Source organism: Rhipicephalus microplus, chromosome 4 (assembly GCF_043290135.1).
Source record: "Rhipicephalus microplus isolate Deutch F79 chromosome 4, USDA_Rmic, whole genome shotgun sequence".
NCBI classification, from domain to species: domain Eukaryota; kingdom Metazoa; phylum Arthropoda; class Arachnida; order Ixodida; family Ixodidae; genus Rhipicephalus; species Rhipicephalus microplus.
The window spans coordinates 135106502-135394859 of NC_134703.1; the positions used below are offsets into that span (position 1 = coordinate 135106502).

General features: G+C 46.4%; 1 protein-coding gene across 4 annotated transcripts; it reads left to right on the forward strand.

The window, feature by feature from the left end:
* Positions 1 to 67094: 67094 nt before the first annotated feature.
* Positions 67095 to 229224, forward strand: LOC142814620 (protein sax-3-like). Of its 4 annotated transcripts, XM_075893670.1 has the most exons (27): positions 67097 to 67557; positions 170804 to 171112; positions 204160 to 204441; positions 205212 to 205350; positions 206149 to 206276; positions 206749 to 206873; positions 207534 to 207894; positions 208348 to 208599; positions 208886 to 209065; positions 210828 to 210952; positions 211587 to 211812; positions 212797 to 212912; positions 213309 to 213480; positions 216013 to 216177; positions 216780 to 216807; positions 216974 to 217138; positions 217684 to 217846; positions 220919 to 221009; positions 221138 to 221212; positions 221777 to 221973; positions 222627 to 222921; positions 224695 to 224802; positions 225754 to 225948; positions 226239 to 226346; positions 226466 to 226576; positions 227150 to 227279; positions 228345 to 229224. In XM_075893670.1, the coding sequence occupies exons 1-27, from the start codon at positions 67440 to 67442 to the stop codon at positions 228370 to 228372; spliced, it is 4392 nt and encodes a 1463-aa protein (XP_075749785.1). In that variant the 5' UTR covers positions 67097 to 67439; the 3' UTR covers positions 228373 to 229224. The 4 variants fall into 4 exon arrangements, 2 of the variants coding, with proteins under 2 accessions (XP_075749786.1, XP_075749785.1); XM_075893671.1 differs by lacking the exon at positions 216974 to 217138 and having other exon boundaries at positions 67095 to 67557; XR_012894990.1 differs by lacking the exons at positions 224695 to 224802; positions 228345 to 229224 and having other exon boundaries at positions 67095 to 67557; positions 222627 to 222983; positions 227150 to 227167.
* Positions 229225 to 288358: the final 59134 nt, after the last annotated feature.

The window sequence follows — 288358 nt, forward strand, 5'->3', positions numbered from 1 at the left end:
GTTTCTCTTGCACCTATATATTAAGCATCGCAAACCATTTCTAGTAGCGTTCCTGTTATTTTTCTTCTCAGGTAACAGTAGGTTCTACCTTTTCGTCAGGGCTTAGCCTCGCAAAACCAATACAGGATTATGGTGAGTGGTGAGCCACATACTTTTTTTTTTTTTACATGAGATGGCTCTTTGGCGTGCGGTAAAAGCAATGCCGAATTGACTCTCCGTGGTCAACTCGCGCGTATCACTCATAACAACGGGCGTTCTTGTGAATATTTTGCGAGCGTCACGGTATAACTTGCAGTTTTGCGGCACGTGACAAAGGAAAACATGCGCGGGATCTCACCCCTCCACGTATAATCCCAAAAACGCTCACGAAAAGCCCAATCGCAAACGCTAGCTGAGTGCATACTGCACCCGCCGGGATCCCTTGCCTCGGGCTGAAATCTGAGGAAGTGGTTTAATCTTCCGGATTATAGAACGTCAACCTGTGGGGAGACAGATTTAAATAATAAAAATAAAAAAGCAAAACAAGGGAAACAATGGGGGCCGCATCATATGAGGGGAGAGTGTAGTCTGTAATTTTGTAAAGTGCACTTTAATACTAGTAACACAAACAGCAAGAAAGAGAGAGAGTGAAAGAAAAATAGCGATAAATATATGATCTCCAACATCACGACCACTCAAGGGCAACTTTTTTTTTATCGACCAGCTGTGCCATTATGAACCTCGTTCTGCGACTTCATTTAAAAGCTGCATACCTTCTTAGCAGCTAAAATTTCGCACTGTTAAGCTCATGGAGGCGGACTCGATTTTCGTCTGTGACGTCTGCATGTCTATGAAAGCGATATGACTAGAAATCTGCGCATTCTAGGGGCGAAACTCCTTATAGCGGCACCTGTTCGTCCCTCGTAGTCGTAGTCGTAGTCGTAGTGTGTAACCAGTCTTACGTTTTGACCTGCAACGTGGTGCCAGTGAGAAATTTCTCCTGTGTGTTGTTGAACAATAAAAATTCATAGCGTGTGCGTTAACTAAAAACCGAATTCTCGTGTCTCTCATTCCCCATTAGTAGCCGTTGGCATGTACATTGAGCACTATCTGACAAGTAGTAGTAGTAGTAGTAGTAGTACAAAACTTTATTATATACATAATCCAGACAGGCTTAACTCCAGTGCCTCGAAGAATATACGGGGTGGAGAGCGAAGTCTGTCCGGCAGGGTGGTGCCCCTATATTCCAGGGCCCCACTGGCGCGAGCCATTCGTTCAGCTCTTTGGATCAGTCATAGCTGATCCACTAGGGCTGGGCTAGACAGCAGCGCCTCCCATTCCTCCCACGGGCCAGTGGTGTCATGCTCTTCGTCGTGCTCTGCACACTCCCACGTGATGTGAAAGAGTGTTGGGGTGGCTTCACACCACGGGCACATATCTCTGTACGCCGTGGGGTAGATCAGGTGAAGAGTGTGCAGATTTATGTAAGTGTTAGTCTGACTATCTGACAAGAAAGGGTTGCTGCGTTACACTCGCTGGGCGTAACCTCCTTGGTTTTAGAAAGGTCTAGCGAACGTTGAGCCGCAGTGCCATAAATACAGTGAAGTAGTATATGCCATGAATTCAAGGTGGTTAAAGGTGGGAAGTAGGTACGAAGCGCAAGCCGTAAGAAAGCAAAAGCCGAATTCTCCTGTCTCTCATTCCTCATTAGCAGCCATTGGCATGTACATTGAGAAACATCTGACAAGTAGGGGTTGCTACGTTATACTCGCCGGGCGTATCCTCCTTGGTTTTAGAAAGGTTTAGCGAGCTTTAGGCCGCAGTGCCATGAACACAGTGAACTAGTATATACAATGAGTCGAGGTGGTTAAAGGTGGGAAGTAGACCCGAAGCGCAAGCCGTAAGAAAGTGTGCGTGTGCCACCTCTCGTTTAGTCCTTGGAATGTCCGCTGGATGGTGGTGCTTCCATATGGGGAATATATGATGAAAAGATGCGAGATGGTGGTACTTGGAGTGTTGAATAGACGGACGAACGGACACACCGACAGATGCATGGACGGACTCACGGATGGCTGCACCGACGGATGGGTGCATGAACGGACGCTGGGGCGGATGCATGGACGAACACAGGGATGAACGCACGAACAGACGCACACATGGACGGGCGAATGGACGCACGGACGGTCACACAGACAGACGCATGGATGGACGGAAACAAGAACGAATGGACGGACGGATGCTTCGCCCCACTTTCCATTATTCACTCCGTGGATATGCTGCCATTTTTTTATTTAGGTGCCCGTAACGAAGTGATCAAAATTATTCTCAAATAACCGACCTACATTGCTCCTGATGATGATATCATGGTATGAGCATGTGAGCCCCAGAATCTTTAGCTACACAGCTACACATCTCGGCAGACTTTATTTTTTTTTATATGTATGCTCTATGCTTCCTAGCATTTTCAAGCCTAATTCTGGTGAGCTGGGAACACATTTACTGTTCTTTTTTTTTTCAGTGTAATTGAAAAATGTGAACTGCTTTCGCACTTTTCATGTTTGTTTTTTCGAAGATAGCATCGTTTCTGTCTTGTTCACGACCCGAAAATTGTTGCGCTTGCGAAAAAGCTTGAAATACGCTCGAGCTTACCTTCAAATGTATCAGGTCCCGTTCGCATGGCCTTCCAATGCGCTAGCCTGGATTCGATCCTCAACTATGCCGCAAGGAACGCCTGTTTGTGTAACATTGGCTGTATGAGGCTATTTTAGATGACTGCTACCAGTTTGATTGGCGAAGTGCTCCCCCCTCCCCGCATTACGCCATCACTCTGCCTCTTGCGAACAAGCGAAGCACCCAATGCCCGTCATAAGGCAGGACGCACACCTGCATATCTGTACTCTTTGCTTATGCTGTTACATAAAATTATCAATTTTGCATTTGCATACGCGTTTCGTAATTGGTGGGCCCATAAAAAAACCGTTTGTTGCACATTTCACGCTGTTTGATGTCTGGTGCTATTGTCCGCTTAAGCCGCTCAATACTACACTCGTTAAAGACTCTCCTATCACAACATGAAATTCGTCCATTTTTTTATTGCTTGTTTTTTTTTTTCGAAACATAGTTTGGAGCTGTCGCATGGTTTTGTGGTATAACTGCTATACACATGCAAGTTCAATTCATTCTCAAAATTGAACAATTATTTATTTAAATATTTTCCTCTATATCGAGTTCTGACTCAAAAGACGACTCTGAATTTTTGCTCCCGACCAATGACGCGGAGACTTATGCCGACATCGAAATATCACCGGTACAAGCTCCTTAACGCTGTCACATTAACACATTCGCCCAAGCGCGTTAGCACTGACACACATTTGCATAAACGTGTAGACGTGGTCACACACACAAAATACTTAAGCGCGAAGGGTTGCGAAAATTGCCAAAACACACACACATTATCACCACTAATGCAAGCAAGACAGATGTAACGAACGTTTTGCGCAATGCGCATTCAGCTGTGCAACACCTCATAACATGTATTTAACAAGCGCCGTCTTAGCAGCCAACGCCTTCTTTTCAACGTGAAATGTGAAGGCAGCAATGGGCTATTACAAAGAACCGTTGCATAAAACGAAGCCCTACTGAGACAGGCTGCCCTGCCACAAAGTCCCGTTTTGAAGCACTTCATTTGCATTCAGTGACTAACTTTTATTTCCTGTCCTCTTTTTTTTCCAAGTGCGATTGTAAATCTGGGTTTTACGTCACCATCGTTCACCATGTCAAGCGCTTTCAACCCCATCTTTCCTGCGAAGCTTCCACGGCGGTACCCCCCCCCCCCCCCCCCCATGAAGTCACGAAGTGGATGAACGTCGGGTTGCGGCGCATGAGTCACGTGTGCCGTGCGTCCCAATTGGATTTGAGAGAGCTTGGTTCGCCGGCACTGAGATTCGACTGCGCCCGTTTAGCGACCGCCGCCACCTCCGCTGACAGCGTGCAGAGTCGGGCTATAAAGCCAGCCATTAGGCATAAATGCATGGCTTTGCCTTACGGGGTGATTCGCTGTCGCTGCGTTCAGACGCCAGATGTTGCCGATGGCGCCACGCGCGCCAGTTTAATATGCATGGATGCGCAGTGGGTCGGATTATGAATTAAGTTTTGTACTCGTAGATGTTTGCCTTCATCTAGCCTCTGTTGTCCATTGCGTTTTAAAGGGTTATCTCATACACGTCTGTTTCCAGTAAATGTAAAATACAAAAGCTGCAATGGAACATTACTCTTGAATTACTTGGGACTAGTGAGACGTAAGGCCTGAAAGTCATTTTGCCATATAATTAGTAATATTGGGCCGCACACACATACATGCCCAACACTCTTGAGTCACAAGTGAATACGAAAAATGGGCTGCTCCGGCATCAGCATGTTTAAGATATTGCTTTTAAAGTAAAGTAACTCTTTGAATCTGCTATAAATACTACGGAAGCCTCAAAGGAAAAAAAGGATGCCCTAGTTACGATCTCGAGCCAATATTAGAGTATTAAGCTAGGCTAATAAATACCTTCGTTTCAACTAGCGCTAAGAAATATTCGCCTAAGCATTTATATGCCTTGCCCACTGTGTACGCAGTGTTCAAGGCGTTTCAGTATAAATACAAAGACATTATTTGTTCGTCAGGATTCAGAAAAAAACATGACGTGTTATGGCTTCACGCTACCTATTGAATACAGTAATGCTATACATTTGCGAATTCAAAAAAAAAAGTAACACACGTTTCTTTTGTTATTACCGGGTCATATATATCCGACTTTGCTGAAGGAGCTCGATAGATAAGTTCAATAAAGACGGTACTGTAGGCGCAGCTTCTGGCTTCACAATAAATTTGCACGAGAAAAAAAAATTCTTTCGAGAAAATTTCGTAACTGTGCTGCACTTTAGTAATATTATTCGCCTTCGGCTTCTGACAATAAAGCTGCGTCTAATGAGTTATACTTCTGTGGTATACGAATATGTTCAAAAAGGTTTGTCTGCATGAACTTGAAACAAACAAAAAAATTATCTCATCAGTAGCTCTACGAGAAAAGATTGCCTAAATTCATTTTAAAATCTACAGTAATAAATTTGGCAAAGACGCCACCCTACCGAAATTATCCGTGCGCTTGCACTAACAAATGAAGAAAAACTGTGATGGCCGTAACAATAAAAAAAAGTTGAAATAACTTTTTACAGAAATAAAGTTTGCATTCCAAAGACAAACAGTTTTTTTTTTTCTCATTTGTGCCTGCATAATTACCACCAGACTGCGCGTTCCTGTGGCAAAATGTTCATGTGCTGCCTCGCTCACCCATATATAGAATGACCACAGGCGTAGGCATTTAGATGTGGATAGCAAAGGGTGAAATTTATTTCATTAACAATGTGATTAGTACAGCAGCTGCAGTTCAGAGACTCATCATACAACTTCCCTTGCTTCTTAGGTAAATCCGCACGTAAGCGGTAAACAAGTGATCAACAGGCTCACCATGTGGAGCTCCATTACTCACCTTCACATAGGGCTCGTGAAAGTGTGACAAATTTCGCTTGGTCCCCTTAAAAAAATACAACTTATGTACCTTTTTTCGGCAAGCCATTTATGACGCCCTGAATTCTACACAAGCAGGCGTCCGGGTGTGCAAAGTAGGGTAAGACTAAGAAGTAACACCATGCGTGTTGCCGAGAAGCGTTAGCGCAAACAGTTCGGCCAATATAGTGTAGATTGGTAATGGGAAATCAATAAATTATATATAATTGACGTTTAATACTTAAAAGAATTTTTAGGCAGTTCATCACCTCAAAGTCGGGTAATTACAAGCACTATATCTGTTCTGGCACTTGTTCGTCTGTACGAAAAGAAATGGCCTACTTAAAAACAAAATAAATGTTGATGATAATTCCATTTCACCAATATCCTGTCTATTCTTCCTTACGAGACAAAATGCTTCATGTAAAAGTAATAAATAATGCTGATCGTAAGTTTGATTTACTAACCCTGTATCTTACACAATTCAAGCATTCGACCCAAGAATGAGAACCATTTCTGTGGAGCGGTTAATACAGTTACATTCCTGGCAGTACATCGGGCGGAATGGCTAATTGTGAAAAATCCCCGCCCAAGCAGAATACACTTCCGAGCGCTAACAGTCGAAGTCAACACAAGCGGTCCCGGTGATTATCATCAGCTGGGATCTATAGATGTCCTTTGATGTAGCTTTTAATATATTTATCACCACGTTAAAGCAACGCGTGATCCTAATTTTGCATTTGGTAACGTTATTTTAAAAAATGAGAAGGGCACCAAAAATAATTTATTAGTAGGGACTCACGCTACCCATGGTATTCATCCGCAGTAGTCCAGACTGACAGCACCTGAATCAAAACTAGCGCAATTGTGGGGAGGCTTGTATGCGTATAAGTAGCGCCTATAATGTTACTAGTGGTACTCATTCCCACCAGTACTATTATGGTAAAATGCTTTTCCTCAGGTCGTTCCCTTCTCTGTAGTTGTAAAAGTAGTATGCAGCCACCTCAAGATTATGAGTTGCTCAATAGATGGTGTTGTGCGTAGATGTCATTAGTAATAATATAACTAGATGGCGTTAGTAGTTTTCACAGCATTATCCACGAAGTAAATGATCATGAGTGGGGCTAGGCGTCCGTCCGAATGTCCATCCATTCGTTCAACTGTATGTCTGTTCATGTTTCCTTCCATGCTTCTGGTCGCCCGTCTGTTCGTTCGTGCTTCCGTTTAACCAGACGGACGGATGCTTCACCACACTCATTCTGATTCACTCCGTGAATATGCTGTGAATTTTTTTTTCTTGTGCGCACATTTGTTTATTCAGACAGATACTGCGTCCCAAGCCGTAATTTTTGCCAACATGCCCTCATCAAGTGTGAGGCCAGCGCCTCGTGAGGCCAACGGGATGGCTTTATGCTCTCCCATAGTAGAGTACCAAGCACTCTAAAGCATTGAACACTTTTTCTAAACACAAAGATTGTAACAAAGATTGGCTTCATTGGCACTTAAATTAACCCGCTCTCAGCGCCCATGATTTAGAACGGCTTCTTGCCCTCCCGTAGTAGAGTACGAGGTGGGAATCGTTCACCACTTTTTCTGAGTGCAGTCAACGGCATTTTCTCCTCCAAAGCGGATATGCACAAGCCTGCACCGATGGGCGTGTGCTCGATTGATATTGATATGTGAGATTTAACGTCTAAAAACCACGATATGATTATGAGAGATGCCGTAGTGGAGAGCTCCGGAAATTTTGACCACTTGGGGTTCTTTACCGTGCACCTTAATCAAAACACGCGGGCATACACCATTTCCGCTTCCATCGGAAATGCAGCCGCCGCAGCCGGGATTCAATCCCGCGGTCTGCGGGTCAGCAACCGAGTACCTTAGCGACTAGACCACCGCGACGGGGCTTTCTTGGGACAACTTAACGCGGAAATATTACATTGCCCGCCTGCCCACCTGCCTGCCTGCCTGCCTGCCTGCCTGCCTGCCTGCCTGCCTGCCTGCCTGCCTGCCTGCCTGCCTGCCTGCCTGCCTGCCACACAATTCAGCCACTTGCTTAAGCACTTGCTGAACACGCAGCCAACTGGAAATGGTGGGCAAGCTCATACTGGTGAACATTTTCGATCAAAAAGCAAATATTACGCATATTTGAGGCGCAACATCAATACGAATGTATTAGGTGATGTGTTCGTTCCTTTATGAGAAAGTACGAAGAGGCGTGATTACAAAGGCCCTAGTGTCTCTCAGGCTGTGCTGAAAATGCGACGCTATATGCACAAAAAGCGCTCTGCCGACGATACAGTGTTGCCTCCTGGCCGTAGACTCTGGGTTCTGAGCAACCTCGTGTTTCCACATTTATCGGCCACATGACATCCATATCACGCACCATAACGATGTGCTTCCATTTTATCAGTGCCAGCTAGATGCAGCCGATTCAACCTAGAGGAGACGCTGTCTCAAGCAAGGCCAGAATAAATGGCCGCTTGGCCAGCAGAAGACGTCTTCCGACGACATTTGCCGAGAAGCACGCCGGTACGAAGTTAATTTTTTCCTCCCTTATAACTTTCTAGGCCGCTTTACCTCTTTCACGGTGGAGGGTAGCAAACCGAAAATCTTCTGCCTAACGTAGCCTGTCGTGAAACCCTTTTCTATCTCTCTCTCTCTGATAGTGTTGACTTAACGGTGCACATTTAAAATGAGCTTTCCCATTATTCATCATTTTTTTGTACTTCTGAATGTTTCTCACGTGATCTGCACATGACCTAGTGAGAGTGTGCACATTGCAAGAATATTTCATCTGTAAGCCTAACTTAGAGAGAAGTTATTATAGGCCGTACCTTCGCGGCGGTAACCGTGGCAAATTTTATTGCATGGCGCGCTGATTTCAACGACAGATTCTGAAAAAAAAAAAACTCCTGTCTGGATCATCTTGAAGACAATAGTTTCATGGTCTCGCACAACGAATATAAGAAATGTTTCAAAATTAAGGTTATGGGGGGATTTGTGACGTGTACATACGTCGTCAAGCACTGCATAATCTTTATTTTGAGGTATATTATTCATAAAACGAGCGTTCTTTGTTTTCTTTTCATTATTGACTAAGCACACATGAAGCCTAGCGCGTTATCAGTGCGTATTCCACCGTCGACGACGACTTTATATCCGCGATATGCCGCCGACCTGGCGCACTGTCCAAACAAGAACTGTCGGAGAGCTTTGTCCAAAGACGGATATGATGTCACCCGCTCACCGTAAATCTTCCAGATCCCCTTCGCCTGTGGCAGCCTAGCGCAGCAGCTGATGAGAACGTATAATAATGATGGCTTATCGACTCCCTCTATAATACCCTCTCCCACTCTTGTTTGCATATTCTTGATTTTCCTTTTTGCTCGCGCTTCTTTCTCCCCCTGGCACACGAGTAACGAGCGATTGCTCTTCGCACAACAAACGCAGCTTGGAAACCCATTTCGGTCCGATAAGCAACGGGTCAGCTCCCCAGCGTATATGAAACAAAAAAAAAAATCGAAAGAAAAAGCTCAACCAACATCCCTTCTGCCTTGCGAGGGTGCAGGAGGCATCGTCACGGGGATCGGTGACGTCAGAGTGACCCGATCGACAGCAGAGCCTCTGCACGTCATCTAAATGAATCACGCAGCACGTGTGAGGCTGTACAACCCGGCAGTTTCGGATTACTTCGCAGATTTTGGGCAAGTAGTGGTGGCGGCTGCTTCTGCTGTCGAAGAGCGTGCCAATTATGCGCGCGCGGATACACTGCCAAGGGCAGGACTCCAGCTCGCATTGTCATCTTTCCTCTCTGCCTCGCCCCCTTCCCCGCCAACGGTCCTAGTTGGGACGGCAGGAGGAGGGCTGTGTTCCAGCAGGACGGTCCCCTAAACTAAGTCCCCCCCCCCCCCTGCCCCGAAACGGGACAGCTGACGTCACCGCACTTCCGACGTACCACCTCGACACGTGCATGTCACGTGGTGCGTCGCGCCGGCAGCAGCATCAGCAGGAGCCTGGACAGATTGTGCAGCCGCTCGCTTCACTGAGCTTTTCATTCAGGTCGCAGAGCTCAATGCGCGCCGAATCGCAGTGCGAGTGCGTAGTCAGGCGGGCATAAAGCAAAGGGGGCACCCGCCCTGACTGCGAGCACGGGCACGAAGCGGGCTGTTTCGCTCGGCTACTGTTCGCTTTGTCGGACTAAAATGCCCCCCTTGATTATCCAGTCTCCCCGACTGAGTGAAATCCGCAGGCCAACGACACAATTCTGAAACAAAAGTGGCAAGCACGTCTGACCAGGCTAGCAGGCTAAGCCCACCGACATGAGGGCAGTGAAGGTCACCTCGGTGCTCTCATTTATGCACACTAGCGGAGGCCTCCTCAATTAGGTAATAATTTCATTGTCACATATAATGTTTTTGGATGAATATCTCCACTGCCTGCCAGTGGAAGTATGCCAACTAAGCTGGGCGATACAAATGATGAGTTTTATAAGGACGATGTAGATACATTTACAGTCGATTTCTAAATCCTTTGTAACGTAGCTAAATGCAGTGTTTAAGCAAAGCACCACTGATTTACCAGAAAATGTTATGAACAACATAAACAAGTTATAGCTGCCCGCGCCAATGTTTTATGGACGAAAAAAGTATCTAGGAGAATGCAAATGAGAACGGGGTGCTATGTTCACCTTTGCATCAGCGCACATAACAATTCTAGTCATAAGCCACGCTTCCAGTCACAGCCAGAGCTTTTGGTGTTGCCTTTCGCAAGGCACTCGGACAGGTTTTGGCACTATGTCGGAGCTACACATCTGCAGGACATGTGAATTCAAGTGCTTCCGTTATATTGGACTGTGCATGGAGATGTAAGATGTCGATAACGATGTGCTTGTTTTAAATGAGGAGGGTGAACAGAGCTGTTGCAGACGGGACTCTAATACCACGTTACAAGCATGCCAAAGCCTACAGCATTTTTTTAGCTTGAAAGCCGTTAAAGAAATTTGTTGTTCGCCGACGCCAGGTGGCTTCAGTCACCACCATGGCCAAAAATCTGCAAAAAAGACTTGGTGCTTGTTGTCGGCACTTGATAGAAACATGAGAGAAATCACATTTTGTGAATGCAGTGTGCACTTGTGCTCCTGAGTAGGCCAAAACCACTGAGCCACAGCGGCGTGTGAATCTCTTGACTCAAGCTTACGTCTTCGAACCAAGAGCTGTGCATGAATTAGGGGCGTTCGCACTTCCGCACACATGTATACATGAACCAACGACACCATTACTAATTGTCGACGTTCCCACGCCCTTTGGAGCAGCCGACACCGTCGACGAAGCCTCACAAACGTAGTTTTTTCCCGCCAACAGCGTCGAGCCCACATCAAATCCATCTTTCTCGTCTTCCTTGCGGTGGCGGAAAGCTGCGGCGGGATGCAAGCACACCGTCAGGTGGCGTGCAGTCTGTTTCGGAGCCTGTTTCCGCCAGGACCGCGAGTCTCTCGGAGATGCGTGGAAATTCTGTTTTCTGCCCCTTAGACACGTTTGCCGGGAATTCCTCCGCGACTGGGCGCAAATAATGCGATTTTGCACGCAGATCTACGCTCAGACGGCGGAACGGCGAACCAGCTGCTGCTTACACGGGAGTCGTGGTATACTGTACGTCAAGAAGTCCTCGCTTAAATCCTTGTGGAGGTCGGGTCACATAGAATAGATTAAGTGAGGGCAGCGTCAACCGGATGCGATGCGTGCTGGTAGGGCCCAGCATGCAGATAGGGTTTACAGACACGACTGTATGTAAAATACCAGCTAGGTATAGCATATAATGACAATTTACTTACTCAGAAAATAATGAACTTTAGCGCAATAAAACTAAACCCCATCCCTCCCGTCCCCTCGCTTGTAGTGTCCGGTGTCATAAACTCTTTAGGTTATTTTTATTTCCCACTACATTGTCATTCTCGTGTGTACTAGCTTTACTCCAGAGATAATTATCCTTAGTTTTTTTTTTAGTGAATCACTTTCGGTTAACGATTCCCATAAGCAGCCCCAGACTTCCTTTTGTGTTTCATCTTTTTGTTGTTGTTGTTTTAAAGCGAAGCATTTCTTAGCGAACTTCGGCGACTTTGAGCCGCCTACGACATTTAGCTCTTCTGGCCGTTTCGATAATGGTATCGATGCCAAAGTTGGTATGGCATAACATGACTGCACGAAGAAGATATTGGACTAGTCATGACCTGAAAATTCTGACATGCGTGTCATAAATGTCATGATTTACATTTCATAGACCTGCAGCTCCTGCGGTGGTTCCGTTCACATGACATGTTTCAAAACTGGTATGGTATGACATAATTGCACGGCGAATACAAGCGACAGATTTTAACATGAAAATTATGATATGCGTGTTATGTAACAACATGACGACATGCCACGCTCATGATGCGCTAGCGGCCGTTTCGCTGGCATCACATATACCAAATTTGGTATCACGATATGTCAATGGATGACGAAAGTATGTGACTGGTGCGAACAAGATAATCATGAGATGTGTGTCATGTAACAACATGAGTACATGCAACGCTCATGATGCGCTCGCGGCCGTTTCGCTAGCTTCACAAGTACCAAATTTTGTATTACGTCACACCAATGGATGCGAAGGTATGCGACTGGTGCAAACAAAATATTCATGAGATGCGTGTCATGTGAGAACATGACTACATGCCACAGTCGAGGCGCCAATACATTTTGACGTGATGCGGTGCGCGTGCTCGCCGGTGTTCATTTTGTCGCGTCACGCCGGCGTTGCCACGCCAGGCGCCGGTCCTACCATATACACGCAGGCCCGTGCCGCGCTGCGTTGCTTTGACGAATACGCGTTTCAGAGCATTCGGCGTCCCTCCGTCCCGAATAGATGGAGACGCAGTGTTGTCTGGGTAATGCATCGCCGCGAAATGCAGCATGTCGCATTTCGCGCCGGTTGCTGTCGGGCCGCGCCGATGGACGCTGGTCGCGCCTGGCGTCAGAGTATACAGTGCTCGCATTTTGCTAACGTAGCGTCGCTATGCCCAAAGTGCGCGCGCGTCGACGCTACATTGGAGTACATTGGGCCCTTCAGGATCCGCTGGCAGCCATTTTGCTAGCTGTTGATATACCAAAATTGGTGTTACGTGACGTCAATGGAAGACAAAATATGACTGGTGCAAACATGATAATCCTGACACGCGTGTCACATAACAACATGACAACATACCATGCTTATAGCGTGCTTGAGGCCGTTTCGCTGGCTTCATATTTACTAAATTTGGTAGCACGTGACGTGAATAGAGGACGAAGGAAGACGACACATCCAAACACGATAATCATGGCACGGAAGTCATGTGCGGCATCATTGACCTCCACCTCGTAACGTTGTACTGATTTTAAAGTGACATATCAACCTTTTCATTTGTGCTTCGCATATCATCGATTCCCACTGTATGTGGGATCTGCCATTTTTTCGTATAAGCACCCAACTCATTTTCATTGCCTTGCACGATCACATCAGCTAACTATAGCTTACTTGACCACGTAATGCTCCTCTGTGTAAAAAGGCTTTCATTAGTTGCTGTGAGGCGGCAAGACGCAAGTTGGGTGTGACTACTAGCAGTTCACCCATGAAACATGTAAGTGAATCGGGAAATATTCTGAGAGGTCGCGTTTGACGAAACCCGAACGTTATACCTCAAACTGCCTGTTTTTATCTTGTTGTTTTCCCTGCCACAGAGCTTGAATGGAGTATGATGGAAAAAGTTGCGTTACACGTTGTAAAATCATTGAACGCATGTACCGCAAGAACTCTCGCTAGCTCGACCATTCCCGCCTTTGTCAGCTTCCTATTGTCAACTCATAAATAGCGTTGCAGCTAATGTATGAAACGTAGTATAACTACTCCAAAGTCAGTGTTGTAGTATGTTAATAAACTGTTAATTAGCAACTGTGGCAAAGTGACACCCAAAAGCATATTTTCAGGTAAAAAACGCCAGGTCTACGCGGAAGCCGAAGCACAGTCACTGCGAAAGCTCGAAGAGTGACCTTTCAGAGCCTTTTCCGAACACTCATTAGATAACTGCTGCAGTTACACTTGCTTGATGTCCACTATGGCATTAATCATAAGTTTTTTAGGGTAGTAGGCCGGCATTCGCCATGCTATTTTTCGTCATTCTTCTGAGAAGCGTAGTATACGCTAAAGTATAGCGAGGAATTCACTGCCAATTGTTCTGTAGTGGCTGACGACGACAAGGAACGATGCCTGAAGGGAGTTATGCACCACAGTTAATATGGGAACAAGAATAAGCTTTTGTAATGGGTTGGATCATTGGACGACCCCTCTCCTTACGCTATTCACATTGTGCGACGACTGCTTGTGCTTTCACTGTTTTAAAACGCTTTATAAGTCGTATTGACGTGGTTGTTTTCCCGACATCAAGCCTGCCTAGGACAAGTTTGCCAACAAGTCTTAAGCACCGGCGCAGCTCACAAACTCGCGCTGTGTTAGCCATTTAGTGTTTATGAGTAACGCTTGAACGCTTACTTTCGCGATTTGATTGTACTTTTGTTCGCTTGATTTTGTTTTTATTGGCCAAGTACTTTATTAAATACCATGAAAAAAAGCACCGGCGTAGCTCAGTGGTAGAAAACTGGTCTTGCACCAAGCGGACATGGGTTCGAGCCCCACTGTGTCATTGGTGCTAAATTACTTTGCGAATTTCGCAGTAGGTATAGCTGCGAACACCGGAACTATGACACTGCGCGAGACCCTAGTTGTTATCTCGTAACAGCTGTCGCTGTAAAACACGCAATTTACTCCATCGTAAGTAGTTCTTACACAAATTTTGTTCTTTCTTTAAGGCCTTACTCAAAGGGTATCCACGGTACAACGTCAATTCGTTTCGAAGCTTCTTGTACTTATTGCAGATACCTAGATAGAAAAACGAACCCTTTTATCAACAATAATAGTATCTTGAGTTTTACATCCCGAAACCCCCTATTATTATTACAGACGCCATAGTGGAGGGCTCAAGAAATTTCGGCCACCCGGTGTTCTTCAACATGCACTAACACGCAGAGTTCACGGGCGTCTCTCATTGTGCCTTAATCAAAATGCAACCGCCGTGGTCGAACCCGCGACCTTTGGAGCAATAGGCGAGCGCCTCGGCTACCGTTCCACCGAGGCGGACCTTCATTACAAAAAAGCATAGCAGTAAGGCCACGTTCACACTGAGCATTCCGGCCACCGAAAGTGCTCCGAATCCGGTTCGGCGGCGGCGAGATCCGCCGAAAGGGCCCTCTCCGCGCCGATCGCTCTCGGACCGATTTTTGCGGCGTCTGCCGCCTAATCGGTCACCGCGGACCAATAGGAGCGCTAGTCAAGGAATTTTGAAAAATGGCGGCCAAGCCCTACTACTCACTTGTTATGCCACAGTGCACGTAACTGAATGTTGAAACCAACGGGAGTTTAACCTACTCTGTGCCTACTTCGCCTCCATATTTCGTGAAAGAGGTGACGGAGCTTGTTGTTGGCACGACCGAGCTTGTTGCGGTCTTGCAGAGCAAAACGAATCCAGCAACGCCACTGGCGTCGGTGGTTTTTCTGCTCTTCGTGCATTACAAGACAGCCACTTGCCAGCAAAGTAAGCCGTACTGTCTTTTCTTGCTTCCTCTGTACGAGAATCATTGATGTATACGCCACAAGATAGCGTAGTGGCGTTTGCGAGCCGCGAACACAACCGGGTGACAGCGCATCCATCCCGCGTTCGCCCCGTGGTAGATGGCATATTCGGCGGCGTGGGCTGCGTCCAGTGCGAACGACGCTGCGTTTCGGCGGCAGGGGAATTTCGGTCGCTGTAGAAAGCGGATGTTTCAGTGTGAACTAGGCATAATGCTCCTGGCATCTTCAATGAAATTCTAGCGTATACAACAGGAAGTGGTACTCGTGCTGCCGGCACAACGACATTGTACACCGACTTATCACATATGGCATGTCTCTTGCGGGCAAATTTCCTTCCAGAAAAAAAAATTAACTAGATCTGTATATATGCGCATACATATACGACGTATATATGTCGTAAATGTCGAAGCCTATACCTACAAGCGCTGACTCTATGTATCAAAGATATATTTCAGATAGCTCAGATTTGTTTTTAAATCTTGAAACCTTGCTGCATGCATACTTGACTAATTGTCTTTGAAGATATTTGCGGGAGATTGCATAGTTTGTAGTAGTGTTGATGTCACCAGGGATTACGGGCAGAGTCCGTAAATGCTGGATGATTACATAATGCACCTGTCGCAAACAGCTTTTGACGAAAAAAAATTGACTTCATTTTAAAGGCTCTTTGTACGAAAATGCCCAACTTCATCTTGTTCTTTCAAATACTACCGGCAAAATCTGCATACAGCACTCACAAAGCACCAGGCAACATATACATTGCCTGGTGTTCCTTTAGGAAGCAAGCCCAAATAGGAGCGCATAACTCTGGAATGAGTTGAAGTTACTCCTCTCTAATCCCAGAGCAACGACACAGAGAAACGTGGGCGTTACTTCAGTCGTTCCAGCACCAATAATTCAAATTAAAAAGCAGCATTTGTGATCTTCGGTGGCAATCTTTGACTCAACAAAAATCATGTGTTGGCGCACACAGAAAGCACCGATTACGCGGCTCAATAGTTTCTTTTGTGCAGAGTCCCTCTAAAAACCCGTTTGGCAAAAGCCGTAAACTACCAATATAGCAACCTAGAAGGGGGAGAGAGAAGGGTGAGCGCACTTTCTGGCCTTCAACTTGATCCGCTTGCGGCGATGGTCTCCGGTGCAAACTTTTCTCGCAGGCGCGCGAACATGTGGCTAGCGCTCGTATTGGCGCGAGTGCCTCTCGTCGACGACGATGCAAGAGCGAGTTCAAGGAGCGACGGATTGGTTGGACGGGCAGAAGGGAGGCCCCTTTGGTGTCCCAAATATAGCGCCGCGGTGCCGACGACGAGTGTTGAACCCCCCGCTGGGGGCCCATGTCGTCGCCCACGCCCGACGTCCAGAACAGCGACGCGTCTTGTACTTTCGGCGCCGGAGAACAGGCAGGCACCTACGGGTCGGTGCCTGAAGACACCCCACCCCGTGACCGTTCGTCTGTCGGCACGTCCGACGAAGGCTCGAGATCCATCCCGATTGTACAGAATAAAAAAAAACAGAAAAGAAAAAGGGGGGCTTCCAGTGTAGAGAACGACGTTTAATTAGCGGCCCCGCAACATTTTGAAGCGCGAGTTTGTTGCTGCATCGATTTTTTTTATGCTTCGAATCGTGTCATGCTGTGAAATGTAATAGCGGATGTGCGTTGCTCTTCCGGAGTTTGAGAAGGTATACACTGACACGGCGTTGTATGTGTGCGCCAATGAGATGACACTCGAGTCAGAATGAGCCCTTTCGAATGTTCTTGCCATTTTCCCATTAAATGATGTGAGAGGCGTGGCATCGTGATTTAAATTTGCACCCCTGCCTCCTCGTAATTAAGTGCATTTCACTTCCATGAACGAGCACCAATGATGCGTAAAGCTTCTAGTGAATCTGATACTAACATTGTTTATCATAAATAAGAAGGGTATCCTGAATGTGCATGCATACCACTGCGCGTAAAATCTCTGTAGTAGTGACGATAGAGATGCTTTATGACATTGAACAAGCTACAAAATTAAATTTCTTTTCACTTCTCTTTATTTCTCATAATCAAATGCTCTGAAATTGTTGGTACAATCTAGATACGTGAGACCACTGGCGGTACTACAAAGCCCATATCAAAGGTTAGCAAATCCGAAGTGGTGTTCATGCATGGTTGTCTTTATTATTATATAACAGCCCCTCTTCCTTATACCAGGGTTAAGAACAGCGCGAATCTGAGTGCGTAACTCCACCAATTATTTTTTTTCTAATTTTTATTTTTGCAGAAATAAGAAAAAGCGTGAAGGTACTGCCTAATTATTATTGTTCCACAGATTACGTGTGAAGCCACGCTCTGCCATGTTAGTTTTCATGTAATGAACTCTCGAGCATATCGTACTTCGTGATAATTCACACCATATGGGGTTTCCGGTATTCTCTTTGAAAATCTGCACAAGAGAAAGTCGGTGCTATCTGTTTGCAGCGCATTTCACACATTTTATGCCAACCGTCTCCACAGCTAGCTGCTCAAGATGGCGAAACGACGACCTATTTCCTCACATTGCGATAAACACATTGTGGGAAGTGATGGGTTGTTTTAATGCGTGCATTAATGCCTTCGAGTATCGCAACGAATATACATGATCGAACATTCTGCTGTGAGCTTTTTTTCCAATAACACAGCCCACAGTTCCTTGTTAGCATTTTTTAAGTAAAGAATAGAGGATTGTGGAAGTTCGCCTTTAGGAGTTGTACGCAATAGCGACATCATGTTACTAGTGCGGACTTCAAACACTTGGTGCATGAAACCTTTTCCGGTTTGCTATGCCCCCACTATACGTGGCCTTAAGGGAACACGCGCAGTAGCACGTGTGACTTTTGTAGTGAGGTAGCGGCTTTCAACCATGGAGCGATTACGATAATCACATATTCTGACGCCCGCTAGCAATGGACGCTTGCACCACGCAATATTACTGCAATATTTCATGTTGCATTGTGAAGCATCTCTACAGGACGCGTGCGTTTCTAAAGCATGAAAGCTACTTCCACTGCATGCTGTCTTTGGAAGCAGAGGAAGTTCCTTTCACTGTTTTCACAAGTAGAAGCGTAACCGTGTGGTAGAACATACGCTTGCCACACAAAGGACCCGGTTTTAACCCCCACTTGGACCCAAATAGCCCTGGTTCATTCCCCACTGTGCTCCAGGATCTGCATCTTTCTCAATTTTCCGGTCGCGCATAAAATGATTTTTCGCTCACTACCAACGACGGCAACACCGACGCCGGAATGTCTGCAAAACAAGCTGCTTAACGCTCGCGCGTTAAAATAAACTCTATTGAGTAAATTGTATGAAGAAGTATGTTATTTCACTTTATTCATCGTGTGTGTTTGCTTCATGTCCTAAAAGGCAGGCAACTAGTGGTTTACCATTCCAGTGTTCATCTGTATTGATAAATAAAAAAAAAACTTGAGCTTCTGCGGTTGCAGGTATACCATCAAATGTGAGAAATCTGCTTCTGTCATTTATTTTTCATGTGCTTGGATCGCTTTCACAATCTGGACTCAGTCTTTTAAAAGCGGGAGTGAAAACGCTCCTTTTACTCGGAGCAGCTGCCTCTGTCTAACACGATTATCGCCGCTAAAAAGGTGCATATCTAATAAGCAACGTCGGCCACACGACATGCTGCGCCAGCATTCTGGAGAAGCGAACACTCCTTTCCTGCGTAATTGAGCAGCTTTTGCAAGGAGGCTTCCTACGAGATGAGGGGAGCGCCGGACTAGAGATGCCGTATAGAGCAACACATTGCTTGCAGTGTTGCAACTTCCAAGAATTCTTTGTTCTGGCTTCGTTGCGTTTGAAAGCCTAATCAGTGTCGACGCGTTGCAAGATTTTAATTGCGCTTCATAGATTTTGCTACTTCCACCATACTTTATTCACATTTACCTAGTGCGTCCTATCTCCAGGGCACCGGACATGTGTGCGCTTGTGTTTTCTGTACTATAGTGATTCTTATCCCCTATATATACGTGAGTGCATACGTTAAGGAAGTCTTTCTTTGAATTGTTATGTTGTGTATATATCTACCTCATGTTTGCAATCTTTAATAAAGTTACCTAACATGTCTAATTACATCGCGGACATTATTCACGTTCTTCTTTTTTGTTTTCATTGCATGCCCCATATTTGACATGCGTCTAGTAACGGCTCACCTCATCAAGTTACATAGTACTGCTGTAACACTATTCGCAATGTTTCGATACCATATTTTGGTAAGATAGAGCTAGACAACGAAAGCAGCGAAAAAGCAAGAGAAAAAAAATGGGCTGTCCTCTGAACTGGAGTTCATACTGAAAGAGTTCCGTGTAAGCAACCTGTTTCGGTCACAAAACCACACGCAAACGCACACAGACAAGCAGATCCATGAAAGCACAGACGCACACGCGCGCACACTAACAAACACCCGCTCACATCAAATGTGTGAAAAAAATCAGATTTTTTCGGGTGAATCATACAGGCTTCATAAAGAAATGTTATCAATTTGAAAAAAAAGCTTTGCGAAGATTGTGGTAAGCAGCGCAAATCTCGTGACCACGAAACTAGACGATTCTGAAGATTAATCTGTTTGTTTATAGGCTGTTTCTAGGTTTTAGCTCGGCGATACATGTAGTTTCCAAGTTGCATCTAGGTCGTTCCTAGGCCTTAGCTCGGTTACGCTAAGTTGTTTCAACGTTGATTCTCAGCGCACAGAGGTTCGATTTCAACCACAGACAGTCACAGCCATAACACTGGCAAGTCGTCATTTGCGCAGGACTTCCATCACTTCGCGGTCTTCTCGCAGCCTCTGCAGTCAGTATTTTATTGTTGTACGTACTCTGGATCTTCAGCTCATCACCATCGTGTCGGAGCTATTTGTAGGACTAATTGTTGCGTTCCCGTTTTCAGTGGAGCAGAGGTGAACAGTGGGGTCTGACCAATTTATGTGGCACATACCCGTCTATAATGACTGATAGTTTTTGTGATAGGCCTCACGGTGGCATATGCCCAATAGGCTGCACCAAGAAGCCTCGTAGGTAAAGAGCTTCAATCAAAAGTGTACCACTTGCCTTGTATTCTTCCTGTTCCTTCTGTAGTAGTTGTCTGGCACTGGCTTACCATAATTAAGAACCCAAACAACTCAAACATCTGTTCGTTAACAAACAAAAAAAAACATTTCTAATGCAGTTGCAACATTCGTAACGTAGCGCAACCTTCCCTTTGACAGATTGTTCACATTTTGAAGACAGCTTCTGTTGTTATATATTTCGGGTCCTTGAGATAGTGTTACTATATGGTAATACGCAGAAGAAAAATGTGGAACGCACACGTCATTCACCGAATCAACACCACTTCGTTCATTTATATTGTGTTTATTTGTATCGCGCTTTAGTTACACAAGTAGCTGTACAAGAGACATGGCAAGTACGAAGAGCATTGATTGCTGCCTTGCTTGTCGCTTATGTAAAAAAAAACAATGTCTTTATCACGAATAGCTCAGCTGCTTTTGTTCGATTCACACCATATGTAGTGTGTGCATACTACATAATGTAGTATAACGATATATACTATATTATAGTATATCTATAACATACTATATAATATAGTATGTACAAACTATGCAGGGTGTCTCAGATATCTGTAGCCAGAGTTCTGCGCACTCTGTAACGATGCGACCAAATGCATGTTGCTGACTTCTGCACAGAGTGAGTCTATTTTTAGTTTTCCGCTTAATTGTTTAACTAAGCTTGTTTATACATTAAAATTTTGAAGCAACGAAGCTGTTCAAAAAGTTCCAATAAGGAAGTCATAGGTGGGTTTGCAAAACATGTGACTTTGAAGCTTGTATATGTGTTAAAAATTTGTACTATTTGCGCTTGATACAGATGTCCGCGAAATACAAAGAAAAGAGTACCACGAGGCATGTCCGCTTGCGCGCCTCGACACGCTTTGAATTCACTGCTCTCTAACGTTCCGCATAAAATTATATGCTTCTTTTTTTAACCAGAAGTAGCTTTAAGACTGGGCCCTTTCTCACCAAAGAGCTGTGGCACTATGCCCTGTGCGACGGGCCCGCTTGGCCACCGAGATCATCATAGGAAACCCGAACTAGGGTTCCCTCCCACATTTATTTGGTTATATATACTTCATAAAGTTTTTTTTTCTCTTTTTTGTCCAAAGAGGTGCCCATGTAAACGATCTTTTCTCTTGGGCAGCCACACTGTGACCCTGGATTTCTTTAGAAGCCTGCGCTTTCTATGCATCTGCAGCTTCAAGCTTGCGATTCAGGAGAAACAACAAAAGAAAGATAGCGGCGACTCTAATTTAATTAGTAGGGAGCCCGAGAAATTAGATTAAGGGATGGCAATAACGGCGCATCGCGGTGCCGGCTGTGGGTTTCTCCCGCGGCCGTGATTAGGCAACGGAATCGCTGCGACTGCGCGGCTGGCTCCCTGAAGAGAAAGGAAGTCGCCAACAGCATCTCTGGCGCTTCGCCTTGCACGCGGGGTCGACGTTACCAGTGAATGTACGGCATAGAAGGCTTGTTGACCTGCAACTAGTACTAGTATGGACTAGTACTAGTATAGAAACTAGTACGAATGAAAGCACGAACGGAGGCATGAACGGACGGATGGACGCATGGAAGAAAGGACGGATGGAAGCAAGAACGAACGGATTGAAGCGCGGAAGGACTGATGGACGCTTCGCCTCACTCATAATCATTCACTCCGTCGATATGCGGTGATTCCCCAGGTGGTCGAAATTTCCGGAGCCCTCCACTACGGCGTCTCTCATAATCAAATGGTGGTTTTGGGACGTTAAACCACACATATCAATCAATACTATGCTGTGATTTTTTTTATCGACCTTTGGTTTTTTTAGCTCAGTATCAATGCTGTATTGAAACTGTTTGTTTATATTCATGAAAATTATCATTACTGTTTGTAAACACTTCTATTGCAGCGCGGAGGAATGGAAAATAACGGCAATGTGGAGTGGGCGGAGCTTATATTTATTTATGCTCAGTTCACACTGAAACATCCGCTTTCTACAGCGACCGAAATTCCCCTGCCGCCGAAACACAGAGTCGTTCGCACTGGACGCGGCCCGCGCCGCCGAATCTGCCATCTACTCTACGGGGCGAACACGGGATGGATGCGCTGTCATCCGGTTGTTGTCGTGGCTCGCAAACGCTACTACGCTATCCAGTGGTGCATACTTCGACGATTCTCGTACGCAAGAAGTAAGAAAAGACAGTACTGCTTACTTTGCTGGCAAGTGGCTGTCTTGTAATGCACGAAGAGCAGAAAAACCACCGACGCCAGTGGCGTTGGTGGGTTCGTTTTGCTCTGCAAGACCGCAACAAGCTCGCTCACCTCATGCCAAAGCCATCCACTACTACGAATGAGTGTGTGTGTGTGTGTGTGTGTGTGTGTGTGTGTGTGTGTGTGTGTGTGTGTGTGTGTGTGTGTGTGTGTGTGTGTGTGTGTGTGTGTGTGTGTGTGTGTGTGTGTGTGTGTGTGTGTGTGTGTGTGTGTGTGTGTGTGTGTGTGTGTGTGTGTGTGTGTGTGTGTGTGTGTGTGTGTGTGTGTGTGTGTGTGTGTGTGTGTGTGTGTGTGTGTGTGTGTGTGTGTGTGTGTGTGTGTGTGTGTGTGTGTGTGTGTGTGTGTGTGTGTGTGTGTGTGTGTGTGTGTGTGTGTGTGTGTGTGTGTGTGTGTGTGTGTGTGTGTGTGTGTGTGTGTGTGTGTGTGTGTGTGTGTGTGTGTGTGTGTGTGTGTGTGTGTGTGTGTGTGTGTGTGTGTGTGTGTGTGTGTGTGTGTGTGTGTGTGTGTGTGTGTGTGTGTGTGTGTGTGTGTGTGTGTGTGTGTGTGTGTGTGTGTGTGTGTGTGTGTGTGTGTGTGTGTGTGTGTGTGTGTGTGTGTGTGTGTGTGTGTGTGTGTGTGTGTGTGTGTGTGTGTGTGTGTGTGTGTGTGTGTGTGTGTGTGTGTGTGTGTGTGTGTGTGTGTGTGTGTGTGTGTGTGTGTGTGTGTGTGTGTGTGTGTGTGTGTGTGTGTGTGTGTGTGTGTGTGTGTGTGTGTGTGTGTTGTAGTGTTCCTACTTAAAATAACGGAACAGCATTAAAGCTTCAGTATGGAACTGGCGTCCATCTTAATCTGCTTTATTTTTCACTTCATCCTCCTCTTCTTTCCTGCCCCGGCCCTCGCGCTTCTTCATCTTCTGTCCAAAGGCTCATACCGCTTCACCCTTCCCGCTTTCTTTTAATTACCCCTCCTGGGGTAATACTTGAAGACATTCCCAATTGAAGCACATTCAACAGATCCACGTTCACCAGTGTACCAGACAGTCTTCAAAATTCCGTTCTGGGTGGCTGTCTTGGTCACAAAGTAAGGCCCATAAAATTTGGCACTGGAATCTCTTATTCCTTTTCTCACTAGTACGAGGTCGGTGACTTGAATGTCTGGCATGTCTGCTCGATGCCTCTTGTCGAAATTCTTTTTCATTCGTTTTCGGTACCTCTCCTCCTGTGATTTTTGTTGCCTCTCCTCGACAATCTTGAGGTTTTCCAAGAGTCCCAACTCACGGTCTGCCTGCAGAATAGGGGTCTCTCCTGTAGAAGCGTACTGTGGACTGCACCCCAAGCCACTGGTGTAGGATCGGTTATGATGTTTTACGGCTGCTTCTAAAGAACATTTCCATCCCCCAGGAAAACTATCGTACATCTTGATGTATTGTTTCACGTCCCGTATGGCACGTTCTGCAAGCCCATTCGCCGCAGGATGGTATGGCGCACAGAACTTGATCGATACATTGTGATCTCGAGCCCATCTTACTAGCTTTTCACTCTTGAACGCGGGGCCGTTATCGCATACGATTGTCCGCGTAGTTCTAAACATGTCCCTTTCGAGAAGGGTTATGACGCTATTTGCATCTTCTTTTCCTGCTCGTGCCGCGACCATCCTGGTGCATTCATCTATGGCCAGCAGAAAAGCTTGCGTTTTTCTGACTCCTTCCCGTTTCTTGTTAAGTTCGGCGAAATCCAGGTGAACTACTTCAAAAGGCACGTTCGAGTGGCAAGGTAGTATCATGGTGTCCGTAGGCTGTTTATACTTGACTTTGTGTACTTGACACACATGGCATGAACGAACGTACTGACTAACGTCTTTCTTCATGTGAGGCCACGTAAACCTCTTGACCAACTTGTTGTAGGTACGCCAAAAGCCGTCGTGTCCTCCAGATTCTGGGCTATCGTGGTACAAGTAAAGCACTTTGGAAACAAGAGTTGGTGGGACTTGATACCGACCTTCCGTAAAAACCAGTTGTTCTGAGCCTTCCCACAGCTTCACTTCATTGATTTCTTCAGATTTTTCTGTGTTGTTTTGTACCATCAATCTTGATAGAGCATCTGCATCGGTTAAAAGCGGTCCTGGTCGGTGCGAGATGGTAAAGTCAAATTGCTGCAAGTAATTCACCCATCTGGCGATACGCCCTTTAGTTTGGGTCATATTCAAGAGATGAGTGAGTGCCTGGTGATCGGTGAACAAAGTGAACTTCGTACCTTCCAGGTACGTGCGGAAGTAGTCAACGGCCTTCAGAACCGCCAGTGCTTCTTTTTCCGTAGTAGTGTAGTTTGTTTCAGACGGCTTGAAAGTGTAACTGTAGTAACCGACTACGTGTCGCTTTTCTCGGCCAGATGCTTCAATACATTTTTGATACAACACTGCACCAGTCCCATAATGTGAGGCGTCAGTGTTCAATTCAAAGGGTAAAGTGAAATCTGGTATACGCAGAACGGGGTCAGAAGAAATTCTGTGCACCAAGTCACGGTAGACTCTCTCACATTCGTCACTCCATTCAAAGGGAACTTCTTTCTGCGTTAAGCGCGTGAGGCATCTAGTTTTGACAGCAAAGTCCTTTATGAAAGATCGGAAATGTCCTGCCAATCCCAAAAACACACGCAGTGAATGGACGTCATATGGTTTCTTCAACTGGGAGATCTTCTCGACGGACTCTTGTTTTGTGCTTTTGGTGTTCCCATCGAAGACTCTTCCAAGAAACACCACTTTTTGTTGAAAGAATACACTCTTCTTAAAATTAACCTTGAGATGTGCCAAGCTCAAGGCGTTTAACACCTGAGACAGATGGTCCTGATGCTCAGCCTCTGTTTTGGAGAAGACTATAATGTCGTCTATGTACACATTACAAAAAACACCAAGGAATGGCTTTAGGACGTCGTTCATGATCTTCTGGAACCACGCTGGCGAGTTTTTCCAACCGAAAGGGAGCCGGTTGTATTCGTAGAGATCGAATGGCGTGATAAAAGCGGTGTACATTTTTGTTTCTTCGGTTAGTGGGATCTGCCAGAAACCTTTGCATAAATCGATGCGGGAAAAATGTCGGCAACCCCCGGTCTCATCTATAATTGTGTCGATCTTCGGCATAGGAAATGGTATGAGTTCTGTCTGACGATTGAGAACCCTGTAGTCGGTGCATAATCTGAAGGTTCCGTCTTCTTTCGGTGCGATCGTTATGGGAGAAGCGAAGGGTGATACCGAAGGTCGTATGATATCAGCATCTAGCATCTCCTGCAACTCTTTCTTGAGCCACATCTTTCGCTCCCTTGACATATTGTAAGGTGCTTTCCGGATGACGGTCTTGTCAGCGAGTTCGAAAGGAACCTTGTGGGACTTCATCGCCTGAGGATAGCTTCCTATGCATACAAGTTCAGGGTAGGTCGTTGCGATATCCGCCGCGCACTTGACAACTCGTAGATTATCTTGTCTACCTTGATTTGTCTCGTTCCTTGCTACTCCTTCTACTAGAACCACATCGTCCCAGTACACGTTGATCTTTAGTTTCTTTATATCTGGTCTTGATAGCAAAAAGTCGTACGTTACCCCCTCTATCACCAACACTTCGCTCTCTATTTGCTGACCCTGGAACTCGATGTTTACCAAGGCCCACTGATCATGCAACGTTACTTTTCCATCATAGCCTTGTACTCGTAGAATTCTTCCACTATGCAAGCGATTTGCATCCACCAGCTTGGCATTTATAATGGACACAGAAGCACCGCTGTCTACCAGAGCCATCATATGTTGGTTTCCTACTTTGACGGGAATGTGAAGTAGGCTAGAGCAACTTAAATAAACAGTCTCATTTGGAGTCATCGGGTGGGACTGATCACCCTCGTTTATTAGTTTTTTTCTGTCGAATACTCCTGAGCTTCAGTGTCGATATTATTCACTCGACCTCTTGGAACACGCCAGGGCAAGTTATCTGTGCGAGTTGCGAGGTGGCTCGGTTCTCGCTGAGCGCGGCTTGACCAGTCCGATTTACTCCGACTGAAACAGCTGCTTGACTCGGCGGTTATGCTTGTTTCCGAAGCTGATGGTATGTTCTGAAGACACGCGAGGAGGTCATCTAGAGTCTTTGGTGACAGTATTTGCACTTGCTTCAACACGTTAGTGTGCAATCCATGCATTATTAAGGCAACTACGGCCGTAGATGGAAGCAAAGGCTCCGCCAGCTTTAAAAGACGGCGTTTCTCAAAGAAGTACTCGACAAGGCAGCTTTGCTCAGACTTGAAATTAAGCGCCGTGTTCCATCTTTCTACTGGATTGCTTCGGAATGCAGTCAAAAACTTTTTCCTCCACTGGCTCCAAGAGTCGTCACTGTCTTCCAGAATGCATGTTTCATACCACTTTCGCGCAACACCTCTCAAGTAAACGCGCATGTTGGTGATTTTAGCCTCATCAGAGAGCCACTTGTTTTTTCCAGCGGCATATTCGTAGAAATCAAGCCAACTTTCTGGATTTGAAGACACACCGTCGAAAGCATCAGGTTCTACGAAATTAGGTGTCGGTCTCTCAGCATTCAGAGAGCTTATAAGAGATGTCATTATTTGGTTTTGTTGAAGCATCTGTTCCTGTTGCAGCTGAAAAGCTTTCAAAACGAGGCTCACCTCTTCCGTCGAAGATCGTGATCCTGAGTGTTTTCGACGCGCTGGTTCAAGAACTAGGTCGTTGAAGGTCGCCACACGCAAGTTCACTTTCACAGCACCTTTCCGTCGTAGTTCAGTAGTGTCTACGGCTGCCTTTTCCACAACCAGGTTTACGAGTTCTTCCGAGCTGAGCTCACGAGGTAGGTCTACCGCTGCTTCGTCTTGAACTTGGTACTTCGAAAAGATGATCTCCTCGGAGGTCTCGTCTATGAAGAACGTCACCCACATGATGGCTTCGATGGCCGGCTGCGCCAAAATAATGTAGTGTTCCTACTTAAAATAACGGAACAGCATTAAAGCTTCAGTATGGAACTGGCGTCCATCTTAATCTGCTTTATTTTTCACTTCATCCTCCTCTTCTTTCCTGCCCCGGCCCTCGCGCTTCTTCATCTTCTGTCCAAAGGCTCATACCGCTTCATGTGTGTGTGTGTGTGTGTGTGTGTGTGTGTGTGTGTGTGTGTGTGTGTGTGTGTTTACTCTGTCCCCGGTCAGCCACGCTGTTCTGACTTAACAGGGGAGGAGCCGACATTATGCGGCGGCACGGTGGAATCGATCGGCAGATATAAGTCGAAGATACTTTATCTCTTCGACTTACAGAGAAGATATAAGTCGAAGAAGATATGTCGAAGAAAAGACAGGATGCGTTGTCTCGAAAAGTCTGTATAGGAGATGGCGAGCTGAAGAGATGGAGGAAGAACGAGCCGCACGCCTCGAAAAGCATAACCGTGCAGGGAACCAAGCTAAACAATAAACAAGCTTAGTTTGGCGTCCGCAGCAGCTCTGTGGACGCAGACTGCCAGCCATTTCCTGTGGTAGGCTGCAGCCGCGAAGCTGTTGCCGACGCTTCACTAAATATGCCCAATAAGATTAACCGTACATCTCGCTATACGCAAACCTAGGCATAACTGAGTTAAACCAGAGCCAATTCTTGGGTCTTGGTTTGACACGAGCGCTCAGTAGTGATCTAAGCTCTGCGCATGCGCCCTGGTGGCTCGCGGATTTCATGGGTCCCCATGTTTTTTGGGGGCCGCGGCGAACAGCCGCTAACGCACGGCTTCAGCTGCTCCTACAGCGCACCAGTCACATACCTTAAAAAATACTTCCCACATTTGGAGCCAGCCATTGCGGAATATATTCACTTTAGTATAAAGTGGAAAGTACGTCAGGAAAGGAATTATTTATGTGCAATTTTTCTTCTCTAATGAGCAAAACGTTCAGTTCCAGTGCTTGAAATGTGCAATATACACCTGCGTTCAAAGCAGCTCTGTCTCTTCATTTAAGGCGGTGATATCACGCAGTCACGGCTGTACTGCTGCCTTTAAAATTGAGCGAGTGGCAAGCCTCCAGTGTTGCCAGGACATTTAAACTTGTTGGTTCCACGGGACGCCTTTCAGTTCTGCCATAGTAGAGTGAAAAGTACTCTGAATCATTAACCATTTTTCTAAACACATGCCTAGGAGAGCATGTACTAGTGGGCTGTTTGGACCAAATGTGAGGCCCACAGGACGGCTTTAAGCGCTCCGTAGTAGAGTACCATGTGTTCTGAATTGTTCACAACTTTTTCTAAAAACACACTCCGACAGCGCGGCGTAATTTTTTGTGGACACGCAAGTGTGAAGCCCATGGAAAGGCTACTTGCTATTTCAAAGTACCAGGCACTCTAAATTGTTAACAACTTTTTCTAAACATTTCTTATGGAGTCTAACTGGGACGGATTTGTGCTCTCCCATAGTATAGTACGGGAGACTTCAATGAAAAGGTAGTGATGAAGCAGGCCAACGACCAGGCAGTGGGAGAATATATGGCATTGGTACAAGAAATGCCAGAGGGGAGCTACTAGTAGAATTGGCAGAGTGCAATAATTTACAGATTTTGAATACATTCTACCGAAAACGAGGGAACCGTAAGTGGACATGGAGGAGCCCTAACGGTGAAAATAAGAATGAAATAGGCTTTATACTGAGTGCACACCCAGGCATCGTGTAGGATGTGGAAGTGCTTGGCAAGGTACGATGCAGTGACCATAGAATGGTATGGTCTCGCATTCGCCTATAGTTGAAGAATGAACGGAAGAAACTGATACGCAAGAAGCCAATGATAGCAAGAAGCAACTTTCCCTCCCAGCTAGCACTGGGAGGGAAAGTACGGGAATCCAGAGTCTCGCTTTAGAACAGGTATACTCGGCTCATATCGAAGAAACCAACCTTAGCGTTGACGCAATAAATGATAATCTGACGAGTATCATTACGAAATGTGCAGTGGAAGTGGGAGGTGCGGTACGTAAACAGGACACTGGCAAGCTGTCCCAGGAAACGAAGAATCTCTTTAAGAAACGTCAAAGCATAAAAGCCTCAAGTACAACAGACAAAATAGTGCTGGCAGAGCTTTCGAAGTTTATTAATAAGCGTAAGGTAAAAGATGTAAGAAGGTATAACATGTAGAGAATTTAACACGCCCTGGAAAACGGAGGAAGCGTCAAGGCAGTGAAGAGGAAACTTTGGATATGCGAAACTTGGATGTATGCACTAAGAAACAATGAAGGCAAAATAACTACCAATATAGATACGATAGATAAAATAGTGGAGGAGATTTACAGAGATCTGTACAGTGGCCAGGACAACCACGACCTTAACATAATAACTAGCAGTAACCCATATGACACCCCACCAGTAAGGATAGAAGAAGTCTGAAAAGCCTTGGAGAGCGTGCAAAGAGGCAAAGCTGCTGTTGAGAATCAGTTATAACATCAGATCTGCTGAAAGGTGGAGGACAGATTGTGTTATAAAAACTACCCACCCTGTTTATAAGGTGTTTAGTGATGGTAAGAGTACCAGAATCTTGGGAGAATGTTAACATAATAATAATACATAAAAAGATGACAAAGTCTTGAAGAATTACAGGCCAATGAGCTTGCTCTCCGTAGTATACAAGCCACTTACAAAGGTAATTGCTAACAGAATTAAGACAACCTTTGAATTCAATCAACCAAAAGATCAAGCAGGATTTCAAACAGGCTTCTCAGCAATCGACCACGTTCATACTATCAATTAGGTAATAGCGAAATGCTCAGAATATAGCCAACCACCATACATATCCTTCATATATTACGAGAAGGCGTTTGATTCAGTAGAAATATTAGCAGCCATGCACACACTGCGGAATCAGGGCATCGACGAAGCACATAAGAAAATCCTGGAGGAAATCTATCAACTGCTACCAAAGTGTTTCATAAAAAAAGCAACAGAATACCAATCAAGAAAGGTGTAAGGCGGGGGAATACAATCTCCCCAATGCTATTTACCGCGTGCTTACAGGAGGTTTTCAGAGGCCTAGAATGGGAGCAGTTAGGGATTAGAGTTAATGGAGAGTTCCTCAGTAACTTGCGCTTCGCCGATGACATTGCATTGCTGAGTAACTCAGGGGACGAATTGCAACTCATGATTACCGAGTTAGACAAGCAGAGCAGAAAGGTAGGTCTTAAAATTAATCAGCAGAAAACGAAACTAATGTACAACAACCTCGGAAGAGAGCAGCGCTTCGAGATAGGCAATACTGCACTTCAAGTTGTAAAAGACTATGCCTAGTTAGGACAGGTAATAACCGTGGAGCCGAACCACGAGATTGAAGTAACTAGAAGAATAAGAATGGGGTGGAGCACATTTCGCAAGCACTCTCAAATTATGACAGGTAGATTGCAACTATCCCTTAAGAGGAAGGTATATAACAGCTGTATCTTGCCGGTACTTAGCTACGGAGCCGAGACCTGGATACTTACAAAGAGGGTTCAGCTTAAATTGAGGACGACGCAGCGAACAATGAAAAGAAAAATGGTAGGTGTAACCTTAAGAGACAAGAAGAGTGCAGAGTGTATTAGCGAAAAAACGGGGGTTAAGGATATCATAGTTGAAATCAAGAAGAGGAAATGAACATGAGCGGCACATGTAGCGCGCTGACAGGATAACCACTGGTCATTATGAATAACTAACTGGATTCCCAGAGAAGGCAAAAGGGCTAGGGGGAGACGGAAGGTTTGGTGGGAAGATGAGATTAAGAAGTTTGTGGGTATAAATTGGCAGCAGCAAGCACAGGACCGAGTTGACTGGCGAAACATGGGAGATGACTTTATCCTGCATTGAACGTAGTCAGGCTGATGATGGTGATTATGGTGTTGTTGATGATGATGATGATGATGAATGATGATGATGATATTAGTAGTAGAGTAACTAGTACTTTAAATTGTTAACCACTTTTTATAAACATATCTTCGCTGTTTTTTCCACGTTTGCTTTTTGTTTGCCAGTCTACCGGGACAGCTCCAACCTCTCTCATAGTGGAGTACATCATATTTTAAATCGTTGAACATTTGTTCTAAACAAATTATTCACTGCACGCACTTTGTTATTGAAAGTTAGTTCTGTTCTTGAGGTGTTCTTTCGAAATGTTAATGATGTCCAATGTCTGTGAAAACACCTGTAAATCGCGCTCTACTAGGGGAGAGCAATACGCTATCCCGGTACCCAAACAGCAAGCATATATGCTTGCTGTTTGGGTACCGGGATAGCGTATTGCTCTCCCCTAGTAGAGTACATCGTAGTCTTAACCATCTAACATTTGTTCTAAACATTATACGTCCAGCATTCTTGGACAGCTAATTGTCCTCCCATATTAGAGTACATTGTACTTTAAATCATAGAACATTTGTTCTGAACACATAAGGCCCTTTGGAAGTATTCATGTATGTCTGTCTTTTTGTGGGCCGGAACAATTGTTGACACCGGGACAGCTTATTGCTCTTCCTCAGTAGAGTGCGCACGGTGATCTAAAGCGTTCACAATGTATTCTAAACAAAGAAATTGTTTAGAGACATTTACATTTCTCGAGTCTGGCCTTGCACATAGCAAAACCGAAATGACGCATGCAAGAACCGAATTGAATATAAAGCCTTTGCGTTTGTAAACACACAAATACGTTAATTAGGATAGCGTAATTCTCCCTTGGAGGAGTACAGTCACTCAAATAATTAAAAAAACATGTGCAGTGGTGACTTTTATGCGTGTCAATGCCATAGGATGAAACAAAGCTGTAAAAAAATGATGTGTGGGCATGTCGTCACCCTCTTGGGAACTTTATTCAGTCATATTGTGAAAAAAGCACAAAAGAAGAGACAGTCCTTTGCACAGCAGCTCACGCGGCTCAACAGTACCAGCTAGAATCTGAAAAATCAATCTTGGAATGCCGGACGGCTCGAGCTTCATGCCGGAAGGTGACTAAGGCACTGTTGCACTTCTTGCAAGCGACAGGCCTCTTTGAACGATTGAGACACCGCCGGGTGTTTGTGCTTGTTTCTAGTTCCCTGCCTCCCACTCTCATCTCTATCCTTTTTTACTTATCTGTCTCCCCTTACCCCTTCCCAAGTGCAGGGTAGCCCACCAAATATTTGTTTTCTGGTTAACTCATCTGCCTTTTGGCATCACATGTCTCTCTCTCTTTTGGAAACCACTCCTGATTATATTGAAGCTAATGTCGTTCGTGCCCTTTCCAGGAGCTCGCATATTTTATTTGTGGCATTGCATAAAAAAAAAGAACTTTCGGTAGTTTCGTGCGGTCGAACTACAAAGGAAACTATAGGACTCTCGCTCTCTCTCAACAATCTCCTTTTTTCATATCTTGGGAGAAAAGTACGATGTCTTAGTTAACCAAGCAACCAGTTGTACTGTCTTTTGAAGGGTATATTGGCATATCACAGTCTTTATTGTGGCAATATTTGGAAACCTATCGAAGCAACCTATAAACATTTAGTGCGCAATCGCCTGCAGAAGTTGTGTTTACTGATTGAATAAAATTCTTTTGTGCTCAACATATCTTCAATCGGGAAGAGCTTTTACCACTCTCGCATAAATGTACGAGTACACTGTGAAACCTAAACTGTCAAGCACTTTATAACATGGTTATAGCTGTGTTCGAGAATAACAAAACAGTAAGTACGATCATTAGGATGCCTGCTATAAAACAATATAAATCCTTTTTCATTTACACTAGCAGTAACGATAATAATTTTCGTAAATAACTCGAAAACACGAGCCTTCTACGGCGTGCTTTAATTCTGAATAAAGCGTGTGTTTACTGGAGAGGGGCCAAAAACATATCAGATATATAATGAGCATTAAGTAATTGGTGCTATATATACGCAAATCATGGTGTCACTGGGCCTCAACGTGGAATTTCGTGAATTGAGAAGGTTAAGATATTCTGAGTGCGGGTGATGTTTTCAGAGAAATTGCAAGGAATTTTTTTTCGGTAAAAAAAGAACCTCTAGAGAAGGGGTATGAATTGTTCCTTTATTAATTGAAAATGCTGCAAAGGTACAATTTTTTTTTTCAATTTTGTGCGATATGGTTACGCATACCGGTGGCACAGCGGCAGACAACTATGGCGCTGTTAGTACATTTGAAATACACCTCTTCTTCGCCTTCAAACGTCAAAAGCACCCCAGTCTTTACGAAAATCTACCGCAATTTACCGAAAGAAGGAATACCTGCTTGCGGGTCGTTTACAGCATAAAACTGCAAATAAAGAAGCGAAACAAAAAAGGAGCAAGGCAGCGAACGTGAACACAACGAAGGCGCAAAGAGCGCAGGCATGCGGTGGATCTCAAAGAAGGCGTCAGGCCTGCACAGAAGGCGCAGTACAGACACAGCGAAAGCTTGAAGAGCGGCCTTTCCGAGCCTTTTCTAAACACTCGATGGGTGACTGCTGCAAGCACACTTGCTTCATACCTACAACAGCATTGATATTAAAAATTTTAGGGCAGTAGGCCAGCATTCGCTATGCTATTTTTCGTCATTCTTCTGAGAAGTGAGGTATCTGCTGAACACTTGCAAGGAATGTTGTGCCAATTGTTCATGCAGTGACTAACGACGATGACGAATTATTGCGGAAGTGGGTATGCGCCACAGGCAAGAGATAAACAAAAACAAGCTTTTATAAGGGGTGTGAGTATTGCATGAGCGATTTGTTTCGCTATTCCCATTGTGTGACACCTCGTTGCTCTTTTACTGTTCCAAAATGATTTATTACTCATATTAACGCTATTGATTTCCCAACCTCAAGCATGCCTAAGGCAAGTTTGCCAACAAGTCACAAGCACCGGTGGGGCTCAGTGGCAGAATACTGGGATGGCAGCCACCGAACCCGGGTTTGAATCCCACTGTGCCATTGGTACTAGGTTTTTTTTTTTTTCAATTTTGTGCGATGTGGTTACGGACACCGGCAGCGGCAGACAACTTCGGCGCTGCGCGTGACCCGAGTTGTCATCTCATAACAGCTTTCGCTGTAAAAAGCTGGATATGGAGCGCGACAGGCCACGCCACGATCATGAAAGCGAGCATTTAGCAGAAGAGGCTCACACCTGCATATTCCTGAAAATTTCGAGGTACTTAAGTTTTCCTTGGTGCTGCTCTCTTTTGAGAGCGCGAAGCTTTTTTTGCACCGCAGACTGCGTGTTCCACGAGCGAGTTGTGTTCCGGACATGTTCGTACAGCAATTGCTGATGGAGAGGTGTTAAGTTTTCAGTCGGGCTAATATTACGCGCAAGATATTCTTATATTAGGTGCAATGCTATGTGAGTTACTTTGTAAAGGAAACGCATTTTCAAAGTCGCAGTGGCAACAGCAGGACGAATTGTGTAAGCCTACGTTGTTTTTATTCTGTTTTTACTTCTGGGCCGTTGTATTTAAAGGATTCGTCTCAAAATGTTTCGTCTACATGCTGTTCGTAACGCTTAAATATTTATTTATTTATTCATTCATCCATTCATTTATTTATTTTGTCATACTGTTCACCCTCACTTCAGGGTCATTACAGGGAGGGTTAAGTATTAAGCTGCACAATGATACATAAATAGTTGAAGAGCATATATAAGATAGATTTTGTAACATATAGCACATTTGCATGAGACACACAGTTACATGATTTTCACTCATAACATTTGCAACACAATATTTATGCCTTATGAAACATTTGTAAGGAAACACATACATGAACACTAAGCCACTGTGGAATCACAGAAAACGACATAGCTGATCACATGACACACGAAGCACATCAAGAAAATAGTATATCACTGCTACCTCTATCGACGAGCGATGCACAATTTCTAATAAATAAGCTGAGCTGCCAACTTTCTTTGGTAAATTGGTTCGAAAATGGTGCGCAATGCTCTCAGTTATATAACATTGATCCTGGTATAAAATTCTGGTATAATCCGTGAAAGGTTAGCCGATCGGTAGAAACAGTCATTCATAGGCTTCGACTTGGTACACCCTACACAAAGGCTTCCTGTATAGAATAAGGAAAGCTAGCAGTCCTGCCTGCTCATGTGGAAAAGCTCAAGAATATGTGGAGCACAGTATTCTACATTGTAAAAATCATGACGTACCTCGAAAGAACATTTTACAAAAACTCAATCCTTTGGATAAGCGACCTCCATCAATTGCAAACATCTTGGGTCCATGGCCAAAAGGAAAGCTACAAGCCACTGCAGCGCGTGCAGTCGTTCACTTTCTGTAGGAATCAGAAATAGCTAAAAATAACTAAACAAAAAAATGTACTATCGTCACTGCTTACCCGTATGTTTGAAAACAGTACTTTCGTGTTTCACTGCGATATTTTTGGAAAATCGTTTCTGAAAACAGTTCAGTACTTAAGCGACAAGATCACATGAGACATTTTATTGAATTTTCAAGTTTTGTGTGAACAGTTAAATTGGCGTGATTACTTGTGTTTTTACAAACTCTGTATGGTGTGGACACAATTCAATGTAGTGTGGACACATTTCTGTGTGGCGTGGACACTCAGTATTGTAGAACGTGGACTCATTGCGTAAGCGTTCTACTATGTACATTTTTATAGCCTTGTGTTTGCTTCAAAATATGCGATGTCGACTTTTGTGCAAGAGAAGAGGAGCAGCCGGTGCCACGCATTGGCAACAACCTCTCCTTATGTACATTTATTTAAAAAAACAATATATATATTTTCATCAAAATGTCTGTCAAGAGCTACTTCAAATTCTCTTAAAGTACTTCTTGGCCCCACATCATTCGGTAATTTGTTCCACATTTTAATAGCATCAAGAAAGAAAATTAGAATAAATGTGTTTGAACCTGTATTGGTTGTATGAATCTACTACGTGTTGTTCTTAGAAACCTTTTGTAAGAGCACGTTAAATAATTATCCTAATTTATTTTCACCTCTGCATGTAATATTTAGAAAAGCATTTTCAATCTGTGTTTCCGGCTTCGTAATTCGGCGGTTCTAAATGACATACTTTCAACATTGCAGTTACAGAGTATCTTTTTCGATATTTCGAGCAGATTAAACGAGCCGACATTCTCTCAATGTGTTCTAGTTCCCTTTTCAAGAACTTTCGATGTGGAGTTTATTTACACAGCGCTTGTGTATTCCAACTTCGAACGGACAAACGTTTTGTAGGCAAGCAGCTTGATATTTTTGGTGGCTCGGCCTAATTTTCTCCGTAGGAAGCACAGCTTTTGATATGCTGACTGACAAATGTTTTTGATATGAGTACACCAGTTCAATTTATATGTTATAGTTACACCCAAGTATTAAAAACTATACATACTTTCACCACCATATTATCCCCAATGTTACACACAAACGAAAGCACTTCCTTCTTTTTTGTATTGTGTGTATAAGTGCATTTTCAAATTTTAATTTTCATACCACATTTAGAACACCACAGGTGTAAAGTTTGTAAGCACTGATTTATTTTCAATTTATCTTCCCTGCATGATACCGGACAACCGACTAGGCAGTCATCTTCAAATAGCTTAATTCTTACCGGTGCTTGCACAACTGACGAAATATCATCTATGTATGAAATGAAGAGTAGGGGCCCCCATTCAGACCCTTGATGCACTCCTGAATACACCTCCCTATTTTCCGACATAGCATATCCTATACTCCAACTGCTTGTTGGCGATTGCCCAGATAAGCTTCGCTCTAATTGAGAACGTTCTCTATAATACTGATATTGCGAAGCTTGAACAACAGTTAACGGTGTAAAACTTTGTGGAACGCCTTTGAAAATTCTATACATATAACATGGATTTACATACAGGCATCTACAGCAATGCACAAGTCATGGAGAGCTTCAATCAGTTGCGAGACAATTGAAAGGCCACTGCTAAATCAAAGCTGAAAGTGGCATAATAATTCTCCTTCTTCCAAAAATTGTTGAGTATTTCTTGCCACTATATATTCAATTTATTTACAACACACCGACGTAAGCGGGACAGGTTTATAATTGTTCATGGTTGTTCTATCACCAGCTTTAAAAATTGGTACAACATTTGCTCTACGCCAATCTTGAGGTAGCATGTGGCTTTTTAATTATTGCCTAAAAATATACTCCAGGTAGTACGACAGCCACTCCACAAATATTTGCGAAAATCGATTCGGTGTATACCGTCAAGTCTATCTGACATTTTTGTATCGAAAAGAAGTAGTTGGTTGAATATGCCTTCTCGGGTAATATTTATGTCATCATCCTGAAGTGCCACTGTGGCATTTGGATTCATTATCTTCATTGCCCCCCCCCCCCCCGGTTCTTACATAAAAGCAATTGGAAAAGTTGATTGACACTTCCAGCTATATCTGACTTTTATATGATGACTTCTTTACCACCTGCTACAAGAATAATTCCTTGATTCGCTTCCTTGAAAAACAGCCAAAACTTACGAGGTGAGTTCTTTAGAAAGTTAGCGAGTGTGTTATTGAAAAATGTTTTCTCGGATTGCGCAATCTCCACCTTCAAGTTTTTCTTGGCACAATATATTTCTGTAGAGGCCTTATCAGTCATGTGCAACCTTTTAATTTTATGCTTCGTGTGAATTATTTCTCTACTTCTCCATGAGTTTGTTCGTTTTGTTTTTAACGTGCAGTTGGGCATTAAGTTGTCTGAACAGTACCTATAATAATGTATTTAAAACGTTTCGAGAGCTGTTCAACAAACTCATGTTTTGATGCGTTCTCAAACTCGCAAAGCGACATTTCTAAAACGTCCAGGGTGCTCGTATCATCATTACGACTGTAGTCTTTCGTACGTGCATACACATGACGCTTCGATGATGTGTATGCACGTTCACACTAAACGGTTAAAGTTAGGCATCGGTGTGCTGTAATAAACAATGAAAGCTTTTGGTTTGTCTTGTAGCAGTCAGCCCTATTGCGCTAAGTAGAGGCATTCATTATGGCAAAGATGAGTGCACAACAAGTTTGTAACATTCATTTTAATCGAGAAACTTTCTCGGCTGACTCGTGACTTGAAAACTTTTTCTCCAACTAAAACGAAAATGGCGCGACAATATAGACACCGCCGAATACGAAAAAAAAAGTTTGTCATTAATCACACTTGCTAAGAATCCACTTTTTTTTTCTGGCCGTTATAGCTAAAAAAATGGCTGTGGTGCTCTTATACCGTAGAAAAAGTTGCTCGGAGGTAATGGTGCGTACGCGTCGTCTCATAGGAATTAGAGTAGTGCGCCTGATGGTGATCCCTCATTCTACTGACTACAATTTCAGCAAGTTCGTTGTGGTAAAGAGGGTAACGTTATCTCACCGAATTAGTGGCTTGTATTTTTCACATTTTCCTCGGGCATCGACTAACTGCAAACACCGGAATTTACAAGGTGCTTCAGCTGGTTTGTGTCAAGTACGTGTTTTTACAGTTTCGGGCACTTTCAAAAAAGACTGAAAGAAAATAAGTAAGGCAGTTATTTTAGCGTAGAATAAATATTTTCACGTCTCTGAACAAGCGCTAAAACTGTGTAATGAAGTTATTTGTTAGATTTGCATTTTTCTTTCAATTGCTCATTTTGGCGCAATGAACAAAAATAGCGTAACGTTATTGCATAACTCCGAAGAACACGGTACGAATTAAACATGCACTGCGCGTATGTTTGTTCTTTATTACTTGGCGCAAGTTGGCCGCCACACTCGTGTATCGTCATCCGAGAATCGGGACGCAGAGCCGTAGCCTGTACGTGTGCTTCAGCCCACTTCAGTGTCCGTGCTTTTCACAGACTTGGCTTCTGACAGCCATCACATTCTCAGTCTTGATATTCTTTGAATGAGCTGTTTACTACTTCACCTTAGTTATAGCATATTGACAATGTTCTTTTTTTTGTAGCCTGAATGTTTGATTTTACCAGAAATATTTGTCCTAGGTTGTTGCATTTGATACCGCAATAATGTATGCACACAACAAGGGGTTCCAGGCTCCACAAGCTACGTAGGTACAGCTTTTACTTCCTGCCCTACACTTACTGCGTTTTATTCTGATAGTTAGGAAATTTGGAAGTTTGAAATAACACGGCCTTATATTCAAACGCACTTTCTCTGCCACCGAATTCTGTGAACACCTTATTCTCTCTACCCAATCGAAGTGTTGTAGAAAGACTTTTCCTTTAATTTTCAGAAATCCTTCTGAAGCGCGAACTTCTTTTGCAAGTCATGACTCAGTTCCACACTCTTCGAGGGTGGCTTTTATTGTACCTAGGCGTCCGCTCTCCAAAAACTGTTGTACCAGGAAACAAGGACCCATAAACAGTAAAAAAAAAGAACTCCATTCCAAACTCTAAGGTCATGGTCGCCACAAGCACAAAACGAGCTTTAAACTTGCCTGCAATGCAGGGCACGGGATAAGCTTGTCCGGCCGTGCACTGTCGATAGGACCAAACGTGCCGCTTATTATATGGACTTAGCAATCACGAGAAGCTTATTGAGAGCAAACAAGGGGGTACGCCCGGAGATATCGCATCCAGCCGCGCGCTAGCTGTTTTCGCCTTATCACTTTATGCATTTTTACTGTTTCGCCGCCATCCGTTAGCTCGTGTCCCAAACAAGCGCGAGGCGAGTCAGGCTAGAAAAGGCAGCGAGCCGACAACGCTTTGTGGCACCCTTTGGCGTGCGCCATACATTACACGACCCCGACCTACGCTGGCTATTATTTGTTCTTTGTATCGACGGCTGCTCACGATCCGTTCTAGCTTAATCCCCGGGTACACAACGCCCGCAGCTGCTCACGGGCACTGTGGAAGGAAAATACGTCGTTTCCGCAGGCACAGGACTCGTTTTTTTTTTCGTTTCATTTTACTTTATTTTGGATCCCCAAAGAGGCAGCTGAAGCTGTTTTCCTGTTAGATGGCCGTGAAAATCAATGCATTATTTGTGAATGCCATCATTGCATTCTGATCTGTTTTAACCTGGGGAAGCTTCGTTCGTTCCTGAACGAAAACAGCTAGGCGATGTATTTCTCGAGCTACAAGATACAGCACTTGAGAGAACCTGCGTTTTCTAGGGGTATTACCCTATTTTGGCTTCCCTTTTTATTTGTAGACAAAAGAAGAAATTAAACAACGCACGTCTGTAATAGATCAGAGACTAGCACTTTTATTTTTATAGCGTTCAGAAATATTCGCACACGATCCTATATGCGAAGTCTGTTAATACAAGACATGCGGCTTCGTAGCAAAGAAAACAAAACTTTTTGAAAAACCTGCCTCCATATATGGCACTCTTACTATGATTCAGCACTCAAAGACGTTTTGTGGAGTAGCACGTCGATGTTCTACCGCAAAACAGGAAATCTACGGCTCTAGTCGAACAGAAAAAAAGGAGCTATATATGCGATTTTGAAGTGCGATGCAGTGCTGTCCAGTCCTGCCCCCGGAAAGTAGCAGAGGCTGCTTTGGAGGGCAGAAAATATGGTTCGTGCTCAATTTGGTGGCAAGAGGTGAATTCTCCATTAGATAGCTTTACAAGGGCACCCAAGACCCTCTTCGGTAAAGCCTTCGTATAGCAAAACCGCTGCAGTGATGTAGCGTTTATTGCAGTCAAGTGCTAATCCAAAGGTCGTGGGATCGAATGCCAGCAGTGGCGGCTGCCTTTCGCTGCATGTGTGATGACCTTAAACCGCACCTTAACCTGTGTGCTTGGATTAGGGTGCACCTTAATGAACACTAGGTGGCCGAAATTTTTGGAGCTGGTCACCATGGCATCTTGCATATTCGGCGTGATATCATGACGTAAAACTCAAACTAACAGCCAACATTGTTTTCATAGGTAGCAGTCGTGACGAACATAGCTTCCGAATAGCGTTGAGAAATGGGGCGCCCACTTTCTTGCGACGTTTGCCGCATGGTCCGCGAAATCTGAGTAATGTATACGCATTTGACACGAAAACGCCTGTTAAATATTATCAAGACTGCTTTATAGTGGACAGCTACAAGACGTTCGAGTGCTCTTTTTTTCACTTCTACATCAGTTTTTTTACCTAAATTTTGTTATTCACTCAACTAACCATGAGTTCTCTCTAGTTCGAACTGTATATTTTGATCTCCAATAGAACGTGTATTGATGGGAAAGCAAGTTGATTCCTTGATGATATTGTATTGACTTGACTATTATTACTGGTTGCGAAAGCTGCACTTTGTCACTGTCTTTTGTTCATTTGCATCATAAATATATATTGGCGTCATCCATTGGCGGATTTGGAGTGACCCCATACTTTATGCCGGATCACTCTTCTCTGGCGGAGGGCAACATAAGAGAATCTACCGATGGAGCACACGCGCTTCCTCGGGAGCAAATAGCAGGGTCAGAATAGACCTCGAAGCGCGCCTCTCTCTTGTTGCTTGACTAGGAACGCTGGGCACATCGACGCTACGCTAGCAAAACGTGAGTTCCGACGCGAGGCACAACTGACCCGACCGGCGTCCGTTGGCGCGCCCAATATTCGCACCGTTTCAAGGCACGGCGCGCTTGCGACTTCCGGTCGAATCCGCGGATTTTCGCTGAGTAGAAAAAAGTATCTCCGTGGAGCAGATCTGGCGACGGAGCGGCTCCAAATCTACCAATGGAACATAGAGGCAGCACTCTCAATCCGCCAAGGAATGGACTTGCTCCGCATGGAGCAGAAGAAAGTATTACCGGAAGTGCTCCGAATCTGCCAATGGATGATACAGTATGTTTTCATTGGTTTTGCCTATTTACGGCCGGCCTCGAGTGCACGCTGTTACGAAGGCGCGACGCCAACACGGTCCCGAAGGCGCCACTACTCCGAACTCCGCCGCCAAGGTCACCAGCCGTCTGGTAGCGAGTGTTACTCAGCTCGCGACTGCTTCTGCACAGAGCTGAGAGCCGAGCAGACGAGACGACGGTGAGTTAAGGCAAGGCTTATGCACAGCATAAAAATAGAGGCATTTGATATTCGGCACTGGGGCCGACAACTTAAAGACTCGAAGAGCCGAGATGTCTTCTCTCACGCATACGTCGACTTTTGTTTGACGCATCAACTGCTGGCGACGCGCCGCTTCGCTTTTTTTATATACGCACCGGGAGAACCTTTTGCATCACCAACGTCCAACCAGGAGCGCCGCTGACCGTGATGTCAGAATCCTCCAATGGTGGCCCGCCACTGGGCTGCGTCATAATCATCAAATCCGGAGCCGCTGCGCTTGGTTGCCCCCAAAGACGAGTGATGTTGCCACGCATTGCGTAAGACTCGCCAGACAAGAGGGCGCCGATTGCTTCATCGGGCTCGTGGGCTGAGGGAGCTCGCTGTGTGTTGCGTAAGACAGACCAGCGCCGGCGCGTGATGACGTCGTTGAGTTGATCGTGTCAGGTGGGCTCGATCGCTGGCCTTCACACAGATTGCCGTTGCAGAGGCATTGACGTTTGATGTGGACTCCCAGGCGTTGCAACGCGTGCCACTCCTCCAACTCGGCCATGGCCTATTGTATGTATCGTTTCTATAAGATGGATTACGAAACTATGTGGGCGTGTTCGTAAGACATTACTAATAAAAGTTAACTGAATAACCAGGCGTGAACATGTGTCACCTGTGCGTCTCACATGTACTCCTCTGCCCTTATCGGCTCGACGACTTATGACGGAACAGACATGTACTTAGTATCAGGTCCATGTTAAAGTGCCCCAGTTATTTAAAGTAATTCAGAGTCACCCGCTAAGGTGTGCATTGTAATCAAATCCTGGTTCGGCATGTTAAATCAAAAAGTTACATTTATGTTTAACGTTCAGAGGCTCCTCATTTGCACTACGACTAGCAACTGGCACGCGACCCCTTGCGATTGGCGATGAACCAGCGACTCGGAATGGCCGATGTGGACACAGTTGTACCACGCCGAAGTCGTGTCTGCTTGCAGAGCCACCTTGGCTCGCAAAGTTTGAGCTATATAACTTCATGTTTCTGCGCAGGATTCAGAGATTAACGACTGAAAAACTGATCACCGAATGTCTAAAATAAAGCAGGCACCGCTCAGAAAAAGCTGTTGGGCTAAAGCACTTGCGACCAGTCGCTTAGCGACTAATCTGGTTGCGCGGCCTTTGCCAATCGCAGCTGTACAAACGAGCACCGAGAGATCGCACACATGTCATCAATGAATCGTTTGGAAATATTTTCAACTACAACGGAAAAACAACAACTAAAAATTCAGCATAACCTAAACAGTCACAATACATGAGTCCCATTTGACCCTTGGCCCTACCATTTATAAAGTTTTTTGTTAACGTACAGCTTCTAAATCTGTTCACACATGAACTCAGGGAGCGAAGCCCACCATCTACTGCTGCTTTTTGTTTGTTTATTTTTGTTATTTCTTTCTCAATGGAGGGTAGCAGAGCGAGCCATCTGCCCTTCCACTAATAACTCATATTTGCTCCTTCGCGTGGTGTTTGTGCCATTCCAGAGATCTTTACCACAAGTGTCGAAAGACAAAGAATGTGCCAAACTTCTCTCGAAACGTTTGCCTGCACGCCTGTAAGCTCTTCCCAATCGTGAAAGATGACGAATAAACGAAGGAGAGCTAGGCAATCATTGTAAACCACTCTGCATGGCGGGAACCATTATATTTGAATGCGCGCCTGTGTGCTCGAGGCCATTTTCGGCGCGTTGTATTTCAGAGCCGTGGCTTCTTCTTCTTTCATCGGTAAAACGGCGAGTAATCCCTGGAATGCCGCCTTATCTTCGAGGCGCTAACGGGCGAGATTATTGACCTTTCCCAAAATGAAACACCCAGCGCGGGCATACGGCCACCTCTCCTTGCACTTATGCGCCTTTGCGCGTGGTAGTAGCTTTCTCTGAACGGCCGAGCAACTGACACTTCTCAACGTGAAACGTTTGTTAAAGGAAGCGGCCTGACGTATTTCCTCTGAGAGCACAGCCTTTTTTTTTTATCCTGAAACAAGGATGACAGCTTCGCGCTGGCATCGTTGCTTGAAATACAATAATAGCTTTACTCTCGCGATAGAAACAACTGTCTTTTCGCTTTCGCAGCTGCCAGTTTATGATCACCACTGTACACGAATAAGTCTGTCAGACACTATACGAATTGCGTCTAATATTGGTTGGCTGGCTAGTTTATGCCGTTCGACGTCACAAAGCAACTCAGGTTGTGAGAGGCCCTGTAGTGCAATGCTATACGAATAATTTAGCCCCCTGGTATTCTTTAGCATAAAATGGCATCGTCCACATTGCATGTAAACAAGCACTTCAACACTTAGTAATTTGGCCACAATAACGGTGTTACAATCTTTTATAATCATGGTTGAAATGCAGGGATTCTGTTTACGTGTCAATAAATGAATGCGCCTGCTCTGTGCTGTAACAATTATACGTTTGCGAGCAGCAGGAACACCTTCAGCAAGCATGGATAGCTATATATATAGCTATGCCGAGCAGAATGTAATTAAAGAAATTGTTTTTTGTTTCGGGGGAGAAGCGGGTTGTTAAGAACTTTTATATATGTTCTGCGTTTGTAGGTGTGCGTGCATTTGTACTTATGTATAGGCATCATCATTCAGCATTCAGTGGTGGTGAAAGAGCTAATATGAGAGGAACTGCAGTGGTTCGGTGTTATTATTCAATCAGGTTTTAAAAGAAAACTGCGTTTAACATGCCAATAAACAGCAGTGCCTTTGATAGTTACTATGTTATATTGCGACACATCTTCGCATGCACTTCGAATAGGTGCCTTCATTCCTTCAGTGATGTTCACCATGCATACATTGATTGATATGTGCGGTTTAACGTCCCAAAACCACCATATGATTATGAGAGACGCCGTAGTGGGGGGCCCCGGAAATTTTGACCACCTGGGATTCTTTAACGTGCACCCAAATCGGAGCACACGGGCCTACAACATTTCCGCCTCCATAGGTAATGCAGCCGCCGCAGCCGGGATTTGAATCCGCGACCTGCGGGTCAGTAGCCGAGTACCTTAGCCACTAGACCACCGCGGCGGGGCCCCGTGCATTCATAGTGAGTGGGATTACATTACACTATAATTGAATGCGATAAAAACTGGCGAGAAGGAATTTCCTAGAAGGTTCAGAATACAGTTTTGCCAGCGTATTTTTGACTAATCATTGCCACCTGCATGCGCACCTTTCGTTAATCTAACTCTGCTCTAACAATATTTTTTAGATGAAAAACCCTGTGCGCTCCAACAACGTAACGAAGAATTGCGGATAGAAAATTAGCGTGCAGAAAATATTATAAAAGAGTAAAAGCGTCCGCCCACACCCGAACGGTACGGTTGATCCGAGGGTGTAGTGTTAGCGGGGACTCTAAAAATAACCGGCTTGATTGGACCCGATTTCTTGCTATAGCTGGTTTCAGGTAACACCCACAATGAATTGGACACCAAAATGAAGGAAACATACGTGGAGACGTTGCACGCCTTCTAAGTCTTCCTCACGCTCTCCAAAGTTAAAAAAACAGAGAAAGAAAGAAAAGACGAAGACATTGATACACGACTCTTCTTCCACGAGGCACTCTCGTGTCTCTCACGTGTCGTCGCCAGCAGCGTCGTGTGCGCAGAAGAAGCGGTGCGTAGGTGGTAACGGCAATCTGTCTCCGCAGAAGACAAGTGCTTCTTCTAGAACGGAACCTTGCGGGACGCTTTGCCACAGGCTTCGCGCGACACGCACCATCTCAGATCGGGACAGCGCCGTATTTTGTGCTTCTTTTTGGACGCCCTCTTCGTCGCCAGCTGACGCGACCATCCAAGCAAGGCTACATCCAAAGAGGAAGGAAGGAAGGAAGGAAGCGAGCATAACGGGTGTACTTCTCGAAAGAACGATGGCGTGCGGAAGTTTGCGAAACATGTCGCGCTGCGCCGTCGTCGCGCTCGCGTTTCATGTCATCCATAACACCACCTTCAGCCAGTGCTATCACCTACGTAAACTTGGTGGAAGCAAGAATAAGCAGCACGACAGCTTTGAGAATGAAGACTGGCGAAGGAGTGGCGCGGCTGCATACGCAACGCGAGGTTGTGAATACGCACGGAGAATCGAGAGTCATGCATCGTTGTGTGCAGCTCCATGCAGCAAAGGTGTGCTACAGAAGGGACTGTACTGTGCACGTGACTCTCTTTTGACACGTTCATATTGTGCATCCCCTCCACAAAAGCAATTACCGTGACTCCCAAAGGCATCGTCATAAGCGCAATCTGCGGTGCATCCGAACTGATGTGTCTGCCACTCTCACTTCCTCATGTCTTAATCTCATTCTCGATTCCGTAGCGATGGACGAAAGTTATTTAAATCTTCATGTTCTGCTCACATCTCTCGATTTTGGTTTTTCTGGTGCTTTCACACTGCGTACTGTGTAGAGCAAATATGACGTAATTCGCATGGCATGAAGTCTGTGCATTACAAACATCAACTACGGCTCATGAAGTTAATGCGGGGGCGTGTACAGTCCACAATAAGAGTTTGTAGATCACGAGAGCACATGCCAAACTGTCTGTCTTAGAGGCGCTTCATCTACTGTCGACAGCTGTGTTAGGCCGGAAACGGTCTTGTTATTCACTGGCCCTTCGATTTTTTTCTTCTATTTTCTATTTTCTATTTTCTACATTTCTATTTTCATAGCAGTATCAAAGATATCGAGTGCCTCCAACAGCTTTTCGTTTGCTAGGTGAGTGACACTTTGTGATAAAGATTGCGACTGATAGCAGCAATGACAATAGACTGCTTTCGAAGCGGAAGCACATAGACGCAGATGGCAAAAAGTGCATCGCGTTAGAAAGGGAAAGGCGAAAATTATTTGTACCCAGTGAAAAAAAAATTGGCAGCCCGTAGTTTATTGGGGGGATGCTTCTTGGGTGCTGCGGGGTTGTCCGCCGCCGCTGACATAGCGGAAATGTCGCGAAGAGGCTTTTGACCGTGCTCTCTCGTTGTTCGTAAATATTTGTGGTCAACTGTACGTTGTCTATCTGATGATATATTCGAAAAGATTCAATCGTGATGACATAGTGGTCATTGAATTACTATGGCGTATACCAGAACAGTTACACGTACTAGCTTGAATGTCACATTTGCGGTGTGATTATTGACATACTTAAACACGAATGTCATGTCATGAATCGCTTGTGACGTAGTGGTGACTTAGTGCTGGCTTGCAATATATTATGGCAGCTAACTCTCTGAAAGCGCTGAGAAGCGTGGACTGCTGTCTACTTTTACTGGCTACACTGGTAAATGTTGGCAAGCGATGGTTAGTCTTTACTGAGGTTGGTTTGCAAAATGCTAAACATCCGCTAAGGTTGCCCAGTGCAGACAAAGTTTCTTGACCTATACTTGCTAAATGCTGGCTAGTGTGAGCTATAGTGCTTTATAATGTCAGCCGGTGTTGTCATTTCTCTAACAATGCATAATAGTGCTGTCCCACTTCATAACGCTATCACTGCGACAGCCTTTATTCCGCGATTGTTATAGACATGGGGTGCTCGGGAAAGTTTCGCCAAGGAAACCGTATGCGACGTTCCTTCACTCGAAAATATCCCAGCTTCCCGCGTTTGGGACGCCGTCGGCACGCCGTGGTGTCGGATATAGGCCGTGCAAACCAGGTTTGGACGAGACGCGGTCTGGAGTCCAGAAGCCATTATTTGCCCCAGTCGTGGCTACCGCAGCGCACACCTGCGGAAAATGGGATTTCTCATGTGCAAAAACAGAAAAAAAAGAAAGAAAGCCTCATGGCCCCTGCATGGTGTCGCGTGGCAGACGGAAACCTCCGAGACGAAAAAGCGAGACTTTATTTTCTTTCTTCACAACCCACCAGTCTGCCCTGTACACATCTCTACGCTTGCTCCCTTACTCTCCATACAAATACTATCCGCTTCTACGTTTGCTGCTGTGGTCTTGCTGTGCGCCGATGTTCGCGCCGTTCGTGTGTCCGCTTCGAACAGCTCCGCGAAGAGCCGTCCTCAAATCCCCCGCGGCGTAAATCTGTCAGAAGCAGAACCTCCGGCTGGAAGCGTCATGTATCGCCTGGTGGGCTTCTGTAAGCCGACTCTGTGGCGCCCGATGGCGGCGTTCCGAACATCCTGCCGTGTATGTGTATATGATGTGCAAAGCCACGTGCGTTGTAAGAGAGACGAGCCGCGATACGGAACTGGTGACACGCCGTTGAGGTTATTTATGCGCAACAGAAGGTCGAGAGATGGTTTCTTCGGAAGCAATACACCTAAGTCAGCCGGGATGTCACTGTTTTTCTTTCTGAGAGCTTCCGCGAAGAGGCAACTCGCGTAATTTAGCGAGCTGTGCACACTCTTAAGAACTTAGTGCCTTGGGCCACGGAAGTCTCCTTTCTTGACCTCTGTTGGCAACGACCTTCTCAACCATTTAATGGAGAGTTTGTGTTGACGAATACATGGTGCTCAAATGACAAATTTATCATTCTAGACGTAATTACCGTTTAACTTTAACTGTCTGTGCTTTGTTTAATGCACGGTTTTGCAGCAGTCATGGTGATGTACTCGGCCATGACGTGGTCACCCAACTGTTTGTTGTTTTCAGTGAAACATAGAAGTAGACAATCTGTTATATGCCTGTACAGATATCAAAAGTGGATCCTAAAATAGTATCTCAATGCTAAACAAGACTTAAAGTTCACCGGCTGTTAACCCGCGCCCACCGATGGCGAGCACTATTTTGCCATGTCGTGTTGGACCTCATGGGCAGCAAACAGTGCAGCCATCGTCTACTACGAAAGATTCAGCCGCTACGAATCACTGATCTTCAGTGTTGAACTGAAAAAAAAACTAAATATCTTCATGCTCACCATAGAATAATATTGTTCCCCGGAATGCAGACGCTCGCACAGTTGCATCTGGCTGCTTCTTACGTCAAGGCTCACAAGTGCACCAGTGTTGCCCGACTCTCAGACCACGCATGTGCTTATAAAATAAATAAAAATAAAATAAAATAAAAGTCCTAGTTCAAGTCTGCCTAAATTTCTCCGGAACATTCGTAAATGCAAAAGGATTAACCCATATAATAGAGATTATAATCAGTATTTGGGATAGATGGCACCTGTAATTCAATTTTCGCTGATAAACATGTTTATGTGGAATACTTAGGTGTTCAAAAACAAGCTGACAAAAATTTAGCATGTTTGGTTCGGCACATAATTTATATTTGATTGTACTGAACAGCAATGGGCAGTGGGGTAGCGCTCCTGAAGAAGGGGCTAACGGGTTCGTTATAAAACCTTACATTAACCACCGGCTTCTTGGCCAATCGCCCTTAGTGGTAAGAGCCACAAGAGAGGATCAAGCAAGCAAGCAAGCAAGCAAGCAAGCAAGCAAACCTTTTTGTGCCGGTGCTGTCTTGCGTCTTACTTTTCGCTGCTCGGCTCTACCATCTTGCTACTTGGTTACCCAGAACGCCTCTTGAGAGTGTATTTTTGTGAACACGCGAGCCACCCAAGAGTCTGACAGCACTGGCAAGCTTCTATTTGCATTTGCTGTTTTTGCGTGTGTGCTGCAAATCGCAAGCTGCTGGGTGGCCTTATGTCATTACTCCTTTCAATCACGATATGTCTCGTGGGGCGGGAGATTTTCGGAAGCTCTAGAGGAGAAAAGACCGGTTATATACTTGAGATATACTTGAGGCATACTAAATGATAATGGCCTAAGCTGTTCCCAAGAGACCACGAGAAGTGCGCATGTATCGTTTTAGTTGATATGTATGAAGTTTTTCAGTCGATCATGATCATCCATTAATTCAGTTTAGCTCAGAAAGCTACGAAGTTGCCTTAAACTTACAACGAATATTCCACTTTGGCCAATCTTTCACATAACTTTGAAACTCGGGTGGTACATAAAAGCAAGGTCTTACACCAGGCACTTTTTCGTGTGTACAGCTGTGTCCGACATTTTCTTTTCCGCTTGATGCAGCGTCATAGCAGATCTGACCATGCTAATTTAGATGGGAAGCATATTAGAGCAGGATTCAATCTGGTGTGCGGCGTGACCACCCTCACTGCCCATGCACCTCCCTTCCCCATCTTCATACTCGCCCTCTCTCACCTTGCAACGTCAATGAACGTCTGCTATCATACACTCGCTGCTCTCTCTTTCTCCTCTAGGTTTCCGTCTTCGCGGCGTTCACACCCCCCCCCCCCCTGCAATTAATGTACGTTCTCTCCCCTCTTTCTCCCGTATACGTCCCCCTTCGCTCGCCTCGCAACACCGACGCAGGCAGCGTCTGCTAGCGAATGTTCAGAAAAAGCGTTTAGCGATTTTGAGCACTTAGTATACTCAACTATGGGAGAGCAGAGAGCTGCCCCAGTCGTTTGAGACGCAAAAGTATCATCTAAATATTCTCGAGGAGATTCTATATTAAAGAAAAACCGAATGCTCGCACTGTAGAAGCGTTCACTGGCCAACCCGTGTAATATACTATATCGTGACCCGGTGGCAGATATCTCTTGTGCGTTGTTGAACAATGAAAATTCTCAGTGCCTACGTTGTAAGCTGGCTGCGGGTATCTGTGTCGAATCGGTGTATTCTGTCTCTCATTGTTCATTAGGAGTGATTGGCATGTTAAAGTAGGAAACACCGGCCCATCAGTACATGCTCATGCGACTGATAGTAAGACTTTTTTTTTCACGCGAACAAAACTCTTTGCTTTTGTAGGGCTTTTATCAGAATTGGAAGTTAAACATTTTCTTGTCGTTTTTATGTTCAGTAGGCACTCTAAATTAGCAACGAAAAACAAAGCGCTAATATTTTCATTTTTGCTCAAAAACTTGAGGTCAGGCAGGTTTGCCTGTTCGATTCGAAAAAAAAAAGCATAACTATAGAGCGAGAAATGTTGGGGATTGGTATATCTTGCATATTTTTCCTCGGGCATGTGTCATCCCATACTCGCTTTCTTGCGATATGCGCGCGAGATGTCGTGCGAAAGACGTGATTCATGTCGTAAAAGCTCCAGGCACTTCCTTATATGACTGTTGTGACGCGAAGAATGCGATGCCTGGCCGTAAAACACCACTCATAACCGCAGGACTCGCTTCTGGACGGGATTAGCTGCTTTCATTGCAGACGGCACCACAGCTATAATACGTTTCCTCTCAGTGCGTGAGTCCCGGTAAAGTCAGTAAATTTTATGACGCCGCGAATGGATGAAACATGTGCATCAAAATGCGGAAGGGAGGAAAATAAAAGGACGTTCAAATGCGATCATTTGGCTGAAATTAGTGTGCAAGGCGTTATCCGACTTAAGCCACCCCGAAGTAGGATATATTACAGCCTGAATTCTGATCCGCAATCTCCTTCCGGCATCCATTTGTTGAGCGGTAAGCTTATCTCACAAAGAAATAGATGTTGGGTCACCTGAGGCTGCGCACCCGATCTCGATTGTGGAGTGTAGCTTTGATGGCGCTGCAATACAACGTCTGGTGCGTGACTTCGGGATTCGCATTTATCCCGAAGTCGTGACTAAACTAGCTTCCAGCACATTCCGATGACGCCAGCAGTGCTGCGCCTCAAGATAATTATCAAGTACATCTACCAAGGGTTAGCGCTCACTATTCGGATATGCCAATGTAGGTATACCCCGTCCCTATTTTTTCAAAGGTAGAGGTGGTGGTACCACGCCACAGTTGTGACAGAGTTACATTGAGTTGTTACTTTGTATAACACTGCTGGTACTCGCATCAAGGCAGTTGTCAATAGACTGCGAGCAATATACACGCCTGCAGGCTGGGCTTTTGCAAAAACAACGTTTGCCATTTATCGTCACAAAGCATCGCAGAGCGTGAGATATTTAGCACTTCATAATTACAAAAGGATCATTAAACATTTAAAAGCAATAAGTTTGGACGTGGTGCTTCTACGAAATTATCAAAAATTTCACTCTAAATATGTCGTGTATTGAGTTTGAGTTTGAGTTTGAGTTTATTCAACCACATGACAAGTACACGAATAAACAATGTATACGTGGTTTGTTGCGAAGGGAAAAAAGCTGCATTCCACAGCTTGACTGGCCCCTTCACCCAGAAAAAAATCTAAACTACAAGTTCACAAAAAAATTACAAATATTACAGGCAGCGGAAATCGACAATACAAAAAGAAACACGCATGTGGCCCCGACAGCAAATAATAGAATCACAACTCTGAAATACATACAAAAATATTCATAACAAAGCAATGCATGAAAGAATAAAAACTGAATAACCATCACAGAAATCACCGAACATTCATTTACAACACAATCAGCACATTCGATTTAACTTTTCAGTTTTAGACAATATACGCAGATTATCACTTGTTAGTTTCCATTTGTTCATCACACTTGGATGGCGGTAACGTAGTGTTTCAAATCCATAGTTTTTGCGAGGACAAGGTACGTGCCAAGTCTTCGTACAGCGAGTAACGCGACGGGCAGGATTTGGTTGCAAGGTGGCCAAGGTGCGTAAAAAGATCCTTCCTCTGCGTATTTCTGATTTAAAAGCTGACAGAAGCTGGTATTCGTAATAACAGGTAATTCTTAAAATTCTATATATTGCGAATATTGAAGCAGTTTGTGCGTTATAGGATACACCTTCAATGCACCGCAAGGCATTTTTTTGTAACACGACCAGGTTCTTTAGAGATGCTTCAGAGCCTGTAGACCAGACCAGATGACAATAGTGTAAATGTGAAGAAAAAAGAGCATTGTACACTTATATTTTTCGTTTCACAGATAGTATGTTCTGGCATCGACGCAACACACCTAGAACTTTACAAAGTTTGTGACTAATGTGTTCTGCATGGTATTCCATGCCATATGTTCGTGAAAATGAACAGCGAGAGTTTTAACTGTTTGGCAAAGATTAATTTCAACGTTATTAAGTATTAGCTTGTGAGACGTTTTAAATGACCTGGCTTTCGCACGGAACAGTACAGCCTTGCTTTTAGAGCAATTAATGTGTAGAGAATTTGCCACAGTCCAGGCATATATTTTATTTAGTATTTCATTAGCAGAAACAATGAGGTCATCAGCCGTTTCCCCAGAAAAAAATATACTAGTATCATCCGCGTAGATTACATATTCTACAGAGCTGTCGATACGTACAATATCGTTGAAAAAAATATTAAATGATAGGGGTCTCAAAATTCTACCTTGAGGTACGCCATTTTTAACGTTCATGGATGATTATAGCTCCCGATTGATTGACACACATTGTTTCCTATAGATAAGTAGCTTCTTATTAAAGCTAAAACGGTACCGCGAACTCCATCACAGTGAAGTTATTGATACTGGTTAGCTGTTTTGAGACGCAATTGTAAGTTTTTATTTTTATTTTGTTCTCTTCATGTATTCACCTAAATTTATCTTTATATTTCTTATACGTTCACTATTACCACCTTGCATTCATATGCACGGTCATCAATACGCATTTTCCAAATGAACAGCTCTTTCATCTTGGAGCCACGCAGAACAGATATCTTTTCGTTCTACCACTCCGTATCATCAGTAATATTTCACGACTATACTGTGAAGCTTTCACAAGTATAGTGCTTACCTGATGGCGGGCAGTATTCTTCGACTTATGTCTCTTGTTTCTTTCACGACCCGCGGAAACCAAAGTGCACTGACCGTCCTATTCTGCGCCATCGTTATTTCTTGTTTCCTGCTTTAACTATCCCAAGGATACAGCCTAGTCGACTTGATAAAGGCAGTGGCAGTTCTTTATGTGGCCAAGTATATGAGCTCAAGAGCGTGAGCCCGTGTCCACGTGATCGAGAAGGATACCTTAGGAACACCGGTGCTTCGTTATGCACGATTTCGCCTCCTAGGCCAGCCAACAACATCGCAAGGCACAGACGCTCCCGTCTCGCCTGCTTTTTTTCGCCAACGGAAAATGAGAGAACGGAACGGATTGGAGTGGGAACGAAGCGTCCCCCGTTCCATATGCCACCGATACTCGCCCCGCTTGTTGGGGTCTCCGGTTAGCTTCGGTTGTGTTGAGCATGCGCCAAAAAAGAAGAAGCGCGATGAAATATCGTCCGCAGCACCCGATCGGAAGCGCCTTTTTGGTGGGGAAGAATCGCTCCGCTCGAAACCGGGGCTCGCTATCCTTCCAAGTCGGTCCCCTTGCGCACGCAGTCACATTGATGCACGGGATGGGGTACCATAGTGAAACTACAGAGACGCTCGGGTGGTTTCGGAGGGGTCGTGCACCTCCGTGCTTCCGCCGCGCGAAGAGGAAGCCCCGCGAAGGGTACGCTGTAAATAATCAGGTTGGCGTCGTAAAGAAATTCGGGAGCCGAGAAAGCCAGAGCCCACGGGAGGGTGACAGCACCTTGGCACGCCATTTCGTGCGAGGAAGCATATGGCTGCGCCACCCCCTCACTCTCGGGGCTTGTTTGTGACGTCTAGCCTAGTGCGGGTCCAGACAGAAACAGAAGGAGGAAAGGGCGAGGGGAACAGCAAAACACGAGGAAGAGTCGCGGCTTGCTGGATCGGCTCCGCACCAGAAACGTTGCCTTGTTGTTGCGTAAGTAATATGCGCGGCCTGTCATTTCGCATCTGCTTTTGTTTCTCGGCTATGGGAGCACAACTTAGGACCCCCCTGCAACGTGACGGGTGTTAGCGTTGTCCGGGATTTACGCCGTGACATGTCGTTACGACGTCGGAAGAGTCAGCTGGCTTTGGTGCGTATGCCTCGAAGATTCTGTCCCCGTGATCCTCGTCATGGTGCAAAGACCGGGACCGCCTTCGAGCTCTGCCTGCGGAACAGGTGGATACAATCCGATGGGCTCGGAAGTCAGCCATTTATTACGACATAATGATGAATCGATACAGGTCTTGGGGAGCACGGTCGGCACCCATGACGTAAAGGAGAAGTGGCACCTTAAGCTGCCGCCGTGGTCGGCTCTTGCAAAGGCTGTTTTTATGTCGCCTTAGTTATAGCATATTTTTTTTTCTCAAACGCCTATAACTTCTGTCGGTGCGAAATGTTGCAAAGCATGCGGCTCGCATTTGCAGCAGATATCAAAATGGAACAGACTTGGGTCTAAGAACAATTGAGGAGGGAAACGTATATTCCTCGTATAAAGATATGCGCAAAAGTGACCGTTCCAGACAAAGCTCACTTGGGGCAATATTTTTCTGTGATGACCGAACAAAGGTTGGTCCGGTTGGTTAGTTGCCAAAATTGTATGTCCATTACGAGCACAATATAATAAGCGGAACCCATGAACAAGATGTCAGAATGATCGGGGACATGGTGGGTTTTACAAGCTTGGTACACCAAAGGGTACCGCATGTCAAATGTTCCGAGGACAAGGAAATGTCTTGAGATGTAGTGGGATACGGCAGGTCAGCGTTCGCTTTTTTAACTACTGATGCCGCGGTGCTTTAAACCTACTATAGAAAAAACAAAACAAAAAATATTGCACCATCTTTCTACATTTCTAAGCAATGAAATTATATTCATAAACGGGAAGAATACTACAGCCAGGAAAGTGTACCCGAATGTATATAGTGAAAGCGATGTTGTTTACGGCGCCGCAGCGTCTTGCATCTGTTGGTTTTACTGTTGGCCGCAAACGTCATAAAAACCGTACAATATAGGCTGCGCTTTCATGGCGATACGGAACGGTTGATATGATTTATGGCCGAAGGGAGCAAAGATCACAGAGGCCAACTATTTCCGGTACGAGCAGATAGCGGGGAGATATAGATCCCTGCTCGCCAAAACCAACTAAAATGAGTTTATGGTTTTCGTTCTTTCGTGCATGCTATCCCCTGCATTAAACTCCAACGAACATTACTTTCTCGGGCAGAACTGTCCCGGTGGCATCTTCTAGTGGTTTCCTGAAGCTCATGATTTTGTTGCACAATCACGTACTTCTTTCTTTTCTATTGTACAAACTTTCTTATTGTCTTCATTTGCAACAGTAACATAGATGTTAGGATTCCACACCTTTAAGCAACATGATAACAATATAAGAAAAAAATGCATAATTTGTACTAGGCATATCTTACATAGGGAATCGGAATAGTCTTGTACGTCATAAGACCTTCAACACTGAATGGAGACTTCGCAACAGACGACAACAAAATTCCTGTCAAAGGCAACAGTAGTAATCTAACGTGGTTGCTTGGGCGAGTTGGTACGACATGATTCACATAAAAAATAGCGCCAATAACGAGGGACAAGTAAAGAAGGAGACAGACAGCTGCACTGGCAAGGTTGTGCAGGGCCGTGAATCCTGGTTCCGGGGGAGAGCGAGGCTGCAAAATCAAGCATCGGAAGAAGTACGTTCCATGCATCGAAGGGGTGGTGTACTCTCTACCCCTGTCCTGCGGCAAGTGGTACATCAGCCAAACAGGCAGGTGTTTAAATGAGCGGCTGAAAGAGCACGCTCACCACGTCTCCTCTACAGTTTCGGGCCGCCTCGGAATTCATTGCCGAGACTGCGGTTGTGTCCCCGATTTTCAGCATTGTACCGTTATTAGGCGTCATCGGGACCATGATCCCTGCAGATGATACGTGAAATTTATGAGGCTGCAGAAATAGAAAGGCTGGGCAGTGCATGTGTCAGCAGGCCTTCGATTGCGCTGTCACAAAAAGAAATAGATTTTCTTCAGAACGTTGGCACACGTGTTGTTCATGGTGCGTTATGACGATGATTACGCGCTTATTAGGTGAATTCTGTTTTCTTTGTTTTGTATTTTTCTCTTTTTTGTCAGATACTGCCGAAGTATATATTGTGCGGTTCTAGCAAATACTTCCTGTTGTAAGTCAGTGCCGCTGTCTGTCTCCTTCTTTTCTTGTCCCTCGTTATTGGCGCTGTTTTTTATGTGAGTAGTAATCTGTTACGGTTTGCTGTAACTACGTAATAGGAATACTCAGAAAAATTTAACCCATCGCTGATTGATTTCATGCGCGAACTTCACTCCAAGGTAAAGTTATTTGATCAGCTTTTTTTGTGGTGATGACGTTGACAGTTTGCCATTCTGTGACATATCTCTTGAAAAAAGAATGAAAAAAGTGATCGTTCTACGTAAGAATCACATCAATGTTGAGCTCCAATCCGACGATATAGAGGTGGTTTCGTGATCTGCCCCTAATAGGCATAAAAATACGCATAAAACGCCAATATTGTACTTTAGGGGGTGGACCCTGAACAGTGATCTTACGAAGTCAGAGGTAAAAGTCCTGGGCAATCGGTCAACGAGCAATCCTCTCCTCAATTTGTCAAATGAAAGCACCGGTCTTTGCTTGCCGATGACGTCCAGACAAGAGCGCTAGCTGAGACTTGAGAAAGTTCTAGTGCGTTGTCTAATGTAACTTGACATGATACATAAAAATGATATGATGGCTGTAATACCTTAAATCTTGGGTACAAGAGCAAGCAGCAGACGCCTGGCGATTGAATTTAGTTAACTAGGTCCAGTAAATTACATTAAAATCAATCGTTACCGTAACGTTTCGTCCGTCCGTTCTGCGTCAATGTAGTGAGGGGAAAACCGAAACACTAAACGCTTCATCACATTCATTACGCGCATTCGTTGAGGGTACTGGATAGCTTACACACAGTAGCATATTGTGGTTCTACTTTGCGTTTCTTATTATTTCAAGATTTTTTTTGCGGCCTATGTGGTGCGATACCAATCCTAATGGGCAATTCAACAGCCTGCAAACACCACTATTGTTAAGAAATTCATTGAAATTCAATTCATGGCAGAGCTCGATCTGAAGGAATGACATAGGCAAATTTACAAGACCATGGTTGGAAATAATCGCATACAGCTGTCGAAATCCCTTCGCAAACATGCGTGTGATAATGCGGCTGACATATGCATTTGTCATTTCATTTGAACTCTAACTGGACACATACTTCCACTACACTGTAAGCCACTGTGGACTTCTGCTTGTTGCTGTTGACCTGAACAATTGCGCACGCTTCCCTTTAAGACGCGAAGTCTACTTACTGGCTGTGCACGTGTTCAAGTAGGATGAGGAGTGAGAGAAACCTCGGTTCTGCGAATGAAAGAGCGTTTTGTCGGACGAACAAGAGGACAAACTGCCACAGAAAAGGCAGACAGATAACGAATCCCTTCTTGGAAATACCGCTGTAGCCAATTACCCAATGCGCAATGGGAAGTCCAAGAAGGTTTCGGCCAGCAAAAGTCGTTTGAATCACTTTTCTCTCGCGTTCCGTAACTCGAGCCCGAAGATGTGAGCGAGAAAGTGGGATAAAAAGAGAAAGTATGTTTGTCTCTAGGGAAAGACTGGAGAGAGGGAGGCGAAAGGAAGGACCCTGTCTGGAGTGCGAGGGGATACCATGGGTGCCCCCTCGAAGAAAACGTGTTTCTGCCACGCTTCCGCTTTGGGCGTCGGCAGTGCAAGTTGTTGCAGCTTGCCTTCTCAGTGACGGCCGCCCGCATCGCCACAGGGGCTCGCGGTCAGTCTGCCCAATTTGCCGAACAGCTGCGGGCAAGATCGTTTCCCACAAGCCGAGACGGAGCACAAAGCGTCACCGCGTTACAGCCCATGGCGCCGCTGAAAACGAGAAGAGTCGACAGCAAGATGACGGGGAAAGTTGAGGATTGTGAAACATAAACAAAAAAAAAAGCAGCGTCTCGCCCTTCAGCAAAGCACATTCTGTCTTGTGAAGAAGTTTGAACGACACCCGACGACCATTCGTCTAGGGGGAATAAAAAGGACGAACGAAATACCACGATTAAATAAGAAGGGAAGGAAGACCTAGGAGATGGGGGAGAATGGCACAAAGGTCGCGAAGAGAAGGCCGGATCCGCGCAAAAATAAACATGCAGGAGTCAGAGAGCATGCGGTGGGGCTCGGGTTGTTCCCCATCAACGCGTCTCGGGCGGCACTAAAACATAGCGCCGCTTGCTCGGCTCTTCACTTGTATGGCTGTTTCGTGGACCCAGTGTGCGCACCAATCCGGAGTTTCTCTGTTGTAGAGCCGAGAATGGTGGACGACAGTGTGGCTACAGACAATAAATACGCCATGGGAGAGAGAGAGAGACCTGGTACACTGGGAGGAAGACATGGTAAAGCCATAAAACGACGCTGTCAAGTACGCGGTCGGAGAAGGGCATTCACGAGCGAGCAATATCTGTGCGTTCCGCAGTTCTGAAGAATACGGTGCAGAAGAGACAGAAGCGCAGATGTATTCTTCAACTGTGCCGAGCTGCAGACCAGAAGAGTGGCTGAGAGAGTGAAAGGCCGTTCTTGCTCTCGAAACGTCGGTGACCCGTCTGGTTTATGTCGCTTGAAGCTGGCGGGAACAAAGTCGAGACGTAGCAGGAAAGCGAGCCAGATAGATACGAAAATGGGTGTCGCCAGCCGCAGGGCTTTTGGGAAGAGCGGAAGACGGAGAAAAACAGAACGTGTGGTGGATGGCGTGAGAACAACCGGTGGACTTTTTGGCTCAGCTACGGGACGGAACGATGCCCAAGAGCGTGTGGTTCACCAGTTAAGTTATGACGATCTACAAAAATACTTCGCGCGTGAAAATAAAAATAACGGACATATTAGGAGTGTGACATGTCCTGTGAATGTTTAATGTTATAGAAAGGATAGAAAGTGAGCAATAAGCTAGAAGAGGGATGAAACAAATGTTTTCATCTTTGACTCGCAAACACGCCCCGCATGCTCCAGACGGGTCTTATCTTTCTAGGGCTTTCTGAGCATGCTTGATCACAAAATTGATGAACTTTGCCCAGATTGCGGTGAATAATGTTCTTTGAGTTACATGCTCTGGCAGAATGTAAAATTGAGGAAGATTGGATAATGTCAATCACAGACCCTAGACAAGACGTCCCGCTTCAGGCTGTCCAGAGAGCTCGTCAGCGTGCGGTCTCTGTTGCGACATGGGTATAGCCAACGGCTGGGTGGGGACCTACCTAATTGGCCCACTGCCTCCCCTTTCAGGACCACAATTAAGTTGTTTACCCTGTCATCTTCGGCTCCATTTCAGTGCTAAGTTACAAGAAACAACCAGCGCCACCAGAAACTTTTGAATATGGCTTTTATTGTTATTTCTTGCATCCTATACCACGCTGGCATGCAAGAACAGACGATCGAGATTTCCTCTGTTCTGAAACCGCTAAAATCCTCGCATAATTCAAGACTGTGTTTGGTGGGTGGCGCGCGGACTTTATTTTTCTTCTCTAGATTAGCTAGTGTGGTGGTTGACGCCTAAAATTGTGCACCAAATGGTCACTTTGAGCAAACTTTTTAATCGTTGCCCATTGTGCTGCAGCCACAGCCCACGACTTGCGGTAAGTGATTCACTACAGTAGTTGATTCACATGATATTCTGTTGGTGCGTTTCCCCAGACATTTAGTTTGACTATAGCATATGGCCACAAACTTCCACCCAGAAGTAAAAATAAAACAAGAGCCCATGAATCCGCTCTCTGGCTATCCTTGCCACTCTATCTGCATTAATCGTTCTTTCCTGGCTGAGTTGTGTCGATGTTTTGATGTTCCCCATCGAGTACAGTGCAACCAAACATAGTGGAAAAGCCGCGTTCCAGTATTTCACGTTTTCCACGTTTACGTGTTGGATGGCAAGTGTAGCGTCATCAGCGCTAGAACGAAGAGGCGCCAAACGACGGGGCGTTGACATACTAACATAGGCGTATGCCTATGTTAGTATGCATTATGCATATGCATATAACATCAACCTTTAACCGCGTCATCTGGCACTCTCGTGACTCTGGTAAGTATCGCGCACTGGAGCGAAACTGTGAACCAGCGTCTTGAGCTTTCGCTGATTGTGATAGACTGACAGGAGCACAAAGGTCTCGGTCTGTATTCGCTAGAGCATCTTATGTTGAAATGTTCCCAAAAGAATAGTTATTCAATCACGATGCGAGACATATCAGTGATGCCGGCTTCTCAACGGCAAATTCACTTAAACTGATGTTCTGTGCACAGTGCCCGAAGTTTTGTCATTTTAAACTCTTTTCTAGCCATTCATGAATGCAAAGACACAGTGTGCAAGCACTCGTGCCTTTTTCCTATTTTTCATTCGGTAACCTCTATCGCTCTATGTGCGAGCGTTACGGCATACAGTTTGTATGAAGTTCAGGATCATCTATCAATTCCCTTTTGCATGTTTCTGAACTTCAATATACGTTCATATATATTCACTGAAAAAGAAAATACAGGGCTTGTATGCAGTTCAGCTAAAAAAAACGAAAATGACAGCACAAAAAGTTCTCAGCGCTAACAGGTAAGCGTGATTCACGAAGACTGCCTAGGTATTTTTACTAAGTCGTGCTCTCTCTAGGACGTGTAAATATGCAGCTTCTGAAAGGCACCTCTCATCTACGCGTGTTCCAGAATGCAGCTTACAATGAAACTTCTATGAGACGTTTAGTGTATTACACACCTTGAAGTTTAGGCTTGTACGACCTCACAATTTTACAAGCCGTTAAACACGACGAGTATACGTGCATCGAATCATTCGACGTTGATTATTTGAGCCAGGAACTTTGCTATCCTATAGGCTCGCACAGTATCTTGACGATGTTTTACTCCTCGCCTTCCTTTTTCTCGTTTCTGTCTTTCCCTTCACGATGTTTTCATTAGAGTAACAAAAAATGAAAACTTTCAAGATGACTACACCTTACGCGACACCGGCCAACGGAAATGCTGAAATATATATAGACACCACTTTTCAATTGTAAATGGCAAACCAGATTTTCAAAACGAGAGCGTGTGCTCCTTTTTTTGAGATGTTATGGAACGATTAATTGAGTTCCCGAGAAACGGAACAACATTCCCTTCAACTAAGAACAAACACAGAGTGGTACTTGCTTAATGACACTTCCAGAATCAGGCGGATGTGGGCTTCTCAAGGGCCTTTCCGAATGATGAATTGACTGCTTTAGTTCCGCTCTGCTGTCTCGTCCACTGATGGATTACAGGGCAATGGGAGGCGTCTGCGCTTCTTCAAGCTTCCGTCTGCTGGAGACATACGTCGGAGTTCTTTCATTTCACTTCACTGCAATTGCTGGAAAACATCAACGACGTTATTCGGTGAGCTCGGAAGTAAAACGTATATAGAGTAAGTCAAGCTCTTCATTTACAGTGGTTCGGAAACAAATTGTAGAAATCCGACGTCCCGATAGAAGGTGAGCTTCCGCGTATCCCTCAAAGGATCTAGAGATGGTCATAGCACGTGAGTGATTCTTCGTTTCGGCTGATGAATGATTTTATTTTGTGGATAATAGCTTGAAAGCGTCGTGAAAAACACTGACAGAGGTTTTTTTGTGGCCTGCAGTACTGTTATGCGCTTGCGCGAAAAGTTTCAATATTCGATTACAGTGAGAATGTTATGTTTTGCGTCAATTCCTACAGAATTACCATCTACGAAAGAGAAGTTATGTTGTTCTGGAATCGGTAATTTTTTCTAAGTACCACTACAGTTTTATGTTTGGTAATAGTATCATTTCTCCATAATGATGCTTTTGCTATCACGACTATATAGCATGTTACAGAAGTATGACACTAAGTTAATTTCTTTCAGGAAGTAGTGCAATTGACTTCAGGGATTATTTGGTGTAATTATACAGCACGAGTGAAAGGAAGTTTCAAGAAGCTCGGGGAATCTTTCAGAAACCCTAATGAATAATTTATTGTAAATGATTAAGGTTTTAGATATCTATTCAAAGACAATAGTGCATGTCCGTACGTCCCTCTGTCTCATACAACAAACCATCGTAATGAAGAAGTAAAAGCATAAAAGAAAATAGTATTTCTTGGCACCCTTCGGCTTGAATCCGCGTATCCACGCTTCGAAAGCAAGCGTATTACCCAGCGGCCTTTCCCCCTTCCTCTATTTTTTTTTTAGCGTCGAAACACCTTAAAGGAGAGACTTGTCTGGTGTGCGTTGTCACAGCTACATTACACGGGGAACGCTCGTGTAGAGAATGGTTAAAAAGAACGTTTCACGGCAGGCTAATATCTATCATAATTGCAACCGCATTACTTAAAATTTACGCAAGCACAATTCCTTTATGCTAGTCGGTGACTTTAACGTTCACATTGTTGACGTAAGGACCTAGCTTTCTCTGCCACTCTTCCTGTCCCTTTAAGTCGCTTTGTTTCGCTCAGTTTACCTTATATGGGGCAATGCTCAGGCAACATATGTGAGACACACCGTGACACATACAAAAAAGGTTGAACGATTCACTAATATCAATCGTCATTGTGACGGAACATTGTGACCGAATAACACTCATTCGCCTTGAAGATGAGCTCCCCGACGTTGTCAGAATCAGTGCGTATGCGGACGACATGTGCATATGGGCATCTGGAGCAACGCGATCACAACTGCGAACAAGGCTACAACAAGGCACATCAATAACATCTAAGTACTTGTGTTGTCAGGGCCTAGAACTTTCAATAGCAAAAGGTGCTGCATTGGCATTTACGAAGAAATAAATGTCACGGTACCCAATCTTCGCTGATGGAGCAGCGATTCCCACGGTCAAGCACTTACCGCTATTTAGGGGTCGTCATTGGCCGCAACCTGTCCTGGTGGAAGCATGTGACTGCGCTGCGGAGCAAACTAATCAGTTTTGTGTATGTTCTTCGTGTTACAGCAGGACTGAGCCCTTCAGAGAAAAGTCTTCTGCAGTTGTACGGGGCCTTTTTTGTGGGCTATATATGGTACAGCTCACCTGTACTTTCCGGCATGTGTGCAACGTGCCTTCGTACTATGGAGAGTCTTCAGGCATGAGCACTAAGAACATTCATAGGCCTGCCACGGTGCCCATCAACGTTGGCACTGTAGAGCCCCGCACCTACCCTATACATATTTACACGTCCCGTGAACCTCTTTGAGTGCACTTTCGTCTGCTGACCCTACATGCACAGCACCCGTTGTCTTCGCTACAAGCGTACCGACCAGACTGTACCTATTCACGACAGTGCCTCGATACGCATAGACATATGATCCCTTCAGACTTTGCACCTGCCACAATCTCCAGAGTTTCTTCATGGACATTGACTAAACCACTGGTGTGCCTTCATATACGTGGAATTTTGTGTAAGTCGTATGTTTTTTATGTTGCCCTCAAGACTCTCACCTTGGCACACTTGGATGACCGACACAGCGACTATGTGCACATCTACACAGCGACTATGTGCACATCTATACCGATGGATCCGTAACTTCGTCTACCCCAGATGCAGTCTTCGGAATCCCTCAACTTGGTATTTCCCGACAGTACAAATTAGATCACAGGTCAACTTCGACAGCAACGGAACTTGTTGCTACACAGGAAGCCATAAAATTTGCGAACGGCCAAGCACCGCGTAAATGGACGATTCTGTCCGATGCAAAACCAGTGCTTCAAGCCATCCATTCTTGCTCAAGAAGAGACCAACTTTACGCGTTAGCATTTGACCTAGCACACAGGAGTGGTCACTTGATTACACTCCAATGGGTTCCTGGACACTGCGGCCTGGTTGACAATGAACAAGCCGATAGCGAAGCAAAAGCAGCAGTATACAACGCTCCTACGAACGTCAAAGTATACCGTATTCGCAAAGTGACGTCAACACATTGTTGAGAACGCTCATGCACTCATGCGCTGCCACTTACTGGTCCCTACCAGACCGTCGGAACAAGCGTCTGTGGAAAACAGACCCTGATATGACTTTTCGCTTTACTGCTAACATCAGCCGAAGACATGCTAATATACTGCACCGGATTCGCCTGGGTGTCGTTTCACTCGTCCCTACACCCATCTAAGCGGCCGTGCGGAGAGTCCGAATTGTGAGCGCTGCCAAGTACGCGAAACTTGAGCTCATATATTTTGTGACTGCCCATTATACGTGGAGCAAAGAAAAATGCTAACTTCAACGTTGCCAAGCATCGAACGAACGCCAGTAAGTGAAAGCCATATGCCATCAGCAATGAACGACCAGTGTAAAAAAATGCTACAAGGGCTGTTTCAGACTTTATCAAAAGCACTGGACTAGATACCAGACTGTAGGTTGCTATACTAAGTGGCTGCTGTACATACGTACCACCTGTTCTTGTCCCCATCATCATCCTTCATCCCTCTTTCATTCCTCTTTCATATACCCACTGTGTAGAGTACTAGGCTAGAGTGAACTAGCTCAGGCTGACCTCTCTGCCTTCTAATAAATTCTCACTCACACACAAAACACTCCACAAGCACAAACCTTTTATACCAGTCGGCGCCTTCAAAATCGACAATATGGACCTTACGACCTCGCTTCGCCCACCCATCATGATTCGTTTCGTGGAGATTCGGGGATGTTATAGTTATACACGGGGTTTTGAGCTGACCCCAGACCGCATCGTAGTTAAAATGAGTGTTCGAACAGCGAAGCTGTTCCTTGTCGACTCTTCGCCGTTGTCGTTAAGTAGCTCGTCGAACGGAATTTCGACAACGCAGAGGAGGCGATCAACACGAGGTCGCGCTTCAACACGAGCCCACACTTCATCTTTTGAAGGCTCCACTGAATCTTGCCGTACTAGAGTAAAGACCCTCTATATAGGACAACATCAAGATGCGACAAGGAGGATCCACGCAATAGGAAAAATTGAATGCGAAAATTTGGTGCAGAATGTCGCGTTTCGGTATAGCCGCAGGTTGCGCCTTGTGCGGGACGGTTCCATACGCTGCCTTTTTAAAACCGCCTCTCGAATTCATACAGCTGTTTTTCTGTCTCAACATAAGACAGGGGGTTTCGTATTCCGTCTCTCACGGCAATGCGAATTGCATTTCGTCAGTTTCTTTGCTTGCGGGAAGATCTTGTTGAAGATGTTGTGGAAATTCTCCCACGCTGCACTAATTTTGTTACTGCAGTTCTCAAGTTGTCTTATGAGAATATTATGATTTGTCAAGGGTTGATAAATTATTTTGACTCGAAAAGGCAAGCTTGCTAACTTTTCAGAAATAAAAATAATATGGTGTCTCGATAGTGATTCCTGCATCCGTTAGCACTTTGCGGTTTTTTTTCTGTCCACCTTTCTTTCTTTCTTAGGAGAAGACAACACGAAAAATCAGTCATTTACAGGTGTCTTCAGTGTGTTAGCATGGGCTTGTTTCAGAAACAGCCTCGTTTCTCCTCGCATTTCGTCGTCTTTCCTATTGTTACAGTGCTGTCCTCTCAACCAGACAACGACACCAATACTCTTAACCTCTCTCCACTCACCACATCGTGTTGCTCTCTCTTTCTCCCTCACCTTGACCAAACTCTTTTAAATCTACATCTTCCGCTACCTCCTCCTTCTCAATACCCAGCTATCGCGTCATCCTCCGATACCTGGTAGCGGATCCCTCGCTCCGGGGCATCTCATCGCTCCGAGAAGCGCCGGCCGCCGCCGCTCCCCTCAATGTGGCGCTGGCGTCGCGCAGCCCCCCTGGCCAACGAGTGATCCCGCTCTTGCTCGCTCCCCGGTGCGACGGGCGGCACGTTTGTATCGCCGAGAAGGCGTCTCCGCGGACGCGTGCGGCCGCCCCGACGCAACTTGTGCCCGCCGTCCGCATCTCGACTCTCTTAGCTCATCCGCGTGGTGTTGTTCTTTCTCGTGCGTCGAAAGAGAAAGAAAAATTGTGCGGAACGTGCTGGCTTCTTTTAGCGTGCCGCGCCAGCGAGTGGGCTTCCGAGACGGAGGTGCTGCGGCTGAATCGCGCCTGCCGGAGAGTGTTTGACGGAAGAGAACGCGACTGGCACGCGAGCCTGCGAAACCACGGCGGCTCTCCGAATTAAGCGGTACCGTTCCCACCGCGCGATCGTGAAGCGAGGAAGTTTACCAGTGCTGCGACCGTAGCATGAGAGCCGAGCTATGGCATGCCAGTGTGATCGCCGCCGGTGGTTCCTCGATCTGTGGATAACGGCCTCTCGGATTACCGTCATCTTTCTGATCTCCCTCATTGTCTCCTCTGGCTACGCCGCGAAAGCAGGTGAGTTGCCCGAAACGATCACGTCTCTTTTTTGTATATGTATTTTTCTTCCTTTTCCGTATAGTGTTTCCTGGTGTTTGCGTCGTTGATACTTTAATATAAGGTATAGCGGCTTCGTACGCGTTGATGCCGTGGTGCCTTTCGCATACCCACGCTATTGACGAACAGAGAACGCTTGCTCTGCTTTGTTTCGCTTTGCACAATTATTGTGGGTGTCGTTACTATCATTTCTCGTTGGAACGATGACGAAGTCTCTTCCAGTTCTTTGGCAAAGCCTAGTGCAGAAGAGAGAAGAACAGTTCACATTGATGGCTGATGAGTGAAATACGAAAAGCAGCCCCGCTTTCCAAAAATTATCAATCTCCAAATCTTAAATTTTGCGTCGCCGTATACGACCACGTTGAGAATGTGTCACCTGTTCTGCATACCGAGTGCGCTCTTTTATTCGCACGCTAATTACGCCAGATAGTCATTGTTCTCAGGAATACCTCTATGTATACTGGTGACTCGGACAAAACCGTCTTAAAAAGGGATGTCCTTTTCGGCTTTCCGTGGAAAGCACCCCGAGTAATATTTAGTGAATAAAATCTCTTATCACATTACGCATGAATTAGTGAGTTCAAATCTTTGATTAAAAAAAGAAGTCATTGATTGCGCAAATATAGAAACAGATCTGTAGAAAACGCTCACCAGGCCACAAGCCTTTCAAGAATACGTGCTTGCCGTTGCGAACAAGTATTGAAGTTCAGGAAGTAAATTAACATCCTCCTCTCCTTCGTCAAACACTAAAGAAGTGTTTAGGAAAAGTGATTTAAGGCAAGGTATTTCCTCACTACACTTTCCTCTGGTTAAATAATATTAGTGTAATCCAGTTTATGGCGAATACAGGCAACCTCGTTGGGCCAGTCACGCATAAAAGTCGTTTGTAATTATTACTGTAGCGAATTTTACGAGAAGTCATGTACGTAGCGCAGTAGACTACAAAATTTTCAGCGAAAAGCAATGCGGTCGTGTGACACGTGATGAAATGCGAAATAACCGGATAAGGAAACCATGGAAAGCCTTCCTCCTTATTCTGCAATCGCTGATTCGAACAGCCGCAGTAGTGTGGTGATTTAATGATGTTCGTCATTGATTTGCTCGAAAAGATGGATGGCAGAGAACGCTCGTACATTGAAACGATAAGAACATGCATTGGGTATCAAGAAATCCTGGCAGAATGCAGCTATCATGCGATTGACAAAATATAACGGCTAGTACACGATGACACTCGGTTAGGCACTGGGAAGAGTGTTGTACTTTTCGTGATCATTTAATTCTTGCTTAGGCGGCATCGCTTTACTATTCGACACATCGAAGGGTGAATTCTATATTATAATGCAAATATGCCTATAAGAAGGAGCTCAGATTATCGACCAGTAATTGTAACGCCTGTCTTTTGGCCACACTATACCACGCAGAGTGTAATGACTACATGCTTTAACCTACCTATGCAGGTAATATATTTTACGTTTCCAGTAGACAGCATGCATTTCTTTTCGCAGAGCGGCGGCTCTCCATGTCGAGTCCAATAGTTTCCTACCTTTTTCTAACAGCGTTCGCAACCAAACCAAGCCCAATTTATATGCCAGTTCTTTTGCCATGAAATAACACAACAACTTCGTGACTATTTTGGGATGTGATAGCATGAATACAATTAGTTGTACAGCATTGCCATTTGACCACCACCTCCAATAATAATAATAATAATAATAATAATAATAATAATAATAATAATAATAATAATAATAATAATAATAATAAATCAGTATATTTCTATGCAGTTTTATTGTTTCTTATCTGCCCAAGCATCATTACGCTTGTATGACTGCGAATAGCAAAGAACGGAATCCCTAAAATGTATGCGGATACCTGCCACTTTAGCTCAATTACCAATATAAAATAGGTTCAGGATTCGCCGTACAAAAATTGTTAATTACCATACCTCATAATGTAACACGAATCAAAAATATTGCATCATCTTCTACGCGGACGCAGTTTAGCCGCTGGTCCTCTGTATCGTTATGTTGACTGAGACGAAGCCACCTTGAAGAATATGACAAGCATCCATGAAAGCACCGAGCACCCATGCTTCTAACAATTGCTTGCATAGTGCGAAAACACGCATGGCGAAGGCACTGAACGCGGTAAACGTGCGCGCCGACTCCGCGTGAAATTCGCGTGCCTGTTTTGCGAAGTCGTGCGGGAGCCGTGGCAAAGCCGCTCGCTCGCTAACACACTCACCTGCGAAAACAAAATAAAAAGAAGAACTCCGTACATCAGGCACGGTTCCTTCTTTACGTCAACACGCCGGCGCGTGCCACTTCGGGGCAGCGGGCGAAGAGACTCGGTATCGCACACCAACAATCGCATAAACGCGGCGTCGTTCCGCAAACAGCGAAGAGCGCTGACTTTGCGCTCTCCGCCCACCCTTCGTGCAGTAATCTAGTAAGCGTCGGGACACCCCTACGTGCGCTGCTTGCCTGACCTCCGGCAACGACGAAGATTGGGGACGACGTCTTCCTTTTGTGAGGCGCCGCCGCAGCGCGGTGAGTGTTTACCTCCGAGCACCCCGCCGACCGATGCCGCCACCGAGCGGACCAAGCATCGATGTCGCCTCGAGGTCGCCAAGGGCGCAGCTGCCCGACAGTGAATCACAATCGGGGGAAGAAAAAGGCAGCGGCGGGCGAGGGAGGCTGTACATGACGCGCTGGCACCACCCGGGCGCCGCCACCCGAACCCCGACTCGGGCCGTTGACTTTCTCCCGGTCGCGCCTGCACCAAAAGCAGACCCACCACCGCGAAGAGGAGGAGGTCGTCACAATGGTCGGCCCGCCTTGTACCCACACCATTGTGTCTTCTGTTCCAGCCTACAAAGGCTTTGTGTGCGTGCTCGCTGTGTGTGAGTGTGCAGACACCTGCCTGTTGCTGACTCTGTCGATGCCACGCGGATTCCCAACGCTGTTTCAGCGTGCTCCTTCTCTGAAGAGAAGATCCTCGGATCGTGGATCTGCGCGTTGCAGGCTAGCAAAGTGACGCGGTCATGGCTACGTTTTTCTAATATTGACTGGATTAAGCGACCACTTGTAAGCGTGCAATGGACAGGCACACATGTACCCTGATGGTGTTCGCTAACCTCTCCGTCCTTTTCTTTAATACCCTCACTCTTTCCGCAGCGTTGATAGCGAATCAGACTCACGCCTGGTTGATCGTCCCGCCTTTATTTTCTTCCCTCCCTCCACCTCCTTCCCGAGCCTCTTCACAAATCGGGTTGCCTCTTCACAAAACGCGGCACCCGGGTGGTGTCGTCTTTCCGTACTTAGCAGGCTGCCGTTTTGAGCCCGGAGCGCTCTTGTACGGTAGCCTGATTTTTAGGACGCGTACGACGCCGCTCTCACGAAGCTATATTTAGTAAGCAAACACATTTAAATGTAGGCACGTTCTTCGCGATGACCTCATTGACCCACTTGTTAATTTGTACCGTTGGTCAATGACTTTTATTAGACACCTCCCAATATTATATGCTTATGCGTAGCTGCATATGGTGTTGAGAGCTCAAACCGGTATTTTGAATACAACTGCTGGTGTACGTTTTCTTTGCCGTTGCCTCTTCTGCAGATTAGTTCACACCCTTCCTTTCGTGCTATTCACTCAACGCTGGTACAAGCGCCCCTGGAAAGTTTTACGCAGCGAAGCAGTGCGTTCAGTGCGTTGCTATATTTGATAGTTCATCTCAAAAATCCAAACAAGGCAGATTTTTTTTTCTGTTATCAGGCTCTCGTCATACACAAGTAAATACGCTTTCAGAGTGTCTAACTGCCCCAACACAACATCGTTGCTGGACTAGCCATTCGTACTCCATCCATTCCGTTCACATTGGAACACAGGTCGCACTGACAAACTTTGTGCATGTGACATCGAACTCATCAACTGTGACCAAACTTCAGAGCACGTAAGCACATGCATGACTGAATGCCCTGATTATGAATTTCCTCTTGAACATATAGCATTTTTTTATTCGTCTTTCTACAAAACACAGTCGCTGTGGCAAGCCATTGTTTGTCGGTAGGATCGGGGCCATTTCAATTTGCTTCCGTCTACTGTTTGACAAACGATGTGCTTCTCGCAGATGCTCGCTTGCTGAGAGTTGGCCGGAGCATTAAGAAGTCCGCACATTGTGCGCTGCAAGAACTCGAATAGCTTTGCCAGCGGCATACGTTCTTATCAAACATGCACACACGTACGCGTAAAATTCAGGTATACGCTGTCTAAAGACAAGTAAAACGCTCGTATAGCCACGATGCCACAGAAGAAAAAAGACGTAATGAGTTGAGAAAAGTTATAATGATTGGATTGAGATTATCTGCAAAAAATGCTTTATTATAGCAAGAAGGGCGCATAATTTATGATATAACAATCTTCCATCAATTGGTAACTCGGCGAAATGTCAGGCCACGATGACAAACGGCCAGAAATGTTTGTGGATATATACAAGTGATCTGAAAGTACAATCGTGTGAAGCTGAAAGCGTGTTTCTCGAACCCACCCCGTTTCTCGAACCAACCCCTTTTCTGGTAATAAACATGGAGGACGGTTACTAAAGCATGGTGTCTATATCCTTCGATGTGGGTGGCTCGGTGCTACATTAGATGATAGGGCGCTTTGATGCGCGTTTTCCCTGCTTTAGGGTGAGGACATATGCGTTGTCTACAGCGGCGCATCTGCCACGTAATTAGTGGGCAGTGGCAAGGATAAGCTATAGGAGGAAGAAACATTATTCAGATAAAACGAGAAAGAAAGTCGTTAACATGACCTGTCGCTGAATCGAAGGTTCGACTGGAAGGAAGGACAGGTTCAATGGACTGGGCCAAACACATCTATTTGGCTCACGTTTTCCTTGTCCGCAAGCCATACCCAGTGCCCGTCGAACGTGTTCGTTATCAGAAACGATCGGACGTACTGTTGTATTTTTTACACGCAGTTAGTTCGTATATAATTTCCACCGTCACCTTGTTTGATATATTTTTTAATATTCTGTGCTAGTACGGATTTCTATACCGCGATAGCGTAAAAGAACTCGTTTCTCAGAAATTCAAGTGTGGACGTCAGCGGTTGTGAGCGAAAAATTATCATATTTTCGTGAACGAAGAATCGAGAAAGATGCGAATAAAATTAATAAGATATTCTGGATATAAATGGGAATTGAACACTGGTCTTCCGCGTGGCAAGCGGGTGCTCTACCACACAGCAACCCCTCAATTTTCGGCGTGTGTTTCCTACATAGTATTCAATAAAAATGTAGAGTACGTATATCATAGCGTACAAAATACTTAAGGTATCTCCGACAAATAAGCAATAGGGGTAACAAAACGATACCACATAACACCGTATCTATGGATATTTGAGCTAACATAGTGCACAGGCACTCCTCTGCTTGTGAATACAATGAAAATAACTTCCTCTGCTGTGAAATGCAGTGAAATTAAATTTAATGCTTTACAAGCACACGCGTCCTGTATAAATGTTTCACAATACAACATGAAATATTGCCGTAATAATGCGTGGAACAAGCGTACATTGACATCTGGACGCCACAACATGGGATTATCATAGTGACTCATAGCTTGAAGCCTGTCACCCACTACAAAAGGCACACACGCCACTGCACAATAAAGGCCACGTAGTGGGTGCAAAGCAAGTTCCGAAAGAATTCATACACTAATTCTTTGAAATAAGGAACAAAATATCGCACTCAAGCCTCAAAGCCGAAGTTTAAGGGTCCTATAATTTTTTTCACTCCATCCTGTGCTTGAATTAGGTACGCCATTTCGCAGACAGAGGAAAACGCCCCGCGATAAAGCGAGATAACGGTGGTGGTATAGATTAGCAAACAGGGCAGTCGTGCTTCAGAACTGGATGAGTTATTACTTGATTTCTGCATTTCCATGGCGCATATATATGGTTGCATTTCGGTACACGTGAAAAAAAAAAAGGAAAAAATTGTAATAGTAATTATCTCTTCCTTCTGACGGGTTAAACTGTGAAATATCCTTTTAATAGGAAAATTTTCTAGATGACAAAAATTACATACTGCAAGAGATTGATACAACCTGATATGTTATATGTGTAAGTAACGGCACATCGAAGAAATTGATGCAACAACAAAAATAAGAACGAGATTGGCAGAACGCTAAGCTTTGATAAACGAAGTTATCGTCGAGGCAGGCAAGACGTGCAAAAGTTGGGCACATAAGGAAACCGAGATCACAAAAGCCATCAGAGTTATTGTTGTGAAAATACTATATTCTACGTTGAATGTTTACCAACGATCCTAATTTCCTGTCATTCTAAAAGCGGAACGAAGATGATGTTACAAATAGATTTGGTGGATAGTTGAGCGCGGCATGTTACGAAGGATGTGTGAATACAGATAAAAATCACGATCAGGTCATGATAATGAAATTGATGATAAGCATCGGTTGGTATTGTGACAGATTTTAAAGACTGAATCGCCGTTCAAGCGCCACTTGCACTCCGTTAAACCAGCCGCCTTGACCGCATTGTCTTTTTTGAGAAACTGAGCGCTGAAGCCTGAACGTGAACGTCCTTTATGACTGATTGCGCTAGCCACAATGGAATCGGTGAACGGCCTAGTTTCCTTTTCCTTTCTCTCCCTTTGGAGGGCGTAGCTGGACATTTGCGCGAGGCGTGTTGCTTCCTGTCACGAAACACTTGCCGCAACACGCGCCGATCGCGTGTGTTGCGCGCGCACCGACCTGACAGCCAGTCCCTTTCAAACCGTGCAGCGTTCAGAGTGCTGCGTGTTATCCCAATTATATCATGTTATTATAGCACGCGAGATCAACGAATCAATCTAGATATATCATTTGCATTTAGAGACGCACGAGAGAAGACCGATGTGTCATTGCTGAATAAAAGTTTTGGTTACACAGTATTTGATGGGGCATTTCGTACATTCTTGTTTAGGTTACGACGTTAAGTGAGAGAGAGATGGAGAGAGAGAAAGACTTTATTTGGTGATCCGGTGGACGACAATCCTAGCCTCGTGAGGGGAGGGTCATCAAGATGCGCCACTTAAGTATGTAATGCTCAGTTGTGATAGTGGTTCCGCCTATAGTACTATAGTGAGGGTAGGAGGCCACTACCGCCTCAACCCAATCACCTAACCTCTCTGTAACCATTTATTCGTTTTAAAATCACCACCAGCGCCACCCAAGTGTTTGTCTCCTTGACGCTGTTCCTTATCACTCGCAACCCCTCGTACCAATATCACTCTTGGCACAATATTTATGACATCCGCAATCATTGATTCCATTCGTGCAGATAAAAAAAAAAGAACCGTAACAGTGCTTTTTTTTTTTTTTTGTAAGCTGCTCACGAACGTGCCAGAAGAAAAGGGTGTGCCAGCACTAAATATTCGCGTAAGCTTGTAAGCTCATTCTGCGAGATATTTGTTAGTTGATTGGTGTTTATACCGGAAACAATTTTTAAGTACCATGCAGCAGTTGTTACACTGTCTAACTTGTATATTCATTAGGACCAGAGTGTCTATTATTCTGCATGCCTGTTTCCAGTTTTTATCCACCATTCAAAAAAAATCTACAGTTGAACTCACTTGAAATATCTTAATTCATTATTAATCAATAACGGGAATGGCTATCGAAATGTCAACCAGGCCACGAGCTTTTAAAGCCAAGTGTCTTGTTTCAATGAATAACACAACTCAGCACTACATTTACAGCAGATTTACAGCTACGCTAAATCTGGCACGTTTATTGCAGAGCTGCCATATGAACTCATTACTGTCAGGCGTGTCTGCGCTGTACAGAAGTCTGTCCGTCCGTTGTTGTGCGTTTTGTTTTGACCCGATTATTGGTAGTTGTGACCGAATGCACAGCTGGCTTTGAGTCAGAATGAAATAAAGGGGGAAAATTTCGCTTTGTTCAGGTTCAACCACATGTGCCCGTTGGTCGTGCGCACAATCCCGTAACAGCTGCATCTGCTGTGTTTTGAAGAGGTCGTCGAACAGCGCTCTGTGCCTTATGTACAGGTTGTGGTTTTTCGTGAAATACAGATTTTTATTTTCCACAAATTTACGACAGGAAGGCACTTCTCATCTTAAGCATGCGAATTCTACGGTGGGGCTGAAATACACTGCGATGCTGAACTTTCACTTAAGGTACTAATTGTACTCTTTAAATAATTTGTTCATTGGAATTTTAAGACCATTGTTTCTGTGACAATTTTCTTCATGCAGTGTTGTCACAATGTATGGGGTATTTCGTGTCCGTCAATAAAAAAAAATCGCACAGTTTTTCATACTCGTCTTCGAACTTCGAAGGCAATACTGTAACTAAGGGTGCTGAAAGGGCTTCTGCTCTATTACGTCAGACAGGAATTTCCTACGCACGAGGAGGAATTCACAATTTGTGTTTTGCAAAAAATCTATAAGCTAACTTTTCTTCAACAGCACTTTGTACAGCAAAGCTCCCTTTTACAGACTGCTTCTCTTGTTTAAAGTGTATTTTGATAGAGGTGAAAATGTCTGAGGCCTGTGTGCTTAGGTTTAGGTGCGCGTCGAAAAACCCCACGGGGGTCCGAATTCCCGCAGCGCTTCACTATACGGATGCTCTCCTAATCATATGGGTGTTTTGGGACGTTAAAGCCTGGATAATGTAAAATTGTCGTCTGAAGCATATGCACCTCTCCACAGTATCCATTGATGATGCTTGAGCACCACAAAGGCTTTTAAAATACATTACTGCAGGAATTTAAGGCGTTGTTATAAGCTCTATATGATGCAAACGGAGAGGAGGCTAAGACAAAAGAACTTGAAGGTAAAGACGACCCTTCGATGAAAAAAAAAAAATAATACTTCGTCTGCTAAACTAGTGGAGGCTTCTCGCGTGTAACATATTTGTTCACTCATGCGTAATGAGTATTTTGCAAGAAGATAATTGTATAAAATCTCTTCCCGCTCAGCTTTACGCTTCATGAATTGGCAACACTTTGATGGTTTCTCGCGTAGGATATTCATGGTACCTACGGTTCTAAAAAAAAAAACAATACTGCTGAGGCCTTAAAGAGCCCTTTGCGTTGTGTGTTTCTTAATGCATTACGTTAGCTATTTTTAATTGCGTCTTAAAACAAGTGGCTTCAGCTCAAATGTCTCGGACATCCGAGGCATTCCTCGAAAAGAGACAAGCAACCATTAGTAGCTGGAGCTTATGATTGCTCGAAGCGAAACAGTGCGGATCTTATTTTTACGACAGGAAACGTGCGCAGGCTGTCAGAGGCCTGCTAACTGCGGTCTAGGGTCATTTATAGCGTAAACAAAGAGTGCAGCCCCAGGACGTCCGACTTCTGATAATTTGAGTTTTTTTTAATAAAATCTTTCTCCCTCTTACTCTCTAATCAAAAATGCTTATGATTGCGAACAAAACAAATGCTAACGAGAGTGCCATACTATAGCAATGGCTGAAAAGTTCACGAGCTCACACGGCTCAGCGAGGTGCGTTGTCACGCGCGTTGTTTAGCAGCAGATTCGCAGCGCGAGAGAGAATCGCCACCGTTCATATCGTGCTGATGTAAACAGTGATGGCGGCGAGCGCACCCCCCACGTCGTCGCGTGATTCGCGGTGCCCGTTTTGTTTCGATAATAAAAGCGGCCCATTCTAAGTTATGGCGCACGATCACGACGGAGCGCTGTGGCGGCCGCCCTATGTTTCGCTTCCCAAACACACACGCGAGAACGATCGTCCGCGATTATGGACACGCACGCGACGAAGCACGCACGCGCCTCGTGTCTTTGTCGGCTTCTGCACGTTTTCGCAGGCGGAAAAAAGCGTGCGAGTTTACCGTTCATACGTTATTGCGAGCTCTTCGTTCTTCTTTTTAAGGTTCCCGCGTCGCCTGCTGTATTCCTGGTGTGAAACGTTTGAGGACCGGACGTTGCTTTGTTATTGCGTTTTCGATCTTGAAGTCATGAGTATGTTTTTCACGGCGGCATTCGGATTCGAAAGGGGCGACACGTAAAATAAGGCACGCTCGCGTTCATTGACTTATGTGCAAGTATTAAAGGGAAGCTCGAGCGTAGAAATATTCTTGAGCTTCTATTATACATCGGTGCTCACACACACACACACACACACACACACACACACACACATATATATATATATATATATATATATATATATATATATATATATATATATATATATATATATATATATATATATATATATATATATATATATATATATATATATGTGTGTGTGTGTGTGTGTGTGTGTGTGTGTGTGTGTGTGTGTGTGCATTGGATGCAGAGTTGGCGATTAACATTACGGTTAAATGTTGCGAACAGTAGTACCTTGGCCATGATGATGACGGGAAAGTAGGTAAATGATTTCTTTGAAGCTTTCTCCACTGAATATATTAATTTTAAAATCACCTACAGTTGACAGTCAGCGAATGTCTTTAGTTATATAATGTTCAAAGTATTTTTGAACTAAAGTGAGCTCAAGGAGCATTGTTTGCTACGTTTGTTTTTCATTCACTGGCTCCTCATTAGACCAGAAATGTATGACAAAATTAGTTTCGCGAGTCATGTTCCTTATTAATGATGAATCTCACGGAGAGCTGCCAACTCCCTCTGTGAACTTGAGCCACTGTGTCTTCGGAAACTATCGATATTACACATGGGGCAAAGGACTAGTTGAATGAATAGGTGTGATGCAAGGCATTCGCTTCAGACGCCACTGCGTCTGTCCTCATTCTTATGGGTAGTCATGACGATGGTGAACTGCGGCGAACAGCGTATAGAGACGGGGACACCAAAGCGAACCCGCAGATGTTTCTTGCTACTATCGCGGTGCAGGCCATGGGGGATTCCATTGCGAGGGCCACCCGGGAACAGCGCACCACTGCTGCGCGGACCGGGCTTTAATAAAAGTGCAACACCCGAGTCTGCCTGAATTTCGGGGCTCCTGCGGGGATCCTCGCATATTGCGACTGCGTCTCTCTTGGCGCTGCTGATGCCTGTAGCGTGTCTTAATTCAGTCTCTTTGCTTCATCTTCCGTATGCGCCTTGAGTATATACAAAGACTGCCTGCGAATGTGCGAAGAACTCGGCAATGTGTGTCGTTTTTTTTAAGCTATTCCTCGCCTTGATTTATATATACACACATCTGCGTTTCGCATGTATAGAGTATACTGCGGGTCGCTCAAAACACCCATAGCTTAAACCTTAACTCTGCAGTCTTGCGGAAAATGAACCTATAGTATGATTCAGTGCTATACCGCTGCAGTACAGTCGTATTCTTTATTATACTTCTATAAATCCGCCCGCTTATTTTTCAGGAATACAATTACGAGTCTTCCATTTTGCTCCGCCTCGTTCGCGTTTCACTCTCGTTACGTTTCCTTCTTGAGAACTTTTTTTGCCCGGGGCGAAACTTGCCCCTCCCGGGAGTAATTGCCGGCCCCTAGAATAATGGATGGATTACGGATGACTCCATGTGTGGCTTCGTCAGAAGGCGAGCCCGAAATTAAAACGCTCCGCGATATTACCTCTACGTGCTGGACAGCAGGGTGTTTAATTCCGTGGGTGGGAAATTAATGCGCGCGCTGTTCTCTTAATCTTCAGTCCTAAGTGTCATGTCTTTCTTATTCTATTTCTTTCGGACATGTATAAATGTACCTCTAGATTGATGCACCACAATTAAATGCTTAGCAAATACTTACAAGTAAATTTACGGTAGATAGCATGTAGCGCTTTTCTGAAAATAAGGTTGGAAGCCTTAACAAAAACAAAGCGTTGCCTGGAGTGACTAATTATTTCCTTTTTATTCTGTTGTCCAATCGTGCCCGATATACAAAGACGTTATTGTATTTATGGAATGCGCTGTGCATTATTATGTTTCAAGCTTTCAGAAGAGAAGACATGCCTAAGCTTGTTCACAAATGGCAGGCAGAGCATCTTTACCTCATGCGTGTTATCTCTTCTCCGATATTGTTAACGCTGTTGTAAAATCAAGGCTCTGGCAGCGCTGATATGGTTCATCGAGAAATTCTTGTGCACCACTGTAAACACAAAGTAAAGGCGTAAAATGGTCATTTTAGGCACGAAGGTTGTACAAACGTGGATAAAATAAAAGTAAGCCAGGCATTATCCATCTCGTTGCTAAAGATGATCGAAGAAGCTTTCACTTTCACTACATCCACTTAATCAGCATGAATTCATAATACCTTGCTACTTTCACATACGATGAATATATGATATCAGTGTGGAAGAAGAATGCGGCAATGCCTGATACATGTCGCATAAAACACCCGGTCAGACGCTCACGAACGAAGAATGGAATAATTAACAGAAACGCACTAGTGTTCGGAAACGAATACAAGGTGAGAAGAAGCAGCAATTGGTCATTTATTCCCAACAATATCTGCTTCTTTACAAAAATGTCCGCATTTGATGATTGCTATGTGAGGTTTAGCGACCCAAAACCACCATATGAATATGAGACATGCCGTAGGGGAGGGCTCCGGAAATTTCGACCACCTGGGGTTCTTTAACGTGCACCCAAATCCGAGCACACTGGCCTACAGCTAATCAGCCTCCATCTCAAAATGCAGCCGCCGCAGCCAGGATTCAATCCTGTGATCTGCGGGTCAGCGGCCGAGTACCTTGGCCACTAGACCAGCGCGCGGGGCTATCCGCATGGTCGCTAGTGAGCATCTTGGTAAGAAATCTGCTGGACATCAAACTTGGACATTCGTGAAGCCAGGTTGCCTACAATTCCCGTGAACCAAATAGCGTATATCCCTAATACTAGAGAGATGTTCTTTCATAAAGCCTTGACGATTTTCATTTGCGTTGTTAGAAGCGTCATATCGCAATATCATAACAAGATATGTTATTTACTGCGGAACTATGTGGACTCGGTAACAAACGCATGAGACCGCAACAAATTATCGGACAGTGTCGTATGGTCAACTTTTGCAGTTTTGCACTTTCTGTACCGTGTTTGCCAGAAGAGAAGCAATCACACAATCACTTCCTGTAACACCTTTTCACTCCTCGCCTTCGCTGAGATCGACTCTCTGTCGTTCGCAAACGAGTCGATTGTGTTCTACGCTGTATACAGTCTGAGCGAAAGAAGGGGGGTGCATGGCGCACTGCACGCCGTTGAAGAGGCGTCGTCTCACGCGGTGCGCGTGACAGCAGCGACCGTATTAATCAGGCGGGACCGGCAGGACTCGAAACGTGGTCGAACTGAGTGACACTGACAAATGAGCGAGGATGAAAGAGGGAGAGGTTGCAGTGGGCGTGTTGGCGGAGCGACATATCAGTCGGCCGCCACGCCTTGAGAAATGTTCGCACGAGCCACGCGACAAGTACCCCCTCCTCCACCCACGCACTCACCCCAGCAGGCGAAGTTGGCGCTAGTAGAAAAAAAAAAAAAAAAAAACGAGGCCACTTTACCTGTGACCCGCTGTCCCTCGTATATTCTATGCAAAGTCAACATGCCGAAAGTAACCACGCCTGCCCCTAGAGAAAGATTGTGTAGGAACGGCGTGTTATGAAGTATATTCCGGACAACATCTGACTTATACTTTAGCGTTGATCGACTTCTATGAAGGCGTGTGATGAGCGCTTCTTCATGTGCTTCAGTCGAAGCCGGGAACTCATTTGTCGCTAACTCTTCGTTGGTACATTGCATACAAGCAAACTCTGCTTGTCTCTTTCCTGCAAATTTACCTTCTTTGGCTGAACGCAACAGAAAACAGATAACTCCTGTCAATTATGTGTATGAAAGCTTTCACACTGCATTGTCTCAGAGCAGGGTCTTCTGGATTTCACTGTTCTCGAACGAAGTCAATGTCTGATTTAGTAGCCTGCTAGAGCTGCCTATGGAAAGAAATGAAACTGTGCTTTAGATATGGGATCAACAAGCACACGCATATTATTTCGTTGCTCGTTCCCCATTTTGAATGTTTCATGCCAATAGCTTACATATGCGCTCCTGTTCCAATGTGCTAATATCACCATTGTCGTCGTCGTCAGCCTGACTATACGCCCACTGCAGGGCACAGGCCTCTCCCATGTGCCGCCAATCAACCCAGTCTCGTGCTTTCTGCTGCCACGTTATACCTACAAACTTCTTAATTTCAACGGCCCATGGAATTTTCTGTCTCCCCCTTACACGTTTGCCTTATATGGCAATATGTGTATACCTTAAGCAGAACATCTCAGTGTTGCGTATATTTTAGTCAGACAAAATGCAGGATGCATACACACGTATGCGTAACGTCAAAATCAGGTTGCACGAACCAGATCATTTACATGGTTTGCATACTTGCACGATATAAGCAATGCAAATGTGCGCAAGACACTCATTTATACCTGCGCACATTCCGAAGCCCACGCGTGCGCAGAGGCCCCCCCGTGAGCCTTAATGAACATCTTTCCTGGCGGCCGGCTTTCCGACCATAGCACCCTTAACGAGTTCTTCGGCGCGTCCAAACGCGGACACAATTACCTGGCGAAGCCAGCGATTGAGCAGAGCCCGCGTGTCTGCAACCGACAGCGAGTAGCGCCAGTGGCCGCAGAAGAGCGTGCCGTGCGCGCCGGCAACTCATCAAACGCGCTTCTCTAGCCGTCGTTGCGTTATCGGTCTAGCGGCAGCCGCGGCGCGGGCTCCGCAAAGGCTTCGAGCGCGTGCATGCGTGCGCAGGCACGCAACGCGTGCTGCCGAACGGGGTGGGCCAGCCACATCACTGCCGTGCTTCGTGTGGCCCGTTCCCTCTGTGGCACGCATTCGAACCGCACCGTTGGCGAAACACGTGCCTACTCGTGCGTGCCGACGTGTTTGTTGGTTGACTGGTGAGCGACTCTCGCTCAATTAGGAGCACAGCGTGAGGGAGAAAGCAGCAACAGCCGCCGTCGGCGCCTCCGCGTCTACAGGGAAGGTGAAGCCCGCGAGCCACTCGCCGAGCGGTGTCCGCAGGGACCGTCTGGGCGTCCCGTGCCGCAGCCACCGCCGCGTTCATTACCTTAATTACAGTCCAGACAGCTCACGCCGCTCGGGAGGCGCCGAGTTGGCCCCGTCCGTGGAGGCGCTTCAACACCGCGTAGTGCGCGCGCATATATGCACTCCCGAGGCGCCTGTGCTACAGCAGAGCGCGGCTCGGCAGAGTCGGCTTCCCTTTTGCTGCTTCCTTTTCGCCCTCCGGGCTCGCACCTGGTCATTCGTGGTGTCGTGGACAGTAATGAACGCGAAGGGGCAAAAAAAGGTGCGGAACGGGAGCGAGGGAGGTGTGTCTCTCGCCCCTTTAAGAGTCAGTTTTGTTCCGTGACGGGTGCTTCCCCAGGGGCACGTCTGACACGCGGCGACTCCTGACGACCCGCCTGCTCTGTCAGGACCTCGAATGGCTGTCCGGCGAACATGCGCTGTCCTCATATGCATCGATGACGGCGAAAGAATTTCTGTTTTTAGCGGGCATAGGTGACAAAGCTTGCCGGGAATGATCGAGAAATAGCTTCTTTATTCATTTTTTTTTCTGCTTCTCGAGATTGGGGGAATGCCGCCAGGGGGCCAGAGGGTGCGGACGCGTTTCACGTCGGTTCCGCGGATGTTTTATGTTTGTGGCAGAAATTCAGATCTTCGATCAACGGCATTCTACTCAGCAGTTTCTGGAAGGTCAGCGAATCCTGCCTATATCAAGTTTTTCGGAGGTGAGCCGCTTTTCTGGACACTGTAGCTCATTTATCGCGGTGCCACACTGGCACACGAACTAAGCCTAACGCAGCACCGGTAGACGCCGTCGCTCGCGCTGCAGACGCGGCCGGCGTCTATGCCGAACCCAGCGAGCAGTACGACGCCCCTTTGCTACTCGCTTAACGGCTTTATCCTCGACTGCAATGGAAGTTGTTCACGTAGACGGTGAAGAAATATCGCCGACAGATGTCCGCAAGGAGAATGGCTGGCTCGAGGTTCGGGCCAAATACAAGGAACGCAAGGCGCGCGTCGCGGGCACTGACCCTGCTGCGCAGACCGCTGACGCGCTCAACGATGATGAAGCGTTTGTCAAAAGAGCAGCCAGAAACGTGCGACGACTCAGCATGGCGACCAAAAAACCGAATCTGCCGGTGGACGACATCAAGGTCATCGTACGCCCTAGAGATGGCTTCAGCACCAGGACACATCGTGCTGCTCGGATCGGCGACAGCATACGTGCCGCTGCCGGACTGAACCAAGAGGAAACCAGAGGCGATATCTTTCGCGTAAACGAAAGACAGAATATTGTAGTAGTGAGCACTCCATCGGAAGAGAGAGCCAGAAGATATTGTGAAATCTCCAAGCTAACCATGGGAGACAAAGATTACGCAGCGAGGGCATATGCAGCCGCGCCGGAAAATACAACCAAGGGCATCATCCGTGGGATTCCCGACGAAGATTCTCCTGAGGATATTGAGAGACACCTCGTCAACGAGCACAACCCTTCGTTATTGCACGCGAAGAGGATGGGAAGCACGGCACACGCTATCGTCGTATTCGAAGGAAGTGTAGTGCCGCGCTACATATACTACAACGGAACGGAGCACCGTTGCGTGCTCTACAAGAAACAGTACGAGACGTGCTACGCTTGCGGCCGACTTGGACATCGATCCGACGTTTGCCCCAACCCAGAGAGTAGAAGATGCAGAGGCTGTGGCTGTGATGATCCACCGCAAGACCACTGCTGTGAGCCCAGATGTCGACTTTGCGGCAAGGACCACCCTACCGGAGACAGGAAATGCCAAGCCAAGTACAGAACTCCTTACATAGTGAAGAAACGCCAGTGGGAAAGAAGGCAACGTGAGGAGGACGCAGACAAGAGCTATAGGGTGTACGGCGAAAGTGGACACGCCTGTTCGGCGCTGCGTGGGGAGAGACGAGGCCGATCCGCCTCGCGTTCTCGCTCCCGCTCCCGGTCCCGGTCTCACTCCCGCTCTCGGTCGGGGAACGCCGAGCGCCAACGAGCCAAGGACAGACCTAAGTCCCAGGGCACGTCTCCCGCCAGTACCGACACTACAGCGACGCGAGCTGCCGGACCCGGTGGTAACGACAGTCTACCCAAAGCCTCCAAGGTGAGCTGGGCGGCAGCCGCCTCCGGCGAGCGTGCGCGGTCTGGCACTGCCTTTTCTAACAGTGAAGGTCAACACGACATGATCATGCAAATTCAAAAACGACTCGAGCAATTGGAGAGAGATAACATTAGATACAAAAACGTAATTGAGGAACTCAGGGAGGAAAATGCTAGTCTAAAAAATGAGGTAGCTAAAAAGGGCGGAACGATCCGATTGCAGGACAATCCAGGGGAGGTACTATCTAAGGATGAAACGGTGCCGACCCCCTCGAAACGCAGGGCAGTTGAAGTGGACCCGGCGCAAGCCGAAATTCAAACACATAAAACAGAGGAAAGGGATAGGAAACGGCACGATGTCGAAGACGACATAAGCATAGTCAGGAAAGAAATAGAGGATGAAAAGAACACGCGTAAAGCAGAAATGGAACGAATGCTTAGCCAGCTTACAGGCGCGATGCAGCAGATAACAACTACAATGCAGCAAATACAGCAACAACTCGCCACCCTGCAGATGAGGGTTGAAAACAACGAGCGAAGGTTACCAGCTAGCAGCTGCGGGCCCCTCAAACAGACTGGGAAACCGTACCACAGACCAGTGGACACAGAGACTAGGGAGAACACTGGCAAATATTAAATTTTACTATCATCATGGCTACTCACAATACTAAAAATTACGTAATTTGGCAATGGAATTGTAGAGGATACGCTAGAAAGCGGGGACATTTTCAACAGTACCTGATTAACAAGGAGAAGCCAGATGTGATACTTCTACAGGAAACTAACGTTAAAGCTAAGTTATCCGGTTACAGGTCATTTCAGGATAGCGCTCCTCGGGACAAACCGGCCGTCGCGACGCTAGTCAAACGTAACCTAACCGTAACGCAGCATGAGATAAAGGTAAACGCGATACCGCACCTGTTGGTGGAGATAGTACCTCCAAAGAATCGAGACAATAGTCTTTTCATTCTTAATGTGTATAGTAGCCCTCGACTTAAGCACCGCTTCCGCGCGCTACTCAAGAAGGCGGCCGGCATCGCGGGGACCCGAGCGCTCCTCGTAGCGGGAGACTTTAACGCTCATCATTCCGCATGGGGCTACAAATACGAAAACCTGAAAGGCAAAAACCTATGGGAGGATGCTCTACTGGAGGGTCTCACTCTCATTACCGACCCCTCCGCGCCTACGCGACAAGGAAATAGTGTTTGTGCTGATACGTCACCAGATCTCGCGTTCGTTAAAAACATAACAAACGTATGCTGGACGAATACACAGGAGGATTTGGGCAGTGATCACACTATTGTAGAAATTCGTGCCAATGCGGGGCCGTGCAAAAAGAAAAGCAAGCTACTAAAACTTGTAGAGTGGGACAAGTTTAGGCAAAACAGGGAAAATAGGATTGACTCCTCGGAAAATATCGAAGATATAGAAAAGTGGACATCAATGCTGAGGCAAGATGTCGCGGCAGCAACGCATGAGGTCCCTCCTGAAGCAAACCTCCAGGTCCTAGATAGTAAGCTTCTGCATATGTGGGAGGCTAAACGTAGCCTACAAGCCCGGTGGAAAGTACAACGACACAATAGGACTTTACGTAGGCGAATAGCTAAACTGAATAGAGACATCGAGGAATACGCTTTACAGCTTTGCAAGTCACAGTGGGAAGAGACGTGTAATAGCATGGATAGTCGGGTAGGGTTCACCAAGGCGTGGAATCTCCTCAGGTTCCTGCTGGATCCAGAGGAGACTAAAACAGCATATAGGCAAAATGTCAACAAGATAATCAACGTCTACAAAGGCACCCACGCAGAACTCTTGCATGAACTCAGGATGAGATACACTAATCCGACTAGACCCGTGCTCCACTCTGAATACAAAGGCACTGCGAACGAGTGCTTGGACAGACCTTTCAGCATTGCTGAAGTACGCGCGGTGCTGCACAGGCTCAACACGAAATCATCGCCCGGACCAGACGGGGTTACGAACAAAACGCTTCGGAATCTAGATGACACATCGATAGAGCACCTCACGGTTTTCCTTAACGAATGCTGGGAAAAGGGACGTATTCCCCGACAGTGGAAAACCGCCCGCATCGTTATGATACCCAAACCAGGAAAGCGCATACAGCTGGAAAATCTAAGGCCGATATCGCTGACGTCCTGCGTTGGTAAGGTCATGGAGCACGTGGTCCTCGCGAGACTAACAAACTTTCTCGAGGACCACGATCTGATTCCTCACACCATGCTGGGCTTCAGGAAGAGCCTCTCCACGCAGGACGCCATGCTACAACTCAAGCACCAGGTAATAGACAGCATGACCACTTCTACCAAAGCAATCTTAGGCCTAGATTTAAAGAAGGCGTTTGATAATGTCAAGCACTCGACTATACTTACCCGAATAATAGAACTAGGACTCGGTAAAAGGACGTACGACTACGTCCGTGATTTTCTAACGGACAGGACAGCGAGGATCACATTGGGAGAATTAGAGTCAGGAGAGATAGAGATGGGCAGCGCCGGCACTCCTCAGGGTTCGGTGATTTCGCCCTTGCTCTTTAACCTCGCACTCATAGGGTTACCAGCTAAATTAGAAGAGATTGACGGGCTCTCCCACAGTCTGTACGCAGACGACATTACTCTGTGGGTAACTCGGGGATGTGACGGCCAAATAGAACAGACGCTACAGCGAGCCATCGATACGGTTCAAAGATTCCTAGAGGACACGGGCCTCACCTGCTCGGCTGAGAAATCGGAGCTACTGGTTTACAGACCTACGCGCAGAGGTCGAAAGCCCAAATACAGCGAACAAAGCGCAAATCACGCAGAGGAAGCGATACAGCTAACGACCTCGGAAGGCCACGTCATTCCCAAAGTAGACGTTATACGCGTGTTAGGCTTGTATATTGCAGCCAATGGCCACAATGGCGAAACTGTTCGCAGGTTGGAACACGCGGTAAATCAGACAATCCGACTTCTAAAACGAATTACGAACCGACATAGTGGTATGAAAGAAGGGAACACTATTAGACTTGTGCAAGCCTTTGTCCTCAGTAGAATCACGTACGTTGCCTCTTACTTGAATTGGCACGTCGCCGAGAAGATAAAATTAGATTGCTTAATCAGGAAAGTGTATAAGCAAGCTTTATGCTTACCCATGAACACAAGCACAGTGAAATTATTAGAACTAGGCTTGCACAACACGCTTGACGAATTAATAGAAGCGCACAACGTAGCACAGTATGAACGACTTTCTAAGACTAAAACGGGCAGGTACATCCTCGAAAAACTGGGAATCCACTATCACACGCAGCAAGGCGAAAAAGCCGACATAACCGTGATGGTGAGGGAAAAGATAGTGATTCCGCCGTTGCCCAAAAATATGCACCCGGAACATCACACCGGCCGAAGAAACCAGAGAGCGCAGGACTTGCAGAGAAAATTCGGAAATTGCAAGGAAGCGGTATTCGTGGACGCGGCCAGATACGCGCGAAGGTGTGGTTACGTGGCCGCGGTGGTCGACGGTAAAGGGACATGCATGACGAGCGTTACGGTGCAAACGCCACTGACCGAGACGGCCGAGGAGGTGGCCATAGCACTCGCGGTGGCGACCACTGAGGCCGAAGTAGTAATTAGTGACTCGCAAGCAGCGATACGCAACTATGCGAACGGTCGTGTCTCCCGAGAGGCGCTGAGAATCCTAATGACTAACGAAGACAAAATTCGGGAAAAAAATGACACTTTCGTCATATGGACCCCCGCACACACACAAACCCCGCTGGCCGGCAACGAGGCGGCGCACGCGGCGGCTCGAGCACTCACGAACCGAGCCGTTGCGAACGCCGACGCCGCCTCGGACGAAGTTCCACGCGGGGGGGAGTGGGAGTGGGGGGACCGCATGACTAGTTACCACGAAATAACGCAGCACTATAAGCTAGAAAGGCGAAAGTACCCTCCGCCACACAACAGGTTAAATAAAAAACAGGCAGTTGCGTGGCGACAACTGCAAACATATACTTATCCGAATCCAGTTCTCTTTAGTCTCTGTTACCCTGATCTGTATTTAACAGAAAAATGCAAGGTTTGCGATGAAAGGGCGACACTTTCACATATACTATGGGAATGCTCGAGTTTAGATGAAAGCAACGATGAAAACCACGAAGAGGCAGTTTCGGACCGCAGGACACGCTGGGAGGGGGCTCTGCTCAGCTCCTCATTCGAACAACAACTGTGGGCCGTCCAGCGAGCCGAGGAAGCCGCCCGAGCCCAAGGGCTCGTGGCCGACGCCTAGGCCCGCCCCAAATCAACTTCGCTGGACTTCATAAATAAAGTTATTCTTCTTCTTCTTCTCGAGATTGGCTGCCTCAACAGCTTCGCGGTATGTTGACGCGACGGTCGTCTCTGGCACGATGCTACTGAGGGCGACAGCACTGTTCGCTGAAAACAAAAAGTGCACTCACTATTTCAGTCCAGTACGGCTGCTCCACTCTCTTGGATGGTCAGTCGACATTTCATGTTATGCTTTGAGTTGTTCACTCAGTGCATTGGTGATATTACGTTTATATCTTTGATCTCCGCAAGTAGGCAAAAACACATACATGTATACCATTATTCACATCGGTGAAGCCACCGCTGGTTGATTTGTCACTGGTGGCAGTAACGTAACTTGAATTGGACAACTAAATGTGTCTACAATGTCAGAAGGCTTGAAGCATACGCCGGCAACACTGTGCACATAACATGATGGCAGGGGTGTGCAGTAAACACCTTGGCAGATTGAAGTAGACACGACAGTGTGCATGTCTAAGGAGCAAAGACGAAAGTTACTAGTGAGGACGCAATCCGCATTCAGCCATATTGCTTTAGAAGTCAACGCACCGTATTGAACTGGATAAATGATCGTCAAATGCCGCAAAGTTAGGCAATGGTAACTATAACTTCTATATTAACACGAGCCAGGGGTCCTTCTCGACGTCTGCGAATGCCTGTTTTGCTGTTTTATGAATTCACTGTTGTCCGCTCTTCGCTTACGTCTCGTTATTCATGCGTAAAATCTTCACCCATACATGCGCTCAGTTTTCTCCTCCAAAATAGCATAGCACGCTAGACTTGATACGAACAAAGCTTTATTCATTTACTTTGTCTTGCTTGGCGTCGTGTCTTTTTCAGCATAAAAATTAAACTTAAAAGAAAAGATATAAAAGAGAACATCGAAATTATCTTGTTTGGCTGTGAATACAGCAAGCGCGCCTCTCTAGTCGATAAGAGAATCGTACATGTATTTTGGGGACAAATGTGCGCGTGCGCCTGCATCTCGAAATCAACGGCTTTGCAACGTCTCAGGCTTTTAAAATTGAACTCATGCATTTTCAATGTTCCTTCTTTCTTTCTTTCTTTCTTTCTTTCTTTCTTTCTTTCTTTCTTTCTTTCTTTCTTTCTTTCTTTCTTTCTTTCTTTCTTTCTTTCTTTCTTTCTTTCTTTCTTTCTTTCTTTCTTTCACGAGGCGCACGATGAACTGCAGTGAACGATCGCTCGTTAGAGCTCCCGCCGGACTATCTCGGCTTGAACGAAAACGACACGGTATACACGAGTGGAGAGCGACATCGAAAGATCATTTTGCCTAGTCGCCGTTTTCGGGGAAAAGAAATAAAAACACGAAGCGATTATAATATAAAAGAGGAATACGAGAATGGTCGAGCAAACGAGGCAGCGAAAGAGGATTGAACGCGCGATAACAGAATGGCGACGCAAGCGGATTCTCTCGAGGAATCGTCGTTAGGAGCTCGACGCACTACTACGCGGGCTTCACGCGATGCGTCACGACGGCCAAACGGCGGTCCCGTCTATCCGCCGGATAAGTGTACCGCGTGGAGGCTTCAGTGGAAGCTGGGGAATTCGTCTCGTCTGCTGGATGGCGCCACAGGCGCAAATGGCTGTTGTATCTGGGAGCGTGTTATTCCTCCGCAGTTTCTGGTTTAAGATGTTGCTCTGCGTTTGCTACTTATTGCTGACTTTTTTTTATCGACTAGCGCTAAGAGTGTCTCCTTGTGACACGATAAGGCTGTGTAAGAGAACGGCATACATCTTTCGGGGCAAATTTAGCAGAAACGCCTGCACAGACTTGTCTCGCTGGTGGTCGTAAGTATAGAAGTGCGTGCTCCACAAAATGGCAGACAGAGTAGCCTGTATTTCGGGTGCCCAAGAGAATGAATCTTTCAGAATAATTTTTGAAACATGTGCGACAAGCATACATTTCCTCTACGCCTCGATGAAAAAGACAATTTTCCAGGAACAGGATGGGTGCGTGCCGCTTCTAATCGTGCTAGTAATTGACCCCGCCGGTCCCTGTGACGTTGGCATTATGACTCTCGTCACTTAGTTGCTACCAGTCATCAATGCTAGCGACAGTTTTTCGCCTGAGTTGTCACTGTGGTCCACTCGTCGGTGGCAGCACACTTAAGATGACCCGTGTCGGGCTGTCACGTAAGTACGTCTAACCTTCTTACCTTTGACGCAGCTTCTCTGCGTACTGTTGTTCCAAGATGTCCACCACGACGCCACCAGAGTGAATCATGCATGACCGGTGGGTTTCTGTATTGTAACATGTTGTCTACAACACTGAAGCGCTCCTGAAAAGCGGCACATCCAAAGGATCACACGAAGCAGCTGTGTGTAGCTGTATGAAACATTGGGTATATAAAGCACTACTACCACGCCATAGTAAGCTATGGAGTTGGTCGACTTTAGCGTAACTGAGGCAAGACATTCAGCGGGGGGCTACACGTGGGAGCGAAAAGCAGTTGCATGGTACGCGCCTCCTTGAAGAACGGTGGCGACTCTTAGGAGACATTGCTGTGTGAACCGGAAGAATGAACGAGATGAGACAGGCAGCCCCTCACAACCACCCGTATGTGTTGGAAACTGCTGCTCATCGGGTGAAGTAATCAAAAAGCTACGTCCCGTTGATTGAAGAAAGAGCTTCCCGGTTTAGAGTGCTGTGTTTACGAGGTATGTAAAAAGAAAACAAGAAAATTGTTCGTCCAAAACAAAATTCGTAGCTGTCCCACCACTCCAGGAAGCGCACTTCTTTGATACGTGAATAGGGTGGGAGTGCTTCACAGCGTACATCAACGAAAAAAAAAATATTTTTGACATCGTTGTTGTTAAAGCGCAGACAGCGAGCGTCTCCTGAAAGATTGACCGCCTAACCACTGTGAAGAAAGCTCTGCCCTTTTGAAAGGTAGGGCTACCTCAGAAGAGTCGATTACTCGCTAAACCTGTTCTCGATTGCCAGGACCACGTGTTGACAAGCATGCGGAAGATTCACGACGTCTTGTCCCTCTGGGCAGTGGAAAAAAAAAAAAGCCTAGTTGGCCTGGACTGTCCATGCGATGTCTTTTTTTTTTCCTTCGCTTTTACGCTTACAATTTGCCGGTGTCTGGAGGTCTATTTACGTTTTGGCCCGCAGTCATGAAAACCATTTAAATGTAAATGAACCATTTGACAATTTAGTAAGCTGGAGGTTAAAGCTCGGCAAGGGAGAGTTTTGTATTCGCCGTACTTAAGTCCCTTCTCGGCAGGATGACTTAGGCCAACGCTCATTGGTTGAGCATTGCCTCGGGTAGGTTTAGATAGTCTGCGACGAGAAATAAAAGAGCATTAGTGTTGCATTTATTCGTCGGGCACTGTTATAACTAAAACTGAAATGCAGAAAGCAGGAGTGTACTTACGCTCTAAACTCGAAGCCGTTTAAGATGCGCTATCAGGAGCCCGGTAAGGATTACCCTTTTACATAGTATGGAATTACTTTTACATATTCCAACTAAACATCTCGCCTCTCAATCAAAGGAGCGGGATGTAGGCAAACAAATTATTTATTTTGTTTCTCGAAAAATGACGCCAGAACCGGGCGTTATCATCGCGTCTTTCGTTTTAGGTTGAGTGCACCTTTTTTAGCCGAACCATGGACTGGCTGCACGGCTTTACGAATTGAAAACTGTGTGTTTAGAAAAAGAGGTTCAATGACTTAGAGTACTTAATATTTCTACCATGAGAAACCATAGAGCCGTCCCGTAGGCCTACTTAATCAATTTATTTGTTTGTTTAGAAAAAAAATGGTTAACGATTTAGAGTACACGGTACTCCGCCAGCTGAACGTTGTCCTTCGGGCCTCACACTTGATGAGGCCAACATTTTCCGCGGGAACGTCCTTCGAATTCGTGTTGTTGTGCAGGTAATTTAGGCCAAATTCGTTTACATATGAGCTCGTGCGCCTTCAATGTGATATAATTTCCAGGCTCTCTTCAAGTGATGAAGTACCTAGGATTCCTCGCGCTAGAAAATGAATTGCTCAGCAAAATTTTGAAGTTTGAATCACCGCGATAACCTGTTTGCCTATAACCAATGTGAAATGACGTTCGTAGATCCTGTCGCAACAAGTAGCTGGAGAAAGCGACATCTGCCGCCCTAGAGTACAAGGCACAACTCAAGCGCCAAGATCGTCATGATACGAAATTTATTGGCGAAATAGCAGCTTTTGAATCCCCGCGATGGCATCTTTCACAGGATAGAGTGCGAGCATATATAATTAGCCTTCCCGCCACGTCTCAGTGTTTTTGTTTGTATCGTTGCTTTCTACTTTTTTCGCCATCTTGTGTCGTTACGCTGGATTATTTTTTTAGCTACACTACTTCATTGTCTGCCACGATTTAATGTGGAGCGAACTTGATTTAAATTACTCGTTTGCGTATAACTGCGTGTAAGAGTGTACGGAGATATGTGTGCGCTGTATGAAGAGCGGATGGTTAGCTCACGGGAACAACGGTCCATGATTCTTCGATCCTTCGTCTTCAGCTATGTTTTGTTTATGCATATTGTCAAAAGCAGCCTGAAATCTATACAATATTATAAACTGACACGTTAAGTGTAAGTGGGGGAAGGGGGGGTATCGAATGTAAGCAAAAAAAAAAAGGTATAGTATGTTCGCACGAAACTTGCCGATATGATGTGCGATAGTATTGGACATAGGTCCAACTGACGGCATCTTCTCTTCATACAATGGAAACGAACAGAAAGCGTGATAAATTCGCTCACGAGAACTGTATGGAGTTTATCAGGGACGCAAACAATTACTTTCATGTGTTTCGGAGACTCAAGATTGGCTGCCGCGGTTTGATTTGCTTTTGCAATTATGAAAATTATCAGGAACACGAGTCTGGCACACATTGCTCGTAAAAACAAGGCCCGCAGTTACTCAAGCGATTAGCGATACAGCGAGTAAAATATCACAGCTGTCTTTCGAACTTTGGCAATGGGAAAGAACTAAAGTCACAGTGTGAATATCATGGCCGACTATTCAGCTTATCGACTCATTTTTCTTTTTCCCCTGCATGAAGCTTGAACGTCGACAAACTATAGCCCTCAGAGCCTATTGCTACATAACTCTTACAATAGAAATGGTCGCCATTATAGCAAGCTATCGCAGAGTTATCGACCAAAATCTGAAGCTTTATCGTCCTGCGAATGAACTTGCCAAAGCGCCAACGTATGTGATTCAAGGACGTCTCGATGTTTTTTATACCAAACAGCCAGCACTGTCCGTACTCATTGATTGTGATCTGTACGAGTGATCGATAAACAGTTGCGTCCCCCTTTACTCCGTTGTCCTATGGTGGAGTACGCATCGCAGTACTTTTTTTTCTTCTCGTTCTTACTTAAACCAGGAAGAAGTTTTATAACCAGTCTTGTTCCTCTAACTTCGATCGCAAAACAAGTTCCCGCTGATATGTGCATCTCAGGTGCCGCACTTTACAATCAACCGCTGTCATCGGAGTCGTTGCAATGTCGCATCAACGTTTCATCGACTCGCAGCAAATGAAAATTTTAAAGATGGGTATCGATGTATTGCCTGCGAATGCCACGCATTGTTGGCCCCATAACTGGCCGCTTGCTCCCTAAACCGTTATAGTCCATGCCGCTTATAAGATGGTAACACTAACAACAGTGCAAGGCGGCAAAATGCAGAATGACTTCCTTAGTGTATATTGTGCCTGTTGTCTACGTTGTCATTATGCAGATGCTTTTGTTGCTTGATATCGGTCGCTATGATGACATGCCCATTGATTTATTTATTTAAATATTATGTGCGTGGATAACCTTCACAGAATGTTTTGTTGTTGCCGTTGATACTACGTATTATATATATTTCCTTATATGTTGTAACTTACTTTCTGATGGGCTTACTCTCCAAAACAAATGATAATAATTAGGGCACAAACCTAATAGAAAATGATGAACAACCATTCACAATCTAGTCATATCTCTCTATACTCTGAAAATATTATGCAATAATAATAATAATAATAATAATAATAATAATGTTCAACCTAATAAACAGTCGTAGTAGGTTGTTGCCATGAAAATAGAGATACTGGTAGATTTACGTACATTTTACAGCTTTATCAATAATCGTTATCATCTATAACTGTTTTGACCTAGCCTCGTTCATCGTGCAATGACAGCGGTCTATGTTTAGCAGCCTCTGTTTATTCCATCACCATAACAGCTTTAGTGGAACGCAGTGCAATCTACCAAATTATCAAAGCCACACTTACGCAGGAATGTGTTAGAAATGCAGGCGATACGCTGCATAGGTTTCTACATTACAACAACGGCGTCCCCACGCATCACCTCGACGTGGCGCCGTGATGCAATCTGCCGTCGCATCAAACGTAGTCACGATCTGGCGCTAATCTGCGCGCTTTCGGGGCAGTTGTCTCCCCGCCTCCTCTCTTACGACTTCGGCAATCTGCGGTCATCAAATCGCTGCTGCGCTCATTTCTCTTCATTCCCTCGCGACGGTCAACGGAAGGACCTTTGCCTTCCGCGTCCCAATTAGGGGCGACTCTCTCGACTCGTTCAGTGATTCGGTGGTTAATCCCAACTCTCAATGCCCCCAGAGCCTCTAGCAGAAAGCTAGAGCCTACCAGGCTCGTTAATTCGCCGTTGCGCTAATACACCGGCGATCAGAAGCATGGTCTCTTTATCGGCGTGATTGTTTTTGCTGTCGCGCCGCTGTCTCGGTTTTTACACAACAGTACGTGTACGATAGTAAAAATTAACTATGACTTACGTTCCAGCGCGATAATTTCGGCACCACGCTCATTTGTGTTTATATTTTCACCTAACCAGGTCGTTACACATGTAACCAGCGTCTCGCTCAAACGACGCCTGAGTGTCTGAAAACCTTCCAGATACTATTTTAGAATCTTCGTATGAGACTGAGCGCCGCATGCGAACCCCTAGTGTTCATTCCGGAACTAATTAACCCAGTGGCAAACATTAGCGCTGGAATCTTCGATGCCACATGTATAAAAGCCGGCATGCTTAGCCGCCCACACGCACACACACACACACACACACACACACACACACACACAAACATAAATATATATATATATATATATATATATATATATATATATATATATATACGAGAGATAGATAGATCGAGAGAGGAGAGATCAACAGAATTAGGTGATGTTGTGTCTGTCGTACACATACATCCATAGTAAAGTGTCCTGCCCGCAATGACACTTCTACCTCGTCCAATGCTGGAAGTTTAGGCGTCGGCTATTCAAATTCATTTCAATTTAGTGGCCTTTGTTTTACTCTCAAGCTGCTGTTTTTTTTTCTTGTTCGTCTTTTCCTTGACATTCATTCTATATAAGCAAAAGGCTTCACGTATGAGCGATCACCAATAAGGAATAACAAAAGTGACTGCAGAATGCTCGCGGTAAAAGTGAACACTTCTGTAAATCCGCTCGAGCTTACTTCGCGATGCAACCACCTGACTGTCTTACGGCGACTTAGCAGTTCACGCTGTAATTTCAGGGTAGGCCCCGAAAGATGGGTCGTGAGAGAGCACTTGAAGTATTTTAACGCTCTCTATAGCTTTATTGAAAGACGTTCTTTTCACTTAGCCTGGGAAGCTAAAGTGCACGGACCGATCGGAAAGGCGAATTGATTGCGTTCCGGCTTAACGCTCGGCGCACACGGGCGTGCACGGCGTGTGCACTTTATGTGCACACTGATGCCGCGAAGGCGACCACAGCTCGCGAGGCACGGAGCGTAAGATTAAAAAGAAGGAACGCCGCCGACGGAAGGCAGAACATCGGTGCGCGCGGCGTGATGGCGGAAACTTTCAAGATGGCCGCACGAAAGCTGCGGAACTCGCTGACACTGCTCGTGAGAGGATCGAAGGCTCCGTAAAATAATGGCCGACAAGTTGGTGCGTTTAATAAAGGAACAGGTCACGAGGTAGCAAAATAAAAGAATGACTCTGGCAGGCGCGTGGCGCCGCGCAAACAGGAATCGACCTTCCCCTCCCCTGACTTCCGTTTCTGTGTTGTCCCCCTGTCGCCGAGATGTGAAACGAGAATCAAGAGAGTGAGAGTATAAGGTGAAAGATCGTGTACCGAACGTCGTTGTAACGAGGAAGGAAAGCAACAAATAAACAAAAAGAAAGACCGGGGGAGATCAGATACCCGGTCAGATCCATCACAAACTGCCATGCACACCCGCTGTGCCGCAGTCGGGTCTCGTTATGAGCGAGATATTCGCTTAATATAGACGACCGTCGCGTTTTGTAACAGTACACAACTTGGCTATAGGCGCCAGTCGGAGAGCAATTTCCTCTGTTGTCCGCCCTCTTGCGCAGTTATTAAGCGGTTCCGTGAAGGCGAACAAAAGAAAATAACTTTGAGTACACACATATCATGACGAAAATGACTGAGGACGCTTTCAGGGGCAAAATGTCCGTTAAACAGTAAATTACTGCACCATCGACTCCACCCTGTGAGGGACAGGATACGGCAGACGCAATCCAGTAAACGAGAGAACTTGCACAACGCCTGACCGTGGTGCATATATACCTCGTGTTTACGCCGGTAAGTGTGCGAACAATTTGACGGCAACAATAGCTGGTCTGTTTGGACTTCGTCAAATCCGTAGATATTCTGTTCTCGTAAAACACATTCAAAACGAAAGCAAGCGTCATATTATTAGCACGTTCATGTTTTCAATCTTCGTTCACTTCGAGTAGCTTAGCAAGAAATCAAGTTTACCTTTATCCAGTGATACAGCTCGCAGTGATGTCATTATATTTTGACCTTGGCAAAGCAAGCAAAATGCGAAAACACTAGATTCAGGCAATGGGAAGTACTTCACCTATGCCAAAACTCTTAGAGGTATATTCCGGGGTGCCTTCTGTTTTTGTGAATGAACAAACCTGTGTGAAAAAGTTGTTCGCATAAGCGCTTAGCGAGCACAACGAGATGAGCTTCTAAAAGTCAACTCACGTCGACTTCCTTGGCTCAGTGCCTGCTTGCCGAACATATTTTGTTAGATAAATTTTTACCCTTCCGAATCTCATTTCGTGAAAGAAAAATTGTACATTCCCCATTTCTCCACATGCTGTTCGGAACTGTCGCATACCACTTTTTATGATGTGCTGCAGATCAGTACAGGCAGGCCACCCTAAAACAACGTAGACAACAAGGCTTGTCTAGACAGGTATAGCATATAAGTCTAGCGATAGTTTATAAAGCAAGCACCGTGAGCATGGTATTACGCGTGGTCCGGAAGTATTTGCGTTGTCTGAAATCAGTTAATATGTCAAATTGGTGTACAAACAGAGTGTATATTTGCACTGCATGTGAGGATTATTAAGACAAGCCACATGGACAACGTGGGTCCTGAGGCTGCGGATGTATATATATATATATATATATATATATATATATATATATATATATATATATATATATATATATATATATATATATATATATATATATAAATCTAGTGCACTAAGCGAATTGGTGAACGGCAAAGAAAGGCTGACGCATTTTTTATTCTATGTCTTGCTTTTTTTTTTGTTTGAACAACAAAGCTGTTATGGTTCACGCTCGAAACGTTCTCAAAAACGGTCATTATCATGAATGGCGCCTATTTCGCTAGAACGTGAAAGGCACTAAATCGGCCATTCGTCATTTTCATATTCTGCTTGGCTCCCAAAACATGAGCATTCGACACGCACTTCCGCTGCACCATTTCTGTACACCGTGATACGCAAAAAACCGTAAAGACGGGTGACAGAACAAGTATAATGATAGAGAAATAATACATGCAAAGAGAAAGGGTTTGAAGAAAAAAAGCAAAAGAAGGAGATTAAAAAGGAGAGAACGAGGCAGACAAATTCAGATAAATACAGAGTGAAACCAAGAAACGTAGAGAAAGAAGTGAAATGAATGAGTGAGATTAGATTAGGGGAGACGGAAATAAGGGGAAGAAGTTGAAAAAAATTGAAAAAAAGAGAGAGAGGCGGAAAGAGAGAGTGAGAAAAATAAGTAAATAGAAAGACACATAAAATAATCAAGTAGAATAGATAGAAAGAGAAAGAGAAGAAAATAAAGAATAGCGAGGAGAACCACCGAACTCCGCTGTTCTTGAAGTTCGGCACCGTCTGTGTGAAGCTGCCTTGATTTATCGAGTTATTTTTGTTCTGCTTATCCGTATCCTAAATAAGAGTCTTTGTCCGTAAGAACATTAAATGGGAAACGCTGATCTGCGCCAACTCATTAGCGCGCTTCTGAATAAATGCAATGTTTATTCCCATAGGCGTCATGGTTGTATAGTAGTGACTACAGATATTCGCGACCCTAACGGCACGCAAGTCTACCCCGATGATATCACCTCTCGAGAACGTGCGTCGCCCTGACCCCGTCCGCCAGCCCGCGTGCGTGGAGGTGCGCCATCTTGTGCGCATTGTACACGCCAGTGCTGCTGACGGCAGGAAACCCAATTACGCGGGACCCGGCGGCAGTTTGGCGCCAGCTATGTAATTTCTCGGGCCTCGCATGCCCGATGGCTGCCCGAGTTGCTGCCTCGCTACGGTTGGCAGGTTTGCGCAGAGACCGTCGATGATCCCTTAATCGCCGCACCCTTTCACCTCGGGAGCAATGCGTGCCGAGTTCATGGCCGTCGCAACACGGGCGAGCAGCACAACTCCTCCAGTGGATTTATGACGGTATACAAGCAGCGTCTTGGGATGCGTGTAGACCACGCTCTTACCGATTCTTCTTCCCGACGTCCTTGTGAAGAACGAGAGACAAGCTTGCTGTTTGTTGAACTCATGGTGAAATTTGCTGCGTCGTGAGCATCTCTGACTGGTGGGCAGCGCATACAATGTCTTGCCTGCCAACTCCACCTATTTACCATGAAGGCACCCAAAATTTGAGCGGTTGGCCTGATTGGAGGGGAATGGGCACGAACTTCTCGAGAAAAAAAATGGTGATATCGACATTGTTAAATGAGAAGAATAAGAACTACACATGACAGTCAATTGTGCAATATTTCAGATTGCTGCCGGAACATTGTATTTACTTTCGCTCTAGTACAATTTTGTCATGCGAAAAGCGCAGTAGCACTGCCGAGGGGCTACTAGCTGTCGTGAAACACAGTACATTTAGTTCCTTAATTACGCAGACGTGCACTCGTCGTATATTTTCGAATACAAGTATAATTTCGATTGCGTCCCTAAATACTGCTGGCAATCACTCATTTGTAGCGCCGCTGCCGCCATGAGAAACGGTGAATGATTACGTGCACCAGTTTTTAGGGGCGAAGCTCTTTATAGCGGCACCCGTTTGTACCTCGTAGTCGTAGTAGTAGTGTGTACCCAGTCTTACATTTTGACCTCCAAGGTGGTGCCGGTGGGAGATTTCTTCTGTGCGTTGTTGAACAATAAAAAATTCGCCGCGTGCGCGTTAACTAAAGTCGAATTCTCCCGTCTCTCATTCCTTCTTGGGAGCCATTGGCGTGTACATTGAGCACTATCTGACAAGAAAGGGTTGCTAGGTTATACTCGCTGGGAGTAACCTCCTTGGTTTTAGAAAGGTTTAGCGAGCGTTGAGCCGGAGTGCCATGAATACAGAGCACTAGTCTATACCATGAACTCGAGGTGCTTAAAGGTGGGAAGTAGACACGAAGCGCAAGCCGTAAGAAAGTGTGTGTGTGTGCCTCCTCTCGTTTAGTCCTTGGAATGTCCGCTGGATGGCGGTGCTTTTATATGGGGAATATATGATGAAAAGATGCGAGATGGTGGTACTTGGAGTGTTGAATAGATGGACGAACGAACACACAGACAGATGCCTGGATGGACGCATGAACGGACGCAGGGGCGGAGGGACGCATGGACGGACGGAGGAGCGGATGTATGGACGAACGCAGGGACGGGTGGATGGACGCACGGGCGGCCACCACACAGAGGCACGCATGGACGGACGGAAGCAAGAACGAATGCACGGACGGATGCTTCGCCCCACTCTCCATCATTCACTCCGTGGATATGCTGCCATTTTTGTGTCATGTGAAACGGCCTTAAGGCCTCACACTTCATAAGGCCGCATCGACAAAAAATATGCTCGAGTTGGGCCCGGGCTCTAGGGTATTCTGCTTCTCGTGTTCAAGTGATATTCAACACAACCTCCCAAACACATTTCAAATAATTTGAAAGTTCTGAAATAGTTTTTCGTGTGAGACAGAACTCGAAAAAGGACTCTATATAGATAGTTTTAGACAGTCAAGGTTTCGTTTCATCACCACCTTCAAGCTCATCATCGACACCTTCTGTGTACCTTCTTTACCACCCTCTTCCCTTTCCTAACGCTGAGTAGCAGGTCAGAAAATTCATTCAGGTCAACCTCTCAGCTCTTCTCTCATCATAGACCCCCCCCCTCTCTCTCTCTGTGTCCTCCCAAACGGACAAAACCAAAATCTACGCCAGCAAGGTTTGTGTCAACTCTGCATATTTTTTTCGGTTACATATATGTGCAGAAAATCGAATTAATTCATCACGATACTCTTCTAAGTAGCGGACTGCAGCAGAGGCTTCAAAGGCTCTCCACGCTGGTCATCGCATGCAGAATGAACCATCTAACGAAGCATGCATCGGCACGGGACCAGTGTTCGCGCGTGCGCGTGGTGCGTGTCTTGGCCTCGCTGCCTTCCGGTAGGCGTGAAAGCGACGGTTTACCTCCGAGATCGTGACCGATCAGACGCGCGTTCAGCTCCTCTCGGGGGCCCAGAGCTTCGCGCCCCGTCTTGGTGCGTGACGCCATCCGCCGGTCGTCACCTTCACGCCCGGGCAGCTCGGCGTGCGGCTCCTCGCCCGTGCACGGCCTTTAAGCCGTAATAACCTTCACTGTATATAGTAGCAATAGGCGTAACGCATGTCCTCTCGGCGCTCATCCTAGTCCGACCCTACTGCACGCAATCTAACGCGAATACGCCGCTTTATGGAGCGAACACAACACTTTTGTTATTATTTACTTTAGCTCATAGAATCAGTAGATCTCTGCGCTACTAGGAAGAGCACAATAAGATGTTCATCAGCGAAGGAAGGTAAACAGGGCGCGCATGGACGTGTGCGTATTCCTTATATCTCATACGCTTTGCTACCATCCCACACAAACATTCAAGGACGACAAATTGAGTTCAGTTGCGCATCGGAGGTTACCTCCCTGGTTTCTTCACGATAACTTCGTTCTTTAACCGTTTCCAGTGGCCGTATTTGAGTACGTCTGGTCATACAAAACGAGAAGCCGTTTGATGTCTCCGTCTCGGTGTCATTTTATTCTGTCGGTTGTACAGGGAGCACGGGAACGAGTTGTATATTGTCTAAGAGGGCGCCTAATGTTTTCAGTGTAATTCACACGTGTGTGACGGTAGTTGCGAACGAGAAAGTGTGTATTTCGCGTTCGTTAACCTACTTTTGCATCGCGACTCTGGTAGCGGTTCATGCTCTAGGCGACTATGTTTGTTTTTGTTGGGCGCCTCCAAGCGGCGTTTGTTTTGAGTGAAAACAGGCGGCAATGGCGTCTGTCCATTTGCGCGAGCATTGAGAAACTTGCGAAAGTGCATGTCCTGTGAAATCGGAATCACCCAACGTTTTCAAAGAGACAGTTTGAAAGTGGAGCAAGACCAAAAATAATAGAAAGCAATCTGAAGGTTGTATAGAGACGCAGCTGTTCAAATAAATAAGCGAGATGTTTAAATAACAATTTAATCGCCACTTCTTTATATAATTAACCTTTCCGACTATGTTTGTCCCCAGCCGAATGTGAAACGCTCAGTCACTGTAGCTTATTTTACATGAACCCTAACACTAAAAGGTTTATTTTACATGAACCCTCGCTCCGCCGCGGTGGTCTAGTGGCTAAGGTACTCGGCTGCTGACCCGCAGGTCGCGGGTTGAAATCCCGGCTGCGGCGGCTGCATTTCCGATGGAGGCGGAAATGTTGTAGGCCCGTGTGCTCAGATTTGGGTGCACGTTAAAGAACCCCAGGTGGTCAAAATATCCGGAGTCCTCCACTACGGCGTCTCTCATAATCATATGGTGGTTTTGGGACGTTAAACCCCACAAATCAATCAATTTACATGAACCCTAATAGTAGAAGCTCGAGTCAAAGTAGTCCTGACCAAGTCCGGCTTGAACGCGTTCGCAGCTTGACAAGCACATTATGAGAGTAATGTCGACCCCTTTTATAATCAGCTTTTCACGCCAACTGAAATTGTAGCCCATACAGAAGAGTTTACTAAAAATACCGACGACAATGTTCCCCGAATTGAAAAAAAAAATGTTGCGGACACACCTACAAAAAATTACAAAAATGTAAGTCTACAAACATAACATTGAATGCACATGCGTACAACCAGAAAGAACAATCTCCGCCCCCCCCCCCCCCCCAATTCTGTTTACTCCGGATAAACTGGAGTGCGCAAATACGGGCAAATGACAACAGAGAATAAGAGGCAGGGACAAGCGCCAACTTTCAACTGAATTTAATTCTTCGTAATCCTTCATATAAAGTGTCACATATAACATAGTCAAGCGGTCACAAGTTCACAACCAAACATCTTACAGCAAGCCTCGCAAAAAAAATTCACGCTCCCTATCAAATAATGATATTGACGAATCACCGACAGAAGTGTTGTCTCTTGCAGCGATATAAAAGGCTTCCACCAGTTCACGGGCTGTGGTATCAGCACTTCGACCCGAAATCCTAATCTCTGAGAAAATTGCTGAGCACATACAAGCTTCGCAATGCGCAGGCAAATGCCTGATCCCGTTATTTCCAAGTGAAAGCTCACGTTCCCTTGCACGGTCGCTCACGCATCTCCCCGTGTTACCTACGTAAAATTTCCCACAAAGCAGCGCTATTTCGTAGACGACGGCAGTCACACATTTCACATACACAAACGCGAGCTTCTTCACGCAACCGGTGGATCTCTTCTCGCCAGAGAAGATTCTGGGACAAAGCCCAGCCTGCTTACGCGGGGCGGAGAACACAATCGGCACACCGTGACGGCTCGCTATCTTTTTCACGTTGCGGAAAATGCGACGCATATAAGGCATCACATCTAGACGAAACCTGCAATGTAGGCCAGGGTCCACGCTCTGACGGGCTGCTCTGGCATCACGCAGAAGAACCTCTGCGATTGCTGCCACTACCGTGCAAGGATACCCGGCAGCGATTAAACGCCGCACCTGATCACTAAAAAGATCTTACATTTCATGTGGGCATGATTTCTCGAGAGCGTAATGGAGATACAATTTACTCATCTGAGAGATAACCACTGACATATACTCTGCACGCGAATCAAACCGGATTCGCGCAGACGGGGAAACAAGAGAGCTGTCAAGACTCCACAAAAGCCAACCTACAACTGATAACAACTGCGGTGTTTTCACGCCTTTCTTGTGTCCATGTTTGCAAGCCCTGTCTCTTTACGCGAATGCATACCAACTAGCTCACCCGCATGTCTTTAATACACGCGTGTGAGGTATAATTTCGAGCACACGAGGTTTGGATGTAGCCCACACCACGCCCGCATTCCGCTGTGACTAACCACGTGAGTGAGGTCAAATATATATATTTTTTATCTGACTTGTGCGTATACCTTCCCTCAAACACATGGCGAGAAAAAGATGAAGAGGAGAAGGAGTCATTTTCCTGAGGCAAAACGGCAAGCGAGAAAGGTATCCCTACCCAAACGCAGACATTTTCGCTCGCCTTCTAAGGCGACACACATCCAGTGATAAGAGATAGAAAGCGAGAGCGCGATAAATCAATCTCACTTGGTTGCCGTCACTGTGCTCTTTGCCCCTTCGTGGTTTTTATTGGCCAGCAAGAGAGTGCCGCAAAGTGTGTGAAAAAAAAAGAGGCTTTTCTACATTCGACGTATAGCTGTGCTGCTCTTCCGACGACGTCTCACTCTCGAATCTCGACGTCGTCCTCTCGCTCCATTGAGCGCGAAGAGTCTCGTAAGAGGAGCGGATGTGCATATTTTATGGCGTCGTATATGCGCGTTCTCTTCACAGGCCCAAGCTTTTTACGCATGGATAATTCCTTTTCGCCGGCGGCTCGCCTTTACGCGCGGCGCGGGTCGACCGAGTTTTGCGTCGCCGATGTTCTTGGCGAGAGCCGCTTTTCAGAGTGATGGACGAGGCCAGGCAAATGCGTTGAGTTCTTTCTTCCCCATAGTTAATCCCGTGTACGCTTGGCGTGCTTGCACCATTACGAAGTATACTGCTAAATAGTGATGAAGAGGGTGCTTAAAATATCGTTTGTAGTCAGCCTTGTTTTTGCATCACGCTGTCTGCGACCTAATCCCTAAACGCGTTAGCCGAGGGTCGCGACACCGGGTGAACGGAAGAGCGATTTGCTCGGATTATCGCGGAGCACATTTATGCCACAAACGACGGTGTCATTACGAGGAATGTTCAAAACGCCCTAAAACTAAAAGAATTATTCATACTGCGAGCCAATACAAGACCATTCGGAGAAGTTTACGCAAAGTAGCAGGAAAATGGAGGTGACGTCGTAGTTAATCAAGAAGAAGAATTCCTTTTTTTTTTTCCTAGGTGGCATTAGGAATTTCTCGTTCGCCGTTCGCAATAACCAGTCAGAGAAAGAATGTAGACAGAGTAGAGCTTGATCATTTAGAAAGCTTAATTATGTCTTGATTGAGAGAGAGAGATAGATAGAGAGGAAAGGCAGGAAGGTTAACCAAGCTTGGCTCGGTTGGCTACCCTACACTTGGGGTGGGGTAAAGGGGAAATAATAGGAAGGAAAGAAATAGAAAAGAAGAGAAGTAAGAAAGAGACGGAAAGTAAACATAGCATGAGACTACACAGCACGGTCTCACACTGTTCGTTCACCAGCGCTCATGAAGTCCGGTGGTCCCTAAGAAGCACAAGAGGCTTTTCGTGGCTTTGCGCTTTTGCGAAACCGTCGGCCAAGGTGCCAGGATTTTCTTTTCCATAAGCGGTTGTGAGTTCGCTCACTGATTGATTCGTGGGGTTTAACTTCCCAAGACCATTATATGATTATGCGAGACGCCGTAGTGGAGGGCCTCGGAAATTTCGACCACCTGGGGTTCTTTAACGTGCACCCAAATCTGAGCACACGGGCCTACAACATTTCTTCCTCCATTGGAAATGCGGCCGCCGCAGCCGGGAATTGAACCCGCGACCTGCGGGTCAGCAGCCGAGTACCTTAGCCACTAGACCACCGCGGCGGGACTGTGAATCCAGCTTGTCTTGATTAATGTCTTGAATAAATTCACGAATATGTCTTCGTGGCTAACGCCGCACGCTCACAAATGAAAAGTCGGACGTTCGATTCCGCACGCCGGAGTGTTTTTCATGATTGTTTTTCGTTCTTGCGTTTTCGTATATATAGATACTTATACATATACGGTGAGTGACGGTGACGCCGACGTCGGCGGCAAAATCCAGCTGAAAGTGTCGATATAATTGATATCGCAATAAAAAAACTATATACAGTATAAGGCTAACGTTGAGTTGTACAGAGAGGTGCGGAGAGAGACAGAGAAAAGAGAGCGCGAGAAAGCAGGATGACTATTGAAAACCAGATTGCCTATCTGTATAGTTGCTTGCTGGCAGTACTGGGCAGTGAATGGGATGCACAGTGATGTTCAAAAGTTCCCAGGTCACGTTGACTCGGGATTACACGAGAAAGCAGTCTGGGAACTTATGACCAGCCCCCTTAAGTAAGACAGAAAAGGTAATATGCGTGAACAATAGCGCAACAACCGACCTACTATTGTACAAGTAAGGGGCACAATATATACTGTGCGTAATTGTGTGTCTCACGCATCTAGCGTTCTTTGTCTTCCGCTGATTAGGTTTTTCGAGTCTCGCATGAACAGCCTGAAGTATACAAGCCTTCTGTACAATGGCAATGTTCAGAACGACGAGCGCGAAAGAATGCGAACATGTTCAAAAAAAAAAAAAAATGCGCGCTTAGTGCAAGGACAAGTAACGCACGCGCCGCTCCAACCTTCCGCGGAGGTCGACGCATTATTCGCTGGACCTCGTGGCCCGGCTTCACACATGGTGGCTCGCTAGTTTCTTGCCCACGCGTGGCTCATCAAGCCGAGCACTCGAAACAACGAGGCGGCTTGAAACAAAGGCGACGAGTGAACCATGCCAGAGGCTAAGACGTGCCGCGGATATTCTTTTCTGACTGAACGCAGAGCCTCGAGGTACAGTGTAGACTTGGAAGATCGTCATGAGGAATTTCAACATAACGAAAGAAATGAATTGGCCGCGGCTGTAGGAATCACATAACGCGCGCGTGTACGTGCACCTGCTCTCAGTGCGAAGGAAGGCATAGACAAAGCGGGACGAAATCAAAGTGACAGCTCTTAGAAAACGAAATTCGCCAAGGCCTACCATCGTGGACCGTGCAGGCGCTCATGGATATCTCGGGAAAAAACTTCTCGTAAATGACATCACGCGGGGTTTGTAGGTACAGATCTCAGGCTTGACGGGCGCAGCTGAGCAGCCAGCCAGCCGCAGCGGGATAGCTTCCATTTAAGAAAGACGCCGCACCACGACGACGCTAGAGGCAGCATGAACCCCGAATTCTTTCCGGTGGGGCGGAAAGCTCGACTCGCTCGCTGGCTATACGCCTTGGGAGCTTGTAAGTGCGCTCGCCGAAATGCTCCGTCTTGCAGCGGTGCCGCTGGGTTTTAAGCGCGAGTCTAGTACAACACGGTATAGAGTGCTCGTCGAGAAGCGTGTATTTTCGGTCTAAAGTAGGCGCGCTCGTCGGTCTGGTTGAGTGCGGCGGCTCCCTCCTTTTGCGGCTGCGGCTCGGCGCAATTCCGGCTCGTTGCAATGATGTTCGAAATGCCGGCAAAATGGCGACTGAAATAACATACCCGCCCGTTCCATCTCGCCTTCGTGGCGCGGAAAAGGGCACGCTCTGTTGGAAAAAGCTGGAAGCTTGTCAAGGGAGGCCTGCCTGCTTTGGTTGGCGCTTTCCCGGAAAAGGAGGTGTACGTCGCCGAGGTTAGAGCCGCATAGGAGGACGGCTTCTGTGGGTGGAAGGGGGGGGGGGAAGGTTCAAATAGTGGCTAAACTACTTGCCGCTTCTGTTACTAATCTTGAAATTATATTTATGTTTGAGCTTGCTGGGTGTTATAACAAGCAATTAAGACTTAAAATGGTTACAATGTATCCGAGTTAAGTGCGCGACAAAATTAAAGAGGGGGAAAAGGGTGCATGCACGATATTTGGCCAGTCCTTGCTTCAAGACTTTCTTGAGTTGACGCACCAGGCGCTGTGCCATGCTCCCCACCCGGCTGCAGAAATTAGGCGCCTACTTCTTCTGCTAACCACTACCACCACCAGTGCACGCACAGCTTGCAAGATGCCCGTGTAACGCACGTGTTGTGTCCCTCCCATTCCGTCGCTGTGGTGCTGATGCGCTGAATGTTTCTGACCACGCGTTACTAACAAGGCTGATTTCAGACCCTCGTGGTTACAAAACCATTTTAAGCAACAAGAGGCCCTGTACGCGAACGTAATGCTTGTGACCTATTCCGGTCAAAAAGGTTAGCCGTGCCTAACGCACCACCCATGTACGTGCCGATTCAACGTTCACCGCACCGTTATTTGCATATGAATCGCAACCAATCTGCAGGTTTAAGCCCCAGGCGGTCACCAGTCATGCAACCCTAATCTAGGTACACCTGGTGCATCTGCTCCAACACAGCTTTGTAAGCCTGGCCTACTGGTGTGCGTCAGGGAGATACCAATGAAACATAATTGCATAAGTCTCACTACGATTCGAGCATTTTGCTGGTAAACCTGCCTATTCTTTTGTTTTTGTTTTGTAGGTGAGAAAGTCGTAAAGCAATGAAAGCTTTTCACTTGCTTTTTTGCTTCTTTCTTAGTGCTTTTCGTACTAATTGGTTATACTGATAAAATTGGCTTGCTAAGAGCGCACTACTGATTTCTCTGTTCTCTCTTGTGGGTTGTGTTTGTATTTGCAGTACCAGTTTGCTTTAGTGTGTGTGTGTGTGCGTGTGTGTGTGTGCGTGTGTGTGTGTGTGTGTGTGTGTGTGTGTGTGTGTGTGTGTGTGTTTGTGTGTGTGTGTGTGTGTTTGGGGGGGGGGCGCAGACGTGATAGAGGAAGTCTCATCATTCGGTGCTTCGTCACATAGTGCCACAGTTGTCTTTAGGGGCGGCGACAGCGGCGCCACAAAACCCCAATGCAGATTAATGAATTCCGGAACGTGCGAAATTCTTAATTAAGCTGCATTGCGTGCGCGCATGCGCAAACACATAGCAAGCTGGTCTACGAGTTTTCGTTCTGCCGTTTCTTTGGGGGATTACCGGAAATGCTAATAGCCTAAACATTAGCCTACCCACAAAGAGCGAGACAATCAGCGCCTAAGTGCGCATTGTGATAATGAGCATGGTCTGCGTGAACTGTTAATTTTGCGGTGTTTGTAAATACAAGCCAACATGCCTGGGGTTTTCCGGACCTGTGAGCGCATGCCCCTGTCAAGCATATTGCTTCAACACGCACGTCGACTACGTGGTTCGTGCCTTATCGACAGCACGAGCGTGAAATATAGAGAGCGAGATCGCGGGGTGAGGCACGTGCGCCACGTCACCGCTAATTTATGAGTTTTTGCTTTTTTATTTTTATCTCTTTCTGCGCTTGCAACTCTTCTGGGCCCTCTCTTATCTTTACTTCTCGCTTATCTCGAAGCCCCCGAGTCTAAATAGGGTCAAATACAAAATTAAACTCCCGAACAGAATATACACCAACGAACCTCTCAGAAAGTCCATGGCAGTGTGCATGTGTCGGCTATACGCAACGTTTTTTTTTTTTTTATCTTCTGTCCTTTACGCTGAACTGCAGATTGTGAGGAAAACATTAAGAGGAAATGGAAGGCACACACACCAGCCGGCAGGTACGAGCAGGAACGCCGCTCTATTCCAACTTGAGAGACCACATCGTTAGCAGGCATTTCGCTAATGAGAGCCCCACTTGGAGACCGCGCACGCGCCATATAGAAGCCACTCGGACGCCTGAATTGGCAGCTCCTTTCGTCTCTGTCACCGGCCTGGCCTCTCTTCACCGTCTTGTTTTCTTCGCATCTATTTTGATGTCATGCCTTTATTTTCTGCGCTGCACATACGTGAATGTTATCTTGTTGTCATATACTGTTTCTGCATTATTTTGGAAACGGTTGTTTATGCGTAAATTCTTCATCTTTCCACTGTCGTTTCTTTAGTAAATTATTTTCGCAAGCTTAGAGGAAAACGCGCAAATGAGGCCGATTCAGTGAAAGAAATGAAACAAAAAATAAAAAGATAGAAAATAAATAAAGAAGAAAGTGAAAAAGAACGAAAAAAGAAAAAAGAAAACGCCGTCGCATGTAGTTTTGTTGTCTCAAGAATGAAATTTATTTAGATTTTTATTTATGACACAGGTACTACATAAAAACAAACTGTGGCGAAATCCTACTGCATAGTAGAGTTCGGCCATATTTGTACACGATATATATACAGTAACTAAGTCATCAATTACCATTTCAAAGAATTCTGTTAAAATGTGTTTGATTACAGTGGTTGGTTGCAGCCTTAGAATAGTAAGTGAACAATAATAGGAATGCGATGGATTACTTTTGTGTTGCTTTCCTTCAAATTTTAATAAACGTTCGCTCAAAATACAACGAACTACTGCCACTTGCATCGTAGAGGAAATATTGGGAACTCGCGTGAAGGCTGGCGGGCTTACTGCGGATTCTCTGACATTGCGTTATGCGTGGTTAACTGTCAACAGGAGTTGTTTTTCAATGTTGTCATCGCCAATACTTTCACGTGTCCTGGTCAGCTGCAACACTGAGCACCTTCCTAATACATGCGAAGGTGGGGAGGGCAGAGTTTATATAAAACACCTTGCGCACTGGCTCGTAGTTCTGAAGTGCTTCAATGCCAGTGTCCACGTCGGCTATGAAGCGTCACGACTTCACTGTTGCTGGCGCTTGGCTTGGGCGTTGCGACTAATGCAAATGAAAGGGCGAGAAAGCAGACTCTGTGAGATCGAATTCAGACTCCGGACGACCAGACGACCGAATTCAGCCACCACTGCTTTATCAACTTATCGAGAAATTTGTTTCGGTGTCTATTTACGAACGTAATTATTTGTAAGTGCGTATTACCATCTTGTGGGCCACCTTCACTAATATTAGTTGCGCCATGTCATGGATTACGAAAGGCATAATTCATAACAATACAATGAAATCTCTTTAATTAAGTACAGCTATAGCTTAACTGCTCTTTGTGATAATGAGGCTCAAGGGAAATCACCTCCATCGTCCTGTTTAGACTGATTGCCTACAGTTTCGTGGCATCTCTTGGATACCACCAGACCACTTCAGAAAATCAGTATATGCAGCTAGAATAAAACTTCGGTAATAGAAAGGAGTGTTAAATAAAGTACAATCTTCATTGCGCTTCCTCGTTTCATTATTCCGTCTACTACTGAACTTGCGCATGCATAACTGTCCTACATACATATATGTGTACTGTAAGATAGGCCCGTATATACCGCCTTCTTCGCTTAGTTCTTTCGGGAAGGTTTGTTTCACATATACGCCGCTTCGTAAGATGATTACAATGACCCACGGCCTCATCGGCCAAAGTGGAACACTACATCTAACTCTGCGTTGCGACGTGCACCGCAAAGCTCTCTGCCTAGCAGGAAAAACAAAAGAATAGACAGAAACAAAGCGGAATGAATTGCACCTCTCCGCCGCACCAAAGTTTCTTCCGCTCAATTATCTCTGACAGCGTGACGCTACAGCGCTAACACAGCGTGGTAAGCCGTGCGAGAAGATAACAAATGGTCGATTGAGATACGCCTCGTGTGTGAGCGCTGGCGCGCCGCCACTGTGCAGGCATCCAGCGTTGTTTTGTTGTTCCCACCTCCACCGATATAAGGCAAGCGTGCGCATAGTTCAACGTATATCTATATTGCTGTTGTTGCTTCTCTGTTCGCTGTATAGCTTGTCAGCGTTGCTCCTCGCCTTGACTCGCTTGCCACACGTATACAGAAGCACCGCGCGTAGCAATGCGAGATATTAATGAGCGACCATACGGGGCCACCGCTGTTCAAGCGCGGTATTTCACCTGCCTCGCCTGGGCGGCAGAGATCGTAATTGCGTAGCGATTGGACCCGGCTTGCCAGAGCGTCCGTATAGTAGCGAGTTGGCCGAGGTAAAGGCGCCACCAGCAACTGGGAGGCAAGTGCTTCAGAACTAGCTGTATGGTGGTTGTTGTGATCCTGCAGGGTCGCAAAAGGTGCTTCGCAGAACCAGTTCTTCCTCAGTTGCAGCGCACGTTAGAACGTCATGGACGAACTTGAAGCTGTGAGCATAAAACAAAAATTGGGGCACACGGTACATGTTGCGTTTCTTTGTCACGTAGTACATTTCTTCGTCACGTAGTACATTTCTTCGTCACGTACATTTCTTTGTCGCGTACATTTCTTTGTCGCGTACATTTTCTCGCCAGTTTCGAGCCAGCTCGTGTGCTATCTCTCGTCCTGCTGGAAAGTATTAATTGTTGGGTTGTAAAGCGTTGCAGTGCTTGAATCAGCGTAAATGGCTCGTGGGAATGGATGCAACATTGATGCGACCTATTGGCATGCTATGAGCACTGCATGGTTTCGGAGTAGTGTGAGTACCATGGTATTGAGTGCCGTTAAGAGTTTGGCAGAATGGCCTCATTATTTCTCATCACTTAACACTATTTTACACGAGTAACGGCCGATAAGGCGAAAGCATCTTTCCCTTTTATATTTACAAATGTATATGCGTTAACGCTCCTGAAATATGATTTAATTGATATGTAATGCAAGCAACGTTGTACACGTTAAGTCATGTGCGCTCGCATGAAACAAGGATTTACGGCGTTCTGGTCCTTGATGTGTCAAACACACAGGCAGACGTCACTGCACTTGCGGCGCGAGCAAGAAAATAGAGAGTTTTAGTACTGCGGAATGGTGCTACGTACGCATCACGCAAGCGCCTTGCGTTACGTGGCGTCGTTTGCCACTAATCGGCTTTTAGTACGCCGTAGTACCCGCGCACGTAACGAGCGTGAAGCGTGTTGCGCCATCTGGTAGATAAAAATAGAAGCATGTGTTGTTGACAGCCAACGTGAGCCAATCCATGTGTTATAGCCAGATTATGGCCATTCTTTTAAGCCACAGAGTCTGTCGGTGCTTGCCTTCGATGCCGCCATTTTGCAAAATGAAGTCTCGCGCTGTCGCGAACTTGTTCGAGAGCGGCGCGATCAGCTCATACGTACGCATGCACGCATCTCATGCGTGCGTACGTAGCGGCTGCGTACGTAACGCGATACGTGCGCGTTGCGGTCTGCGCATGCGCACTACGCAGAACGTGGCGTCCTTACGTACGCAACGCCGCCACGTACGCAGCGTACGCAGTACTAAAACTCTCTAATAACAGAACGAATCAAGTGTCATGCACTCGGAGCGAAGACGCAGGGAACGGTGCTGTCTAGAAGTCCCGTATAGCTACGGGGAGTGAAAAATGTGACAGCTCCTCCATGATTCATTCTGCGGTATCCAAAACGGTGTGGGTGGCGGAGTGGAGGTTAAAAGCCGCGATGAAATACTGAAAGCGAAAGATCAAGAATGATCGCCGGCCTGTCTTCACAATCTTCACTCGCGGTACTCACTGGCAAGCCGGTTCCTCGCGAAGCACCACGAGCGCCCATACACGGAGAAAAACAAACCAATAGGCGATACGCCTGAAGAATTTATCGTTGCGCCCTCCTCCCGTCGTTACGGGAGGAGAGAGTGAAACTTACAGTGGGTGTCGAAACACATATGACATCACTGAAAAATGTGTTTTCTCAAACTGAGGCTTTGGAGGGCTGATGTCTACAGAATGAGACGACTGAAAAGCTAGCGACTAAATTAGTGCACCAGTAACGATGGTATAATGCATGTTGAATGCAGGGTTCTTCGCGCTAGAAGAGCAGTTGTGCATTCTCGAACTTCGCCCCGCCGCGGTGGTCTAGTGGCTAAGGTACTCGGCTGCTGACCCGCAGGGCGCGGGTTCGAATCCCGGCTGCGGCGGCTGCATTTCCGATGGAGGCGGAAATGTTGTAGGCCCGTGTGCTCAGATTTGGGTGTACGTTAAAGAACCCCAGGTGGTCTGAATTTCCGGAGCTCTCCACTACGGCGTCTCTCATAATCATATAGTGGTTTTGGGACGTTAAACCCCACATATCAATCATTCTCGAACTTCCTCGTAATCAAGAGCGCATCAAGCTATTGCGCTGTTGTGATTCTAACCAGTGTGTTGTATGGGAATCGAGGCCAGCCCGCTGCCTTTGCGCGGGCTTTACCGCCTCTTTCCCCGTTATCACCATTGTCATCAATCACCGTTATCACCATTGTCATCAATGGGAGAACAATCACTGACTGAGCAAGCGGAAAGTGTCCAGTTCAGCGCTTCATGAAGTTTTCGGTCAGCTTGGCGTAAGTGATGTGGTGTCTGCGTCCACCACTTGTATTTTATTCAATTCTTTATCACAAATACCCTATAGAAGAAATGCTCTTGTTGAAGCATTCTTGAAGGCATCACATGAAGGTATCACTGGTTCGATCACTCTCTACGATAGTCACTCTCCTCTGAACACAATTGTTTTGAACCTTTAAACTTATGATACTACTTGCATTCGCGTTCATTGCGTTCACTAAATTTTGGATCTGATCGAATACGTATTGACATTGCTATGGGCATTTGTCTAGCGCTTTTTGATGGTAAACTTTTTAGTTACGAAATTAGAGTGAAAGGGGACCTGCGTACGGTACGTGAAGGAAAGAGGGGAAGTCTGAGGGCGACATCTCAGCGCTTAAAGCGATTTCGCGACCACGTGTTGATTGCGCGTTTGCACGTGTGTTTGCTGAACAGTCTGGCGGGACAACCCAGTGCAGGAATGACAAGATCCTCGAGACCCGATCTGCCGTTGACGTGGTGGTCGTCTCGCCAGTTGGCCACCGACCCCCCTTTTTTTTTCACGCGTCGCGTGGTATAGGACAACGGTAAACGTTGTGCTGTCCCTGGCCATTCATCACGACTCGTCGCTGCAGCGGCGCCTCTGTGAAAGACTGAACAGTCGCCAAACCCGTGTTGTCCTTCGCGCTATCCCGTTCAGTCACGAATTATGATGCGCTGTCCGAAACGCATCGAATTAGTGTGGCTTGATTCCAAGGCACTCGGTGTCGCATTCTAAGTTAGAAAACGAAGGAAAACGTTCGTACGTGTCAGTTCTGGTCAATAATGTTTATGAGTGTGTAACAGATTATCTAATCACTCTGCCACCAATCAGATTCAACACTTGCACATAAATAATCCGCTATTAGGCCCAAAATGCATGCACAGTTTGTTTGTTTTTTGTTTCTGTATTTGTTCTGACCGAATAAATTTTTTTTTCTCGTTGGTGTTGGAATGCGTCACGTCGAACATTAGTCGAACATGGTAGTGCATCAAGCAAATTGACCCACTGAAGCAATACACTGCATAATAAAGTTAAATAATCGGCAGCTGTCCACTCAGGAGGCCTGCACGAATGTGCACACTAAGTTTTACGCTATTAGATGAAACACGCGGTTCGTGATGTGCCGTTGAATTTGGCGTTTCCATCTGTACGCACCCTGACTGTAAGGGTTATAGGAGGCTATAACGTGCGCTTTTGCAGCCATGGTGGCGGACAATAACGCACTGCGACGCCACCGAAATTTCTGTAAGGACGCGGCCAAGCTTGTCAGATGTGGCACCCTCTCAGATTCACTGTGGGCTTGCAAGGAAGTGCTCGAACATTCGCAATTAAACGAAATTGCCAATCCTGCAACACAGCTATAGAAACGAGGACAATATTTAACGAAGTCTGGCGGATGATTTCATGCGAACGTAAACTTGAGGCGAAAGCTAGTGTCCCCAAAATTCAATGGTGCATCGCAAACCCTGCAATGGAATGCAAGACAGGAAATTGTGTGGTTTGTCCTTTTCTATTTTGTTTTTTATTTATTCTGCCTGAAACGCTTGAGTTCAATGCAGACGCAACATTGACCTGATCTTGGCGTTCAAACTTCACCGGCCTAAAGGGAAACATGCCAGATCGGCCGAAATTGCAGCGAATGAACTGGCATGGTGCCAAAAATTCACAAAATGCGCATTAACACAGAACCTATAAGTCGTAGCTCAAAAGTAAATTGATCGAGCTCAGACAGTATAGTGTATAAATAATTCTGCACGTCAATCAGCTCATATTTATTTATTTATTTAAGCAAGTATAATGACGGCATTACCATAGATGTCACAATTACCCGAATACCGGCCTAACTCTGCGAGCCTTGTTTTGTGGCTGCGTTGTCACAGTTGATGGAATATAGATATTGTTTTTCGTGTTTGCGAATGGTATTTCGTTATATGCCAAGTCCAATCACGAAACGCCATTTGATGAATATGGTGAGTTATTTGCATCGATAACTCGCGAAATAGTTCGGATGGGCACTTGGTGTGAAAGGCGAGACGACTACAGAGCGCTCTGTATTCGTCTCCTTATAGATGTAGCAGATGTGCCTTTGTACTATGCCACAAGTTGTTGTAGATTGTGATACTCGTTCAGTTCGCAGTGAATAAACATCGAGGTAGTTCCTGAAGCTCACCTGGCAGTGCACATTCAAGCAAGACAAGGTGACTTCTTAAACCGCGGGTCGCTCTAAACCACCACTGTCGCGCGTGCTCGCTCGCACGCACATGCACACCACACTTGCACACACACACACACACACACACACACACACACACACACACACACACACACACACACACACACACACACACACACACACACACACACACACACACACACACACACACACACACACACACACACACACACACACACACACACACACCATGCACGAAATACCATTAGCCTACCAGTTTGCCGGCAGTGAGGCTCGCTGAGCATATATATCTCTTGCGAGGCATAAAAGGCCCATCCCACTTGCCTTTAGCCATTTAGGAAGGAACCCCCATCGATGTATGGCAGGTGGCGTCGGTTCGAGCTACAGGCAAAATAAAATATAATGACCGTTATTGTAACGACCCCAACCAAAGTGGGAGATACACACTTACACAAAATATTTTAAGCAGAAGAGGAAGAAGAAGAGGAGAAGGGTAAGAGGGGACGGACGCGCGCATATAGCAGACGCGTGGCTTCGAAGCGCCTGTGACGCCATCGACAGCACCGATCTCACGGCAATGGCTATGCAAGGGCCCTTCAGGGCACCGAGTGAGAGGGTGTGCGTTACGCAGCGTGGCTCACATAACCGGGAGCTCCTGGCCGACCTCTACGGGATCCTCTGCGGGGCTATTTCGATGCTAAGCGAGCAAATGGAGGATCGTTTATAAAAGAATCCGATCAGGCCCATAAATCGCGCCGCAGGTGTACAGCAAACATATATGTAGAATGACGAACTCTGCAGCATGGCGATACCTTCCAAAAGGTTGCGTGCCATTCGCAGCAAGAATTAAATTTGTCGTTGTGTATCGCACCATAAATTTCTGCAAACACACCTGTCCTTTTTAACTTTGCTACGCTTAAATTTCTCCTTAGCCTCCTGTTCACTTTTCCTGTTTGTTCATTTCAAGTGCGCAAAGGCTGTACATTAAGTTTTTTTTTTTTCGTTGTAACATTATATGTTCGCCTTACTGACAGTGCTCTGAGAGTATTGATAAAGATGTATTGAATTGCTCTTGCAGTGACAGACGAGTGAGGCAGAACCGCAAAATTTATGAGGTACAGAGAGGATAGATCTCGGATACATCGTACACTTTCCTGGATTGCGATTGCAGCATTAAGATATCTCCTTACCCGGCCCTTATTGCGGGGCACTTTATCGCCATGAAATAATTTGGCGCGTACGCGGAAGTCTGCCGAGTGAAAATTGAACATGTGCGTGTGTAGGGCTTCATCGCATAATTATCGAGCTAGTAATATAACAAGATGTACGCTGTTAAAATGCGGACTGCGAAGCTACATGGAGCTGCGACATTTCATCTATTTCGTCTGCGTATCTTCCTTCTGTCCACAAGCGTAGCGTCTCAATGACTTGTTTACCAGGCCTCATTTGTGCTCCTTTTGCGGCCGTCCGCGCCTGAATTGGGTTTTTATTCACAACAGGTGCGGGTGAGTTGCTCAGAGGACTTCAAGTTGAACGGCTGTGCTGCCGAAGGTCCCTAGATAAAAAAATTTCATTTATTTACGGACGGGCCTGCGACCTTTGACGCCAGCGTAGCTCTCGCTGACCGGTTCGCCCTCCGAGACCTCTTGACGCCGTGCAGCTCTCGCCGTGTGGTGCCCCATCCTCGGACTTTTTCACGAGCTTTCAACTTTCCTATCTCATTCTTTATCTGTCGCTTGCTTGCCCTGCTTCTTTCTCTATATCTTTCCACTATTCTTTCTATTCCTCCTTCCCCGTCCCTTAAAAGGCACTGTGCCGTGTCGTCCAAGATGCTCGCTCGATTTCTTGCCGACTAATTGTGCCCTCCCCCCCCCCCCCCCGATATCCGACGACAGTGCAGCTCTGGCTGACGGGCTCGCCCTACATCATCTCCTGACGCCGACAAGAGCTCTTGCTCAGTGGTGCCCCGTCCTCGGACTTCTGCGACCGTGTCCATCTTTCCTATCTTCTCCTTGCTTCCGTATGTGACTGTTCCTGGGGCCCTCTCTCCTCCTGCTCCTCTCTCTATCTCTATACCTTTAATTCCTCCCTATCCTTTTATATCCCTCCTTATCCCCATCTCCTGCGCAGAACTGTGTAGGTGCCCTTCATTGAGAGAGAGGCAGTAACGGAACTGCGCTTATTTCTTTCTTTCCTCCTTTCAAAAATTACCTATATTGTAGCGAAACGTCGGGGTTGTTCAAGTTAGGCGCATCGGACGACCAGGGAGACGAACAAGTGTGGTTGAAACTCCGCGGAGGCAATCGATGAGAAGTCAACACGATGAATTCGGGGAGCACTCATTGGGGGTTTATTTAGCTAACACAACTTCAAGTTACAAAATGCACTGGGTTACAAAGACAAAACATAGAAAATGGTGGCATACCCCTCGGCCCGCATAGCTGGTCTCCGGTGGTGAGATCCGCCGTTGACCCCGACTCCGCTCCGCTCACTTTTCAAGTTCAAACATCCTCTTTTTAACCCTTGGTCGAACAAAGAGTCTTCACAAAAACCAATCACATGTTCGGACTCGCAGCATCTCAACCAATCACAGAAACACTTTCATAAAAGGCACTACATTTGTAAAAACCTCCTTACCAAAATGAAACACGCAAAGGGAAAGGTCCTCCGCACGTGACACTCTCTCCCATACCAGGCCGTGCTGCTTCCTTCGGTCGAACCCGTCGGCGGCCGTTCCCACGCTCGGACCCCGTAAGTTCTTCCATTAACTGTTGCTTTCTAGAAGCGTCCTTAAGGGCGATGGGTACACCATTGCTTACCAGGTGGACATGCGACAGCGAGGCGCCCTGACATCCTAACAACAGCGCGAGAGAATATGGTCGTTTACCTGCCGCCACTATGTCTCGGTCAGGCTAAGTGGTCGCGTCCCCATGTCATTCTCAATGACACGCGTGCCTGTTAACAATGGCTTAGACTCAGATGGTGGCGCCGGACCTGCCTCCCGCTAGACGCTTTTCCTAGTAAGCTTTCCCCTTCTAATCCCGAACCGGGCGACCTTGACTGCTCGGTTTGTGAGCCATAAAATGCAGCGTGTAGGCGCCTGTCCCAGGCTGGAAAACACGATTTATCCCACATTCCATTGAAGTCTAAAGCTGAAGCTCTGTAATGGCCAGAGAAACAAACCCAAAGGTAGAAGAGTACAAAGAAAGACTTAAAAAAGAAGCAGGAGTTGGTTTTGCACAAATTTCCTGAGAAGATACTGGAGCTGGAAACCTTGCTCTCGCGACACCTCCCCCCTACGAAAAAGAGTGCCCCACTCGTTTTATCTGCAAAACACGACAATAAATAGACTAATTATACAAAAAGGTTTTGCATTCAACAGACACTTATGCATGTGTATAACAGGTGAGAGGCTTTAAAAAAATTACATAAAAACAACAGATGAAAAACAGAACAAAATCATTGGACACAGAAATATATGGGTTCACTCATCGGTACTGCAATACAATTCAGTGTCCGTTTCGTAAGCACTGACATTCTGTTGTGCGTTGTTATTACTTGAAAATGTCTTCCAGTCCGAGTAAAGTTCAGTGTCCGTGTCGTAGCTTTCGCACTGCTGTACTGGAACACTGGTCTGTGTCCCGCGCACACAATGTTGCAAACGGAGTTCCTGACCCACTCGCGAACCGCACTCGCGCACATCACCATTGGAGCCGCACTCGCGCACAACACTTCGATGCAATCCGTGGTCATCTCTCCTGGCACTTCCCTCGCGCACATCACCACCGAGATCGCGCACCTCATGATTATCGTCAGACTCATCGTCCGCGTCGTCGGCATCGGAGCCCGATCGAACGTGGCAGGGCTTTAAACGCGCCACATTCACAACGTCACGTTTTTTCCCAGTTTGGTCTACCACCTCCCAGTTGTTCTCGGCTACCTGGCGCACAAGACGGAAAGGTCCGTGATATTTGTGAAGAAGCTTTGTCGTCTTCCCTTTCGCCCGGGAGGGAGTCCACAAGTACACCAAGTCGCCCTGATGATAAACAACACTTCGTCGCCTAGCATCATAGCTGCGCTTGTTCTTCTCCTGCTGACGCTTCTCCCGTTCATTTACTATTTTTCGAGCCTGCCGCAGCCTGCGGGCCACTTTCATTGCATCCAGGGTGTAGTCGAACCCGCGTTGCGCACCCGACCCTACATCCACCGGTAGTGTCGGTTCATGTCCGTGAAGGAGAAAGAAGGGAGTGAATCCAGTCGTCTCGTGGGTGGAAGAATTGTATGCAAATAGAACGTACGGTAGGAATTCATCCCAGTCGCGGTGGTGTGAGGAAACGTACATGCTTAGCATGTCAGCCAACGTGCGGTTAAAACGCTCGCACAAGCCGTTGGCCTGTGGGTGGTATGCTGTTGTGGTGGCATGCTCGCTACCCACGAGCCGGAATATTTCTTCGGTCAAGTTGGCGACAAAGTGCTGCCCACGATCGCTTATTACTTTCTCCGGGGCACCATGACGTAGGACAATTTGTTCGACGAAAGCCCTGGCTGCTTCTGCGGCAGTGGCCGCTGGACACGCGACAGCCTCGACCCATTTCGTATGGTAGTCGGTAATCACGACGATGTAGCGGTTCCCTGCTTTGGATTTAGTGAAAGGCCCAATGAAGTCCATGCCCACCTGCTGAAAAGGTCGACCTGCAGGTGGGATCGGTTGGAGGAAACCGACCGGCCTCCCCGGTGGTTGCTTTCGTGTCTGGCAGTCGGGGCAGGAGAGAACGTACTTGCTTACGTACGAGAACATCTTCGGCCAGAAATATCGGCAACGAACTTTCTCCCATGTGCGCTTGACACCTAAGTGGCCTGCCGTGGTGGCGTCATGGCAGTACCTTAAAATCTCAGATCTCAAGCACTTGGGGACAACGAGCGCAGCACGATCCTCCTGAAACCCTTTCGCCCTTCGATACAGTACACCGTCGATCAACCGAAAGCTCCGTGCCGTTCTTTTAGTTTTCCTGACAACGGGCGCATCCGGGTGCTCGAGGTGCTGCATAATTTCTTTCATCCATGGGTCTGCCCTCTGCTTTTTTCCAATATCCACCTGATCCAGAACCAGCAACGGTAAGGGGTTTTCTTCGCTTACAGGCGCGGGATCATGAGGAAGGCGGGAAAGCGTGTCGGCATTTCCATTCTTGAGGCCAGGGCGGTGTCGCAACGTTATGTCGAATTCCTGAAGCAACAGGGACCATCGCATAAGACGACCGTTCGGATTCCGTACTTTCATTAGCCAAGCCAGGCTGGCTTGGTCAGTCACGACCGTGAACTTAGAACCAAAGACGTATGGCCGAAACTGTCCGCAGGCGTACACAACGGCGAGGCATTCTTTCTCAGTGGTACTGTAGTTCATCTCAGCCTTGTTAAGGTGGCGGCTGGCATAGGCGACGACTCTCTCTTGAGTTCCAATTTTCTGTACAAGCACGGCGCCAATGCCGTAATCACAGGCATCAGTGTGCACCTCTATCGGTTTTCCCGGCTCAAACTGACGCAGAATTGGGGCTGTGATCAGCTTCTCTTTGAGGGTTTGCATGGCCACATCGCATGCCGCATCCCAGACGAAAGGAACATCCTTTTTGGTTAAGTTGGTCAGAGGTCGAGAAATGCGAGAGAAATCTTTGATGAATCGCCGATAGTAGTTACAGATTCCGAGAAAGCTCTGTACACCTTTCTTGTTTCGTGGCTTTGGGAATTTTTCGATCGCTGCTACTTTGTCTGGGTCCGGCCGGATGCTTTCACCTGTGAGAATGTGTCCAAGATATTTGATCTCCTGGCGAGCGAAGCTGCATTTCTCGGACTTCAGTCGTAAGTTTGCCACGTCCAAAGCCGAAAACACACTTTCCAAATCTTGCAAATGAGTTGCCATAGTCTTCGAGAAAATAACGATGTCGTCCAAGTAGGCCAAACAAACTCTCCAGAGAAGACCACTGAGGACTTTGTTAATCATTCTCTGGAATGTGGCAGGGGCGTTGCACAGGCCGAAAGGGACAACATTGAATTCATACAGGCCGGGTCCACAGGCAAATGCGGTCTTTTGCTTATCTTCCTCCTTGATGCCCACTTGCCAGTAGCCTGATGTTAGATCAAGTGTGGTGAAGTATTTTGACCCCTGTAGCACGTCGAGAATGTCATCAATTCGTGGCAGTGCGTGCACATCTTTTTTAGTGACCTCATTGACTCTGCGGAAATCGACGCAGAAACGCCAAGTCCCATTTGGCTTCTTCACGAGGACGACAGGTGATGACCAAGGACTGTGAGACTCTCTAATTATCCCATCGCGCAGCATTTCTTCTACTTGTTGCTCAATCTGTTGTCTTTCAAAAGGGGAATGACGATATGGGTGCTGATGAATTGGTCGAGAATCACCTGTGTCGATCACATGTTCAGCGACATGAGTCTGCCGGATGGGGTTGTCACTGCTCGTAAATAGATGGCGGTATTTCTCAATGAGCGACAGCAGTTCATTCCGCTCAGATGGCTGTAGGTGTTCTCCAGTCTCTATGTCAAACTTTTGAGGCACTTGATCGTTCTCGGGGGCCGTGATTGCCAGCTGTGCGTCATGAATAGATGAAGCCCATCCAAGCTTTGTTCTGCTGAGCAGGTTTACTGGCGACATGGTAGGATTAGCTATGCGAATGAGGCCTCTCCCATGCACGATCCTCGTTATTGTGCGTGCAACCTGAAGTCCGTTTTTGAGCGTGCTGTTCGGTTCGACGAGGTGAATTCCGTCCCTTGCGACCTTTACTTCAATAGCGACTTCTGTGCGAGGTTCAATGCAAATTTGCTCGTGGCACCGCACTGTAAGTACATCATTATGTTCGGGGGCACTTGAGTCTATACGTAGCCGGAAAATTTCACCGTTTAGTTGCAGCTCTTTTTTGGAGAAGTCAATGAGAAGCCGGGCTGCTCGACAAAAAGGAAGACCACCGAGTAGCTCGTACGGGCAATCCTTGACCACTAAAAACGTCTCGTGAACTTTGGTGGTGCCAAATTCAAGTTTTATTTCAGCTTCACCATTGGGGGTGAGCAAGCCTCCGCCAATTCCTCGGATGAATATGTCTTTTCTCGATTTGAATGAAGCACATATTTTGTTAGCTAATTCTTCTGAGATGACATTTACGGCCGAGCCGGTGTCAATTACAAGTTTTGTTTCTGTACCGTTGGCTCGTGTGGGGACTGTGAGAAGCTGACTTTCCGACAATGTGCCGATGGGGCGGCCGGGCTGGCCCCCTAGGCCCGGCCGTTCTCGTTTCCCGAAGGATTAGGCTGCACATTCTGATTGCCTTGGAGCTCAGCCTCATCGTTCCTGTCATCTCGGAACCGCTGCCAGCACTGTTGTGCTATGTGACCTATGCGGCGGCAAATCTGGCATCGGGGACGCCCGTCGTTGGCACGGGAAGTTCTCTGAGGCCAAGGCATTGGGGGGCGACGCACCTCGTCTTCGATGCCTTTAAGCCGGTCAGACAGCGAGGCAACCGAGTCCGCAATCGTTTTCAGGGCTCTTTTGCGGTCGGCAGCCTCCCGTGGGCAACGCGATTCGGCCGCGGCGCAGGTGGCGACACACGTAGGAGGAGAGTGCCCTGTCGCTGCGGCGGGTGCGAACCCTACGGGATGCGCGATGTTTTGCATCCACGACTGCAATCCGGTAGAATACTGGACGCCAATCGGTTGTGGCGCCGACGCACGGCTCATCAAAGCTGCCAGATTTATGCGTTGCAAAATTTGGAGGAATGCGGTGCAGCTCTCCGGGTTTGCGATTATCATTTTCTCCAGAACATCCGGACGTAAACCGCGTATGAGGTGCCGCAACCGATCATCTTCCGTCATAGACGGGTTCACTCTTGCACACAGCTGTACGACGTCATAGTAGTACTGCTCGGGGGTTTCGGACGGCAATTGAGTGCGGTTTTGTAGCCTCAAATAGGCGATCTCGACTGAGTGGCGACTCGTAAAGGACGTTTTTAGTAGCGTCGCCCATTCTTCCCATGTATTAGGGGCACCGGTTAGAATTTGAGTATTGTGCCACTTTTTCGCATCTCCGTCTAAGGCCAGATATAGAAATTTCACCTTCGTGGTTTGGTCCCAGTAATTAAGCGACGCTACATGTTCGTAGCAAAGTAGCCACTCGGAAATAGATTCCTCCGGCGCACCTCTAAAGACTGGTGGTCCGATAAATGGTTTAGCTTGGGGGGTAGACATAGCAGAGAAGAAGGTATGGGGTTCCGTCATAGTGGAGCTGTCAGAGGTAGGTTCCTTATATTTGTTGTTGACTCGGGGCATAATTTCAGAGCGGGACTATCGTTACCGAGCAACCTCCACCACTTTGTAGCGAAACGTCGGGGTTGTTCAAGTTAGGCGCATCGGACGACCAGGGAGACGAATAAGTGTGGTTGAAACTCCGCGGAGGCAATCGATGAGAAGTCAACACGATGAATTCGGGGAGCACTCATTGGGGGTTTATTTAGCTAACACAACTTCAAGTTACAAAATGCACTGGGTTACAAAGACAAAACATAGAAAATGGTGGCATACCCCTCGGCCCGCATAGCTGGTCTCCAGTGGTGAGATCCGCCGTTGACCCCGACTCCGCTCCGCTCACTTTTCAAGTTCAAACATCCTCTTTTTAACCCTTGGTCGAACAAAGAGTCTTCACAAAAACCAATCACATGTTCGGACTCGCAGCATCTCAACCAATCACAGAAACACTTTCATAAAAGGCACTACATTTGTAAAAACCTCCTTACCAAAATGAAACACGCAAAGGGAAAGGTCCTCCGCACGTGACACTCTCTCCCATACCAGGCCGTGCTGCTTCCTTCGGTCGAACCCGTCGGCGGCCGTTCCCACGCTCGGACCCCGTAAGTTCTTCCATTAACTGTTGCTTTCTAGAAGCGTCCTTAAGGGCGATGGGTACACCATTGCTTACCAGGTGGACATGCGACAGCGAGGCGCCCTGACATCCTAACAACAGCGCGAGAGAATATGGTCGTTTACCTGCCGCCACTATGTCTCGGTCAGGCTAAGTGGTCGCGTCCCCATGTCATTCTCAATGACACGCGTGCCTGTTAACAATGGCTTAGACTCAGATGGTGGCGCCGGACCTGCCTCCCGCTAGACGCTTTTCCTAGTAAGCTTTCCCCTTCTAATCCCGAACCGGGCGACCTTGACTGCTCGGTTTGTGAGCCATAAAATGCAGCGTGTAGGCGCCTGTCCCAGGCTGGAAAACACGATTTATCCCACATTCCATTGAAGTCTAAAGCTGAAGCTCTGTAATGGCCAGAGAAACAAACCCAAAGGTAGAAGAGTACAAAGAAAGACTTAAAAAAGAAGCAGGAGTTGGTTTTGCACAAATTTCCTGAGAAGATACTGGAGCTGGAAACCTTGCTCTCGCGACAATATAAGAGGCAGACAGAAATTAGGAGCCGTTTTTTTCTTCTCAAAGACCACTCATTCATTCAACAGATGCAATGAGCGTGGTTAACAGTGAGTTTAAGGAATGAAAGAATTGGCCGCCTCGCGTTGACCAAACGTACCGTGGCTCTTGCTGCCCAAGGCTGATTAAATAAAAAAAAAACCTTCTAGAGATACTTCAGAAAGGATGCGTCTTGGCGCTGTTTCGAAAGAGCCTGCCACCATGTAACTATCTGTGAATTCTACCTTTCCCTCAAAGGCTTGGTGAGATAGAGACAGCAGCTTGTTCGGAGGCCAAGATTAGGGTGCATGAGAGGGAGTGTTCGTGCCTGGGTTTTGCACGAACGGCACCTCGGAAATCAAAGCGAGCCGAAGTGAGCGCGGCGTAATTCGGAGCGTCCAGGGCGTCGTCAGCGGGTAAGCGATGAGCGAGTGCCGAAGGCGTCCGAGATGAACGACGACGAAGCGATGTGACTTACGAAGCCAGCTTCGTATCTGGCGCCGACCGACCCACGCGATTCCTAAGATGGAACGCGTCGATGTTCCCCTGGGGTCTTAAGCAGATGCCGATCCCGTATGGAGCTGCAGCACGAGCCGCCTCGGATCGCTTGCAAGGCACTCATCCGCGGGAGGCCAACAACGTCGAGAAGGTGAGAGAGAGGATGAGACGCGGGCGAAGGCGAGCAAGGCCCGGCAGGGAGTACAACTTTTTAAGAGGCGCGTCGGCAGGCAGCAGCGACAGATGTCACCGGTGCGCTTTTAGTGCATCCCGCTGCGACGACTTGCGGTCGTGCGGTTCTACGCCGCGGATGGGACCGTAAATCAGAGGGCTTCTCCGCGCACCTCTGGCTGGCATCCTCGACAGGGAAGGAACGGAAGGCGGCCCCCTTTTGGAAAGCGCGGGGGCCAGTCGCGAGAGGCGCGCCGTCGGTGGGCGGAGCGCGCTCGACTTCGTCCACATTCGTCGAGGCCCTCTCAGCCAGCGCTGTCGCCGACGTCGCCGTCGTACGTTGCCCTTCCGACTGCGGCCCGCGGCGGCGGTGAACGGAAGGGAAGGACCCGCTCTGCCAGGAATGCCGCTGTTTGTTGACAAAGGGCAGAGCGCGCACAAGCCGAGCTCTTTCCTTGGTCTGCCAACGCCGGCTGCCGGAGAAGGGCCGTCGCGCGATAGGTCTGCGAGGAAGAGTGATGTAGGAGCCTTCGAATAAACGAGAAGCAAGAGAGAACACTGTAGCCTACCACGACCGCCGCGTGTATATGTTTGTACCGCAGAACCCGCTGAACGAAGCGTCCATCTAAGATCGACGGCGATTCATCAGGGCCTTTCGGCGTGGTAGACCAGGCGGGACCGCTGGCGGAACGGCACCCCTGCGTGTTCTGTACGGGGTCGCCCTTAACCCCCGTTTGCACACATTCTACACACCGATTCATCGATGTTCAATCACGCAACTGCATTCAACATTGCAATCTGCACACTACGCGCATCATGCGTCAACTGGCTTCCGCTTCGTCAAGAAACGAAGGTTCGAGAAGAGCTGCGAAGGGGCACGAGACGTTTGTTTTCCATGCGATAAGATCGTGGTCAAACATACGCGTCGCTTCCGTTTCTCGCCCCGTACGTATAGAAAGTAACAAACGTTAAAAGCAGAGAGGTGTGTCGCACTTGACTGACGGGTCTCGGCTGCGTGAATCTTTGATGCCTTTGGTAAGATAGCGAGTGTCACACAAACACCTCCTGGTGCTCCCAGTCGTCCCGGCTCTATTATAACAGGACAGGGAGGGCAGCAAGCACCGCGAGTCACGAATAGGTGGTGGTAGTGGTTAGAAGGTGAGAAAAGGCACCTAATTTCTGCAACCCGGTCGGGAGCACGGCGCAGTGCCTTCACGAATACAGGAGTGAAGATGCGAGACAGTTTAACTGCGTCTTGTGAGGGTGTGTGTGTGTGTGTGTGCCTCGTTTTCGAATGTACAAAAAGGAGCTGCAAAACGGCTCCCCCAAACTGGGAAGGACTCGGGAGCGTGAATGCTGGGTTCGGGCTAAACATCTGTCGTTTTGCTGCGAGGGTCGAAGTAGGGAGGGTGCGCCAGCTTGGAAAACGTTTCCGCCGGTAGCTGACCAGCAGAGGAAAGACGCCCGAGGGATCGGGAGGAGGGGGTCCAGGGCCTGAAAACGAATTTGTACTTCGGGCAGACAAGCAAAAAATCAGCGAGAGCACAAAAAAGCGGGGGAGAAAGGAGCATTCGGTTACGAGCGAGCGGTGCTTCTTTTGGGGTAGTTGGGGAAGAAGAATGTTTTTTGGGCGACAGGGTCTTCCACTCACTGATGCTGCCGATTCTTCTGCGTCCTTTCTTTTTTTTTCGCATCTTGCATATATTTACTTTATTGGTTCGCTGCGTCCTAAATTCAACGTAAAGCGTACCCTGCCTCCACTTGGTGGTGCCTTAGGGTTTATGCGAATCTCTCGAGGTCCGCCAAGTGCGAGAGAGTTTTCAAAAGAGGTAAATAAATGGAGAAAAAATAAAAAAGCAGATGCAAACATGCAACAGCCGAAAACGAGCGAGCGCTTAGAGAGAAGGAAGCTTCGGGCTTCGGCGTCTCGGGTCCGTTCTCTTTCGGCCTTTATTATTTTTTTCGAGACCTGCGGCAACACGGTGGAGCAAAGGGAATTGGCCTGACACTGGCTCGAGAAGAAAGAGAAAGAGAGAGAGAGGTGGAGGAGGGAGTGCATTGCGTACGCAAGCATTGAAGCGTCAACTCGGACAAAGTGGATCGCAGGACGGTGGCTATGTGTGTAAGCGAGTTTGCTTGCCCCCGGGTTTCTCTCGGAAGCGCGGAGGAAAATACCGAAAGTGTTAGACTCAACCAGTGGCTGCCACAGAAAGATCGAGACACGAAAAGTGAGATATCGCGAGCTCTTCCGAACGCCGCAATGCATTCCTGAAGATATGCTCTCTGCTTTCGTTCTATATCTGAGGCCGGCTTGTTTTATCCGGATAAGCCTTTCTGCGCTTGTTTATCGTCTTCGATTTCCGTGCGCGAGGAATGGCTGTTTTATACCGTAACGCGAAAACCCTTTCCCCGCTTAGTATATTTTGTTCGTACTTCTCAGTAACGCCACTTCACACAAGTGAGAATACTTCATAGTTCTCCGCAGCTGGCTTTTCGTACATGGTTAAAGATACCTCTGATAAGACTCTTTGATACCTGTTAGAGAAGCTCATAACAAATGCATACAATGCAAGCGTTACCCTATATATAGAACTTCAGCCTGGTGCAGGCTGCCAGTGCTGTCAATGAAACTGAAGCGATGCACGTCACATTCTGATTCAACTGATTCCTGAACTAGTTCCTGTAGGGTGATTATGAAATGACTGGATGAGTCAATCAAGAAGCCTAAAACCAGGAATTTTATTCTATCTCTTACGAAACTGAGAAAGCGCATGCAAAACGCTTCATTTATTGAAATTTGCTTGCTATTCTAGGTGCTGTTTGATGGTTGTGGTCTATACTATACTAGCGCACACACACACACACACACACACACACACACACACACACACACACACACACACACACACACACACACACACACACACACACACACACACACACACACACACACACACACACACACACACACACATGCAATATTTATTGCTCTATCTGCCCCGCCGCGGTGGTCTAGTGGCTAAGGTACTCGGCTGCTGACCCGCAGGTCGCGGGTTCGATTCCCGGCTGCGGCGGCTGCATTTCCGATGGAGGCGGAATTGTTGTAGGCCCGTGTACTCAGATTTGGGTGCACGTTAAAGAACCCCAGGTGGTCAAAATTTCCGGAGCCCTCCACTACGGCGTCTCTCATAATCATATAGTGGTTTTGGGACGTTAAACCCCACAAATCAATCAATTATTGCTCTATCTGGAAATTATATTAAGGCTCGTGACCCCTCACAAAGGTCGACCGCCATTTTATGGCGTTCAAAGTATGGGCATTGGTTGTCATGGGCTTAAAATTTGCCGAAGCTCGAAACTTAAGTCCCGTTGAAGACGCAGTGCCACTTTCTGAGACTATATGCTTATTGTCGGAGGTCACGCAGAACATAATTTAAATCTTCTGGGGCGTTAAATAGAATGCTTATTGATGAGTCAGACAGTTTTAATTTGCCTCTATAAGTAGCTGATATAGGAGACATTTAGTCTGATGCAGTGTAGACATATTTGTTCTTGTCTTATGAAGGTTTCACGGCATGTACAATCCCACAATAGATAAATGTTGTACACAGGTCCGTACGTGTGATTTGTATATGTGCAGAGGGATCAGTAAAAGCGCCAAGCGTGCGCCTATATTATGGTCACCGCGTATTTCCTAGAGAATCGTATCTCGACCATTTCTCGCGAGACGTCATGTCCAGCTTTGAGAGCACGATCAAGTAGCACGGTTCGCTTGTATGCTGCAGTAGACTGATACTCATTGCAGAAGAATGTTGCGTTACATTAAGCAAGCTTTGTTGCATAAATGTTTGATGTCCGCAACTGGCTCTACAGGAGCCTCTATATGCAAACAACAATTGTTGTTCTATTTAGAAGAGACTGTACAAGCTACAGCGTTGCACAGACTTATAAGGTATATACGGGTGAGGGTTCCGTTGAGTGGCATGTTGAGAGCACCACTCCGCAACTGACTACCCTTTGTTGTGGTCGCGACCACCACTGTAAGGAGTACAGACCACGTAGGTGTGTGCTGATGATTTAGGACAGCTGATACAAACGCCATAATCTTTGTTCGGAGGCATAAAAGGCAAGAGGCGGTGCGCAAGCGCTTTCAAAGGACAAACACCACTGAACGGGGCTGCCGCACCGCCGGTTCAGCTCTTGGCCGCAGTAAACAAGAATAAAGTAGAGCATAGAGGGGCTGCTTGGCGATCGCCCATGGAGCGAAAGATCGAGCGACCCACTAGACTCCCTAGCTTGTGCTTTACAAGCAGAAACGTGTGATTCTCATCTTCAAGAGCATACCTCGCACACAGGCTGTAGGGCTTACGGAAAGCAAACATTGCCCAGCTACTGCGTTGTCTTGTGTTATATACAACCGTAGATTGGGAAGCAAGACATATGCGCTGCAGTCTTCATTTCTCTTTGTTGTCGTTGCTTTCTTTTCATTTCTTCTCACGCGGCGATGAGATGCTGCACACGGAACGAAGCGCTGCAGCACGTCACAGCCGATCTGCTTATTTCTCCCATCTGCACGCTCATTCTGTGATTTCCTGCCACTGCTGCCAAACGCCCTTCCATTCTACGTGACCTTTATCCAATGCCGGGGTAGATGAAAGCGATACCCCGCTGACGGCTCCATTAGACGGGCAACCCGTGTCTTGAAATCCCACGCAGGAATCGCGGCGTCTTTGTCCCACCTTCCGCGGATGTTGCGCCCTCTGTTCGGGACCATGCGGTTATACGCTATAGCTTCATTCTTCGTCTCGCTTCGGCCTAGTGGCAGCACAATAAATGGTCACGAAGCGTGAGAAGGGAAAGCGATGCCATCGTTCGGAGGGCGAGCCTTCTGTGACGAGGTGGGCCGACCTCACGACCTTTTCCATAGCATGCGGAGCACCTTAAACGTGGCCTCCCAATTGCGCGGCAGCCCATGCCGTGATTGGGGAGGTATTCTCGGCCTTGTAGCTACAGCATCCGCGTCTAAGGGCTTGGGCGTTGCATGGGAGACCTGCAATGTATTTGCTGCGCTCGAATACATCCTGACGCTCCCTCTTCCATATGAGTCAATATTTCCTATCCCGTTCACTTCCTAGACCTTGGTTCAATGTGCTGGTCTACCAATAGGGGAATATGTGTCGTACGAACTTTCAAAACATAAGTAAGGTTTATCAACTCCATCCCTTTTTTGAAAGCAAGCTTTTGTCTTGTGCTGCTGTTTGCGAGCGTTTCACAGATGGGTGGGCACAAAAACTTGATATCAGTGGTGATGCATACTGCCTTTTTCCAAGCGTTTACTCTTTTAAGTATTATTGATTGCGTTGTTCTAACTGTCTAATCAGTTTCTTAATGATGTTTCAGAAGCCACGTCTCAATAATGAAAACACATTCGAAATGGTTGCGCGACCGAATTTATTGGTGTCATCATTGATTACCAACTTATGTCTACACGACACACGCAAATGAATGATTTATGGAAACTTTTCATTAACAAAAGCAACCTACAGGAACTGAGGCTGACCTCATTCAGTGAGGTTAATTACCAGCCTCTCTTTCTGCACACTGAGACTGGATGTTTTGTAACAAAGAACTAATTAAAAAATTTTTTTTATTGTATGAGGAAGAAAAAAAAGAAAACAACACGCTCAGCTGGTTCGGTCAGTGTAACTCAGTCACCTAACTTCTGAAGCAATAAACGCAAGAATTGTGTGCTGCTTTGCTCGAGCAATAGCTCTAATCACATTGCGTATTCTGGGAAAAGGGCTTGATGTGGCGACATCGTCCTCAAGCCAGCGGCATCCAGCAGTTTACGTGGAAAAATCAAAGGTGTAGAAAAGACACTCGAATTTGAAGGACTCGTTATTTTTTCCCTAAACAACTGCACGGCTACAATAATGAGCAAACATTTCCGAGGTGCTCTTGCTGTACGAGGCATTGTGGCACTGCTTACCACCCAAGCTTTGTTGCCTCGGCATGAGGTTAAAGTCGACGGAATGTCTGACACAAGCTGCGTCAGCACTGATCAAATGGCGAATTCGACGCACGCCAACCCACGAAGGTGTCTCATGCCACCCGAGGCAATTTCTGTGGTGCGCAAGACGCAATTAACACCGATTTTTCTCACAACGTGCGGAAAATCATCTCATCCACTGGCATGATTCGGACAAGCGACCAACGGCGGTTGCTGAATGGAGGCATCGAACTGTGCTAGCTGGTACCAACTGATCCAAGGGTCATAACATAACCGAACCGCGCATAGAGGAGAGAAAGCGAAGCAAGTCTGGTCTTCGTATTCCAGCGTTAGCTTGTTAAGCTCCTGGCGCCAATGCCAAATATGCAACACCTCTTTGCTTATGTGTATGTAAATGTGTATGTGCATGTGTATGTGCATGTAAATGCTGCGTTAACTCACCGCCGGATTTTCCGCTTCATCCTTCAGCTATGCGCTGATGTGGCAGCAAGACCCGATGCCCGAAAGCATGCAGCAGACATATAAGTATACGTGGCTATATCTAATGCCATCAACATGTCAGTTATTGTTTTTGTAAGAAAGATAAAGAAATACATCGTGGAAAACTACATGATAGCCCTTCTAATAGGGACCCGTATACCTTATTCTACGCTGAACTCGCGATCACCCTTCCTCGCACACTCGCCTCTCGCCCACCGGGGAAAAAAAAAAGAATCACTTTTCAGCTCACCGATAAACTGCAAGAAACGGGTAGGACTTCACTTTTTGATTGTTTGCCTTCATTGTTTGAGTTCACTGCCAAGAAAATTTGAAATATTCCGCTTTTTCTAACGTGAAAATTAGTGCCGTGAAAAATGCCAGATACCAGCTTCAGGCTAAGCTTTCTGTCATTGAGCAACAAAGATGCATATGATTTTTACTGTCATGTTTCCGGTCCTTCGCTTTCTTTGGACCATGCGCACAGGCAATTCTTTTCTCACGCCTCCGTAATGTATTCCGTTTATAAGGTCTCGCTAGCGATCTGACAACATTCACGACGCCTTTTTGGCCCCGCCCCATGCTGAACTTGGCGAAAATTTTCACGGCAGTGTGAGCTTCTTCAAGAAAGCATTTTCTGTCGGTTATAAAAGACAAAATGTTATAAAGAGAATTTGTATAGATTAGGAGGATTTCACTTTCGTGATTTTTGCCTTCCAAATATCTGTGGTCGATATACAAATTCAAAGCACTTCTCCACCCCCCTCGCTCAATCCCTTCTCCAAAAAAAAAAAAAGAGAAAGAATCGCAGAACATTAAGCACCTCAATACCACTTTCCGTAATTGAATGACGTTTCTCTTTTCGCTTTTACAAGCAAGTAAAGAAAGGGCATTGACTCAACGTAGGGCGGGGGCCATCCTTGCAGTATACCTTAAAATAAGCCTGATCGTTCCCTCACTCGCAGCTTCAAGATGGGGCTTCTCTTTGAGTTCTTATCGATGCTCAGCTGTTCCCAGTTTTCCAGAACTGGCTCTCACAAGAAAAGCCGTAAAAAGACGTTCTCGTGTGGCTTCGCTACAGCATCGCGGCTCCATCATCGGCTTCCGGTGGATTCCGGAAAGAAACGGATTGCTCGCCAATAGTCGGATCATCCGTTTCGTACAAGGCAGATAGCGTTCATTCATTGCGCACTTCATTCTCCAACATATCTGCGTGATTATCTGTAAACGAACCGTCTTCCGGCGTGCCTGTCTACCTGACGCAGAGAGATTTCGTTTGTGTACGTATATTCGAATCGTCGCCTCCCACAATCACGGATCACGTTCGCTATTCATTGCATAACCGGATTGCCGTTCATTTTTTTAACGTTATTACTTTATTGCGAGACCATACCTGAGGCAGCCAATCGGTTTTCGTTGAAAACGCACGTGAGTGATCGCGTATGCTAAGCGGGCAGACGTGTCCTCGACGAAATGCGATTTCGGGTGTTTGCATGCGTAACTTTGCGCGCCTAAAATAAAGGGAACGAAATTCCGCAATCAAGGAACGCTTCCAGGCTTGGTCCTTCCGTATTCTGAATGCACGAAAGGCGGTTGCACAAGAAGATCTGTCTGATCCAATGAGATTGATTGATATTTATGGTTTAACTTTCAAAAACCACGATATGATGAGAGACGCTGCAGTGAAGGGCTCCGCAAATTTAGACCACCTGGGGTTTTTTGCCCTGCACCAAAATCAGAGCCCACGGGCATACAGCATTTCCGCTTGTATCGAAAATACAGCCGCATCAGCGGGGATTTCATCGCGCAACCTGCGGGTCAGCAGCCGAGTATTCCGTGCCTTTTTTGCAGGAACATTACTGTAGGAACATAGTATTTGATATATATATATATATATATATATATATATATATATATATATATATATATATATATATATATATATATATATATATATATATATATATTTTTATCAGAGATAGCAGCGTTGGCTATTGTCCACGAGCTCTTACTGGTTCTTCCAAAGGAAATATCTTTAGAAACTGTAGACCTTCGTCTGCATAAGAACATAAGAACAAATACGCATGTCTACGTGTTTTGAAATGGCAGGCGCCGGGATCAAGAATGCTGGATGTATATACATATAATCGCTTCTATATATATGTGGTTTCGCTACTGCTCCTCACTTCTCTGTTTACATGGTCCAATATTCCTCATACATTCACCATCTCTTATCGCCCAGGCGATTCACTTAACGTTTCCGGCGAATGACGTTTGACCTCGCTATTCGCCGGTATCTTCTTGAGATCGTGACCAGGGACAAAAGTTGGCAACAGGCTCCTCAAAGAAAGAAAGAATAGCCGAATATTGCTATCTATAGCATTCAACAAGCTCTAAGGCACCGGTTCACTTCATGCACCCAATGACACTGCCGACCCCTTTTACTCCGATAAATTTTGACCAGAATCAAGTGCTCACTCGAGATGTTTTTGTAGTCCAGCGGGCGCCCGTCAGTATCACTTTTTATGAAACGCGCTTCTGGGCCGCTGTTCCATCTTAGGTGAACGCGGAACTGGTCATGCGGGTGCGCAAGCGTAAACCTGTCACACCGACAGCGAGGCGCCTTCTAAATTGATCCTGTCAACGCCTCGTGATTAACGCCGCATCTTGTCCTCTTGCTCCCGTCTATCGCGCTGGTACGCCTTTACCAGCATCCTTTTTGTTTTTATGATATTTTACTTTTTCGTTGAGGAGAGAAGACCGGCCGAGTACCGGTCGGTTGGCTAACTTCGATATTCCTGGATGAAGAGTGGTTTCCCCACTCTTCCCTTATCCGCTGCTACAAACTTCACTCAATGACTCGATAGACGATTCGCGAAAAAATTCTTCTACTTTCAGATATCAGCGTTCAGCTGTCTCATACAGCGCACAAAATATACAGCGTGGTGACTCACCATAGATTGCTTCAATGCAAGCAGACGATACTGCTAATTCGCTGCAGCGTTAATTGTGTTACACGAGGCTCGTCTCACGGAACAACGCTAGCCTGCTACAGCGCAGGGATGCCGTTTCAAACTTGCAACTGTCTTTGACGCTGGACACGTGCAACTCACTGCCGAAAGTGTGTTGGCACTACAGCGACTGTTTGCGAGTAAATGAGCTGTTGTAAGAAGGTGACCAGATAGCAAACTGGTACATTTAAACTGCCTGAATCAAACTGGCAGAAATATCGGTCTCACTGTCTGCAACTAACTCTCAAAGTGTTTGTGCACTACGTGTTATTCCGCACCCACTCTGCCAGTGGGGTACGCCATCGGTAAAGCCTATCAAGTTTGACCTGTCTGTGTTGGAATAAAAAAGAATGGGTGTGTGGAGGCAGTATAGGGATTGCATATCTACCGCTCGAGGAAAGATCAGGCTTTTGTGCATAGTTCGTTGCAAACGTGCGGGTTATTGAGAATGCGGGTAGCGTATGGGCACCGGAATAACAGGCGCGGCCGTTCCGAAGTGCTGCACGGGCTGATTAAGTGGAGCAAGAAAGCTGCCCAGATGAGATAAGTCGCATTTTTGGTGTTTTCGCGGTTTATGTGTTTTGCAAACGTGGTTCCTCCTTAAGAGAAATATAAAACGACATATGGTTCGTCGCAACCAAGGGAAGTATATGGCACACGTTTCAAAAACCTCGAAGAAAGTGTCGCCGGAACACAAATTTCTGGTTGATGAAACAATGCGAGAACGGGATTAGAGATCAATACCGGTGATAAATAAGTGCATTATGTATTGCTAAACAGGACGATCGGCCGTTTCTCGAAGTGATGAGGAGGAATACGCCAGCAAAAGGGTATGCTTCACACGTTACACAGCCAGCACTTACTAAACTTTTATTTGGCATGCTCTTTCATATGTTATTACTATATTTAAATTGTATCGTTCTGTTGCTACAAGGAAGTGCATTTAACTTGTTTTGGATATATAATCTTACACTAAGCACCGAATGTGGCGAAATCCTTAAATGTGGGAGAGGTACGAAACTACACCTGCACCATGATTAAGCCCTCATCACCTCAGTGTTAATTTGACGTTCTGATGCAGACCTTAGCGAATTGAAATAAAGAATGAAGAAGTTTAAAATGCAGCGAAGAGGACTTGCGGTGACTCGCGAAAAAATTTCTCGGAAGAGGCGCACACAAAATACCGTACCTTATAATCAGGCATGTATCCAACAAGTACGCCCTCAAATTATTATGAAAGAGGACTAAAACACTCATTTAGTGCAATGCATTACAAGTGCTATATGATCACCATTTCTCGTCTACCGTAGTGTCCCTAGCCTTAAATGTTCGAATATGATTGTTATGTTTATCAGTACGGACGCTAGCTGCAGGTAGAAAAGAAAGGAACCAAAAAATGAATGTTATTTTAAACGAGCTAACGGCAAAAGCAATACTCTCACCACATACGCAGCATTTACTTCCGCGTGACACGTATATAACGCTCTTGACAAACGAGCGAGCTCTTAATCCTCAACCATCGTTCGCGCACTCGAGCGGCTTTTCTCCTAATCCCCGAAATCGCGCCAGTCGAGCCCAGCCGCTTCTCAGCTATATATACTTCAGACGCTCCGTTAATTCCACGCTCCAATATATATACCGTACATTTAGCGAACCCATCGGCAACATACAGAAACGCTACTGCATCTGGCCACTCCAAAAGCTCCATCACTGGCGCAGGGTATTGAACGCACCGTGTGCGTATAAACTGTACGGTCGAACTTCGGAGCACCGAACGACTCCACTCCTGCCTCGAGTGGGTAGGCCTGCATGTGATCGTTTATAGAGGGTGGTACGAGTGTTGGGACTGGGTTTTGCTAATCGGCCGGCCCGTCCAGGGAGCGCCGGCAGTGTGGTGAATCGCCAGCAGCCGCTGTCCTAAAAAAAGACAAAAAAAAAAAAACGCGACCCAGCCTTCGTCTCGGTCTTTTTTTTTTCTTTTGATCACCTATTGCACCCGCGCGTACCCTTTTATCGACGGCTTCCGAAATGAGCGGCTTGAGCCATGCCGCTGCTGCCCCGAATATTATTGCCACTGAGTTGAGTTCCTCGTCCCACGGCAGTCGCAGTTGCCAAGGCTCTCTGCCCACGTCATAGCGCGCCGTCATTCGGGTAAGCTGCGGCGACTAACTAGTTTATGCAGGAGGCAGTACTGGTTACGCAGCTGCCCCTGGCTAGTTGCTCTTTTCTCTTGTGGTAGCTACCGGCTTATATACGCCAACATGGTTATCCTGGTCCAAGTTAATCAGTGGCTGATTAACTTGCACGTTCAATTAAAAGGTTCGTTGTAGCAATTGACAGGAATTAATGCGCGGTGACAGGCCGGCATTAATCTTGACCGTCATTCGCTTCTGCATGTAACACGTATACGATGCGCTTGTAAATGCACGTGTGTGTCTTTCTTTCTCTCTGTCTTTCTTTTCGTATGTGTGTGTGCGGGGGGTACGCTTCGACGATACGGTAACTATGCAGTAAAACGTGAAAAAAAATGTGTATCCATGTAACTTGTCCTCCGGCATGTGAAAGACTCTAAACACCCGCTCCACAGGGTTTGATAACTCACACAGTTTCCGAAATGGCGAAAAATGCTCGCGGCAAAAATGGAGTTCTCTCGTAACATGTGGCTCCGTTATGGCATCGGAAACATCTGTAAGATTAGGTTTTACATGTACATTTTCAGTATAGTGTGCACACCTACCTGCAAATGATAGAAACCATGGTGGTGTTTCTATAGTGCCCGATAACGCAGCACCTTTTAACTTGTAAGGCAATGTCGTCTTGAATTTCCTGTTGAGTGTGCACGAGAGCTACTTCTTTGTTTTGCTTTTAGAACGTAGAACCTGTAACGCTAGGAAGTATTTCCCTGAGTTACAGTAATCAAAGTTATTGATCAAAAAAAAAAAAAAAGGTACGCATTCTCAATAGAATCCTCGAGAGGGAGAACTGAAGAAAATGATCCTATGCAAGGATAGGCCTATTTTCGTTTTAGAACACATCCGGTATAGCTGTTTGTCAGATCTGAAAGACCTTCATTCGAGGATAGATAAAGACAAATTATCTGGAAAGAAAGATAACTAAGAATGAAAGGTATTCTACAATACAAAGGTAAGATATGTATGTGCATATATCTTCACCTGGTACTCCTTTGCGCAGCGAAAGCAGGCAAAGGCAAAAAAGAACAAAAAAAGAGCGGTTATATACAGCATTAACTGCCTAAAGCCCATACAGTGTTCCGTAGCAAGAAATCAAGAACCATCGACAGATCTCGTTGACAATCATATTGGCGATGGAGAAACACTTTGTGTACAAAAAATCTTGAAAGAAACATTTCTTTCTTTTAATGCTGTAACTTCAGTTTGATAATGATTAATAAATAATCCATTCAGTGAAAAATATAGAAGTATAAACTGTTACCAGCTTATGCAACTCGCTTGTGTACAAGATAGGTTGGTTGGCGGATTTAGGTGTTTTCTTACCGGCGGTGTTATTTGCAGCCTGTGTTTACCACGTATAATTAGGAATTCGGAGGTATTAGAGCATTTAGGAGCATGTAATAGAGTTGGTATTAAAGGGCACACCCCAGATTTTTTACATTGGGAAGCTTCAAATTTTGTATATTTAGCAGGACCTCACAATATTTTTCAACAGCAGTGTTAAACGACTTTGTCGTTTTCGTGTGCACACCAGCAACATTAAACATTCTTCTCCGTGCGCAACTGACGTAGACCCTAAGTTCGTTAAAAGGTTACCCCAGACTCGACGATGAACTGTAACAGCATTAGAATACAGAACGCACTTACATGCGGTGCCACCCACATGGCGTAACCACTGCGGTGTTATCTCTGCAACCAAGGACGTGTTATCGTTCTGCAAGGGACGACGCGCGAACGGAGAGGTCATCAAACGACGCTAATCGAGTTGATATCGTGGCTCTTTACTGACTTCCAAGTGCAGGAAAGAGTAAGACTGGACAACTTGGTGTGTTTTTACATTTTTTTTCTTTCACCATGGTTTATTGTGCTCGGGTCCCCTCTATCTTGATCTTTACCATGCATCGCAATTACTGACAGATGGAGAAATACGGTAATGCGCGTGTATTCACCGTAACCGGTTCGGATATAAGTTCCGCCGCTGTGTCGTATATGCGACACCGACAGTATCGACGTATGGCGCCGACTTACTGGAAGGGAAGATTCATTTAAAGGTCGCGTTTGTCGTCGAATGTTTCGGTTTTTTTTTTCGTTGTTTGCACTGCTAAGGAAGGGCGTGCAGAGACGAGGCAGCTGAGTCAAGAAAATATTAGGTAGTTTTAGCTTGCACGTATACTTCTTTACGTTAACTTGTTACCGGATACCGGTTTGCGTTTACCGTCTTACCGGAACGGATATCTTTCAACGTTTTAGCTCCTCATGCGTGAACCTTTACGTACGTACGTAAACGCGCATATCTTTACGTTTTCGCAAACCATAAATGGTGATGCTAAGTGCATATAGACTGCATTTAACTTAGATAGGATTGAATCACCGTTGTGCGAAATCACGAGACGTTCTTTAATGGCGTAAAGTATTCTCGTATGCGCAAAAGAGTTAAAAATTCAAGGCTACTGCAACGATGATCTTGACATCTTGTGACAATTCGTGCAACCACAGCCACGAACACGTTGGCTTATGCGTAATGTTTTTGAGGTGAAAATGACAAAAAAGATAACTCATTTGTAATAGCACCGCTGCGTGGTTTTCGCAGCAGACGTGCAATGCATGATTTTTCTGCAATAACAAAAAGCGTCTACCATGCAGCACCAACCAGCGCAATCAAGCACCTTGTTTCTGCAATAACAATTTTGTGATTACCTGGTTCACTATTGCCCCGCTAGATGGCGCCAGCTGTTCAGCTTGTCGGGAGTTCGCAAGTTTACGGCGTCTATGTCCTAGGCTATTCTAGCTTTGGTAATCCGGCTCAAACAATGTGATGGCTATTGGCGTTCGCACTTTGGCTTATTTCAACTCGACTGCTCGAGTTCCCACAATACTGATACCACGGATTTGTACGAACGAATGCAGATTTGTGAGAAAGTGCGAAAAACGTAAAGCCTATATGGCGGGAAGCGTGAACTTTTAAACCACGTCCGGCAGGAAACGTAAAGGTTTACGTTCCGTAAAGACCCGCGCATGCGCAGATTTTCTCTGGTATCCGGTATCCGGTAACACGGTAACGTAAATAAGTATACGTACAAGCTAAAAGCTCCTATTAAGGCGAAGTTATCTGCTGAAAACGATACTTTAAGGCTGGATTTCTTTCTTATAAAAAGCCTCGGCAAGATATATATTCGTCAACAGCGCTGTACACGTTTGTCGTTGGTGGTTACATGGTGCCAAATTGACGACTTTCAACTCCATACCTTCAGGTTGGCTCCATGGCTACTGTCTGGCTACTTTCGAAGTTCTGTTTTGACGCATTATGTAGCCATTTTTTTTTACATTTGATGAGCAAATACACCATTTGCAAGCTTTTCTGTAGTATCAGCTGGCGCGTGCTCGCGGTACCCTCCGCCCATCTTTCCATCAGCAGGCTGGTGTGCATGGAGGCACACCATTGCAACAGCCGTCACACCTGCAACGTCGGAGCGGCGAAGTTCGGTGCATGTTGGCAAACACGTATGCCTAGCACGCTGCTCACGCTTCCCGCCATTCATGTGTATGCTCAACACGTGCTCCCTATTCTGATCTTCACACGTGATCTGGTCGAGAAGAGACATCAGCAACAAAATGAAGTTGGAATGTAAATCTTCAATTAGCTTTCGCTATCTGAAAATGAACTGGTATATATAGTACGTAGGCTCTACTAATAAAATTTGGTCCCCGGCTGCAGGGAAAAGCTGTCGGAACGTTCCTTGTTCCTGCTCACTTGGCTACAATGTTTCACACTTGTTACTGTGTGTCTGGCAATAGCTATTTCTAAACCGCACAAAATGTATGCACATGCACTGAATTTGCTATGATGATTGCCTTCAATTGCAACTTATCGTCACCTTAAAGTTGCAAAGCAAGAGAGACATAATTATTCTTTTGTTTGTATGGACTATTACGAAATGCCAAGAAGTCCTCATAAACAGCAGTTCTGTTTGATTTGTCGGCAAACTTGGCGACAAAATCAAATCGCATGAATACTTTGTCTACTCTTAGTTTGAGTTATGGTTCCTTTCCAACTCCACCATAGAGAATTCTGGTGCTGTGAAACTTCAGACTGTATGTGCCTTGGTAATTATATGACTAAAACAAGAAACCTTACCCCTCTCTTTACGAACGTATCTTTCCTTTAGGATATTTTCATACTGGAAAGTTATTCGCCATTTTTATTGTGCACTGAAAGATTCGACAATGGAATCGAGGAGAACGCTGTTGAACTTGTTATTCGAGATTTTCGAATATGGGCACACCTCCAGTCGTACGTGTGCCTGCAACGCGAGGACGTCACACCGAAAGAAGGGACAGTGCCGGTCTGGTCGCACCACCGATAATGCCCGCGGGTCAGAAAGTTTTCGAGAGGGCATTTTATAATGCACACAGAGTCAGGGGATGACAGCGTCTGGACCGATGACGGAGTGCAGGGTGCCGTCATGCCTCGACGCCAGCCTGAGCGGCTGCATGCCCATAGGCGGACTCCCTGATCATAAAGGACACACCGGGAGGGGCAAGATTGATCGCCTGACATTTTGCTCACTTCGCCTTTCCGAGCTTTAATCCATTTCTCTTTGCACGGAAGCCTCAAGAGCGACGTTACGTGTGGCTTCTTTTTATTTGTATTTTTTTTTCAAATATGGACGAGCAAGACTCCCTTTCGTCACACTGGAGGACAACACGCCAGAAGTGTGGCAGGCAGCAGCTGCGCGTAATTATCTGCCGAACTAATTTGTCGCACTCGTCTATACTTATTAAGTGCCCTGAACAAACGAGGGAGGAGGACAACATGGATGCTTTCACGATGATGTTTTGACACTCTCATCCTAATTTTTGTTGCACGGCATGTGATTACTGTCGCCTCGGCAGTGTAAGCGAGTGCTTATCACTTATCACCAGACATCGTGCTGATAAGTGCTCGTGTTTAGAAAAGGGTAATCTGCACAAAAGTGTTCAACGCGAAAAGTACTAATCTGCTGTTACTGTGGCATGTCGACTTTCTGAGTTCCGTGAGAACCTTACACTGCCATTGGTTTTTGTCACACTGAAATTAGAGAATGGGTGTACAAGCTCTTAGGAAAACCTCAAAGTTAACTAAGGTCGTCTATTTCCTGTTTTATAAGCCATGCTGGCAGCGCATCTAACGTAAATGCACTGTTTATTGTAAGCTAACAACATGAGTGCGCAATTAAAGCAAAAGATCTCAAAATGACAGTGTTACGCACTGCGATAGCTTATATATCGATAATCCTGTTGACAGAAACACCGAATGAACCAGTGCAGTCAAAAATCCATTAGCGCATCACGAAAATCAAGTGTTCAGGTTTATTTATTGGCATCCACATTGAGATGTCTGAACATACATGGTGCACTGAAATAATAAAGATGGTCATTTGGTGACTGTGATGTTGTTACAGGCAATAACTCACCCGAATTCAACCTTTATTCCTAGCAAGATATATCCAGAAGGAGAGGTCCAAATCAATAGCAAGAATTGTATTGACATCATTACTCTAAAGCATACGCTTTCCCAGTGTCCTGTGGTTTTCGCAGACTATGACATATAAGGAGACTGACGGCAGAGTCTTTCACACTGGAGCTCTTTCAGATCTAGCGATTAGCTTGCAGAAGGAACACGGTAGGGAGTTGAGGTTACAGCGCATTGTCTAACGTGGAAACCGCCAGCGTCAGACTAACGGCTGATATTGAGGACTGTAATAAAGTTTATTATACGAGAAAGAATTGGTTCTTTTAGCTAAAAGCTACAAAGAAAATATATACTATTTCTTCCAGTCGTACGTGTCGACAATTCGAACACGAGAAGAACGCCTTTAAGGCTTGTAATCACTTACTATTTAAGCTGACCAGGAGGATAGCGAACTGCAACGCGACGGAGAACTAATTGACAACTCAAAATGAAGGGACCCTGAAAAGAGAGAGAGAGCGATATGGTATGAAGAAAGGCAGGGATGTTAACCAGAAAGGAAGTGTATAGTTTGCTACCCTGCAACCTGAATCTAGTAAGCAAGTTCTGCGAAAGCCTATAAAGTATATGAGTATTCATAAAAGAGACAAAGACGAACCCACACGAGCTGTTGACAACCTTGTATGGGACTTATTATTCTGGTCGTGAACGATCAGTCTGCCTTACAGACTGCCGCATCACTTTTTCGTTATGTGCTGCATTACGCTGTTATAACATTACTGTGTATCATTTGTAACGGTAAAAAGAGAAAATATATTAGTGATGAATGTGATTGCAAGCTGACGCTGCGTTAGCCCCGGCCTATTGCGCCCGATCAGATGCATGATAGGCGTTGCTTTGCATACACTCTGCGTGCACTGACGGAAAGGTGGCCGTGGGCGGAACCAGTGAGAGCCAAGGCGGTAACGGTTCGCTATAGAGCACTCTTATCCCTCATCACACATCGCCCATTCCTCTGCCGCGTACGCTAAGCAGGGTGCGGTATAACGAGTTCGCCTCTTGCGCAATAGCTTCGGTAGCGCCGCATTCCTCTACTTCTTCACAAGCAACTCCATCATTACACTTAAGGATAGAAAGCAATAAGCGCACGCACCCAGATTCTACTGCTTTGCTTGCAATTCATGTCGCTTCCTGAGGGCAGAGGCCAAACAGGCAGACACCTAGATACCTGCCCGGTAGGGAACGCTATCAAGACCCGCGGGCAACTATACACTGTAAGCAAAAGTTAGCCGAGATGGGAGTTTCTCCAGCACATAAGCCCACAAAACTCCCCTGCCTCAATTATTTACTCCCTGGTAGGGAGTGAACTCGGCACATGTCATCGTAAAACGCCCCCTCCTTAATCACAGAGTTTATGAACGACATGACCTTGTTAAACTCCCCATGGAGTTTCAGGTCACGTGGTTGCAAACTCCCTATAGGAGCTTTAAAAACCCTCTTTGGGCGTGACGTGTGTGTGTGCGTGCGTGTGTGCGTGTGTGTGTGTGTGTGTGTACGGGCATATGTTTGCACGTCGGTGTGAAACACATGTGCTTTGTGTGGCTAACCGTGTAAGCATCTGTCAACAGGCAACGATATTATAAGTGCACCGAAGAATAGCAATGACTCGTTGGTATTTACTGGGAACATTTCAATATATTTCGCACCGTTAAACCACGCTGCACATTGGTCTGATTCCTCAACGAAACGTCGTGAATGCCGCGCTTCAAAGGGCCGAGTAACAAAAAAACTTCGAAGAATAAATTAATGGTAGTAAAAGTAAGCTGTTACGATCGTCAGCGGCTGCTCCTGGAGTTTCACCATCAGAAACTTCAAAGTGGTCTGAAGTAGGCTTCGCTCGACTACGGCAGGCTGGCCGGCAACCGGTCTGAGAGTTGCGCCGGCGATGCGCTCGCCCCGTCTCCGCCGATAGTGGCTTCTCGGAGTGTCACCGGTATTTCATCGCGGCTGTAACATCTAAGTGGTAAGAAGGCCTCGCTATGCCGTCGGTATCAAGCCGGCATCGTATCGAACTCGCACTGCGCGCCGGCCACCGCGGCAAGCGCTACGAGCTAGCACCGACCACCGGCGGGACAAAGAATGTGTTTCACAAAAAATGAAGGCTGCTGGGATGTATAACAGTCTTCTGCGCCTTGCGACCGCAGCTGTCAATGACTAACTACAAGGCGAGCGCCGAACGAGGCGGAGTACGATCATCAGCGATTGCACCGTAAAACTTCGAAGCGGTTCGAAGTAGGCTTCGCTCGACTACGGCAGGCTGGCCGGCAACCAGTCTGAGAGTTGCGCCGGCGACGCGCTCGCCCCGTCTCCGCCGATAGTAGCTTCTCGGAGTGTCACCGGTATTTCACCGGCTGCAACATCTAAGCGCTAGGAAGGCCTCGCTATGCCGTCGGTATCAAGCCGGCATCGTATCGAGCTCGCACTGCGCACCGGCCGCCGTGGCGAGCTCTGCGAGCTATACATGCAATGCATGCGAGCAATGGGAACAGCGGCTGCGAATCGTCTCATTCGTTTAAGTCTATCGCTCCGTAGCTTAAACTGCGTGGATAGCGGACACCTATTTCTGTGCATTGGAAAAACGAGACGTAAACTGCACATCAGCAAGCATTTCGTGATCGCCAGCTCTCATTCATCGAATCACCGTGCCGTACTCGTGAGTGAGGCCTAGTCGTCGAACGCGGTAGCGGCGGTCTACCTCGGTTCATCGCTGGAGCTGCTAAATGTGCCTCGTTAAAGTGTTCATTCAAGGCCGCGCGCACTTTGTGTATGATTCCGTGCATTTTACGGGTCCACAAACAGTACTGCTAATGCAAATTCAGCCCGTATGACAGAGCGTCAACTGATGAAACTTTTTCGCTATAGTAAAAAAAGAATAAATATTAGGCAGGCTTAGGATAAAAGGCATGTGTGTTGAAGTGCTTACATCAGACCACCGCAAGTCATACTTACGCCGTGCGTATTTATTGCCTAATTAATAGCAAAAAAAAGGCTTTCACCAGGGCTACATGGGAGGTAAAAATGTGGTGCATATATATACCTGGTGACTATAGGGTAGGTGTGTACTGCGTGTGGCAAGCTGTGGTGAGTGCAAGTGTTGTGATATAACGTGAACGTTGTGGTAATGTTTGTGTACTGTAATCATTGTTGTGCGCATTAACCGTTATGTAATTAAAGTTACGCTTGCGCATGGTACGGCTGCTGACGTAACTTTTTTTTGTCGATGCAAAAAATTTACTCCCATACTGACCTGAAAAAGTTCCCCAATGGATGTAAATAAAAACTCCCCTGGCACCATGCAAAAACCCCCTACTGATGGGGAGTAAATTTTTTACTCCCTCCGGACGGTTTTTTAAAACTCCCATCTGGGCGTGCGCTAGAGGACAAGGTCATTTACTCCCATCTCGGCTTATTTCTGTTTACAGTGTACACCCGTAACGAGGCGCCATGCATAGGAAAAATGGAGGGGAATGCTAATGGCGATGGCCGGTTTTTTAGCGCCGCGCAGAGGTGACAATACACGCTTCAGGAAACGCTCACGTATACGGGAGCGGCACGTGAAAGCTACGTAGGCGTGGCAGTATATGCGGCACGGAAAGATAGCCGGCCGAGATCCATCATCGCACCTTGCGCAGAGCACTCGGAGCTGCCGGTAGGTATACCTGTCAAAAGTGGAGCAGCGCTGATCGAAGCCGCTTAGCTTGCTTATATACAAGAAAGAGTAATTTGTCGTCGCGCGAGGGGCTCGTTTTGCCGCTCTTCAAATTGACGCGCGGAGAAAGGAGATAGAAAGAAACAGGTTGGTTCGCATCGGCTTCAGTACTTTGAAACCAGGTGGCTACTTATGGCTACCGTTGCATACAATCTGTATGGATAGTGTATAGCCACCTGATCAGATACGTTCGTAAGGCTATATGGCATAGACCACGTTCTAACACTAAACATTGAATTACCATATTGATATGCACATGGCACGCTTTCTTTTAGTTTCTGTAAGCCGTTTAGTGATTGCCTTCTTATGCACGACTCACGTAGGTTCTCCCCTTCTGCACATCACTCTTACTCATGTGCAAATTCATAAGCAATATTTTGTGCTCTTGCAAATAGCAGTACTCTATATTCTTACTTTCAGGCAAAGTATATGCAAGAAAATGATCTACATGAGCTCTAAGGAAACCGCGTGGCTGCACAACAGTTCTAAAATTAGCTGCATTTTGAAAGGAAACCTTATTTAGAAGCCCGCGTTCCTTTGTTCTGCGCTCTGAGTGTGAGAACCAACATGTGAATATGCGGAAAATTGTAAAGATACGCCTCAAACTTATTTTACCACCTTGAGATTTTTTGCCCCACCGCGGTGGTCTAGTGGCTAAGGTACTAGGCTGCTGATCGAATCCTGGCTGTCGCGGCTGCATTTCCGATGGAGGCGGAAATGTTGTATGCCTGTGTGCTCGGATTTCGGTGCACTTTAAAGAACCGCAGGCGGTCGAAATTTCCCGAGCCCTCCACTACGGCGTCTCTCATAATCATATGGTGGTTTCGAGAAGTTAAACCCCACATATCAATCAATCAACCAATCAATCAATCACCTTGGGATCTTTAATACGTGCCTGAATCATAAGTACAGGTGTTTTTTTTTACATTATTACCTCCAAATTTCTACACCGAACCCCCATCTTCATACTTGTAGCTACGCAACGCTAAGCACTTTACTAATTGAAGGGCTGCTGCGCTTGTCTTGTGCGCTTCCCAGTTTTCAGTCGTTATACAATTAGGGATGTGGCTTTAATGAACTACAGCCATTTCGCCTGGTCGTGCACTTCCTTTCACGCATGATTTTGTTATGACTAAGCACCCGATGCTACTCGTTTGCTTTACCGTTCATAAAGTGGTCAAAGCTTCCATGCTAGCCGTGCTTGCACACTGTGTACCGGAACACGCTTCAGAGACGGAGTCGGAAACATATAGCAGCGAAGTCCCATTCGAGCAGTCGGAAGTGCAGGTAAAATAAACCTTATTGCGTCCGGGAGAAGGCTGATCAGACACCCCAAACTTCCTGTTGCTTCCGCCGCAGTTGCTTGCCGCGCCTACAGCGGCACTAGAATACCATGATCCTCCACTAATTCGCGGGGCTTCTAGATTGTAGAAAAATCGACTGAGCAGACGAAGCTTACGTTCCGCTCAACTTTGCGCAACGTAACCCCACGAGTGAGAACCAGACAGCAAGAGAGGAGTAAGAACCTCAAGCAGACGTATCAATTTCCAGTCCCCAGTTTTCTGAGCGGGCTTCACGTTGAACCAGATGAGTCCGTCGTAGCTGCTCTGCAGTGGTCTACGTCGGCTCAGGGCACAAAGAAGCTTCCCTGAAACGGAAGCCACCTTCAGGATCGAATGGCTGCCTCCTCCAGAAAGATAAACCGCACACGCTATATACGCTGTTTGCGAGGAGTGGTGTCGCTCGATGCATCACGACGTGCGGTAAAACACCGCTGGCTTGTCTGGCGCATTCGTCTTCGCCAGACCGCACCGCGCACGTCGGCCGCACACCTTCTTCAGCCTCTAAAAGGAACCGCGGTGTGGCTCGGAAGACGAAGGTATTAATGCCCGAACGAAGACTCGCGAAAGCGCGTGGGATGCAGCGGCGGGTGGTCTCGAATTAGGTGCTCGCACCACGTCTTCTATCCATCACTGTAATCCCAGGGGGCACCCTTTCATAATTAAAATGCTGAACCTCCTCGGCTGCTCCTTCGTACGCTTCTGTCGCTAGCTGCTGCAAAGTTAGCCGAGAACATATGTTCTGATGCGTGAGAGTCATATACAGAGGCGCCCCCCGCCAAGGGATGCGTTATAACCCCCTTGGGAGCACTCAAGCAAAAGAAGGCAATACCTCCGGTTGGCATTCGTCCCAGGTGCGAAGTGTTGGTGTCTCTTTATGAAACGCGTGCCTTGTTCCTTTAAAATCAAGCGCAGGGGCTAGCCCATCGCACAGTTAATCTTCTTTCGGCGAGACAACTTGATGAGATGCGCAGGTGGCAAAAATAATTCGCGAGGGGGCGCAACGTCGCCCAAGCCTTGTCACTTCAACCATGGCGAAATACCTGCAAGCACGCACTGTTTATATACCAGTCGGTGATATCAGGGTAGCAAGGACAAGATTTTATCCCCGCTAACCAACTTTCCCTGCAGATTGCCGCAACGTTATTCCGCATCGGCACCTACATTGACAGTGGTGTATACATATAGTCGGGAAGGGACCAATCCAAGACACCGTAGTACAGCGAAGCCTAGAGATACCCTGAGCATGCGCACAAGGCCTGAGCAGCTATTCGCAGAACCACATACACATACTAACTACGTTCGTTTGCAGTTGTAAGTTCCGCGTCGAAATTGGCAGGCACATTACGCCCTCTAAAACTGCGCGACAGCGCCCCGTAGATGGCGCTGGGCGATTTCGCATCTCCCGTCTCGCCCGCCTCAGTGCCGATGAACGCAACTATATCTCACGCAATTTTCTGTACTGGCCTCCTCCTCTCATCCCATTTCTTCCCCTCTGATCCCTGGTTGGCTTACGCGACCAGCCTATCTCGGACTTCACTGCACGTATTTTGCGAGACAGTGTCTATATAGGCCTGAGCACACTCGTTTACGCGCAGCACAACAGGGCATTCCAGTCGCGTTTTGGGCTCGTGCGACCAGAATGGGGTTCCATTTCGGCGGCCTCCTGCGGTGCCTCCTCGCATTTCCACAGTTGCCGAGCAAGACTGATCGGCGCAGAACTGTCGACACCGCGACGGCGGTGGCGGCCCTGAAGATGGAGCCACGCACGCCACGAGCTACAGCTGCACCACCTTGAGGCCTCCTGGTTTCACTAATATATAACACGCCTTCGCGTTTACAGCCAAAGCTACGTGCGCGCCATTCCGCGCCGCACGAGATCCGTGAACGACGCAGGGTCCGGGCCCCTCGAGCAGCCGCGGCAGCCCTTTAGCTCCAATAACGCCGGTCTCCATAACTCAGGCTTCTCCCTCTGCGGGATGGAGCCATCAAGACAATCCAAGCCCACGGCACGGATGCCGCCGCGTTTATGGTGGAATGCCGCCAGCCCTTCTCCTCTTGCGAGTGTGGATTCCAGGACCATGCCGCTGATTCGACAGAAGAGGAAGAGTCGGGGGGTGGCACTTTTCCTGCAGCAAAGGGTTTACGCTCAAGCTGCCTCTGGTACGTGCGCAGTTGCGGTTTTTATGTTTCCTCTCTCGTTGCCAGCAGTCGTTAGAGACTCATCCCCCACTTGATTCTTCTCTGCTTTCGTATAATTGCCGTTACGACGCTCACAAAAAGGGCATCAACTCTCTGGCGAGCGGTATACCTTACTTCCAACAAAGATCCAGACTTCCAGGGCATAACTCGAGGGAGAGCTTTCATGGACGACCGACATAACAGAGATCTCTAGATTAAGGGACTCACGAGCAGTAGATTCTGCATGCGTAGGGAGGCGCCTTCTGTCTGGGCTAAGCTTCGCCCAATAGTTCTTGGTAGTCGAGTCACTTGCGTCCCAACTGGACTCCTGTGAGTGCGCGACGGCCCCTGAAAGACAAAAAACTGGAGCACATGCCTTTGTATAGTTATGCGCCACAATCGAGAGAGTACGTGTATACTCTTTTTCAGATTGAAACGCACATACCGGCTTCGTCGCTTTTTGTGGCTCACAAAAATATATTCGCGCTAACGCTGCCAGGTCTTCGAGACAGTCCTGGACTACCGCGAATACGTCGGGCTCTGTAGCAAATTGGGGGAATTTCCAGATCCTTTCACGCGGATTCTCCATGCTTCTCTCTACTTGCTTTTCCTCTCTACCCCTCCCCTTATTTTTCATCCGCCACTTCTTTTCCAGAAAGGATAAGCAGAAAGGTACCCCCTTTAAGCGCCCAAAAGATGGCGTGTTCGTAACCTTTCTCCATGCCCCCCCCTCTTTTTTTCACGTATACTGATACTACATTCTATTGAATAATAAAAAAGGTACCACTTGCAGAGAAAGCAAACGACTTTGGTTGTCGTACGCGCTAATGACTATCCTCTCAGAGATTTCTTCTTGACTAGCTGCACTTTTTCTCGAGCCATATAACGATCTCGGTGTTCTATTGGAACTTCAGGAACATATCCTGCCCTCTCACTAACAGTGATGTTCCATTGAGACCAATTGCTTATTGTAAACATACAAACCTTGTCCGGCGCTGTGTGAAATCCTACAGTACCATCTTTCATAAACGCCAACTATGTCATTATCACTCGTGACGATTGTTTCTTATGCGAAAAGGCTGATTCTATAGGGTAAGTTGGTGAGGATTTCTTTCAAAATGTTAACAGCGCATACAACGATTAGGAAAGAAGCAGACAACCGAGACAAACAGCGCTGTGCCTCTGCTCTCTCGTCCGTTCCTAATCGGCCTTCGCGCTGTTAACATTTCGAAGTTTATCATGCGGCACGCTTTCGGCTGCCGGGACACGTTGTTAAATGCCAAGCAAGTAAATTTAGCCACTGCAGCGAAGTCGATACAATGGCGTTACAATCGTGGTTCGAGTATGTGCACCTGCAGTGTAATGGGTCTAGCGCTGACAGAGATAAAGAGGAAGAGGACGTGCCTTTCGATTGCGACAACCTCGGTTTGCTTGTTAAATTTTTCTCGTTTTAACTAATGATATTCTAGTTTTTTGGAATTACCATTCATCTATACTTCAAATATTTGTTAATTACATACTTTATTCGCAAGTCGCCTTATGATTATACACTCTTATATTCCTTAGATGGCTGCCTAATTATTTTTCATCATCAAAACTTAAAATTCGTTTTTCCCCATCACAATTGATTGATTTGTGGGGTTTAACGTCCCAAAACCACCATTTGATTATGAGAGACGCCGTAGTGGAGGGCTCCGGAAATTTTGACCACCTGAGGTTCTTTAACGTGCACCCAAATCATAGTACACGGGCCTACAACATTTCCGCCTCCATCGGAAATGCAGCCGCCGCAGCCGGGAATCGAACCCGCGACCTGCGGGTCAGCAGCCGAGTACCTTAGCCACTAGACCACCGCGGCGGGGCTCCCCATCACAATAACCACCGGTTTAATGAGCGGTGCCCAATAGTGGGTACCAGCGAAAGCAAATAAGAACGAGCAAGCGAGCACACCTTGGTTGGAACTCAAGTTCGCTGAGACCTACCACTGAGTCGCGTCTCAATAAACCCCGTTCATGGAGGTGACAATATAACTATAGTTACACATGCGTTCGTTTTAGTAAACACACTGATGCCCGAAGCAGCAAATAGAACCCATGTTTCTGCTCATAATACGAGTGCAGGCTGAGAGGCCGTGCAGGCGCGGCGGCTCAGACATGCTGGATAGTCGCGACTTCCCCTTGAGTAGTTCAAGTGTAAACCTCGTGTACGTGTGGGAAGACGCCCCTGCCGTCCCCCTACGTCCTGGAACGCTCATTCGAGGCGTCACTTTTCTCACATGCGTATTCCGGCCGTGCACTCGCCCACTCGTGGCGCATTTACGACCGCGGGGCACTTTTCACCGCGCGCTGATTTTTACGCCACAACTGTGTCTGGCCTTTCGCCTAGACGAATGTGTTATCTTTCTATACACTTTTCATTCGGCTTATCTTTCCTGCCGCCGTAGAGCACACCGCGAAGCACCATCACGTGCTGCCCTGTGGTGTGGCAGCAAGCAGAGTGCTCGGTGCTTGCAAACCGCCCACGCAGCTTCGTCATATTCGGCGAATACGCCACTCCACCCGACTAGCGCTTGCTTCTCTTCCCCTGTGGGGCTCCGTTGAAGCTAGCTTCATCTCCTTCTTTAGTTTTGCCGGAGCCCTCGAACGATCGGAGAGGCGGCGGAGAACGCGTGGCAGCTACGCGAAACGCACCCGCCAAGTTCGCGATGTGTGGTCTCCTTTGAGGTCGCTTTGCAGGAAAACTCAGGCGCGCCGTTGCGTGTGTACGTCGTTGAAAGCACGCGTATTGCACATTACCATTCGTCCGCACGCATTTTTTTTCCGGCTGTGTGTTGCAGCCAGCTGTTTTCGTTTTGTTGCTTCTTGCCAGAAGACGTGAGCCATCATTGCATAAAAATGCTGCGTGCGTACAAGCAATATGGTGCTTTCTACAATACACTGAGTCGAGTAAATGCCTCTAGCACTTCTTGTCACTCTTACATTCGTATTTATTTGCCCTTTCGCCCTTTCTCCACACCAGATGTAGCAAACCGCAAACTATAAATCCAGTCAACCTGGCCCCCTTTCACAACTTGTTGCAGCTTGGCCGAGCCAAAAGGCCGATATTGTACAAGTTCTAGGGAACCTGTGCAAAACAGAGCTGGGACTGGGTGTATGCTGTCAGCAGTATCTGCACGGTATGGTAGTTAGGCTGAAAAAGACGATATTATACAACTTTTAAGGAAACCTGCGCAAAAAAAAAAAAGGAGCAGGGACAGGGTGCATGCATGCCGTCAACAGTGCCTGCACAGTATCATAGTTAAGCTGTTTTGTGTGGACTGTACAGCGGTCCTTTACCACTAAAGTCTACACCTACGCCCCCCTTCCCCCATGCACTCCCAGTTTTTATACTTGTTAGTTCATAGTTTTACATTTGCGTTTCCTTTTAAGCCAAGAGGCCTCTTTGCTAGTGTTTGCCAAATAGTGATCGTGCATGTATATGAACTCACATTTCTGTGAAACATATCCAGCTAGTAAACATATCCAGTGGCAGAACGTGTGGCAGCGTTTTTCGAATAATTCAGCTTGAATGGAGAAGAAAAGCAGTCGCGGAAAGGTCAGATCATGAGGTTCGCGCAATTGTGAACGGATTTGGTGGCTCGCCTCACGAAGTTAACGTCACTTTAATGTTTATTCTGTTCAAGTTGTCCACAGTAAATACCATGACTAAGCAGCCTCTTATTGCATCAGAAATCGCGCCCAGATACTAGCCTCTTGCATGGACAGACTTTACATTGTATCACGGGGAAATATGAGCCCACACGGAACCGGTAGGGAGAACACATCATCCAGCCAGCGGCATGCACAGGCACGACCTGGACGCCCGCCTTAAGGCTTCAAGCAGAGCGGGGTGCGACAGCAAGACAAATCGTTCTCAGTCTTCGACACGCCGTGGCACCGCGACCAGAGAGTTAATTTCTTGGAGCCGAGAAAATTAGGGGGTATGAATAACACGGCTCACAACGAGTGCTTGAACTTTGTTACTATGTTTTGTTTGCTTCAGATCTGGGCGCAAAAGCATATCGTCTCTCGCTATTACCGGGCAGTACTGCTGAAGCTTCGATGTGCAATATATTCGGCATAGTTGGCCAAATTTTCGAAGGTGGTTTCTCATTGGGGTGACCAGTGATCCACTAAAATTGGCTAAGTCGCTAGTTGAAAAAATGCTTTTGGCGTTTGTAGCAACCTCGAAATCTTTAATAGGTTGCCATAATCTATGGTTGTCGCATGAAGTGACTACCATAGATTATGGAAAGCTGCACCGTTTTCAGGTGACATGGCGTTGTCGCTTGGCGCCCTCGAAGACGTTAAGTATACTATAACCTATATAAGCCTGATTGTGAGTGCCGGCCACATTCCTTTTGGATACATTTCTTTTAGATACATGCTTCAGTGAGAAACTCTTCTTAGCCCCATTTTAAGAGGAACTCGTATCGGCTTTACCCCATTAATAATGAAGCGTAATTTCCTGTCAGACGTAAATGAACGTGTGGTGAGACACGCAGCCTCGCTCTGCGCCAGAAGATTAGGAAAAAAAGTACAGTGTTGCCGCACTGCATTCTTTCTTTGTTCTTGTCTTTCTCTCCTTTGCTTTATTTTTCGTTTAACTGAGAAAGAAGCCTCATAGAAAATCGAGCTTTACATAATAAAAAAAACTCCTACTTCGTATCGCAATGCCATAAAAGTGACCGCACTATTGAACTGAAGTGCCAGGCCGCGAATGATACGCGAAGAGAAGAACAAAGGCGGGGATATCGACACACAATGAAAAATTCGCTTTACTACCACCATAGAGCTAGAAACGGATCAAGGTACCAGAAGAGTGAGAAGAAAGTAAAGAAATAGGTAGGACGTGAACTGGCGTGCCAATAAAGCCTGTCATGATAATAGCGCATAATCACAACGCACGATCACGTGTGGTGCAATGAACAACTCAGTCTATAGAACAGACTGTACGGGTTGCAGTGCTGTGTTCGTAGCCCACCACTGCAATCGCTCGAAGGTTTGCATTTTATAAAGAACTGCTCTGAGAGTGGCCTGTGATCAAAACCAGCTCACGCAAGCATTGCAAAAACAGAGCGCATATAGAGCAATAGCCAGTTTATGCATCGCGTTCTCGTTCTGGCCCCAAATACGTAAATAAATTCAGTAACTAGGCTTATATGTGTCGTAAAACCGAGGAAGAAGATGGAAGGAGAATTATACATGATGTTTCACAACCTTTCAGTAAGTACATAACTTAGTCATATCACTGAAATCAAACGAGGTTTATATCACTCAGACCCAAATGTTGGCAGCACTAAGACGTTGTTCTGACTTTGCATACCTCAGTTTTTGATAAAATTTCGTACAAGGATTTATATCGCAATGTAAAGGGTGTTGCTAAAGTTAATGTCAACGTTGGTATTCTCTTATATATATTATGAAACAGGAACCATATAGAGGGACAGCCAGGTTGCGTAATAGACCCGGAAGTTCAGTTTGTGCACCATTGGTGGCCAACTGTAAATCTTTCGTTATATTTATTATGCGAATGTGAAGTGGCTTTGTTTTCAATGGTGCCGTTGCTGAGTCATTTGAATACAATTTATTAGCCGCTTATTTCACTGCTCTTTGAGTGCAACGATTCAAAAACATTTCATTTGACGAAACTACCGATTGGATCGCAAAAAAAATACATAAAATGTTTTTGCTTCAAGCGTACATACACAGATAAATAAATAAATAAATGAATAAATAAATAAATAAGTAAATAAATAAATAAATAAATCTGCATGATTATATGCGCAATACCAGGCACCGTACGCCTGACAGATTTTATCGAAAGCTTCTCAGTTGAGAGCATTGGACAGATTTCGCCATTGCTCTGGCAATTTTCTCTTTGAAGAAGAAGTGGAAGGATTGCAGGCGAAGAAGGTTTGACCGAAAGTTACTCGCAGGCGTATTTTATCTTGAAAAGTTTGCTTGTGATTTCTCATATTGAGTGCGATATATAGAAAAGGGTACAAATTGAATGGCATCACTTACTATCTAGCCCCAACACGTCGTGCTTTAGACAAATTACCTCGACCAACATATTCGAAGGTTGGCCACTTAACCCTGTATCTCAAATTAACTTTAGGCTCCGCGTAAAGTTGCTTTGTGGGAGATTTTTTCAGAAGCTCAACTCATCTTCGCCGCATTAAAATCTCGCGTATGAGTGAAGAGCCGCATTGTGTTGTTAAAACAAAACATAAATGGGAGTATATCAACGTGCACCAGAGTAGCCTTTCTCGAACGAGGTGATCGAGGATGGGTCCCACGTGGCGTTTGCTACGAAATTTACTAGGTTTAACTATTACCTTGCAGTTAATGCTTATGAGAGGTAGGGACGTGGCGATTCAATCATAATCAATTAATGTAGCTTCGTTTTTCACACTGCCAACAGTTTGGGTTTTTTCGTTTCACATTTTTAGGAAATGCTGCTATGTATATATGAATTCATGCAGGAACTCGTCACGAAAACCATAATGATGCCCCCACAGCTCAAAAGTTACATACTCTTGCGTACGTATGTTCCTAACACCGACAGTATGGATGGATAGATTGATATAGCTGTACCCTTAAGATCGGGCGGTGGCTAACGCCACCAAGTATCCGAACGATCTTAACGCCACGGCTACTTAATGTGTACATATAAAGTCAAATATTATGTGGGGTTTCACGTCCCAAACCTACGATATCAATACGAGAGGCACCGTAGTGAAGGGCTCCGAAAATTTTGACCATCTGGTGTTCCCTAATGTGCACTGACATCGCACAGTACATAAAAAGTTGTGTGGTCTAGTACGTCCAGGCAGACCGAGCACAGTGGCTTCTATTTGTACTGCTCCACTTTCTGGAAATTAATATGCTACGCGGATTCAGCAAAGAAAAAAAATTCTTTGGCATGATTTATTACCCTTCAATAACTCCACCAAAGTTAATAATGCTATCCTTTTTGTTCACGCTTCATTTATTGCTTTGGCTCGGCGGTGACGTACTCATTGCCAACTTTAAAATACAATGTAAAAAACGAGTAAACTTAGCTGGTTGCCAGAAAACAACACGGACCAATCATGGTCAGAAGCAGGGCGGCAGAGCTTATTTCGCAATGGTTCTCCGGGAAACAGCGTCATACAGGGTCAGCCAACCCGAAGTTAAAACAGCGACTCAGCCGGAGGCGTCGCCGCGGCGGTGGAGGCTCTCTCTTCGCTGTTGATTCAGCGCGCTCATCCGTCAGAGCACTCTGACGGAACCTCTCTCGCAATGATTGTAATCAGCCCCGGAGTCCTCCCCGGCCTCATTTTCATTTCTCTAATTACTCTCGCCGCTCGCTCGTGGTGCTCCCCCCGCTGAGCCCTTCATTCCCCGGAGAAGCGTTTTACTCTTTCGCGCGCACACACAACCCACTTACGTTCACTTCTCATCGACGATCCCCTCTAAGCAGCCCGTCTCCGTTTTCCATCTGACCCGTTGCTTGATCTTTCCCAGTGCCGTTTGGCAGGCGTGGTAGGGCGCTCTTTTTGAAAGCGTGGTACAAGAAACGTTTAACTGAGGTCAACTGTATGGGCGAAGACTTCAGAGTAACGTCTGCACGAATCCGCCTCCCATGCTCCGACACCCCTTGGTTTCCTTCGTTTATGAACCGTCGGCCAACTCGAGGATGACGTGAATTTGAGCAGTTGATATTTACGGAGTTACGTTCTTTTGCCCTGAATATGAAATGTAAGCACAGCGCAAGACAAAAATGAAGCGAAAAAAATTGGCCTCTTATCTGCATGCTAATCTGCAAACGTCGTCGGAAGACGATAGTCTTGCGTGTGGAGAGACGAACAAAACATTTATTTGATGTTCTGTGCAAAAAAAAATATCGGTGAATATTCTGGAGGCGCTGCGTTAGAGTGCCTCGAGCGGGCAGCGGAGGTGAACGAGCGCATCAAGTCACGTCACACGTGAGACATGAGCACCATCTGGCAATTTCCTAGGAAAACGAAGCGCGTGGCTCTCAAATGGGTGTGCGCACCCGTCTCAGAGGTCATAAGGTGTAGAATGCAGGTTAGGTGCCACCACCGTCTTCTCATAGCAAAGCGTTGCAAACACTCGCTTTTTCTTGCAAGCGTTGCATGGTCAGCGCAGCGTGATAAGCGCTACGGTCCTTAAAATTACTGATGTACTCCTTTTCTAGTGAAAGACGCACATGCAGAATATATACGTGTTGTTAATGTGGCGCAGACGTGCGCAATATTTGCTTTTTAATTGACAATTGCACAAGTATGAACGCTAAATCTTCAGCAACATTGGTGGGCACTGGGGATGGGGTCGACCGACCCGGTGCCGTTAGGAGTGGACGAACAGACAAACGTACAGACAGACAAAGGCAGACAAACAGACAGACAGACAGACAGACAGACAGACAGACAGACAGACCAAAGTTTTTGCGTCGAAGGTGCCCAAGACAGACTATCGTTTAAAAAAAAACGTGACTTGCCCGCTGTTGTTGATGCTTTTATTTCACTGCCCTTGTCTTTTTTCATAAGCTGTATGTGATCCATATACGTCAAACATCGATCGTGCCGTGCGTGACCGAGTTCTGCAGAATGAATTCAAGTAGCACTCTTCACACCTGGAGGTTGTTAATTCCTGGGGGGGGGGGGGGGGAGCAGGAGAGAGAGAGAAAAAGAGACGGGGTTTTTATTAGAAAAAGAACGGAGATTTTTGCCAGCGTCTTTCCACCGCTGGCGTGATACTTTGTATAGAGATACAACGCGGGATTGAGTGTGCAGAAGTGAGAGACGAGAATAATAATAATAAAAAGAAAGGATATACCTAGTTATAATTTTGAAAAAAGAAATGAATGGCGTATCTAAATAGCAGAAATGAATCTGAAAGCTGTAAATCAGCAACGCTGCACTGGTAGTGATAAAGAGATGCACATGCATGGCTGATGGAACAGTGATGTGAGTACGCCTGGTGGTTAGTACATCGTCATTTCTGAAGTCGTGCAAGTGTCTGCTATATGAAAGTGAGAACACTGTAATTTGGCTTCTTTTACAGCTAATGTATCAGGTTTTGAATGGGTGGCCAACTATCCCAATGCTCTCTCATACAAATGTGACCTTTATTTTCGTCCCTTAAAGAGGCAGCGGTGTGGTTCTCCTGCTATTACGCTTCATTACATATGCTAATAAGATGCAGTGACCGCAAACTGTGCGGCACATGCAAGGCAAGGCCACCGAGACGAATATGGGAGAACTGCACTGATGATGCTGCAGAGTAGCGCAAGGATGCTAAAGCTTAAACTGTTTGCGTTTGTATGGAACATTTACCAAATTTTCATGTACCACCATTGGACAATCGGGGCAGCATGGGACATTACACCTGCACATCTGCAGTGGCATAGGCGCCGTTGTGCAATATTGCCGCATGATTCCATCTATGCACAGCACCACACCGTTGACTACAGCTGTTACAGTGTCAAGCTTCACAACGCTGCACGTTTTTACCGGTCCGAAGAACATGTGCGAAGGGGCGGCAGGCGCCTGGCACGCGTGTTGGCGCCCTGCACACGTTGTGGGGCGACCGACGCGGCGACCGGAAGTTGGCCATTACTGTTCCTCGTTTTCCGGCGCCATTTGGTGGCCGCTGTTCTCCGGACTGTGAAAGCCTCTAAAGAGCGTACCGGTCGTCACCTATTTCACCTTCATCCTTTCTTGCTCGTAGCGTAGCTTTGTCCTTGTTCATACAGCCCAGGAGTATAGCCTCATAGAAACGGAGGAGAAATCTTATATTTTCTACTTTCATTCTTGCTCGTAGTGAAAGGCAATTACGCTGTACAAACGTTTCTGCATACAAAGAATCCTGTACTTATCATACTACCGCTGTTTCTTCTTCAGTTATAGATCTCCCCGCTCTGCCCATTGAAACTGAAAAAAAAAAGCTTGAACGTTCTACCTCTCCCTTTGCTCGTTATCTCTTCGGGACATCGTTCACAAAGCAGCATACCGCGGCAACGGCTATGGTGAAACGTGTCGAGTTCATCCAGGAAGGGATAAAACAAAACAATCTCCTGCTTTGAATCACTGCGTACTGTGGGTCGAGCACTGCGCTCTGAGTACTATAGGCGACGTATAAAGAACTGAGTGGGTGATTATGATTTATTGAGTGGTAAGTGGTACACTGGCAAGGACAGGTAATCACTGAGAAGGGAAGTGATTCACTAGGTGAGAAGAGCAGCAAGAATTAGGGAAGTATGGTGGCTGCCTAATATCACGCCACAGTTTATCCGCTCTACGTATACACGTGTATATGGTTGGAGTGCTCGTGTAAAACACATTACGTAATGTTATGTTAAATATGTTGCAAAAGGTCGAGTCTGGTGGCTAGTGAATATAATATGTGCGCCGAGTAGGACAATCATTTCGTTGCGTTCCTCATGAACGTGCCCCTATAGGCTAAAGTTGAGCCGGGCAAGAAGCATATTAGACGCATCTGTTAAGATTTGGAAGGATCTCATAGAACAAAGTGCAAGCTTTGAGCACAACAAAGAGAGACATTACAGTAGGTTTTCTGCCTGCCAAGAGCAGTTCTAGAAACACAAGAAATACTTTCAGATTTTCAGATTTCGGGAAGAATTAGAAGCATGCCGTCTCTGTACTGAAATAACATGTGCAGATATGCGGATACCTAACCGCATCGCTGGCGAGCCATAAATCGAGGGCACCTAAGCAGGCTTGCGAGAATCCTGAGTGCGCTGGCAGAACATATCACTCCGCATACTAGAACACAATTTGGTGTACGACATTCAAAATACAGCATGCACATGTACTGTGTTTTTCACTTAAATATCAGGCAGGCGTCGTTTCTATCAGTTGTTTGGTTTAGGATTAGGTAAATTTAATAGCAGCATGGAATTTTTATTATTTTGGTCCTCTTCTCGGATATACAGTAAGTGCCAGTTGTTTCACAATGAGCTTGCGAACAACACCGCGATATGCACGAATTGTCACTTAAATACGGTGCAGGATGGGATGTAATCGGTACAGTGAACTTGTGACAACTGTTTAGCTTGTAAACCATTGAGCATCTGCCGACCCATTCTTTTGTGCTCCGGTTTCTATCGGTGACCTTTAATACATGCGGCAATATTACAACATACCAAGTAGAAGTCGGTGACTAAACCATCCGACGATCTTTGCTGAATCTGTCCTCTCAACCTCTTGATCTGTCCTCCCAATCTGTCCGCCCAACGAAGTTCGAGTCTCAGTACACGCGTCACCTCTATTTATATCCAGCACGTTTTCACATCAGTTGAATCAGTGGAACCGTGCGTATTAAGAAACGTTCGAGGTTATGAATGAGTTGACATAGTTGGTTAAGGCCAGCGTCTTTTCGCACGATTGCTTCATTTTAAAAATGGTTTCATTTTCGTCTGCTGGAAACTTTCACAATATATATTAATCATTTTGCTAACGAAAACTCAAGTTTAGGATGGGGACTGGCGTCTGGCGTCTGGCTTATGTCAGAATTCTCCCATTCAGACTTTGTTCATCACCGCTAAATGCTGTCACTAGTGCTAGTGATAGCGTAAAAGCTGCGTTAGGACGCTTTACGGTAAAAGAAAGCTAAAAACGAAAAGATTTTCAGCATAATATGGACAGTAGTGATGGCTTCTGAATTCCTCCCGCAAGTTGGCAGCCCCGTTAGCTTCTAAACCTGACACATGCCACAGCGAATGACTCTTCGTCTAGGTGATTTCTATGAAGTTCCGGTCTTCCCAAGAACTTTTTCGGCACCTTGAAATATTTGTCAAATTCGATCCCCAGTTAGCTGAGGCCAGCTTTCCACGAGCAACCTTGCTCGTCACCAAACGCTGCACCGTTTTCATGCCGCACGCATGATGCGCGCCGTCCGCGACGGCGCGTTCGTCAGAGCGGAACGCGATCATCGCACACGCACAGCTGATGATGGTTCGCAGTAAGCGGCATGGTCCTTGTATGAGAGGGAGGGTAAGCGCCTCTTCCGAAGCCGGGTCCTTCGCAGCCGCCCTAGCAAAGCAGTGGGCGGCGGCAGATGAGGAGGGCGTCCCGCGTCTGCTGCTGCCCGAAAACAAAGCGTTCCCGTTGTGTTGTCCATACCCAGCCCCTCTGCGAAGGCCCTCTATCGGTCGTAATTACCGTCGCCTGCTGGCCGTTCGTCGCAAGATGGGAGCAAGAGGGGAAGGGACGCAATGCTCCACCGCGGCTCTCGCTTCTCGGAAACTACGAGGTTCTTCGCTGAGCCACCGCTTCCGCTGTTAGCTCGCTTGCCTTCGCTGCCGTGCAGGAGCCGATGAAGCCGCCGCCGCGTGCGCCAACACAAAACTGGGCCGCGTTGTGTGGACCTCTCCCGCGGCTTTCACGAGCGCTACAATGATTCGACACTCGTATAAACTGCGCGCCTTTTCACTGACACTCAACGCATTCTCTAGACACGAGGTTATATTGGAGGCCGTTTGTCGGTTGTGGATTTGTTTCTGTATATTCCTGGCGAGCCCTTGAGGCATCCTCCCTATTCCTGATGTTTCAATCGTCAGGAAGTCGCTCTGACCACGTGGGGTCTACGTATATAGCCAAGCGTCCGGATAAGCTACAGAAATATTGGACGTTTAACTGTGTCGTGGCGCCCATAGAGTTTCCTAAGTTTAACGAGAGGAGACTCTGGCACTGTTATCAGTCAGCGACCATGGGAATGCTGGGTAATACGTGGATAGGACTAGTCATCGTGCTTTTGGGCTTCGAACGCAATTGAGGCTTTCATTATTGCAGTGTTCTTAATAAAAGAAAATACAGGTTAACATGCCACTGCAGAACGTTCATCGATGTTCGTTTCGTGACAAAGGACCTCCAAGCCACACGAAGCCAAATGGAGTCGAAAGGACCTCCAAGCTACCTGAAGCCAAATGGAACCAAATCCACGCACTACTCATCATTCCCATGCTCGCTCAAGCATCATGCATTGCAGTTCCCGTAGACACAAGCTTTGGATTTCCCTCTAGTTTCCTATTTATGCACCTTTATGATGGCTCCTTGAAAGAATTGGGTACATCGTAGAGGCCTTGGTTCTGCACTATGCAGTAATGTTCGTTTACGAGAGACGTCGTATTCATACTGTTTTATCTTTGCTATTGAATGTACACCGAATGCGAAAATGATTCAGATGGGGATTTTTTTTTTAAATTTTAACCTTTGACAATCACCGCGTCACTCACTGTAACGCATTGAAACACTCCACAAGACAGCGTGTAGTGAAATCCTCCCATATCCATATTGGTTCTAACAATACGCAGTTTGTAACAATGAAAAGCTGCTGCAACGTCAACTTTAGCAGATTTCTTTGGTAAAATGTTCATCTTGCAGCGATTCCCGTGTGTCACATTATCGGTTATAGCAATCTATTTAGGCCTAAAGGCAATGTAACACGAAATTTTTGAAAAGAAAGCAGAAAAACGAGAAATTGAAGCTGCTAAACCCCTGCCCACAACACCAAAGTATCCCAGTGCTCGTTTAGCTTCGCGTCATGCTTCACCGCACCGAGTTATGAGATTGTGACTAATATGGCTTTTCAAGTCCTCTACGCCGAGGGCGAAGTGGTGGTTTATATTAAAGCATGTAGGTTGAGTAAAATGTTTAGGCTTCAAAGAGTTTAAGCGTCGGAATGTTCAGACTTTGCCATACATTGGCTCAATAAAGCTCGTGCCAGTCCTACGAAAGCATCCGAATTACCGAACATGTTTCGAAAATTAGCAGCTTCGCTGTTCTAGTCAATGATGTCTGTTGTGATATGTCATCTTATATATTTTTGTCGCAAAAGACCTCAATTTTCATATTTTTCTTCTCTCTGTGTAACCCTGTTATTTCAATCATCAATTACAACATTAAAATATTCTTGACACTTGAGTATATTGTTATAGGTGGGTCCCACTGTATACGCACTAAATTCTCTCTGTTGTCTCGTCTCAGAAGACCGCTTTGTATGAAGCTGCGAATCAGTCGCCTTTTGTGGAATACAATAGCTTGCAAATGTCGATTCCTGATGCTTTCATCTGAGTGCTAGTGTGATTGATCACAGTAAAATTCGGGATATTTTGGTACAGTGAGCAATGAATTTCTGGCATGTGTGAGTGATTTCTTTTTATCACAGATGCCGTTTAAAATGATATTGATTGCTACGTTGACAATTAGTGACTGTTGACTGCATGTAACGGCTGCTCTTCAATTTGAATATCATCACTGTATTGGCACAGATATGTGATGGTTGAATACGTTGCTTTCGAGTCTCGCGTCTTAACTGTTATGCTAAGAGTATATTGTATATGATGTGGAATTCTTACTCTTGTAGACTTAGACCCTACGTGCCCTGTGTTAGAGGCCTCTAAAGAACAGGGAGAAGGCACTCTATTTGTGAGCGGACATCTCCTAACATGACGTCATTAAAAAAAGAGTTGTAAACTGACCACGAAGAAACTCTCAACAGACAATATTACGATAAAGGAGAACGTATCACACTCATGAAATACTGTAACCACTATAACCCGATGACCTTGTTTTCAAGCGCGAAAGCGTCAACTGGGTCGTGAACAGCGTGCGACACCTCACTAATGGATAGCGTGCAAACTGCATTCGCCGAGGTGTAGCGCTGACGCTTAATTGACCTACGCAGTGCGTATATATAGCGCACGTCGGTGTCGTCAAACGGTCTACGCCTGCCTCGATAGAGTCCGCGTTAAAGCTGCGGTCATTAAACACGTGTTGAGGCTGTTACGAGCACGGCTCCTGTAGCGGGCTTTCCTCCCTCAAGTGACCGTAAAAGTGTTGCAGCGCGCTGTAATCACGTCCGAATGGGCTTCGCCGACGGCGACTACACGCACATGTCTCATTACAGAACGTGACCGAAGCCATACTTCGCTTTTCGTAGCAATTTTTAGTTGCCTGGCAGCCCTTTCTTCTTTGACAGATTATCACGACAGGGATGAGCATGTCACTAGTGAACAAAATACCTCTTCTTATTTGGGAAAGACTGGAATAGTTAATGTTAGGTTTTTAATATATATTGCGTTCATGTTTCTGCTGGAGTAAATGGTATTTCACAAATAAATGGGGTCCACCTTGAAGTGAAAATTGCTGAATAGGGGTCGTCAGCTTTAGTTTCCAACGTTTGTGTCGAGAAAAAAAAAAGGTTCAAGAACTTCCTGTTCCGTCGCTTCACCTTTACATCAAGCAAGCGACTGCACGGGCAGTACAGTAATAAAAAGTTCAGCGCTATAGATAAAGGCACTCGGATGTTTCCTGTAGGAGAAATAGCCACCGTTCTAACTATTACGCAGGCGTATCGCAAGACGTAGTTTTCTACAACACACATGAGCAGACCTCTGTTTCAAAAAAAAAGTGTAGAGAAAAAGTCAGAGACAAAAGAAGCACGAGCTAACCTAGGACGACATCATTGAAAGGCGCGTTGCATTCCACTATGCCTCCAGGGCGCGGTCTTCGTTTGATTCGCCCGCGCCGTGTGTGTATTGTTTGTCTTTTTCTCATCGGGAGCAGAAGAACCGGCGGCGGCACCCAACTGCGCCTTGCGTTTGTTCGATCTCTCTGCCATTCACAAAAAATGCGCCTCCAGCATTCGCGGCAGCCATTCAGACCACACGTGTCCGAGTTACACACAGAGCATCCCCCCCCCCCCCTCCCCCCGAGTACATTTTAGTGCAGCGTTCGCATTGACAAGTACTCGCCCGGCACCAACTCAAAGGCGGCCCTGCCTAATTGGGGAGTCACCGCGGCCTTCTTTGTCGCCGTTCAGCTTTCGAGTGCGTTCATTTCTTTTTTTTTTTTGCCGCTATGTTGTGCTACTTGCTGTGCACATGGTATTCTGTGGCACAACTCCACCGTGGTGCACGCCATAAAAATAAATACATAAACAAATAAATAAATACGTCCCAGAACTGCGCCGACTGTTAATCCTATTAAATTTTCGGGACAGTTTAGGCATGGAAGGCTTGAAAGAAGCGAACTTCCGTTGAGAGATCCCTTTCCTAAGGTATTACCGCTTTTTCTTTATTTTAGAAATAGTGAAGTTCACTAGTACTGAATATACCTTTAACGCACTATCACACCTTAATATTCCTTCATTACACTTGTCAGAGTTTACAACACTGCTCTCCTACTGTGAAAGTAAAACAAAAGAACGTAGTACATGGGTGAAAAAGGTGCAGCAGGGCTCTAGTTGAACTCTAGGAGAAGACTATATTGCAGTACTGTCCATGCATTTCACATTTACTATCAAGAAATATTTTAATGAAACTGCTTTGTCTAAAAATATTGTTAGAGGACAAACATTGCATAATCACTAGTTCAATCACTAGTGTAACGATCGATTACTCCATATAGAATCAAACAGCCACTTGACTATTTTGTTAGCCAGCAGTTAATTAATTGTTTATGCATTTGATGTGTCGTTCATACGATTATAGTTTAAAAAATTGCTACCTTTGTACAGGTCCTTGGCATATTGAAGATGCTTTCAACGTCTTTTCGCCAAGGGATGTTCGACTTAAAGCCGGGTATAAACTTGACAGTACTTAACATTTAGTCCGTGACGGCAGTGTAGTGGTTACAGTTCTTCGCTCCTCATCCGAAGGTTGCAGGTTCGATCCCCGTCGGAGCGGTCGCATTCCGCAGGCGGCGAAATGCTGATGGCCCGTGTAATGTGCGATGTCAGTGCACCTCAAAGAACACCAGGTGGCGCAACTTTACGGAGCCCTCTACTGTGGGGTAGCTCATGATCGTATGGTAGCTTTTGCGACACAAAGAGTAGATACTATTTTCGTGAATAATTATGTCACACTTTGATTTCTAGAATGAGTTACGTTCGCTTGAGTAATGTAGCAACATCTGTGCCATCTGTGGCAGACAATTGTTGCGAATTCGGTAAAAGCACGAGCAACAGTCGAGGTATTACCCAAATGAAACTTATCGGGCCAATAAATAAGTGTTTGTATGGAGGCCCGTAGAAGCAACAATGACTAGATAACTTAGTCAGTGGAGCGGACGTAGCTTAAATAAACCGCGGCGCAATGACCTCTCCATTTTGTTTCGTTCTTTTAGTCTTTTTTTGTGGCCATCCTGGTTTTTTTTTCTCCCCTCTTATTCATCGTATACCTGATACGAAAGTAGAATAGCCAGTCACAACTACGCCCGTCAAACATCCACGCCTCTGTATAGCCATTTTTTTTGTATTCAGCCTTAAATCCACTGTACTTCTAGCCACCTTTCACCGCGCCAACGTATTAAATCGCGGATGATCCTCCGAACCTCATAACGCGGCTGCCGACCCTTTGAAGATGGTTCACTACAGAGGTGGTCGGGGCACGTGTTTTCTCGCAGCAGTCAAGTGTCGATCCGGCACGTTCACCTCTCAAGACCATCAAGCTTCATAGGTGTACGCAGGGTTTTCCTTTTTTTTTGGGGGGGGGGGGTGTGGGGGGGGCGGAGGGTTGTTTAAGTGCTTTCCCCTCCATGACATGTCAATGTATGGGGCTGACCTGCACCCAATCTCGCCCTCCCGTTCGCATGCCAATGGGGAACTCTTTTGCTTTCCAAGCATACGGCTACAAAACACATCGAGTAGATAGCATAATGAAGTTACTGGTGTGTGGGAGTGGGCTTGATGGCTTGCGTCAGTGAGTGAAAACGTCGCAATATTGCAAATGGCGAAAGAAGGAAAGACAACTTCAAGCTGTAGCGTTTCGGCAGCAAACTCTGGATCAAAAATCATATTGCATTTAATATCGCCGGCGAGGCACACACGGAACCCTCTAGAAGTCGAGTGCGTCCCTTATCCACCGGATATTGCACACCGTGGCGTGCCCGCCGCTTCTCATTGGTCGCTCCGGCTCCTGCTCGGTGCCCAGACACGAAACGCGAAGGCGGCAGTTCTCGTCTTCCCGACAGGACAGCCCCGCTTCAATAAAAATAGATCCTTACCCCCAACGCCTTAGAAATTCGCGGCGATGGCACCGATTGCACGCGACTCGAGAAAGAGATGAAAGAGATTTCGAAAGTGAATGAAATGAAAGTGCGATTTTCGGCGTGAGTGTCGGAAGGAGTTTTGAATTTTCTGTATGTGTATGATAACCAGTCTAAGAGGACTGGTATGCTACCCTAAGGACCATGCTGCCGAGGCAGAGGGATCTTCCGAGTTATGACTTAAACTTCTTGAGTTCATTGCATTACTCTCCTCTGCGCTCTCTCAGCATGCACTGACGTCTTGCCTTCCACATTTCCCTAAGACGCGGGAGTCCAAATGAAGTGCTAGAGTTGTCAGGAGACTCGTACTCGCGATTTGAAGCAAATGGAGCTTTTGAAGGGCGTCATTATGACAGACATCGCATTTGAGAGGTGTTCAAGATTAGTCCTCTGTCACCTGAGCGCTCATTTTTTATGCTGCGCGAATTAAACAGAGAAAGCTCTGTGGGGCAGTATGAAAGCTTAACCGCAGGCTTTGGTGCATTCTAAAGAACAATTAACGAAACTTCCCCACGTGGTCAACAATGCTTACTTATAGTACAATGTAAGTTTAAACGTCGGCCTATCTGATAACATTGGGCTGCTATAGAATAGGGTACGCAAAGGTAACTTTCGTTGCGTATACATGTAATTTTCCTCACTTATCATGCGTACCAAAGAGGACAGCGTATGATATAGGCGCAGAGGCGACGAGTGCTAATGCAAAGCTTTGCATATGTTATGCAGCTGAACCTCTTTTTAAAGGGTTCGTGAAAAGGTTGCCCCTAAAACGACCCTACCAAACCACAGGCAGTCACACACTAACTAAGTGACATTTTACGTAATGTCAGCCTAACAATAGTAGACCTGCATTGACGATTACCGTGCCAATGAGCCCATGCTCGAAAAGTGTCCATGGAGGTGTACTGTTCTGAGGCTGACGCCACCTAGTTGGTACGTGTCGCTGGCGGTGGTTTCTCATTGTCGTTTTAGGAGCGATGTTTCACGACCGCTTTAATTAATGCCAATGCAATAATGGTATGCGGTGACACTGGAACGGTTACGGCCGTGCTCTTTATGAGCTTATCTGCCGACATGGGTGTATCCAGTAATGGTACAACATGTCCAAACTAGGAAACTTTAGTTTGGTGATGTGAGTTCACTCTTGGCTTCTTGCTGAGATTGCCTGCTCACTTATGGGTTTTCACCCGTTCTCTCCGCCCAGCGTCAAGTCACGGAGGCGGTGGCCGCTCGCCGCGCATCACAGAGCAGCCGGTGGACGTGGTGGTCCGCAAGCACGAGCCGGTGACGCTGAGGTGCGGCGCCGACGGCGACCCTCCTCCGCGAATCGCGTGGTACCACGACGGGAGACCCGTGCGCAACTCAGCCACGCGCATGGTCTTGCCCGAGGGTCAGCTCTTCTTCCTGCAAGTGCAGCACAGCCGCCGGGAACAGGACACGGGGCTGTACTGGTGCACGGCCACCAACGCAGTGGGGACAGTCCGCTCCCGAAACGCAAGCGTCGAGCTCGCTGGTGAGTCAAACATATTTTCTTATTAGTACTTGCACGTAGTGGAAGGGTTAGCGGTTTATTCGTGTGTGTTAGGCATTCCGTAAGAAAGCTAGCACCACCGTCTGCGCTTCTGTACATCTGTGCTTATATCACGCTATGCCTTCGATAATGACTGTAAACCCAAACTTTTATGTTTCTACGCACGAGTTCCCTGTTAGCAGCTCTAGAGAATGTCTTTTCTTGCCATGGTGGTGGATAGATGCTCATTATGCTGCTCGAATAGTTGCTCCAGTTGCTACTTCAGCAGTTGCCGTATATATTCTATTCGTTCGTCTATCTATGCGTAGCGCGCGGCTTACCACTACCGAATACCAAAATATGTGTTTGGTTTGGTTCTACAGATATGAATGAGTGATGTTCGAATGGAACCAACAGGATTTAACTGCATTTATGCACGCCCCCTGTAGGAAAGAGATTATGCACTCCCAGTTTTGTTCTACCTAACCATACACTTAACGTTGCTCAACGTGCGAGATATCTGTATCGTTCAAGAAGACATTGCAAATTATCCTTTGCTACCTAATTGGTGCGTTGTAAGTAAGTAATCCTTAGCTTTATGGGCAAGCGAGCATAGTGGAGGTGCGGTCATGTGACGACATGCTTGCTCTAAGCAGGGGCTTTGAAATTACATTGCGCCCTTACGGACGTTGATTACCTAACACTAGGACGAAAAATTTATTCCTGTCGCAAGTTTTCTTGAAGGCGCAGTTCCTACGGGCCATGATTACGTATTTTGTCCAGGGAGAGCCACTGTGTGCGAAGTTAGCCCTTGATTTATGCAGAGTGTAGCGAACGTGTGCACAGGTGGGGTCATGGGCAACGAAAGAGAAAACCCACTCCAGGTCCTTAACCAGAGTTTTTAACGATGTTGACAGTGCAGATAGACCGACACATAACCCGTGTAACTGCCGACAAAGCACAGCATCTCTGAAAGAGCTTGCAATCAACCACGCAAGCTCATGTAACATACATTTATGCATTCACTCTCGCATACACAATCTAAGCTGGAGCGCGCGTAGGTCGGTGTTTTACGGCCTTGGGCGACGCGTCGTGACCTCACGACGAGACAGCGCGCATAATCGGCGTTAAAAGTCATGGTTGCTTCTTTGTGTGAACGGGATTCCCTCCTTGGTCAGAGCCGGTAGCGGTGATAAAAGAAGGCAGAGCCGACGGCTGGCGCTGGTGCCATTATTGGGCACCGATAAGCGGGCGGGCGTAAAAGCGGCTTTGAACTCGGACGCCCTTTTCGTGTCGTACGCGCTCGTTGCGATCGCTTTTTACGACGCCGCCGGTGACGACCTGCCTGACCGGCCGTGTCCTCCCGCTTGCCGCCTTTGCAGCCGCTCATCGCCGCACGCCCACTCCTCGAGAGACAGACCACTGCCCTAATCTCGTTCGACATCCCGGCCGCGACGAGAGCTGGCTCGGCGCATATACGGACACGAATCCGCGAACGTACGTGTATTGAAGAACTCGTTGTGCAACAAAATAAGATTGATTCGCGCCGCGCGAACGTAACGATTGCCGCCGCCAGGCGCCTCGCGTATCTTTTATGCCGCCGACATCGCCAGCCATCGGCCCCGAAAAGTCGTCGCGAGAAATAGCCAGCTCGACAGGTTCAGGTTAGTGTCGCAAGAAAAATCGCGGTTGTCCATGCTTGCTCTCCTTCCCCGTTGTCGACGGAAACGAGAAAGTAAGACGAACGACTGTCAACCAGTGCGGTGAACGCTCTTGAGTAAAAGCTTGCGTGGAAGTTGAAAGCGAGGCGAAACTCGGAATCGAGGTTAGAGAGCGTATACCTCGAGCGATATCGGTTGCGCTCCCTGAGCACTTTAGTGCAGGCAAAGCTATCAAAAGTGGAATGCGTCATTCTCTCATTTGAATATCCGGGCGGTAACTCGAAGCGTGCGGTGTAGGATGAAGAGGTGATAAACATTAACGTAATCTGGAAGAGTTCTTCTCCGCATCAACAAAAAAATGCTTGCTAAATCCAAGCTGGGGTATCTGCTCGGGACACGTCACACACTTGAGGAAGTTACGTGAATATGTAGTAGTTAATCACGTACTAAGAGATCGCCGTGATTCGCCGCAATGGAGCTTGTAACATTTCTATGCATCTTTACTGCGAGCTGTTTAAAAAAGTTGCCCTATAGCTTCTTATCTCTAACGTTGCAAAGGTTGGTGATAGGAGCCGACGGCAACTTTTTGATTCGATTGGCATAATTGACGCCATCGATATCACCTTGTTTTTTTGGCTCTTTATGCTGAGTTATTTCACTATAATACAAAAAGAAATGGTCCAGATGGTGACTTATCGTGGTGTTCATGGTATATCTCGCGCAGTATCCGCGCGTCGAAAGAAGAAATGGTTAATATTCCGTAACTGAGGTTTTACAGTAGAAATGGTGCTGTAGAATGGATAGGAATTCATATTATAGACACACTAAATGTCCAGAAGGTTATGTATACATTAAGCCGATGGAAAATGAGCACACTTCAGCCGTATTCACGCCATCAAAGCTGTCAAACAGCATACCTGGGTCGCCTTTCATTTGGCCCTTCAAATCTTTTCTTTCGTCAGGCCCATTTACTTCTATGTAATTTCTGTGTTGTTTCTTTGCGTAAGCTAAGCCAGGTGTTTATTTCTGGTCGATGGGTCTGGTCAGCGGGGGAGGTCAAAGACTTCTCTCTTTCTGCTGAGGCTTTTCTGGTCACATTCAGCCTGCCTTCCGCCATTTCGGTGGAAACAGCTGCCTTTTTAATGCATTGTTTGAATACAATTCGTAAGCACCTTGGTCATTATTTAGTTTTAATTAGTTTTTTAATTTAATCCACCCTCTCATCACGTGGCGTGAGCCAGAATCACTACTACTGTGCTACTGCTTTGACGACGACAACGACTGCAATACAGGGCTAAGAGACTAAGATAGCTAAGAGAGCTTCGCTGCAGTACGCTCTCCGAGTAGTGTGTTAGGTACTGCTGCCCCTTCTGATCACGTGGACTGCGTGACTACTACTACTACTAATACTACTACTACTACCACCCCCACCACCACCAAGGCCGCCAAGATCAGCACTACTACTACTACTACTACTACTACTACTACTACTACTACTACTACTACTACTACTACTACTACTACTACTTCTACTATACCACAACTAAAGCTAAAAATAATTACTGCAGCACATGACCGCATGATCGACGCCCGTGCCCAGAGCCGACGTCTATTGCGCAGCGAGCGGCAGCCATAGCGGGCGAGCCAGGCTGCGTAATTTATGCGGTGACCGAGCTCATAGTGTTGCCGCAGAGCATTTCGCGTAGCTTTGTTCTCATTTTGCTGCTTCTTTCACTCTGCTTTCTTTGCCATCGCGGCTCCGCTTGAAATATGAGGCCAATCAGTGAGCAGCAGCGAAGAACATTAGCGTGTGCCGCCATCTGCGTACACGCCGACCGGTGCAAGCACCGGCGAGCGAATGGAAACGGCGCCCGCATCTCGCGGGATCGCGTATATCTGCCGAAGTTTAGCTGATTGCTTTCGCGCGTCACATACGTTACGATAGCATGGCCCACCATTCGCGTGTATCTTTCTCCGTTGAAGACTTTCTCGTTTGTTTTCGCTCCTACCTCTCGGTTTATTTCGCATGGACAAGTTATACTTGTGGCGATTATACCGGTGACACAAACACTGCTATCGCGTCTTATCAGCCGGCTTTGAGTAGAGACCGGGCACTATAATTACTTGACAAGTATCGCAATCGTGTCTCCCTCCCGGTAATGCTCAGATGCCTACGGGTTGGCGTAGTCTACTACACCTGCTCACAGTTGGGTATAGGGATTACCAACTAAGGATCCTAGAACGTGCGTTAAGCGTCCACCTGGCTGCACACGATGTGATACATTATGAGATGCTGCAGTTGGACTGCGGAAGTGTAGGTATACTTTCCAACACGCGAAAGTATGTTGTTCTTCCTTGCTGATGGGCACCTGCTTCGGTAGAGAAATATATACAAAGCAAAAAAAAAAAAGAAGGTTGTTTGTGTCAAATGCTCGAGCCCCCACTTTTCTCTTTGTGCGGGTATGGTGCACCAACTTGAAATGAAAAGGCTATTATCTGGCACCGGTAATTTTATTAGGAATGAAGAAGAACATCGTCAACCAAACAAGCACGAGAGCATCGTACAGTGTTTCATTTAAGACTGTACATATCAATGTCGCTGGCTCATAGTTTGCAGATGGTGGTAGGATTAGGTACGGTGTTTTCATCGATATATTCATCGAGAATGCATAAAGGTAGACAACCAGTTTCAACAGAAAACAAACCTACAATCAATGCTTGCAGCACTTCCATTACAAAGGAGCACATGGTGTTTACTTAATGCTCCTTCATGCTCAATACAATTTTTTAACCAGATCTTTCGAATAAATAAAACAACAATGGTTTAGCCAGAATTTAACTTGATATTAATGATATTGAGGTGGATATTGCACTAAGCCATACAAAACCAAGGCAGAGCTCTATATTCCGTCACATATTTCGCGAGCACGAGATATTTCGCGAAGCTCGGCTGATTTACACGGAATGCTGAGAGGCGAAAGGCGGTATCAGGACGGGGCCATTCCTAAAATGCAGTGGGCATGAGGAAAGAGAAAGGGGGGAGAGGATATTGGCCTTCTTTAATTAAATGGAAGGAATGTCGGAAGAGAAAACAATGATGCGAGGAGCTACTAAACTAAGCCCAAGAATTATGCCGGGTGGATGGGAAACGGTAGTAACTCGCTGATGAGAGAGGGAGAGAGAGACAGCGGACGAGAGCACAGATTAGGCGTCGCAGGCGGGGTGAAATATCTAGCTCATTTTAAGGAAATGACGGTGGCTCTTGCAAAGGAACCGAGGTTCAAGCTTTCAACGGTGCTCTGAATCGCGTGCCTACGGCCTCGAGAGGGTCGTGGCGACCGCCTCAGATTTACGGCATTAGAGAAACCTTTGGAAGAGTGAGAGAAAACTGGACAAAAATGTATAAAAGAAAATCTCGCTCGATGCGCAGCACTTTAGTGCTTGAGGAAATGGAAGGGACAGCTTTCTACGTATCTCTTTGTTCTTGTCTTCCTCTTCTGTTTCTGTGCCCCCGCACTTACACTCTACCGTTCTCCTAACGGAGTGGGACCCTAAAGCGATATTAATAGGCTTACGCGTCGAGACAAGCGAGCCAAGGGTGAACAGCTTCGCCAGATTCTCGAAGGAAAATGTCCGGATTCCGCGAGCTTTACGGTGAACAAAGCAGTATTTTCACGGGTTTTCTTGGACGGGCCTGTGCTGGTTTTTAGATTACGAGCGCGCGCGTGTACGTTGAGGTGGAGTATGAAAGTGCTCGTAGTGATAAGGCGAGTACGTCTTCTCTTATCTTCTTCAGATTTACCGCCTGAACGACGACATTTATTTCGCGCGCTTGTCATCGCAACGGTGAGGCACTCCGTGCACCCACGGCCTATTTCGTACTAAGGAAAGCAGCGACGAGCGCTGGTGTCTGTAAGTATATAGGTGGCGCCCTGCTAGCGAGTCTTGCATAGATTTCGGAGTGGCCTCGTATTTGCTGAGCCGTTTTTGGTATAGATAGCTTGCACGTGGCGTCATGGTCGAAACTGCATAACAAACTGGTGCGCCAACATGGCCGACTTGATGACGTAGCGGCAGTATAAAAACATTCCGCTCGACCTCCTTCAGTATGATAATGATGTGGCATAAGTATTATTGGCCTCTGTTCATCAATAACGAAATAACTTACAAGCGATGTAACGATAGCATCACGTGATGTCAGGAACATTTCGTGTGCTATGCGGTGCACCAACATGGTGCTTTCAATGACGTCCGCGTTAATCAAATGGTGGTTTTGGGACGTTTAACCCCACAAATCAATCATCAATCAATCGATGACGTCCGCGTAAGCCATCTATTCTTTATACACGGCGTCAACGCAGTATAGAAAACAGTGAAGGTTTGAGCCAGAAACGACTCACAATCCAAGTACTATACTGCGAAAATACGCAACCAGCCGTAATACTTCTAGGAGAAGTGAACTTTCTCTGTGACCTTTCACAAACACCCGGACGTTCATAGTTTTGAGAGAGGTAGAAAAAAAAAAACTCTAATTGTAAGTCAGAAATCACACTCGCATTCATTCACTGGAGTTGAAGAACAAGATGTTCTTAAGGTCATTAGCTTGCGTAGGGTTCACCGTCAAGAGGTTTGTGGGCAGGCGTTATTTTATCGTAGCGTCCACCACCTATAAAATCAATGTATAAGGCAGACTTTGCGCCCTGCCCCGCCGCGGTGGTCTAGTGGCTAAGGTACTCGGCTGCTGACCCGCAGGTCGCGGGTTCAAATCCCGGCTGCGGCGGCTGCATTTCCGATGGAGGCAGAAATGTCGAGGCCCGTGTGCTCAGATTTGGGTGCACGTTAAAGAACCCCAGGTGGTCAAAATTTCCGGAGCCCTCCACTACGGCGTCTCTCATAATCATATGGTGGTTTTGGAACGTTAAACCCCACAAATCAATCAATCAATCAGACTTTGCGCCCCCACCTCACCTTCCTGTAAAATGAATAGAGGCGGCACCCCATCCCTCCCCCACGCCGTGCGCACGCTTATGTTTATGGAAAGCTAAAGCCGATGTTGTAAGAGTACAGGAATGTTAGCGTGCGATTCGAGCCGACATGGTTGCGAGTAGGTAGGAATACCGAAAAGAATATCATACTACGATTGACTTGAACGCTCCGTTGTTCGTTTGTTCGTTGTTCGTGGTAACCGTTATCCACGTCCGCCGCAGTGGTGCCAGTAGCTGCGATGCTCGGCTGTTGTCTCGAAGGTCGCGTGTTCGATCCCCGACGCAGCGGTTGCATTTCGATGGGGAGAAATGCTAGGGGCTCGTGTATTGTGGGATGTCAGCGCACGTTAAAGAGCACCAGAATGTCAAAATTTCCGGAGCCCTCCCCGACGACGTACCTAGTAATCATATAGCATGGTTTTGGAATGATAGCCTCAAACAATCAGTATTATTTCACGATTTCCAAACAGCCCCGAAAACAAAGCTCTACGGATGTTCTCCCACCACCGGCGACCACTGTTAACGTAGTCGGAGTTCGTTACCTCTCTTGTCAGCTGTGGCGAGCGAGTGACAACTATACCTGTTAGTTTAGATAGCGCTTCCTTAGAACGTAGCTTCTCCGCTTTACATAGTATTCTTATTGTTAATCTTGTGACATCGCTGTTGTGAATATTTTGAAATATATTCAGGGTACCGATCAAATCTACTAGCAGATATCAGTGAGTATGTCGAGCATATACCAGAAGGAGAGTTTGCTAGTTTACCTAAATAAAAACGTAAAGGTAGTGCTGCCAGATGTCTAATAGCCAGTACGTATCTATGGCGTGGTTGGAGGCAACCACGGTCGCATGGGTCTTGATAAACTTTAATAAAAATAGGCTTCACAAAGTCAGCATTTTCTTTCCTTCTCTTTTAGTTTTGCAAGTCCTCGCAGAGCGACTAAATAAAAGAACTCTGGTACAAACACACACGGACAGCATGGGAACGGAGAAGAATGTGCGCCCCCTTGAAGAGGGCCGATGCAAGAGGTGGTCGTCGGGGGACTGCAATTAATTGCGCCTAATTGGTGCTCCCAAAAAAACGTTGGCCCACTCGCTTCACGGGCAGACCAGCCCAACAGGGCGCACACTAGAAGGGAGATCCCCTCTTTGTATTTTGTCTCTTCTGTCTACGCTCTTTTTTTCTATCTTTATTCTCTGGAACGAAGCACAGTGTGTGCTTGCAGCTGCTGCAGCTCGCTGGGTCGACTACATCCACAGGAAACACTATCGTTTCGTTTTCCACACACGTAGGACAAGGTGCGCACGCGCGCACAAAAACACACAACCGACGAGGGACTCGAAACTCCACCCGCGTGTCGGCGGGGTGCTCGCTCTCGGGGCGGAGTGCGGACCTCGGCACTCGAGCACGAAGCCCGTGCGTGGCCACGCCAATTTGGCCCACGTATACCACCACGAACGCGTGGGCCACGCACCGAGTCTGACCTCCTCCCGAAACGCGCAGGATATTGCGATCGTATAGAAAGGTCGTGGCCGCGCGCTTAGGCTACAGAGCAGCTGCTGCTCCAATTTCTTCCCTTGGTTTGTTTTATTCCTTCATCGAGTGAGTAGCAACGTTACGGGAACGAGACGAAGGCGTGCAGAACGGGAAGCAGTGTTGTGGCTGTGGCCGCGTGGTCGAACGAGGAAAGCTGCACTCGCTCCGTGCAAGGCAGCATCACAGACTCGGTCTAGCGACAACGCCTCCGGGCGTGCACACGAACATACATCAAAGGACTATCGCGCTCATCAGAAAAGGCGTGTCTCTGCCCGCGTGCGGCCGATCCCTGCCCGCGCATCTCCCAGATGTTTGTGGTTTGCTTTCCCGCGTACGTACAACGCGGGTGCCGCGGCGCGCCGCTCCGATGGGTGCAAGAGCCTCGCGCGTGCTCTAGTCTTCTCCGGGTGCGCGTACGCAAACAAATACGGCGTCCGCCGTAACGGAGCACATTCATCATACGCGGTCAGCCACGCGGCCGTTGAGCCCGCGCCGCGCGCTTAGAATGCGAGCCGCGTTTCACGTGCGGCACACACGCGCCTATACCAACACACACCCCAGCACTGATATCCCTTCCAGCCTCGACTTCGAGCAGCACCGCAGCCATCCCTCCACATCTCTTGAGGATAGAGGGCGCTGCCGAGAGTGCCCAGTCTCGTTTAATTAGCGTGAGCGTCTTTCGCCGATGACTGCAGCCCGCGGGCGATTGGCGAAGGTAAGTATTCTTCTTGACCGCGTGGAGCGCGGCCAGCGGCTTCTTCCTGTTCTGTGAGAATTATGCAGCGTCCCCAAAATGCTCTCCCTTGCGCGATGGGGCGTGTGTGCTGCATGCCTTCTCTCAAAGGCGTTTATATGGCAGAAATGTTTGCTCTTTTTCAGCGCGACGCATTTAGCCAACTGCGAGGAATCGATAGGCGTTATGCTCTTTACCCGCTAGCCGAAGAAGGGTGGTCATTAGCATATAGGAGTAGCGCTTAAGTGGAGATGTAGGCCTATATAATTTCTCACGAACTTACGTGGGTGTCCGATGGAGCTAATAAGATGGCGGAAGCATTGAGCACTAGTTCGGTCGATGACCGAAAGTTGTCGCACCTTCGTTGATGTACACCTGTTCGGAGAAGCAACACCTGTGCTATGCCGACACTCCACATTCTGGGGAGAGGACAAGCGAACCCCGTGGCGTTGAATACTTTTGCGCATTGGTTATGATGTATCCACGTGCGCAAGCTCATTGTACAAGTCGATGTTTAGACTAATATAAGAAAAATCACTGCTTCCGAATTATAATACTGTACAAAGAAAGGGTGACAATAAGTGTTCTTTTTACTTGAAAACACTAGTCTGAAGTTAGGCCATTATTATCTGTGTCGCAAACGAAATACGCGCATTATGTGCTCGGCAACTCATTGCGAGCCCACAGCCATAGCCCGTAATTACAGTCAGTGCAATGTTTCAGGATATACGCTAAGAAAAGGTGACCTGATGGTGTCTTTGCGCGCATAGAAAGCTGTGGGTATTAAAGCTTGCCTTGGTGCTTGCCAAGGTCAACACGTGATCACCGTGATCACACAAGTCGAAGCACTCTCTCCTACTGCTACTGCCGAACTCGATGATAAAGGATCCTAGAAGTCTCTGGCTAAGCCCGCCGAAAATAAGCCGCGGGCAACCGGTCAGCCACGCCTAACATCCCCATCATCTTCTTCCTCTTAAGGCTTAAGCCTCTGGAAACTCTGATCTCAGGAGTAGGCGACGGCTTCCTATACTCCACTAGATCATAGAAGACCCACGAAGCCTAAAAGTGCGTCCAAGGCAGTAATCTCCGTTCACCGATCGCCGAAAAGGGCTCGCACGAACGCGTGGTTTTCACGGCGTTGTCTGTGCGAAGCCGACTCTCTGAAATCGATATCCCAAAGCTCCGCGCCGATGCAATCTGACTGACCGCATGGGTGCGCATGTTCATACGCACTGAAGACCTCACCGCAGCGTGCACGCATCGGTAGTCGTGGCCTGTCTTCACCCAGCCGCTTTATATATATGCCGTGGGATCAATCGCTTCCCGCCACGCGAAGAGCAGGATTGAGAGAGGCGCCGCCTAGGCTGCGGATCGTCCCCCCTTGTGGGGATTTATATGGGAGCCGAATCTTCGTAGTGCCGTGGAAGACTCAGCTATGGAAAGTTTCTCGGCTTTTCGGCTGTCACTATTACTACCCGAGATACGCCCTGTATGTAAGGACGGCAGATGGTCGGCGAGAGCAGGTACAAGGGCTGGGCCAGAAGGGCTCGTCCTGTGGTGGCGCAGAGTGCGTGACCGAAAGGGTACTAGGAGGTTTGGGTTTCGCCGTGCGAGAAGTTGATGCGTGCTTGCAGTGCAATATGCAATGCCGGAGTTTGTATATAGATTACTCACATTTAACGAGCTTGCAAGAAACTTGAAATGTGCTTCTTTTAAAGAACGCCGTGGTTTCATTCATCACGTAATTACAGTATCCTACTTTTTTTAGAAATTCCGACGCAACAAATCTTTGAGTTCGCGACTGCTAAAAATTACCGCAGTGATACGAAAAGATGATGATAATTTGACGAATGTGTTTTTCGGATGCTTGAGGTTGACGGAAGTGTGATATGAATTAGAAGTTGACTTGAGATTAGTTTACTGCATATACTCTTATGCTCCTAGCACTTCCTGCTCCGATTCATTTTTATGAAGTAATGATCAAAGAAGAGACGACCCAGTTTAATTCGGCTCAATTCTGAATGTACATGAAACACTATACAAGGAATAGAGTGATGCCCGGTTGATTTGAGTAAACTAAGAAATAAAGTTTCTTGGCACATTTGTGGCCGTTTCTGTTTTTTTTAAGCTGAATATAACTGTATATTGAAAGAAAGCTGGCCTTTCTCCGGGTGTATATAATCATTTTTTTTTCATGATAGTTCAGTCACCGCACATCCGCTCAAAGAAGAGATCTAAAGCCGTAAGTTTGCAATTAGCTCTGCTTTACATTGCCTCTTTACCAGCCACCTTAAACGTATATCTCAAGCAAGAAACCTATAGTGACCAGCTTGACGCCAAAAACGCATCTTGTCGGCCCTTCGTTTCAGTCATAAGTGTCTAGCGACCAAAGCTTGGGTCAAAATAATTTGAAACGTGAAGGCGGTAGTCATCCGCAACCCATTATCAGTAAGTCGATTATACTGCAATGTATTATGATTGAAATGCAGCCGACGGTCTCCGCCCGCCTAGCTCCCCTCGTAATCTGTGCTGCAATCTCCAATATACATGCCAACATGCTGCGCTCAGATATGTATCCAACCTGAAAACGAATGAGATGGGTGCTGGAACCAGTTTATTCCTGATCGATCAAACCGTCTCTGAATTGTGTGGCTGCTGATTAATTTTCTGAAATCGTGCTCCTGCTGCGCGTGGTGGGAGACTTGGTGCGCTACAGAACACGCAACTGTGCGGCAGCACTAGCTGCTGCCTCGTGCTACAGGCCGTAAAACGAGAGCGAATGTGCTTGCGGGAGTGGCGAACGAAGAGTGCGTGCAACGTGCTCTTGTATAGAATTTTATGCTCGTATTTCTTTTTTTTTATTTGGGCCAGAACTTTCAATGCGAACATCAGTAGAGCAAACTAAATGAGAAATAAACATAATGAATTAGCTTCCACAATCTCTGTGACGTGATAGACCAACGAATAGTTACCATTTTGCGAGCTGGTCAACTTTCGTTGCTTGTTCCACACCCGAATTTCGCGCAAGTATCAAACAGACGTGGTGTGAACAGTCTCACACGGACTGGGAAAAAATGCAGTACGGCAACACGCAATGTTTTTATGTGCTTGTTTTATCAAGCAATGATAATCATGTTTAACAACGTGTCGTCACAATGTGCTGGCGTTCGCTAGCGATACTGCGGTCGCTGGCAGCCTCCGTGACAGATACGTGTATTCTGTATTAGAGTGTACAGGAATACGTGCCACGTGTGTATAGCCCCAGTTATTGCACAATAAGAAAGTAACTTGTAATGCACTCTCGTTGTGTCGTGCAATGCCGGTTCTTACGCGCCTGAAACCGTCGTAACAATTCATAATCATGACACAGTATACATCAGGAAGTGTATCTGCCTGTATGATCAAGCGAATAAAACACGCCTAAACAAGTTGGGAGTGGTGACGTTCTGGCGTCATGCATACAGGGACGAATATTCACCGCAAAATGAACATCGCGTGTTCTCTCCTCTAACTACGCCGTTTCGATGCTGCCGCTAAACATTCAAAAGCAAGCTTTGTGCGCATCGTTCATGTTGCTTTATTTCAGTTCAGACTATCGTTCTACTCTGAGTCAATACTTTTCGACGCAAACAGAAAGAGAAAGATTCATGAAATTTAGAAAATGCGATATGGTGTCACTTATATATTTATTACCAGTGGGCTTTTAGTGTTTTACCAGGTAAGGCGCCTATATTCTCGGTCGCCTAACATCTCGACTACCATTTTTAACCTTGCCGACGAGATTTTTTCTGTTTGCCATGCTATTCCATATTGTAGTGAAGTTTAATAATAAATTCAAAGCAGTTTCTTGCGTAATGCTGGCACTTTAATAATCTATCTATCTATCTATCTATCTATCTATCTATCTATCTATCTATCTATCTATCTATCTATCTATCTATCTATCTATCTATCTATCTATCTATCTATCTATCTATCTATCTATCTATCTATCTATCTATCCATCTATCCGCTTACGTGTTGGTGCTCTCGTGATCACCCCCTTAACTTGGCGTGAACGAAACATATTTTGGGAGAGTAAGATGGTTTGACAAATATGATTCACATGAATAATTACACTATTGCGTCGCATATATCTTCAAACGCTTTCCGCCAGACAGTGGCACATACCCACTGGCTGGTATGTGCTTCTGCTATGCCGGTATATGCCACAATTGATTGACAGTATATATCTGCTGATGAATGGCGAGAACACACATAGGTAATTTTAACGCGTGAGCATTAAGAAAAAAGGTCACATAGGCAGCGTTGACCCAATGAATGCAAAGAATAAATGTGAGGGTCTCAGGAGGAATCGAACCCAAGCATTCTGCGCGGCAATGAAGTGTGCTTTGATATAGCCACTCCAGGTCACGGAAGCACTTTCATATAGACGCTATCGTTCTGGAAATGTCAATTTTGATTGAAGTGCTGGCTATAAAATTTTTTAAACCTTACTTTTGTGCTCATATGATACAGCTGTCACGTCGGGTTAACATCAGATGTAGTTAGGTGCCATCCGCCGTAATGGATTTATGTAGCAGTGTCCAGGGCTATCGTCTCTTTGAGCAACAACACTTTATACCAGCTTTCCGCTTTTCGTATTGCCAATATCCATATAGCTGTTGACATCGTCTTGCCAATATTCATATTGCTGTTGACATCGTTACGCAACTGCAAGCTTGTTATATAAAACAGATGCGACTGTTTACCGTACGTCTGTGTGTGCGTTTGTACAAATCGTTAGCGCCACCGCGTGACATTTCATTCAATAAAAAACTACAACCTAGTTACCTTACATGCGTATGCTTTGAATTACATCGATTCCCAAGATATCTGGGAATTGCCGAATATTTTTTTAGGGGGGGGGGGAGGGGAAGCGGTCGGTGCCATGACTCTGTTTATGTAATTTATCTCTCGCTTTTTATATCGCTACTGTTCCTTCAAAGACCACGTGGCGGTAATCCTCTCTTCACGTCACTAGCCTTTTATTGAAACTTGTTGAAGTTATAACTTACCTGTCTGTTATACATTGGGCTGACCCATTCCGTATCTTAATCTATAAATACTAGTCTTGTGGAGCAGGGAGGCTTCACCAGAATTATTTTTTTCTTCTTCTTTTCTTTTTTTCTCGACATTTCGTCATTAGTTTTTACTGCGCACGGGCCAGTAGAAAAGAATACCCATATACATATTTATATGCATCAAACACCAAAACGTGGCACAGTTTCGAAAGAGGTCCTAGCTTTGTGAAGTGCGGCTTCTGAAATTTAACAGCTTCTCCGAACGACCACCGGACCTATTTCTCGCACGGCACGCTGCGCAGCAGTGATTGGTGTGTGTTCTCGCTTTGCACGCACTACCATTGCGGGAACGCTCTGGCGTGACCAAGCGAGCGCAAGGTCTCCTCATGGGTGCGGCATGGTTCAGCCTGGCACATCACTTAGCCACGCACCTTTAATTGTAATTGAAGTTGGAGGCCCCACTGATTGTGCTGCTTTTTTTTTCGATCTTCGTCTTGGCTACGCCAGATTACGTATAGATCAGTGTTCAGGACCCAGGCGTTGCTGGTCCAAAAGTTGTTTACGGGATGAAGGGAGCAGTAAAATAGAAAAAAAAACTAGAGAAAATAAAAAATTTTTGATACTAAGCCGAGAGAGAGAGTGACAGAACGACTTCGTGCTGCCGTCTCACTTTCACGGACGCGCGGACCCCCGGGGCTCGTCTGCATGAGGCGTGCTGCTGCTGCCGATACTGACCGAGGAGCGGCGCACATTGCCACCCGTAATCGAACACAAATGAAGCGGCTCGTGTACAACAACGAGCCGGCGGGGAGGAAACGAGAAGCCATGGTTTGCCGCCGTAGAAAGAAACGTAGAAAATAAAGAAAATCGAAGTCGATTTGAGGCGTGCGTAGCGCGGCGTGTGCATTCGGGCGACCGGCGGCAAGTGAAGGGCGGGAAGCCCCCCCCCCCCCCCCCCCCCCCCGACACCGCCGTCGGCTTTGCAGCTAGACACTATCGATCTTTGCCGCCACCCCGCGATCTTCGGCAACCGAGCAAGTCAAGAAGGAGGCGGAGAGGGCGGCAGAAATATGAAGGGCGGTAGACGAGCGTTTCCTGGCCCTCCTCCCGGCTACAGGCATGCCGCGTGGTACGTGGCTAGCCCAGCGAGAGTTAGACCCCCCGAAAACGCGCTCTCTACCGATCGCTTCGGCTTTCGAAGGAGAAGCCAGCCTTCCGGAGAGAAAAACCCGTCGGTCGGCCCGTAATTACATAGGAGGTGCCCGTCGCGGGTAAGAAGAAACAACGGAGCTGCGTCAGCCGACTTCCCGTAAATGGTGCCTTTCCTTCTGTCCCTCTTTCATTCTCTCCTTACACCTGGTGAGGCGTGCTCTGTACACACGTGTTATGTAGGCATCCCTATTGTTTTACGAATAATAAAGCTGGTACCTACGTGAACCTGAGCAGGGTGCACGTCCCAGTCGCGTTCTGCAGGACCAGAATAAAGTTATTTGCCTCCTTTCCTTTCTTCCGGAAAAATATCTGCTAAGATGAGGGGTCTCACATGAAAAACGCGAGAGCTTGAGCGTACCAGTGATGGGCTGCATGTATCGAATATTTTTTTCATCTTACAGGTAAAACAAGTCATTTATGTTATGAAACGTCGTTCATGCATGTTTGCCAAGCGTACATGTGAGCACCTTTAGATATGTACCCTACAATTGAAACGTACATTCTGGTGTGTACAATGCGCGACTTCTCATTTATGTTTGGCATGCACTCGTGTCAAGTAGCACCAATTTTCGTAACATATCAGGCGATGAAAATAACCAACCGAGAACACTCACAACATACAATACAGAAATTTGGACGCCAAACAACGGGAACAGAGACAAGACGACGGCAACAACAACCGCAACGAAAGCAGCAGCAACAAAGAGCGCCTTGCCGCAGTGCTTCTCTCCTTATTCGTTTGGGTGCTCAACACTGGCGCCGTGGCTGTTGAGGCTCTCGCAAAGCAAAGCCCTCCCGCGAGCGGTGAACACCAGTAGCGCTGCGGGGGCGTCACGGCGCAACCATAAAAATCGGCGACAGAGCCAGGCACGTCGCCCTCAGGTGAAAACGCGCCTGGGCCCCTCTCTCCTCTCCCGAAAGCGGTCCCGCATTTGCCTGCTCAAATACCTGTCTGCTTGCCGATATACACCCCACGTCGCCCCGGCAGAAAAGGGGAGAGAAAGGAAAGAGGGAGCGGAGGGGATTCAGCAGAAGTCGGGGACACAATACGTGATCTGCATTGTCTAGCTCCCTGGAATTTTCCTTCCCCTTCATCACGAATCCTATGTTTTTTTTTCTTTCTCTTTCTTTTTTTTTCACTGCTCTACTTTAGCGTCACCGAAAAGATTGTGCCTATCTGCAGTTCGTGCACCACTCGACTAATTTTTTTTTTTATAGCGAATGTTCTTTTCCTTTTGGTTGCCTCAATAACTTTCTCTCCCGCTATCACAGGCGCGTTCTTCTTCTTCTTCTTTCTGCTTTAATGGAGAACGGGAAATAGGCGAGGAGTCGTGAGCATGGTTAGAGGGATCAATACCGTCGAGTTGCCCTTGACGACGCCTTCGTCTGCTATCAGAGTAATGTTTGCTTCTTGTGACCGCATTATGACATTATTTGAAGGAGGAGACTGAGGCAGCAGGGATAAAACACGCATTAAGAATCGAAAATGACCGAGAAATGGTACAGAACGAGAGTAATACAGACCCTAATCCTAGTATGAGAGTGTTTACGCGGGAAATACTGTTCGGCGAAGACTCCCAGAGAAAGAAGATAATATCGTAGAGAGCTAGCTAGTGAGCGTTGTTTTGTCGCTCACCAGTAGTCCGCCAAACACCTGAAATGACTCTACTCATTATGGCCATGATGAATAAAGTTTTTCTGTTATGGTTCACTCATTGCTACTTTGAACAAAATGAACCAGGAGAGATGGGAACGGTAAAGTCACAGGTGCTACTTTAGATGTGTCAGCTTTAAGTCTATGGAGGACACTGAAAGAGATACAGGTTTCGTCGACATGTAATCTAGCATATCCTTACGTGACGTTCTGGCTTTCTTGCTAGCGTTATTGCACCGAGCTTTGAGATTTCGGCAGTCTGTAATGGTCGCTGAAGGCGTTATCTCATCCGTAGATATTATTAGCGCAAGAACAAATGCTTTAAACGGATTATCGTTGCGGACAAAAAAAAAACAACAACGAAGAAAGGGGGGGGACTGCCTTTCCGCGTCATCGATCTTGGCTTTCCCTCAACATAGCGAATAACAGATATTGCGGACTGTTGATACTTAATACTTCTTGTACGTAAATACTCCTATTCGTACGAACCTGGAGCCTACTCGGCACACTAATGCTTGCAATATTACGTTATACCATCGGACATGGTCACAGAGGGCCACGTTCCGTAAATTGCTTATCAGTATAGGGAATTTAAAGCTTTAGTTGATATTCGTTTCTGTTGGGGAAATCTCGTTTACAGAAGCCTATATTGTCCCACACTTTTGCAGCAGGAAACACGACGAAAAACAAAACCTTCGGTTTGATATATTTTTTCTGACGAGAACATTCTAAGAAGCTCACCAATAAGTGAAAACAAATACCTGAATACGTAAGAACCACTGCTCAAACTTCGTAAGTAAGAAAGCCCACAAATTCTCTTGGTACAAAAATTACCATAAAACAAGGCTAGACATGACGGCGCCGCGCAGTATTTCTTTATTGCCGATGGCGCTTCATCCTGGCGTGATTAAATGTAATTTGTGGTTATCGACGCACACAGGTTCGATCCTGCAGTAAGCGGAATATGAGTCACAATGGCGCTGTGAGGTTGCACGCTAGTTCACATATAGTGTCCTGCAAATGTCGTCGTCCCCGGACCCCTGTTCCTACGAAACACGCGCAAAACATATCGGACTGTGTGTATATGAGGCGAGGCACAAACATAAATGGACTGTGCTCCTTAAACGAGCCCTTCTACGTTGCCGTCGTTCATGGGAACTCCGGGTCAGCTACCGTGGAATCGAACACCTGCCTCGGTGGCGCCGTCCCTTTTGCTGGTGTTTGTGCAGCTTTCATTTGGCCCCTGGTGATGTCATCGCCACGAGAGCGCGAAAACAGCGCGCCGTGGAGGGAACACCTGAAGAGGGACTGTTGGGGGTGTACGGTTGCCGCAAATAACGTTTCAGTGGCATGGTATTGTGAATTCAGGACAAAACACGAGAGTGGTGGTCCTTACTGATCGTTTAACACCCTTTCTGAAACGCGCAAGCAGGCGTGACTGCGGAGTATGCTTCGCCTATAGAGCTATATACTGTATATGAAGGAGCCATACGCCTTAAATCTATCCCTGGCCAAATACCACTTTATTACTCTATTTGGTGAAGGATATGAAATATGACTCGATGACACATGGCGGTGCCACCGGCGCCGTTGTATGATTTCAATACCTGCCCTCAAGTGTCAAGATGCTTTGGTGTTGTTTGATGTGAACATGTCTGCACCAATCCACGCATTGAAGCAATTTTATTGTTGCTCCTCCATATTCTACAGTGTAGTTCTCGAAAATAAATATAAAAAATAGCTAAATTTTAATATATGAAAAACCATAAACTAGGAAAAAAACCACCTGTGTCTACTCTTTAACAATAGCCTACTTCTGTTACAAAGGACACAACTTGACATGCCTGAATGAGCAATGAACGTGCACGCTACGAGAAAATGATATTTAATTTTCTCCATAATGTATTATGCACCTCGACTTCCTGCGTTTTCTTCCCTTCAAGGCGTGTTGCTATGCTTCTGTAGTATAGTTATTGGCTCTATATTGTACGCAATAATGCACGAATATTTTTACATTGCCAAATTGTATCCAGTTTATTTTTCCATACTGTTCACAGCGATATATATTGTGTTTCATGGTCGATACATGTACGGCACTCGTAGATTGATATTCCACGTCCCAGTATTTTTTATTGAAACGACCAGTGTGCTCAAAATAGCCGTGTAAAGGACAACTCCGGTGATTTTTCGACCATGTAATGGTAATGGTGTTTCTAAGTTTCTGAGACACTCTTGACGTGAGCCCAATAGCTCAAATACTCAGGAAATTCGAAATAATTTTAATAAGCAAAAAGGTGCAATGCCGAAACCGAAACCCAGCAGGGTGCCCTGTCTGCATGTGATGTTCAATTTGGTAAAAACCAGAGGCCGTATACTGGTCCCGCCGGCGCGGAGTATGAAAACTGGGAAAGCCACACCAGGGAAGCGCCGGCCAAACACCACAGAAGAAGGGAGAAAGCTGCCCCGTGCTAGTGCACCCATGCCAATCACCACCGCCGTCTCCTTGTGGACTGCACAATAAATGCTGTAGCGGCCAAAGTAGCGATGCCGTCGGCTGCGTCAACTTCCGCTGACATGCCAAACGTGACGTCACACAGACAGTGTTGCCAATAATTCTGCCAAGCCAGGTGAACTTTTCGAGGCAATCCTTGAAATTCATTTTCAAAGAATCGGCGCATCTCTCCGGCCTGTTATTTGACATATATGACGGAAATGTGCAAAGTAACGTACCAAGTGAATTTTACTCAGATTCATTGACCTCGGAAAATCACAGGAGTTGGCCTTTAAAGGTAGAAAATCTGGCTCTCCTGTTCGCGCTCGAAACAAAATGACGCCAATAGGACATGGTTCACATTCCAACTACTGCAGGCTCTAATTCATGTGTTCCCAGGACAGCAGCAGATTGGAACCGCTTACCCGCCTTCATAACGGATATAACTAATACAACTGCATTTAAAAATGTCCTATTAAGCCTTCCGTAACATTACACGCTTTTTATTTCTGCTACACAGCTTGCAACTATACTTCGCTATAAGTGGTCCAATGCTCTTTACAAAATATTTGTGTTTCTTTAAAATGCTTCAAATTCACTGTTATTATGCTTTTTTTTCTTTCTCTGTTTTGTTATGTACACCCCACTCTCTCTGCAATGTATTGATACATTTGAGTACTGTAAATAAATAAATAACTAAATAAGTAAATAAATAGATAAAAATGAATAAATAAATTATATTAGGCGTTGGGAACCAAAGCAAACGTGCATCACGCTGCTTAAAAGTTTCGCATTTCAAGCCGTGAGTACTGTAGACATGCTGCCGTTGCTGTCGGGGCACCGTGCAAAGTCAGGCGACTATTCATCGCAGTAGGGTTCATCTAAGAATATCTTCTAACAGCAGCAATGAAGAGCCATCCTTCACTGCCATTTAATCTCCTTGTCCATAGTTGTAGTTTTCGTAGCGCATTCGCCTCAGATTCACTGTGCAGTAGTATGCGGAGTTCTGCGTGAATGCGATTCCTTAGCTTATACAGAAACATACCCTTTTTCAAACTACTCCCATGCCCGTCATTTATATCCACAGTTCATTCAGGCGTTCAATATATATATTCATACTATATTTTTTCTTTAATATTGTCGTAATCTTACTGTAACCTTGAGGCAACGACGCAAGGCGATATGACACTATCTGCAGCCTAATGCTTCCTCTGTACACCCGATGTCGACAATATTGTGATGTACCGCGGAATATACGAATATTACCGGAATCGTTCCATTGAGTCATGCGGTCGTTGGGTCGGCGCATAACAAGCAGATCATAGCTGCGTGTGATGGCGCGCGAAAGGCGTTTATCAGCGAGTCAGAGGAACTCTTATGTTATCTTTATTGCGTCACGATGTTCGGTGAAGGACCGGCGTCGGCTCTTCAAAGCCGCGTGCCGACAGGAATAGATCGTCCGGAACGACTGCGGGTGGCAGGTGTGACAGCTTCCTCTTCCAGGCGTCTGTGTGTTTGCCTACGTGCGAGGGTGTGGCCTCTCACCGGCGCAAAGCTGCAGTGGCGGTGTGTGCAAGGCGTCACTCTTGAATATTGATGTCCACCGCGCTGGGACTTCGTCTCACTATATGTCGGTACGCACTACAAAGGGGACCACACCGGCTGCTCCGTAGCGTAGAAACACCTCAAAATTTAAAAAACAGTAGTGACACACAAATGTACCTTCTTACAGGCATCAGTAATGCTCATAATAATGTGCACGACTCGGGATAACAGGGGCGTGTGCTTATGAAGGAGAATTTCGTTTCAATGCTCCTCGTTCGCCGTACCAAGGAAGTGTAGTAGCAGCTTAGCTCGCTGATTTTCTGAAAGAAACCGCACAACCCCGCTCAGCGTAGGCAGCAGGAAATGGTCCCGGGAACGAATAAAATTCGTTTCGAGAAATGGAGCACTGTACGTGGTACGTTCGTTGAGAACGTCACTGAGTGATGGAAATAAGACAGGGCTAACACCCACATGGCGGCACACAATAAAGAAAAACAGAAGAAAAAGGAAATCGTCACTCTCCCCTCATCTCTGTCTTCTTCACGCCAATCGATTCATACGTTATAAAACCAAGGACATATCAATACCCAGACATGATAACTGGTATTTAACATCTTCTGACAAATTATTAACTGCGCTGTGAAGAAAACTGAAATAGCCACATTTCGAGCTTGTTGGTTATTCATACCAAGGCGAAAACAGCGCTTGACTTTCCGTTGTCGTCAATACTCGCTGTTGTCGCCTCGGTTGCGAAAATATATAACCTGCCGTCCACGGGGTCGTCACTATATTCACTTGTGTGTGCGTGGGGGGGGGGGGGGGGGCTGGGATTTGTGGTTTTTGTGCCTCACTTGTTGTATTACTGCCTGCTGGTTCTGCGCCTAGTGTTTCACTTGCTTTACATTTTGTTTCATGTTTCTGTGCGTTTTTTAACCATAGAGTGTAATCATGCAGCCTTACGCTTCCGTCCGCCAAGCCTGATGATGCTAACCAAATACCACCGCCTAAGGTTCTAGCGTACTATATAGTACATTGCGTGAGTGAAATTTCGCTATCTTCAGTGGTACCGATGATGATCACACTGGAGATCGCCTGCTGACATGAAAAATAGAACGCCTCCTTCCCCTAGAAACAAATAAAGAAAAACAGCGTGACACAGCGAGGCTCAGCAGCGCATAATTTCTTAAAGCGAAAATTATAAGACACAACGAAAAGCATAATAACACAGGACTACCGCTTTCTCAGCAGCTGCCCTGAGTTGTCATTTAGGGGAGTGATTTAATTTAGGCTTTCAGAGGCTCGGGATATTTAGTAACTAGGCCGATGTCACTGCTGTGCATCGCAACCCTTTATTCAGCGGGTGTCTTTAATGCTTGTTTTGAAAACCACGAATCCGATCACCACATGGGGACAGGATTACGCAAAAGCTTAACGTTCATATTCAACCTACCTATCTTGCGCAAGCTTCGCTCAGAAGAAAACTTTTGAAGCTTGTTACAGCTAGATAGTGCTCCGTGCATCAGCCGAAGACAATCATTGTCAGCCAATCAGTCTTTACGATGACAGGGGTGTGAAAGGGACGCCAGACCATGAACCAAAGTCATTTCCGACGATGTGTTCTTTGTGCCCGTGTAAATTAATTCATGTGACCATTACTTAGGTCACTGAGCTTTCGCACTGAAAACGCATCAAGCATTTACCACCGCTTTTGCTGTTTACGCCAGTCGAGTCGAATTAATGCCTTGAAATCTATGAGAAATTGCGAAACAAGCAGTGGGTGGAATTTCTCACCTCAAGCGTCCATGCCTTTTTTTGCCGTACTTTTGGGCCTCAAAAGAAAGTAATGCAATTTTACACGTTAACTTTTTTATATCACCAAACAAGGTCGACGATGGTACAGTTTTAATGAAGCCGCTTAGAGCGTTCTGTGCGTGTTGAATGGAGCGACCGTCCCCATTATATTGCTAGGGACGAGGATGCATGCTCCGTCTCAGGCTTCTACAAAACCTCCGCCCCGCTCGTCTTCCAAATTATTGACCTTTTAACCTTCCTAAACATAGTCATTATACTGCAGTGAATAATATACAGTGCAACTCCGTGCATTGTTCCTGCGCAACAATCGCGTAGTTACGTGCAGTGTGGCACTGCAAGACAAGCCCGCTTTCCCGCATGTGCATGGAAGGCTCAGAGGGACGAGCATGGTCCCTTAATACAGTGCACTACAGCTTCCTACAGGCGTGTCAGGATTGGTGGCGGCACCTGTAAGGACCCGCTGCCGAAAATACGCTACGTCTACCCGACGTGCTCCGGTTGGGGTGGCATATGCGCCTAATGGAGGCATGGTTATTATGACTCTCGCTTCGGCGATACGTGGGCGAAGAAATCGGGCGCTCTCCGACGCGAAAGTACCGCGCTCGTGTAACCGACGCGGCGCGCGTGCTGTGCTCATTCACACCGTGAACTCAGGTTTTGGCGTGGTATGAAATCTGACGTCCGTGAGAGAGGAGGCATTTCCTATAGGTAGCCTTCTCGTATGCAGCGGTGGCGCCCCCGTGGTTCGCGCGACGGATGGAGCACGTGTTTCATTATTCTTAGAGCGCGCTACGGGTGGCGCCGTTCGTTGTGCCTATGGGTGCCCGGCAAACAGCAGGCAGGCGCCGCTGTTTCATGCGGGGGCGGCTAAAAGACCGGCGTGGCCACGCGAGGCGCCAGGGCGAGACTCGTACAACTCATACGCGCGGGGCACCGCCGCCGGGAATTAAACGTTCTCTCGCGTTTCACGCGGCGCGCCGTTGGCTTAGCAATGCGCACGCTGCGATGCGGCAGTGGGACATGCCCGCTCGTGCATGCACGTACGCTCCGCAGTTGCACTACACCGTCGCTTCTCTTCCGGAAACGAAGCCGCCGGTGGCCCTTTCCTTTGCCCTGTGATGTAAGCCGCGGAGTGACCTGCCGCAATCTCCCCACTCTGCGGCGCCCTCTGCCCCGATCTGCTTCGTTCTGTCATATTCGCGGGGCGTTTCGAGACCCCCCGCTGGAGGTACTCTCGGCAGCTGCCGTTACAAGAATCAGAGGGCATGACCTGTAGCTGTCGATAAACGAATCTGTCTCCTGGAGCTTTGTGTGCGTTCGTTCCGTGTCAGAAGCATAACGGCCCTAAAATAAGATGAATATTGACGCGATAACGCCATGAGGTGCAGTGGCGTTATAGAACTTTCTGTATATTAGAAGCGCTAACTTCTCTCTCTCTTTCACTCTCTGTCACACACACACACACACACACACACACACACACACACACACACACACACACACACACACACACACGCACGCACGCACGCACGCACACACACACACACACACACACACACACACACACACACACACACACACACACACACACACACACACACACACACACACACAACACGCTCGCACGCATGCTTGCACAACCGTCATACGCAAGCAAGCTGTAAAGAACGTGTATATACCGCAGGTGAGTGTTGGTGCTCTCGCAGTCCAGGAATCAGCACATGTCGTATTTTTCGAATATTTAAAGCGACAGCTGTCGAGTACAGAATATACGGGACGATGATTTGCGGCCAATGTCTCTCCCCCACTGTGCCTGTCAGCGTCTATTATCGGGGCTCTGTAGAGGTCTCTCGAAGTGTGTGATTGGTGCGCCTTATAACTCAGGATGAATGTCACGACCTTACCTCCGCGTTATCGTTCAAAACCAGTCTATTGTACACTGCTGAGGTGAGGCTGACAGCGGCATGCGCATTTGAAGCGCTCTATGTTCGACTCGTATACCTGCGAGTTTGTGTTGAGAGTAGGCGCAAAGTGTTCTACGAAATGAACCGGAATGGAATGGGTGTATTGACCAGAGACCAGCTGGGTTTTGAAAAAACTAAGCGCTAGCTCGTCTCACAAGTTCACCTTTCTTTACACTTGTTAGCGTGCACTTTGACATCTGAGTAACTTAAACGGGAATGCTAGTGAGTTTGGGGCTATAACATTATTAATTCGTGTATTTTACTTAAGTTGTTTACGTTGCTGTGAACCCTATGTAGAAACCTTATGTACAAGAAGTAATTTCTTATACTTAAGTAAAAGAAGCTTTTGGGGGTAATTCAGGCTGTGTAGTAAACGAAGCTTCAACTTTAAAAGATGTGGTTACTCTCCTACGCTTTGTTGCTATCTATTTTTCTGTTTAGGGCTGAGATGAACTGATATAGGGAGACAGTGATAGACGGAGTGCGTGTCGCTAATCTAGACTGATGTTAACCACCATCTGGCTTTCTTTGTTATTTATTTGAACTTGATTTGGGTGGGTCTTTGAAATAATTTACGAAGTCAATGAATTATTTTATCCGTGAACTTTTAGGGTGTGTGTTCATGTCTGGTTTACGAAAGGACACCCATAAAAAGCGTCGCGAGAAAACGAATTCTGCTGCTTCCTAGTTTACGTAAGCATAAAAAATGCGCTGTGTAATCGACTTTGAAGTCTCGGTTTGAACGGCAATGTCTAGAGAAACCGTTATTAATTTCACAGAAGCGAGCAATAGACCTCTCCCTGTTTGTGAACAGTGTGACGTCACTGCGGGCAAACCGCCCACCATACCCTCTCTCGGAGCAGCTGCTGGTTGGCAAGAAAGTTCCGCCGGTGGCATCTTTCTGCATAGCAGAGCTGCGTGTCTACATTCCTTCGACAGAAATTTCTACATTGCTATGTTTTAAAGTCACAGCTTTTGAAAAGAGGGGGTCGCGGAAGGGTCACTGCTCATAGTGTCGAAATTTGCTTGTCGTAGATGGATGGATGGCTGGAGAAACTTTGCTTAGAGTACTGAGAGACGCGACTAGCACGCAGTGGGCTTCACCCACGTAGATGGCAGTCATACAAAAATCTGATCTTTTTCGAAAACGAACGTTCCGAATGTACATGGTGAACGGCGCTTTGAGAAATATTTGCATCGCATGGATGTAAACTTATTCAATTTCCATTGCGGCATGTGTAATGCAGTCTTAAACGAGGAACAGCATTGGCGGCAGCATGGTTTTGAGCTGCTGTGCGCGACGTCACGGATAAGATTCTCACTCACTGAGCAAAAGTAAGATCGGAGATGAAGGAAAAAAAATAAAAACAAACACTTCTTTCCATGCGTTCGTCTGAGGTTAACATAACCTCGTGAAAGTGAAATTCTGCCACTGCGTTTCTGAAAATTCCGTTTCTGAAGGTGAAAATTCATGTGTAAAAACCGACAACTTATATAATATTATCTGGCAATGATACCTTGCTGCATTTGACACCCATAACGTGTTTTGATACCTATATTGCTTCTTCAGGCTTGATACACAAACTTCTAATGCGCATTGTCACTTCATAAGGATCGAGCCGTAAAAGTACAAAGTAAATAAGAAACCAAAATATCCGCTGTTTACAATAACACGTATCAGGTATCCGATATTATGAGTTATAGTCGCGGTGAAGCGTATATGCAGATTTAACAACGCCACAACATGCTTGTAGCTCTTGCGTACTCGTATATATCACCCGGAGATCATGAACTTTTATTTTTCTGCACGCCCCGCATACGCTGAGGTGTACCCAATCGCAGATGATCGCGTCAAATGCATTTTTACCTTGACTAAAATGTCAGATAGTGAAGTTCCATCGACAACCAGTTACTGCAACCAGCCCACAACGAGTGCCAGTGTTTTCGCAAACAGGACGCATCGTGTTATTCACACTGCACACACCAACACACCCCGTAGAATATTCCCAGTTTCACCATCCGTAAAGGTGAACCAATACTGTCGATGCCTTTCAACGTGCACTACACGCCACAGTCAACACTGCACATTTTCGAAGACGATGCCGCTGTTCGACGTGGCCCCGGCCGCCACGTGTGTTCACTTATCCGAGATAAACAGCCTGCCAGCGTGGCAAACATTTCATCACTCACTTTACCACGCACCTAGATGTTCTCTGACACATACAGCTAATGTTGCCACTGTGAAATGAAGATCAAGCTTTTAAAAAGAGAGAAAAAAAAAACATGCCCCATGGACTAAGCGACTGCACGCCACTCAGCCACCAGTGGGAGTGTTTTGCCAACCACCGCCTTGCACGTGCACCGGTGACGTCACGCTGTGACGTACCCCGGTAGAGGTCTATTTGCATCTGCGTTAGCTACTTTCCGAAGTAACATGGCAACTGTTATCACAACAAAAAAATTACAGAATATCCACAGAGTGAATGACGATGAGTGGGGCGAAGCGTCCTTCGGCCCGTCCGTGCTTACGTCCGTCCGCGCGACCATCCATGCGTCCATCCATATGCCCGTCCGTCCGTCCATGCGTCCGTCCGCGAGTCCGGCCATCCGTCTGTCCGTCTATTCGTGTGTCCATCCGTCCGTACGGCTGCTAGTCTGTTTGTCCGTCCGTCCACGCATCCGTCCGTGCGTCCATCTAGTGAACACTCCAAGAACCGCCATTTCCCATCTCGCATTCCCTGTGGCACATACCCGCTCTATCAAATAGAGCAATTCGATTTGTCCTAGGAGGAGGAGGAGGAAGGGAAGAAATGAAAGGCAGGCAGGTCAACCAGACGCACGTCCGGTTTGTCCTAGGAAATTACGACAGGATGCATAGCGTGACAGAGAGCAGTAAAACATCAAATTAGGATCTTCTTGAAAACCGACGTTGAAACCTCAGATTAAAATTCTTTCATAGCATTAATCATTCGAGAACAGGGATCATCGGGCAAATGTATTTTCAACCACTTAACTATGTTTCTCAGAAACGTGATCATCACTTAAAAATACGCGAGATTCCTTTTAGGGGAGACGCTTTTCGCTACTCTTTTTTTGTCCGCGCTAAAAGAGAATGGAACACTCTGCCACCGGAAACAGTCTGTATTGATTCAAGTGATAATTTTTTCCATGCTTTGTGAATGTTTTTTATGTGTTTGATTATATGTACAGTACCCTAGCTGCTATAATGCCTCTGGGCGAATCAGGTATTGATAGTAAATAAATAAATAAATAAATAAACATAGCGGATATGTGCCACCGGTGGCTACGTACGACAACAACGGAGGAAGGACAGACCCAAACCCTAAGGAGCTTCACCCCTAAAAAATATCCCCAGCTATAAAAGTTCAACTGCTATTTTGTAACAAACCTCCTGCATTTTTCAGTTGCTCGAATTGGGAAAGAAAGAAGGAATGATGAAGCGGACAAACAGGGAGGTTAGGCAGTTCTTAGACCGGCTGGCTACTCTGTTCTGGGAAGGAGAGTAAAAAATGACAGGAAAGAGATGTTGCATAAAAGAAAAGGAACGTAACAAAAAAAGGAAAGGGGTATAGGAGACTGCCTAATTCAGTCTCGACTAGACCACTTGTACGCTAGTACCGCTATAACGCTTTGAAAGGCGCCTGTACTGACAGACTGGACCAGTGTTCCAGAACCAATTATTTCGACACAGGGCGATTGTCACGTACACCTAACGCATCGGAAAGTTCCTGTTTTGGAGTACTGAAAGAGGGACAGACGCAAAGGATGAGCAATCGCTTCTTCGCAGCTGCAGCTATTACATGTAGAGCTGGGAGTATATAACAGAAGCGGCCTTCTTGTGGAGACTAATTACCAACACTCATGAACTGTAATTATCCTGCCAGTTTTCTGTAGCAGCCCTCTTAGTTTTTGAAATGTTCAGTAGACGTGCATTAGCAGTAGATACAAAATGGTAACTAAAGCATGTATATGTCTAGCCTTCTAGACCTTGATATACTACAAGCGATGAATTTAAGCATCAGCATTGCGCACAGGAGCTAGGGGTCTAGCATTAATTAATGCTCATGAAACTGGCTTTCGGTTGTTACAAGCATGTTCATAGAAGCTGTGGCTTGTCAGCGGCTTATTGTACATCGAAATAGTTCGTGCTGGGCTTAACATAAACGGATGTGGTAAATAGAGAAAATCACGAGTAGCTTCTGCGGAGTTGGAAACACGCATGTCTTTTTAATGACAGATTCAGCTTCTCCGCTGCTAATGTAAATTATGCGTGTGTGTTTGCCGCTGAGTACATGTATTAATTTTTCACACATGTTGTTTCTTTGTATTTAGATAAGCTTCTACGCTACATGTTCCTTTTTGAGTTCTAGACCAGCCATATCGCGCTGGTCTAGGGACTTTTTTATGTACATCGTTAAATTTTCGCCATTGAGAGCTTTTCAGAAGCGAGTATTGCGAATGTGTTCAGGGGGGAACCAAAATTGAAAGATTCAAAACTAGACGGGAATTTCAAGCTATCAATAAGTAGGAGCAGAAAAGGACGATATGAAGGATCATGCGAGTGCGTTTTTTCTCCAACTCGTCAAATTGATTCGAAGCTAGCTAGGCTGTATAATAATGAGAAAAGCATGAGCCACTTTTAGCCATAGTTGAAAATCATTCCATGTCTGTCACGGCAAATAAAAGTTGCTCTGGAGGAATATGCGCACTAATGCAAAAAGCGAGAGTTCGATGGTTCATGTAGGTTTCTGAGAGGCACACGCACGGGAAAATGGGCAAGAAAAAAAAAACAAAAACAAAAAGCACCTATAGGGTTGGCGAAAAGCAAGGGAACTAACTCTACTCACGGGCATCATTAGACATTCTAGGGAGTGCCGCTCGCTCGCCGACAAAGCTGCGAGCCACATCCCGAGAAAATAGGATTGGAGAGGGAGGGGGAAGAGACACAATCGACGACGTTCATTGAAACAACCGAGCAGCAGCTTGGTTCTTTCAAGTAAAACAAAGCAGGGCTCCTACCCGCCAACTCCAGGATGTCTTTAGGAGCAATTCGCCACTGCTTGGCCGCCATATAACTTGAACTGCTTCGCGATATACTTTGCCTGCTGGAAAGAGGGCAGCAAAGAAGAATATACATCACGTCTAAAAAAAGACTGGTTATGTGATGGGCTACTTGTTTTCAATCTTCTTTTGTTTTTAAGCTGACTAAAGAAACATGAAGAGAGCTGTAGGAGGGGCGGGGGATGACGGTAGGAAGGGAAGAGCGCAGAACGATGTTTTGCCGAGCAGAGTCGTGGCTTTGTTCGTTCTATAGAGGAGACTCAAGACCCGAATAGCCCGAGGCAACATTGGCGAGCAACTTCGAACGATATATACGATGCCCACTCGCGCACTCTCATGAGAAAAACTCCTGAAGAAAATTTTGCTACAGCTGGTTCATCTTTTTTCATCGATATATTAGGTTATCGAAGAAACCACACAGCAGGTTTGTTGTTCAGAATCTGTGGTTTTAGGCTGTCGTGTGTTTTTCGAGAAGGCTTTTAGAAAACAACGTACAAAATGGGAGCAAGAAACACTTGTCTGGCCGGCAGACATTCCCGGCGAATACCTCTCCCAGCACGAGAGCTGGGAGTCTTTCTCTGCAAAAATAGACATGTTTTTCTACCAGAAAAGTTTAAAGGATTCACGTAGCCGCCTCGTAAGGGAGTGGCAGTGAGTCTACTTGTGCACATTGAAACAGACATGACTCGGTGTGATGCTTCAGCTCGCAGTCACATTCAACCTCTACCAAGCAAACATTTGCTCAGCTCTAAGAAACTGAGATCATGAGCCACACTTGTCTCGTTTTTACGTCAATCGATTTCCTGAACGATGAGTGGACCTATCGTGTTTTTTTTTACACTGCCTCAAAGATCGGTGGCACAGCAAGCGTTCTGCACATTCGCATCAAGCCGAGGCATTTTTAGCACTAAAAACGCTGCAGGCCACATAAGATACTTTTGAACGCACATTCATTCAGTGGAGCACTTTATTTTGCCGGCACTCACCTTGCACTGATGTTTGCGGGTTGGCAACTATAAAAGATGTGAGAAAAAGACAGCGCCATACGTTTTCTAATAAACAAAATTATGTGAATAGAGACGTCTAGTTGCAGTAGTGCTTCATGCTTTTCGAATATTGCGGCACGTGATACACCCCTGCCCTTTCTTACAACTTTCAATGGTTGACCCGCCTCGTGGAAAGATTGTGACACTCCAGTGTGTGTGTTTCTACTACCATTCTTCCCTCTCTCATTCCTGCCTTTCTTACTTTTTTTGTCTCCCTTTACCCCTTCTTCAGTGCAGGGTAGCCTATCAGACATTTTTTTTTTTTTTTCTGGGTAACATCCGTGCCTATCGGCATCACATCTGTCTTTCTCTCGCTTCGCTGGTCGACCGGTGGGGGTAGATCCACGTCAACGCACATCGCACGTGCATGCTAGGCGCCTTCGATGCCAGACTGCCATGTCGTACCCAGTGCGCTGCCACGCCTCAGTGGCACACGCGCGACGCCATCTGCATGCCCACGTACTGCCGCGCCTGGCAGAAATAAATGGCCACAGAGATTGATGACCTGTCGGACACTGTTTACAAGGCCCTGAGTGATGCCTTTTTTTTTTATAGTGCCTGCTCTTGGACGTTTCGCAGCATTTGATGACATCCCCTTGGCTGATTGAGGATGTAGCAACTCCGTAACTTCGCCTACGCTGTTCATGCATCGTCAAAAAAGCTTGCTGTCTGGAGGAGGGAATGGATAAATGAATGGTAATTGAACAGGGCTGGGCTTGTTTGAATAACCTGCATGCACTTGGGAAGGGAAGGAAACATTTGGACAAGACGATGTCCGGTGCTGATGCCTTCAACTGTAGTAACACTTTTCTGCTCTGTGCTGCGATGGTCAATCGGTACGGTACAACACGTTGATGGCTACGTCCGGCCAAAGCAAACAGTCACACCAAATGTTGCGCACGATACAAAGGTCAGCTGCTTTTTTATTTTCTATCTTGTTCACCATTTCCTGTGATCGTCCGTTTTGGCTGCATGTATACTTTGAGTACGGTACGCAGACTTTGAAAATCGCAGCCATGCTCTTGCAGGCTGGTGTAACAGCGGTGTGTGAGATAGTGGGGTAAATTCTTGATCATTACACTTACCGTACCTGATCTAGCAGTATGTGAAAGTCGTCTTTCATTTCTGAGCAGTGCAGGAGATGTTCCATAGCCTGTTCGGCACCGTATCGTTGTGTATTTTCATTAACTCTTTGCAAAGAAAACAGGAGGAGGAGGAGGAAAAGGTGGTGCGGAAGGGCGCCACATTTGCTGTGTTCTCACTTTTCGCACCACTAGTGCGTAGTTACCGCAATTTATTTTTCGTTATCTCTGGGCACATGCGATAGTGGCCGGTGTGCAGACTAAGGCCGCCTGATCCAGTAGTTTTAATGCGAAAGCGTTAGAGAGCTCGTGTCGAAAAAAACCCGTCGCCGCCGTTGGCCCCGTTGGCTGTGAGCGAAAAATTGTCTGTGCGTCTGTGACCGGAAAATCCAGTTACCGAGACAGCCGCTGAAGGCCGGTACTTGTGTACGCGTGCGCGTGCGATCTCGCTGAAAAAGCCGCGCATTCGAAAAAAAAAAGCTCAAGGTCAGGACGCGCGGTAGTTTTTTCGCCCTGCCACCCCTCCCTGCTTAGCTTCCAGCGCTTTCGTCGGGACGACTGAAAAGATAATGCAATTGCAGCATGCAACAAACCTTTGTAACTCCATTTGCACTGGACGGATTGTTAAAATTTTTGTGGCGTTGAATTTGTTAGGCAATAAGCTCTTTTAGTGAATTCATTCTATGGTTACTTGAAAAAGTGTTTTAGGTCCTCTTTAACTAATTTCGTTCGACAGGTGTGACGGCGAAAGTGAGCCCATTCGGTGATAATAGCATGCGCTGGTCCAATCTACTGTGTGCGTGTTTGTGTGCGTGCGTGTGTATGCAACAAAACATATTAATATGTACTTAGCGGTTGAAGGGTGCACTAGGGGTCAGATTTCGCTATCACGTTCAACTCTTAAAGACGAAGCTTAAATGTCCCCTAAATTTCTGCATTGGGCGTAGTCTTCTCAGTTGTTTACGGTTACGGTGTTCATTACCCATAGTTATACGCTGTGCTGTTTATGTATTCTAATAGTAGAACCACATGCCTAGGCATGACTTCGTGAGTCACCAATTTCTCGCCACCCTGTGGGAATGCGCAGTGGAAGTCACACGTGCGCCATAAACGACGCGCGCACGATTCAGTTCGTGTGCCAAATAATGTGAGCTTAATTCTCCTTGTTTCCCTTATATCCGCAGTGCTTCGTGACGAGTTCCGCCAGCTTCCGAAGAGCATCCACGTGGCGGGCGGCGAGTCGGCAACGCTGGAGTGCGTTCCTCCCAGGGGCCACCCCGAGCCCACGGTCACCTGGTTCAAGGACGGCGTCCAGGTGCAGCCGGGCACGGGGCGCGTACGCCTCCTGGCCCAGGGCGCGCTAGTGATCGCCGACGTGCGCCCGTCCGATCAAGGACGCTACGTGTGCCGGGCGGCCAACATGCTCGGCACCAGGGACTCGCCGGCTGCGCTGCTCTCCGTGCACAGTAAGCAGATTCACGCTGCGTCGACAAGAGACGCTCACTCATTCTGCACATTTGGCGTGAAACGATCGGGACGTTTGCGTTATGGCTTCGTGTTTAACGATGCATATACGTAGTGCAGTGGCACACGCGCTGCCCTTGTCGCTGCTTTGGCTAGCTAGCGAGTCACTTAAACCCAATAGAAAGAAAATTGTCGAGGACTCGTTTGTTTGTTTCACACAACTCTAATTAAAAGCAATAAATATAATGAAATCAAAGAAGCTATAGTGAACATTATTTGTACTGTTTTAGTGTATTGTAGTTTTTATTTGTCTTTTCATAAGACTGTGGGTTCGGTTCCTGCCTGTGGGAAGTTAACTTTTTGTACATTTGCTGTATCTATATCACAATTATTATTATGCACTTGAAACAATCTATCTTATGTTCCCCACGCTTCCTTGGATTCATTATGTACTTTTGGGCTGCTTTTCATTAACCTAGTAGGGTGTGTTGATTTAGCATGAGGTATAGGAGAATTCGTTAAAGAAACATGAATACGTAAATGATAAGAGTGCTTTGTGTTTCTTTATCCATTACTGCCCATAATATATTCAGCGCATTCTTATCATCGCCGGGATAACTTGTGTATATAGTGTTTTTCACAGCTTTCTACTATTCAAACACAAATTTTCGAACATTTCAAAGTCAGGTAGCAACGTAATTTAGAGACTTGTGTGCTCAATATAGGAAGAAGAGTGTCACCAGTCAGTCTGTATATTCACTTCCTACCACAGCGAAGCCATATTTCGTACGAGTCCCGGAAGATGTGACGTCACTGGCGGAGGAGTCCGTCGAGTTCCAGTGTAAAGTGAATGGCGACCCCAAACCCACGGTCACATGGAGGAGGCAGGATGGCAAGATGCCCGTCGGAAGGTGAGCCACGGGACTAACAACACTGCTGCGAACTCGGGTTCGCTCAGCAGCCTTGCATCAGTAGGATATATTTCGCGACGCAATAACATGCATCAGCCTAGTTTCAGATATGTCTTTGTGACATCTATGAAACTAGCTGTGAAGACCCATACGTTTCACGCGAGGATGTTCTCGGCCTACGAAAATGTGGGATTGGAAGCACGTAGTAGTGGCACTCATGCTGAGGACCTTTTAAAACGTCGTGGGATTTGCATACACATCTAACAACACCTACGGCAAAAGGGCGAATAATAAATGCGCTTCCCAAGATGCGGGGAAAGAGCGTGGCAACAGAAGTCATTGGAATGTATTTGTGAAAGGGGGGTTTACGTCTTTGATATGAGCGTCGATGTCCTAGACTGTTGCCTTTTGCCATACTTGCGCTTGCTTCTCCTCAACAGTAGTCATTATGCGGGAAAGCCATCGCTCTGCCTGCGTATTACGATATGGGATTTCTAAATAGGAAAAGAAACGGCAATGAACACGACTATAGTAACATTTTAATATCACATATTTACAATAAAAGCTATAACTTCTCTTCATGTGTCCTAAATATCCTATGTGTAGTGAGATTTGTTGTATTTTGTTACTCGCACTTTTTTCTTCGTCATTTTTAAACAGCATGTGTGTCGTGTTTTCAGTCAAACAGGTCTCACTGGTTTGTGCTATTTTCTCATTTATTTAGAATACACCAATTGAATAAACATGTTCTTGTTCAACAAAGTGAAAAAGATCTGAGGTGTGTCACTTTTCTTTCAGGGCTTATGTCCAAGAGGACAAGAGCTTGCACATCAAGAACGTCGCTCTCGCGGATGAGGGAACATACATTTGCGAATCAGAAAACATTGTTGGCTCAGTCTCTGCGTCGGCGACGTTAACCGTGCACTGTAAGTACTCACCCTTTTGTGTGAACTCAGCAAAATGCAATTATTTCCTGAATTTTAATAGAAGTTGGCGTGATGACTGCATCGCTTACTTTCGTTACGCTTGCGTCGTAGCCCCATAGCTGTAAATTTTGTCCCGGTTTGCATGGGCTCATCGCAAAAATTATACCGACAACTCACATCTTTCACTCATAAAATATGCATTGATTCTGCTCTCTCTAAGTATGGTGTTTTGTCTAAACATACAAAACAAAGCTGTTTTTTACGTGCACTGTGATGATTTTATGCTGCTAATATTGCAATAGTTTGAAGCTCGCAAACAGTGAGTCACATCATGAGGAGACATATCCGACCCATATAAACTTCAATTTAGACGAAAACTCAGACCAATGGGCCCCAAAGCCTTGTTAAGGGACGCATTTACAAGAAGGCTGTGGAAACCTATCAGTTATTTTCTTTTCTTGTCACATTATAGCACGTCCTACATTCCGCCTCACGCCCCAGAACCATAAAGTGGGACTCAACGGCGTCGCCAAGTTTGACTGTCTTGCGACGGGCAACCCTCCACCTTCCGTGTTCTGGACCCGGGAAGGCAACCAGGTTAGTGTCTCTACAACTCTGCTATTACTTTTATTTCAGTAATCTCTACAACAGACTGGAGGTCATTTGTGTCACATGACAGACATTGATAAGTGACCACAGGTTCACACAGAAGTGCTACGCTCCGTAAGCTCCACGCAAAGGAACACTTGTGCGTCGTATATATATATATATATATATATATATATATATATATATATATATATATATATATATATATATATATATATATATATATATATATATATATATATATATATATATATATATATATATATATATATATATATATATATATATATATATATATATATATATATATATATATATATATATACGGTGGATCGCCAAGTTTTACAAAGTTTCACAGTCACGCATTTGCAGACAGGAACTGCTGCTTGTTTCTCTTTGCTTGTTGGGTGTTTGTGGTTGAGTGGTTGATGAAAAATGAGACTTGGTTGCCAGCTGGCCCAAGCATGTCGGTTTTCGTATACCGGAGTCAAATACCAACGTTTCCCGGCTCTCGCTGGTGGGAGCGATTCCCTTTTTGTCGAAATAACGTACTACTGTCGTTGACGGCACCTTATTAATGAGCGCAAGGAAACGCGTGCTGCTAACAAACCCTCGAGTCTCCATTGCGCTGCCGTATTACCCACGCAGGTGCTGATGTTTCCGGGCAAGTCACATGGCCGCTTCTCGGTGAGCAACGAGGGCACGCTGACCATTACCGGTGTACGAAAAGAGGATCGTGGCTATTACGTCTGTTCGGCGCTGTCCGTGGTGGGCTCAAGCATGGCCAAGGGCCACCTGGAGGTGACAGCGCTCGCTGACCTTCCGCCTCCCATCATACGACTCGGACCGGCCAACCAGACTTTGCCGCTGCACACGGCCGCTCAACTGCCCTGCGATGCGACTGGTACGCCCAAGCCCACCGTGCAGTGGCTGTACAACGGGGCTCCGCTAAGGATAGATGAAAGGCCCCGATACACGCTTCTGGAGTCCGGAACGCTTCAGATACAGGGTAAGTACATGGAACCGTCGAAAAATTTAGAGCATTCGCAAAGCAGATAGGCACGCCAAGAATGTTTGCGGGTGGGATATTTTGTGGCGCATTGTTCTCAATGTTACAGTACTAAATGAAAGGACAAAAAAAGAGGAGATCACACTTGTTGTCTCTTCATGTTCTTTCTGCGTTCAGACCTTGAACGAAATGTAACACAGACCAGTGCAAATCATTTTCACACCTTAGACGGTGGTTACTGGACAGCCGTAAACCATGATCGTTTCTTTTCGATCGCCTGCAGTAACTAGCCGTCGCTATAAAAGACTCAGTAGATAAAAGTGGTTCAAACTTGATGTTAAAATCAGAACACTTATTAGTACTAACTTCTTTCCAACGTCATAATGCTTGCCGATTGCTGAAATATCTTCACGAGGGGATGTCTTATTCGTGCCATTCTTGTTTCCTTCAAAGATCTGCAAAGGCTGGACAGCGGAGCGTATACCTGCAAGGCTTCGAGTGAAAGCGGCGAGACGTCTTGGACAGCGTCGCTCAGTATTGAATCTCCGCATAACCCCAACGTCAATTTCCATCGATCCCCTGACCCCTCCACGTTCCCCGGTCCTCCTTCACAGCCGGTGCCCGTAAATACAACAGAAACATCGATAACGCTTGCCTGGAGATGCAGTGAGAAAGTGGGTGCTTCATCACTCAAAGGATATACAAGTGAGTTGCTGGTGGGTACATAAAAATATTGTAACAAAAACTTGAACAAGGAGAAAAGGAATGCTAGCCCAGGTTATCAATGGCCGAAGTAGGCACTTAATGACCAATCAAAACAGATAACTAATTGTTTCGCAGTAGTTTTGATAGATAATGATGAACCCTTAGAGTGTACTACGTAATTCAATCATTCTTTCTTTATCACGTGAAGTAGCTAATTACCCATCACTAGGATATCTTGTGGAAAGAACAGGAAAGGTAACACAACTCCACTCCTGTTCATTTCCAGTTGAATATTACAGCAGTGACTTGCAAAGTGGGTGGGTCCTGGCAGCCCATCGAGTGCTTTCTGAGAAATACACCATACAAGCTTTGCGACCCGACTCACGCTACGTGTTCATCGTGCGAGCCGAAAATTCTCATGGACAAGGAGTCCCCAGCCCTGTTTCTGAACCTATACGGACTCTAGGTGAGTGCGACATTCAAATGAAGCATGTCTAGCTAAACGCTGTTAAGCGGTGAGACTTCGTTGTCTTTACCAAGTGCAAGGTGGCATGTGAAAGAAGCCTTTAGGAATTGCTTAAAAGTAATTTTGACGATTACTTTTAGACAGATGAGCATACTTGCGTCACACTTCCATCCCAATATGGACGTAGAGGTCAGATGTTTTTCGATAGCAACTCTCGGTTAGATTTCGCCGCCGGCGTCGGTGACCACCGTCATTCACCGTATAAATATATATATATATATATATATATATATATATATATATATATATATATATTAAAACGGAAGAAAAAAAACATGATCCAGAAAAAGCCTCGAGCACGCGGTATGTACGCCCGACCTCTTGCTTGTGAGCTCGTGGTGTTAGCCACTGAGCCACGAAGGAACACCTCCCCGAAACGTTCAAACGGCAAGCTATTTAGTATATCTACCACTTACCGCTGGCAATGCCGAGCTCGGGGGAATACCATGTTTTCCGCAATACCGGCGAGATGGCGCAACAAACGCGCGTCGCCAGATCGTCGCTACGCAGCGACGCGCGCTCGTGCGTTCATCTCCCGTGCGTACTTTTTCTTGCGGAGGAGGGGAGGGGTAGGACGCCTCTCCTCCTCCACAACGATTCTCCCCAGCGGCAGATAAGCGCGCGCATGCGAGAACATGCGTGCGCTTATTTGCCGAAGGGGAGAATCGTACGCCTTGGTCTTGAGCCGGAACGATTCTGTTGTAGTTATCGGGCGCACAAAGTTCACTGCTCTCACTGCACAGTGTCCGTTTGCAAAAAGGGCGCGCTTTTCAGACACAGCGAAGTAACAACTGAGATACTTATTCGCGTTCATCTGTGCCTGTGAGTAGATTACGTGCGTCATTTGTGCGTGAGCAACGTGTGACATGTTTAGATCTGCTTGCCATTCTTCGCGTGGCATTCAAATTTGTTGCTATCGCATTCATTGCTCCAACATAGCGACAAAGCTGTGACTTTTTTGAGCGCAGACTTTGAGCCTAATATAAACTTTCAAGCTCCGGCGCAATGTTTGAGAGGACTAAACAAGGGCTGGCTCACAAAATATGTGGCTCGGATACTAATTTTCACAACACTCATTGTTGGCGGTTTATTTGGCACACCCCGACCTCGAAAAACGGCGTGGCGATGCGGGACCAAAAAAAAAGAAGAAAAAAATGTCAACTGCCTCTCTGTTGCCCTTCCAAAGAAAGCACACCGTTTCTCCGAGGGCTAAGTGCGAGTGGGCTTGCTGACAAACTTGTTAGTGGGGACGTTTCCCTTTGCTGTTTCTGTGACGTCACATATGGGCTAATATTTACTGTTGGCCAAGTGACAATAAATTCTTTTGTTAGTGCTGTGTATGTGCGTTTATATTCATTTCTGTTGTTCCGTCTCGGAGTGCTGTTTCCCCTTTATCTAAATTTTGGTTCTTGGCTAATGTAGCGTGACCAAATGCGCGAGAAATGCTGTTGGATGCAAGCAGCCAACGCACGAACCGCTGCTTTGTGTAGGTGAACATAAATAATTTCGAATCATAAGTACCCGACTCAGGTAGATTCAAAACTTCCGTGCTATTAAAATACAATAAAAACGACAATATCTGTAATGCAGAGCTTAATTAAAAGTGAGGCTGAATAAGACGGAAAGCACATAACGTTTCTGTAGATCAAGATAAAAGCATTATGGGAGAGTGACTCTTCTTACTAGTATTTCTTTTTTACAGGAATGGCGCCTCATTTTCTCCCGGAGTTCAACCTTGGCGAGGCACGCGCGAAGCTCAGCGCATGCATCGTATCCCTGCAAGACATACGCGCTGTAAGCTCAACAGCCGTCAAGTTGAGCTGGAAGGTACTCCCCATTACTTCATGAACTTTCGCTGTCCTTACACTTAGGGCAAGCTTTTGTAAGCTGCTCAGAAATAACTCGAATTTTAGTTCGCGCCTTTGATATTCTTGTCATACAATGTGGCCCTTTACTCCCATTTACAGAGGCAAATAAGGATAATAGAATGCTGGTACCTAAACGGGAATGTACATAATAATTGAATCTTTTAACTTCAAGTGGGTGGAACAATATTTTAGTGGCATGGTGAAGTCCACTTACGATACATCTCGCTTAATATTAGTGGTGATGCATATGCTTGTTGGTGTATTGGGCATGCATAGCATCTAACGCCATTCAGCAATGATTCAAGATTTTAACGCAGTCAGTGTATTTTATGCATATATTCCTATCGTACTAAGTGAACCAAACAATATGCTTCTATTACACGTATCTTGAGAAAAAAGGTTTGCATCAAGTCCTTAGAAGTGCATCAGAAAGCAGGACTCACGTAGATGTTACCAAGCGCAAGTTGTTTTTTTTTTTGTGCAGCTGCTTTGACTTCACACTATTTTTGTACTGGCACCGTTTTCAGCACTGCTGAAAAACAACTCTGTCTGTCCTAATGGCTTGCCGTTTTTTTTTTTTTTTTGTCGCACAGATCCAGGGATTGAGGGACTACGTGGAGGGCTTTTATATTCGGTTTCGAGACATGACTGGAGGATCGCAAAAGTACAACATGGTGACCGTGCTAAATGGCGGAGCACTCTCATACGTACTCAACGACCTGAAGAAGTTCACGAAGTACGAGTTCTTTCTTGTGCCATTCTACAGAAGCGTTGAAGGCCCACCAAGTAACTCGAGGAGTGTTCAGACCATGGAAGATGGTATGTTTAAATTAGTTGTACTCGCGGTATGTATGTATGTATGTATGTATGTATGTATGTATGTATGTATGTATGTATGTATGTATGTATGTATGTATGTATGTATGTATGTATGTATGTATGTATGTATGTATGTACGTACGTACGTACGTACGTATGTATTTACGCACCCTGGTGTTCATTCGCACTTTTTTCCAGAGTTCGTAATGCTTGTTCCGTTTATAAGCCGTTTTTTTTTCATTTCTTCAGTGGCCCCCTCCCAATTTGGCAGAGACCAGAACAGCCGGTATTGCCAGATGGATAGTTTCCGAATAGAAGACGTCTTTCGTGACATTTTCGCTTGCGGAAGGTGGCATGCGCCAGGCAATCGTGAAGAAGGCAGACTTCACTAATTTGTAGTGTGCCACGAGTGTTTTGTGCGCATGTAACACTTCGTGAAGGGTTTTGCGCAAAGTGAGGTGCAAGCCACTCGTCGTGGCCAGATAGTGCACGCAAGCATGATCAGTTGACACAAAGGGAAAATTGTGCTGATGACATTGCACGTAGGAACGAACAGGAACAGGGACGTCGACATGGAATAGGCCGACGGTACTGCTAAGAAACGGCTGAAGAGTGACATGATAAAGCCCACAACATGAAAATCGTGTGCCGGTACAGCGAAAAGCACCGGAACATGGCTTTATTTATATATTTCTTTTAAACAGTTTATTTAGGTAGCTAACTAACTAATTATGGAAACAAATAATAGGGTCAGAGGAAGCCATGAAGTATATGGCAACACTGATTCTTCGGATAGTCTATTGCGCTGGCAAGTCGTGTAAGGTACTCCCGAGGAGGCCGGGGGGGGGGGGGAGGGGGCTCTTTTCTGTCTGCGATGTAACCAACTGTTCGTCCCAGGTACGCAGCCAAAGAGGCAAACTGTTTGCTGCTGTTCTAGAAATATCAGCACACCGGGTGCTTACGTCACATCGTCTCTTTCCCCAGTACCATCTGCGCCACCCGAAAGTGTGGAAGTGCAAGTTGTGAACGGCACCATGGCGACCATTTTCTGGTCTCCTCCACCGCCTCAGCACCGCAATGGCAGGCTGAGAGGATATTACGTAAGCACTTTTGTCGTGCGCTCTTTAATTTGATGCATGTTTCGACGCCACCATTTACGTCTAAAACTCTACGTAAATTTTTACTGATTGCGTCATTTCGTTACGTAATGAAGGATCATAATTTGTAGACGTCGTGAACACTCGTGACGCGCAAATATATGGATTCAGGGGATGAGGTAAATGTTAATGCATGTTCAAGATCAATGCACGCAGGGCTTCAAATAAATTATGGGTTTGGTGTTATGCTTGTCGAAGAAGTGACAACTACGCGCTGCATTCGTTCTCAATTCTCGTAAACTAACGACTGCATGACGGGGTCATGAAGAGCGAACATGATAAGAGACATGAGACTGCATCAGTTTTGGAAGGCTGAAAGAACGAATAATTTGTACGCAGGTGTACGTGGACGGCAACTTTTCCAATGTTCACTTCAATCAGAGCACGAACTCTACCACTAACAGCCTTACGCTAAACAACCTTAAGACGGGAGCTTCTTACGAAGCACGTGTCGTCGCCTTGACCACCATGGGTGGTGGACCAGCCAGCAGCGCCGTGCTCTTCAAAATGGGTGAGCTGCGGCATTTTACCGGCAATTTTGTAAAAGTATCATGAATAATTACTGGCATCGCCTTTCGCGGTGCCTGAATTTTATGAACGTAGTGAGCGTTTTTTTATGCTAAGCAGGGGTTATTGCACCTAAATTGGGGTGCAGTCACGTGGTACCACACTGCACTAACATGCACATCTATACCGTGGGCTCAGCGCTCAACAAGGTTACAGTCTAGAAGAGGTGAACATGCACGCCATAAGATATACTTTACACAAAGAACAGAAGTAAGAAGAAGTGTTACGCTGTGTTACTAATGTGCTACAAGGCCACGGTTTTAAAGGACCCCTGACACCTAATTTGGATACTCGAGATGATTGTGCTGTTGGATAGTCCTGCATGCGAGGCCACTTTTAGCCGATTATTAGTAGCGAGTGTAGTCTATAAAATAGTTAAAATTGGTTTTAAAGTAAGGGTGCGTGATCATTGGATTATTATGATTCAGTGGACATTTTTTTTTGTGGTGTGACGAAGGCAGATGCCCCCTCGTAAAGTTGCTGAGGCCGAGCAAGTATGGTCGGCGTCAGAAAACATTTGCGGGGCGCCCAGTATTCCCGGCCGGCACATGGCAAAGGCTATTGTTCGTCACCCTTCAAGCTCTGTTGTTAGCGGCTCTCAAAGTAGTTTTGGCTACTAACGCTAGGAATGTTTTCATCACAATATCAATTTTATAAACAGTCCCGGCTGGTTTTTTCAATCGCCGCCGCCATCAATTACTTATATGCATATGTATGTGTATATAAACAGGGAAAGATGCGCTAGCCTCCTTTTCCTACGAAGTGAACATCGTCTTTCCGCCCGAGCTTGTCTGCGCACGCGCTTATCTCGCCAGCGAACAGGGGGTAGGGGGGCGCATATTGTCACCGTGCTATCGCGGCAGCGATCAGCGCGCGCCTTGTGCCCCCACAGCAGGCGGGAGCTTCTACGGGTGGCGCTCTCAAAACACACACACACACACACACACACACACACACACACACACACACACACACACACACACACACACACACACACACACACACACACACACACACACACACACACACACACACACACACACACACACACACACACACACACACACACACACACACACACACACACACACACACACACACACACACACACACACACACACACACACACACACACACACACACACACACACACACACACACACACACACACACACACACACACACACACACACACACACACACACACACACACACACACACACACACACACACACACACACACACACACACACACACACACACACACACACACACACACACACACACACACACACACACACACACACACACACACACACACACACACACACACACACACACACACACACACACACACACACACACACACACACACACACACACACACACACACACACACACACACACACACACACACACACACACACACACACACACACACACACACACACACACACACACACACACACACACACACACACACACACACACACACACACACACACACACACACACACACACACACACACACACACACACACACACACACACACACACACACACACACACACACACACACACACACACACACACACACACACACACAAAACGGTGCCAAAATTATACCTGGAGCGGCCGTGTTCTTTTACACCAGCGTTTCGTAGTGTTACGTGAGATCGTATCTTATCTAATTGAGTTGACTGCCAGCCTCACTTCGTATATCAACGCCGTCACTACGCAACGAGCCTTGTTGTGGTCATCTACTGTATGGTCGCGCCACAGGAAACCTGGTTGCTTAGCAAGCGAATGTTTACTACAAATATTATTGCTCCTAAATATTCTAACCTTGCTTCGTAAAGCATTCGAATATGTTGCTATCGCATTGATTGCTTTGCTCTTTTTGGCGAAACTCTGACTTTCTGTTTTCAGAAGGGGACATGCTCAAAGCACCCATACCGTTTCATTCTTCATCTCCCGCGGGTTCAGCTCAATGAAAACAGCGCGTTCAGCGTCACTAAAGATTGAGCACACGTAGTTTGAGGTGCTGCCCCGCTGTGGGGCGCTAGTTTCTTATGGTATCAAAGCGGGCGTTTTGAACTGACGCAAATTATTTCTGAATTAAACATGCTAACAATAATTATACGATGCAATTAGGATTTTATTTTGCCGTTGCCAGACGCATATCTACAATTTTCTAAGAAAATGCTGCAAACCTAAACATGCGCTGCCAGGGGTCTTTCAAGTACAACTTATGAAATCCAGTTTGAATATGCCGTCACTACAAGCTTTTCACGTATCAAGAGGATGAGAGGGTGATGAAAATGGCTGGGAAGTTACCGAGGGAAGAATGGTCCAGCATTATAACAGCGGCACAGCTATGTAATACATAACAATAACACAAAAACGTAGCTGAGACAATTGTTTTGAATACATTCAGAGGTTCACGAGGCTGCGAATTCTATTTTCTTCTTTACAGAAAGCCCAGCGGAATCGACATCGCTTTCTACACCTTTTCAGAACATCGTAACACAGTCATGGTTCATTGCACTCTTTGGATTCTTGCTGCTCGTGGCTGTCACAATTTTCGTCCTACTTTTGATAAGAAAACGAAGACTGCAACATGCAAAATCACTCACTACAGGTAAGCACGCAAACATAAAAGATGAGTTTCTTTTACGTTTTGTCAGTCTCGTGCCTTAGCGTGATGTTTTCTGTTTTGCTCGTGTAATTTTCTATAATTTCGCCTACCAAATTTCCTGATATTTATTAGCCACTAGCCCCGCCAAGGTGGCTAAGGTACTCGGCTGCTGACCCTCAGGTCACGGGATTGAATTCCGTCTGCAGCAGCTGCATTTCCGATGGGGCCGGAAATGTTGTAGGCCTGTGTGTTCAGATATAGGTGCACGTTAAAGAACCCCAGGTGATCGAACTTTCCGGATCCCTCCACTACGGCGTCTCTCATAATCATATGGTGGTTTTGGGACGTTAAACCTTACATATCAATCAATGATATTGTTGAAAGCCCATGCACCCAACACCTGCACCTTAATATTCGAGAAAATAATGAATGAAGGAACGAATAAGTCAATCAATTATTCAATCAGTTAATTTAAATCGCTAGATATACCGTATGTCTGCTATCAACTTTACACTTTACATTATAAAAAAGGTCCCATACCTCTATTTTGTCTTATACTGTCTCTTTTCATTGTACAATTCCTTTTTTCTTTATTTTCTTCCTAGTTCCTGTGCACAAGCAAGAAGACATCAGGTAAGCGATTCTGCTTACTAATGTTTTGCGTTTGCGTTACTACTTTTTAATCATGCTGTTTTACACTTGGCATGCATGTTGCATGCTTAGAGAAAAATGTGTTGACAAACCAGACTAGTGAAAATAACGAACCAATGACTTCCTTGCTTCCCCCCTAAACCCCCAGCAACTGCTTCAATTCCCTCAATGGCCGTCCTGGCCTCAGTCCTCACGAAGCCTTGTGGATTAACCATAGTGCCTGGAGAACCTCTGACCAATCCAAGGACCCCTTTTGCGAAACCAAGCTTCTTAACAAAATGAGCTGTGCTACGAATGATCTTAATTACTCTAGGTGAGTTGCTTTCCAGCATGTCAATAACATGCTTAAACCTAGCATGTAACCGTTATGATAACCTGCAAGTATTGCTGCTCGCATAAGCAATGCTGTATAATATTATCCGTGGCATTCCCAGATGATTTTGCAATGCAAATCGCATCGTTATCGGGAGGCGCTTTTCAGCTGATATTTTAGTCTCTCTCTGTGTAGAAAAAGTTGTTAACGATTTAGAATACGATGTGCTTTACTATGGGTGAGCAGGAAGCCGTCCAGCGGGCGTCGCACATCGCGATGCCGAAAGAAGCCCGCGTATAATAACGAAGTGTACAGTTAATCCAAAGTACAGGTGACGATAAACTTTAAACTGTGAAAGCTTTGAAGAGAAATACACCATTTAAACCTGTTAACGTGCCCCTTGAGGTACTTGAATGGGCCGAAATAAATATGCGCCTCAACGACCTCTCAACATAACGATATAAAATGGAAATGAGCGAATTTCATAATGCGCGTCAGTGTTTTTACCAAGTGATAACTTTGTTATTTATTTCTTTCATTTACAGTGTCTATGCACCTCTAAACTGTGGGATCAATGCACCTGACTATGCAGAAGTAGACGCCCAAAGCATGACGACTTTCTACAAGAAAGACCTTCCCTCGATTCCGGAGCCCTATGCAACAACCACGTTGATAAACCCATCACTCCAGAAGAGCCTAAATGGTTCTGTAAGTGAAATGGTATTGTCGCACTATTTTAACGCGGAAGTGAGTTTATTCGAAGCATTTTCACCCTATGAAGTTATGACTACTGAAGGCAGATTCGTAGAAAAATATTGTGACGGCTATGCGCTAGGGGTGCAAAGACAGGAAAAAGCAGAGCTGATGGCCGTATTCTCATTTTTTTTTCTCCTTCTGAGTCTCACATCACTCCTAACCTTCACAGCCCTTTCTCATGTCCTTGCTATACTGCAATATTCATGACTATGCTACGCTTTACACTCTTGCCCGATTCCTTGCCTCCTCCTCTTCATCAATTTCTATTCACAGCCCCTAGCTAAACTACACTATACATGCTATGTTATCTTTTTTTTTATTTTGCTCTTTCCTTCCTTCCGAAGTTTTTATCCTTGCGTTTTTTCTCGTTCTCTCGCCAATGGCAAAGCAACCAAAAAGGTTCCCGTAACTACTTGTAGTACTAGCGTGCTTCGGTGGCCGAGTTGTTTGCCACGGTCGCCTTTGAATTGTGGGCGTCCGTGTTGGATTACTGCCTCACCGAAAATATTAATTTAACATTTGTCTCCTCCTTCCTCTTCTCATCGCCTTTTTAGATGCGGAGCATCTAATACTCGAGGCTTGTAGTGTGGCGCCGTCCGCAAGCTTCCTCCTCCTTCTTCCACCATCTGTGCATCCCTTCCTCCTCTACACACCGCGCGCGCTTCACTCCTCCACCATCTGTGCACCCTTCCTCCTCTACACACCGCGTGCGCTTCTCCTCTTCACGAACATTCGCTAGCTGTATAATGTAGCGCGCATGCGCCGTCACGCTTCGAGAACATCGGCAGCTGACGCGCGCGCATGCGCCGTCGCGCTTCGAGAACATCGGCAGCTGACGCGCGCGCATGCGCCGTTGCGCTTCTCCCCCTTCTCGAACATTCGACAGCTGACAGTGCATGCGCCGTCGCGCTGTATATATACTCAAGGTTGGCGCTCGCTCGCTCAGTTGCCGCTCGTCGGTTGGTTTGTACGGCGCGTCGACGTCCAAGGTCGCGGTGAAATGAATTCCAACGAATCCACAAACACAATGATCGACGTCCCTTCGACCAGCGCCGCCCTTTCGCATACGTGTGTACGTGTTCACTCATTTAACACCCCCTCCTACAACCACGTTAACCAATTTAGCCATCGACCCAAGTAAGTCGCAATTTAACACCCCATTTCACAACCACGTTAACCAATTTAGCCATCGACCGAAGTAAGTAGCACTTTAACACCCCGTTAACCAATTATATGCTCCGCATCCTCCTCAGTGTTCCTCCGAGGGAAGCTGCGGGCAATTTTTTTCCTCTCCAGTTCGACCAGCAAAGATTTCGCGTAACACTTGCCGCCAACCTTCCACCGACTCGTTGCCTGAGCCCTTCTCGTTTTGCTTGGCTTTACTCTCTGTCCCACCCCTGTAGACTTCAACCTAATTCCCCCCCCCCCCCCCCCCACTATCCGCCTCTCTTCTTCACTCCGCTGTTTTCTTCTACTGTTTTTGCTTTCCCTCGCACCTGCTGCACATAGTAGTGTGTGTGTGTGGGTGGGGGGGGGGTGCTCGCCCATTTCCTGTGACGCACATCCGCCTGAGTAGCTTTAAGGGAACGACACAAGGACCAAGCTCCAGCTTAAACAGCTCTGACGCCAAAGACTCCAGGAGGATTGGATAATTGTCGCAAGACACGCATTGTAAATGGTTACTGAATCTTCTGAATAGACATGTGTATAGGCATCTATACAGCAGCGAAAGCTGTTATGAGATCGCAACAAGAGTCGCGTGCGCCATTGTTGTCCGCCGCCGCCGCAGGGGCCCTTAACTACTGTCACACGAAATAACAAAAACAAAATGTTAGCAAATAAAGGCACCACAGACACAACGGCATTCAAACCCGGGTAGCCTGCATGGCAGTCCAGTATTCTACCGCAAAGTCATGACGATGCTTGAAATTTCGTAGCAAACGTTCCCTAGCAGACTTCCTGATGGGAGAGGGATCGCGTTAGTATAAGCATAGTAAAGTGTTTCAGCACAAAGAAGCAAAAAGACAACTGGGCGTCTCACAATGCGAATTGCGTAACGAGTGTGTCGGCCAATGCTTCAACCCATTACAAAAGCTTGTTCTTGTTCAACTATCGATTATGACGCATACCCACTTCAGGTACAATTCTCTATCGTCGTCAGCTCCTGCGTAAAAATTTGCGCGAAATTCCTTGTAAGTGTATCGTGGATACCACGCTTCTCCCAAGAACGCCTAAGGATAGCGTAGTGAGTGCCTGCCTGCTACACGAAATTTAATAATATTGCGTAGGGTACCCTGCGAATATGCCTGTAGCTGTTACTCAAGAAGTGTTTAGAAAAAAGCTCTGAAAGGTCGCGCTCACAACTTTCGCTATGGCTGTGGTGTGTGTTCTGCGTAGGCCTAGTGGTTTTTCATTTTTTTTAGACATCTCGTACATGCGTTCTCAGTAACGCGGCAACACGTTTTCGTGGTGATTCATCTGTTACCACATCGGCATTTCTTAATATTGGGAGAGCGCACTAACTGTGTAGTTAAATCAGTTGTTTCATCGAGACATTAGCGTTATGATCATACACATGATAAACGGTCAAAAAGTGTCTTGTATATTGGTGGATTTGGAATACGAATAAAAAAAAACGCCTTAGCTACATACTTTCCACGAAGGTTTTATGTAGCGGCGGACAAAAAACGTTCGTCTGTAATGCAGTGGTATATATTGGAAAATCGGCAATCAAGCACGGAAAGCAAGTTCTAGGTCATGAAATGTAGCACTAACAGCGCTTCGCTAAATATTATACCATGAAAAATCCACCCATTTTAGTATGGCGTCTACGTGTGTTGACTAGTTGAAACTCGGCGATGAGAACGCATGTTTTTTTTTTCAACTTTTTGCGAAATGTTTTATTGAATAATTTTATGCACCACCACTGATCGAAATGTGTCTTCTACATATCGATTGCTATTCGGATTTTCACAATTCCAATAGAACCAAGAGTCATTATTTCTTTTTTTTTCTCCCTCTCAGGCTAAGGATGCTCGCAGTGGTAGCTCAGCCGAGGAAGGAAGCCGGAAATCTGAGAAGGGCTTTGACTTGGAGCTCACGCGCGCGAGTGAAGGTGGGCATTGGTGTTTCTTTTCTTTTCAGCTGGCTCATGATGCCAAAGTAATACTTAAAACAGCTTAACCATTATGATGTTTTTTTTCGCAGTAAAGTTAACCCTTACTGCTTTGATAATTTTTGCAGATGGTATTACAGATCGGCTGCTAGATTCTGACAAGCTTGCTAGTCCAGCGAGTGACTCGGGAAGCTACACAACAGGTAATAGTTTTGTTCACAGTATGTCGAAGTTGATTTCAACTGTGTACAGCATATTTATCTGACCACAAGAACAACTGTTTTATTGAAAATATTATGCTAGCCATGTAAACAATAAGAGGTGTCATGTGGCTGTTTAATTAGAGCGGTCACAGAGGCAATACATTTTGGTGCTTTCCGTACAACTTTGGAATTCTGACAACTTACTCTTAATACATTGAAATTTTTTCTTGGGAAATGTTGCGAGTGCATAACGCATTTCCGTTGAGCAATTTTTGTTTTATGCTCAATTTCTTGCTTTTCTTTATTTTGATGAGCGTTCAGAGCTTCGACCATTTTTATTGTAAATATTTCTAACGGTTATAACAGTGTTTTGATCTAATTGGTCATTATTTGTACTGCTAATAGCTCAAAACACCCTGAGAAGCTGTATGGCGCATACACACAATGAGGATTAGTATTTAGTATTCATATGGGGCTTAGTATTTAGAAGCACAATCACTGAGGCCAAAGACTGCGCTAGAACAGAAGTGTACCTTCAACGCCATGGTATCGCTGTCGTTTCAGATGAGTATGGAATGCCAATCAAAAAGTGCCGCCAAAAATTTTCTCGGGGAGGGTCTTCGTCCAAGGGACCAATGATGAATTGGTCCGAACTTATTCCTCCACCACCTGAGCAACCACCAAGCGAGGCTGGGTCTCCAACTGGTACTCCAGCCTGCCTTAGAGGAACGCCACCTCGCGATGCGCAGCTCAAGCAGAAGGTGAGCACTGTTAGAATGCGTGCATTGAGTACAACGCATGCAGTGGAAGCTCAACATTTGGAGTGGTAACCAACTGGCATTCGATAAGCATTTATTGCAACACCAAAATGATAATTAGAAATACTTTGTATTCCCAGCATAGTTTTGTTTTTAAATATTGATTATCAGTATATGTGACCTAGGGATGTACCTCGTATCTGTTAAGGTGTGTCTTTTTTTAAAGGAAGCACCAGTGTATGTTATTTCATACCTCAATCTTGTTAAACAACTTCTCTGTTTACGGTTTTTTTTCTTAAGGGCAGTTTAGTTAGACGGGCCTTTTGATTGAGCTACCAATAAAATGAGCATATGAACAATGCCTCAAAGGCTTTGGGGAGAGGGTTTCGCTTGAGTGGTATCTGTGTGTATTGCATGACTGTGCATATGCATATTGAGTATATATCCAACCAATGCATGAAATAGACATTAAAGCTAAGTCCTGTTTTAGCCTTGTTAGGCTGCTAAAAACAAATCAACGCTCATATTTGCCCGAGTTTTCCTGTACACCACAGCATCTTCCATGCCCTTCAGCTTCTGAACGAAAAGCATGGGTCTATTTATTCGTCGCCTATTTTGCTTCCATCTCTCGCAGTACAACAAACTTTTTTTTTCAGTTTCAAATAAACGGAGCACAACCGACGTCCAACATGAGGGGAGCACACGGTCAGCCTCGAGTACAAACGCACTCCCCAAGGAGCATCATGAACCAATCCAGCAACAGCCTAGGAAGCTCCTACGGCGACTCCTATCAAAACGTCCCGCCATTCTTTCCCAAGGGGCAAAGGCCCCTTCTCAAACCGCTGCTGCCCCAGCAGTCACAGCAGCAGCCAAATCAGCAGCAGCAGCAGCAGCTGTTCAGCAACCCTATCATAGACAGGGGAGTGCAGTCCTCGCTGCCATCACTCATCAGTGAGCCCCGTTCTTCGATCTCTGTCACAGACTCAACAGGATATCGGTTCGGTGCCGCCCAGGTTGAGTACAAGCATCGACGTCTGTTGAAAGTGTGTCGTAGCACATTGCGTGCTTTTTCGTGTACCTAAACGATCGAAAAAGTTGCGTCCCTTACACAAAATGAACTTAGAATGTGCGAGCGATAACTTTAAAACAAAAAGAAACTTGAAACGAACTCTTCTACCGAACCCGTTGCATCAACTAGTGCTGAAGATGTTTTGAACCACTTCTTCAAGTAATCATGAAATGATGCTGGTGTCGGAGTTTATTAACCCGCAAGTCGATCGCCGCGAAACTTTGTCGAATACGTTGAAATTGTGTGGAGCCGCACTGACGCACTGATTTGTCACACGCTTTATGTGCTCTCTGATCGCGTACAGACACGTTCGGTGGTAGCTGCATAGGGGTGGGTAGCACGTGAGAAAAGAAATTTAGTCAGAACATGTCACGACCTTGAGCACTGTAATGAGTGCTGTCGCTTTTTTTTTTTTCGTAGAGGTTCCTGTGCGTGAGTGTGGCTATAGCTTTGTATATTAGCAGACTATCAGGCGTCGTGCCGGCAATTCGGGGAATTCCGTGGCAAGGAGCACATCAGATCTGACCACCTCTCTCGATTCTCTCGCATATTGGTCAAACGTATGATGTATTTTGTTCGTAGTGAAAAAAAAAACAGTAGGTGCTGCCAACTCCGAAAGCAGTTAGCCCAGGCCGCTGTATAAAAAAACTGGTGCCCGAAAAAATAGCACCCTCGGCAACGCTGGTAAGCTTTCTTTGCCACACATGAGTGCGAAATTTGGTCGAGATGTTCATAGCGGTGTATGCTATCCTCTACAGGATGTGTTTTTCCACCGAGCACAATTGCTGGTTCATGACCCTCTCATAAATGCAGCTGATACATCGCAGAGAGTTAGGAAAGGCAATTAAATGTAGACTTTAAACGTCAAGAAAGCGTGGACATGAAATAAGAAACGAGAGTGTTCGCCCAACTAAGATCTGTTTTTTAACACGAAAGTGTTTAATGCCGGGGTTCAACACGGCTCCGCTGACGTCCATCGCGGAAGTGATGTTGAAAAATCTATAATAAGAGCTTGCAAAGCAAAAGTCAGGAGGTAAAGATACGTCGCGCGGAATCGAAGCAGCAACTTCTCGATCCTCAGCGTGCATTACTACGCTACAAAACGTACAATGTCTGGAGGGCTAGTGGCAAGGCATTTGTATACACCAGACACCATTTGGCAGTTCTCAGAGCTTTGAAACTTTAGCGCGTTTTCGTTATCAGTGGCGACATGACGTGACGATCTCGTGTTCGACGAGCTCTCAAGGTCATCGCCTCCACGAAGCCCCACCCCCATGGTCCCACCGAGTGTGGTTTCTTCTGCGCGTGCACTTATCAGACTCGTAATTCTGGAGAAGACGAAGGTCACTTCACAAGCGGCCACGGCCGCGGTAGCGAAAGGAGCACGCTGCTGACGCACGACGCAGGAAGAAATGTGGCAGTTGTTAGTCCGCACTCCTCCTGTGTATGCTAATTTCGTGAGTGCGTTCTGCTTGAAGTGCGCGCAGCAAGTTTCGAGCTGCTTGCCGTTCCTAACGCGTCTTAGCAATTTGTTGCTGATGCTGAAACGATGCACAATAAACGCTCACCTACCTCTGCAAAGACACGTTTTACTTTAGTGTTAATCGATTTCTATATGGAAGGATCAGCCAAGTTTTTTTTTGTTTTTTTCGTAGGTTACATATACGAGCCCACAAATGCTGACTCGGATTTGGAACTAATGACACGGCCGCGTTCAATAGAGTCCAGCATTGCCGGAGACACAGATTATGCACCAAGCCACGGTTAGTATTTGTTGCCACGAAGTTTAGTACGCCTTCATATTTACGAGCAATAAAAAAAGAGAGCTTGGGGCAACTTTACCACGATTTATCTATTGACAGCATCAATGTATGTTTTCATGTGGGCTTGTGTTGACTATCAACTGAATTTGCCCTTGTGGGGTAGCATTGCCATGCCTTGTGTTAGGCTTAGCTGGAAAGTATGCCTTAACCCTGCATAGATGGAGCGTGCAAGGCCACGCTCTGCCGTTCGGAGAACACGACGTTTGCGTAGATTTACCCCCATTCCTACCAGTATGCAAGTCGCACTAATACGTCACACGAAAGAACAGAGGAACGAAGGGCCGCTTGCCGACGTTAGCTGGGGGAAACAAGGAGATTGCGTTCTGAAACTGGCGCTCGCAGCATAACAGGGTAGTTACGTTACTTCTAACTCATCGAAAGCAAAAATAGTATCAAAATTATTTTGGTAAAAGGTTGTCTAGACAATAGCTTACACCCTACAACTGGTTTTGGAGGGGAACGAAGTAATAATGTGTGAACAAGATACGTTTTATGATGTTGGCGGAGAGAAAAAAGAGGTGTGTGATTCAAGGAACCGGGGTTGTATAGAGGCGTAGCTAACAACAGGTTATAAAGGCGGTCTTGTATATAAGCAAGAAATAAACAAGCAGGAATCGTGGACCAGCAAGAAATAAAGAAATAAGCGAGAAATAAGGTTGTACTGTATTTCATAAAGTAAAGCTGTGAATAAAAGGGACATCCTGTGTAGCTATTGGTCATCGCTACGTTTTGAAAAAAAAAAGGATGCCGACAAAGATAACAATCAGTTACAATGAAAACTGTTACTCGTCACTCGTGGCGGGGTACTTCCGTGTTGCTGTTCCATAACTGCCGGCTCAGTAGTTTTTATTAGAAGTTACGTAATGTTCTTCTCTTTGCTTCTTTACGCAGCGCCATCGTGGGCCAGCATGACGGAGCGGAGCAACAGCTCTTGCACCAGCGGCCGCTCTAGCCGCGCAAGTTCCTATGACGACCCCGTCTACAACGAGGTGGACTTTGCTAGCGCAGTAGCGCGAGCAGCGCAGAATTCCGGCTTCCAAGTCAACGGCTCAGTCGTATCTACAACAACACCGGCACAAGAGCAAGGTCCGCTATTCACCATTTTGAGAGAGGCACTCCGTACATGATGCGCGAACTCAGAGATGCGGCCATAGTGCTGATAGATAGCTGCCGTAGATTATATTGCCTGCGATATCTACTAACCACTAAAGATTGCGTTTAATGACGAGAGGGACGTCATTTCGCGTCACGTAAAACTTGTAAATGTGTACGTTACTCATGAGATTTGAATCCTCGGCATAGCTTAATGGCAGAAAAAAAAATGCTCCTTTATTTCTGCTTTAAACAAAAGCGTGTGCCGTCTCATTGATGTGCAGGTGCCAAGCGCAGTGCTCACGAAAGGCATCATAACCAGCAAAATCAAAAAGTCACAAACTTGCCGCCCAATGCGAGTAAGACACTAACGCATCAGATGAAGAATACTGGTAAGTACGACAGAACGAAGCGTTAAGGAGGTCTTGTTAATTGAAATGTACTATTGCAAAAAGAAAGTTCCACGACCTTCAATATATTTATTCTTGAAATTTTTATTTTCGTTTTGCAGAAGCACATCCCCAGAATCAGCTTTTTTCATTAAGCCTGCCTAGTCAGAGGACGTTTGATGACCAGCGTCTCGAACATGATGAAAATAATCAGCCTATGCAAAGCAATGATGGTAAGCACTTTTAAGCGGCCGAGAAATGTTTGGCATGACCATCGCAGTTTAATAGACAATTTAAGGACATGGTCTTTACTAGTCGATTGCGATTAAAAATTTTTAAGTGGCGGGTTTTTTTTTTTAAGTCAAACTTGTCCAGCAGCGTCTGCAACGCAATGAATTGGGCGAGCTATATTGAGCTTCAGTACTCACTTCATTACGGAAGTGAAATGCCATTCACAAATATTTATATTTGCGCAGCAATAAAACAACTTTTGGTGCTCCGATTTTTCTAAAACTGTTTACCACAAGTGTGCGCTAGTCGCTTACTTGTGCGACAGTGCATTTACATAAAAGCTACAATCTAATAATAATGATTGTCTGTGATAACGCGCCTGCCTCAACTCATAGCCCGATTAACACACCTTCGCTGTCCTTCCTCCTCCTCCTTATTAACGCACGCATAAATTTTTATGTTCGTAGAATTACTTTTTTCTAGTGATGTGAGTGAATTCTCAATAGGCATTGTGCTAATTTTACGTTATCATTCATGAGCTCGTAACTGCATTTACTTGTTTGTTTACTTTTCAGGTGCACCATACAAGCCACCTAGCTTCCACATTTACCACGATCCTCCCCACTTGCTGACGCCTCCTGAGAGTGGACGAAAACAGTGGAGAGCAGTAAGTCGAGACGGAGAAGTCAGTGCCCAAATATTAAAGTGAGTAGGAAAAAAATCTCCAGTTTATTTTTTGTTTGTTCTACAAGTACATCAGACATTTGTTGCCCAGTGGCTGCTTGGCTCTTTTGTAAAGATTCAATCGACTATTACGTGCCGGAATATTTCTTTAGAGGGGCCCTTAACCACTTTTCTAAGTAATCACCCTATGGCCCCATTACCTTCGTTTACGGTCTCACGAATACACTGCTGCAAATTTTCTGAAATTGTTAAAAAAACGCGCGCAGTACAGCACTCAGTGGCTTAGGGAGGGAGGAGCATACCGGGCCCGCGCCCCCTCCAGAATTTTTGTTTCGCCAAGGCATGCCAAATGAAAAATCACCATTTCAACCCTTCCCCCTCTTTCATCCGCCCCTCCCCCCGAAAAAAATTCCGCCTACGGCCCTCACAGTAGTTTGCCATGCCCTTTAATTGGTTTTTCTGTTCTCTCGTCCCGACGTGCATGCTGGGAGCGGCATAAAAGCTGCAGGCAGAAGTGGCGTGGCGTAAATAAGTTACTTCAGAGTGCGTCCTGATCTTGAGCACGCGTGATGAAACGCTCTCTCGCGTTTTGGTTCCCCTGCGCGAGTGTGGTTTACGGTTAGCAGTATATAAAGCACAGTGCCGGCATGAGGTGCTATCCCGTGGAAGAAAGTGCACTTTAACCCAATGCCGTCGTTTCTGTTGAGAGCGTTTGTGTCGATCATTGAACACGTTTTGTGGTTTCCAAAGGTACGAAGGCATATTTTCTTAAGGTTACTTATAAAGATTGAGGACGGCAAGCGTGAAGGCATAAAAAAAATATTAAGGCAAGATTATTCACAAGACAGAAGAATAGGATAACATAAAACATGTGGAGTAAAGGTGCCAATAAATTGGTTTGAATGCATATGAACTTATGTGACATGTGCAAGAAGTGGAGGCGTGCACTTCAGTTTAGCTGGAAGCTCACATACTCCATCAATGTTGTCGAACACGAAAGTTTGGCGCGCAGTGTCTGCATATGCCTGGATGCCTTAAATTTATAGAAAACCTCACAGACTTTCTTTTTTGTGTGTGTGTTTCCAGTGACCATTTCTACCATGGGTTGACATGAAGTGCGTTGCTTCTTCAAAGAAGAAAAAACAACAACAAAGAATGAAAGAAGCGCTTCTACTTCATCAAGACAAAATAGTGGTCCTGCATCAGGACCACTAATCAAGATCCTGCCATTTACATACGGATGCAAACGCGAAAAGTTGGTGGAAATGTAACTGCTGTGTAAACGCGTCGACGTGACTTGCCGACCAAGTTCCTTCCGTTGCTGTCGTAGAAGCAGCTCACTTTAGCGCGACAAGTCCGTCAAAGTATGCAAGTGGATGCGACGAGTGCCAAATACGGATATACCATGCAATAATTGGAAGAAAAATCGAGACACCTCGGGCATCGAACCTCTCGTGCACCGGAGGACGAAGCTGGTGTGTTTGTGTTTTCGTGAGTGCTTGTGTGGTGCGTGTGAGCTTAGCAAGAGGTGTAAAAAAATTATATATATGCAAGATTTTGTTTTGTAGATATGCAAGCGCGAAGGTGATCGCAACCTTTTGTATCTGCGGACTTCAAGCCTGTACAGCGGTGGACATCGTCAGCGCCTGGCTCACTCTTACAGTGCCGCCACTTCAGAGCATATCACTACTGGACTGAGCTCTGCATATTGTGATTGCTGAGTGGGCGCTGCGGGACACTCTTCCTACGTGGCGCAGCTTTTAGCCGAAGTCTTCAGAGATGATCACCGGTTTGTGTACAGACGACATTATCCCTTCCGCGTGGGTCAGCGTACCCTGGCTTTTTTTTTCTTTTAATTTATTGTTGAAGACTTTGCTTAATTTTTACGTAAAATGCGTGTACAAAAACCAGAAGATAGAATGAAGTCACGGAAATAAAAGAAGTCACTATTGTTTACCTGCTGAAAGTCTGAGACGTGTGTTACTCGAGAGCGATTGTCTGTCTTCTTGCCGCATGCTGTTCTTGAATTTTGATACTTCTTCAGAAACATATCTTCTTACTTTTTCATTGACATATTCAGGTCATTTTTTTACGCTATCTGTCAAGTGCCATTGCACTGTTCCCCATTCCTTCTTCGCTTTTTTAACAGAATGAGCACCGAGTAAAGTTTTTTTGCGATCTTCCAGACCATCATGTCTTGCGCTGTTTCGAGTTGTGTGAAAACGATCATAAAAATAAAACCGTATATAATATGTGTGGAATAGGTTAAGCTAAGACTTGAGTATTATAGAAGGGGCAATGCGGTAGGCCGTACGTTAAAATTGCAGTCATTTCTTTAGCAGCAGTTCAGGGGTTCTGACCCAGCTGTCTTTAAGGTTAACGGTTTTTTTTGGGGGGCTTCTACGACTTCTCGAGAAATTTTTTCTACCAGAACTGCGTAGTGTACGCGTGCTGCTGAATTGAGGTGAGTATTCACAGTCTCGGATTATTGGATGCCTAGATGCCCTGCAACTAGCACGGTCACAATGTCTAAGAAACTTTTGTTCAGGTTAGACCGACATAAATGAAGCCGCTAGACAAGGGTATAGAATAAACGGCGCCTTCACCACAGCACGAACTGATCGCGTTGATTTGTGGTGCAGCCGACATTCGCACGTCCTGCATTATTTACTCTTCAAATTTATTAAGCGAGTTGGTGAGTCATGACGGTTTGAAATGCGAGCGCAATACGTAGACAGGGGCAGGAAAGACGGGGACAAGCACTCGTTCGCGTCTTAGCTTTCCCTGTCTACGTATCGCGCTCATATTACTCGTTTGCAAAGACTTGGCAAGCGACCAAGAGCCGAAAAAGGACGCGTATTCGATTTCTGCTGCCTATATTTTTCAGGTTGAGCATGAAGTAGATTATGTAAAGAAAAGGCACACCAGTGCGAGATGCCATGCGCTTATCGAAAGAGGACACACTCTTTTACGTATATGTCCTTTCTGTCCTCAAAGAACCCCTAACAGCGAAAGTTTTGTTTGAGAGTTATTTAACAGTAATTTGTATCTTTGCGTCTGGCAATGCCAAAATTATACCGTAAATGTTTCAACACATCGTATAATTATTGCTAGCGGCGTTAATTCAGAACGATTTCACGTCAGTTCAAAAGACCCGCCTAAACACCGTAAGAAACTTGCGCCCGACAGTGAAGCAGCGCCTAAGACCTGCGTGCGGTGAAGACTGAAATGATGCGTTGGGTTTGAGAGTGCCCCCCCCCCCCCCTCTCCCCTCAAAAAAAAAAAAAGAAAAGCATTCCTGGTGTTAGCAGCCAAACCCATCTGGAGAGTAGGCTGATAACAGAGTGAGAGAGGAGTTGGGTGCCATTCGGGTGGTGCGCGCCCCGGAAATGTGGGCCCTGCAACGTCACAAGGGGAGTCCCGGGCTACATGTAACCACAGAAAATGTCGATTGCACCTGAATACTTGGAAGAGCACATACCTCTACTTTAAAACCAAATGAAAACACCTTCTCAGCAACGCTCGCTACAAATAATCGCTCAGAGGTGGTCCCGCATGCAAGATAATAAAACAACACAAGCATCTAGTGTTTCCAAATTTGACGTCAGGGGTCCTTTAACATTGCATCCCCACCTACCGAAAATAAGAAAGTTATTGGGCACCCATCCTGGATGCCCAGTCTAATCATATGGTGGTTTTGGGACGTTAAACCCCACATATCAATCAATCAATCAATCAATCGATCAATCAATCAATGGATGCCCAGCCGCCAACTACGGTCGGTACCGCGCTTTCGCAGAAAAGGAAGTGAATACGGGATTGAAGGTCGTTACGAACTCTGACAGTGTGCGCACACTGATATGAACTGGCGTAGCCAGAGTATGGGGGGGGGGGGGGGGGGGTAGGTGATGGAGCAGGGTTAACACAACTCGGGAGTTTTCAACTTTGCATGTGCGTACAAACATGCGACCGCATGCACAAATGTGCATTGAAAGTGCAACAAAAAGACTTTTTTCTTGCGTTTGTTTCATTTATTGTCACTAGAAACTGTTATGGCAGACCATTTCAACTACTTAGCTCCTGAAGAGCTCGATTAAAGCAAGTCAGTATTTAGCTGTCTTATAAGAAAAATGGCAGCACATCCACGGAGTGAATGATGGAGAGTGGGGCGAAGCATTCGTCCGTCCATGCGTCCGTCTGTGTGACCGTCCATGCGTCTGTTTGTGCGCCCGTCCCTGCGTTTTTTCATGAATCCGCCCCTGCGTCCGTTCATGCGTCCATCCATGCATCTGTTTGTGTGTCCGTTCGTTCATCTATTCAACACTCCAAGTCCCACCATCTCGCATCTTTTTATCACATATTCCCCATATAGAAGCACCGCCATCCAGCGGACATTCCAAGGACTAAACGAGAGGTGGCACACGCACACTTTCTTACGGCCTGCGCTTTGGGTCCACTTCCCACCTTTAACCACCTCGAATTCATGGTATATTCTAGTTCACTGTATTCATGGCACTGCGACCAAACGCTCGCTAAACCTTTCGAAAACCAAGGAGGTTACGCCCAGCGAGTATAACGTAGCAACCTTTCCCTGTCAGATAGGGCTCAATTTACATGCCAATGGCTGCTAATGAGAAATGAGAGACAGGAGAATTCGGCTTTTACTTTCTTACGGCTTGCGCTTCGTATCTACTCCTCATTTTTAACCACCTTGAGTTCATTCATGGTATATACAAGTTCATTGTATTTATGGCACTGCGGCTCAACGCTCGCTAAACCTTTCTAAAGCTAAGGAGGTTACACCTAGCGAGTATAATGTAGCATCTCTTTCTTGTCCGATAGTGCTCAATGTACATGCCAATGGCTGCTAATGGGGATCGCAGCGTGCGCGTTGACTAAAAGCCGAATGCTCATGTCTCTCATTTCCCATTAGCAGCCATTGGCATGTACATTGAGCACTATTTTTAGGGGCGAAGCCCCTTATGGCGTGGCTTGGGCGTCCCTCGTATGTAACCACCAGTGGCACATACCCGAAATAGGTATAACACTTGACCTCCAAGGTGGTGCCAGTGAGAGATTTCTTCTGTGCGTTGTTTAACAATAAAAAATAGTGCTAAATGTACATGCCGATGGCTGCTAATGGAGAGGTGGCACACGCACGCTTTCTTAAGGCTTGCGCTTCATGTTTACTTCCCACCTCTAACCACCTCGAGTTCATGGTATATACTAGTTAACTGTATTCATGGCACTGCGGCTCAACGCTCGCTAAACCTTTCTAAAACCTAAGAGGTTACGCCCAGCGAGTATAACGTAGCAACCCTTTCTTGTCAGATAGCGCTCAATGTACATGCCAATGTCTGCTAATGAGGAATGAGAGACAGGAGAATTCGGCTTTTAGTTAACGCGCACGCTGCGAATTTTTTATTGTTCAACAACACACAGGAGAAATCTCCCACCGGCACCACCTTGCAGGTCAAAGCGTAAAACATGTTACGCACTACTACGAGGGACGAACGGGTGCCGCTTTGAGGAGCTTCGCCCCTAAAAAAGCTCGTTTTCTTGAATGCTCCCGCGTTCTTTCTTCGGCTAGTACATGTCTCCCGCGGCTTCGGTACCACCAATGGCTCTGCTTTCTCTTCGATTAGTGCGAACATAATAATTCTATCCGTGCTCCCTCAGTGCATTTCTATATACATCGCAAACTTTTGCCCTACGCGTCGTGATTGCTTTCCCGACTGCAGCAAGCGAGGTCAATATTTGTTTCGCTACCGGAGCTTCGGCATGTCAACTCGCCGAGTTTGACATTTCCGGCCGTGTCCCCTGTTCCCTGAAGCGTGGGCCATCTCATCCCAACCTTCTTGTCTTGCCTCGCTTGGAAATGTCAAGGATGGACCGTCGTCATCTTCGTTCTTTTTCTTGGGCTGTCAGCGCACACTTCCGAAGTGCCCATACTGCCCTTCTTTCTTCCCAGCCAGCGCACTCTTTATTGTCAAGAAATATCGAAATATAAGCTGACTGTGGGAGATGATTGACCTCTGGGTTGCTTAATGTCGGCATCCAAGGCGCCTATTTTACGCCTTTCGTTGATTTTGTAACAAGGGAGATATTTTACTCCATCGTTTCGAATCACGCTTCGAAGGACCCTCATCCTGGTCTTCATTGACCCGCAAGGGATCTATATAACGGTTGCGTATTTATCGGGTACGTTAGAAAACGAATACGGAAAGTGATCGATCAATGCCAATTCATTTTGTTTTCGTTCCGAAATAGCCGCCGAGGACAAAGCGCTTAGCAAGGAGTTCAGCAATTGCTGAATGCCTATGAAGACTTGTGCACAGGAAACGACCACCTTTGTTTTTTTTATTTCACCATTACTCTTGTTAGGGTAACTAGAGAAACAGCGCCTATGAATATGTTTGTATTATAGTTAGTTTCTTGATTCTTTTTTTTTATTTTGTTGAAAACTTTCTGAAGCATACCGCGCCTTTAGACGCCTATGCTTGGTGTATAAACAATCAGGCAGAGGGGAGGGAAGTGATTTAAAATGAAAAGAAGAGAAATGTGAGCCCCGTAACTGTCTCTCAGGGGGAGGACACCTCAACAGTTGCTCACGAGGGGTAGGGGTAAAGGAGGGATTAAAAAAGATAGGATTAAAAGGTAAAGAGATAGAGAGAGGGGAAGGAGAGAGCGAGGCGCAGTGACAGCAAACGACGGAATTAAGGAGAAGATAGGAATGATGGACATAGTCGCAGGAGTCCGATAATGGGGCACCACTCGGCGAGAGCTCTTGTCGGCGTCAGGAGATGGCGTAGGGCGAGCCCAATCGGCCAGAGCTCTGCTGTCGTCGGAGATCGCGGGGCCACAACTGGTCGGCACGAAAACCAGCGAGCGAGTAATCAGGCACTGCAGGGAGTGTTTGAAATCTACTGCTAGGCTTCTGGCACATTTATGTCGCGTTCGCTCAAAGGTAAACAACATGGCGTAAAAATTTTGACCTCTTCATGTGGAACATACAGCTACCGCTCAGTTTGCTTTATAACGTAGGTTCTTTTACTGTGTGTCTTGCACTAAATCTGCAGAGATGATAGATGCACGATGGAAAACAAAAACATACAAGACAAATGGGTTATTTCTAACAGAGCCCGCGTCTCAAGCACGTAATCAAAAACAGCCGGAGGCGTCAAGATTCGAATAAAGGATAGCTGAAATAGTTGGTGCTTATTGCCAGTAGAATGCTGGGAGTGCAAGCCCTAGCATTGCCTACAAACAACGGCGTACAAATACGCCAAAAAAGTCACATTGCAATCTCTCAACAGCGCCACAACAGTGCATGTTACCGCTCTGACAAATCTTACGTTAACCGAATATATCCTGCCTGAAATCAAGGAAATCAGGATGTGGAAAACAGATTGCCCTATTCCATTCGTAGAGTCACGGATGACGCACAGAAGATGCGAATTCTCACGCTTCGTCACATCTCACTCTATGTGTTGGAAATACATAGATGACGTTCGTGTGTATATCCGCTATAAATGTCCACACTCCGACCTCTTTTCACCGGAATGCTTGAGCGTTGAGACAAACTGTTTTGGCACCCGTTGATTCTCACAGTTGCATACGATGAGTAAGGCTGTTTGTTATTGGGGGAATTGTACGTGGTATACGAACCAATGACATTTTTATATTTTAGCCTTGGTGACTGGATGTGTAATAAACAATTAAAGTACTAGCTAAATGATCTGAAAATAATGTGCTATGAATATATTGCCTCTTCTCGTTATCCAACAAATTTGGCTGATTTGTATTACCCCCATAGCAAGATGCAACGGTGGAAGTAAACTTCTAAGATTGTTTTCTTCATTTAATTAAAAAATGCTTTAATTAGTTTTTTTGTACAAAAGTTGTCATGATTCTGAATCGGAGGCGCTAAACTGCTTTTCTTGAACCATCTTAGTGCGGTGCAGACGTCTGAACTAAGCCCAAAAAGGAGTTCTTACCTAATTCAAGATTTTATTTTAGAGCTTATGCACGGCATTATTGAAAAATAGAAATTTAGGAAATGGTATATTTATGAAAAAGTTCTATACAATAGTTCATGCATTTGATATTTGATCGTGTTTTGTAAAGAAAAAGTTCTTGAAATACTAAAATTTTGTCAATATTACCCAGCTGCTAAGGAGCAAAAGATATAATGCCACTTCAAAGAACACTCCTAAATCAAATAATGATACTCTAAGAACGCGAAAACAAAAGCACGTGATGACAGAATCTCCGAAACGGCCTCTTTATAGCAAATATTTTTGTACCTGTTTTTTTCAACGTTTGATGAAGTTCAAATGGCACTCACGTGTTTAAGAATAGCTTTGCCGATCATAATATTTTGGGAAGCTACTGTAGAAGTAATGAGTGTATGCGCGTAATCTGCTGCCATTTACAAAGATGTCGCTTTTTTGTCGAGCGCTGAAATTGGGACAGGTGGTGTGGAATATCCGAACCCAAAGTTCCAATGGCACGTGTTATGCTTCGGGTAAGCAGAATTTCCCACAATTTCCGAACATAATTTGAGTATAAGCTGAACAAGTATATGTTTCCAAAAGAAAACTATTTTGCACTCTTACCAACCAAAACCCCAATAGGATTGAGCACACCTTCTTCGCGAACTAAGTACAAATAGGGGAACTACCCGGAAATCCTTGGCGTTCGCCTTGAAGTGAGTACATGGGTGTCCAAGCATTTCGGCCCCATCAATATGTGACCGGCGAGGCTCGAAATCGAACCCGTGTCATCGGGCTTAGCAGTGCACAATACCTTAGCCACTAAGCCGCCTCAATGGCTAAGGAATTCCACTTTCTCTCTCTCTCTGCTTGTCGGAAAGCAGGAGAACTGAAACAGGTTATTACTGCAATAAAATCGGGAAGTTTGAGGGGGAGAAGGACGCTGAATTCTGTCGAAGGAGGAAGCCTCTATCGGAAGGGATTGCTGCCGCCCGCTTGGTTGTGAGTCGATTGCGCGTGTCTCCTGTGCTGTGCTCAGCGAGGGAAAAGGGGCGCCGAAGGGGTGCATCCTAGTTACGCGGTCCAGTGGCCACGCTCCCCGAACGGTGCTCAAAGAGGGAGAAGCTCGCTTTCAAAAAGAGCAGCTCGCGGCTCTCCCGGCATGCATGCGCGCACGAACTCTGGCCTCCCTGCGAAAGCTTGCAGGATGTGCGCGTTCGCCCGGCGCGACTGCAGTTTTGGCAAAGAGGGCCGAATAAAAAAGTGGAGACAGTAATGGACGGTCAGATTTGGAAAGTATGGCGACTATTGTCATCCGATCGAAGCTTACCGCTATCGCATTTGGCGTCACTAATGATACGCGTGCAGAAAAAAGGGCTTCACGACTGGCTTCACAAAGCACACAAACAAAGAAATGAACACCACGAGTGCTGTTCTCAACCCCATAAAGCACTCATGGTGCTGGAAACAATGGTGGAAAAAAACGAAGATGACTATGCTCAACAGCGTCAACGCAGCACTTTCGCATGACACCGTCGTAAATGTTTTTGTTTTTTTTTGATTGTGGCTTCGAATCCCGTTGCTTCGTCGATGGCGGAAGAGTGCTGACCGCGGATCCCCTCATTCTCATGGGCATAACGGATTTACCTGCGAAACAGCGGAAATAGTTGCGCTGTGCACGCAAACATTGAGCTTCTTCGGTGAAGAGAATCAGATTAACTTGAAGTGGAAGAACCTGTTTAGCGAGCCTGAAGTTGAAGAAGGCAACTGTTCATGAGTAGCGGGCTCCTCTTTAAGGTGCTAGTACTTTTGCGCTGCGTCGCTACATTGCTACTGGTAAGACCCTAACAGTTTATAAGGTAACTACGCTGCGACTCTGCTGCCGTATCCTATAGCTGCACGTATCCTGTTGAGTTTCATTGTCCTGTCAAAAGCTGAATACAGCATACTGCTCACTTGAATACAGATATGAGCTTTGCCTGCCTGAGTCACTGTATATTAAGATAAGGCAAACGATAGCTTTGATCGTAATAGGAATTCTCCTTTCTTTTTCTTCGCTAATTCATGTTATATTAGGTTTCTAACGAATAAGGTCATTTGCTTCCGAATAGTTGCTTGTTCATGTTAGCAGTATATTGTATTCAAAGCCGATATATGCACGAACACTTGACGTGCTATGAATGCACGTACACACACACACACACACACACACACACACACACACACACACACACACACACACACACACACACACACACACACATATATATATATATATATATATATATATATATATATATATATATATATATATATATATATATATATATATATATATATATATATATATATATATATATTAGGCCCGGAAGACACGATGAAGCGACCACGCTCAAGGCACAGAACTCAGACAGGCCAAGTCTCCACAGCAGATGAAGATGACGACCACTCACGATGATGAATATGTGTAAAAAGAGCAGATGTGCTTAATGAATGCCTACACTAACTTTAAAGCGAAGATGCGGACTATTTCTGCTGCCCGGTAGCGGCGGTCCGTCGGAAGAAGAACGGGCGCCACGCGATATTTCACAGGAGATGTTTGCTCCAAGACAGTGTAGGGGCCAATAAAACGTAATTGAAACTTCTCGCACAGTCCGGGAGTGCGAATGGGTGTAAGAAGGAGGGCTTCATCGCCAGGGCTGAAAGACACGGCACGATGAGAGGCATCATATTCAAGCTTGCGATCCTGTTGCTTGGCTTCAGTGTTGACGCGAGCCAGCTGGCGGCAATGAAGTAGACGAGACACGTATTCTTCACTTGAAGATGAACATGGTTTGACAGGTGCAGAGAAGAACGAAACATCGAGGAAAGAAGAAGGGAAGCGACCGTGGAGGAGGTAGAACGGCGAGTAACCGGTTGTGCGCTGTACAGAGGTATTATACGCAAAAGTGACAAATGGCAAAATGGTGTCCCAGTTTATGTGGTCGGGTTCGATATACATCGCTATCATATCTGACAGTGTACGATGAAAGCATTCAGTCAGGCCGTTCGTCTGAGGATGGTAACTGGAGCTTGTTTTGTGTGTAGTGCCGGATGCCTTGAGCACTTCTTCGACGAGTTCTGAAAGAAATACTCTTGTACGGTCGCTCAGGATTATACGACGAGCTCCGTGTCGAAGGAAGATTGCTCGAAGGATGAAGTCGGCCACTTCCGAAGCTGATGCAGAAAGGCACGGGAGCTGTTTCGGCGTAGCGGGTCAGGTGGTCGACAGCTGTAACTATCCATCGATTGCCCGTGACAGTCATAGGAAGTGGAACATACAGGTCAATGCCAACTACCTCGAATGGTTGCAGGCGACACGGGAGTGGTTGTCATTGTCCACTTCGGGTCGATGTAAGTAGCTTGCGACGCTGACAAAGGGCGTATGAGGGAACGTACTTTGCGACAAAGGTGGTGTTGTGCCTCGCCCAAGTTCCACGTGGTCTTCGCGGCCTGCTGGCACCTGGCAGCTGTTGATGAGTCAACCCTGCACCGGGACGGCGACGGACGCGGACAATCGGGAAAAACCACGTCGCCGGCTCCTCTTGACACAAAAGTCGTTGGCCAAGCTTTTGTCAGCCGCCGAGAGCAACACTCCGAAGCAGCGTCGACCCAGCAGCTGTACGGGGTATTCTGCCTTGCTTGAGTCAACCTGGCTGCATCAGGGAGCGACTTTGCGCATGGGATTCCACGTCATCTCACTGTGGTGCCACGCTGGCGCGTGGGGTCTCCCTCACCAAACAGCGAACTGGGCATGCCTTGCCCCCTTTCCTAGGTTCAGAGGGAGGCGGTGTTTGGCTTTCCCTCTTCGGGGCCGGAGAGGAAGACGACGATCTCATTGGAGTATCCTGCGCATAAATTATCTTTGCAAGGGATCTTGGGAAGGCGGACGATGTATAAAAACGCTAGCGCAGAGGCGCTCGGGTGTGATTCTCTTTTCATGTTGTACCACGCTACCATGTAAATACTGTATATAAACATTTTTTTCTCCTTCTCCGGCTTCTCTACTCGTCCTCTCCGGGGACTCGGATGGCCCGAGTCCGCACCACGCTACCCAAAGGCGCAACAGTGGCTGGCAGCTTATGGGATTCGCCTGCGTCGGCTGCATCGAAGTGGTGAGTGCCGCGTGTTTGCTCTTCTTTTCGCCAGACTCGTTAGCGCAGATGGTCGGTAACGTGGTAGGGTGATTTTGGTAAATTTTGATTCGCAGACCAAGAATTGGGTGGCTCGTGGGCAAAATTACCTTAGAAGAGAAACGGTGTGCATATCTAAGATGGAGAAGTTTAAGGTCCAAGAACTCCTCGAAATTTGTCAGGAGCTGAATATTTCGGTCGGCTCGGTTAAAAGAAAACAACAAATTTTGGAGCACTTGGGAAAAGAGGAAGTGAGTTTAGAAGAGGCCATTGAGGCCAGAGAAACCATTTTGGCAAAGAAAGAGGAGCGTGAGCGCTTAGCCCGTGAACAAAGAGAGGAGGAAATAAGGAGGGATCGCGAGGATAAAGAACATGAAATCCGTCTGAAAGAACTGGAGCTTCGTATGTCCGTGGGAAATCAAAATTCAGGGGGTGGAGAATCAAAGATAAAGGATCTAATCCACACCTTCAAGGCGGGTGACGACATTGCATTATACCTCGTGCATTTTGAGCGAGCATGCGAAAATGCAGGGTTTAGTAGGGAGACTTGGCCACAAAAACTGATATGCGTACTACCAGGCGAAGTGTCCGATGTTATCGCAAGAATGAATAAAGAGGACTCCGAGGTGTATGACAGGGTAAAGGCTGCATTGCTACGAAAATGTCGCCTATCGACAGAGGCTTTCCGCCTGCGGTTCAGGCACTCTAAGAGGGGCAACGAATCTCATTCAGACTATGCCTACCAAATTAGAGCCAACTTTGAAGAGTGGCTCAAAAGCGCGCAAGTCTATGGCAACCATGACAAGGTCATTGAGTTGATGGTACTTGAGCAGTTTTACCGGGGAATTCCCGAGGAGGTAAGGCTTTGGGTGCAGGATAGGATGAAAGACGTAGACATGAACAGGGCAGCAGAACTCGCCGAAGATTACTGCTCACGCCGTAGTCTCCGCAATACACCACGAACTTCGGAAAAAAATGAAAAGGTAGAAAGCTGGTCGGGAAACCAGGGACGCAAGAGGTTTGCAAGAAATAACTGGAAACCCGAAAATTCCAAGTTATTAGACAATCAGCAGGGAAAGGACAGTGAGGGGACTAAGGCGGCACCTTCATCAGGTTCAAAGGCGCCTGGTGACATAGCGCATGCGTTAGAAGCGCGGAAGCCAGTTGTTTGCTACAGCTGCGGAGAAAAGGGCCACATGGCCAGGAGCTGTAAGAGGCACATGGCATTTGCCACAATTCAGGAGTCAGAGGATAGCTTAAAGCTGTTGAAGCCTTACATGAGGACACTCTCAGTGAACGGCCGAATGTGTAGGGTATTGAGGGACTCGGCGGCCACAATGGATGTAGCGCATCCAAGTTGCGTATCTTCCGAAGACTATATAGGAGAGTGTGCCTGGATTCGGCAAGTGGCAGAAAAGCAAAGCGTCTGCCTACCGATAGCGAGGGTTGTAATCGAGGGCCCTTTCGGCCAATTGTGTACGGAAGCAGCAATTTCAGCCAACCTTCCGGAGCACTTCCCTTACCTATTTTCAAATAAGTCTGAGGAAATGTTAAAAACACGTGGAGAATCATTTGCCACCGAAATAGCTTGCATGGCCCTTACCCGTTCGAAGGCGCGCGAGCTGACGCAACAGCTGAGCAGCTCACCCTCTGGGGAACAGACGTCCGAGGGCAGTGTAGGAAAACCTGAGGTAGTTGCGACGGAAAATGAGTCTGCCATGCGAGTTGTCGAGACGGAAACTGGGGCTATGGTCGACAACAGCGAGGAAATATCTCTAACGCCCGAAAACGAGGACTTGGTGACAGGCTCGGTGTTAACACCCGCGTCCACCAGTTGGTGTCAGCTAGCCAGAACCGACCGTGCAACGCTAGTGGTCGATCAAAAGGCGGATCTCGCACTCTCTATGCTGCTAGATGCCATACATAAGGAAGGTAACTCTAGAAAGAACGTTTCGTTCTACACCCAGAACGAGGTGTTGCATCGCAGGTATGAGAACGCTAAAGGGCGGGTCTACAACCAAGTGGTAGTTCCACTAAAATACCGGCGGAACATTCTCGACCTGGCCCACAGCAACGCCTGGGCGGGCCACTTAGGTATAAAGAAAACGAAAGCTAAGCTGGCTCAGGAGTTCTACTGGCCCGGGTGCTGGAAGGATGTAGAGATGTTTGTCCGTGAATGCGACACTTGTCAGCGGATAGGAAAATCAACAGACAAATGGAAGGCACCAATGAAACTAGTGCCAATAATCACAGAACCCTTCCGTCGGCTCGTGATTGACATCGTGGGGCCTCTGCCTCCATCTAAATCAGGATATCGGTACGTCCTGACCGCGCTGTGCGTTGCCACCAAGTTCCCGGAGGCAATCGCACTGAAAGAGTTGAGTTCAGTATGCGTGGTGGACGCATTGTTGTCTATTTTTTCTCGGGTGGGTTTTCCCTCGGAGATACAGTGTGACAACGGAAGTGTGTTCACAAGCTGCCTTACGACTACATTCCTAGAACGCTGCGGGATAAAAATCGCGCATAGCTCTATTCACCATCCACAGTCGAACCCTGTGGAACGCATGCACTCGGTCATGAAACGCGTTTTGCGAGCTTTGTGCTTTGAGCATAAAAGTGACTGGGAGGGGTGTATACCAGCTGCGATGTTTTCTCTGAGGTCGGCCCCACACGAGAGTACGGGTTTTAGTCCGGCTGAACTTGTCTACGGCAGGAACTTGAGAGGTCCGCTGCACTTGATACGAGAGTCATGGACTGGATATGGGGAGGACCCTAATGTGGTTTCCTATGTACTGGATTTATTGGGGCGACTGGGGACTACACGCGAAGTGGTGGAGAGCAACATGCGCGCAGCACAGGCGCTTTCCAAGGCCCGTTACGATAAGTCAGCTCGAAAGCGAGTCTTTAAAGTGGGCGATGAGGTGATGCTGTTGTGCCCTTCAAGAAAAAACAAGCTGGACGTACAATGGGAGGGACCAGCGACAGTGATGTCAGTGCTTTCAGACACCAACTACGAGGTAAAGTGGGGCCGGAAATGCCCCAAAGTGTATCACAGTAACCTAATGAAACCCTACATGCGACGAAAAGCAGTAGTAAACCTTGCACTCAATGTTCCTGAGGATGAGGGCGCGGAAATCCTTTGTCTTTCCGATGGCACGGTCAGCAGCACATTGTCCGATAGGGTAGACACAGGGAACACCCTAAGTAAGGCTCAAGAGGAAGATTTAGAGCTTTTAGTACAGGAATTCGCTACCGTTTTCTCCGAGAAGCCAGGCAAAACGGATGTGATTAAGCACGACATTGAGCTGACGGTTAACAAGCCGATCAGCTGTAAGCCGTATCGGGTGTCACCTAGACAGAGAGAGATACTAGAGGCCGAAATTCGCCGCATGATCGACCTAGGTGTTATCATCGAAGCAGACAGTGATTTCACCTCGCCTTTGATTTTGGTTGAGATTCCGGGCCGTGATCCGAGGCCATGCGTGGACTATCGCCGCCTGAACTCTGTAACAGTCGACCAGACTTACCCTATTCCTAACATTGAAGAGAGGGTAGAGACAGTGTCTAAGGCGAAATACATTTCTACGTTAGACCTTGTTAGGGGGTATTGGCAGGTCCCTTTGACAGAGCGCGCGAGTCGATACGCTGCTTTTATCTCACCCCTGGGCACTTTTCGTCCTTTGATGATGAGCTTTGGGCTCAAGAACGCGCCGTATTGTTTCAGCCGCCTGATGGATAAGGTTCTCCACGGGCTCGAGAAATTTGCGCTGCCTTACCTAGACGATGTGGCGATATTTTCGGACAAATGGGAAGACCATGTTGAACACCTTCGGATGGTTTTGGAACGGGTCAAAAATGCAGGTCTTACGGTAAAGAGAGAGAAATGTCATTTGGGCTGTGCTGAAGTAAGCTATTTAGGGCACATTGTAGGAAATGGGCGTCGTCGACCGTCCGAACTCAAGGTAGCCGCGGTGGTCGGTTATCGTCGTCCCAGCACTAAGACCGAGATGAGAGCATTCCTCGGCCTCACAGGTTACTATCAGCATTACGTCCCGAATTACTCCGAGATTGCCAGCCCTTTGACAGATAGTTTACGCAAGACCGAACCTGTGAACATTCAATGGGACTCTAAAAAGGAAGACGCTTTTCAGAAGCTGAAGCACGCATTGAGTGAGAAACCCGTCTTGAGGGCACCGGATTTTGCAAAACCTTTCACTATTCAGTGTGATGCAAGCGAACGCGGTTTAGGAGCAGTGCTATGTCAGACGGACCAGAGTGGAGAGGAGCGGCCGGTTTTGTATTTGAGTCGCAAATTGAGCAGCAGGGAAGAGGCTTATAGCACTTCGGAAAAAGAATGTGCTTGCATTGTTTGGGCCGTACGAAAACTAGGCTGCTATGTTGCTGGCTCTAAGTTTATTATAGAAACTGATCACTCTCCACTAACCTGGTTACACCAAATGTCACCTAAGAATGGTCGTTTGCTCAGATGGAGCATAGCACTGCAGCAGCACAATTTCGAGGTGCGCTACAAGAGAGGTGGCCTTCATACAAATGCAGACGCCCTAAGTCGAGCGTTTTGACTCGTCAAAAGACGCGGAAGGTTTGTTTGATTTTTTTGTTTACCTTTACCTAGTTTATGTGTATTTTTTTTTTCAATGTGTTACAGTGAGGGCGTAGAGAAATTTTTCACTGACTCCCTCGTTGTCCCGAGCTCTACAGTTTGCTTGTTTAGCTTGATTATAATGTTATCTCGATTCCAAATGGAATTACGTATGAAAGAGTTACTGGACACTTGTCCCGATTGGTATGCACATTGTTTCCTTGAGCTTAAGTTATTAAGATAAGATGTTTGCTTTGTAAAATCTGAGGCCTGGCGATGAGAGTGGCGTGCACGCGGTGCTTGTCGCATTGTGTGTGGCTGACAAAGGTCGTTTCTTGGAGCTTGTCACCCACTTTTCACCGAAGCGGGGCGCAGAGGCCAGCTCTTGGAGCATTCCAGTTTGACCAGGCCCTTCGAGAAAGCAAGAGCCTTGCCGGAACGTCGCCGACATCGACCCGGCCGAGCTGCATGGAACAACTCGACCTCCCGATGTATCATCTGGCGGCGGGGGTGCTGTTGTGCCTCGCCCAAGTTCCACGTGGTCTTCGCGGCCTGCTGGCACCTGGCAGCTGTTGATGAGTCAACCCTGCACCGGGACGGCGACGGACGCGGACAATCGGGAAAAACCACGTCGCCGGCTCCTCTTGACACAAAAGTCGTTGGCCAAGCTTTTGTCAGCCGCCGAGAGCAACACTCCGAAGCAGCGTCGACCCAGCAGCTGTACGGGGTATTCTGCCTTGCTTGAGTCAACCTGGCTGCATCAGGGAGCGACTTTGCGCATGGGATTCCACGTCATCTCACTGTGGTGCCACGCTGGCGCGTGGGGTCTCCCTCACCAAACAGCGAACTGGGCATGCCTTGCCCCCTTTCCTAGGTTCAGAGGGAGGCGGTGTTTGGCTTTCCCTCTTCGGGGCCGGAGAGGAAGACGACGATCTCATTGGAGTATCCTGCGCATAAATTATCTTTGCAAGGGATCTTGGGAAGGCGGACGATGTATAAAAACGCTAGCGCAGAGGCGCTCGGGTGTGATTCTCTTTTCATGTTGTACCACGCTACCATGTAAATACTGTATATAAACATTTTTTTCTCCTTCTCCGGCTTCTCTACTCGTCCTCTCCGGGGACTCGGATGGCCCGAGTCCGCACCACGCTACCCAAAGGCGCAACAGTGGACAAGTCCGGCCAGTAGTAGTGACATCTTATGCGGTCATACGTTTTCTGGAAGCCCATGTGTCCAGCAGACATGTCGTCGTGATATGTCTTGAGGACTTGAGCCCGAAGAGAGCGAGGTAGAACGGGCACCCAGCGTTGACCATCAGGGTGGTAGATATGACGGTACAGGACGTGGTTGTTGAGCTTGAATTGCGTCAGCTGTCGGCGAAGATGGGCGTTAGGGGGCCGGCAAGTCCCGTCAAGACGGTCCATGATGCGGCGACAGTAAGGGTCAGCACGTTGGTGAGATAAGAACAAACCGCTTGGAGAAGTTGGGTCCACAGTAGCTAATGACGAAACATGTAGGAAAGAGACGGCCGAAAGCTTCTCGAGTGCGGCAGTGGCGGGTTTGTTAAGTGGCTCCGAAGAGAGCGGGCAACGCGAAAGTGCGTCGGCGTCTTGATGCTTGTTTCCCGACTTGTATGTGATCGCCAAGTCGTATTCTTGTAAGCGAAGAATCCAGCGACCAAGGCGGCCGGACAAGTTCTTGATTGTCGAGAGCCAGCACAAGGCGTGATGGTCCGTAACCACAGTAAAGTGGCGGCCGTGGAGATAAGGTCGAAACTTTTGTATCGACCATACGACCGCGAGGCACTCCTGTTCGGTCATGGTATAATTCTTTTCGGCAGGGGTCAGTGCACGGCTCGCGTATGCGACGACTTTCTCACGTGAAGATTTGTCTCACTGTAGGAGAATTCCACCAATGCCTCGACCACTAGCGTGTGTATGCAGGAGCGTAGGCGCGGTTTCGTCGAAAAGGCAGAGGAATGGTTCGCATGTGAGTGCACACTTCAGTTGAGCAAACGCCGCTTCACATTCAGGAGACCACACAAAGGCGAAGCCTGAACCGAGCAACTTGTGCAATGGTGAAGCTATTGAGGCGAAGTCTCGAATGAATCGGCGAAAATAAGAAGCGAGGCCGAGGAAACTGCGCAAGTCTTTGGCTTTTTCAGGACGCGGGAAGTGTTGGACAGCGGAAATATTGTCAGGATCGGGACGAATACCGTCCTTGCTTACGATGTGGCCTAACACTTTAATTGTCTTGCTCGCAAAATGGCTCTTCTTGGTGTTCACCTGAAGGCTTGCTTTTGCAAGGCACGTAAGAACTTCGTCCAGTCGTTGCAAGTGCTGAGGGAAGGTTGACGAGAAAATAACGATATCGTCTAAATAGCACAAGCAAGTCTTCCACTTCAAGCCTCGTAAAACAGTGTCGATCATCTGCTCGAATGTTGCTGGAGCATTACAAAGGCCGAATGGCATGACGTTGAATTCGTACAGCCCATCTGGTGTTGAAAACGCTGTCTTTTCTTTGTCATCCTCGTGCACGGGTATTTGCCAGTAACCTGAACGCAAGTCTAGGCTTGAGAAGTACTCAGCAACTTGCAGTGAATCCAAAGCATCGTCTATGCGTGGCATGGGGTAAACATCCTTGTTGGTAATCTTTGATTGATATGTCGGGTTTAACGTCCCAAAACCACTATATGATTATGAGAGACGCCGTAGTGGAGGGCTCCGGAAATTCAGACCACCTGGGGTTCTTTAACGTGCACCCAAATCTGAGCACACGGGCCTACAACATTTCCGCCTCCATTGGAAATGCAGCCGCCGCAGCCGGGATTTGATCCCGCGACCTGCGGGTCAGCAGCCGAGTACCTTAGCCACTAGACCACCGCGGCGGGGCCTTGTTGGTAATCTTATTAGGCGCTCTGTAGTCCATGCAAAATCGCACGGAGCCATCTTTTTTTCTTACTAAAACAACAGGGGATGACCAAGGACTCGCGGAGGGACGTATAATGTTCCGTTGCAGCATATCGGCTACATTTTGTTCAGTGATCCGACGCTCGGACGAAGAGACGCGATATGGTCGACGGTGTACGGTGGAAGTGCCATCGGTCTGGATACGATGCCTGATAATGGACGTCTGTCCCTGAGATGAGGAATGGGCATCACACAATCTCCTATGCTTTCGTAGCAAGGCAAGCAACTCATCTGTCTGTGAAGAGGTCAGTTTTGACCTAATAGTCGCAGCAAGAACAGAAATGCTTGATGAACGTCCAATAGAATGAAGGTCAGAACACGCTGGCATAAGCGGGACAACAGAGACAGGTTGAGATTCAGAAACGCAAGCCATTGTGGTGTCTTTAGGAATGAGAATTTTCTCAGAAGTCTGGTTTGTAGCGTAGAGAAGTCCGGAGCTATCGTGGAACCGCACTAGACCTGAAGAAAGGGCTATACCTCTTGTGAGACAGCGTGCAGATGGTTGGACAAACACGTCACCAGAATCGATCACATTAGAAGTTATGGTAACTATCCGCTGATGACCAGGTGGTAGCTCGGTATCTTCAGCAGCGAGCAAGTGATCGGGCTTGTCATCCGCATACAGGGCATAGTCAGTTTCCATCATATGAACAACATTTTATCAACAACAGATGGAAGCGTTCGCCGTAGACAGAAAATCCCAGCCTAATATAAGCTGGTGGGCACACGAACTCAGCACAGCAAATTGCACAAAATGAAGAAGACAGCTATAAAAACACAAGCGGTGCACATAGCGGCAGGTCTAATGGCGTCCCCTTGAGCAGCGTGCAGTGTAGGTCTATCATAAGGGGTGGTGACTTTTCGCAGACGTGAGCACAAAGAACGATCAATCACAGATAAACAAGCACCAGTGTCTATTAAAGCGTCCACGTACACACCTTCTATTAAAACAGATGTCGTATTATATGGACGCAGTGGAGGAATTTCTGTCTTTTCGTTCGATGCAGCTTTTCCTCCAAAAGCTGCAGATGTTAGTTTTCCGGGCGTTGGTTGGTGAATTGCGAGACAGGTCGCAATGGAGACGTGGAGTGGCGGAGGGGTGAGAGTGAGCGGCGTCTAGTAGAGCGGTAAGAACTGGTTGGCTCAGATCTCGCAGTTGGAGACGTTGAGCAACGTATCGGCGGATCAAAGGGACGACGTTGGAAAGCGTACCAGCTTGTCCCATCATCCCGTTCGTAGGTGTCGAATCCACGACGTTCGTCCTGCTGACGCTTCCGACAGACGCGTGCAATGTGCCCCCGATGGCCGCAGTAATAACAGATTGAACGAGGCGGCCGCCACGGTGGGTGAAAGGGTTGGCTAGGTGCAGTCGGAGTCAACGAAGCCAGCGGGACAGGCGTCAAGAGTGCGGGCATCGGTTGTACGACGGGTGGTGATCCAGCGAGGACTTGTGCGTACGTCGGCTGGGGTCGAGGTACTGGAGCGTCTACATACGCTGGCCCAGTCATGGACGCCAACTCCTCTTTGATAACGTCGCGCAAAACAGTGTTGGAGGGGGGAGGTGGACTCGGTGTCGTTGAGAGGCCGAACGATTGTAGCTCTTCCCGCATAATCGCCCGGATGATGGCACGAAATGAAGCATCAGTCGTGGTGGTGTTTTCAGCGCTGTCCGGCGGTAACCGTTGGGATTCAAGTTCCTCTAGGCGTTGGCACGTGGCAACAACGTCAGCGATTGTAGTCGGGTTTTGAATGACCAAGGCATTGAACGCGACTGTGCCGATCCTTTTCAATAGATGACGAACTCTTTCTGATTCAGACATGGACGTGTTGAAACAGTGACAGAGAGCAAGCACATCCTCTATGTAGGATGTGTAAGACTCACCGCATTGTTGCTCGCGAGCATCTAGTGTCTTCTTCGCGAGAGCTGAACGAACCCCCGGGGTGCCGAAAATTTGGCGAAGCTGTTGCTTGAAACGTGTCCAGTCCGTAATGTCCGTTTCATGATTGAAAAACCATGTTTTCGCTACGCCTGTCAGATAGAAAGAAACACGGCGAAGCTTCGTAGGATCATCCCAATTGTTAGTGGAACTCGCTCGATTGAACTGGTCCAACCAATTCTCCACATCTTCACCTCGAAGTCCGGCGAACGTGGGCGGCTCACGCTGGTGCGCGGTGTTGGGACTCCGGGTCCTGCCGGTCTCGTTTTCGGTAGCTGGCCCCGTCGCAGGATCCATCGTCCAACAATTCAGCGAGAAAGAAGCGCCCGAACAAACGACAGAGATTTATTTACATGTGGAGAAGTGTTCAACTGAACCAAAGAGAGAAGAGAGAGAGAGATACAAAACGTCTTCGGCATTTTATAGCGCCGCGTTGCCGACACTGGGCGCACTGTCCGCATCGTCAGCCAATACGGTGGCTCCGGCACCTCGGCCACGAGAGAGGGGGAAACACACCTCACAACACATGGAGTGGCACAACCTAACACGAGGTCCATATATGGTCACGGCGCCCTAAAATGTTGCCAAACATGGTCACGAACGCACAGCCGATTCCGGAGTTCTCCCGGCGAGAGGGGGAGCCTGAATGGGGAGGTGGGGGTGGACGACACAGTCTGTCAAGAACCGGTTCTCCCTCAACTTCTCTTGCTTGCTTCCCTAGGGCCGGTCGTAACAGTCTCTCGCGCGGGGGGGTAAAGATCTCGATGGGCTGAGGTTTGCAGCCACTGTCCGGAGAGATCAGCGCCGGCAGTCGGTTTGGTGACGACCGTCTTTGATGAAGTAGAGGGCACCACCTGCTTCATTGTGGGCTCAACAGACATCACATACGCACATGAAAACACAACTATACTCAGCCGGTGAGCGCCGGACAATTCCGCCAAACTCCACCAGGCAATTTTCCCCTTTAACTGATAATAAAGGAAATACACAATTTATTCAAAATGTTACTCATACGTTAAGGTGACACAAAACAACAACACTGGAAGCACACCGAACCCGAAACCCTGGATAGCCGTGTCTTCAACGTTTCCAAACTAGTACACCTAAAAGAGTAAAAAAAAAACTATCACTAGCCCTTGTCTAGGTCAGGAAAAAAAATGCCAGAGTTCTCGAGACATCCTCTCGCGTCAGGGGCATCGACTTAAGCCATCAGCGTTGCCATGGAGTACACCCTTTTTGTAGCGTATTTCAAACGTATATTGTTGTAAAACGAGGCTCCAACGCAGCAGGCGGCCGTTCTTAGAGGACATGGTCTGTAGCCAGGTGAGAGGACAGTGGTCCACTTCCACAATGAACTTGCTTCCGGCAATATAACAAGCCAGTTTCTGGACTGCCCAAACCAAGCACGCACATTCCTTTTCGCTAGCGCTGTAAACCTGCTCGCGAAGGGTGAGTTTCCGGCTAACATAGAGGACGGGATGCTCTTGATCCCCCTCATCCCTTTGACTAAGAACTGCCTCCATGCCACTATCACTAGCGTCGCATTGGACTATGAAAGGCCTTGAGTAGTCCGGCGAACTAAGCAAAGGTTGGCTCGACAAGGCCGCTTTCAAAACGCGGAAAGCCTTTTCTTTCTCCTCATCCCAGTCGACCATTTGGGGCTCGGTCTTGCGCAATGCGTCAGTAAGAGTGCTGGCAATGTCGGAATATCTAGGGATGTACTTACGATAGTAACCCGCTATTCCAAGAAAAGCCCGAATATCGGTTTTCGTTCGGGGCTGGGGAAAGTCTCGGATAGCTGCCACTTTCATTTCAGAGGGACGGCGATGCCCTCGACCGATAACATGACCGAGATACAGTACCTCTGCTTGTGCTAGCTGACGCTTGGGCGCCTTTACCGTTAAACCTGCTTCGCGTAGGCGTGTCAGTACTGCTCTCAAATGCGCCAAGTGTTCTGACCAGGACGAGGAAAACACGGCGACGTCGTCCAAGTAAGGCAATGCGAAGTCCTCTTGACCCCGCAAAACCTTATTCATTAAGTTTGAAAAACAGTAAGGCGCGTTCTTTAGGCCGAAACTCAACACTTTAGGGCGGAATGTCCCCAATGGGGAAATAAATGCAGCATATCGGCTCGCCCTCTCGGTGAGCGGCACCTGCCAGTAACCTCTCACTAGGTCTAGTGTTGAGATAAATTTCGCGCTGCTTACCCTCTCGACGCGTTCCTCAATGTGGGGAATTGGGTATGTCTGATCCTTGGTGATGAGGTTTAACTTACGATAGTCTACGCAAGGACGCGGATCTTTGCCGGTTACCTCCACAAGAATTGACGGGGAAGTGTAATCACGTTCACACGGCTCAATCACGCCCAATTCCAGCATCCTGTTAACCTCTGCTTTTATTAGCTCAAGCCGGCGAGGTGACACCCGATACGTCTTAGATCTTACCGGTTCCGACGAGGTAAGCTCTATGTCATGAGTGAGGACGGATGTCCGGCCTGGCTCGCTTACAAATCTGTCCTGAAACTCGGTCAAAAGACCACGAAATTCCTGCTTCTGCTTCATTGTCAGCTGTGACTTTGATACTAAATCCTCAACTGTTTTCTCGATCGGGACTTCGTCCGATTAGGGAGCTAATTCAGGAATTTCTGCCGAAACCTCTTCCGGAACATTTAAAGTCATGTTCACGATGGCTTCCCTCTCTTTATAGGGTTTGAGTAAGTTGCTATGATACACCTGGTGTACCTTACGACTTCCTGGTAATTTTACCACATAGTTGGTGTCAGACAATTTTCGAGTAATCTCAGCCGGGCCGACCCATTGCACTTCAAGCTTATTCTTTTGGGAGGGCCTCAACAACATGACCCTGTCTCCTACAGCAAAGTGTCGCGCTTTAGCTGTCCGATCGTAGTAAAGCTTAGCCTTCTGCTCGCTTTGGTCATCGCACTCTCGGTCAGTTCTTGGGCTTTTGTTAGACGATCCAATAAGGTGAGGACATATTCCACTACTACAGGATCATCACCCTGACCTTCCCACGACTCTCTCAGCATACGAAGAGGAGACCGCAGTCTGCGGCCATAAACAAGTTCCGCTGGCGTAAACCCTGTTGTCTCATGTGGTGCAGTTCTTAGTGCAAACATCGTTGCAGGTAAGCACATTTCCCAGTCAGTTTTTCGTTCAAAACATAAGGCTCTTAACACTCGCTTCATCACGGAGTGAAGCTTTTCTATCGAGTTCGATTGCGGATGGTAGACTGAACTATGCAATAATTTCACGCCACACCGCTCTAGAAAGGTTGTCGTTAAGGCACTCGTGAAAATGGTGCCCTGGTCTGATTGTATCTCGGCAGGAAAGCCTACCCGGGCAAACACGGACAGAAGTGCGTTCACTACTTCCACGGAACTTAGCTCTTTTAGCGGGACCGCCTCTGGAAATTTAGTAGCTGGGCAGATTAAGGTCAGGATGGGACGGTAGCCTGAAGTTGTCTTGGGCAAAGGACCTACTGTGTCAATTACCAACCGACGAAAGGGCTCCGTGATTACAGGTACCAGCTTCATTGGAAATTTCGCCTTATCTCCCGGCTTACCCACTCGCTGACACACATCGCAAGATTTTACAAACCTCTCTACATCTTTAAAGCATCCAGACCAGTAGTATTCCTGTAAAAGACGAGTTTTCGTCTTCTTTACGCCTAAGTGGCCTGACGTTGATTCTCCATGCACCAAACTAAGCAAATCCTGACGATACGCCTGAGGTACGACTACCTGGTCAAACTCTACTCCTCGCCTATCTAGATATTTTCGATAGAGTGTGCCGCTCCTCTCTTGGAATCTCACATTTCGTTTGGCGATTCCCTCTTTCGAACTGTCCTGGAATTGCTTAAGCGTCGGGTCCCCCTTTCGTTCGGTTATTAATGAAGCGGGGCTCACCTGCAGCAGCCGACTGAAATTATGCGAAGTTGGCATGACACACAACTCTTTTGTATTTCCTAGCACCTGGAATGTGTCACCCTCTGTGCTATCCTCTGTACTACCAGGAATCGGCTTGGGAGCAACGGCATTTTCTATTTGCTCGGTCAACGAGGCGTAATTGACCCCTTCCGATTCGGGAGGAGGTTCAACGTCGCCTTTAGGAATGGTTGCCTCCGCGACTACGGCTTCTGCAGCCTGTTCTCGCACAAGTCGATTTGTTACCATGGTGTCCAACTCGCAACCAGGCCCGTTGTCGATTTGAGGCTTGTTTGCCTCAGTGAATGTTGCTCTCGCAGCCAGCGCACGTGCCTTCGATCTAGTCAGTGCCTGCACTATGCCTTCTCCCAACGTTAGACCTTTCTCCTTCAGCATTTGATCGGACTTATTTGAAAATAAGTAAGGATACTGAGGGGGTAGATATGGCGATACCGCGGCTTCCGTTTCCAACGTACCAAATGCGCCTTTAAGGACAACTTTAGCTACGGGGAGGCAGTGACTGTTTGCTTCTACGGCTTGTCTAATCCAGGCACAGTCTCCTGAATACTGTCCGGACTGAACAAAAGACGGATGAACTACGTCCATAGTGGCTGCGGAGTCTCTAAGAACCCGACACTGCTTGCCGTTCACGGTAAGGTCGTACATATAGGGCTTTAACAACTTCATGTTCTCGTCGGCTTCATTTATAGATAAAAAGGCCACCTTTTCTTTCGGGCAGTGTTTCGCGAAGTGCCCTGTTTCGTGGCAATTGAAACAAGCAGCCGGTTTTCTCGCCTCAAATTTCCTTTTGCTTGCCTCTGCTGACGCCCCATGGTTAGATGAATGGTTTTCCTCACCCTTTTGTGCGAGACTTGTCGGTTGTTTTCTAAACGGCGCCTTATTCGGTAGTAGGAATTTTTCCCTTTTAGGCTCGCTGTTTGCCCCGAGGGCGCGGCGCGTAACGAATTCTTCAGCGAGCTCTGCGGCTTTCGTTACGGCGTTCACGTCCGGTCTATCCTGCACCCAGAACCTCACCTTTTCTGGTAATTTTTGATAGAATTGTTCCAGACCGATACACTCGAGCACCTTGTCATGATTCCCATACGCCCTTGCCTCTTTGAGCCACTCCCCCATGTTGGCCATTAACTTGTAAGCAAACTCCGGGTATGAATCATTGTTCTCTTTTACGGCGTTGCGAAATTTTTGTCTGAAACCTTCCGCTGACAACCTGTATTTCTTGAGAAGGCTCGACTTTACCTCACTGTACTCGCCAGCCTCCTCCATCGTGAGGCGCGCGATTACTTCTGAGGCTTCCCCCGGAAGTAGGGACAACAAGCGTTGAGGCCACGTATCCTGGCTGAAACCTTGCCTTTCACAAGTTCTCTCAAAGTTGACGAGAAACAGCCCAATGTCCTCCCCTAGCTTGTACGATCTCATTAGGTCCGTCATTTTGAACCTGACCCGCTCTGCGGTACCGGATGCCTCGCTGCCTCCTGTTCTACTATTATGGCTAATCTCTAGCTCGAGGCGCTTCATTTCAAGCTCGTGCTTTCGCATATTATCTGCCTCGGCTTCTGCCGCTTTCCTTTCGGCCTCGGCCGCCTTTCTTTCGGCCTCGGCCGCCTTTCTTTCGGCCTCTGCCGCTTGCCTCTCCTGAATCTCCTCGACACATTCTGACAGCTCGTCATCCTCCGCCCCCAATGCGAGAATCGCCTCTATCAGCTCTGGCTTTCTTTGAGAGTCCGACACCTCCAGATTTAACTCCCTTGCAAGTAGCAACAACATGGACTTTCGCAGGGGGCTGCTTCCAGTACCGCTGTCTCTGTTCCACAAAGATTCCTGTCCTGCAACTAATTAACCTTGACGGCAACGACAGCTCTAGATACCTGCCTTGCCTCAAGTTTTCCGTTAACTTAGTCTACAATTAAAGCTTCAAAAGCTCTTACACGGAATCCTGCCCTGTCACTGTTAACCTTGACGCCACTGACAGAAAGAGCTTAACCAAGCTATCACACAATTTCTGCCTGACGCAAGTTACCTGTTAACCCAATGACCAAGACAGCCCCTCTCTACCAGTTTTTACTTAACACATAGAGTAAATGCCTGGTAAAATTTAACAGAGAAAGCCGGCACTCACCCAGTTCGCAGTCATGTCTCCGGCGTCGTGCCTCTCAGAAGTGCCGTTCGATTCCTTCTGGAAGTCGATGAGCTCGTGTCATCCTTCTCCTGTCGTCCCGTTGTTGGACTTCGGGCTCACTCCGTCCAGTGGTCGCTTTCGGGGTTATCGGCATCCCGCCGCTGCCATCCAGTTGTTGGGACTCCGGGTCCTGCCGGCCTCGTTTTCGGTAGCTGGCCCCGTCGCAGGATCCATCGTCCAACAATTCAGCGAGAAAGAAGCGCCCGAACAAACGACAGAGATTTATTTACATGTGGAGAAGTGTTCAATTGAACCAAAGAGAGAAGAGAGAGAGATACAAAACGTCTTCGGCATTTTATAGCGCCGCGTTGCCGACACTGGGCGCACTGTCCGCATCGTCAGCCAATACGGTGGCTCCGGCACCTCGGCCACGAGAGAGGGGGAAACACACCTCACAACACATGGAGTGGCACAACCTAACACGAGGTCCATATATGGTCACGGCGCCCTAAAATGTTGCCAAACATGGTCACGAACGCACAGCCGATTCCGGAGTTCTCCCGGCGAGAGGGGGAGCCTGAATGGGGAGGTGGGGGTGGACGACACAGTCTGTCAAGAACCGGTTCTCCCCCAATTCTCTTGCTTGCTTCCCTAGGGCCGGTCGTAACAGCGGTGATAATCCACGATGGATAGGCCGCGGTAGGCGGGGCCGTGGAGGTAGACGCAGAAGCACCGGTTGGCTCGTCCTGAGGCATGTTACCGGACACCTGGCACAAACGACGACCTGAGCGGAGCTCCAGGAGGCAGATCGGGCTGCGAGAGGACGGAAGATCGTAGAGCACACTCCACCACTTGTGATGTAACGGTGAAGGAAACCTTTATTAGGCCCGGAAGACACGACGAAGCGACCACGCTCAAGGCACACAGCAGATGAAAATGACGACCACTCACGATGATGAATATGTGTAAAGAGAGCAGTTGTGCTTAATGAATGCCTACAATATATATATATATATATATATATATATATATATATATATATATATATATATATATATATATATATTAGTTATAAACTTCGAGAATAGTGCAGTATAGGAAACAAAACAATAAAATATTTATTTAATCCTAACAGTTTCGGCTGGTGGACCAGCCTTCTTCGGAGGATCCTCTTAGATCCTCCGAAGAAGGCTGGTCCACCAGCCGAAACTGTTAGGATTAAATAAATATTTTATTGTTTTGTTTCCTATACTGCACTATTCTCGAAGTTTATAACTTTTATTACGGTAGCCGGAAGAAACTCTGATCATCTATTTCATCTATATATATATATATATATATATATATATATATATATATATATATATATATATATATATATATATATATATATATATATACATGCACTAACATACATATACGCACGCGCGATCTTCGCGCAGGCGTTGCGTGATATACGCACATGTGAAATCAAAAATGCTTGGCAGGAATGATTACAGCAGCTTAATTTTAGAATGGGTAGCACTACCAGTTGCTCAGAAAACAAGTATATGCGAGAAACACATTCAGGCACATAACAAAACACATTTCTTAAAACGCTTACTCATATAAACAATATTCTGCGCCTAAAGAAGCCCGACAACTGGTAAAAATGAACATACGTCAAAGATTAGCGTACTCACCAAGAAACATTAAGTTAACCGAGTGAATTGTTTAGAACAAACTACCGTAGTGTCCAGCACCTCCTTTCCATTGCGTAAGTTTCTGATTTGCATAAGTTTCTGATCTGGCTAACCTCCTTGTCTTTCCTCATTCGTTCCTCCTCCTCCTCCTCCTCTGATTTGCGCTGTTCTCCGTGGCGTGTCTTCTACATCCCTCCGGAAGTGCTAGAAGGATACGTTGCCGTATTTCTACCGTAATGAAATTCATTGCACGTGTAGCAATGGCTTCTGGACATGGCTTTCTTCTTTTTCGGGATTGCACGTGTGGCATGGTAAAAAAAAAAGAAAAGTAAGCAGCCGCTTCTCAACGAGCGCGACGTATTAACATATTTTCTTTCAAAGTTGACCTTATTAGCGTCGTTTGCCGGCGTTGCCACTAGGTGGCGAGTGCTCAATTGGAGTCACGAATAGCGTTCATTACGTTCTTCGCCAAGCTGTCCGTACTCTTATCTGTTCTTAGTACTCACACAATTGTTACCATGCATCCGTCGCTACCATTACACTTTTTCTTCGTGTGTGCGTTGCGCAATCATTCATGAATCGGTTTCAACTCGTGAAATGGCCAGTACTGCTGTGACTTGGGTCTTGACTGCTGCTTTGTGTTCATTTCTGAAAACTTTAATTCCGTAGACTTATGGAGAGTTGAGAGAATAAAAATCTGTTTCCCATCTCGAGAAATAGTAGTCACTAAACCATCCTTGATACACAATCAAGGCTGTATTGTTCAATCACTTGTTCTAACGCCTCTTATATAACTCTTACAGGTGACCTTTCCGGATTTCTTGAAAAGCCCTATATTCATAATAAGCCATCGTCTTTGTCAACCATGGCTTCAGTGCTCTACTCAAGTAATTGTATGATTGTTCCCCAAAACTCAATCATTAATGCCGCCCGCATCTTCGATGTCTGTTTTTAACGCCCAAAAATAAACAACTTACGAATCCTTCACGATCAATTATTTTTGGTACTATATTTGCAAACAAAGAGTAAATAATGACTGAGATTGTGCCAGTTTATTTAACGTCATATTTCTCACTGCAAAAAATTTGAGCTCTTGTGAGCCATGCACGTGATAGCTTTGAAACCAAACAATTGTATTCTTATATTTCGACCAAAATCAGCAATACACTTTTCTTGATTATGCAACGTATATGATCATGGTCTGTCTACTGAGTGTCCGTATGAAGTTAAACAGGAAAAGTATCTTCGTTTTCTAGCATAAAATGTGAAATTTCAACGTTAATAATTGAGGTTTTATAGAGCAAGCACGTTTAATTAATTTATATCAGGCGTCGTACTCTTCCATAAACTGAAACAAAATGAATAAATGTATATTCAATATACAATACTTCAACTAATCCTGTATTAACACGATGATTGCAATATAGTTCACTTTTATCATTTCAAGCATCGCTAAGGTGTCAAGACGTTTTGTCATCTCAATCGTTCTTTACACTAACCCCGGTATTCATGAACGCTCCTTCACTCAAGAACTATCCTCGACTTGAAAAAAATTGCCCGCAGCTTCCCTCGGGGGAACACTGAGGAGGATGCGGAGCATATAATTGGTTAACGGGGTGTTAAAGTGCGACTTACTTGGGTCGATGGCTAAATTGGTTAACGTGGTTGTGAAATGGGGTGTTAAATTGCGACTTACTTGGGTCGATGGCTAAATTGGTTAACGTGGTTGTAGGAGGGGGTGTTAAATGAGTGAACACGTACACACGTATGCGAAAGGGCGGCGCTGGTCGAAGGGACGTCGATCATTGTGTTTGTGGATTCGTTGGAATTCATTTCACCGCGACCTTGGACGTCGACGCGCCGTACAAACCAACCGACGAGCGGCAACTGAGCGAGCGAGCGCCGACCTTGAGTATATATACAGCGCGACGACCCCTGCACTGTCAGCTGTTGAATGTTCTCGAAGCGCGACGCCACATGCGCGTCCACTGGAGAATCAGGAGAATTGTAGATGTCGAACGCGGTGTGTAGAGGAGGAAGGGTGCACAGATGGTGGAGGAGTGGGCGACGGCGCGACGGCGCATGCGCGCGCGTCAGCTGTCGAATGTTCGAGAAGCGGTGCGGACGGCGCACTACAAGGCGCGAGTATAAGATGCTTCCGCATCTAAAAGCCGATGGAAGCGCTGTCTCTTGGCAGACCAAGTCACTGCATATCAGCAATATTCTGCGGCGATTCTTGAGAAGCGCAGCGTCGATTTCAGTCGAGCAGCGGCGCAGTGCTCAACTCAGTCAAGTGAAGGATGGAATTCGAGTCGAGGAGTGTTTCTGAATACGGGGGTTAGAACAACGCACTACCGCTGTTTAAACTACAAAAGAGCGGTCCATCATTTCCACTCGTTATTTATTTGTCGTGTTCCACACGGCAGGAGAAAGATAAATAGATATAATCTTTCTGTGTTTTAGCGTTTCTGCTTCGTCTCTTCTCCAAATGAACAAATCCGGACTGCACACGGTGAACAGAAGCCATTCACTTTATCGAGTCATCGTTTCAAGTTTCATCGCTTGGTTATACTGTTTCATATGACCCACTTTGCAACCTCTTGTGTAGAGATGACAGAGTGAGTACTTCACGCTGTCACAATACGAGCCTTTAATGTGTGCAGCCAATGGGCTCTCTCCTGAGACTCTCGTGCAGAAAGAGAACAAAGAGGTGAGAGCAAAGCCCGTAAAAATCATCGTTGTTTGAAAGAAAACGCGTTAGCGTCACGAAGCACATGATTGATTTCGCAAACATTGGTCGCTCGTCTTTCGTCATCTCCTCCGTCGTTCAGTGTTGAGCGGGTCACCACCGCAAGGAGCATGGCAAGGCTGCGTGTTGCGTTCACGGCAGAAGCGGTCACGGTAAAACGGTATCAAGTTTCCAAGGTGACATTTGGTGATTAGGTGTTCATTGAAGAATCTGCAGAAATATTTTTCCTTCTACTACTCTCTTACGAGGCCTATGTATGTGGTCTGGCCAAGGCCATGAACTCACCGCGCTGTATGCCATCCAGTAAACAACAATCACAGCGAAACTGTGGACCTGGTTTAAGGCTTTTGGTCGGAATATTATCAAAACGAAAGTTCTGCGCAACCATTCTGTACTCAGATGCGTAGCACATGGCGTACTTTTTATGGCTTCATTCGCTCATTTTCTGTAACTTGGTGTGCACAGTGTGCGCAATCATTTCTACCTAATTCAGCTCAGAGGACCTTCTCAGATTTTTTTTCATGACTGGAAGCGAAAAATCGTGGCTAAATTCAGAGATCGTATAAAGCCCGGGAATGGACGATCCGCCCTACCTTAAAAGCAGTGTCCCTGACAGTGGCCATGCTGTGTCCTTTAGTGAAGAGGAATCACGACCAGGGAAACCTGGGGCGAGGTTGGTGTAGAAAACCTTTCCTAAAAAAATTTAAGGACACTTTGTAAATTCCAAAGTGTGTTCGGCGAAAGCTAGTGGCCATTCGACTGACTGTGCCATGTCTCTTGCTCATATTTTGTCTGTTCTTTATTTGTTTCTTTTTTGTATTTTTACACTCACTCAGCAACGCCGTGATTCTTGAGAGAGTGTGAGGAGGAGAGGCCACGGCCAGCACCATTTCAGGGCACGGACAGGCGGATATAAAAAGTTTAAGGTTTTCGAATTAAATTATGTGTGAGGTGCGATGTCTGTATAGGATGCATTTTATAGTTGGAAGACTCTAAGTACACTGAAACTTGTGCCGTTGGGAATGTCTCTTATAATTTCTTCCACGAACAGCCTCTTAGCTATCGTGTTTTCACCTAAATTGGGGTGTTCGCTTACGATCAATCCCTTGCCTACTGTCTGGAACAGGCATTATGCAAGGCAACGTTAAAATTTATATTAAAACGTGCATAAATTTGCTCAGATCACTCTATAACTTTGGAATGTTAAAGGCAGTCTTAGCGAGAGACCATACTTTGGCTAGACAAAAATGCACGCTTCGAAATTGAAGTTAACAAAATGGTGTATTCAGTCAATGAACATGAATATGAGCATTTAAATGCTTCTTTATGTATTTGCTGCCACACCACCTTAGTGATCTTATTTTTATTGCCCCTGTTTTTATTGATTTTCGTGGTTTGTTTTATTTTCATTGAAAATTTTTGTTCCACTTGTCCTGGCCTTTTCTTTCATTTGCCCATGTCGATGTTCTATGAACCACGTAAATAACGCAACAGTTTTCCTGTTTCCAACACCACTCGTCGTGTTTATTCCCATGCAGATTTGCGAGAAAACGAATACTTATGGTTCCCACGTGAAATTTGTGGGGCCGTTCATGGCTGCAGCAGCCCCATCAATCTGCTTAGTTTAGCAGCTTCCATGTGGTTCGCTTTTCTTGACAATTACATAAAAATAAAATTGGTGTAATAATATGTGTATTTTATTGATTTACACCGGAGAACATGAGCTTGTTGTCGATTCTCCAAGAAAGGAAAGAAACCGCAAAGGATCGAAATATATCTGCTCGCGAGTCGGCTTCTGAGAAAACGCTCGAAAGGCGTCAGAAACTTTGAAAAGTAAGAGCCTGGCAACAAATATTCATACGGTGCGGGAATGCGCTCGGTAGCTCCACGGTGGGGCTTGATAGATGGCGGAGCGGATTGAATGTGCGCCCGTGCTTTCTTTTCCCGGACATCGACTGCAGTTGCGGCGGAGATGTATATAGAAGAAAGGAAAGAACATACGAAAAATTAAAACTGAGAGGCTCTAACAATACGTCCGGAGAAATGGGCAAAGAGGATGGATGTATGGCGCCAGCTGGTTGGCGTACCCGGGGTAGAAAGGAAAAGCAACAAATCATCGAGAAAAATGACGACTCGCCGTATTTAGAATTTGGCTCGATATTTCATTGCTCGCGTATACCTCCGCGACCCGGCTCCCTACACTCAGAGATCTATGTATATTTGTTTTTTGTCTCAATGTTTTGTTTCGTAATACGATGTGCTCCTCTCGTTATTTTAGCGTGCATGTGGGAAATAAAGCTTGGGCGGCATTCCTTTAAAAAATGTCGATATCTTACAAGTTCGCGTTTAGAAGGCTATACGGGTGCAGTTGCGCGGGTGTTTGCACAACCAGCACAGCGTTGGTTCATTAGAGAGTTTTAGAATACCACCCGCAATGCTTGTGGGTGTATTATTGCAGCAGTCTCCACAACGTTGGTTTATCAGAGAGTTTTGGACGTACGCAAAGCTTCTAAAGTGGCTGCTTGGGCGTGATTGCACGACATATTGGAAGGAAACTTCGCGAAAAACGAGAAACCAGACAGAGAACGACAAGAAGGAGGCTCTCTGTATGTGTCCTTTGTTTGGTATCTCGTTTTTCTTGCTGTTTACTTTTAATACGCAGAGCTTGTAGGTGGTGCGAGTGTATAGCGGTAGCGTTCGTCACTTCATGGCAGTCCGCAAGAGCTTTGCGTATGACGCGTGTGTAACGGTTCCAAACGCTAACGCAAAGTGCAGTGTCACGCTAATCCAAAACTCTCTATCAAAGTGACAGGCTTAGATGCCTCATAAAACCTGAAAGATAACTATCGCCCGCTGGCCTTGGCGTCAACACGACTGCTGCCAAAAAATCACTGCCACATCCACTAAATGAATGACGTTAGTAGAGCTTGCTCAGAGGAACACGGGGTGTTTCTTGGGGAGGCCATTTCTGTAGGAAGGCTTGTAACGAGCCAGCGCATGTCGCGTACGTCAAAGGCAGCGTTGTCAGCCAGGTTCCATGGCGGGCACTGTACAGGGTTGGCCATGCCGATCGGCGCGTTAACCACCGGCCTCTTTAGGCCATACTGGCCGCTGCCGTGAGTCAAATGCCTAACGCTCACAAAAGGCAGACGTGGAGCTATCCCGAATTCCTCAACGGGGTTGACAGCAGGCATAAAAGAGGGCTTGGGAAAATTTCGGTACCCGTGAGTAGCACTCATCGTAGGAACTTGACACGTGATGTCACGCCTACAAAAAGACGAGAACGAAGCGGACATAGTCACGAGGAGGTGAGCGGGCGGGCCAACAAAAACCGACGCCTTGAGTGGCGGCGTGGCAACTAGTGCGCACTGTTGGAATTACCGGCGAGGTGACCGGGGCAGCGGCCTTGAGCGGAGACTGGAGAAGAGTACACTGACAACAATGGTGCAAATACCGGCAGCCGCTGGACAAGGCACGAGCAAGAGAAGCTTGCCGAGCAAGCTTCGAAAATCATAGCGTGATGGTTACCATAATTTGCAAAGTCATCATGACGTCACATGGCGTCATGTCATCACATTGTGGCTAAGTCAAAAGTGGGCCGATCCCAGAGGCACTTTGCACTCGGCAGGCTCTAAGCACGTGAGGTGCAAACAGCATACGATGCATTTGATTTCGGAGGCATTGCAAAAACGTGTTAGGTGCAGAAGGTTTTTGGGAGAGGGATGTGGGGTGTGTATCACTGCGTCAATCATGCGATCAGTATTGTTGCTGCCTGGCAAGAAAACGAGGATCTCATTGGCCTTCCAGTCACCTGAGGCAAATTGATAATAAACCTTGTGAGGCTGTTCTTTCTTTAGAAAAAAGAAAGTTGTGATTGCCATGAAACATCCGACCGTGTCATGCAACACTGCATAGAATTCGGCTATGCCTAGAGATGGCTTTGACTGATAGTTACAGCTATTATATGAAAATCGATGTCACGCATATGTGCGTAGGACAATCAAAAGTAATTGTGTATCATGTCAGCAGCCATTTTCTTGACTAAGATACCAAGCGACACACCACGTAAGATTGGCAAGCAACACACGTAAGATTGGCAGTGGATGCCACTGTCAATCTTACGGCAGTGGCATCCACTAGACTCTTGCACTAATGGTAGTCCTCGCGAAAGTTTGAAGAGACAATTACTAGTAGTTGCTCGTGCTTGCCTTGACCATAGACCGATGATAGCAGCAATCGTTGTAGAATACCGTCCTGAAAAGACATCGTGGATGAAGGTGACGAAAGCATTACTAAACGTTCTTCAGGATGACAGATTTTCCCCGGAGGTTGGAGACCAATGGAGATCTTAGGATTGTGAAGAGTGTAACCTTGCGTGTGTGTGGGATTCCTCTGCTGACTTTCTCGCTCCAGCTTTCAAACTGTTCAACCACTTTGGTCGTTTAATGGTGGAATGCCTGTATGATTAGACTAGCTAGCAACCTCGTTCCATTCTTTCTCTCTCCTGTTACTTCTTTCTTAAAGTACGTGAGATCTCATATATGATTTCTTTGACGTGATACTCAGTTCCGTGATGGGGACGGAGAACAAGCGCGTCTACTGCCACTCTATACAACCACGATAAAGAATCTTCGAGATTCCTAGGTCATAAAAGCAAAAAGATACATTTGGGTGCCAACAGTGGACATGAATTTGGCTATCACAAAGGTAAAATGACAGAAACCAATGAAAGCCAATAAAATAATATTGAAAAAGTTAATAAAGTGTCTTTGCAAATAAGGTCCACATGTAAATTAGGTGATGGTCAGCTGTCATGAATAAATTTTGTGTTCGTATGGGCACAACGAAGCTGGCCTACTAGACCCTTCTCCATCATTTCTGGTAGCTTGCAGTGGAAGTCATAGCACGAAGGAACAATAAAAGAAGTTCTAGCTTTGCCGCAAAGGCGATGAACGCGATAGCAACAAATTGGAAGGTCAGCGCAGAATGGCAAGCGAATCGGAGCGTGCCCCACGTTTCTCACGCACAAATGACGCACAAAACGTACTCACAGGTACAGATTAGCGCAAATAGGCGTCTCAATCGTTCCTTCGCTGTATCCGAAAAGCGCGCCCTTTTCGCAAACAGAGGCTGTGCAACGATTGCAGTGACCTTTGTGCGCACCGGTAAGTATACAACAGCATTCTTCAGACAAAACCAACAGGCTACCGAAGACGTACGACTCTCCTCACTGCAAGAAAAGGGGCGTGATCGAGCGTACAACCCCTTGTTCTCTACGCGCACCAAAGTACGCGTGAGAGATGAGAGCCGCCGCGCGCTCACTGTGGCGTCTTGCTGATCATGCTGAAAACACGATATCTCCCCCTCTCCCCCACCACCACCGAGATGCCCACAAACAGCGGTAAGCGGTATATATGAATAGCTTGTCGTTTCAACGTTGAAGGAGGTACCTCCCGGTGGCTCAGTGGTTAACGCCTCGCATTCACGAGGTGGAGGTTCCACGTTTGATTCCACACGCCAGAGTCTTTTTGCAAAATAGAATGCAAAATAGAGAAGGGCAGTGCATACAGACAGAAGAGTTCACTTAAAAAAAGGGGGCTTAGATTATTGTACTCTCTACAATTACAGAGTGATAAGCTGGCCGGCAAACGAAAATGTTATGCAAAAAATGAGTTAACGGGCTAAGAAGAAAATGCGGAAGGCCGTAGAGAACATAAAGAACTCTATGTTCACCAAATATAGCGAATGATTCAGAACATTCTGTCTGTTTCACGGGAAAGCTCTATGCCACTGCCCCTAAGTATACCAAATGTTCTGCTATGGCAAATGGGTAACAACCTACAAAGATGTCTAGAAAGCGATGATGCACGATTCAGTATACAACATACCTTGCTGCAGAAGAAGGATAAGCTCTATACTATAGCTCGTGGAAAATATTACCAAGCTCCTCTTTGGAGTGCATTAGAGATCGCGTGCATTAGTACCACCACATGAGAGAATAAGAGAATAAACAGCGCATGAGGCCTTCGTAGATAAATTTTCTCACTTGTTATATCTTGTGTGAAATCGAAGGCCTCCTCCGGCTGGCATTATCGACGCGCACTCTAAACATAGATATATGGCTGTGGCAATGAAGGCTTCTCTAAAGCAAAATCTTCATAAGAATCTTATTCACATTTTCACGTAAATATTTTACAATAATATTTGAACCACCCGCAGGGCACAAGCAAATCGCAAAAACAAAATAGCGCTGACCAATTGTCCCCAATTAAATGTTCTCATTATTGTTTGTTTCTGCAATTGACGGCTGGTCCGCACTTTCAATTTCTAAAAACTGGAGATCGCAGAAGCTTTTAGAGTAAAATAAAAACCTGTTTTGTGTAATAATAAACAAATAGCTCGTTATGTGCTGCTTCGGTACCAAGTAAACTATCGTGGGTGCGACGTACGCATCTAGAATTAGGCGCCTTCGAGGAGTCCGGGTCAGAGTGAACTAGTATACGGCCGCTGAATAAATGGTGGCGAACTGAATCCATCTCAATCCAATACTACCATGCAATACAACAGTGACGTAGCACACATATTTTCTCTACTTAATTGCACTTGCACAAAGAAAAGTGTATCGAACACGCCAGCTTTACAGGCATTAGATGCACGCCAGCACTAGAGGCACTTATACACTAAATATGTATAACTAGCTTCAGTATATCCAGAGTCTTATAATACTTTTCGCCTGGCCATGATACTCTCGCTGTTATTTTTAACAGGAACAAACGGGGACGTCCCATCCGCTGCCGTGAGTGACAGGTGGCCGATCTGTGCGTTTTGAAGGGAACTTGTGCATCTAAGTAGGTGGTACCAATTAAAATAAATCGCCAGCCTCTTTTTATCGAGTTTACCAACTGAACGTAACAGTGGTGAGGAAGGCAAATAGGAGGAAAAGAACGGCAGGGAGCTTAACCAGCCTATAGGGCGCCGGTTTGCTACCCTGCGCAAGGGAGGGGTATGGGGGCAATGAAAGATTGAGAGCAGAGAGGGAAGATAGATAAACACAGCACATTCGGCAGCACACGCGCGCACACTCAGTCATTGTCCAGTCTTGTCTTTCGCGGTGTGTGACATTGCTGTTACAGCCGCTTGTTCAAGGCCGTGTCGCATAGGAATTTCAACAGAGCTTTTGTCGCCTTCTGTTTCGACGTCTTCTGTCGGGCACTTGACAGAATAGTGTCCACAGACTTTGGCTGTTGTTGATACGCGCAAGAACGGATGCCAGTGGCTGTCTCTGAATGTCATACGACAGTCACACAGGATGTAGTGTAGCGTCTCTTCGCAATGACAGGCATTGCAGCAGATTGCGTTGTCGACCATTCCTAAGACCAAGGAATGAGATTTTGTAAATGCCACTCCTAGCCATGAGCGATGAAGAAGGGTGGCTTCTCTTCGGTCGAGCCCAGTGGGCATGCGGAGATCCATCAAAGAGGACAGGTGGTGTTGACGATTCGTCTCGTTGCTTAGTGGGCACCATAGTGAAAACGTGACTTCACGCGCAAGTCATCACAGATTACTGCCTGCATCGGTTCGCGAAAGTAGTATGGCTTCTTCTCGTATTCCCTCAAGAGCTGCCCGCGCGGCAGTACCGGCATGTTCGTTCCTCATGATGCCGCAGTGACTTGGCAGCCACTGAAACGTCACATGATGCCCTTTCTCGTGTGAAGTGTGGAGAAGGCATCGAATTTCAAAAACAAGCTGTTTGTACGGCCCGTGATGCAGTGCTGAGAGCACAGTTTGTAGGGCAGCCCTTGAGTCACTGAAAATGAACCTTGTTGCGGTGGTTCCCGATTGGCCGCACAAAGTGCAGCGCGCAAAGCCGCTATAGTTCCGCTGCTGTAGATGCCGTGAAGTGGGCTGTCCTAAAGCTCACGTTAACAGCTCTTGCTGGGACAACTCCTGCACCTGACAGTGCAGTGGTGAGGATTCATCCAATAACATAGCAGGTCAATAGTTTACTATCTCGAGTACATAATTTTTAGCAATGGTTCATCCAAGAGTGCCCCTTAAGTGGAGCCGTTTGTATTGCACCCATACCTACACCCACGTTTCTTGAACCGGGTGGGCTGTTTAATGTCAAGCCTAAGTTGTTTATAGCACCATCAACTGGTCTGCATGACCCATAGATCACCATCACGTTCACTAGACCAGGAATTAACATGAATTTCGCGAAACGTTATGCGGACCCTATCCCACGCTGGCATTCCGCAGCGCTCAATATCTTGCTAATTTTCTAGAACAAGCAAGCCCGAACATGAAGTTATCTTGGTACAAGCAGAAGAAGCTCTTGATTGAGCATGCTAGATTTAGGTTCTGAGGGAAAGTTCTTGAATATATTGAATTTATTGAACGTGGTGCGTCGAATGGCTTCCGGTTCGACGCACCACGTGGGTTAGCGGAGACACGCGTGCATTTTGGTACCGCTCAGTTGAAAAAAGCCCCTCTCCGTGCAACGTCAGTGCTTTAGAAGTTGTTTTTTTTCCTAACCGCGATTGTGACGATGACAAGCTACGAAAGCCATGAACGGTAAGGAAACTTCTTTATCTCACTAAAAAAGATCTGCAATGCTTTTATGCTGTGTGGAGGTACTGTTAGTCTGGCTAGAAGATCAGTCGATACAGAAGACAGTTTTCATTGTATGATACGTTACTGCAGATAAAAATTCACCATTTGGAAAATCTCAGGGGATGGGGATGACTGTAGCAGTGTGCTAAGAATTCATTTCGGGATCGCTGCTTCGGCCGACATCGACGGTCGATCGGCATGAAACGCAATACTTACTGAGCGCGCTGAGATACCTTTGTTTTTCTAGCCTTCAACGCACTATAATATGCTTCTCTTAATCGAAGCCCGATGTTTATTTGAACGCTGATCTTGGTCAAGCTGCGTGGCATGGCGGCACATAAGCAATACAGTCCGACATAGATGGCACCGAATAATCGAAATGCGGCGCTTGTTTAACGCACTTCTTCCTTGGTTTGCCGTCCTGGCGCACAGTTTGACCAAGATAAACGGAAATGGGCTCGTCCCGCGCTTCATGTAAACTCACTCTGGAGTGAAGGTTTCGCGTTTTTTGACATATATATGGGTGCATTGGCCGGCACTCATTTCGTTTGGCTGGTAGATTTTGCCCACGCCTTCTAATATTGTTACAAGGTTTCAGCTGATGGTCACAGGGCATAGTGGGACATACCCTAAAAGGGCGTCTCAGACTGAAAGTGAAAAGGTTGACGTTGTTAAAGATCTGTGTTGTGGCTGCGGACTGTATAGTGTTATTTCCACGTAACAATATCTTTGCTAAGCGCGCCTGCGCGACAAGTGATTTCTCGATATAATATCCGCAGCAAATTCATACGTAAGCTTTTTATCAATGCAGAATACACATGTACCTGTGATAAAATAATGGTCTTTACACACTCTGGCTTCCACGTTCGGTACTAAAAGGCTATAGTTGTCGCTGTGGCTCTTTTCACAGCCATGACCCACCTTTCTTTTTCTTCATTCCATGGTAATCAACACCTGCGGTTGCCTTGATTTGATTGATATCTGGGGTTTAACGTCCCAAAACCACTATATGATTATGAGAGACGCCGTAATGGAGGACTCCGGAAATTTAGAACACCTGGGGTTCTTTAACGTGCACCCGAATCTGAGGCCTACAACATTTCGGCCTCCATTGCGGTTGCCTTTCACGCTCGAATCAGAGCAGCCAATGACTGAACAACTGAAGATATTTAATCAGGAGAAAAATAAATGGGTGACGGCGTGCGCGAATCCCGAATAACCTGAGGCTTGCGGCGGAGTGGTTCGCCGTGGTCTACTCTTCTCGAACTGGAAGCCGGCAGCAGACGGTGTATCCCACACTCCCTCACTCTTTTACTGGTTACCTATTGCTTGTACATTGACTTTACGTTTCCCGGGCACAATTTCATCCGAACAAAACCTTTTGTCTGCTGCCGACTGCTGCCTTCTTCAACGTCATGACAACGTAGGAATTTATCATGTTTTAAAAAAAATTCTAACTTGTCTTTTTCTGTCATTTTGTTTTTGTTTTAGACTTCCTTTAGTTTTTGTAAAACCTGAACCGGTGGTGAATTTGCGGTGCGATAAAAAGGTTTGGAATTTATATTGCCAGCTACTGCCCGAGTAGTAAATGCGGGCAGAACTGCAATGGCACTTCATGCGCTGACAACCCATTCGGCCTTGGTTGAGGGGCCCAGACCACGGCAGATGCCAATATCCTCTCTTAAAGAAGACCTCACCTAACGTTTGTATGTGTGATCTTTTCACGACATCTCCGCAACCTCTCTATATATTGCAACCGTAAATAAATATTTAGATAAAGTTGTTAACAATTTGGCGCACTTTATACTCTAATACAGGAGATCATACAGCCATACCGTGGGCCTCACACTTGATGAGGCCATGTCGACAATAATGACGTGCCTGGAGCTTAGGAGCATGGCGCGATTTGTGTTTGGAAAAATTATATTTCACTATTTTGAGTAATTGGTACTCAACTATGGCAGAGCAGTAAGGTATCCCTAAATGCCCAACTCTACTGTCTATGAACCCAGTAACAACACAGACCGCAGAGGAATGGTACACTGGAAAGGTTCAAAGCAGGCTCTCATTATAGAAAGGTGATTTTGTAAATACGACTAAATACTATTTAGCCCAAGCTTGAGGTACACATACGAAGAGAGGATAATTTAAGCTATATTAAAATCCGTTAGACAAACATCTCTCTGCATCTTGAGTTACCTATACAAGGGAGAATAATTTAGGCTCTATTGATATCATTTAGACAAACATCTCCCATTTTAGGGGAGAAGCTCCTATGCCCATCCCTTGTATGTATGTATGTATGTATGTATGTATGTATGTATGTATGTATGTATGTATGTATGTATGTATGTATGTATGTATGTATGTATGTATGTATGTATGTATGTATGTATGTATGTATGTATGTATGTATGTATGTATGTATGTATGTATGTATGTATGTATGTATGTATGTATGTATGTATGTATGTATGTATGTATGTATGTATGTATGTATGTATGTATGTATGTATGTATGTATGTATGTATGTATGTATGTATGTATGTATGTATGTACGTGACCGTCTATAGTTCCACCTTTGCCAAATGCCCACTACTTCGTCCTTGCAAACATCCCACTACGCCCCATCACCGATCCACCATGCACTTCACCAACCATAAAGCGAATACTGTTGAGAAGTAGCCAATATGAAATTCAAAATGGTCGTGTACTTGTATCCAGGTGCGCGTAAAAGAACCATAGACTGTCTCACTGTGTCCATCTGTTGTTTGTACGTGACCCCCTATAATTACACCTTTGCAAACCTTCACTACTTCGTTCTTGCAAATATCTCACTACGCTCCATCACCGATCTACCGCTTCACCGGCCTTAAAGTCGGTATAATGAATGGGGAATTGAAGCGACGTGTAGCTACCATGGTACTTACAAATAACAAAATTTCTTTTAAAAGTATATACAGCGTTTTCACATCTTTGATCATGTAGTAGGCGATATTGGCGGATGCTTCACGGTTTAGAGACGAAACCCTCCAGCGCTTCGCCCCAATAATCATCATTCACTCCGTGGATATGCTGCGATTATTTTTAGATATTACACATTATATTTCTGGAGAGATTACGCAAATATTTATGTCCCCACATGGACACCGACGTTGAGGGTACAGAGAGAGGCACACACGGCAACCCACCGTGTCAATCAAGTCCAAAGCATCATTACGTCGTCTTGTTAGAGTGCCTCCATGCAAACTCTGAGCACTGGCACAGAAGGATCCTACACCTTCTAGATACGCCAGGCCATGACAAGGTGACGATGAACTCTCTATTAAGTCATCTCATAGTGTTACACGGCTTTGTATTACAGTTGAAACGCCTTCATATTGCCTGGTTTAACTTGTACTAAAGGTCTCAAAATCACCTCTTTAAACGAGGCACAGTCACAAAAGTTTACTCCTGCAAGGGCCAGGACAGAGCGACGAAGGTAAGATATGAGGCGCACAAGGAACAGTGTGGAAAAAATTTCAGCTATTACATTGCACTTCCAAGTTTTTTTTTTACATTTTGAAGGTAGCATTGCTACATGATGGTGGTAGGTTCATGGAAGCTCTCGATGAAAGATTCAAGGATTCGCAAGCCTAAGGTTATTGCACAGTACCCCGTTCCGCGACCTGTCCAGAACCTACAAAATCACTACGGCAGCAACTTTCAAATCCCCAAGTCTCGCGTAAACACATACGCTTACTCTTATTTTCCTAGATTCATAAAAGACTGTGCGAAGTTGTAAAACTTTAGGAAATTTGAATTCAGAACTGCAGAATATTTTCTAAGTAAATCTTCGTGAATGCTAGCTCTTCTTCTTAATTCGAAGAGGATGAGGAGGAGTAAAAGTAATGAAAGGCAGAGAGGTCAACGAGATGCGCATCTGGTTTGCTATCCTACACTGACGGAAAGGGATTGTTATGATCGGCAAGCCTGGCTTGGCGACGCTTGGGCGCGTGAGACGATGGCTAAGCATACCCTGATTTGTTTCGGGTCAGCGCTCTCAGAGGTGCCCCGAAAGCGACGACCACACGAAACTCGTTTTTCGAATTCTTCAGGGCCATCAGTGCCCTTCGCCTCAAATCCTTTGGACACGCCTGACCGAGTGACGGCGTAGGAAGCACTGTTGGCAGTCGAGGCTGCTTGCTTTGTTCGAAGTGCTACAAGACGCGCCAAACAATGAGCCTTGCATATAAGTTCCATCTGCGGGTACGTTTCCATCACACTCCGTGATGCCTCCATAACGTACAAAGCGTGACCAATCTGATGACGCTAACCACATGGACGAGTCAATGCTGCGCCTGAATGCCCAAGTTTGTCTGCACTAAGGACACCCCGTTATGACGCTGTGCTGTGTTGTGTTTCTCCCTCACCGTGAGGCGATGTAGGTGTGCCTCTTCCCTCCTTCCTTGGTTGGGAAGGAGGCGGTGTTTCACCTTCCAATTTGGAGGCGGAGGTGAAGACGTCAATTTCATTGAACTGTGTGGAACTCGATTGTTTTCTCATGCAGAGAATAGTGGGAAAGTCAGGACATAAAATCGGGCGTCAAGACGCTCTAGATAAGCTCCGACGAGCTCCTAGAAGCTCCCCTGAATCTTTCATCGAGAGCTTCTATGAAGCTACCGCCATCATGCAGCAACGGTACCTTCAAAATGTAAAAAAGGCAAATCCCGCGTTCAGTGAGAATCAATGATATGCGAAGCACCAATGAGAAAGATTGATATTTGCCACTTTAAAATCAGCACAACCTTACGAGGTGGAGTTGCTGACCCGCATGTCGTGGGATCGAATACCGGCGACGGCGGCTGCATTTTCGGTGGAGGCGAAAATGCTGCAGGCCCACGTGCTCAGATGTCGGTGCACGCTGAAGAAGTCCTGGGGGTCGAAATTTCCAGAGCCCTCCACTACGGCGTCTCTCATAATATTATGGTTTTGGGACGTTAAACCCCACATATCAATCAGTCAAGTTGAGCGGGTACAAAGAGGAGCGGCTAGATTTATTCTTTCAAGATACTCTCGAACTAATTGTGTGAGAGAGATGCTGCAACAACTAAAGTTACCCAAAAAAGAAGAAGTTAACTTCTTTGGCGCAAACAATACGGAAAAAAGGAAAAAAGAAGGCGAGGAAAGAAACAGATTGACGCCAAACTAACAACTACTTTATTCTTCACACAGCAACGCATATATATGCCGAAACCACATACATTGCATGCGCACGCACAGCTTCGTATCGTATACGTAAAAACGAAAAATTCCTAAACCTTAACACATCACACCACACACCTGAATGTACACGCGTGTTGTCATATTACACTTGTAGAACACGATATCTTAACCAAGATGTGTACGCAAAAATTCATATTCGATGGCATGCAAAGAAACGGAAGTATCACTGATACAGTCAGCTCCGCTTTTCTTAATATGATAAGCCTCCAAAGCAAGTCTTGCATCTTCATTCCTGCTCCTGCCCAGAATCATCGTATCATGAAACCGTACCCACCCTTTTGGAACACAGTCGTATAGCCAGACTAAAATTCTTGTTTTTGCTTTCTCGAAATAGATTTAACTTTGATGTTGCACAGTACCCCGTTCCGCGACATGCCCAGAACCTACAAAGTGACTACCGCAGCAACTTTCAAATCCCCAAATCTCCGGTAAACACATACGTTTTCTCTTATTTTCCTAGATTCATAAGAGAGTGTGCGGAGTTGTGAAACTTTAGAACATTTGAATTCAGAACTGCAGAATATTTTCTAAGTAAACTTTCGTGAATGCTAGCTCTTCTTTTTAATTCGATCGAATGTACCGAATCACACAAATATCATGTGACAAGCAAAATTTAGTATTGTGATGCTTAATGTTCTGCAGTAAATGATGTATGGATAATGTACGGGGTGGAGTAAAATAATGTGATGTCCAATTTTTGTATATTTTTTCGGCTATGCGTTGCTTATTTATGTTTGACATAATAACTATTATATCAGATTTTGTTCACTATTTATATTTATTGACATATTGTGGTTTTTTAGGTTTTTTGTATAAGATGTGCCTTGCTATTTTATGTAAAGAATGATTCGATTTATTTTTTAAGAGGTAAACAGCGCTAAACAGCGTGAAACTGCGCTCGCCGCGTGTCTTTCTATTTCTCGGTCTTCGTGTTTCGCGCTGTTAACCTCTTACAATGAATCGTTACCACTTTGCCCAGTTTTCAATACTACTAAGTTTAGAATTATGCCCCACCCTTCTAACGGCCCGATCGGCCAATAGTACACGGAAATAAATAAATAAATAAATGGAATAAATAAAAAAATTTTACAATATCTATAATGTTTACTGATGTGTTGAAATGTTAGTGTTGACAATGAATATGCTCACAAGTATTCTGTACCTTTTTTACGGCTTGCTCGACTCGATGGTGCTTTTATATATAGCAATGTTATTTCCGAAGAAACGCAATACACAGCAGTTTCTATAAATAATAAAACATTATGCATTGATTGTTCCAAGTTACGAAAGGGAGGTATCGGTGTACTTAAAACGCCTGTTTAGCTTATTTATAATGGTTTTCCTGGGTACTGCTGTCTGAATAACCACGATTCAATTGTAGAATGGGCTTGCATTTTTTTTCCGCAACAACTACCAACAGGTAAACGCATTTGAAATAGCCGCGCCTGCAGCCTATTTGACCCTAAGAAACGGCTAGTGAAAGAACTTCGGAATAACAGGAGAAGGAACATAGCACCTTCGCACAATAATGCTGAAACCGAAACTGAAACCACTGTGGTGCGATGACAGGTGTGGCAGCTTGGGCTAGTTGGTATGGCATGATGATAGTTATAGCGCGAGAACAAAACGACGACACAGAGACAAGAAGGACACGAAAGACACGAGCGCTCGTGTCTTTCGTGTCCTTCTTGTCTCTGTGTCGTCGTTTTGTTCTCGCGCTATAACTATCGTCAGGCGATGACAGGACCAGGAAAGGAACCTTGTGACTTTTAATGCCGGCCGCTAGGAACACTAGCAGTCATGTGGGCTGCATTGTTGATCGAGAGTGTCCGCTCTTTACGTTTACTATGTTACTCTATGGTCACGCTTCGGCGTCGGCAGCTGTCAGCAACAGCTCGAGACGACACTGTGAAACGCCAACGCCAAGCCAAGAACGCTGTTTGTTTTGTTCACTTCATAGTAGTTTTTTAACTATGCACGCTAGCTACTAAGAGCTCGAAACGTATACCGCGTTTTCCGCGACAGAAAAATGCCACGTGCGGTGAACGGAGATATTTGCTGCATGGTGTAAGAAAAAAAAAAACATGGTTCTTCAATGCTGGGTTCATTCGTATCTCCTCAAGATTTCCTTCATGCAGGTGGGAACATTTTTTTGGCAACATTGAATTTGTGTTTAGGTGCATTTAGCAGCCACCTTTCCTAATTATTGCTGGTAAAAGAACAAGAAAGAAAGCCAGAACATCAGCCACTACTTTCTATTTTTAGATGCGAAGGAGCTTACGGTGGAGCTATATCCTGTCTGCGTAAACCACCTTTACTACGCACGCGCAACAGCTGGTCCAAGCAATGCGAGAACGCGCTCACGCAACTGCGCGTTCTTTCCTGTGTTAGGGACTGGGTAAGACGCTGTGGCTTCTCTTCCTTACACTTTCGAAGCAACCACGTGATGACGTCGGGGAACGACATTGAGCAGCCGCGCGATGAACGTACGCACTCCTGCGTGGCGTGGCGATGAACCCGCGTGGCTTGCTCCAACGAGAGTTCGGGATAGCAGCGTAAACTACAGTGAATTTATTACAGATTTTGAAAATCGGGGCTCCAAGAAGCTTGCGACATGCCAGGGCGCATACGCATAACCCAAGCCAATCTTGGGCTCTTGCCGATAGTTATACCGCGAAAACAAAACGACGACACAGAGACAAGAAGGACACAAAAGACACATAGCGCTCGTGTCTTTCGTGTCCTTTTTGTCTCTGTGTCGTCGTTTTGTTCTCGTGCTATAACTATCGTCGTGCCCCACCAACTAGCCCAAGCTGCCACACTTGGGCTCTTGCGTTCGTGTTGAACTATCGTGGACCACCAAGGCGTTTTGGGTCGCCATCGAAACGAAGAAGACGCAGCGCGAGCCACTGTGCCGTATAGCCCGCGTCTCACATAATTTTTAATTTGGCCATGGGTAGCACCCCGGGCATTTGAGCCAACAAAGTCGGCGTATGACCCAGTTATCAAACGCTGCTCATCCTCCGAACTCAAGAGCAACCTACACAACGCCGCTTGGTGACCCAGTAACGTGGGCCCCCAATTCTCAAACTCTCTATTATGTGCTTCACTTGCAAGGACGCGTTAACTCAGGCGGGGGTGCCCGAGCAGAACGGAACGTTAACCTCCGTATTCAGAAACGCTCCTTGACTTGAACTTGACTTGAAACCGCCTTCAATGCAGCGCGTTTGAAACACGTCTGTGTGATCGTACTGCCATGACACGGCCTAGAGACAGCTCATTCGAAACACCTTTGTGCTGCATTGAAGTCGCTGGAGAGTCAAGTTCAAGTCAAGCAGCGTTTCTGATTACGGGGTGAAGTAGACCCATGTGCTGCTTCGCATGCGAAGCAGGAAACCATGCAGGAAACTAAAGGAAACCATGAGTGCAGGAAACTAAAGAGAACCATGAGTATACCTATGGTTCCCTTTAGTGAAAGATGGTGTAGCTTTTTAGTCGCGTAAGCTATTATGTGCAGGCATCTTTTTGCCTGAGCAACAAAATCATGCGCCTCAAAGCCCCCCCCCCCCCCCGCAATAGGCTAATGCGCACCAATGAATCCCTATGAAAAATAGATATCGAAACCAAAATGAAGCTGGTCTGTTGTGATAAATGTTTTATTGAATTCTCACTTGTGGCTTCAAAAAGTGCGTTTCAACGATTGATGTTCCCATTGACTTGCCTATAGATGCTCCAAGATCACCCTTGCTTCCCACAGAACTCCAGCTTTAATAAATACACAGGGCCGCACAGAACTTACTCTAGTAGAATGCAGTGGCAGGGTCACAGGTGAAACATGTGACTTACGAAACTGAATGTCAGAATATGCGAGGTTATTCATCTTCCGAAAAGCTTAAATTATGCCTATTTATCTCTTGATAGCATTGCATTTCCGTAATTTGTTAAGATATTTTTATACTCTTATCATATGATGTGAACAGAAAGAATGTAAAGTTCTTTCTCACCACAACTGCAGTGTGTCGAAGAAATTCAGTCTTTTTGCTCCAGCTCTAGCAGCGCATAAAAATTATTGCCGCTTGTGCTTATTTCCTGAAATATGCCATCGTAGCGTGCTTCACGACCTGCTTATTTTATCGCCGTAATATATTTCTCGTTTTTTAAAAATTTATACTGTAATTCCATTCTATTCTGTAAAGCCCGAAGCATACTATAATGTGTTGGATGTCTGGTCATTGTCCTTTTACTGTCTATATTTAAATTTCCTTTCTCTTCATTCACTCTCTTTAGTAATGATCTTAGCATTGCGATACGTAAATAAACAAATAAACCACAAATAGAAATAAATATTTATTATTTTTTACCTTCTCACTTGTTGTTTTAAATGCAAGAGGAAAATACATATTTTCTATGATTTCTACGTTCATGGATACTAAATATAATATTTATTGTATAAATATTCCAGTCATACTACTGCATTACACTGACGTCGCGGGATTAAATATCGGCTGCGGCGGCTGCATTTTGGATGCAGGCGGAAATTTTGTAGGCCCGTGTGCTCAGATTTCGGTGCACGTTAAAGAACCCAAGGTGGTCGAAATTTCCGGAGCCCTCCACTATGGCGTCTCTCATAATAATATGGTGGTTTTGCGACGTTAAATCCCACATACCTACTGTATTACTTTATTCAGCTACAATTTAGGCTATAAACTTCAATGGCAGGGCTACTTTGGCTACATTTAGGTTGAATTCTGACTCCTTTCCAAATCTACCCAACGGCAAACCTTGCTGCGCTGCGTCGAATACGTTTTTTTTCTTGCTATTGACAAATAAATAGGTGTAGCTACCAAATGACCTGATGTTTCCAAATAAAAGCTTAGGCAGACCTTCAAGCAACATCCACGCAATATCCATAGTGGGCAACGAGGGTACCATCCTCTTGTACCTCATGGACGATACGTTCAATGATTGAAACTTGACACGTTAATTTTCTTACAACTATATTGGAGTTCCAATAAATATGTCCACAATTTCGACAAATCAAGGAAGGGCAACATATGTTTTGTGCCTTTGCAACAGGGAGGTTCAATCTTTCACCTACACTTGTTCTGTGCGTTTAAAAAAAAAATGGCAGATCTCACGCACAGTGAAAATCGACGATATGCGTAGCACGAAGGAGAAATGTGGATATGTCACTTTAAAATCAGCACAATGTTACGAGGTGGAGGTAAATGATGCCGTACATGCCTTCCGTGTCATGATTGTCACGTTTGAATGTGCCGTTTACCTTCGTCATCTATTCACGTCACGTGATACCAAATCCAGTTCATGTGGAGCTAGCGAAATGGCCGCGAGCATGCTATGAGTGTGGTATGTTATCATGTTCTTACATGACACGCCTGTCAGGATTATCATGTTTGCACCAGTCATATATTTCGTCATCTATTGACGTCACGTAACACCAAGCAAAACGGCCGCGAGCGCATCACGAAGGGCCCAATATACTCCAATGTTGCGTTGCCGCGCGCGCACGCTGTGAACAGCGATGTTACCAAACGCGAGTACTTAATAGTCTGACGCCAAGCGCGACCAGCGTCCGTTGGCGCGGCCTGACGGCAACCGGCGCAAAATGCGACATGCTGCATTTCGCGCCGATGCGTTACCCAGACAACAGGAGTCTCCCTCGTTTTGTGACGGAGGGACGCCGGACGCGTCGAAACGTGCATGCGTCAAAGCAACGCAGTGCGGCGCGCGTACGCGAGTATAGGGCAGGACCGGCAACTGGCGTGGCAACGCTGGCGCGACGCGATGAAATGAACGCCGGCAAACACGCGCATCTCGTCACGTCGAAATGAATTCGCGTCTTGACTGTGGCAAATAGTAATGTTCTTACATGACACGCCTCTCATTATTATCATGTTTGCACCAGTGACCTACCTTCGTCATCCATTGGCGTCGCGCAATACCGAGTTTGCTACATGTGAAGCTAACGAAACTGCCGTGAGCGCATGATGACCGTAGCATGTAGTCATGTTGTTACAAGGCGCTCATCACATGTTTATCATGTTTGCACCAGTATCATACCTTTGTCATCCATTCACGTCCCGTACTTCGAAATTTGGTGTAAGTGAAACTAGCAAAACGGCAGCCAGCGCATCATGAGCGCGGCGTGTAGTCATTTTGTTACATCACACGCATCTCATAATTATCATGTTTGCACCAGTCACGTACCTTCCTCTTCCATTCACGTACCGTAACACCAAATTTGGTATATTTGACTCTAGCGAAACGGCCGCAAGTGCGTCATGAGCGTGAATTGTAGTTATGTTGTTACATGACACGAATGTCATGATTTTCATGTTAGGGTCTGTCGTGTGTGTTCGCCATGCAATCATGTCATACCTTACCAGTTTTGCAACATGCCATGTGAGTGAAACCATCGCAAGAGCTGCAGGACCATGACATACAAGTCATGACATTCATGACATACATTTCATGATTTTCATGTTATGACTAGTCAAATACGTTCTTCATGCAGTCATGTTATGCCATACCAAGTTTGGTATCGATACCTATATTGAAACGGCCAGGAGAGCTTAAAGTCGTAGGCGGCTAACTGAATAGATAGATAGATAGATAGATAGATAGATAGATAGATAGATAGATAGATAGATAGATAGATAGATAGATAGATAGATAGATATGCTCAAAGTAGTCGAAGTTCGCTAGGAAATGCTTCGTATTTCAAAGTGGTTAACGATTTAGAATACTCGGTACTCTACCATGGGAGAGCTGAAAGACATCCATTGGACGTCACACTTGATGAGGACCCATACCATGACACTACTACACAATTAAGCTATTGTGTTTAGAAAAACCATGTGTTTAGAAAACGTTAATATTGATTTAGAGTACGAGGTACTTTTCTATGGTAGAGCATAAAGCAATCCCTTTGCAATCCTAAAGTTCCCGTTCAACGAATTGTGTACAGAAAAAGAGGGTAACAATTTGGAGTACTAGGCACTCTACTATAGGAGAGCATAATGCCGTCCAGGGAAGAGTTGAAACCAATGGCCAAGGTTTCAACAGCTTGTTTAGAAAAAGTAAAATAACAATTTAGATTACCAGGTATACTCTACTATGGGAGAGCTGAAAGCTTTCCCGTACTGGCACAAACAATTTTATGGCCAAGACCTTGCTTCGAGCATTTCACCATAATGACATACGCTTGTTTTCCTCGTTGTAGAAACAAAACTGTGAACACCACTAAATAAATTAACAAGGATCCTTAGAAGAATACTCCGCCACACGAAATATTTTAAATATACATGTCCGACTCTTATTTTCTAGTATTCCTAGAGAATAACATTAGCGGTAGAAATTGCGCTCCGTACTTCGCTCAGTCTGGCGCGGTCGCGCGCCTATTTTTACAGACGTTCATCAGCACACGACTCACCAATATCAACCAGATAAAGAACACAGGGGATTTAGAAAAGGGAAGCATTGGTTCAATGGGTCAAACAATCCTGGTGGGCCCGACACAGCAATAGGACAGTAATTACTAGATCTAGTGTAATGGGCTTTTCTCAGGTAACTAACCTTCAACAACCTCGGCGGTGAGCATGGCTTCTTTGCTGCGGTGTGGAGCCTCAGGTCGATCGTTGGCAACTGGCGCCTTTGGACTACTGTGGTTGTTTCATAAAAAGCTGCAAAGCCAAGTTCAGGTTGCCAGCAGACATTGGCCCCGGTGTGGCTCCCAGTTAATTGCTGGTGTAGTCCAACAGACCGCTCTGGAAGAGTGGCGGCGAGAGCAGAGTGGCTTCATCTGGGGCATGAACTTGCAGTCGTAGTGTTGTCGCAGGAAACGATCACGAAGGATCCGTGCGTGAATTCGCGTTCAGAAGACCATTCCGGAAGGGTGTGCCATAGTAGCCTCACGGGCGGCGTGCGCTTATTCGTTGTCGAAAACGACTTTTATAGCCAGGGGGAGAGAAGGGATGAGCGCACTGCTCGGTGCCTACGTGCGACTAGCTGTGTAGTGAAGTTATAAGCGGCGCCGATGGCAGCAAGATAGGTTCAGCTGCTACAAGCGCTGTCCACGAGATGCAGGTGCCCAGAACGGAGAAGACCACAGCCCACGTAACCACAGCCTGCAACAACAATGGTGGTAAGCGCGTGACACCTTTGCGGTGGTGTCGAGCTTCATCTGTCATTCTTTTTAATTTGATGCTCAAGTTACACGTACAAAAATGGTGGCCGAGGGATGGTTTAAGTACAGCTTATATTGTTTTCTTAATTTATCAGCTGTACAGCCGAGCATGATATCAGCAGCGGAGCACAACAGATGACGACTTATTGCCGACAAACGTGTGTGAGCTGTTAATAATAATATTACTGTTATTACTATCGTTATGGTTACTTTAAACACAGAGCAATTCTTAGTCGCACGATGTCACACTTCGATGTCGACGGTGCCCTCTCACTGCCACTGAACATGCTCGCGTCTCGTGCCCAGACGCACATGCTCGGATCTCGCGCCGGCCCAGAAAGACACCCGAAAAACTGTCGCTCTAGGAGACAACAAAGGATAGGACACCGACGGCTGTTCAGCAAGCTGAGCACGCGGAGAGGGGTTGCTTCCTTTCCCCGTACTCCTCTTCCACAAACGTGGGTGGTGTGTATATAAGCGGTGGAGCGCGCGTTCATAATTGTCACGAGCGTCATCACTTGGTTTTCGCTTGACTATACACTTTGCTTGCCTGGAGTAGATTCGATGGAAGCAGCAGTAAAACACGGCCGCTGGGTTACCTTCCACTTCAGTATTAGAGCACAATCCAGCATCAGCTTCCCACCAGATGTTGAAGGGAATGCTTCTCCTTCATTCAATAAAGAAGAAAACTAAAGACAATATAACAAGCGTAACCAAACCAACCCCAGTTACGCAGCATTTACGCGATACCCTAATCACTATGCGGCGCTTTGCTTGCGTTACCCCCATGGGAAGATGCGGACGTTTTCTTGTTTTTTTAAAAAGAAATTGAGGCTGAATATATTCCAGAGCCTACCATTATAGATGGAGTTTATTCAAAGCCACGTGTTACTTTGTTGCTCAGGTCATGTCCCAAGACCACTACACTCTCCTCTGTGTGTGCGAAAAATAACGTTAGGAAAGGACAAGTATTCTGCGGCAAGCGAGCTCATTGCTTTGAGGTAATGTTGGTGTGGCTGCACACTGAAGTTATGAAAGTTTATTAAAAGATACAAGGTAGAAATATAATTATACATTTGGAGGGCCCACAGTGAAAACTGTCGAGGGAGCCTCCTAATAAAAAGTAAATAAGGTTTACAAGAATATCAGCGAACAGCGAGTTATGCATTTTATACAATATGAAGTGTGTCTATAGCAAAAGGGAAGACTAAACACAAAAATATCTATATGATAATCACAATGACAAATAGACAGATTGAAAAAGTAAAATGGAATAAAGTATAGATAAATTCACACAAGAATTAATGGCACGTGCAACCAGCATGGTGAAGATGCATCAAATATAGTAGAACTTTATACATAGGCAAAATTCAAACACTTAAAAGGCACAACAGTACGTTAGAAAATCTTCCGTAGAAAAAAAATGTAAGGATTTCTATGCGTGCGACAGAGTGTTAGCTTTTATCTCATATTTATTTTCCTCCTCAGAAAGTCGTGATGATCAAAAGAATATGTGATATGGTTATCTTCGGTGCCTTTTCTTTAATTCGGTATTGGGTTTGATGTGGTGCTTCTTTATTCGAACATTAGATGGCGCCTACGCGGAAACTGTACTGCACATAAGCGCTAATATTGAGTTTAGATAAAGTATAGTTTCTACGTGATTGTTCTCTTTGCTCCACTTCGACTTAGCAAAATGTAGTTAACGAACCACAGCAACTGTTAGCCTCACTTCGTTTTAGCGAATCGGGTATTGCCCGTTGTTGGACTTGCTCGTTTTTTCGAAATGTATTTTCACAACAAAGTCGCCGACGTGATCTGGGGCTTCATTGTATCAACGGCACCTTAGTTATTTTCTGCAGAAAAGAATGTAAGAAGAACAGCGCGATTTCGCTGCTGTAGCTTGGGAAACCACTCGAAGCGCAAGAAGCACAGCAAAAGGGTCATTGAGCGGGAAGAGGCGCTGCTACGTGCTCGAAGCTGTAGGCGGACGTGCTGCCTTGATTGGTGCAGATTCGGCCTGGTGATGGATGGTCTCTCGGTTAGCGCTGAAGGGTGCCACCTGACTGACGACCCTGCCGTTATTGAGAGCGTGGAGGCCCGAGTGGGAGGCATAGGCTGGCGGCGTAACTGATCGATGTTGGTACGCGCTACAACTTTTTTGGTGGGCAATAACAGCAACGAAAAACGATGAAAAATAACAAAAACTATAAATATTTGGTTGTTCGGGCTCCAGACAAGATTTAGAGTTTACACCAAAGCACAGGCCAAGCGCAATAAGTGTTACATGTTGGAATTTGACGCCCCACCAGAACCCCGATATGATTATGCAGGACACGGTAGCCGAGGGCTCCGTTAATATTGTTCTCCTGGGGTTTCTTAACGTACACCTAAATCCATGTACTAACGGGTGGAACGCCGCACAGAAGTTGGGGTACGAGTATTTCCCTCTTCAAGACGGGGCTCGCACGTGGTTCACGAATCGCGTGTGGTCAACGTGGGACGAGTTCCGGCGGAAATTCCTGGACACCTTTGCAAACACCGAAAGGCGGGAGCATGCACAACGACTCCTTGAATCACGGATTCAAAAGCCCAACGAGTCTGTTGCTATGTTTGTTGAGGACATGGCTCGTCTCTTTCATCGAGCCGATCCCGATATGTCCGAGAACAGAAAGATCAACCACCTCATGCGTGGTGTTAAAGAGCAGCTGTTTGCTGGTCTCGTACGGAACCCACCTTCAAGCGTCGACGAATTTTCGAAGAAGGCGGCCGCCATAGAACGCGCACTACAGCTACGGTACCACCAGTACGACCGTTCAAACAGCGGACAAATCAGCACAACCGCCGTGACCACTGTGACTCCTGACGAGTGTTCTTTGCGTGACCTGATACGCGAAATTATGCAAGAAGAGGTGAAGACGCTCGCCGCCACACCGAATGACTGCGCGATTGCGTCGGTCACAGAAGTTGTTCGCCAAGAAATAAGGCAAGCACTTTCACTTCCCGAGCCAAACACTGAAATAGTTAGGCCAACATATGCAGATATTCTCCATCGACAGCCTAGATCTAACGTGCCGCCACCTCAACAGTAGCACCTGCAACAGCCGCCGACAGTGCCTTGGTAATACAGAGAAACGTTGACGCCGACGCGACCCCCACTCCGCAAAACCGACATATGGCGTACCCTTGACTACAGGCCCCTGTGCTTCCATTGTGGGGAAGCAGGCCACATCGTGTGGTATTGTCCTCATCGCGTTGCCGGGTATCAAGGATTTCCGTCCACTACCCCTCGGCGCTATTTCGACGGAAGACGCAACGTTGGAACGAGCGCGACGATCCCGCGAGACGTTTCTCCTGGGTTCCGGTCACGCTCGCCCTCCCCAGGTCATTTTCTTCGATCTAATAGGGGTAGCACCATGGACATGGCAAGAGGAAGGTCTCTCAGTCCACGCCGGGGAAACTAAAAGCAGCGACTATAGGGGGGAAGGTTGCGAATTGCCGAAGATTTGAAAATCCCCCATTACCGCCGCATGAAGTGCCGCACATTTCGAATGAACCGACGAAAGACGAGATTGTCACCGCCGACATTACACTTTCAATTGACGGTCACGACGTGACCGCACTGGTCGTCACTGGTGCGGACTTTTCAATAATGAGTGTGAATCTGGCCTACCAACTCAATAAGGTAAAAATGGAATGGACGGGGCCGCAAATTAGAGGAGCCGGAGGCCAGCTGCTGACACCTACCGGAAAGTGCACCGCACAAATCAAGATCGGGGATTCATCATTCGTGGCAACCTTCGTTATTCTTTCTGAGTGTTGTAAATAGGCCATCTTGGGTATGGATTTCCTGCGGGAGTACGGTGCCATTATAAATATACCAGACGGTGTACTGACCTTCTCAGCGGACCATAGCGCAGCGCTGCAGCGCAAGCTCATGCGCGTGATTGACGACGTGACCACGCCACCGTTGTCATGCTGCCTCGTCTCTGTCACGTGTAACACGCAGCATAGTGGAGAAGGTGTCGCGGAACAAATATCGACGCTTTTACTCTCTCGAGGAATCGCTATTGCCAGAAGTCTCGTCAGTGTAGTGTCTGGGCAAGCAGAGATCCTGTTGACAAACTTCAGCAACGAGTGTCGACACATTGCAGAGGGTACCACAGTTGCATACTTCGAAGAAATAGTAGAATTCCGCGAGTGCTTCGCAGTACAACAGGCAGAGATGCCGGCCGCTTCAACACCACTGCCTGTCGACGTGAGCCTAGATTTATCGCCAGCGCAGAGGCAGAGTCTTCTAGATATTCTCGGCCAGTTTGAAGATTGTTTTTTTTCGACCTCGAGGGTAAATCAAACGCCACTGACAAAGCACCGAATTATAACGGAAGAGACGGCAAGACCAATTCGACAAAATCCATACCGCATGGCACCGAAAGAACGCGAAGCAATCCAAGAACAAGTCCAGAAAATGCTCAATGATGACATCATTCAGCCGTCAAAAAGCCCTTGGGCATCACCGGTAGTGCTGGTTAAGAAGACAGACGGCAGCTTACGCTTCTGTGTGGACTACCGCAAGCTGAACCGCGTGACAAAGACGTGTACCCACTACCGCGTATTGACGATTCACTTGACAGGCTGAGGCATGCACGCTTCTTCTCGTCGATGGACCTGAAAAGCGGTTATTGGCAAATCGAGGTCGATGAGCGGGACAGAGAAAAGACTGCTTTTGTTACGCCTGACGGGCTTTACGAGTTTAAAGTCTTGCTCTTCGGATTCAGCAACATTTCAGAGACTGAGCCCCAGCAACATTTCAGAGACTGATGGATACCGTCCTATCAGGCCTTAAGTGGCAGACGTGTCTGGTATACCTCGGCGACGTCATTGTTTTCTCACCAACATTCGAGGAACATCTAAGACGGCTGCTATTAGTATTTCGAGCAATACAGTCCGCTGGCTTATCGCTGAAACCTGAGAAATGTCATTTTGGTTTCAAGGAACTCCGATTCTTAGGACATGTGGTGAGCCATGAAGGTGTTCGTCCGGACCCCGACAAGATCGACGCCGTCCGAAAATTTCCGGTGCCATCAGAAAAGAAGGCCGTAAAAGTTTTCTTGGCCTTTGCGCATACTACCGCACATTTATCGCCAATTTCTCGCACATAGCGTCGCCCTTAACACGCATAACGAGAGACGATGTTCCATTTTTATGGGGCGAAGAGGAACAAGCAGCATTTGACGGTCTACGACAGTGCCTGCAGACACCCCCTGTGCTTGCTCACTTTGACGAGGACGCTCCAATCATGATCCACACTGATGCCAGCAACGTAGGTTTAGGCGCTGTACTCGTCCAGTGGCAAGGCTCAGCCTAGAGAGTGATTGCATATGCAAGTAGGGCGCTTTCCCGTGCGGAGTTCCATTATTCCACAGCGGAAAAGGAATGTCTTGCTGTAGTATGGGCAGTTCTGAAGTTTCGCCCATACCTCTACGGCCGTCCCTTTCACGTAGTCAGCGACCACCACTCTTTTTGCTGGCTGACCAACTTGAAGGACCCATCCGGTCGGCTAGCGCGCTGGAGCTTACGCCTACAAGAATTCGATATGACGGTCGTCTATAAGTCGGGACTACAGCACTCTGATGCTGATTGCTTATCCAGGTCGCCTATAAAGCAAGATGATGTCTCAGAAGATGATGACATGGCATTTTAGGAGTGGTCGACACGGTCACCATTTCGTCTAAGCAGAAGGAAGACAGTGAGTTGCTCCCTCTTATTGATTTTCTTAACGGCCAGTCTAGAAGCGTTCCCAAGATATTTGCAAGGAGCCTGCCATCATTCTGCTTGCGCAGTGGTGTCCTATACAAGAAGAACTTTGCCCCCAGCGGAAATGCCCACTTACTTGTCGTCCCGACATCCATTCGCGATGAGATCCTGAGCGCTTGCCACGATGAGCCAACCTCCGGCCACCTCGGATACACGCGCACATTGGCCATAATCCAACAAAAGTACTACTGGCCGTAGCTTCCAGGCACTGTAAAGCATTACGTCCGCACGTGCCTCGATTGTCAACGACGAAAATCGCCACCTTTAAAACCAGCCGGATTGTTGCAACCAGTTCAAGTGCCCACCATGCCTTTTGCACAAATCGGAATGGATCTCCTTGGACCATTTCCGACCTCGCATACTGGAAATAAGTGGGTAATTGTCGCTACGGACTATCTTACTCGCTACGCAGAACAAAAGGCTTTATCATGTGGAACTGCAGTAGAAGCGGCACGATTTTTCATTGAAAATATCGTTCTGAGGCATGGTGCTCCTAGAATTATAATAACAGACAGAGGTACCGCTTTCACGGCCATGCTCCTCAAGTCAGTGCTTGAGTTGAGTGGAACAGCGCATCGAAAAACTACCTCCTGCCACCCACAAACCAACGGCTTAACAGAACGCCTCAACAAGACAATTGCTGATATGCTTAGTATGTACATCGACGTGGATCATAAAAATTGGGACGACGTTCTACCATACGTGACGTTTGCCTATAATACGGCGCAGCAGAAAACTACACGGAGCACGCCATTTAGTCTTCTTTATGGCCGTGAAGTGACGACAATGCTTGATGCCATGCTGCTGAACGACTGCGAGGATACAGACACGGATGTTCAAGCCTTTACCCAACGAGCTGAAGAGGCACGGCAGCTAGCACGCGTGCGAATCGCCCGACAGCAGAGTTACGACTCACAACGTTATAACCTGCGACACCGATACGTCACTTATCAACCAGGCGAGAAAGTGTGGGTCTTGAGCCCTATTCACCGACGCGGCCTTTGTGAAAAGTTAC

Coding starts and splice junctions, on each gene's coding strand:
- LOC142814620 (XM_075893670.1), top strand. CDS start 67,440: ATGGCATGCCAGTGTGATCGCCGCCGGTGGTTCCTCGATCTGTGGATA. Junction 221,213..221,776: donor CTCGGGAAGCTACACAACAG/GTAATAGTTTTG, acceptor CTGTCGTTTCAG/ATGAGTATGGAATGCCAATC. Junction 224,803..225,753: donor AGATTATGCACCAAGCCACG/GTTAGTATTTGT, acceptor TTCTTTACGCAG/CGCCATCGTGGGCCAGCATG.